Below are 238,710 nucleotides of genomic sequence, written 5' to 3'. Positions count from 1 at the left end.
TCTCCAATAATAATTGGTTTGGGTTTACGATTAACACATTTTTTGAAGGAAGTTAATGTCGATATCTTTGGTTGGTGAGCAATATATGGCTAGAATCGGAATAGTTAGCCGGTTGTTAAAGTGTATATTACAAAAAATGGTCTCATTAATGTCAGATTTAAAGGAATCTTCTATCGAGATTAAATGCGATATTTTCGTACTAAAGTAAGTTATTATACCTCTGTTGTTTTCTGAGTGAGGTATGCTGTGTGTGATGAATCCGGGGATTGTGGTGTTTTGTTTCTCTGTGCAAAGTGTTTCTGAAACGATGATTATGTTGGCGTTTATATGTTTGTTTATGTTGTATATTTCTATCCTTTTGTCTATGAGATTTCCTTGGCAGTTGATGTGTAAAATTTTAATGTGTTGTATCATTTCCCTTGCATGAATTTTGAGTGAAAGATGGTGTGGTTAAAATAATAACTTGCAAGGCTGCAAACAGCCTTGAGTGACTCGTGCCTCGATTCGAATGAGGGGAGATCACTCAATTCTATCAGCATTGCTAGCAAGTTTGTGGTGAAATCTGTGGGGTTAAATGCTTGTGTTGTTTTTGGGCGTGTTACGTCCGCGTAAGTACGTGTTGGTTGAGGTTGAGCGTGTTTGATTTGCGAGTCATTTGGAGTTGGTAGTAAAGGTTGTTTGGTGATGTGGGTGCCGTGGGTTTGATTATTATTGTTCGTGGTTTTGAAAAGGAATCTGTTGCGTATTTGGGGCAGCCTTTGTAACTGGCTGCGTGGGGGCCCTGACAGTTAGCGCATCTCACTTGGTTACGCTCGTTAGGACACTGAGCGACCTCGTGAGATCCGCCACATCTAACACATCTGTCCTTGGCCATACAATTAGTTTTTGTGTGTCCGAACCGTTGACATTTGTAGCATTGGATAATGGGTTTTTGGTGTGTTTTTTCCGGTTCGGTCGTGTGTCTTTTGAAAAATAAAAAGCAACCGTTTTTTAATAATTTGTCCTGATCGTCTTTTTTGTTGACGGTTACCTTGATCAGTGGCGTTTTTTGTTTCGTTCTGAATGAGATAATTCTGTTTGATGATGCAATGTCAAAGCCTTGAGTTATTAGTTCGTCAGTGATTTCATGATCTTCGATGTCGAAATCGACACCTCTGATTATGACTGTTAGTTTTGGTGTAGTGATAGTGGCTTGAACCCCAAAGGCATCCTTGGGCCAGTGGGCCAAAATATGTGCAAACTCTTGCGGTTCAGAACATTTAAGCATGATTCTTCCATTAGGAAGACGTTTGATGTCTTTAAACTGAATGCCCGGGTAATAGGCCCTCAGTTGTTTGACAATCTGTGGAATGCGTGTTGTGTTATTTACTCCTTCGATGAACAGAGTTGGGATTCTGTAGTTAGGAGAATCGTGTGTTTGTGTGACAGTGGTGGTGTTCTTAGAATTAGTGGCGATGGTGTTGTTGTTAGTATTCAAGTTATTTTCGTTAGAGCAAGTGGCTTTGTCGTCATTAACATGGGTTACGTTGCTAACACTTTGATTTTTAGTACTATTAGTAGCGTCGTTAAGGTTGGGGTTAGTAGAATTGTCAGAAACTATACTTACCATGTCCCTTTTCTTCTTCAGCCTCCTCTTGTTTGATGTCTCGTTTGTTTCATGAAATTCTCGTCTCGGTAATTCTTCAGCTCCTGAGTGTTCGCTTTCAGAACTCTCAGTTGAACTACTCAGTGATTCAGAGGCTGGTCCTTCGATTGCTTTGTTCAGCATTTCCATTATCTCTTCGTTCGAAAGGGCTTTTCCGTTGGATCGTGTTGCTATCTTCCTTCGCTTCATCTTGTTTTACTAGTCCTGATAAGGACTAAGGGCTAACCTTTTTGAGTAAAACTTTATACACTCCAACGAATACCTAGTCTTCAATGTACTTGTCTCGCAGCTCTTGATTTGCACGTCTGCTCTGCTTGACGGCGACCTTGAAACTCCCTGTTATTACCAAGTTTCTTAAGATTTCTAAGTTGCATAAAACACTTGATAAATAAAGATTTATTTTTATTGCTGGTACTAAGGGTGCAACAGCCAATGGATTTTCAGTTGTGATAGGTAATGGTCTGAAATAATTACACATTATTCAACAAAATACTGTAATCTTATCAAAGAGACAGCACGTATTAATCTGTTTACAATCATTGGTAGTTTATTTAAATGTGATAAAGAAAGACTTTGAAGTTATAAAAGTAGAGAAATTTTATTTCAGTGGTGTGTATATCAATCATTTCCATTGACGTAAGCAGTAGGTCTTTCAAAGACAATTTTAAATGGCCTGACATGGCCAGATGGGTTAAGGCGTTCGACTCATAATCCGAGGGTCGCGGGATCGAATCCCCGTTGCACTAAACATGCTCGCCCTTTCAGCTGTGGGAGCGTTATAAGGTAACGGTCAATCCCACTTTTCATTGGTAAAAAAGTAGCCCAAGAGTAGGTGATGGGTGGTGAAAACTACTTGCCTTCCCTCTAGTCTTACACTTCTAAATTAGGGACGACTAGCGCAGATAGCTCTTGAGTAGCTTTGCGCAAAATTCAAAAACAAACAAACAATTTTAAATTAATTTATAATGGAAAATTATTTCTTGATGTTAGTGAACACAGAATTTTCTATAAGTTTTGCACAGTTAAATTACCACTGTTTCTCAGTAAATGGACAATTGCAGGATAAATTCTTTCCTTGAGAATACTATGCACTCTAATTTTTATAAGTGAAACTTGGAGGAAGGTATATTTAATTAGCTATACTGTTAGTTAGGTTTAGTTTTTTCAGATCTGGATTACTATAATAGAAGTGTTACTAATTTTTTGGATGGATTTATAGTTTTATTTCTGAAACATTGTAATATCATATTTCAGAAAAAGAAACATTTCCTTCAAAAATCATTTTAAGTGTATTATATCAGTACTGCTTGTTCTGTTTTTGTGCATTGTTTTAATAAAACAAATTTAACTATGTTATAGAAAAAAAATGTGTCATTTTAATAGTTCTGGTATTTTTCCTTGTTCTGCATCATTTTCTACTATTATGTCATTTCAATGACAGGCTGTGAAACATAATAAAATATTTGTTTTTGAAGTATATGAGCCTGGTTCTTTACTTATTACTGATGTTACTACTAAGATGAGATGTGAGCCAAATTGTTTCTTCAGTACAACGTTATTCAGGTAAATCTGCTCTTGGTATACTTTACACTGCTTATAAAAATGTTGAAAAGCCAGAAATGTATTGATTAAAATGAAGGCTACGAACCAGGCCCAAGCTATGAAGGAAAAAACTATACCTAAAAAATTATTCTTTTTCATTTTATTCCAATGAAAATATATTTTTTGAATCATTTAACCAACCCTCAGCTTTTAGAAACTCTACACTCCTTTGTCTGGTTTTTATTGTCGGACTTTAAGCCTAAAAGGAAAATCGTTTAATAATAATGTTACGTTAAGTTTATTCTAGTTTAAAAAAAGAAATTAATCTTATATTAAAGTTAGCTGGATGGCTTATATATATTGTTAAAAAATATACAGTTTCATGATGACTTAACAAAATGTGTGTGGGATCAATATAATACTAGATTTACTTCGTACGTCTACATGAAATGTCTAGCGTTTAGCAAAACATAGTCTACTGTGCCCTAAATGTATTTTTACTGTACGCATGTTTGGGAAATGACGAAGGCAAACCGTATGAGATGCATTAACAGCAGAATTATAAGTATAATAGGAAAATGAATTAAATCAGCAGAGACAGTAGCGGTCTCAGGACTAGATATTCTATTTAATGTCAACATAACATGTATGTAAAACAGAAAGGGCTCTCCTGCTTGTGTGATTTCACTTGATCGTGAGAAAGCCTTTGATAAAATATGTTACAGATTTGTGTTTTGTGTATAAAGAAAATATGGAGTTCCGCAAGAAGTAATATCATAGATAAAACCGATATACCAAAATGAACCAGCAAAAATGAACCGTTCAAATGGCTTTAATATAAACAGAGAGAAATAAAAGAGAAGATAGAGAATTAGAAAAGATTCCTCAATAGATATTAATTAAACGATAAACCTCATTAAAGTGAGAGCAGAAAATTAAACAAATAAGTGAAAATATAAGAAACTGACATATCCTTAATAGCAAAAGGCCAAACAATAAAACAGCTAATCTACCCTAAATTAATATATTTAGGCATAACATTATCTCCTGGAATAGCGGAATCTAAAACCTTACAGCTAAGTGTTCGATATTCACAGTGTGTTTAACTACAAGCAATGCATCCATACTTTGCTTGTTGTATATCTGATGAAGAAAAATGATAATGGACCCCCAGCGCCATGATCTAACTTTTCCCCACTCCTCGCTATTGCCGACCATGTTTCTTAAAACATTGCCAAGATCGATATAGTTAAGAACATTTTAGTCTTGAAACAATTTAAATTATGAGCTGAAAGGAAATATTACACAACCAAAATTACTAACAAACGAATAACAAAACACAACCAGAACAGTAAACAATATACAAGAACTTAACAAAAACACTGATATAACAAACCTCCAAAAAATCAACATTCATACAACAAAAGATACTTCTAAGGATCAACATCCAAGATGCACTTGCTTCCAAGTAGCACGAGATCGAAGACATCATAAAAGATACTAACCCTGATATTTTTATTCTAAGTATGTATCCTAATATATCCTAATGATACATTTAAAATATGGTATTATACATCAATAAGAAAAAATAGAACAAACAATCAAAACACCAGCAGAGGTATTATGCTACTATACAAAAATAACCTTTCCATAACTGAAATTAAAATGACTAGTGATAACGAAAGTATAATGGTTGATATCCTATTAGAAAACCACTCAATAATAACAGTAGCAGGTATATATTATTAACAAACTAAATGCATTGATATAAATCTAATCCACAACATCTTTTCCCAAAACCAAAATACAATTGTAATAGGTGATCTGAATAGTAAACATAAGAACTTTGGATGTAAATCTACAAACACAAATGGCAGACACCTATTACAATTCATCGATGATAATAACATAACCCTTATCAACGATTGTACACCCATACTACCTATGTGACAAACTCAAATGATATCTTCGACATCTGCCTCACCTCATTTGATGTTAGTCAAAATTTAATAAATTTTAATGTGGGAAAAGATGTTGACAGCGATCATCTTCCAATATGGTGTGTCTTCGATCTCACCCCCCATAAAGATAAAATCTACAGACAAAACAAATTTGACTACAAAAAAGCAAATGGGCAGGAATTTCAAAATGTATTAAACAACATAATACCAGACAAAATTAAGCACACAACTAGCAACGAATCAGAAATTGATAATTATAGTCAAATAATTATGGAGTGCCTACTAAAAGCAGCTACGGACAGTGTACCAAAACAACAATAGACAATCATAAACAATGCATGGAAATCAATCAAACAACTATTAACACTGATAAAACAACGAAGACAATTAAGAAGACGTTTCATGGCAACAACAGATCAAGAAATAAAATCAGAATAGAAATTAAACTCTTAAAACAAGAAAAATGGGATAACTTCTGCTCCCAACTACATGAACAAACTGACCCTAGAAAGTTTTGGTCGCACCTATAAAGATTCACCAATGAAGCCACTTCAAGAAAATACTCAACACTGGAATATAACAGCACCTTAGCGAGCACCAACAAAGAAAAAGCAGAAACCTTTAGACATCAACTATAAAACACATTCAAAACATAATTACCCAGACATGAACAACTATTTCTACTACAAAGTAAACAACCATGTAATGAATAACATAGAATTATACAAACCATATTTTCCAATCAATATTATTCACAATAACACTGATAATACTTATGACTATAATACTCTATTGCTCACCAAAAAATCACACTAACTGAACTCAAACAAGCAATCAAGAATTCAAAAAACAAATCACCAGGAAATGATGGCATATAAACAATTCTCCTCAGAAAAGGCACTCCAAAATTAATTGACCATCTATTAGCTATCTTTGATTTATCTTTCAACTCTAGATACATCCCAGTTTCTTGGAAGAAAGATAATATATTAATGTTGCACAAAGAAGGAAAACCAGCTAAGAAGCCAAATAGTTATCGACCGATCAGCCTGACCTGCTGTGTATCCAAAATTCTTGAACGAATAATAAGTAATAGACTCTCCACATTTTTAGAGATTACTTCAAAATTACCTGAGAAACAAAACGGATTTAGAAAATTTAAACAAACGACAGATCATTTATTTAGGTTAACTGGAACGATAATAAATACCTTTAATAAAAAAGAATGTACTGTCGCTTGCTTCCTTGATATAGAGTACCTAAAACCACTTCCTTAAAATTTATGTACAAATACTCTAATACACAAACAATACAGTACAATAAAATATTTCGATAAAAATTAGAGAAACAATGAGCTGTTATACGAACTAGACAGGTATTGTACATATGATGAAGAGAGTCCTAAACACCTCTCCCCGATTAATTTATACATTAGATCATTAAGTTAAAATTAAGTGTTAAAAATCAATAAAATAATTAAATAAATAATAATAAATATATATATATATAAACTAGGGCTACAATAAAAGAGGCCACTTATGTTTTAGACTTACATGATCTGAAAGTACAATACGTGGACATTGCTCTGAAAAGGGCCTGAGTTATGTTCATCAATCTGGCCTTCAAGTATTAACTTGAAAATATATTAACAAGTCCACTCTAACAATGAAAAGAAAGTAGGAAGACGTCTAACGTACCTGACCCTCCCAGGTATACAAAATTTATAAAAAAGAAAAAGAGAAAATTTCAAACACAGACCTGTTCTCGGCAACAGTTTAGCGGAATAACTTTATTATTGGTAATAATACATGTACTCCAGTAGTTGTATAAGGTATACACTTTCAGAAGTAGATATGATAAGCATATAGCCCACAAAAACGAGAAGCGGGCAAGATAATTTATGTACTGCATATCACTAAACAATCCACGAAACATCTTGGTAAGATTGATGAAAGCGCTGCTATCTTATGGTGTTTGTTTTCTTCAAAATTTAGCTAATCAAAATGGGGGTGCGTCTTTGACGCCGGGAAATGAGGTATAGCAATTCCAGAAGTGAATTTTAGGAAACACGTTCGGGAATATCGAGAAGGGGGTTATATATTTTGGAGCTAGGGGTTCATTATCTCTTTTCATCATTTAATAAACAGCAAGCGAAGTATGGATGCATTGCTTGTTAATTAATCACACACGGATATCGGACCCCCACCACCATTTAGTTGTTTAAGAAAAATTCCTCTAGTCTAGGAGATAATGTTCTGCGTAAATATATTAATTTAGGGTAGATTAGCTGTTTTATTGTCTGACCTTTTGCTACTGAGAATATGTAATTTTCTTATATTTTCAGTACAATTAATATCTACCGGGGAATCATTTTTAATTCTCCATCTTACTAACCAAAATCCTTTTTATTTATTTCTGTTTAATTTGGAGCTGTTTCCACTGCAGAAACTGTTAAGTGTATATATACATTTGAAAACTGAGTTATCACTTGTTATTGTCAGGGCTACCTTATCATCATGCCTATTTACATTTATTTTTGCAGTTTCATTTTCGTATATCAGTTTTATCAAGGTTATTACTTCCTGCGGAATTCCATATTTTTTATTATATAAAACACAAATGTGTGATTTATTCTATCAAAGGCTTTCTCACGATCGAGTGAAATCACACAAGGAGGGGAGCCCTTAGTATTGAATATATGTGTTATGTTAACTAAATAAAATGCCTCGTCCTGAGACCGCTGCTGATTTGATTCATATTTCTATTATACTTATTATTATGTTGTTTATGGATCGCATATGGACTGACTTTATTATTTCCCAAATATGTATATAATTAAATATACCTTCCTCAAGGTTCAACTAATAGAAATTAGAATGCACAGTGTTCTGAAGTAAATAACTTATCCTGCAATTGTCCGTTTACTGTGAAACTGTTAGAGAAAGTTGTGTGTTCACTAACAGAAAGAAGTAATATACTACAATTATTAAATGACTTAAAATTGTATGTGAAAGACCCACTGCTTATGTCAACAGAAATGACTGATATAAATACCGCGTAAAATTATATTTCTCTAATTTTGTAACTTCAAAGTCTGTCTTTATTACATTTAAATAAACTACCAATGGTTATAAATAGATTAATACCTGCTCCCTCTTTGACAAGATTATAGTACTTTCTCAAATACTCTGTAATATATTTCAAACCATTACCTATCAGAACTGAAAATTCCTTTTCTGTTGCATTCTCATCACCACCAATAAAGACAAATCATTATATTGGTAGAGATGGTTAGTTGCGCCTTCACTCTAGTCTAACACTTCTAGGGTCGGCCAGCGCAGATAATCCTCGTGTAGCTTAGCGCGAAATTAAAAAAAAACAAACAAACCACAAATCCAAACAAATAGAAGTTTAATAAGTAAACTTATTTAAAATTAGTAATTAATTCGCATATCTTCTACGTATTTAGACAATAAATATTTATTTTTTCAAATATTTCGATTGGCAAGCTTTAACAATAAAAAAAATAAAATATTTATAGCTATATATATTCTACACTGTCGCCTAGTAACAAAAGAAATTCAGGAAAGAACAAGGTAAAAGCCGATTTGAAAAACCATTTGTAATACGCTGGTGAGTAACGGCTTAAATTTGATCAAAGATGTGTGACATAAAAATGTACTTTTTTCTAAAGTAAAGCTATAGTTTACATGAAAAAAAGTTAAAAGTGAAAAATCAGCTATTTTTTTACAAAATTATAACTTGTTTTAGCAAGCAATATGTCATCGTTCGTAAATTTAAACCTTCAACGGATATGTCTAAGCCTAATTTCAGTATATATAATGATTTTAAACTGAATGGCGAAGGGGTTTTGCCCGAAACGTTGGAAATTAATATAAAGTTTTTGTCACAGATGTGTGGTTTTACTTATTTTCAACATTGTTTTCTTTATTTTATCGTAAATTGATCACTCTTACAACATTTGCGCTTCTTCGGTATATAATATGCGAAGTGAGCTTTTTGGTAAATCTACTCATATCGTAATGATTATCACTCGTGATTGATAATTTTGTATCACTCGCTCAATTCAATTTTACTTGTTTCGTGAAAATCAAACATTTATTGACACTTAGTATCGTATCGCAAGCAACATTATATTGATACACTGTCTCGACTTTTTACAGATAAGTTTATAAAAGATGTAGACAAGTTAATTAACCCAATTGTTTTTCTTAAGAATATTTTTCTGATTGTTTAGCATTATAAAAGATATAAGTATGGATTGTGAGAAACGCGACGAAAAAGACACTTTGACCAATTCCGTCGTGCAAGTAAGGTATGTATTATAACAGGTAATTGTAAATACAGTACTATGATTATCATTTTAGTGAAGAATTGAAACAATAAAAGTGATACGGTTTTAGTCGTGATAGTACAAAAATTAGAGAAATGATATTTTAGAACACAAAAGTATAACCTTCCAAAAGATAAGGTAAAAAAAATGTATACATTGTGTTGCAACATTTGTAAAAGACGTCAATAACAGGAACGTCTTCAATGTCCAGAGCAGTGTCTTAAATTTGTAATGAAGAAATATAGAACTTTGTATGACAAAGACAAAAGTTTTCAATAGATTACAAAAATAAATCACCAGGTTTATGATGGTAAGAATCGGGTTTTGATACCAGTAATGGGCAAAGTGACACTTGAAATACTTTTAGGCAGGATTAGAGTAAATTATCGTTTAGCTTAGTTATTAACTACGTGATAACACAATGCTTATATGCGAGGGATTATCCCAAACAGAGAAACAAAGATTCCTATCTCAAAAACATGGTTCACAAGATGGTATAATGAATACATTTTACTGTAGGATATTTGATGACGAAGAACCCACTTGAAGTAAAAATCTATCTCAAGAGGACTAGTATGGGTATTAAATATTTAAATGAAACATACAAAGTTCCATATTGAAGTAAGATATCTTACAGTAAAAATGTTTGTTATGATGTAAGGAAGGTGTACATTTTAAAATGGCAACCACGAATAACTTTATTTTGAGATACACGTAATCATTTCTGCAAGTATAAATATCAATAAAATAAGAAATCTTCTGTTTTTGATTAACTGTAGAGGAACAAAACAATGGATGTTTGATATAACATAAATAAAGTTTACGGTGTCAGGAAGTGTTACAACTATTTCATGTTATTATATTCGCAACGTCATATCGGAAGCGTCGCTTTAATGTAGAGTCTAGGTTGGAAACAGAAGTATTAGCGTTATAAATAACCTACACGTAGTCCAGCGCATCATAAAAATAATATTGTTACTTACAACTTGAACTTTATTACTTATACATATTAGAATGGAAACCAAATTACAAGGGTTATAGATAATATACACAAAGATAAAACATGAATGAAACAATAATGTTATTCAAAATTTAAGCTTTATTTTGGAAAAAATAAAAACTTTCATCATGGATAACCTCCACGTAGTTCAACACGTGAATAACATTACTGACTATTTGAACTTTACTACTTAAATGCATACAATTGTATTTGAACTTTCAAACGACTTTTAAACATGAACATACAACCGTTAAAACAAAATCTAGCCGAGTTACTTCCCTACTGTTACCATTGTCCAAAGCTATCGACGAATCCTGTCTTTGATACCTTCTTGGTAACAAAGCTTAACAGCTGCTAGTTGTTAATTCGTTTGAATATTGGACACAGTTCTATTACAATAATAACACTTGATTTTGCAAAGGAATATTTTATGCATTTATGAGGTTCGTGTTTAACATATATAAAAATAAAGTATTTCCATTCAGTTTATTGTTGTTTGTTTCATATTAATCTGATCTAGACCAACTATTACTTTGATGTTCCCAATTACGGAAAAGATAAGCTGTGTGAAACTTCCTTTTACGAACGATACTGGAGAATATATATCATTCAAGGTACATTATGGTGAAAATAATTTTGATAATAATAAATGGATATTTCCGACATTCTTAAGAGATAAGAATGATTAATTGATTGATTTTATATTTATATTAGTATTACCGTTAATTCAAAAATATGCAAAGTTTAAATGAGCCAAACCACAAATTTCGTTGATAAATATTTTGAAGTAAACTTATCAAAAATATAGGTTAAAATAATACTACAACAGGATATTTATATATTTTATCTGTCAAACATACAAAAGAATTCGTAAATGGACGAATAATATCGGAATTATTTATAAATATTTATGGACTTTTTTTCCATTAAGATTTAGCAACAATGTTCATATAATTAAATTAAATTTACTATTTAAGGTATTAACAAACAGGAGTGATAAATACAGAGTCAAGCCTCCAGTCGGTGATTTGACACCAGGAGGAAGGGGTGAAGTAAGAATTTTTCTGTTGAAAGGTAAGTTGGTATTTTTTTAAAGTACAATGTCCCATTGTTGTTTTATCAGCATCGAACTAGAAAGTGATGTTTACTTAATTGTAAGTCTACTCAGATTTACCTTTCGAATTGTTTTACTCGAGATTTTTCAAACTAAATGAGTTGTTTAGGACTTGAAACAGAATTTATAAATCATAAATTTTCACATCCACAATTAAGGTTTTCAGTGTGAAGAAGATGACGTATTAGTTTTAAGAACGATGATGTTGGGACGTGAAGAAGATATGGTTTCCAACTTTCGACATGTCTGGAGCTCTCACTGGACTGGTAAAATCATGGAACACAAGTAAACTTTAGCTTTTCTTTATGTTCTTTGATGCAATTTTCAAAAGTATTCATTACTAATAGTCATTCACGTGTGATGTGATTTGTAAATTGATTTTAATAAATGGTTCGATGAAATAAACCAATACATAGATAACATTTGATAATCACGTTAGCAATATTATTTCATATTTACTGAAACATTCTCAATTTTTTATTTACTATTTTCTTTATTGACAAGAAATTCCGTTTCGGGTGATAAAAATAATTGTTTTTTTTATATTTATAATATATATTAGTAAATTTTCAATTCATTTCATTAAACCTATTACTCTTGCGCAGGTTCAAGTGCATTCAGGAAGATATATCGAAGATAAGACGTATTTACGCTCAATCTACAGATACTTCAAAATTACCCGAGAATCCCAATGAAGACACAAACCGTGTTTTTAATGAAGAATTGGATTTAAAATTAATGGTATATTCTAGCGAAACAGATTTTATTCATATTAAATTGTAAATAGTTAACTTTATTAAATTAATGGTTTGATTAATGTGTTTGCTCATGCATTATCCAGGTGATATTTATAGAACCATATAATATTGGCTCTTGGAGAAAATATTTGATTTTTTCCCATACTATAATGTTCGACATCTATCATATCTGATCTTATTGTTTTTTTAATAAATGCTATTAAGAAGAAAACGCTTTTCTTTTTCCAAAATATGTGCTTGTACTGCTTGCATTTATTTGTAAATATATTTCTGTTATGGTAATATATAATCTGAAAAGTGTTTAGAAGATAATAATGTAGGGCGTACATAATAATTTCACACCTAGCGCACTATTTAGAACTGTCAAGAAGCGAAAGTGTTATCTCTTAATTGGCTGTGTCCAATAGCCCAATATAGATTTCGTCGAAAAACAAAAATAACCTCATAAAAGAAGTCTAACTTATATTTTCACTCTCAGGCTTGAAATGTCACTAAACTAATAAATTATTAACATAGTTGTTAAGATATGTTCCCCTGAAAGTCTGGTTTATATAATCGCCTGATATGTTCTCCCCCTGAAAGTCTGGTTTATATAATCGCCTGATATGTTCCACCCCTGAAAGTCTGGTTTATATAATCGCCTGATATGTTCCACCCCTGAAAGTCTGGTTTATATAATCGCCTTCAATTTTTTTCTTCTTTCGTAGTTAATTCCACAGCTTTTATTGAGAAACTTCATGTATGTTTTAATTTTTTTCACTCTTCCAAATTTCTATTTTTTATTTAGCTGGACAGGTTTGAAAAACAAGATATACAAATACGTAGGAATATCAAAATTATGTGGTTTATTTTGATACTTTTATTAATTATATTAATATATCATGTAATGAATCTTTATGAAAGCTGCATATTCCTAGAACGATGCATAGACACGTCAGTATTTGAAGAAAAAATATGTTTTAGTTGTTCGTTTTTTAATTTCATTTCATTATTGTAATTTGTTATAAAATATCTTAAGGCAGTGTATCCCAAACTTTTTTGGCTCACGGCGCACTTGGTGTCTCAGCAATTTTTTCACGGCGCCCCTAAGCAAAAAGAAAAACCTCACAGTCCCGTTTACAAAGTAGTTAGGTCAAACCAATTCAAGAAGTATGTATGTCTTAAGGACTTACTACTCGTTTGAAACAATAATACACGTAAATTGAAACAAAAAACAATTTATTTCATTTTTAAATAACCAGAGTTAATAATGGAATATCGAGGAAGCAAGCGACAGTGCATTCTTTTGTTATTAAAGCTATTTATTATCTTTTCTGTTAACCCAATTAAATGATCTATCGTTTGTCTATCTAAATCCGTTTTGTTCCTCAGGTAATTTTGAAGTAATCTCCAAAAATGTGGAGAGTCTATTACTTATTATTCGTTCAAGAATTTTGGATACACAGCTGGTCAGGCTGATCGGTCGATAACTATTTGGCTTCTTAGCTGGTTTTCCTTCCTTAATATATTATCTTTCTTCCAAGAAACTGGGATGTATCTAGAGTTGAAAAATAAATCAAAGATAGCTAATAGATGGTCAATTAATTTTGGAGTGCCTTTTCTGAGGAGAATTGTTTATATGCCATCATTTCCTGGTGATTTGTTTTTTGAATTCTTGATTGCTTGTTTGAGTTCAGTTAGTGTGATTTTTTGGTGAGCAATAGAGTATTATAGTCATAAGTATTATCAGTGTTATTGTGAATAATATTGATTGGAAAGTATGGTTTGTATAATTCTATGTTATTCATTACATGGTTGTTTACTCTGTAGTAGAAATAGTTGTTCATGTCTGGGTAATTATGTTTTGAATGTGTTTTATAGTTGATGTCTAAAGGTTTCTGCTTTTTCTTTGTTGGTGCTCGCTAAGGTGCTGTTATGTTCCAGTGTTGGGTATTTTCTTGAAGTGGCTTCATTGGTGAATCTTTTTTAGGTGCAACCAAAACTTTCTATGGTCAGTTTGTTCATGCAGTTGGAAGCAGAAGTTATCCCATTTTTCTTGTTTTAGCAGTTTAATCTCTATTTTGATTTTATTTATTTGTGTTTTTATTTCTTGATCTCTTGTTGCCATGAAACGTCTTCTTAATTGTCTTCGTTGTTTTATCAGTGTTAATAGTTGTTTGGTTGATTTCCATGCATTGTTTATGGTTGTCTATTGTTGTTTTGGTACACTGTCCGTAGCTGCTTTTAGTAGGCACTCCATAATTATTTGACTATAATTATCAATTTCTGATTCGTTGCTAGTTGTGTGCTTAATTTTGTCTGGTATTATGTTGTTTAATACATTTTGAAATTCCTGCCCATTTGCTTTTTTGTAGTCAAATTTGTTTTGTCTGTAGATTTTATCTTTATGGGGGGTGAGATCGAAGACACACCATATTGGAAGATGATCTCTGTCAACATCTTTTCCCACATTAAAATTTATTAAATTTTGACTAACATGAAATAAGGTGAGGCAGATGTCGAAGATATCATTTGAGTTTGTCACATAGGTAGTATGGGTGTACAATCATTGATAAGGGTTGTGTTATTATCATCGATGAATTGTAATAGGTGTCTGCCATTTGTGTTTGTAGATTTACATCCAAATTTCTTATGTTTACTATTCAGATCACCTATTACAATTGTATTTTGGTTTTGGGAAAAGATGTTGTGGATTAGATTTATATCAATGCATTTAGTTTGTTAATAATATATACCTGCTACTGTTATTATTGAGTGGTTTTCTAATAGGATATCAACCATTATACTTTCGTTATTACTAGTCATTTTAATTTCAGTTATGGAAAGGTTATTTTTGTATAGTAGCATAATACCTCTGCTGGTGTTTTGATTGTTTGTTCTATCTTTTCTTATTGATGTATAATACCATATTTTAAATCTATTATTAGGATATATTAGGATGCATACTTAAAATAAAAATATCAGGGTTAGTATCTTTTATTATGTCTTCGATCTCGTGTTACTTGGAAGCAAGTGCATCTTGGATGTTGATACTTAGAATTATCTTTTGTTGTGTGAATGTTGTTTTCTTGGAGGTTTGTTATATCAGTGTTTTTGTTAAGTTCTTGTATATTGTTTACTGTTCTGGTTGTGTTTTGTTATTCGTTTGTTAGTAATTTTGGTTGTGTAATGTTTTCTTTCAGCTTTTGTGCATATGTAATTGGACCTGCACTTGTAGCTGTGTATGTTTGTTGTACAGTTGTTTCAGATATATTACCTGGTATTGGTTTGGTTGTTTTTATTTCATAAATACGTTGTTGTATCCTTTTATAATTTTATATGTTCTCCACAACATCCACAGCACCTTGGTGTTGCTAGACATGCCGCTGAAACGTGTGCATATCTTTGGCAGTTGTAGTATTGTGTAATTACAAATGCTGGCGTTTTTAACTGTTCGACTTGGAATTTTTAGTACCATAAAATGATAACATTGTTTATTAATTTCAAGGTGTTATAATTTTGATCCATGTTTACTCTTATTAACTTTTTAAGTTTGTTTGTGACATTGGAGATTATTCTATCGACTTTGCTGTTTGGTATATTGAGGTTCTCTAGTGCTTGTTCAATGTCGTGTATTGTTATTGAGGTTCTCTAGTGCGTGTTCAATGTCGTGTATTGTTATTGAGGTTCTCTAGTGCGTGTTCAATGTCGTGTATTGTTATTGAGGTTCTCTAGTGCTTGTTCAATGTCGTGTATTGTTATTGAGGTTCTCTAGTGCGTGTTCAATGTCGTGTATTGTTATTGAGGTTCTCTAGTGCGTGTTCAATGTGTATTGATATTGAGGTTCTCTAGTGCGTGTTCAATGTCGTGTATTGATATTGAGGTTCTCTAGTGCGTGTTCAATGTCTTGTATTGTTATTGAGGTTCTCTAGTGCTTGTTCAATGTCGTGTATTGATATTGAGGTTCTGTACGTGTTCAATGTCGTATATTGTTATTGAGGTTCTCTGGTGCGTATTCAATGTCGTGTATTGTTATTGAGGTTCTCTGGTGAGTGTTCTATGTCGTGTATTGTTATTGAGTAGTGCACCCAATGGATTACAATTGCCTTAGGCTGTGGCTTACTTCCTGGAAGGTGAATATTTATGTTTCCAGGTGTTTGCGTTCTTGGGCCATTCGTTTAATAGTTTGTTAAATTCAACAGCTTCTTGTTTTCGGACAAGGACACCGCCCCTGGGTAAACGCTTTACACTGGCTATTTCAACACCTGGTTTACATCGAGTAATTTCCGCTGCTAGTTCCGGTTGATTATATGTACCAGGTACGCCTTCAATTATAACTGAATATTGGGGTGTTTTTGATTTTGGTGATGTGTGTTTAGAATGTATTATTTTGTAGTGAGTTTCTCCTTTTTCTTTTAAAGACCACTAATATAAAATCTTGGTTTTCGTTATTTTCTTCTAGATTTGTAACTTCATTAGTTTTCTTATAATCAACATCCAAGGTGTTGTTTCGGTTAGTTACATAATTTTTATTATCTGTAATGGAGGAAGGAACTCTCTGTACCTCACTACTTTCTTCTCCGTCATCTTCATTTTCGGAATTTTCACTAGAATTTTTTAACTTAACTATTTTTCTTTTAGCTTTTCATTTTTTCTTATATTGCTGTCTTTACTGTTTTCAAGAGATGTTAATATTGTTTTAACAACATTACATAATACCATTAACGTGGAGATTTTTTTTATTTCAAATTAATCCTAATTTCAGGCCACCTAACGAACTAGACTTACTCTGTTTTTAAGGCTACTCGTTGGGTATGTTACTTCTTTCTTCCGCGTCATATTGGTATTCTCGCCTGCAGTGGTCAGCATCACTTTGTGGTTGGCGACTCGCACTTTCGTCGTTCGTCGACCAGGTTGTGTCTTGGCTTTATCGCGTTCAACAGTATCTGTTACTTATAATATAGATATTTCTCAGTGCTCTTTCGTTCAAGTAGGTATAGATATTTAACTTCGCTCAGATAAGTTTAGGTAGCTCGCGCCAGAGGTAAGGATAGAAGATTTTTCTATAATTTTCCTCTGTATTCAGGAGTTTGCAGAAAACTCGCCTTTCTCTTAGTTTACTCTCTACTCCCCCCCCCCAAAAAACAAACAAACAAACAACCCTTTGTAGTTAATTCGCTTCTTCTAAGTTGGTTTTTTTTTTCAGGTATGTTCATTTGTGAATACCCAGGAGTGTCAGGTGCACGAGACCTCTTCCTTCTAGTAGTTGATGCGATGTTTCCCTCGAAAATTTGAAATAATCCGCGGAGATGCTGTGAGTTCGCCCCGGCGTATAGTTTGGGAACCACTGTTTTTAGGTAATTTTTAACAAAAAATTGTATCATATCTGTATTCTGTGTTTTTATTTCAAAATTTTCATGTGAAAATCCATATACATAAATTTCTAATAAACGTCTAGAATAGTCTCTACAAGTTGTACGTCATTCTTTTTTATCACTAGAACTTTTAAATACCTAGACAACAGAATTTTTAAAAGAAACTTCATGTACAAGTAGAGCAGTAAATATTCAAGTTTAGAATGAAGTGGTAAGGTGATGTAATTATGGTACTCGACTAATAATCTGAAGGTCGCAGGGTCAAATTCCCGTTATACCACACTTCCGTGTCCTTTAAGCCGTGGGGGCGTTATTATAAGGCATTCAATTCCGTTATTTGCCGGAAAAGAATGGTCCAAGATTTGACGGTGAGTGGTGATGACTAGCTTCCTTACCTGTAGTCTTACACTGTAAAATTAGGGAAAGGGGGCACAAATAGGTCTGGTGTAGCTTTACTCGAAATTACAAATATATATATATAATATTCGGGTTTACAATGTTAAAATCAAGTTTTCGATTCTCTCGGTGAAAACAACATGTAGCTGGATGTGACTTTAGTATTAGAAAACAGCCATACAGATAGTTTCAAAACGCGCAAAAAAGAAAAATATAATCTCTCCAAAACAGAAATGAGCTAGATATTATGTAGAGAGAACGTGGAAGTCATTTGACCTTCAAGACGTTTGTCTAGCTGAATTTAGTTCTTATTACGACCGTACTTTCCAGAAACAAAATATACGCAGACTGAACTCACTACCGAATATAATGTTAAGGCTATGATTAATTTATCGTTCTTCAAGTGTTAATTGTGTAAGTAACTTGTTGTACACACTGCTGACCAAAATCTTAAGGCCAATGAACATAAAGAAAAAATATGCATTTTGCGTTGTTAGACTCAACCACTTATTTGAGTAGAGCTTCGAAAGATGAAAATAAGAAAAGGGGGAAAAAAAAAACGTTTTTAGCATTTAATAGGGAAAATGTGAACACTATGAAATTAGCCTAAATACTAGCTAGTCAAAAGTTTAAGACCATATCAAAAAGAAGTCCTAAACAGGGTAGGAAATGACCAACAAGAGGTCTCAGCAGTAAGTTGCACGGCCGTCATTGCGCATAACTTCAAACAATCGCATTGGCATGGTCGATATAAGCATTTGCAGAAGGCTGGCTGGAATGTTATTCCAAGTGGTGAAGATGGCTTCACGAAGATCATGCACTGTTTGGAATTTACATCCATTTCTATAGACGTCCCTTACCATCCACCCCCAAACATTTTCAATGGGATTCAGTTCGGGCGAACACGTTGGATGGTCCAAAAGAATCACGTTATTTGCCATGAAAAAGTCTTTTTGTCCTGCGGGCATTGTGAATTGCAGCATTGTCCTGCTGAAAGATCCAGTGATTTCCACACAAGCGAGGGTCTTCAGCCAATAAGGATGTTCTCTCCAACATGCCAATGTAGCCAGCTGCTGTTTGACGCCCATGTATAACCTGAAGCTCCATTGTTTCATGGAAGGAGAAAGCACCCCAGATCATGATGGAACCTCCTCCACTGTGTCGTGTAGGAAATGTCTCCAGTGGGATATCCTTGTCGTGCCAGTAACGTTGGAAGCCATCTGGACCATCCAGGTTAAATTTTTTCTCATCAGAGAACAAAACCGTCGTCCACTTTTCTACGTCCCATGTTTGGTGCTTCTCAGCAAAGTTTAACCGAGCTGTTTCGTGGGGTGGAAGGAGGCGTGACCTTTGAAAACGTTTTAAAGCTTTCTCTCGTAGATGCCGTCTTATTGTTCTTAAGCTGCATTCTGCGTCCATTGGGCTTTAATCTGGTTCGACGATCGGCTGGTGTCTTGCCGGACAACCCGTCGAATTCCCTTTCTCAACGCTGGCGAAATTTTCTTGGGCCGACCACTGGAAATTTTCGTTCCTTATTCCTCAGGGTCTTTTAAGAAATTTGCAACAGCAGTTTTACTACGCCCAATCCCCCAGCAATGGCACGTTGAGAGAGACTTTGCTTTTGCAGCTTGACAATTCTGCCACGTTCAAACTCTGTCAACTTTTTAACCTTTGCCATGTTTTTACCCAATGTATATAGGGTACCTTGAGTTGTATTCTCCTTGAGTGAGATGATTTTCGTTTGAGTTGCTTCAAACTTCACTCACAAGCTTAAAAATACGCTTGAAGACGAACGAATATGTCTTTCATAAGTAAATTTAGTTATGACAAAAATATAGTGAAATATGCACTTGTTCTTTTATTTTTGAACAGTTTATATATCAACAAGCATAAATATAGTGAAATATAGTTTTACCAAGCCATACAATTATAACACAAATGTAGTACTATGATGTTACGGTTCATGTTTATTTCCATTATTGAAATAGTTTTTGTACGTGAGTACTATCCTACTAAGCCTATTTTGTGTCCTATCAGTATGAAAATACAAGCAAAGAGAGGTTCCTAAATATGTAAAAACGGCTGGTATGGGTGGAGAAAGCACTATGTAGAAGAACGAACAATAGTGACCAAAGAAGATTGAAACACTGTTCGCTCTTCTACATAGTGCTTTCTCTCCCCAAACCAGCCGTTTTTACATGTATATATTCTCTACAAGTGGGTTTTCTCTTCATCACGAAAGAGAAGTTCAGTATCCCGAGCTAAAACATGAGATGTATTTTATTCCCTTAGATGGTCAGACGCCATCAGATAGTATATTTAACACTTTAGGTAATATGCATATTAAAAGAACTTGTCCGTCTGAATAAATTAAATGTTTAACCAGTACAATTTAGCTTTAAAGAAGTGAAGGGAAGCAATACTAACCTACCACTACTGAAAATAACATTAAGCCTCAGAGTTTAACGTTAATAGCATAGAAGTCTACATACACTACATAATTTTTCAAACTAACTTGTTTTCTCTGTCTGCTCCAAGTATGATAAATGACTTATACCACATGTTCACACAGGAAAATGTCAGTTTAAATTAGTCTACGACAATGCTCTTCTTCCTTCGCCCATGATGTTTTATCTGTCACTTGGAGAAGCCTGTGCAAATCCAGCCTCAAAAATTATTCTACTAACTTACAATTGTGTTATTGTGCATGATTTTACGTAGCAAGAATCCCCATAGTGACAGTCGGTTATGTAGCATGATTTCCTATAATGACAGTCAATACATTGTACATCTAGCATCAGAGGGCTAAAAACCAATTTGGCAAACTTGTGAGATTTTAAGAACCAGTGTTAACCAGCTGAATCCCACCACTGGGCACATCACTTAAGTTGTAGTCACCTGATCTGAACTTCTGAAACCACCTTCAACATTTACTTTCATTGAGAGACTCCACACTATTGCAAAACCTTGCACGTTTTGTGTAGTTTCTGCTGTACTATTGCCTTTTTAAACTCCTCAGACACATCCTACTACATATTTTAGTCATTAAAGCCTTTTACAAAGACAGAAATGATGATTCACTTTCTGCATTAAATTTTCGGACATTACTTATGGGATGACTTGATATAATAACACTTATTATAAATTTAAACATGTTACTTCATCTCATGTTTTACAAAAGCAAAGTCCTAGAAAAGGGAAATTAAATTTCTATGCTGTTTATCTTCAAAGGTTTATCTCAATTAAAACTTTTAAAATTATCAATCTGTTCTTCAGTGCCATATGTTACTTAATGTAACATGATCACAATTACTACATTTTTTGTCATCAACATTATACATGACTGTAGGTTAAGTTTCCCAAAAAAGGGGCAATGTCGTACAATAATTAAAACTTTCATCCAACAATTTACATCATCAATAAATCTTGTTATATAAACGCTTTTATGAATTTGTGACAAAATAATTTGTTTTACAAAGGTATACTTTCACATATACTTAATTACTATAGGACATTTAACAAATATACTATGAAAGTACTTTTACAAGTCATCCACCCTTAGAGTTAAGTATGTTAAAATTCATTATAATAGGTTCTCCAGAAATAAATATCGTTTTTGAACTGTGAAGTTTGGAAAAGTGCAAACCAGTGTTGTAAAACATACTTTAATCAAAGAAAGCACTATTTACTTCAACGCACTTTTGCCAACATGTGACAATGCTGTTTATGTTTCTACTATAGAAATCAGAGTTTCTGTGGTTATTAAACTTCCTGAAAGCTTTTTCAGGAAGTGCTGCTGCCTGGTTTTAAAAACATTTATTATTTAAAAAGTGTTTGAAAAATAAAAATATACAGGGGAAAGGTCTTGGGAACAAAGTGGATGAGGCAGAACCTCGATTCCCAATTTGTTCAATTTTTGAAGCATCATCCTTGACACGTGGGGACGAATATTGTCATAATGAAGAATAGGGCCTCTTTAATTGACTAGAGCTGGTTGTTTCTCGTGCAACTTTCAATGTATTTCAGCCAATTCTTGACAGTATTTGTCTCCTGTGATTGTTTCCTCTGGATTCAAAAAGTTGTAGTGAATGATGCTGGTTCCAGTCTACCATACAGTCACCATCATCTTTCTTTGGTGAAACATGAGCTTTGAGAAATGCTTTAAGGCTGTTTTCCGATCAAGCCATTATGTAGATTGTTTCCGACTATCATACAGAATGCACTTTTGATTGCATGATACTATTCATTCAAGACATGGATCATTTCGGTTCCACAATAGCAGTGTAGAACAAATCTCATAACGTTAATTTTGTTGATCCTCAGTCAGCTCATGTGGAACCCACTTATCCAACTTTTTCGTCTTTCCAATCGCACTCAGGTGATTGGCAGTGCTTGAATTGCTTTTGCCTCGCTTTTCTGCAAACTCACGTACTGCTGTGCGAGGGTCTGTCTCAACTGCTTACCTTAATGTGTTTTCATCTAAGGATGGCTTCCTTCCACAATATTCGTGATCTTCAGGACTCGTCTCCATGTCAAAACCTTTGCAACCAACACTGAACCTTACGTTCAGTAACAGATCCATGACCAAATGCTTGGTTGATGTTCTGTGTGGTTTCTGTGGCTTTTCACCCAACTTTGAAGTGATAGAGGAAAATCAAACAAGTCCTAGTTATCCATGCTCGCTTTGGGGTTGTAAAACTTACTCTGAGTAGGGTTGAAATAGCAGACAATTAAGACATAAACAACAAACATTGGATTAAACCAACCAACCAACAATAAATTATTCAACATTAAGCTTCTAAATGTCATTGTAAGAATTCCAATATTTATTTCTGGAGAACCTAGTATGTAATAAAATCTCAAATGATTGGCTTACTGTATTCGTCCATTTTCTAAATAATCATTGGTTACCTCCAAATGCACTTAAGATTTATAAAAGTAAGCAATAAATTTCTAAACTGTTCACGGCTTCTTTCAGACAGTGTTCTGTAGGACACTTAATGTTTCACAAATCATACATAACCAGTAATCACCCTACAACTAAATATAATAAATGAACAACTTACTGATTACTATTTAATATACCAGAACTTTTAGACTTTCTAAATTTAAGATGCTAATAGCAAATTGCAAGCATACAGTCTGGAAATAGTAGGTTAAGAATTACAAAGATCAGACACAAACGGTGTGGACACTGACATCAAGATTGTTTGGAAGGTGTCAGTGTAAGGCTGTGAGAAATTTTACCTTAATTGTACTGTCATTTTTCGGTAGTGAGTTGATAGTGGAGAGCGATGTGTTTAAATCGGAATCAGAGATTGGTTAATCTCCATGTCTTTGCACTACACAATATTCAAATTTGATTAGAAACTGCACACAAACAATTTAATCAGAATTTCAACGTCCAGAACACTAATAACGGGTATGTCCTCCATACGCCGTCAGAAGGATCTGAATCTTGCATATCATAGATGTCAACATATTGTCAACCTGCCTTTGGGGGATGATGCCCCACTCAGCAAGAAGTGCTGCACGTAGTTCAGCAAGAGAGCTGGGGACAGGATCCCGATAACCGATGCGCTAATCCAGAATGTCCCAGTGATGCTCAATGTGATTCATATCGGGCAAATATGGAGGCTAGTCCAGGACATTCACATTGTTCTCATTCAAACAATTTGTACATACCCTTACCGTGACCTGAGGATTCTGCTGGATGTATGAAATCACATGTGGCACCAATATCTCCTAGATAGCGTTGTGCTATTATTGTCCCATTGACAACAACCAGCAGAGATTGCCATCTATATCTAATTATTGCCCACACCATCACACTTCCACCTTCAAATCGGTTCACTTGCAAGACACATGGATTGGCGTACTTCTCTCCTCGTCGTGGCGGTGGAGCATAAATCGTGACTCATCATTCAAGATGACATCACGCCAGCTATGATTCGACCAGTTCCTGTTGGAATGGGATTGTCCATATAGGCAATGAGACTCCCGTCTGTGCTTAGTCAGCACCATTCTGATAGGGGCCCTGTATGATCATATGCCCTCATCTTTGAGACACTTCCGCACAGTGCATCTGCTGATGTGAGCAAGTCATCGTCTGGGGACCTCTGCAGCTGTGTTGCAGGACGAAACTCATCTCTGAGGTGCATCACTCGAACATGGCTGTCTTGTGCTCGGGTGGTGACACGTGCTTGTCCAGGACGTGTGCGATCATATGTGCTTTCTCTCTGCACATAACGTCTGTGTAGACGCAGGATAGTTGCCTGGTGTACCTCAAAGTGTGCCGCTACCCTGGATGGTGACATCCCTGTCATTAGCATCTCGACCCCCTGATCTCTGCTTTCTTGCGTCAGCTGTGGCATTTTTCTTTGTGGTGAAATTAAACTTTTAAAACCCGGCATTTTACACGCTGAAGAAACAATGTGCACTGCATACAAAAGTTTTTCCATACTCTCACATTATGTGCAACAGCAAGGGATGGGTAAGTTTTGACCGGTTTAAATACTGACACATGATCACGCTGATTAAAATAATCTGAACTACTGAATTGTTTTCAGAGAATACTCATGATTAAAACCCAGGCAAGTTTGCACTGTTATTGCTCAGCTTATATAAAACAACTCATTTTATTACTTGTTGTGTTTTTAATGTTGCTCAGTATATATTCAATGGAATTCTGATAAGGACTATTGATATACATGTATATGAAATACTTACCTATAGCTCACTTGAGTATCAATCTACTTACTATCAATACAATCTGTATCCTCAATTCTCAAACCAATGAATACTCAATACCTCCAATATGAATACCAAATGATATCATTACTGAAAATAACGGCAAAATCAGTGAGAGCTCCTTGCATTGGGTTGCCTGTATTATTAAGTAACTTTCACATTTCACTGATATTTGTCAGTGATCAATCAGAATGGACAAAGAACTTAAGTACTATGCCTTAACAGGGGCTGGAAAACTATGGGTAGTGGTAAGGAGTGGCATACAAAATGTTGGCAATAAACAGACCTTATAACAGCAATAAAATAATCAATCCATGCTATATTTTTCATAAAGTCTTTTGTTTATTTGCTTCAGTGTAGCTCTTAGGCAGGGAGACTGTACAATAGTTTTAAACATTTCTTCAAATTATGCATATGATAAAATACTTTCCCAATTCTTGTTTATTTATTTCCTGCTATTTGACCTTTTGTCCCCTGTATGGTGTAATCCTCAGTTCCTATTCACGGACAGGATTATAATTTTTTTTGTTTAGTTCTTGATTGCTGCATCTCACTTTATTATTGTTGGTAGCCATTTACAACAAATTATTTGTATTATTACTAATGAAGCAGCCCAATGGGCTATCTGTGCTAAATGCAGGTATCTAAGCCTGATTTTAGTGTGATAACTACTTATCACTACATCACCAGGGGCTGCAACAAAGAACTACTGAAATTTATTATAGTTCATTACAAGTTTTGCTCATGCTGATGTAATGCAGTTGTAATTTTTTATTGTGTTTTGAATGAAACTGTTGTACTACTCGTCACTATTACAGAACTTGTATTGATTGAATAAAAATCTTATAACCCAAGTGCTTTCGAAAGGTGGACTTTTCTTCTTCAGGGGCAAATTTGAAATAGTGGTGTAACTGAATAATTGATATACAGTGGATTCCAGTTAATTGGGGCACATTGGGACTAGAATACTTTGGCCCAATAAAGTGGTTGCTCCAATTATGTGAAGCTGTACATAAAATATTTAGAAGGTACATATATGTATATAGTACATAAAACAAAAGAGTTTTTCTGTTTATTCAGTTACAAAAAACATATACTCTACTGTATAAAACTTCTGTTTACCATATAAGAACTGGAACAAATGGTACAAATAGACAAAAATATTTATCCTTAAAAACAAATTTAATTTTTGCACATACATGCATTTACATAACTGTAGTCCTTAATGCTTACTGACATTGGAGAAATTTATCAAGTGTACCCTCTTAACTGACTGCATCTGAACAAATTCAGCACAGATATCTGCTGCAGATATTTACAAATTTTGTGATCCCCACACATTATGGTAAGATTTACATTATTAGACATGGACTGGCATGAGGACAGTTGCAATTAGTCCAGTTGAAGATAATTTTTAGGAGATTAAATCTATAGAGATACCCTTAAAAGCAACAGATAGGATGTTTGAATTGAATAAAATTGCACCTTTATGATTTATGTTTTACAGATATAACCAAAGAGTGGTTCAAAATGAAAACCCATACATTGATGTTTTAAGTTATTATCATACCTATGACAGAAGAAGATATGTTGATATGTATAGTGGGACCTGTTTAAGTATGTGACACTAATTCAAGAATTTGTTCAGTACCCATTGTAATTTGTAACTATGTAATAGTTTCAGAAATTTAAAATAAAATAGAATTTTATGCAAAAATGATTCTTCCTAGACCATTCTATTCCTTTAAGTCAAACACTCCAGGGACTTGGTTAATTAACAAAAAATATGAACTTACCTTATCAGTAGTATGGCAAAATTAAATGTGCTTAAACTTGATTATCAAATTAGATTAAGAGATAATGGATACCTGAGATTAGCTCGGAATTGTTCAGTTCACTATAAAGGTACTACCTGGCCCTCAAATTTTAGAAGTAAAACCAAATGTGTAGGAACTCAGTTAAATGTAAAAAACCCAGAATTGCAGTAATTAACTATAAATAGGAATTTTAATTAATTAAGCTAATAAATATAAAGCAGAAATCACAGAATTAATAAGTATACCAGAAGACACTCAAAACTCTTCCCCTTCCCTCCCACAGTAAGTCAGGGATGAGTGTTGAAGAATTTCAACAGCACATAGGTCATTTACAAGTTACTGCAGCAAGGCAGAGGTTAAATGAGTGGAAAATGTAATTCATTGTTGATAACTATATGTTTAATAGCAGTATTACTAGTAAGCATAACCTTATATATCCATTGACACAAATTGGTTTTAAGAGTTATATACATTAGATGGGCTACGTAAATACCAAAAAGAATAAAAGAACAACACCAAGCAATGAAAGATTGTCTTTCTCAGAGGCTACTGAAGTAGTCAAACTGAATGACTGGGACCCATCTTATTAGGATGTAGATTGAATGTTTTGGTGCTCACAAAAATAGACTAATGAATCAATGAGGTTAGCTAATTATAAAGTTGATATAATAGATCAAAATTGATAGGCAAAATTAATAGGTGTAGTTATGGTTCAAGAGCTAGCAAGATTTAGCCAGTCAATGATGACAGACCAAAAGACAATGCTGTTAGCACGTAACAGTTGGAAACAATGTACCAATGACAGTGTGACAAGAATGAAGTGCAAGGGTCAAGTGCATGACTGATTGAACATAGACAAAAAGTGTTGTTGTACAAGTTGTGAGACTGGTGAACTAGATTGGAGTTATCATGATTTGATAATGTTTAAGTGGCAGTAATGTATAATTTTTAAAGAACTAGCCATAATGGATGCATGCATGGGATGTATTGATGTGTATTTTCTGCACTCCTTATTCTAATGATATGCAGAATGAAGAAGACTACCAACATGTGACCTGGTGTATTAACTATGTTACATCAGATGGTGGGCATATTTTCTGGGACTTGATAACTCTGTACCAAAACATTTGTTACCAATATCCAAAAATCTACACAAAAGAAAAAAAATCAGCCTGATAAGTGTCAATCATGAAGACTGTCTCCCATATAGACAGTTAGACTTTCACAAACAAATTCTGTGCGACTTTTCTCAGTGCTCCATGAACAGTGTGCTAACTGAAAGGGGTGTGCTCTCTAAAATTGCACTGTGCTGTGCAAACCTTCCAACATTTTCAGCAGAATTCTAAAGAGGAAAGGCTATGAAACTTATCTGTACTTAACAGTGTATAATCATTCTATTTGACTTGCGTGTGTATACCAACATTATCATATTGTTATTATGTGTGCATTATAATGGTATAGTTTGATGTTATTACTGTTGGTATATTAATTAATTGTGAATGTTATCTGAGTAATATTAATGTATTGTTTGTTCAAGCAAATTATTGTTTGATTGAAAAAGGGAGAAAGAGAAACAGTAAAGGTAACTGGACGTTTTTACAAAGTAAAAAATTCATATGGGAGTGAGTGAAGCAATTGGTATCTGTAATAGTTTTATGTAGTTGCTTTGGTGTTAAGAAAGAAACTAAAGAATAGGAAGAAATTGACTGTATTGCAAAATTAGGTTAAGTAAAAGGCAAAGCATAGTTAGCTAGTTAGTTAGTATTAAGAATCATGAGTTAAGAGTTATAAAAATGGAACCAACATCTAGAACCTCAGCAGATACTGAGAAAAACGCTAATCATGTGTTTAATGGTGATATAGTGCTACAGAAGAGACTACTAAAAAGTTTACAATAACATCTAAAATTGGCATTTTGATGTAAGATTCATTATGCTAGATTGGAGTAGTGGTACAAGTGAGAAGGCAACTGGCTCACTCACCATCACAGTGACCAGTTACTTGAGAGTTTTGGTTCTTGTGTTTGGAAGGCCTGATGAGTTGCAGAAATTGACCAATGAAGTGTCAGAATTACTTGCAGGTAGTTATGCACATAACTTGGAAACTTGTAAGAATAAAGAGAAAATAACATATAAAAACTTGTCTGGAACTGATAAGTCAGTTTTCCAGGAAGTCTCCAGACTGAGAAATCAGTTCTCGAGTAAGTTTTATATGTTTCTCCATTTAGTGATTCTCTTCAAAGCAATCTAAAATGATTATTTTCTAACCTACAGTAGAACACCTTAAATTTGATGCAAGTAAGGTTGCTATTTCTCCTGTTCAATCAATGTAATTTGGAATAAAATAGTAAGCATGGTTATAAAAGAAGTTGGTTATTGTGATCTAGTTGAGTATCTTGTAAGTGAAAAATATCTTCAGTAATGAATAACATAAAGGTTTGAATATCAAAAAATTAACTGTTGTTGAAAAGTGCATCACTGTAATAATGCAAATAAAATTTGTTTAATTTGGTGAAACTTAGTCTCAGAATCATTTCTTTAATCTAACTGTAAATTTCCTTGACTTAGTGACTTGTGAGCTCCAGTTGCCACTGAATTCCTCAGTAAATATACGTGAAACTGCAATGCCATTTGGTGTCCTCCTCAACTTGGTGCATGGGTGTTGCTACACCCACTTTACTATACCATTCTTGGAATATGTCAGAACTTCCAATGTTGAGGACATTCTTGTAAAGGTCATAGATATACCATTAAAAGCCATAGATTAGTTGTTTAATTGAACTGTCCAGGATAGTATCTATTCCCATGACACTAAATAATTCCCTGACAGTAGCCCAACATGGCCAGGTTATATGGTGCTCAACTCTCAATCTGAAAGTTGTGGGTTTGAATCCTTGTCACACCAAACATGCTTGCCCTTTCAGTTGTAAGGGTGTCATAATGTTACAGTCAAACCCACTGATCATTAGTAAAAGAGTAGCTCAAGATTTGGTTGTGGGTGGCAATGACTAGCTGCCTTCCTTCTAGTTTTACACTGCTAAATTAGGGAAGGACAGTGCAGATAGCCCTCATGTAGTTTTGCACAAAACTGAAAACATATATATGTAGGAAGGATTAGTTTGGGTTTGCAATCCAAATTATGGAATATATTCAGTATTATTTTATCATGTAAATATCTAATAATTCTAAGAATACAAGATAAAATGGTAATTATGCAAGAAGAGAGTTATTGTCACAATTTTTTGCTCTCTCTGAACAAGCCTAAACTGAAGTTTTAGAGGTAAAACTGGATACACAGTTGTAAAAGTATGTAGAACTATCCAATTTATAAGGAAATAAAATTATTTAAAAAATTATAAATTAATGCAGAGATTCCAAAATTAAAATAGAAAACAATATCAAAGAAACATATCTGTCCCCCACAAAGGTAAAGAGTAATAATCAGGTAATTTTAGCAACACCTAAATAAATTAAACATTCAAAGGAAAGTAAAAAACTTGTAAACTAACAAAATTTATACTGATAACACTATGCTTTTTAATTATTTTAGTAGGTATACTGTTGTATAAATTGTGACAAGCTAGCAGCACTCAGGTTGTTGAAACTTGGTAGCATAGCAAAATTTCAGAGAAAGAAGAAATACTAAAAAGGATAATAAACGATTTACATTTTATAAATAATCAACTTAAATGATTAGAGAGGCAAGATTAAACAAGTAGTAGAATCAAGTTGTTGGATGAAATATATTCTTTCATACAAATATCAAATTGATGAGGTTAACTAATTATAAAAGAAATTGATTATTTAAAAATTATCAGGCCACATTTTAGTAGGTTTGGATGAATTGGAAATTAATAAATTACAAGAGGAAAGTAGTAGTCATTGAGACACAATGGAAACCACAATTCAGTAATAAGCCAACTTATAACTCATTTGACTGACAGAAAATTGAGATTGTGAGTTTGAATGCTTAAAATCAAGGGAATAAATTGTTTAACAAATCAATACATTGGAATATTAGAAGTCTGAAAATAACATGGAGTTCATTGAAAGGAACTGAACTGTAATCATAGTGTTAGCCAAAAATGTTTTGACAAACACAACAGAAGTAGAGAAATTGTTTGTATGGTGTAACAATCACAACAGCCAATGTTACATTTGCAATAGCTTAGGTTTATGTAAAATTAGAGTATCCATGAGAGGAGCGTCATAATAGTAACTGAAATATTTCAGATCATAAATAGGCTTTTTCTTTCTGCCCCTATTGTCTGATTTCATTATTTGTTACTTATTTATGATGTTTTATAACTGTATTTGTAAGCGTTGAATTCATGGTAAATGATGTTATCGCTGTTTATCAGGTTCAACCTTGATTGTAGCGGCTTGTTTATTTTTAGACTATTGCAAATGAATAATCTGTGCGGTGCCCACCACGGGTATTGACGTTTTGGCGTTATATAATCCTTCAGATTTATCGCTAAGTCACTACTGGGAGGAAATTTATTGGAAGTGTATTACAGAGCGCATCAGGTATAAAAAAGTAGAAAATAACAAAAAATCAAGAAAATTAACGTATGATTCTAGAAATGATTTATTTAATACAACCCGCAACTTTAAAGTAACACTCCAATTTTAAGCAACAATATTAAAATTGGTTACTGACCTAAGGGTTTGTATTAATTACATTATCCAATACATGTGTTCTGATTGAACAATACAGTGCAATTTGTGAATAAAGACATGAACATGACTAGAATAACTTAGGAACGAAATAAAAAGTAATAATATATCATCCACGTTAATCTGCTATATCCAGTGTTACGAAGCCTTTCGTCTGAGACCCCATTAGAACGGTGCTATGTATCCTGTTTTTAATATGTGTTTCGATACGATAATTGCGTGTGTTAACAACCATATGATCCAGTACCAAAAAAGTTTTAAATCTCAACATCTGCTCTTCAGCCGAGATGGTCACATGTAACCCTACCACATAACCAGTGGGCACAGGGATTGCAAACACTCAGTGTATTTATTCTCTTGAGTTCGATTATGTAGCACACTTAATGCCGGATGTAAGCTTAATTATTTATTTTCACATACAATTTTAGTTTTCAAAGGAATTGGGCTAAACTAAACGTTCAGGTGCTGTGGTAGCATTTTAACCCTACAATAGATAACCTTACACATTTAATGTTCATAGGGTGATTAATAACGTCTCAGAGTCATCGAAGTTAAAATCATCGGTCAGGATGATATATTTGAAGGTTTATAATATATCAAATAGCCTTACCCAAACAGTGCTTCCCCACTACGTTAAAATAGATCAATTTTTGAGTATTAGCTAAATATAGCCTCCTCTATTGCATAAAGGAAGGAATTACCAGTTCATCTTACTTTAAAATACACGCAAAATTGGAATCTTATTGACAGTTTGTATATTAAATTATTTAAATCACTAAAAAATTTAAGCGAAATAAATAATTTATAAGTTAACGTTTCATAATTACTATTTTATAAATTAAAATGTACAATAAATAAAAAATAACAAGATAACTAAGATAACAAGATAAATAAGAAGATAGTTAATTTTCTTGCGTTATTTGGAAACTTGTTTTTTCATCCCCCTGCACTTCTACCTTTGCTCAAGTTTTCATCGAATCTCGGAGATTTTGAATTCAGTTTCTCGTTGAATGTATTTGCCAGTATTTTTTCATATGGAAATGTTATATTTGATATTATACAGGATAGGATATTTGACATATCCTACTGCATGGGTAAAGTAAACGAAATGGTAACTAATCTTTAAAAAAAGACGATTTCGATTAATTTGGGGCAGCAGCGATGGATTATATCTTCCCCCCGCGAATAAGGAATGACACAGAAGACTTTAAAATAGCATACAGAAAGATAGTTTATGAAATTTTGGATGCAATTTGCGGCTAAATGGAAATTATGTTTCAAAGCTTGAGATTCTATACACTATAAAACAGGAAGAGAACAAAAAATATTTCCTGAATTAGTATTAAAATCATTGCAAGATAATAACGGAGAATGATATTCATAGCTTGAAAATTGAACTTTTCGTTTTATACGCTGACGCTGATTTAAAAGGAAAACCAGTGAATGAATTACTTTATTGTTTGCGAAATGCAAAAGAGTTACGTGAGTTAACCTTGACTCTTTCAGACACCAGTGCCTCAGTTGAGCGTTCTTTCTCTCATTTGTAAAATAATATACAGCCACACCAGAGATGCACAACGACAAGAAAGACTTGTAAGTTTAGCCTTAATCGCGATTGAGAAAAAGCTTCTTAATGAAATAAAGACTGATCATTTCTATGAAGGTGTATTGAGACTTATTCAATCAAAGGAAAGGAGGATGGAATTAACATATAAATAAAATAAGTATCCGAATACGTCTTGTTTTTATCTTTAATTGAATTACTTAATCCTAAATATGATTAATGACTACAAGTAATTAATTTTATCTTTATTGGCCGTCCTGTACATATCTTTTTTTTAATAAATCACCTTTTTATGCTTTTGCTTCCCCATTAGATTTCTTCTAATTTAATATATTTTCACACAAATATTAATTAACAAAAAAGAGATGTTTACTTTTAATTGCGAACTTGCGATAAATTATTTCGAAGTTAGTATTTATTTGAAGTATCATTTTTTGATACTGTGGTAGTACACTGTTACTTAATATGTTTCTGTTACAATTAATTCCAATAATATATCATTTATTCACGTAAGAATAAATCATACTCTATTATAGGGGTGGGCAACCTCGACTTTAGGTTTTACATCATTTATTTTTTATCGCAAACTTGGCCACCAGCAACTGCACTGCCTCATGTCATCGCTAATGTCGCGCGCTTCATCACTGCAACGCACTGTCCATTTCGTAACGTCAATCCGGTTTAGATATTTGTTGTCGAGTGTAGGTTGTTTTGCATGCGTTGCAAACATATATTTATTGTGCAGTTTTCAAGTGTTTAAATATATTTTGTTTGTAATCCCATGATATGGATAAGTGGATAATTCAAACACTTTAATTTAATTGATTCTGGCAATACTGCCGAAAAGAGAATGGCGCATGACTGGAAAAGCGTGATATGAGAATTTAATGAAAATTAGGAGTTGAAATTTGCAGTGATTGAAGGAAATAATAAGCCAATGTGTCTTATGCGTAACAAAGATTTTAGGAATAATAAAGTATACAACCTTAAGCAACACTTTAACAATTTTCACAACGACTTTGATGTAAAATTTCCAGTTGATAGCAAAAATCGTATCAATGAAATTAGCCATCTAAAAGCACAACTTTGTGAACAAAAGGGAGGCCTAAAAAGATTTTTATCATCTATAGAACTAATTACGTTAACTTGCTATAAAGTAGCTTGGATTCTAGCTCAACTGATGCTGAACTAGTAAAATAAATATTGATTGTGGTCATTGAAATTCTGTTGGAGAATTATGATTTAAAAATAAAAGATGATATTCTTCAAAAGGTAAATAATTTGCAATTAAGTCGAAGAACAATTGTCTGCAGAATCCTAGAGTTAGCGAAAGACATAGAAAATTAGTTGCTTCAACAACTGAAAGACTGTATTTTTCTTTAGCACTAGATGAGTCAACAGATGTTAGTGACACTACACAGTTGATATTTTGGGTTCGATATGTAACTTCAGATTACGAGATCGAACATGTGGAAAAAACATCTTTGAAAAATTTCTTGAAATGTTAAAAAAATCAATCTGTATTAAAAAAAAAACGGGTTTCTGTCACAACAGACGGTGCTCCCACCATGACTGGGGCGAAATTAGGATTTGTTTCTCTTTTGATAAGAATGTTAAGTCCACGTTGCCATCTTTCCATTGCATTTTGCATCAGGAAAATTTGTGCTAAGATGTCTAAAAGTGATGAATTGAAAAATTTGATGGATATTGTTGTAAAAATTGTAAATTATGTAAGAAATGGAAGCTGTCTTATCCATCAACAGTTTGTTGAGTTTTTGAAATAAAACAGTGACTGTAATTTTGATGATTTTACTGAGATTGCAAATGTAAGATGGTTAAATAGAGGAAAAGTCTTGGAACGATTTACTTCCTTATTTCCTCAAATAAAAAAGTATATTGTTGAAAAAGCTAAGATTGAAAATTCCTTTGAAATTGAAACTTTGTCATGGTAGTGTGATTTGCACTTTCTGTGCGACATGATGACTCACTTGAATAATTTGAATACAAAGTTTCAGGGAAGAGGTAAAGTAATAAGCGAGCAATCACAGTCTATTGATGAATTTCAATTAAAGCTAAACCTCCTTGCGGAACAATTACAAAAGAATGATTTGATACATTTTGCAAAGTTGAATAGTTTTCTAGAAAATAATAAGGACTATGATTTTTCTGATGCTAAAGATGATCTTTATATAAACTCGGTCAAAAATTATCTCAAAAATTTGAATCACGTTTCTCCGAATTTAAAAATTTGAAATTTATAATTGAAATTTTGCATGATCCATTTCAATTTGGCTTAGGAAATATCAGTAAGGAGAGTACATCTTTTCGTCTTTGGATAAGTGTGGATTTGAAGACGAGATGCTTACCCTGCAAAGTGTAGAACACAAAAGGTAAACAAAAAATGTTCTGTCAAAGAGATGTGGCTCACTATTCTGATAAATGAGTCTTTCAAATTTAAAGATAACAGTTTCAAAATTATTTTCCATGTTTGGATCTACATGGGTGTGCGAGTCAACATTTTCTACGCTAGATTTTCTCAAGTCTAGATACAGATCTCAGCTTACTAACATAAATTTAGAAGCAGAGCCAAGATGCTCTTTGAGCATAGATATTAAGCCAAATTTCACAAAACGTTTTGATGAAAACCATCAATTTTCACATTGAAGATTAGTTGAAATGCAGTTATTTTGATTAAACTAACATTTTTTTAATAGTATGGCCAACGTTGTTTTCATCAGCCACTATGAAGAATAAGTTTCTCACCCCTGCTCTATCAATATACTTTCATTACCTGAAATAAATTATTTCAATACATTGAGCAGTTTTTTATACCTTTACTGCAGAACTATTATACCCAAAGGTAAAAAAAAACAAAAAACAGTTGTCTGCATCATACATTTATCTTGTTAAAACCCTTACTCACATGTAAATTAACTCAACTCAACAGTTTCCTAATGGTGGTGGTTACGTATCTACCAGTACAACTAAGTCCACATTATGCTGAAATGGTAGTTGGAATATTTTTACTGATAACTAAGAATAATCTCTTATATCCAACAATAAACTGTTTTCTGTAACATCTAATGTATTATAAAAAAATCAGCTTTAAAGTCTTAAGTTCAAATTTAATTAGAGAGAAATAAAACTGGCATTCCAAGCACACGTGTGTGTGTATGCTTCACCTAAAAGATACATGATCGCTCATAACATTTGGAATAAATTGTTTATTCAAAAGTATGGTTAAAAGCCTTTTGGAGTGTCCAAATGATTCAAAAGCTCTTCTATTCTCCAACATTTGTGTAATGGTGAATGAAGCAAGAGAACTCGTAAATTTAAAAATATATCCCATAATGCATTATTAAACTGACAACTTAGCCTTGCACCTATTATTCATCCCAATTAAGAAATGGTTTTGAATTCATTAGCATAAATAAGTGTGAAGTTCAAACAGCGCACATTATTTGTTACAATGTATCTTGTCTTACGCCTTTTACCATGTGAAACCTTTAATTGTAGAATAAGCTACTGAAATTCATCAATAAACACACAAGCCCCGGTGGATAAGGCACTCGACTCGTAATCCGAGAGTTCGAATCCCCGTCACACCAAACATGCCCTTTCAGCCGTAGGGGCGTTATACTGTGTCGGTGAATCCCACTATTCCTTGGTAAAAGAGTAGCCTTCACTCTAGTCTTACACTGCTAAATTAGGGGCAGCTTGTGCAGGAACTCTCGAGCTCCTTTGTGTGAAATTCAAAATAGTATTTCTTCTCGTTGAAAACAGTTATTTGTACAGAGAGGAGCTTTAGCATTAACTAGTTAACTCTGTGATAAAACAAAACGAACTTTTTGTAAGTGATTGAATAGTGTATATTTTAATAGGTTCTGAAAACTGACCAAGGTTACACTGTTTACTACCAGTTTCGGATAGTTTTCTAATAAATGCTTTTGCATTGTGTTGTGATCAGTCATAATCCATCTTAACTATACGCTTGTTTCACTGATGTATCTAGTATCTAAAAAATCAGCTTTTGGCGACTAAAGTATCTGATCTACAACCGTAATTCTTTAAATTCATCATTTCTTCAAGATCCATTCTTAATATATTTTCTAGTTTATATAAACACTTAAGTTTGGACAACATTACAGCCACCTATTTTGGTACTGTGACGTTTGCTTTTCTTACTAATTACGATCACCCATGTTCGTAGCAAACAAGTTTTACTTCGGAGGTGTTGATGTAATTACATACCATTAAAAACCAAAAATTACTACTGGCTTATTTCCGTTTGTTTTACTGAGTTGCATTACCTTACTTTCACCAATCCCATCTTTACCTTTTGTCTTTTTTACAAGTTTCGTTTTAAATATTTACATGCGTTTTTGGAGTTCTCTACTGAAAAAGGTAATATTTATTATATGTTGGACTAACTCTTAACCATAAAACTCACATGTTCCTGTGCCTACTTTAAGACTAACTAACCAGATTTTCAGAAAAAGTTATAATTAACTGTAAGAGAAAGATTTAATAGTTAATAACGTTTTCAAAAATAAAATTTCTCATATGTTTAAGTATGGTTTACTATTATATCTTGTAGCATGTTAAATTTACTTCAATTTTACAATATTGTAAACTGTGGGGAGCAATTTACTAGAACTTCACAATAGACAAGAAAATGTACATGAAAAATATTTTATTTTCTGAAAATCTTACAAGTAGAGAGCCCGCCCGAAAGCTTGAAGGACAAGCCATCAATAGCTCTTGACTTCAAAGGCTGTAGAAACCTGAAATAAAGCCACTGAAGATAAAATGGAAAAGACAAGACAATACAAACTAAAAAGGAGAACTAAACAAGGTGAAAAACATTAATGAACATAATTTCTCAAGACACAACCTTATGATTAAATAAAACGTATAAAAACACTTACAGATAAGTCACTGGAATAATTTGCACTTATTTCAGGTTTAATTCACCCTGCAGATCCAAATTTTCTCACATTCTTAAACAAGACCTTTTCAAACAACAATTCTGTATACTTAAAAGGGATGGGGGGGGGTACTTAAACTGTTAGATCAGAAACTGTTTGTAGAACAAAAGTTAAACAATAAACTTATTAACCTATCCCAGATACACATCAGTACAATATTAGTATATTTTACCAATATCTGTTACACAATTTCTAAAAATTTGGCAATGTATCAAATCTTAAAAAAACTAACCACTATTTCAGTTCTTGGTTTAACCTAGACACCTTTCTCAATAAAAACACTTGGTGTATTTTTATCCTCAAAACACAAGTACCAGCTTACATCAAAAAAGCATAAACTTTAGCAAGAAAACTTACTACTAGAAGCAACAAACTTCTCTCATGGAAAAGGTCAACAATTGTAACTCTCTAGGCTTATCTATGCCTTCAAAACTTAAAACTATGCCACTAATTGTGTTTATAATGAACTATGATCTAATTGTAAACATGATCCAAGTATTACTTAAATCTTTTATGTAATACATAACAAGACAAAAATATAAATATTTACCTGAATTGAGAAAGAATAAAACTATGGAAATTATACCTTATGTTAGCACAGGGAGAAAACAGAAAAGTTATTAAGGCTCAACCAATTTTAAAATTATCAACTAAATAATATGAAAAAAAATAAAAGGATTTTCCTTGCTTTAGGCCTACAAATCACAAACTGAATCAACAATGAAATATGGAAGTATATACATGGTGTCTGCAGTTTTCCAGCACTTACTTTATTTACATCATAGTAAAATCCATTTATTTTAAAAGTATGATTTTGTCCCACTGTAGTTTATCTACTCAGCAACTTCCAAGTGGATGATGACACTTACACAAGTCACACTGTTACTAATATGGTTTTAAACAACTTTCTATGTTGCACTTGGTTTGTTTTAGCCTAACAGGGTTGATGATGAGGCCCAGTATGTAAAATGATTTTTTTTTGCTCTAAATTTTGTTTACATTTTTGTATAACAACTACATCAAAAGCAACAGTGAATACATAAGATGGGAATTACGTACTTGGTCAAGGAGTAACATAATACAAAAAAATTTTCTTATGACAACATTTTTCAGTGATCTTAGTAACATAAAACTAATTCACCACTCAGAAGTTTCTAACAAACAACTGAAAATTTACAAATCATGTTCAAGGTTTTTTTTTTCAATACCAACAGGAAAACGAGGCATGCTGCAGTAGATTTTGATTACTACTTTTGCCTCGTATAAAATCATGAGAAGTTCCGTAGTCTTTAAAAACATTTACCAATAAAAACAACCTGAAAACCCAATATTCCTTTTTTTCTTTTCTTATGAAAACAAGAGATTTCTTAGTCAAACCCATGAATGTGCTTGCCCACCAATCTCAGGTCTATGAAACAAGCTTACATCTCTGGCCTGTGAACATCATTACAATACCAAAGGCAGTTTTACCTCAATAAAACTATACCAATGAAAAATTTAGCCTGTTACAAGACCTTATCTCAGGGATAACCTCAGTACGGAGAAAAGAACCACCCTCGTCTGCTTCTGAAACAAAGAAATATTTTTGTTACATTACATATTCTGCAGTCAAAATGTTATAATAACTAACACCTCTCTAAAACAATAAGCACCCATGTTAAGCAAAATATTGGCAATCCAAGAAAGATTTTAGACTTAAAAACCATGCTTGTTCTATAGTCTTCAATTATTTATTTTCAAATTTAATAATAACTTAAATTATGCATATTTTAACAATTTTTATCAAAAAACAATGTAAAAAAGTGAAATTTTAGCATTACATATTGGTTATTTAGTTCTACTTCATAAAACAAATTCTCCAAAATTTAAAACCTTCATCTCTATTGTAGCCACAGGCATGAGCTGTAAAGTTCACACGTTGCTGGCTCTAAAGCACACACTCATTTTTCCCAGTCTGTTAACTTCACATTAATCTAATGTTTGTGTGCCTTATCTTTGTTCCACTGTGAATAGCTTGTTCACTTTAAAAGGCATTAATATATAGATGATAAACTCTATATTATATACTAAGTTTTAATTTCTTAATATCAAATGAAAATTAAAAAATTCAACCATTACTCCTGTAGTCATGTGATTTTGATGTTCTCACAATTCACCATTTTAGTTCATATAAATTCAACAATTTATTTAGTGTCTATAAACACAAGCTGTAAATAACAAAACCAAACATACAATATTAACTGTCACTTCCTCAATTGCCAATATGATTTTTCAACCCACAACTTCCATCTATGCTGATCTTGAAGGCAGCTTTAAAAGACATTTTTATCTGATGTACATTTAACAAAAATAATTTAAGTTTGTAATTTGGCAAAAACAGACGTTAGTCACGAGTAGGACTGTATGTACAAACAATTGTTGCCATTTGCAGTAATAAAAATTATTCACCATCTGTGGTTTAGCAGAATACCCACAAATTAAAATTCTGGGCCATTCTACCCAAGTTGTAAAATGGATGTTTAAAAGGTTTACAAGTTTTTCTCTCTCTAAATAACCAACCTAAAAGGTGGGAAAAGCCTATTTAGCTATGTATTCAAGTAAACTATTTCACACCAAGCAACACATCACTGTGTGAAAATCTGCTAAAACATTTCAATAATGATGTGTTGGCCTTCAAGGAAGAATAAAATGCCTATTTTGCACAAGCCAGACAATAACACCATAAACTAAACAAAGAATGTTAATAGCTAAATATTGTGATTATGAATATAATCAAAAGACCTGGCAACAAACGATACATTACAAATAAAATTACATTCACTATAAATCACCATTAGGGTAGATAAAATAAAATAAAATATATTTTTGTAAAAAAACTTTGAAATTCATTTAGGTTATTCAAACATTACATGAACTTTTTCTTACCATTAAAATCACCTTTCACACATAATCATTCACTTATAGTATTGCCAATTCACAGACAAACATTTAAAACAATTTTTTTGTTACAACCTATCAGTAAAGTTTACTAAAAATTTTTTCAAATTTCATAAAGATACACTCAATACGTTCAGTTACATTATTTATAGTTTTACGGTGGTTATCAGATCAGCCAGATTGCATATGCCTCTATCCATAGTTAACTCTGAGAATACAATAAAACTGTAAAAATTAGTCAAGCTTGCTGTAGTCAGTTGAAGCATTTGCTAGTTATAAATGCTTAGTTTTTGAAACTGTATTTTTTATATGTGCTTATACATACACATAAAAAATATGCAAAGATTAGCACAGGCATAGCAAAAAATTGATGAAGAACAGATGATCAAATAGGGACAGGGAAAGATGCTCACTAAAATCAAGTTCATTTGGAATGCATTCCAAGCTGTAATACCAGACTTATAGCCAGCAATTCTTCTAATCAACATAAAACAAATGCAATCAAAGTAGCAAAAACCAGTGAATACACAGCTTTGATGGAAAACAAGAGTATATGTGAAAAGACTCACATTAAACTGCTCTTTAAGCCAATCAAATGAAGAAACAACTTGCAAAGAACTGTACAATACTTTTTTCAGAAAATCAGATGAACACATAGAAAGGTGTAAAATGTTTATGGTCCAAAAGTGTTAGGAGGACTGCTGCCCAAACATGGATGTACTTCAAAATATTGAAAACATTCATTGCACAAAGTGAAGTAATTACTGCTTCTCTCTAGTCTAACAATGTATGTAGTAGATCACATTGTTTCTTTAGAAAAGAAATTTAAGAGATAACTGTCACAGATTTAGCAAAACTAACAGACAAAGATATTGAAAGATATTTTAAGAAATTTTAAATGAATCAGCTAATTAAAACTCTGCCCATATGTATATTTTGTGTTAATCTAATTGATAATTTGTTTGATGAATCTTGTAGAAGGTTTGACCAATGAACGGTTAACCATCCAGAACAAAGTACTTAGCAATTATGACATAGGATTATTTTATAAAAATGTTGACATTATTTATGGTAAAGAATATTCAAACATTTTAATCAAACTTTTATATTTCAATAACTACTCTCTAACCAAATTCTTTAGAAACTTCAAGTTGGTGGCTTGTATGCTTAATCTATGAGTAAATGACATAATAATAACTATTTGTTTGCAACTTTTTGTGTAGTTGAACAAACTACTACACCTAATGGTCACCTGTTATACAACAGAACTGATGCAATTTCAAGAGAAATTTTTAGAATATTTCTATAATTAAAATATTCCAATTATATTTTCTGATGTTCATTTCTGATAACAATATTACTGTAACTATGTGATGAATGTAATATAATAAATGAAATTTTTACTTACAGAAAACATGGTAACTATTAGATATGAAGTTATCTCAAAAATATTTCTGGCAAGTTACAGTGCTTGATAAAGAGCGAAATTATATTGAGAAGAAGCCACTAGTCAGTTATAAATATGTTAGTCTTCCAGTACTTTTATGAGTTGTAACAGGAAATAAGCTGTTTCACAAAGCAGAATAATGTACAAGAAAAAAAAGTCAATAAGTATGAAACAAATCAAAATTGGTTAAATATACAAAAAGAAACATTCTAACGACCAATGGGAGAGCAATTAACAAAAAAGTATTTAAGTGTTTCAAAACAATTTTTTAAGAAGATTCATAAATTAAAAAATATTAAATTATTTTATGAATTATTACTGCTATTTGGTTTCACATTTTCATTCTAAAACATAAAAGATTGGAAAATAGTTTTTAATACCCCTTCACACTGGAACTAGTTAAATACATTAGATTTTCTAAAATGTTACTTAAACACATTAGCTTAGAGAAAAAAAAAAAAGTCTACAGTAGAACAATTTCCATCAATTAAAGATGTAAAAAAACTCTTCTTCCACACTGTAAACTCACCTAAAAGATCTTCTTACTGGCCTATATCCATAATAAGGATTTCGACTTCCCCTACGAAATCTACCTCTAGGGATTCTATTAGTTGTACTGATTCCTGGTCTATTCGTTCTTTTTACCATTACCTTCAACAGAGTGCCAAACTTCAATGTACATAATTTCACATCAATTCCAAAACAGTTAAATAAATTTTGAATAATCTTGCAATAAACTAATATTATCTTGCATAAAATATTTAATAAAGTAACAAAATATAATACTAAAAACAAGAATTTTAATTTTTAACCCTATCCACACACACAGGACATCTGTACAAAGTGAACATCTTAAGTTTAAAAAAAAAATGTAGTAAAATAACTGTTGAAATTAAATTAATATTGATAAGTCAAATTATCTTAAGAGTTGATATCTTATTATGCAATATTCATTTATTGTAACCAGTTAAGCTCCCAAGTGTCAACAAAAGATTTATGTATCCTGAGAACCTATTCTGCACATTCAAAAGTCCAAGTTCATACTCTCTAATAATTATTATCCCTTCAAAGTATGAGAACAGTTACTGATGAGGTTCATATTTCAAAGTTGCTCAAGGCAATTACTAAATATCATTAGTTATATAGCTGATTTATAAAAAAGGAACATTTCAGAGTAAATATAATCTAGTTTATACAGCTATTGACTATAAAACTTCTGCACTGGTGAACAAGTTTAAGATTAAAATTAAAATAAATAATGTACATTTATTAGATATAAACTGAAAGTGACACATACTAAAAGTTGAATCCTTAGTTCATCAATGCATTGCTAATTTTCTATGATTTTTAAAGCCACTAAAATAAGTGCATCAAAAGAAAGAAACATATCCAGAAAACATTTGTCAAGTTGAACTGACCAAGTATATAAAATGAAACTTTGATTAATAATAATAATAATTTTAAGATAGAAGCAAGTATCTTTAGCATTATTTTTTTAAATATTATACTGTTTCTCAACAAAATGTTTGAAATTTAACCTAATAAATGATAGGACCACTAAATAAAATTGACTGTTTTCTGCTTAACAAAATTAATATATTTAGTAACTTTGTATCACATTTATTGCAATCTGGTTATGCACATCAGATGTACAAACAAGAACCACAAAAGAAAGTACAAAATTTTAAATTTAGCTAAATATGTACTAGAATGTCTTGTAATTTCTTAGAAGATTCAACAATAAAGTTTAAACAAAGAAGTGCCCACTGTGACATTCAACAAAATTCCATACTACTACACAATTGTGCATGTACAGGTAAAGCATATGTACCCAGTTAAACAATTTTTACTATTGTGATCCATTAACAGTGCAGTACTCTACTCATTTCTTTAGCAGAAGAATGGTTTTTATCAGTAACCCAAATGGTATTAAGTTGTCTTTATTAACTGTTTACAAACCTTAATCTGTCTTCCTCTAAACAGTGATTCATCCAATGCCATTGCAGTGTGAACAGAGTCTTTATCAACAAATTCAATGTATGCAAACCTACAAAAAAACAATTTCAAAACTATGACACAGTGACATTCTGTTAAGTTTCAGGTATATTATTAATATATGTAAAAGTATGGTGACAGTCTAAAGACAGTTTTGTAAAACATAAGTTCTGTTTAAATAACTAGATATTGTGGATCCATTAAGTACAAAGATTATAGCTGCCCTTTTCATTATACAGGAAAACAACTGGGGATAAATGCTGCCATCTTTAATTTCAAACTTCTGACTCATGGAAAGGCAAATGTATTTTTTCACTTGTAAGCTCATTGATTTAATTTGAGGAAACATTTAACCAAATGTAATTAGCTTTAAAGGGAATGCACTGATGAGTCAATTAACAAATATAACTAAACAAAAGTAGGAAACAGTACATTATGCTAATCTAGATGTACAGAAATCTAAAACCCAATATCATTTTGCAATTTTCTAAGGTTCAACATCCACGAATTTTGGTACCATGAAGCTTATTTATAGTGTGTAGAGGACAAGTGAAGTAGAACAATATTAAGAAAACTAATAGTCCCATTATGAAAACTGGCAAGTTTTATTTTTTTTATGTTTTAATTTAGTTCTTTAATTGTTCAAATAAGCACATTTCATATTAGCAGTTTTTTTATTATAAAAAGATCTTACCATTTAACATATTCACCAAACAACTACTATTTTAATAACTGCTTCTCAAGATACTTTTTGGAAAATGAAATTTACAAAATAAATACATCATCTTTAGTGTGATTCCTTCACCAATAATTTTTTTTAATGCAAGTTATTTCAACTTATTTACAGCAATTACATTTAATAGAATCCTACCCTTTGGGATGACCAGAGAACTTATCACACAATATTGTAACTCTGTTCACAGATCCACAACCATGGAAATGACTTTCAAGTTCCTCTGCTGTAGCACCATAGTCTACCTACAAATAAAAATATTTACTTCTTTAGGTATTACTTTTATAACTTATGATTTGGTTAAATCCATTGAATGTAAAAATTAAAAAGTTTCAAAATGGTATATTGTATTTTTTTTTCATATTATAAGCAAGCCCATTTAATTTTCTGAGAGGGCTCAAACTGTAGAATTAAGCTATAAAATATTAACATTTGATCGAACTACCTCAGCAAAAATTAAAAATAAGATGAAACTAACCTATTCCTTCACAAGTTTCATGATGTAAAAAACATAACATACTACAAATTACTTAAGTGAGTTCTTGCATTTAATACTTGTATTTGAAGTATCTAGCAGAATAACACTTGTAAATTAAAACCTCAAACAAGTTTTTGTTGATTTTTAGTCAAAATTATACTATTGTGCATTCAATTTTTGTCAGTTTAATTATGAACACTGAATAATTCTAAAATAATGCTTACGTTTCCCACATATATGGATCGATTATCAATCTCCATCTTCTCTTCTGCAGACAGAACTAAAACGAAGTGGAATTACAAATTTGCATATTGTTATATTTTCAACTGCAATTATTTATACACTAATATTTTTGTAACTCAGTTTTTACTAGCATCAGTTAAGAAGTGAAATCAAAGATTATTCATCAGTCATATGCAATAAACATCATCTGCTGGTATCTACAATAACCAGATGCAAAAATGTTACAAGACCATTTTTTCTGTGTGTCACTTATGTTCTTCAAACAACTGTGTATATTTTAAAACCAACAGCATGTTGTTTGGACTTTTGAAAGAATAACCTTTTAAATCTAATATTATTCACTATTTTTAGCTCTTTCACACCATAGTGAGAAGGGTCCATCTACAAGGTCAAAATTTCACAACTGAATTTACAAAAATATGGAAGATAAACTTTAGTTGTTTCTTCCACACAGAGGAATTTATTATTTCATAGTTGAAATTCATTGAATAAAAAGTTGTTGTTTTTTAATTAAAATATTTTTTCATTCATATGAATTGTAAAAATAAATTTAAAAATTAAAGCTTTAAATACAGCAAGTTAAATTAAGGCAAACAAGTATCAAAAACTTATACCAACTCTTGAAATATTTACTACTTGTTAATAAATGTTAATATTTTTACAATGATGTGAAGTAAATAATTCAATTTATAACAAAACATTGTAAATCAAGAAGAAATTAAGGTCCAGTTTTAAAGAAAACTGGATTTTTAATAATAGAACCACAACTTTTTACAAATTTTTTAAACTATGTGGCCAATAACTTGCTTGTGGGTTTGAGGTCTCTTATTAGACATCTAAAAGTCCATAAAAACATTACTGTAATTAACACCTTTTTAAAGTATTTACCAAGAAAATAAGCAATTTTAGTGAGTACTGCAGAGCAAGTTCTTAAATTGTGATGTATACTAGTTTAAAGGGTTAAGAACAAGCATTTGTTCGTAAATGTACATATTTTCATATATTTAAAAATCTCTCTCATGAAATTAAGCACTTAAAACATCTCAATTGGTAAAGACCTCTGCTGAATACAGGATTCATACACTTGACAACAAATAAAATTATCTAATACTACCAGTAGCATGAACTAGACTGAAAGTATTGAATATTCAAAATTAATACTCATGGTGAATCGTAATCACGCTAAACTCATGTTGACCTCTTTTGGACAATGATAAATACAAAATAATATCTATATCAATTAACATGTGCATAGTGTAGTTTCACTTCTAAGTATCTTGTAAAACTGTTCATCAAATGACTGTTTATAACATTTTATTTTTCTAAAAAAGTTTTTAAGAAAAAGTAAGCAATTATGTAAATAAAATGAGTGAATATGTATTTTAAACTGCAAAACCTTGCATAAATATCTTTAATATCAAATTCAATAATTTAATATGAAAAATAAACGATATCAGATAAATAGCATTTTTACATTAATAAGAATCTAATAAATAAATAGCACTGACTACAAAGTAGTCCAAAGCAAAAAAATAAATTAGCACTTACATAAAGGACTTAGATTCATCTGTTTTTCTACCTCGTTTTGTAACTGCTTCAACTTTTCTGCCTCTTCTTCCATTTCTTGAACTCTCGCTTTGATGGCCTCAAGTTCCTGTCAAATGTATATTTGATTGATAAAGAAATCTAAATGGCTTGTAATTAATTTAAAAATGCATTTGTGCACAACTGATCAGTTAAATAATGTCACTCAGATTTCTCAGAAGTCTAACATGTTTAGACATCATTTCAAATGTGCAACAAAATATCGCAGACTAAATGTTATGAAAACAAACTATTTCACTAATGTGAGTATGTGGAAAAATCAACCATTCACTAGGCCTACAATTGTTAAAATTAATATTACAGATCATTCTTCGTATCATGCAATTAACTCAGAAGCACCAATAACTGTCAATTCTGAGTTCATATTAACACATTTCTTACATTATTTTACCTATATGTACGTCAGAGAATTCCAATACACTTTGTACAAACATCTTTTACAGGCCATGCAAAATTAAGTTTAAGTGTTTAACACTATAATTACAGCTCTCCCCATGTACTGTGCAAGCCACAAGATTTTATTTTGTTACATTCAAAATTTAATTAAGCAGTTATCTATTTACATAAACAATTTATTTAAATTTATCTCAGTTTTTTTCTGTACTCTAAACTTTATGTATAGAAAGAAGCTAGGTTAATTGTCCTGTTTGAATATTCTCTATTCGAGCCTTTTGTGGGATAAAGGAATGAAGAAGGGACTCTTGCCTGATGCCACACCCACTACACATACAGCTCCACTTTTCAGCCAACTGTACATGATTGAGCTAAATGTTTCTAACCAACAGAAAAATCATATTCAAAAATACTATTTCTCAAAAATTCTTTTAAATTGGTATTGAGAATTCCACAGAGAAATCATCAAACACTCTTAGCTCTGTTGCTGTTTGTGTTTGCACTACTTCAGCATTTTTTTTTCACCTATAAATGTTTAACATAATTAAAATTTTATTTCAGTTTTATACTTTAGTTAATAATGCATTATGTTTTAAAATACACATTAGAAAAATTTTAAACCTTATGTACAAATTAAACTACCTAGGTTTAATAGGCAAATGACCTTACGAAAGCTAAAGTGTCACTGAAGAGAAAGCCCGAAAAATGTCCAGTCGTGTGCGTTAAGTTATAATGTTAAAGGACAGGGAAGGAAAATAAAACATTACAAGCAAACATTTCCGAAAATTAAAAACTAACAATTAAGAATATAAACTAAGAATATTTTCAATATTATTTGATTGAAAAGTTTTTTATTTTTAATTTTAAACATTTTACTCTGTGTGTAATATATCACACACACACACACACACACACAAAGATGAGGAGAGTCTTTAGTTGATAGTTCAAGCACAGATTTGAAATCAGATTCAGAAAATCCATAGCAAGAATCTCTTCACTAAAAATACTACCCTATATAAATAAATAAATGGCTATCAGCTCCCTACTGGGTCTTACACTGGACATTTTTCTCTGTCACCACAAACAGAATTGGATCAACAACTGACATTATATCTCATTCTTTGTGCGCAAAATACTTGTAACCTTTAGCAAAACCTTCAATTGTTGTGAATATATATTAAAGCTCAGCAATTGTAAGCATTGTTGAACTGTGCATTATTCTCCATACAAGAAGTAACCAATTGTATTCAACCTTGCAACTAGTGATTTTAAAATTAAATTAATTAGAACAAGACTAAAAATTAGAGGAAAGTTATACAGTAACAATCATCATTTGTCTTCTTTGAAGATTTTTTTTTACCTTAAAGAAATGTATTGTAACTTACAAAACAATTTTTCAATGTTTTTTAATATGCATTACCATTAATACATATTTCAATAGTATTACTGCTAGTGCTATATAAAGCAGAATGTACTTAATTAACAATCTGTTAGTCATATGGAGCATCCATGACTACAAGTTTAAGCCTAAGTGGGTTAAAACTTAAAATAAGTTATACCCACCAAACACCTCTAGTGCATAAGACAATTTGAACAAAATGTTCTGATAAAAAAAATGGCAAACCAATCAACTTATCTTGTTATAGACAAACTTGTAACACTTTAGAAATTTCAGTACTGGGGACAAGTATTAAAACATAACAGTATCTACAAACAAAATCAAGAAATTCAGACAAAACTTCAAACACCACTGTCCGAGACTGGGATCTTTGGGATGACGGATCCATGTCCCCAAGTATCATTCCATGTGTACTTTTTACACATATGGTGATACTGTTTGTACTTTCTATTTCCTAATTTCATTTTTGTACACTTTTAACAACTTTTCATGGATGGATTTACATTACTCTTGATTACATAAAATAATAAACAATTCATGATTTAAAATAGTGCTCTTTGCCTTCTAAATTAATTAAGTTCCATATTCTAACTTACTTGATCTTCCAAACACTGATCACTCACTTCCTCACCTACACTTCCAACAGTTTCATTAACAGTTTCTGCTTCACTGACTTCATGATGAGGAGCTTCACTGTCAACAGAATTATTAATTTCAGGAGCAACAGACTCTTCAACACTTGCCATTTTTATTTGGTTGAATAACTCTTTAAAACTTTTGAGGTGTTGAGTCATTCCTGTAAATAAAGTTTGGATGTAGACAAAAGTTAGCATTAAGTGATTCAAAAATTAAGTTACCTTTGTTTTCAAACAATTAACATTACACATCCCTAATGGCTACTTAAAATAGTAGATGAAAATATTGCCTGAAATACTACATATGCATTAAACAAGCCATAAACACTTGTTGATATAATCTGTTAAAAACACTAGAAGCAGTCTAATGGTAATGGTAAATGTTAACTTTCTAGAATTTAGACTATAGGTCTCCACACTCTTAGCAAACTTGTGCCAGTTGTGGTCAACTAAGAATCCACAAAACCAACCATTCCCACAACATCTACAAAAGTAACAGAAGGTTTAATTTATATTTTATTCTACAAATATAGACATGAAAACAAAGAAGATGGTATACAGATGTCAACCACACTGTATCCATGTAATGTATTCAGTGCCAATGAGACCTTTTACCAAATGCCAGGACTCATTAGACTACCTGTGATACAAGCACTTGTGAACTACATGATATTGAAGTGCAATTTCTTCAATTTATATATCAGAATTAAGTTACAGATTATGTTAACTACATGCAATCATCACTGTCATGAAAGTAATCTAGCATCTTTGATTATCCCAAATATATCTAGTACTTTTAATTTCAACTAAGCTAGCTGTCACAAAAATTGGAGTTTGCAATTATTCCATCTATGTAGGAAAATCAAACTACTGCCATTACAGTTGCTATGTACAGACCTACACAACGGGCTATCTGCACTCCACGTAACAAGGTATAAAACCCCAATTTTAGCATTATTTCATTTCTTAGCTATATCAAATGATAAAATAATCAATTAATAAGCATGAAAATTAACCTTTTTTACAACAGCTGGGTGGATTCCACCCAGTCTGTATTCTCCACATTAACCATAAATCAGTTATTCTACAACTGTTTAAAATTTATTTATTAATAATTTGCTAGAACATTTATTTCTTTTTGAATGTTAACTATCCAACACAGTAATTTTAAAATTAAAAATACTTTAATGCATCAGAAAATTGTCAAATCTCACAAGCAAAATATCTAACCTTCATATAACTATCAAATATTTTTAGAAATAACTTTTATTTTAGTCATTATTTTCACTACCAATGTCATATAAATAAACCTCAAATGATAGAGTATACTTGTTATATTAACAACTGTTTAATTTCATTTACTTACATTGTACGTACACTTATTTCATTTGATTCACGTACCAATTTCAGTTATATTTTCATTTGATAAATGAATAGAGGTTATACTCTTATACAATCAATTTAATTACTCTAAATTGCAGATTTAAATGCTACTGTATCAAAACTAAATTTAATAATTTTATCACCCCTTAAAAGGTTATTTTATGAATAATTATACATAATATTGCATGTTCACTTCTTGATAAAATATTTTTCCTAGTCAGCTACCCTATTTTGAAAATTGATGGAAAAGGAAACATGTACATTTTTATTTGGAGATGATACATGAAGCACTCAAATTTTATAAACCAACTCAAAAAATTTCCCCAAATAACATCAGATTTGGGATTTGAAATACATCATAACATTGTTCTGATTTTTACATGAAACAAATAACATACCTCTAAGACACAATAAATCAAATCACATGATAGTAATAATTAGAAATGAACATATTAATTTTCTTTAAGCTGTAATCCTGCAATTGCACAAAGCAAATTACATCTATTTGAAACGGCTATTAATAGTATAGCTGTTACAGTATTACAACGTTAATATTTCCTAGTATTACTAACTTTTTACTATGGAAATCAATGGTAATGGTAACTGTATTTATTTAGATTAAAATTAAATGAGACACCAAAATTACTAGTTGTAGTACTCGCAGTATTACTTGTTTTGTATTATTATCGCTACTATTCATACTAAAACCACCAAACTAAACGTAGTAAACATACTTCACATCTAATTTTCTGAAAAATATAAAGAAAATTTATAAACCTCAGTTAATTATTACATTAAATAACATTTAGCGTAATCTACGTAATTGTTTGAATCAACATCGATTACTTGAATTAGGCCTAGACTGGACCCATTCATTAATACTTTTAGAATTTAACCATTACTAATAACCGATACATCAAATACGCTTTTACCTGCTTTACATATAATATTTTTGAAAATTATCTTAAACAAAAATGTTATATTTCACATCTACATTTAAAGATGTTAAAAGATTTTAAACAACATTTTCACAACCTTGCCATCCACACCCACGGCTACTCCAACCCAGAGGCTCTAGAAGACTATCACATTCTTCTGTACTGTTTTATGTTGCAACTCTGAAAAATAATACTCAGTGATGTCGAGAAAGATAATACGCTATACACATATTTGTATGCTAATTGAAAAAAAAAATTTTGAGGATAGCACTAAAATAAGTTACTTATTTTACATATGATTTATAAGTAATATTACTTAATAATATAATATCAACATGTAGCTAGCAATTAATTTCGTTATTTTCACGGATGTACACAAGGGGAAATCTACTAATCGCAGTGTTTTTCTGATGCAAAAAAATATGCAATTAAGTTATAGCACTACTGCTTGTGGTATTTAACTTTTTTTTTACATAATCTTCATTCTTCTTATATATTAGCATGTCCCCAAAACCTCATAAAATTTGCCTGTAAGGGCTTGTTCACATCAGCTTTATTAAACTGTTTAAAATGTTTTTAATTATAATGAATGGTGAAGGATCGTCCATTGTGTATGTGTTCTTATAGCAAAGCCATATCACACTATCTACTGAGTATACCGAGAGGAATCGAACCCCTAATTTTAGCGTTGTAAGTCCGTAGACTTACCGTTGTGCTAGCGATGGACATCGTCCATTGAAAGTTTATGTTAATTTTCTATAATTGATAGTGTAATGTCAATTCCTAATCTACATATCTAAAAATTCTTGTTGAAAAAGTCGACTTCGACTGTTATAGCACACAACAGTAATAATGCCGTAATAATGAAAGTTTATTTGGTTTTGAATTTCGCGCAAAGCTACTTAAGGGCTATCTGTGCTAGCCTTCCCTAATTTAGCAGTGTAAGACTAGAAGGAAGTATTTTTTTGGTTTTTGTTTGTTTTTTGAATTTCGGACAAAGCTACTCGAGGGCTATCTGGGGTAGCCGTCCCTAATTTAGCAGTGTAGGACTAGAGGGAAGGCAGCTAGTCATCACCACCCACCGCCAACTCTTGGGCTACTCTTTTGCCAACGAATAGTGGGATTGACCGTCACATTATAACGCCCCCACGGCTGAAAGGGCGAGCATGTTTGGCGCGATGGGAATACGAACCCGCGACTCTCAGATTACGAGTCGCACGCCTTAACACGCTTGGCCATGCCGGGCCAGAGGGAAGGCAGCTAGTCATCACCACCCACCACTAACTCTTGGGCTACTCTTTTACCAACGAATAGTGGGATTGACCGACACATTACAACGCCCCCCCCCGGCTGAAAGGGCGAGCATGTTTGATGTGACGGAGATTAGAATCCGCGACCCTCGGATAACGAGTCGAATATCTTAACCACCTGTGCATGCTGGGCCCCAGGAAATAGACAGACAAAAGGAAATGCCTTGCACTGACATGAAAGTTTTCGAAAGCAGATTTTTAGTGTCATTTCTCGTGTTCACATTGTAAATGCCAGAGTATTGGCAGCAATAACAACTTTTTTTTTTTTTTACAGTGCAAGATACTTAAGAACAGGGAGCTGCATGTTATCAAACGATTGAATCATTAAAAGTGTTGTTTTTTTTTTAGTAGTGAAAGGAAAGAATATGTGTATCTTAATTTCGTGATAGAATTTATAACTGAATTGATGTATATATATTATTAATCTAAATTCACCTTTTGTAATTATGTATATGCATTTTGTGTCTGTATTCATGTTTTAATACTGCTGTAATCTGCAAGTTTAACTCTTCTGATGTATATACGCACCATATATGTAGATTAATTATTATTAAAGGGTTACTAGTGACACTGTTCATTTTTATATTTTGGGAAAGGGTGTGATAAGTTGTTTTAATGAATCGTACTTCTGGCCTCTTGTATGTTTGTTTGTTTTTTAATTTCACGCAAAGCTACTCGAGGGCTATCGTAATTTAGCAGTGTAAGACTAGAGGGAAGGCAACTAGTCATCACCAACCACCGCTAACTCTTGAGCTACTCTTTTACCAACGAATAGTGGGATTGACCGAAAAAGTCGGGATTGATAATGTAAGATCATGTGAACCTCAACTGGTCAAACTTTAATCAATTACTTAGATTGAAAGAGGATTATAAATACTTGCTTACAACCATGATCTACTCTGAAATTCATCAGTAATGTCATTATAATTCTGTTTCTTTGTCAAGCAATATTTCTAAATATACAGATAGCACCATTAAACATTAATTGGCCCACACGTTATTAGTTTATAACAAATTGTCTCCAGTTTCCATGCAAATTATCTTAGTAGTCTTCTTGGGTTACTTTTTGAAGCTACTCCTCCACATCAGTGATTCGTTACTGTGTTTTCATCCATGAATCTTTTCAGACATTACGAAATAAATAATCGCAGAAAGAATACAGCCAACCTTAGACTTTTCATCTAAAAATCTCATCAGTCAGGATTAACATACGTGGTATTATTATTGTACATTAACATATACTCAGATAAAATATAACTCCATAATTGCATGTAGAATTAGTACTGAGAAGAATCTAATGAAGACTAAGGAGACATGTCATAGTTTTTGCTACTTGACTAGATCAAATGAAGAAGTCTCTCAAAACATCAAATAACATTTTGCATCAGAAAATTCATTCAATAATTCAAAAAACGAAGGTAGCAACGCTCTTTCAGTCTTTTTTTTTCTAACCACATGACCATCTTAGCATATGCAATAAATCAAGCAACTATAACTCGACATCAGAAAGATATCTCCATTAATGAAACTCTTTACAGTAGCTCGAAAAGCGAGGGTTATTAAGTCTTTCAGATTTTATCAATTTTTTGATCAACAAGCCATCATAACTTGTTAATAATTAAGGGTAAATTAGATAATGTAAGAGATGTACTGTACTGCTATTATCAACTGCTATCTTGAAAAGCTTAGACTACCAGTTCATTTCAATCAGTAATCATACTGTCAGTGAATGTCTTAACTCAAGATAATCAGCTAGACCCATCCATATTAACTGATAGGCCATTGGTAGTTGCTCATTCAACTATGGTGCTATTTTTTCTCCTCTAAATTTAACATTTTTGCAGTCAGCTCACCTTGCTGGATGAGTCAATATAATTTGAAATGAATTCTCATTCAAATATCAGTGATATGATTCAAAACTATTGAAACTGTGAACTTTTAATTTGGTCTCAAGGTGAAGTCAGTCTCTCATTGCTACTAGATCAAAAGCATCTGCAGAGATTACGTCTTTACCAACCATAATTTAATAAATTCCACTTTTGTGTGCATAAGCATGCATTTTCTTGATTTCAATTTCAAGTTTGCTTTCTTTATCCACTGGAATACAATTCTCAGGTTATCAACCAATGACTAACATACAACCAAACACAAAACAGTTACTGATGTAGACTATATATCTCTCCCAATGCAGCTTTTTCAAAATAAACTCCAATAGTCCGTTAGAAGTGGTAGACGTATTACTCAGACTGAGTTGGATGATGTGAAGCCAATGAAAACCATTTTTCATACCAAAAGCAGTCTTATGTCTGTTTTCATCATCCAGTCTGACTTACTAGCATCCAGATTCCAGATGAAAAGTATTGAACCAACACGAACGTTTTAATATATATAGACATTCATCTGTTCTTGACAAGCAAAAAGCATCTAAAATCAACACAGAATCTTGCTATACCTTTCTATTTCTCGACAATCACTATTAGAAACGACCAAGCAGTTTTTTGAAATTGTATGATCTTATCCTTTAACATTTAATGTATTTCAGTGCTATCTACATCTCAAGTGATCTCTGGCATAATGATTGTTTGATTGAATATAAGTTGTCCATAGCTGTGATAGAGCGAGTCCATTTTTCCATCCAGTTAACCATCTGGTCCCATGTACTGTATTTAGCTTGTATACACAATTCTCAGACGACTATGTGGGACACTGGGATTGAGAGGAGTTATTGAAAACGTTTGAACATGAGAAAGGCAAAAATAATTCTATAGAATAAGTGTAAAGACAAAAGTAATTCTGATTTATCTCCAAACTTCAACTAAAATGCTAAAAGTGCATTATACCAGAACATAACATTGTGTACGTCACTGATTATTCCAAATAACGTCCAAATATGAATAAATCCCGAACAATATCAATTTGTACAAATATCCCAGCACCTTTTTAGATGGTGTCACATCTCTCCACGGAAGTCAGATAAAGAATGCATTAAATGATAGATGTGCTCTGTAAATGATGCATAATCTTGAGTCATGAATGATCTGCTTTCCCCTTTCTTTATGAGAGTGGCTATATTTCTCACGCATCAAAGTTTTCACTCAGTTTAATATGCTTCTGACCCACATCGTGGTGGCTTCTATGGATGTTCTTATTATCGTGGTTGATCTCGTTTAATAGAAGATATTTTTCTGTATTATTTATTTCAAAGAAGTGTGTTTCTACTTCAATTTCAATAAATAAAGGTAATTTTACAATCATTAGTATCAAACTACAGTACCAAAATATTGCTAACAGTGAGGATACTTAATTAACGAATAAATACAATATATTCATTACCAGTTTTTAATTAGTTCAGTTGTGTTTAGTTGAGTATTAAGTAAAAAGCCCAAGAACTACTTCACTGGCTTGTGACTCCTCGCATGGAGACCAATCTTCCTTTGCAGATGTTACCAAAGGTCTTCTAGCTGTGCAGTGTTCTCTTGCCTTCCCTTTTTTCTTATCTAGTTACACCATATAACACCTTGTTTTCCGACACTCTCATTCCCTCTAAATTTCGATGAAGATTTTCCATGTTTGACACTTAATCTTATCGGTATAGAGCAGGCCAATATCTTGTTATAGAGTTGTGTTGGTTTTGTTAAAGAGGTTTCTTATTGGAGCTTATCAGATCTTTTGTTTAGTTTTTTCCCTGAATGACCTGTCATATACATCCTGTGATGGTCTTACCATTCATTTGTTTTGCTTCCTGTCGTCCATCATGAGACCAGTCACTCTGAATTTTACTTATGACAATACGGCATCATATTTCTAGCTGTATTATCATAGTCTACACCAAAGATAGAAAACAAAGAACTGGTTGGCCATTCACAGTCTAGAGGAGCATCAAAATTCTGTATAAGGCTGATAGGGCATTCGTGATTTCAACAAGCAGCACAATGGTTATTCACCATAGCTGTTAAATAAGTGTTTGTTGTTTTTTTTGCTTGTACTTCTGCCCAGTTCGTACATTTTATGTCTAAGCTAATTTATACGGATCGTAATAATATCAAGTGTTTATTCCACGAGGGAAAGTTTGAGAATTGGTGGTGAGAAATTCCAGTAGTCATATTTTTAACACCTGTTCATTTATCCCATGACTGTAACTTAAGCTAGCTTGTAGGTAATTCTTTGCTTGGTTAGTTTCTTACCTTTGTAGGTAGCTTACTTTGGTCAAAAGTTTTGCTAATAATTACATAATCCACAGTGGTGTAGCTAAATAGCACTAAACATATGTCAGTAGCAATGTTCCATGTTCTAGTGATGAATGTACTTAGGACTAAAGTGACAAGAGTTTTTATCCATTGGTATGTACAAGCTTTACCTAATTAAAGTGATTTTTACATGTTTACGACATTTTTACATAGGATTAAAAGAATGTCATACTACTTACGTCAAACTTCCATGAAAATCTAAAAGAATTTACCTAAATAACCCTGAATAAAGATAGAATACAATCTAGTCATGCTTACAGGGAGACTAATATTGGATTAGTAAGTTAAGTCTATTAAAATATTTATCCATCTTCTCTTACAGGCTCAAACATCCATCGCAAATACTTGCCATTGTTTTGTATAGTGCGATTTTGAGTTTTGTTTCACAAATAAAAATTATGGATCTGAACCTACCACATTTCAGCTTTTTACTTGTCAACAAATTGATTCAGTGCTCAGAAATAGACGCAGATTCTGTAGCGTATTATCCTCTAATCTCAAATTAGCAAGCTCTATCTAACTTCTCTCCAGGAAATCAATTCCGCGGAAATAATTGTCTTGGATTTCGTGTTTGCTAAGAGAGGATAGGACTTAGAATATTCTTGATGGGCCAAAAGGCCTATCACAGTTTCATGATTCATTATAAAAACAAACAAATGCTATCACTCTTAGCGGTTCTACAGCTAACATGAGGTCTTATAACACTAAAATTCGAAATTTAATTCCCTTTGTAGGCATTTGTGCACTTTTGTGCTTAATAGCAAACAAATGAAAATTAAAATAATTTGGGAGCCAGATTAAAACATCAATAAAAATCCTAAAAAGGCTTTAGAATAAGAGTTTTAGTATCACGGAATGTGTGTGTGTCAGGTTAGAAAAGCATATTATCCTTAATTAGGAGTGTCTAGAATAATCAGAATCAATATAAATATAAATGTATATATTTAAAATAATACCACGTTGTCAACTCGAATTTAAGATAACAAAGTTAAAAGCTTCATAATTTTGCTTATGCAGATGCCGCTTTGTGTAGCTTTGTATGACAATAGCGACACATTTTTAAAGGAAGGCATTTTTATCGAGGTCATGTTTAACTTGTAGTAGGAATTGTAATCAAATTTATCAAGCAAGTTAATTTTCAAATAATGTACATCGATTTGCATTCTTGTTATAGTAAAATATAGAAATTACCTTTCAATTTATATTGTTACGTATATGTTTTTCCAGATCTTAAATAAATGTATATATAAAGAAATGAACCTAACTTACTGTAGGCCTAACGTATAAGCTAAACTCACGATGTAAAAAAATTACGCTAATAGTGATGTACTTACTGTGTAATGGTAATAATATCATGATACCCGTACTGTTTACAATACAGGTCATAGATACTAAATTTTGCCTGTTGTTAAAGTTATTTCAGTAGAGAAAATATGTACTTGCTTAAAATAAGAATTACATTTTATTTTTTTAGTAGAAATTTTCGTAAGAACTTAAGTACATTTATTTAAAAATTGATTTCACAAAATTAAAGTACTCGTTTAGATAGGTGTACAAGTAAGTTTTGTGTTACAACTTGTATTAGGAATAAACAGAGGCTATGTATTTTCTTCATCTATTGTTAAAATAACAAGCGATGAATAGTAGTAGTAGATTATTATCTTGAGGTTTACATGTTTTGATTTTTACCAGTTTACACCTACTGTCAAAACAGAACACTGTTGTAAAGTCAAGAGACATTAGGCATCTTGCTACTACTTAAAGGTTATATGCAACTTTTTTCCCTTGATTTTTTACAGCAAAGTCTGAAGCAAAATGTCTGTTGCCTTTGTGCCACACCAGAAGGGTAGACCACCACCCAATCCTGCAACCATTCAAAAGGTTTGTAGTATAATTCAACATGTTTATAGTGTCTGTTTTAAATTGTAGAGATTAAGTTGTTTATTGAAATGAAGTTTTAGTTGTCATTAAGTTATCATTTGAGCTTAATCTACTTTAAAATGTAATTAGTATCAGTAGTGAATTACACCTAATTTATAGATTTAATGTTTAAAATTATATTTATAAATTTTACATTTTATTCTTTAGTTAAAAGAAACCAGTAAAAATGTAAATTTCTTTTCAATGTTGTTTCATATACAAATGATCTCTGGCCATGAATCATATCATACATTGGTTAGTATATAATGAGTATTAACTGTACTTGATGTGTCATTAGTATTATAACTGTAATTTTTTTAAAATACTGTATTCTTTATCTAGTCCATTAGGAGTTTTAATAATTAGAAAAGTGTATAAAAAATCCATAAGGATGTACATAAAGAATGCAGTTTTAAAAAATGTAATATTAATAGGCCTAAAATGTCTTATGACAAGTACAATAAATTATAATCCTGCTTCACTGGTTTGGAAAAGCCATTAATGCTGTAAATATTGTTGTAGTAAATGCTGTATCTTTTTTTTTTTTTACCATTAAAATACTATCAGCTTCATAGTAATCTTGAGTTCTAGTAATAACTCCTGATGTCATCACTTTCCTAAGAAAGGTTAGGAGAGCAGTTCAATGATCACTTGTGGTTTTCATATTCTGAAATTTGTGTTACATTAGAGCAGCTTTGGTTCTTTACAAAAGAAATTACTGACATACTTCAGATATGTATGAACAGACTGTCAATTGGAAGTATTTGTCTGAAGTGACAAACTTTTAAGGATAAATTGTTTCAGATATGAAGTAAGTCTGGTCTTCAGTTTGATCTTTATCACTATCTTCACAAAGAGCTTACAAAACTGAAATAAAGTAGAAAATAAGGAAAACATTTTGAGTTTAGACAATTCATATTGCAAAGATGGAAGACAATAATAAAAGTACTTCAGAAATTTTCAAAAGTGAAATTAGGTAATTGAAAAGACAGTATGAAGAGTATTTCACAAAATATGTGAACACTAACAGTAAACACTTGTGGATGTTACAATTAACATCTTAACAAAACAAGAGGACTTGAAAAAGAAGTTACTAATGAAATAGAGAAGTTGAAAGAGAATGTAATTCATCTGTTGTAGATATAGTAGTTAAGAAATTCACTAGCATGACAATAATGAATCAAGGTATTACATTAAAACTGAGTTATGATAAAATTAATGTTTAGTGTTACTGTAAGTTTTAAATTCTATTTTATGAAGATTGTTTATAAAACAAATATTTACTCTATATTTTAATCAATGTCTAAGATAAAACATTTTAGGTAATAGGTAGCTGGATGTTATAAAATTGAATGTGAAAGTACTTATATTGGATAATGAAATTTAATTTAAAATATTGTTTTGCAGAAAGTAAGGGATGTATAAAAGGAAGGACTAAATATTTGGCCAGAGCAGAACTTGTACAAAAATACACAACATGATACTGTGGTTTTAGAAGTGAAGATAATATTGGCTCAACCAAAGGGTGTTAGAGCCAATAATATCTGCAAATCTTTAGAAGTAATAAGGGTTAAAAGTCATTATCAGTTAATAAATAGCCAAGCGTCTGGTGAATATCTGCACAAGAATGTGCAGGGTTTTCCTCTGAGGTTCATGAAGAAATGTAAATTTCCACAAAGTTTACATGATCTATGTAAAAAGGATAAATATGGCAGTCGGGTTTTACAAGTTCACCCGTTGATGTGGTAAATTTTAAGCTCATATTTTAAAGACCATATATTGGTCTGAATTGTAAAACTGTTTTTAATTGTGTATTGATTTTAATGCTGTGTTATTTATCTATTAATTTAGTATTGTTTTTTTTGTAAGCAAAACTGTTTCATTTTTGTCAACCTTGTAACTATGAAATTAAATATACTGTAACTAAATGTATTAAGTGTATTTTCTGGAAGTTGACAAGCTTTTACTAAAAATACAGAAAATTTATATTTTGTGATAGTGGTTTTCATCAGGTATTGGAATGTGAATTTAAGTCAAAGTGAAAGGTGATTTTATGGTACAAATAAAAAGCTCTTGTTTTTATCTTAGTTTTTGTGTTTTTACATGCATAACATCAAGAATCCCCTAACTAGATATCAAAAGTTTGTTTTTTTTCTTCAGTAAAACTATTTTACCTCGTACTGTCTCTAGAATGACATTAACTGTAGTGAAATTAAATGAAAAATTGAAAGGTATAAAATCAAATCATTAAAACCTTTTATCTCTTCTAGAATGGCTACGGATTGAAACCAACAATTAAGATTATCTAACTACAAAACATTTTCACATCTGATTGCTTTGAATTTTATTACTGTAGAATTCTTTTTAGATCTTATCTAATGTGTGCCATGCAATGAATCACATTGGGAATACTTAATGTAAATAATTGGTCAGATTATATTTAGGTAATGGGCCTGTGATAATTTTAATTTGTTTTCCTTTAATTTTTTGTTACGTAGCTTAATGAATTTTCACATTTTAATTAAAAAATAAGAACAAATATACATAAAAAAATGAATTTTGATCTTACATTAGTGTTTTAGTACATTTTAGTAATTTGTGCTTGAGTTTACTTTGTTAACTCAAGTTGTTTTTTATACTATTCATTCTCCACCAGATCATTAATGTTTCATTCAAATATGCATTTTAGAACAAAAAGTGTAACCAGCACCAGAATATAATGTTTCAAAAGTACTATACATTCATTGGTTTCCTAATTAAGCTATGAATAAGTAAAACAATTTTGTTTGCTGCTTGGAGCAGAAAACCATGATCACAAACACTGGAATTGAGACTAAATGCCTACTTAAGGATTGGAACACAAAATGACCAAATAAGGAATATCTTAGAGAAAGCTGCTTTTTCTCTTGGTTATATGTAGTCAGAAATGTATTGATGGATTTTGAAAGATGATGACACTGGAAGACTGTGGCATGGGGGGGTTGGCATTTTATAAATTCCCATCCAAGTGATGTTGATGAAGTTTCCTTCACAAACTGTAGAAAACATTATACGCACACACGTAGACAAAGCAAAATCAACCAAAAGTAAATATCTCTCGAATCAAAAAATTACGAAACCGTATACTGCTGCTTACCATATATTCTTGACATCAGCAGAAAAATAACCAATATTTGGCAAAAACTAGTAACAAAATGACATTCCAGTTAATACCAAATTTATTCAAAAACCAGGCACAAAACTGAAGTCTTGTACTATGTAAAAACTACACTGACAAACACCACACCAATATTATTTATAAAATACAATGTGATAACTGGCATGACTTCTATATTGGAGAAACAAGTAGAAAAATGGAAACCAGATTCAAAGAACATAAGTCATCTTCACACGTTTTCGAACACTGCAAGTCAGATAAACACAACATAACCATAGAAAACACTCAAATACTAAATGAAGAAACAAATGCAAAATTAAAGAAGCTTTACTTATACAGCAACTGAAGCCCCTTTGTAAACCAATACAAAGGAACACCTTTATACTTATATTAAAAATAATATAATAAATAATAATAATAAAAATAAATATAAAATTATATATTCAAACATCTAAGCACGCCCTCTACATTCTGACACTCAGTTACACAACCCCTTTCAAACATGTGGTCAGCTTCCGGTCAGTTATCTCTTTCTTTGTGAACCTGACGATTACTGAAGTAGGTTGAAACGTTGTTCACTCTTCTACGTGAAAAATTTTCGCAACCTAAACGAGCCGTTTTTACGTACATATGAATAAAAAATGGCTCCTACGATAAGATTGGCCAATGCAACTCACCATGTTGTGCCTAATAGCAACAGCAAACAGAGGACAAAATACTTGGCTTTTAATCCCTATTTGCACATCAGAATAATCCCAGTTGTGAATCACTTTCTTTTTTTGCTTTGCATAACATGTAAATCATTCCTTTCTCTTGTCTTTGAGACTGCTCACAACACAGTAAAAGTGCCATAATGCTTTAGTTTTATTTACCATAACCAAAGATGATGTTCATTGTATGGAAATTCCCACCAAATGGCACATACGGTGTTTCTATACAGTGTCATACATGTACATTTTTTAATGGTCTATTCATAATAGTTGGAATCTGCTCGGTTTGGCATTTGCAGCCTAAGTACAATACTTGGACTTAGTTCCATATACTGACCACGTGGCCAATCTCAGTTGCATATAGTATCAATAATATAACTCTTAATACAGTGTGTATACATCTTCACAAAATTTGACAGCCTTTTAGTAAAAATTTTCTGATTTTTTAACTGTGATAAGAACCATTATAAATTCAATCATTCTTATTGATGTGTTTCATGTAAAAAGAAATCTTATTTTGAAAGAGAAATTAACATTTTTATTTACAAAAAATAACACCATACAAACATCATTTGATAAATGTAAATCTTAACTTTCTGCTGGTTATAAATAATACAGTACTAAATGTGAGAGAAAACTGTTGACAAATCTTGTGAAAATGAAACAGGTGATTACTGCAAGAAAGCTCTGATTTTCTATTTGACATACTTGGAACTAAACAAAATTGAAATCTATGGAAACTACTTTGAGTGATGACAACATTATAATAAGTAATTTGCATTAACTTTCATACTATTTTGTTCGTGAAATGTCATGTATGCTGCAATTAAATATTAGTGTTTGAAGCTGAATGAAAGTGTTAGAACAAAACATATCATTAACCTCTTTTCATTAGTGGATGTATTTACAAAGAGTTAAGACTTTGTGCTGGACATAGGTGCCATAATTTGTTGAAATTGATGAATGTTAAGCAATATTTGCTAATCAAATTATGTATTGATTAGTAGTTTTTGCCATCAAACTATTTTCTCCCCTGGGAAATGACATTTGTTCCTCTTCTAAGATCTTCCACAATGTATAAATTCATGTAGTAATGAAAATTACATATCTTAGAAATAAATTTAATTTAATTGTTTTATTTTATGTTTCTTAAGAAATATTATTATGATTATTGAAATAAATTCAGGCCCATCCATTTCATTAAAGAAAATTAAAGCCATTCTTTTTGTATATTTTATAAAGATTGTATTATGATGAACAAGTTAACTACATATTGAAGTTGCATTTATAAATTACATTCTAACAATTTGGGGATTGAAGAAAACTAATCATTGAGTGGTTGTGACAGCTCAGGTTCAGAAAACCTTTATCTACATGTATGTGAAAGTTTAAAATGTTTTAACAGGTTTTGGATTCCTAAGACTAAAGGAAAAGTCAAGAAATCTAAAATTAGGACAAAGGAGAAATACAAAAGTTCCCTAGTTCAAAATTTCAGATTTATTGTGGTATTTATATTAGGGTTAGTTAAACTGAAAACAAGAAATTCAAGGAAAACAAGTGGTTATTTAAGATATGTTAATAGGAATTTTATTATGGAAGAATGGAACTAGGATGAATTCTGATGTATTTACTGTTAAATGAGAAGAAAATATATTAAAGCTATTCTACATCTGTACTTGTAAGGAAGAACCTTCTTTAATTATTGTAGTTTCAAAACTTTTTTCTTAAGGAGAGAGACCTTGAAATTACACATGAAGGACTAGGTGACAGAAGCCTCTTTAGAGTTTAAATTTTCTTCTTTACTAACTGGGATAGCAAAGCAAGATTTTGACATTTTCTTTACCATGGGTTCTAAAGAATCAAATAAAACAGTTAGATGATTTTACTTTTTCTGTGTTTCGGAATATTATGGGACTGATGAATGATGTAAACAAATCTTGGGAAGTAAAATAACTGTTTTATGACTGTTATAGTATATCAGTATCCCATGTTATAAATGAACTACGACTTCATAAAAAACAACACATTTTTGTGTAAAGTTGTTGACCAATGACTTCATAAAAAAAGCAAGTTGTGTGTGTGTATAAAGTTATTGACAGAATAAATTTCATTGTGGTCATAATATTTATCACATTTTATGTTTGAGAAAACTATCACTAAAGGTAAGAAATATTTTTTATAATTCTGGAATTGATAAATAACAAAACAAGAACAGTATAATTTTGTTTCTCACAGTGACACACACAACTGTTCAGAATTTCATCTGCAGTTCCATATACTTGAAGAAGGGTTATTCTTTGAAACTGTGTTTCACATAGTGGGTTATTAATTTTGCCTATTATTGTTATAATTTGTTATTGGCAAAAATGTTGCAGTTAATCACCAAAAAAGATAACTATTAAAATGTCAATAACAATTACTTACGACATGCCACTCATTTCAAGACCACTGAGAATTGCTAATTGGTTCATATGATTAACTTGTATCAGTTTTATTAATGCTGATGTTTTGAGTGGTCATTGTCAATAGGTTATATTGAAAATGAACACATGGTGCTTATCAAGCCCAATTCTGCAAGGAGAAACAAATGGTGTGACCAGTTTTAATGCTTTGGTATGGAAGTTTCATTCTTATGTTTGTATTCAAAATTACTGAATCATCTGTTGCTTTTCTTATCAAATAATTGTTGCTTTACAAATAATAGATGTAATATTTCCTACACAAGGCTAATCTTTTCAAATACCACTTGTGTAGTACATTTGTATCATTTTGTAACAGAAATTATGACAAACTGAATAATTTAATAAAAGCTTCTAACTTGTATCTATGATTGATATATTTCTGTTTCTCATTTTTTTTCTAGATGTTAGATGAAAACAGTCAGTTGATTCAAGCTATTGTGGATTATCAGAATAAGGGAAAAGCTTCAGAATGTCTTCAGTAAGTAATGTACAGTAATTAAAAACAACAGTTGAAGGTAATTTAATACCTAAGTTATTCCATTTGAGTTGGATGGATAGAGATTTTATTCACTTGAATTATATAAATATGGAGAAATCTTATTCACTTCTGTGATGGATAAAAAAAATCATGTGAGTTGGATATGAAGAAGCCTTATTACTTGCATTGTATAGATAAGAAAAGAGCTTTTTCACTTGGAAAGATTTTCATGATATTTATAGACACATTTAAAATAATGTCCAATGGTTTTTTTGTGAAATGTTAACAGAATTTCAACAGTTAACTGCTGAGGGTAATATTTTTACATTTGAGTGTCCTTTTTAATGTTTAATAATGAATTCATCTATATGACATCAAAGTTCGAGTTACAAGTTGGTTGGGCATGAGTAATAAATAAAAATAGGAGGACATTACATATGTATATATACAAATAAAGTGTTTTAAGAGATGAGGTTAGTAAAATAGCTTAAGAAGTAATTAATGTGTCAACATTTCTTTATAATGAAGTTACTGTTTTCTCATTTACATAACTTGCATACTAGTTATAAAAAAAATAAATTCTATGTGTAGTTATTTGAGACTTGTGTGAAGTTCGTATTTATACTAGTTGTAAGGTGTACAGTATATTAGTTTTAACATGAAAATGAAGCTCGTTGGTTTGCCAAATAGATATAATAACTACGAATCAGTATTCTTTTTTGCTGAGTGTTATGTGATTAGTTGCTGATGATAATACAACTCTTACAGGTACCAACAGATTCTGCACAGAAATCTGGTATATCTTGCTTCAGTAGCTGATGCTGGACCAAATATTCAAGCTCACCTTCCTGTGAGTTAGGTTATTATTCGTGTAAATAATAGTTTATTTTGACAGCATTATTTCTGTAGATGTTACTTACTAGAAAGTATTTTAATAAAAAAATAAACTTGAGTGTAATAAAGTTTTTTTTTATAAAAAATAACATGATCTAATGATTCTTACATATAAAAAAATACCAACAGTGATTGGCAATTGTATCTATGAGTAATCTCATGTTGATATTCAATATTTCTTACTGCTGTTTAGTGCTGTACATGGAAGTTTTTCAAATTGTAATTGTTCTTGACTTTAAGCCTCCTCAAAGTTTTGCTCCATCTCCATCAAACCCAGGCCATATGCAGAGTCCAAACCCTCAAGGACCTGGACTAATGCAAAATCCCAGTCCTCAAGGTCCTGGACTAATGCAGAGCCCCAATCCCCAAGGACCTGGACACATGCAGAGCCCCAATCCCCAAGGACCTGGACATATGCAGAACCCTAATCCTCAAGGACCAGGACATATGCAGAGTCCCAACCTTCAAGGACCTATTCCAAACTCACAGGGCCCTAACCACATGCAAAGTCCAGGATCTCAGGGTGCTGGTCAGGGCTCTCTACAAGAAGGATCTAACCCATCAAATCCAATGATGCAAGGTAGGTTTGCAGTTATAAGTTATAAAAAACATGAAGAACAGGAATATGCTCTTCCCAAACAAAACATAAAAATTAATGTAAATGCATTCTTTTACATTTTTTCTGTTGAAATTAAAAGGTGCTTTGTAATAGTAGATGTAACTTTTTTCTTTGCCTTGTAAGATATATTTGAAAAACTATACACTTATTTTACTGGGATTGCACTTGTTAACTTGTCTGTGTGTATGTTTTTCACCAATTACACCACCCAGTAAAGTGTATTTATGTACTTCCAGTAGTGTAGCTAGTTGGTACAATAATGTATTTTTCATAAAGTATAAAGAACTCAACTTTTATTTAAAAAAAATCATTCAAAATTTTCTTTGTGTGTGTGTTCCAAATAGCACATTTTTTCATTTGACATAATATTCAAAATTGTGTACTTTATACTTAGCAAATAATATTAGGATATGGCATTCTCAGTATTACTGAACAAAATTTTAAGCCTGGTAGACTTTACCGAGCAGTCATTGTAGTGACTATCTGGTCAATTCTGGTGGTGATGAATGTTTACCAGTTTAATGGTAGTCTTGTGATTTGTGTGAAATGCTGTTTGCATATTTTAATTTATCAAAATTCCAGATCAGTTCTATAACAATTTTCAGTCACTTTCAATGTCTAAAATATAGATCAGACTACAAGTTGTGGTGATGTTTGACAGACTGCTTTTGACTGTTATGAATTAAGTAGTAATAATGTGGCAGATTGTAGAGCTTTGTTGCAACTTCATGACTTGTACACAGTCAATGAATTGGGACATTAGGATGCCCACATACCCTATGGTTATAAAGTTGAAGTCTAAGTGAACTAGATGTAAAAGAAATGTTTTTTGAAATAAATCTGTTATATCAAGAAAGAAAACATTTTTTATTAAATAAAATGAATCATGTTTACCAGAAATTTCATAGAAGTTGCCACAATCGGACTTGGAAGCAACTTAAACTAAGCAAGATATCTTTCTGCTGTGTGAAAGACAGCTGAATCCATGGAAAGTTTTCATGCCTCTCTAACAGCTATAACAGGCAGTACAGTCATAATAGCTTTTAGCTAGAATGTATTCTATCAAAGCCTTTTTTCAAAAGTTTCTCAATGCAAGTCAACAAAATATCTTAAAATGTTGGGTTTTGTGTTTGTAACTTATCCAGATGGGAAGTCTGTTCACTCCTTAAGTTTTATTATCTCACAGACATTTAAAAAACTACTAAGCAGAAAAAGAAACAGAATATAATTTTTTTCACATTCGTAACTTACCTATAAAAACATCATATACTATATACACTGTGTTCATATACCACCTTTGCTCATTTTTGTCATCCATAATGATTAAAGTATTCCGAAAACCTTCATGTTGGGAGTCAATTTTGTAAGCCCGTGTTTCTTGATTTGTTTTAAGATTCAAGAACTGACTCTGTGTTCAGTATTATCCTACTTTTGTTTGTGTGTGACACAAGTAGTACCAGGTTAATATAGAAGGATCATTATTTATGCACAAGCCAGAGAGAGGAACATGAAAAAACCCCTTAGTTTGAAGTACATTAAAACTGGATTTTTATATGAAGACCATTCTTAGGATACCATCTGTGTCAGCTGCTTTCTAACCAGTACTAGTAATCAAAGGTCCAAAAACTAAATTATCTGCTTCTGCCTTTTTTTTTGCACACAACTTCTGGACTCTATAATCACTTGGAGTATGTTAAGACATTTTACTATTTCCATCATGCATTATGTCACACAGAAGTGGTTTCTGTGTTTTGCACACAACTTCTGGACTCTATAATCACTTGGAGTATGTTAAGACATTTTACTATTTCCATCATGCATTATGTTACACAGAAGTGGTTTCTGTGTTTTGCACACAACTTCTGGACTCTACCATCACTTGGAGTATGTCAAGACATTTTACTGTTTCCATCATGCATTATGTCACACAGAAGTGGTTTCTGTGTTTTGCACACAACTTCTGGACTCTACCATCACTTGGAGTATGTCAAGACATTTTACTGTTTCATCATGCATTATGTCACACAGAAGTGGTTTCTGTGTTTTACACACAACTTCTGGACTCTACAATCACTTGGAGTATGTCAAGACATTTTACAGTTTTCATCATGCATTATGTCACACAGAAGTGGTTTCTGTGTTTTGCATAGAAGTAGACAGATAACATTTGCTAATAACTGATAATTTTTACATGATCTCTTATAATATAAAACTGTAGTTAGGTAAATACCTATTCCAATAGCTTGCAATAATTTTTTTCAACTGTTTATTATTTAAAGTCCCAATTTATTTTTAATAACTCTTGAAAGATTGGATTTCTCTGTAGAGTCTGCTAGTTATGCCCCCTTTTCAAAAAGAATGAGTTTTCTATTTGTTGAAGGAAATCCAATGCATCCTTAACTTGTCAACATGTAACAACTCAGATATGTGGTTGTATTCAGTAGCAAGTGTTTTGAACATTATTTTAGAATGTGACAAGTAAATTTTGCATCATTCTTTCATCCATTTGTAAGATATGGACAAATGACCAATATGGTTTGTCCACCACTGAATTCAATATACTTCCTGGCACAAGAAGTTCAAGTGACTTTTGAAGCACTAGGTTCTGGCAGGGATTATAGTAACATACAGAATAAATACTTCAGTCTGTTCTTCAAGTTCTACAACAGTCAGCATAGTATTGATGGAATCTTTATACTTTTGGTGTATTCTGTATTAATAGATGGCAGAATAAGAATTGAAAGTGTATTTGCTTCCTTTTTAAAGCATTGAAATCTTAGGTACAGTAACTAAAGTTATTAGAGAAAGCATGAAAAAACAGCAATATTTACCTTGACAGAAACTGCATATAATAATATACAAATGTATTATATTTATTGGGGTTGAGTATTTTAAAGTATATTAACATAGTTGAGATTTGGTTTTTCAAAGGCTGTATTCCAGTTGGCTACTGACAGAAAATTAACAATAGCCTAATCATAAAGTATTGTATCCAAATGCAGTATACTGCATGAGCTGTACCAATTTCTGAATTATTTTATTTATATAATAAACTATTATCATGTTTTTTACAATAATCAAAAATAGTCAACAGTATTTTAAAGAAGAACCACAAAAACAACTACCTTTTATTATTGACATCTCAAAGCTACTGATAAAATAGTTTTAAGATATTTTTTTAAGAACATCCATTCTTGAATAACAGAACAACCTGAATAAACTTGAATGAGGTTTTGAGTCTAATTATACTTAAATTTTGATTGATGCCATGATAGGCACTGCAGTTTACTACAAGTTTAGACTTTAATTTGCTTATCCTAATCTGTATGAAATGATGCTGATCTTACTTTGGCCTATGATTGTAGAGAATCTGAAATTGAACTACAAATGTTCATTCACAATATTTTCTAATGGCCATTGGAAATCAGTGTACTTTTGTCAAACTGATAGTAATTGATTATAAAGAGTTTAATGTGAAATGTGTTAATATTGAGATGAGTATCTTTGTGTTATTTCATCATAGTGTCTACATCAGTTTCGGTATTTTCTGTTTTTTTATTTAATTTCACATTGTTGTACATGTGCAACTCAGTCCAGCTGCTGTATAGTTAAGCCAGATTCTGTTTCACCAGTTGTATTAATGTGTTAAATTCTTTGAATTTGAAGTAAAGAACAGTGGCAGTTAATTTAGAGATTAAAAAAACAACTTATGATTGAAGGGTTAGTGTCATGCTTTTTATTAGCATTAACATTTAAGCTGTGTTTTTATTAAAATAATTTAAAGCTCTTGTAGTTATGATTTTGTTATTAAGAAAATTGAAGTTTGGATTTAAATAATTTTGGTCTACTTTTATTGCACATTTTTTAGGCCAAGCTCCCTTGAACCCAGTGCACCATCCCATGGCAGGTGCAGGATCAGGCCAAGCTAATTTTGCCCCAAGTCCACAGGGAGGACAGTCCCAAGCGTCACCACAACCACCCCAACACCAGCCAGGGGGGAACTATACTCGTCAAGCAATGGGACAACAGCAGCAGTATGGAATTCCCCAGAGTAAGTTTAGTTTGAATATTTGATTACCTTAATTCTGTTTCAGTGTTATTGATCTGATAATTGAGTTTCAAATACTTTTCTTCATTTAGTAATGAAACGCTCACTTGGAAACAAGAACAACACAATGTGTTCTTAATAATGCCAAATTCTGTATAAACAACAATATATTTATAATACCACTTACAAATTTTCAAATTCCAACTGCCTCAGCAGTAATTTACTTGAAGAATAAAACTCAAGTATAGCAATTTGGTATTGGACTAATACGTAAGGACATTTTGGAATGCAGAGCAGATCTTTAGGGTTGAAAATATATTGAAAATTTTACTGTTTAATTGACTCATAAGAGTACTTTATGGTATTGTCATGTTTGGTGGCATTTGGCACATGATGTGGAATTCATAGACAGGTTAATCTTAGTAATTCATGAATAGATGAGGTTTCAAACTATTTCTAATAAGGTTATGTTTCATTTTATTTTTCAATAACAAAAAAGTCAAATACTGATATACTAAAATTAAACTACTAAACATTTTCGTGATTTATTTTCAAAAATGAAAGTTATGGGAAAGTATTTTCTAAGTTGATTTAGCTATGATTTGAATTGGGTTTTGTTCCTTCTTTCAGAGAAACCATGCAATATTTGACATTTGCCTTCTGATATATCATGTCAAGTTTATCACTAAAAAAACAAACAAACTAAACTTGTTCTGGTTGTCTCATTTATCACGCTTTCTGTACTTATATATAATTTTTTTTTCAAAAGAGACTGTCACCCAGTTGGTCTTTTACTGTTATTGATCTTTCTGTCTGCTCCCCTTAACTTTTCTCTTACTTTTCTTGAAGGGTTGACAGTAATCTATGGGGCAGTAATAATTTTCCTCTCATTTTGAGAGAGAATGGCCATAGTTGATGCCATCCAACCTGCATGCCTCAATGGAAGTTGGACCAGGCCAACTGGCTCTCTGTCACTGTTCTTTCAGTACTTGATCCTGCTATCGTCTGTAAACCATTGATAGACAACTGCGTGGCAGCAGTAGCTGACTGTATTGTCCAGGCAGCTGTTCAGTGTATTCCAAAACCTCAACATGTTTTCCACAGTATCCTTGTCCTTGGTGGAATCATGCCTGCCACATGGCAAGGAAAGCTCAAAAATGGACTTGGGCTACCTTTCATAGGTATCCCATACTGCACTGCATTTCAGTGGGCCTGTGCACGTGCTCAGCAAGTCAGACATCAAAGCCAGAAGGAATCTTGGATTAAATACACCTCTATTATCTCTTGTACCACCAGTTTCAAAGTCGTTAGTGGACAGTATACTTCTGCACCCAGGACGTTGCTGATGCCCAGAGCATTGCCAGCACTCTCAGTAAAAACTTTTCTTGTGTATTTAGCACTTCTGCTTCATCCCCCACCTTCTTAGCTGTCAAGACTCTGGCAGAGTGATTGCCTCTTTCCTTTTCTGATTTTCTCTCTGACTATAATCAAGCCTTTACACTGGTGGAACTCAAACTTGCTCTTCATCAGTTTGGTTGTACATCAGTTGGACTCAGCGATATTCATTATGAGATGCTGTGCCATGTCTCTCCTGCCTCTCTTGCTATTCTTTAGATTGTATTTAATCAGATCTGGCAGGAGAATATTTTTCCTGATGCTTGATGCTATGCTATTGTACTGTCTTTTCCTAAGTCTGGGAAGGATCTCAAGGTTCTTTTGAACTGCTGTCCAATTGTTTTGATTAGCTGTCTCTGTAAGATCTTGGAGAGGATGGATAATGCTTGTCTTGTTTGGTTCCTCGAATCAAACAACCTCCTTTGTGTGGGTTCCGATGACAGTGCTCCACCATGGACCACCTGATTTGACTTGAAATGTTAATCAGGGAAGCTTTTCTCAAATGACAACATCTTGTTTCTGTATTTTTTAACCTTGAGAAAGCTTTTGATATAAGGTGGAGGTTATGGCATCTTGCAAGATCTCCACTTGTACAGATTGCATGGCTGTTTACCCATTTTTATGAAACATTTTTTTAATGAATCAGTAATTCCAAGTCCATGTGGGTTTGACACTTTCCTGTTCTTGGAGTCCTTCAGGGCTGTGTCTTGAATGTTACACTTTTCAATATAAAGATTAATGCCATCAGTGAACAAGTCCCCTCTATGGTTGCAAATGGTCTCTTGATGACTTCCACATTTCATGTGAATTGTCGTGCATGAGGTTTATTGAATGGCAACTACAGACCGCCGGCAATCACTTACTAAAATGGATCACAGCAGAGGTTTTTACCTTTTATCTTTGACTGTAAGCTGACCTGGGATTGTTTTTCTTCCTCAGTGGGCTATGCTTTTTCAGAATAGATGGTCTGGATATATTGAGTTTTTCCTTTTGATAACATTGCTGTATCCACTGGTCAGCCCATCCCACCATGGCTTATTACCATCTCCAATATATGACTTTTCTTTGAGTCATCTGAGAAAGGCAGATACTCCCAATTGGAAGTATCATCTTCTGTTTGCCAAACATCTTTTGAACCATCTTTCCATTTCCATTTATATGGATGGTTTGAGATCCGTGACTTTGTGGGCTCTGCCTTGGTTTGTTCTGATTCAGTTGTTGCACACAGAATCCCCTCTACAGTTTCTGTATTTACTGCCAAATTGTATGCCATTTCTCTTGTCCTTGACCACATAGAAACTATGCAGTATACAAACTGTACTATTTATACTGACTTGCTTAGCTCTTTATTGGCCCTGGAACCACTTCATGTTGGTTCTCATCCTGTTCTTGTTGATATTCAAAACAGACTGGTCCATTTCTCTCTTATCTACTTCTATCTGTTTTAGTTTTGTTTTATACCAGGCCATGTTGGTATTCGTGGGAATGAGCTCACTGATACTGCAACTAAGTCTGTCTGCTCTGGTACTATCACCACCATGCCTGTTCCATACATGGACTTCGGCCCTGTATTCATAGCTCGGCACCATGCCAGTTGGCAGTTGGCTTGGAGTAAGCAATGTGATAACAAGGCTTTCCAGATCAAACCTTCTGTTGCTCTTTGACCATCTTGCTTCATGTGTGTTTTTGTATAACAAAGCTTCATTGGGCTATCTGCTGAGTCCACCAAGGGGAATCAAATCCCGGATTTTAGCATTGTAACTCTGTAGACTTACTGCTGTACTAATGGGGGACTCTTGCTTCCATAAGGATTGGAAGGAGGAAGTTGTTCTGGCTAAGTTATGCATTGGTCAGTTTTTTTAACTCATTGCTTTCAACTGATACTGATGCACCAATATGTAGTCTGTGTGACACAGGTCGTAATAGCCTACATTCTACTGTTATGTTGTTGCTACGATCAAGAGCAATGGCACCACTTTAAACATATTTATTATGGGTTCACCCTTGAAGTTGGACTGTGTCATTGGCAGTTGTGACACTATTCATATCAGTTGTGTTTTCAAATTTTTAAGGGCCATTGGTTTTTTAATTCTATTTAAGACTTAAATTTGAAAATTGGACCATGTTTTGCTTTAGCATGATTCTTTTTACATATTTTAATGATTTTAGTTTTTTATCAGTTGTTTGGCACAGATAGCTCAGTTGCTTTGTGCTAATAAATGCTTAACAACCAACCAACCAAATGAGACAGGAATGTTTTAATGTTGTTTAGTGCCATACATAAATGCGTACCACCCAGAATGGCTGCAGATGATTTAAGCACGTGTGTAGCTAACTAAGGAAAAGCCCCTTACGTCATGATTTGTTTTGCTAGAAGTCAGGGTTTCTTTCTTTTTTTTTTGAATGAACAAACTTTAAGCAAAGTAAGCACAAGTTAAAAGAAAAAAAAAACCTCTAGTGGTTTATTTTATTAGCAGTTGTATTAAAAATTGAGAAAAAAACTTTTAATGATATAGATCAAATGATGTCTGCCAGTCAGCAGCAGGGTCAACCATTTTCATCTTCCCAGCAGCAGCCAGGAATGGTCCATCCAGGTAAGTTTGTGTTTTGATTTGTGAGAAAATTATGATTTTATGGTAATTCTCTTTGTGTTTTGTTATGTAAGATTTCATTCCATAAGTATCTTTGTTTTATCTTTACTTTGCTCAGTATCTCAATAAGCATAGTAATTTAATATTTCTTTTAATTGTTTTGTGTTTCCCAACACCACTACCAGCATTGTAGTTTACTGTTCATTATTCTTGTCTTGTCTCAACACCACAGTTTATTATTTATTATGTCTCAACACCACAGTTTACTATTTATTATCCTTGCCTCAACACTACTACCAGCATCATACCTTACCATCTCTTTTTGGCCAAGGTTAGTCTGGAGGTTAACATGGTAATCATTGAGCTGAGGTTCACATCCTATTAACAAAAAAAATATACCTTTGTGTGCACATTGCCAGAATGGTATTAAAATCCCACTATTCAGTCTGACAAAAGGAATTAAGAAGAAAATAATAAAAATGGATGGAAGCCAGTAACTTAGTTTCAGTCATAATACACTAATATAAATTAGTAGCAGTTAATTCTCCCTACTATAACCAGCAATTCATATGCCAGAAAAATGTAAACAATTGACAAATGAATTTAAGCCATAAATTAAAAATGCTTTGTCAAAATACATTAGTAACTGTGGTGCTACTTCAATTTGGCAAAATGTTTCTTGCATATAGTCACATAAAACAATAGCTGTTGATTGAGAAGGTTCAGTTATTAAAGTTCAGTATGAAGAATTAAGTAATATTACAGTATTTGAAAATGAGCATGGTAAGTGTGTAGGGATGGAGAACCCCCAAGCAGTTTAACAACAAAGTTCTGTTGGTTATTATGACTGTAGAAACAATGGGGCTGGCTCACAAGGGTTTGAAATTGTGATGATTTACACACCTAAATGTTGTATTTTAACTTTGGGAGTGTAGAAACAGTATAGTGTTTTATTAACTTCAAGTGGTATCCATCAAAACAACTTATCATGCCATACTGAAACTGTTACCCTCATAGCATCTGTCACTGATTAGAAGAAGAAGAAAAATAACAAAAAAAAGAGAAATATGATAGTATATTTTGAAAAAAATAAGGAGGTAGGAATGGCACTGTCAGAAGGTAGGGATGGATATTAAGAATCCTTATGTAAGTAGCCATTGAGTCAGTAATGTTACAAGTTTTTTATAGGTTTAGTTAGTTTAAATGTTTATAGTCAAAGTTGAATTTATGCAAATGAAAGGAGTTCAACTTTGCTGGGCTTGGCATGGCCAGGTAGTTAAGTCACTCAGCTTGTAGTCTGAAGGTTGCAGGTTCAAATCTCCATCACACCAAACATGCTCATCCTTTCAACCATGGAGTGTTACAATGTGACGGTCAATCCCACTATTCATTGGTAAAAGTTGACTGTGGGTGGTGATGACTAGTTGTCTTCCTTCTAGTCTAAAACTGCTAAATTAAGGACAGCTAGCACAGATAATCCTTGAGTAGCTTTGCATGAAATTCAAAACAAACCAAACCAACTTTGCTGTAGATAAGTTTTTATTGCAGAGATGTGACAACCTGTAGAGGGACTTTTCTATGTGTTTTCTGTAGTTTTTGATATGGTTGTGCCTACATCACCTTTATTTTTTTCATTGTAGTAATACATAGGTCTGTTTATAGCATGGCTCTGTGCAACATTCATCCACTGCTGAGCAATGCAATAGTTTAATATGGGTTTTTAGAATTATATTTAATTGCTCTATAAAATGTTTATCCATAATAATTGTACTGTATGTAATTGAGTATGTTCTGTCAAGAGGATCATTCTGGGTAGGGGCTTAGTCATTTTTACTGACTTTGTAGTCATGAAATTATATCTAATTTTTATGTATTTCTTCACAAAATTTGGTAAATTCTTTGGAAACCTTTTTTTAATAAAGTATTTATTCTCATTATATGAATCCTTGAATGAAAGTTGGTTTTCATTCTCAGAATAAAAGTACTTTTTCTCTTGCAGTTTTTACATTTCTTCTGCATGACCTCTAGATCCTCCAATTTTATACTTTCTTATTTTCTCTTCTCTGTTATAACATCATCAATGTCTAGTGAAACGAAAAGTCAAAAAGTTATTGAGTTAAAAATGCTTTTTCTTTATTAAATGACTGCAGATCTAAAGAGGCAATTATTTATCTTAAAAGATTCTCTTCAGCAAGTAAGAGAGCTTATGATAAATAAATGGATCAAATTACATCATATAACTTCAAACTGTGCAAGGAGTTTAATCACTAAACATTTTTAATATTTTATTTAACCTAACAAGTTTTATACTTTTTATATAAGTTAAAATAAATTTAAGAATGTTTATAGGCCTAATTGTACTATAACATACTTTGCTAAAATTAGCTTTTCCACTACATAATTCATGTTGCTTTGAACTGTGCATTTTAGAACACAAATATATCAGGCACTAAAATAGAACGTTTCCAAACTACTATGAATTAACTGACTTTCTATCCAGTTAAGTAAAAGTTAACTGTTTAGAATTGGTCACAACAAAGATCACATCCATCTCAATGAAAGTCTCTGCCTGGCCATGCGAGAGGAAATAAATATACAAGGAATCATGTAGAAAAACAATGTCTATTGGTTAAAAACATGTTTGGTAGCAGTATTTCAGAAAATTATAGATATGGTTTGGAGGACATCATATAGGCATGATAAATATAATGATATCTCAGTAAAGCAAGAATTTGGACAGTAGAACATTTGTTTTGGCTTGTAAATATCTGTAGCTTATATTTCCTAATTTAGTGGAGAGTCAAGTTCACATAAGGATAAAGAAAACCTAAAAAGGGGAAAACTCTCAGCACTGATACATCACGTGACACAGAAGTGAAGATTGAAAACCTATTTAAATATTTCATTTTAAAACTTAAATACAAAAGTTTGATATAAACTTTTAATGCCAAACTTGTTGTTAATAGTTTGGACTTTGAATGTAAATGTAAAACAAAGTTGCAACATGTACTTTAACCACTCATGGATACATAAGTATAAAGTATATGTCATAGTGAGCCATGTTTTTAACAGTGTGAAAATAATCCACCTTAGATTAAAGATTAGTGTGGTTGGAGAATAAATTACATGTTGAAATGAAGAAAAGTATTACTGAACTGTACGTTATCGTGATAGATGGGCAAGCAACAAAGACATACTTGTGATCAACAAACTTATGATCATTTTTACAAAAGTTGTAATAGAAATTTTGTGTCACAGAAACTGTTAAGCCTATTACGATTGTTACTTTCTCAGTGGACTTGCAATGATCTTGGAAATGGACAGGTAACACCACCAAGGTTGGAAGATTTTAATGCATGCCATTAATGAAGTTTACTGTGCACATAACTATTATAAGTTAGATGCTACTTACATTTTCTTTAACTTTTAAAATTGTTTCACCAATAAATATAAATAATTAGTACCTTATTACTGATATTTTAGTACTTAACTGCAGTACCAACTAAAAGTTTGAAGTCTAATTTGACATTTTTTAAGGATTAGACAATAAATTATGTATGTGTATTTAGCAGAATTAGCTCTATTGTGATAGCAATGGAATACAAAACATTATTTCCAAACATTTATATTTGAATAAGGTATTCTGTAAAAAGTAAACAGTTGCTCATGATGGATAAATCTTAGTGTTAAAAACTATTACATCTCATGTTGCACAATAAAACTTATACCCTGAAAAAGTGGAAACTTGTTGCCACATTTAGGCAAGTAATAATGTTTTTTTTTAGAATTTTTTATATTTACATGAAAAGGATAGAAACTGCATTAGGGTAGTTTATATAATTTTCTTTGTGACTTGTGGTTAAAAACCATTGCATTTCATCTATTAATTAAAAAAGGTTCATGCTGGTTGAAACGTGTATTCCACACTTAGGAATCTCGTCAAGGAAGTTGATTCTTATCTTCTTTCTAGGTAGGTCTTGTGTTTGCATGAAACAGTTGTTTTGTTTTTTTGTTAGAGTTAATCAATTTCTGTTACAGGTGGCCAGCAGTATCAACAGAGTAACTTCTCAGGTCAGCAGCAGTCTCATCAGAACTACTCCACCAACAGCCCACAGCAAGGTCCTTACAGCTCATACCCAGCAGGTTCTCAGCCTCAACAGCCAAGTCATAACTTTTCTCAGTCCCCATCATCCCAAACTCAGGGCTATAATCAGAGTGGTCCTCCCACTTCTCAGGGGCAGGGCCAAGCTTACCCATATCCACAGTCAGGGCCTCAGTCTTCTGCCAGTCAAGGGCAGTGGTATCCTCCCCAAGTTCCCAACCTTTTTCAACTGCTCCAACATCACAGTCCAACTACTCTGGTCCTCCTATGTCTCAACAAAACTATATGGGTCCTAACCAACCTAACTATTCTTCCCAGGCTAATTTTGGAGCTCCACATTCCCAACCATCATCTCAAACAGCATATGGTCACCCTAATCCAAGTCCAGGTCCCCAGGGCTCCACTCCTCCACCTCAGCAGTCACGGTACCCTCCTGGTTATAACCAACAAAATTTTGGACACTACCGACCTCCTTCCCAGCCACAAAGCCACATGGCTCCTCCTCCCCCTTCACAGAGTCAGACATATGGTTATGAACAGAATCCAGCATATGGTGGGTATCAACAACAGTAGTATCTTATATTTACGTGGCACTGTGTCATCCTTTTAAAGTAGTTTGTCTGTATTGTTGTATTGCACCAAGCTCAGCAAACACAAGTTTTCAGTTCCTCTTATTCAGTTATTGATGGAACCTTAAGTTAATTAAAAAGGCTAAAAACAATTTAATAAAATGGATGTCTTAAGCCATTTGATACTTGTGGTTCATTGTGTGTTAAAAACAGTTGCACTTTTCAAAAAAGGCAGATGAAAAGGATAGCAAGTTTTGTAATGATTCAGTTTCTAAGGCATAATACAAAAACATTGGACTTTATTTTCATTAATGCTCTGTGTTCAAAAAACTTAACGAAAAAATATACATGTGTATTATTATAGATTTTATAACATTTCCTTAATTCCATGCTTAGTACCAATAATTTTATAAGTAGAGAAACAATGAAGTACTTACTGTTGTTGGGACCTCAATGAGAGTAGCTCTATTAAACTTTGTAGATGTGTAAAAAATATTGAATGTAACACAATATCCAAGCATGAAAACATGACAAACTTAAGTTATAGCCTGTTAAGACTTGAGCATATACTAATATTTCAGTGAAAGAAGTTCAAGTTTATTGGTTCACACTCCATCATTACATTAGCTTGATTTAAATGTTTACATGGTGCAAATAACTTCTGTTCTAATTGTGCAGTATCTGCAAGCTGCCTTCTACACATTTTTTAAAACATTCAAACTGTGCTAAAAATGTTAGATTACAAACAGCCCCTTGCTTGAGGCCCAGTGGTTTGTCACAACATTTGGAGTAGTATTAGAAATTATTTTGTTACATCATAAATTCTTTAACAGGTGTGAGTTGGTAAAACAACTATTACAAAAGATTGATAAAGAACATGACTCCTAGGAAACAGCTGTAATTGGATGAATAGTATAAAGGTGACTAGAATGTGCCCATCTAAACCAAAAAAACCTTTTACATTATGCACTGTCTGAAAATAGTTGATCAATTTAGTTAATGAATTCTGACTTGATTTTAAATTCATGTAGTTCCAAATGAATTATGTTGGAAAATGAGTTTTTTTTTAAAGATGGGAACCTTTTAAAATGAAACAGTTGTTTTCCCTACATGAGAATTTGTTGATTCCATTTTCAATTTAAAGATATTTCTTTTCCCCTTTACTCAGCAAGTTTGGCATGAAGGTTTTATTAATTTAATTAAATACCCAATTTAGTTATGATTGTTGAACACAACATTTTGCACCTGGTGCAACGGTTAAGGTGACTGTCTGAAGGTCTGAACCTCATCATTTAATGGGGGTGTTAAAATATGACTATCTATCCTATTATTGTATTAGTATAACTCCCACAGTTGGTGGTGGGTGGTGTTGAACAGCTTCCCTTGCATGTTGTTTATTACTTATAAATTAAGAATGTCTTGTGCAAAACTCGGTGAGAAATGTGTTAAATGTGAGTAGTACTGGTACTGTTACAGTAATGCAGCATTTGTAAAATGGTATAAAAATTGACAAAATCCTGCATCAGTTCTGTACATCTACCAATTGCAAAATGAAGGTTGTAGAATAATTTTATAATACTATGGCAGATGTAATAGATCAACAGGCAAGTCACCCTTACATATTTCTCTTTCATTCTTCATATCATTGTGTAGTCCAATGTACATTGAAAACAAATATTAGGGGAAAGTAACAAGTTTTTTTATACCAGTCTGCTATGAACACATGTAAAAATTATGCAATTTATTAAATCAGTTCTTACATAACATGTGCCTACTTTAAGAACAAGTTGAGATTTTAAGTAACAAGACAAGTACTAGTCCTTCAGACTTTTTTTTGTAATGTGCAATTTATTTTTAAAAACTTTGAAATTTGATGTTTAGTTACATTGTATTGGTAACTGAAAACAATCTGCATGACCTCAGGTACTCTGAATAAGTTATTTAAAACAAAAACACATAATTAAATACTTCCTTCTTTATTTTGATTTCAGTTTTTTAATTTTTGGTAAATCTTTCTTAAGCACATTAGTTTTAAATACAGGTTTACTTCTTATGCAAAAAACAAAGTGAGACTGGTTCCTCAATAATTGGCTAAGCATTGATGTCTTCAGTGGTTAATTAGGGGGAAAAAAAAACAAACCCTTTTACAAAGTTACTTTTAATAGTACGACAAATATACTATAACCATCGACACTTTGTGCCAGCACATCTGGGATACTTTCCCAAGTCGATAATGTAATAAAAGTAAGTGGTAAAACTCCTGAGGGTTTTTTTTTAATATAGTGAGATAGTCAGAAATAATGTATTATATAAACAATCTTGAGGTAAAAAATAATTCATAGTTTACAAGTAAAGTACTAACTTACTTCAAAGTGGTTCCTGTATTTTGTGAATTAAAAACATATTTAAGATGTGCTATTATGAGTGAAAGATATACCATAATTTGTATAAAACTTCTTGCAACTAAGAAAAGACAGCATTACACTGGCATACAAACTAATCTTGTAATCTAAAAGATGTAGAGGTTTCTTGACAGCACTATCTCCACAAGGATAATGAATGCACTAACTTGTGGGGACAAGAATCCCCCACCACTGCTCGGTTTCGTCTGACTCTCAGGATTACTGATGTCATTACATGCATCACCACATTCATTTTCTTCACAAATGTCGCAAAGTGTAGCTTTATGAGGGTAATAAAACATTCTGGCACTTTTTACTGAAACAGAAATAATAAATACAGCTATCTCACTATATGTTCTGGAATTAAAACTATATTATGAAACAGACATGTTGAGGATTTTTTAGTTGCAGATTGGTCCTAACAAGATCCGAATTGGTAATTTTTGTGAAACCTACTTGCACCCACAACCACCTAGAAGAAGTTTAATAGAAAAACCACATTTAACTTAGACACTAATATTACTTGGTAGCTTTTTCATAGCACATGTAATGAGAATAAACATGGATATTTCATATCAGAGGTATTCAGAAAATTGACTTGGCAGTTGTACGAGAGGGAAAGCTCAAAGGAAAGAAAACTAGTAGATTCTTTTAAATATGTTGCATTTATTTACATTTATTCAGATGGGTTTTGGATTAAGAAAAAAACGATCAAAATTATTTGTTAAATTTCTGTCACATTTTTAAAACCACTCCCAAGTAGAGGGTGTATTATACCCTGCATACAATGGGAATTACCATATAAACTAATGGTTAGTAACATAATTTCTCTTTATTAACCATTACCACTTTTAAGCTATGTGGGTTTCATATCTGTTCATCTTTATCAATATACCTATCAAAAATTATGAACAATATTGCATTTAATCCCACTATCTACTGTTATGCTTACTTATACACTTTATATAGAACATTCATTTTAATCCAATCTTTTTATTTGGTCAGATGAATATTATAATAAGCAGAAAACTAAGTTATTCAATACTTTGACTGCTGGTCATGATCATTATAAAAGCAAGCAAGTAATTTGGGAGTTAAATTATTTGATTATATGGCAGGAATTCAAAGGATAAGTACAAGGATTGCTACCAATGTTTAGATTCGTTCATAAGGTTGAAAACATTACTCTCAGAAATAAGATTAACCAGTGGAAGTAGGTAAAGTTTGATAATTTATAGAATTTTGAGCTATTGCAATAAGGAAAATAATACATGGTAACTCCTAATTTGTGCAAGATTGTTGGATAATTGCAAAAACAGAGGGTACATGGAGGATGATATGAAAGGAAAAAATGTCTGCAGGTATAAAAAGAATAGAGACATAGAATTCCTCACAAGAATGTCAAAGCTTAAAATTTCAGTGTACTGTGCTAATTTTAATGTTTGGAAAAATGTTATCGTAAGTGTTGCAACAGCTAATACTTTTACAAGCAAGCATCTTTACAGAGACAGTTGCAGCAGGAAGAATAGTCTGGATGAAAACACAGAAGAGTGGGCAGCAATTACAAAATATCAAACATTTCACTTCAAAGATAAAATGATAAACTTACCTCGATTGTAATAATCATAAACCTTAACTGGTGCTGGTTTCTGATATGCAACTTTATGGTTTCTGTGAGCTGGAACTGTCAGGCAAATTTCTTCTTTATCAAGCTAAAAATTAAATACACTTGCATAGTATCACTTAGTAAAAATATTTTTTTATAGTGTTACAATAATACTTCAGCATATTAATTATGTGGCGTGTTCTAAAAGATTTAAGTTTATGTGGGATTGTTTTTGCTCCTTTTGTCAGAGAAGTCACAACTTTGTGCTTGAAATTTCTGAACCGAGTTTAAAGTAGAGTGGTAAAATTATTATGGAGAGAAAAAAAGATATTTACCTTATCAAAATAGATTATAACTTTAGTCTGTCCATCAGCAGCCTCTACACGCTTTGTTTTAGGAATTTTGAGGATGCTAGGAAGAGCATCAACATCTGCTAGGTAACCAGATGGCAACTTTACATCCATTACTGCCATGTTAGTGGGTTCCTCTTCGTTATTACTGTATGAGGAATGATACAATTATGAAATTTCTCAATGAAAGTTTCAGTTAAAAAAAAGTTATATTAAATACTAATTATCTGGATGGTTGTTTGTAAATTAACATAAAATTCCTAATTATCTGTCCAGGAAGGGTTTAACTTATAAAGGATGTTATATTTGTTTGCAAAGACCACCACTAGTGGCAACTGGGTTAGGTGTGTCAGATGACTTGAAAAAAAAAGCTAAAAATAAGTGAAGTTTGTAATTATTATTATAATTAAAAACAAAACCCTTGCAAGTTCAGTTAGTTTTCTGGTATTTCATGATGCATGATAAAATTAAAATCTCTTAGCTCGACCTAAAAAATAATGAGTTTAGTAGTGACTTTGCTAGAGGATTTTAATCACGTGGTTTACTATTTTAAATGATTATAGATTGTTATCCACTATCCCACATTTAATATCAAAATGTTAATTGATCTGTAACAGAACTAACTCACAGTGTACATACGCTCAGCTGTAGGTAACTTCGAGTTGATGTCTTGTCTAGAAGAGGATTTAAGAAAAATGGAGAATATTCAGCTGAAACAGCCAAATTGAAGGCCCAAGATACCTGTAAATATAATTACATATATACTAAATGTTTACAGCAATATTTATACAAGATAAAAGCATACAGTTTATAGAGACGTTTGCTTGTACTAGCAAGTGTAACTTATTTCTGAACAGAAAATTTGAAGATACTTAAACAAGGCTAACAAAAACAGGTGAATAACAAAGAAGCTCAAAGAGACAGTAGTGTGATGGTGTTTATTAAACCATTGACTGCTGGTTCACCCTATATGGTACAGAAGTTGAATGTGAGTGTGCTGTGCTCAGTGTATGGCTTGCAAAAATGTTGTACTTGTTTAGTAAAGGCATAGTCAAAGGGTTAAATTTTAAGTGATAATGTTAGAGAAACATGTTATCACAATTTTAGTATAAACTGAAACTATAATAAAAAGAAGTTAAGTCCTTGTACATTTACAAGGCAATTACTTTCAAATTCTGAAATAAATGATGTGAGCAGATGAAAATGGTTACCCATTCCCATAGACAGGATTAACTAATTCCCCTAATTGCTAGATATCATTGTACAGCTGAGTAGATTGAAACAAGTGGGATACAGTAATGTAGGTTAGCAACATACAACCATCCAACAGAGCCACTGAACGATGCTTACCCTTAACTGAAGCTATAATTGCAGTCAAGTCTACTTGATTAATCATTGGATAAAATGTTGAGACTAGCTGCACCAAGTTAAAAAAACAATTCTGATGAAATCCTTTCTTCTCCAATTAAAATGCAAAATTATAAGGTTTTGTATCTTGGATACCTCCACACAGTACATTATGCCATGTCAATATAGAAAAAAAGAAGTAACTTTTAAAATTAATTAAATCAGGTTAACTTTCTTTTTAAGTCAATGCTACTAAAAACATTTATTATTTTACAGTTAACAAAATTACCTGAACAAGAGCAATACCATAACCAGAAGCTTCTAGTTCAACGTAGCGAGTTGTTTCAGGCAACTGAAAAAATATTAAAATTCATTGATTATAAGCCCTAAAATAAAAATACCATCATAAGACATTATCTGTATCTTGATTATTAAAGCAACATACAGAAACCTGGTCTACTGAATCTCTCCAAAAAAACAACAAAACACTTTAATAAAATCAATCAGTTCTTTTTGTTTAAATAGTTGTTTCACAATAAAATCATATATCTTTGTGCAAGATGTTATTGCTTTTCCCGACAACAAACCTGAGAACTTTGGGATAAAATACATGTCAGTATAAAGTTACAACAAAAACAACTGGAGAAAAAGTTAGTTATTCTTAATGCATCATTTCTACAATATAAAGTTACTTTAATATAAAATATTCTAAAATTTTCATCTACAGGCTGAAATTCTGTACATCTGTTATGCAAAAATTCCAGCAGATATGTCAGTAATAAGGTAATTTACTTTGAAAAATACTAAACAATTAACACTAAAGATCAGACTTTATACATTTCCAAATTATTGAAAATTTAGAAGAAAAAAATTGCTTTTAATACTAAAGCGAATTATAGAGTCTAAGAAATGCTGCTAAAACTAGGGGCTTCCATTTAGAGAAATAGTGCCATCATATCTATTTTTTTTTCATTATAATATTTGAAATGATCAAGTGTTTTAAAACTAACAACACATCCCACCTCAACACTCTGTAGAATAACTGCATTATCACTAGAAATTTTCATGTTTTCTGAAGATTCATCATATTTGAACGTAACATCCACAGAAATAGTTGCTGTCACAATACGTGTGGCAAGTTCACCAAGAGCTTGTATCCCAATAACTGTGTCCTGCAATGATGTCATTCAGCATGGTGACAAATCTTTAATGTTTTTTGAATGATAAGAATTTTAAGTTGAGAACACTTGAATCAGATTTAATAAGGGGTCAAGAAGTTGAAAAGTTGAAATGCCCAAGAAATTGTTCCAGCAGGAAGGCTTAATATTAGAATTCATCCTCACAATAACTTGAATATTTGAATAGAGTTAGGCAATTAAACTGAATTGATTTATATAATCAATTACCAGTGAATATCAACTACAAAGATTAGTGTTTTGTAAAATTATTGATTAATTGGAGTTGTGATTCACTTTATTAATATTATGAAAATAATAAGTGTTTGTAACTACTGTTTTTGTTAGTTCAACTATTTAAGTGATCAAAATATTGACATTACGATTTTTTATTATTTTTGATTCATGTTTGTTCAGTTTAATCAATCAATTTAATGATTCACAACTATAAATGTCAAATCACTATTTTGTTGTTCCACATTTAAAATTGTTGGGCTTACTTCATACTAGAATATTATTTTGTAAAAATAATGACCAGTTTTATACCCATAATAATCTCGTATCTCAGTTTTGTTTTGTTTGAATTCGCATAAAGCTACACAAGGGCTATCAATGCTAACCATTCCTAATTTAGCAGTATAAGGCTAAAGGGAAGGCAGCTAATCATCACCACCCATCAATTCTTGGGCTACTTTTTTTACCAATGAATAATGGGATTGAATGTCATATTATAATGCCCCCAAAATGTTAACAAAGATGTTAATCTGGAAATAACCTAGGAAGGTCTAAACGTTGTTCTCTACCTATCAATAAGTGTTAACACCCATACTAGCCATTCTGAGATACATTTTTATTTCAAGTTGGTTTCTCGTCATCTAGAATCCATAATAATCTTATTCTTCACTACCTCTAACAAGTTGAACTTTACTTTCTCTTTCTGCAGTGAACAGCACTTAGAATTTTCATATGTTTGATAGCCTAGATGTAGTTTGTACACATGCTTGATTACCTTAATACAGTTTATATAAAATCAAAAACGAAATACCCAGAAAACCAGCATATGTGTAAGTTATGTTAAGAGGTGCCAAATAATAATCTCACTGCTATGTTTAACATTTACTTGATATATTATTATGAACTAACATTTATCTTCATCAACAATAATCAACAATTTTTGTGCGTATGTGTCTTCTTATAGCAAAGCCACACTGGGCTATCTGCTGTATGCACTGAGTAATTTTAGTAGCGTCATGAAAATATATGCAGAAGTAACTGAATTTTCAGTTTCTTAGAGATTTTGTATTGCACATATTACAACGTGTAGAGATATTTTCCCGTACAACAGTTTATGATTTAAAAAACGATTTAATCCTCAAGATGCCTAATAGATTTTACAAAGAAGAGTTTAGAAAAAATTATTAAACACAACACAACAAACCACAGAAATTAGTTTCATATAAGAATAATCAATGAGTTGAAAGTTATTGATTAATAGAACTAATGATTAATTGACTAATTTAATTTCACTAATGACTCAGATATTCTTCCATACAAGATGAGTGTGTATCCACAGTGATTGTTCACTACAAACTACTACTATTCTGAGGTAGTTATGACTGAAGACATTTCATCACCTAACTTTTCTTTTGCATGCTTTGAATGCCCCTTTTGAAATAAAGACATATAATGGGAACTTGCCTATCAACCATACTTTAAAAAAGGAAAGGACTGAAGCAAAGCATTACCAAAGATTCTGTTAGTTTATCATTCTGTACCAAATTTGGCATCAGGGGTAACAAACTGGCATTCCTTCTGGTACTTTAACAAATTTCTGAGACTGAGTACTATTAGTTCTGAAATTCCCAATGATATGAGGAGATGTAAAGACAAATGAAACAATATACAGGTCAAACTAAAAGAACCACAGAACATAAGTTTAAAATAAAGATATTGCATTTGTTGCTAAGGTGGAATAAGGTAAGCTGGAACTTCAGTACATGATATTCTTTATGTTGTTCTAAGAAATACTTCAGAGAATTTGTTTGAACTTGTAAGTTGATCAAATCATTAATCTTTTTACCATTCATGTTATGAGTATCATTATCCAATTACATCATGCCTACTTTAATTGTTCCAGAACTGCTGCATACTGACCAAAAGAAGAAAGTTTCTTAAAACATCATCCTTCTTTCTATCCGAGTTATCTGTGTAGATTGGTCATCCAGGACTCCCTCTACAAGTGTTACTCTGAACTAAGTATAAAGAGTTGTTGCCCATTTAACCTTTGTTTTTTTCATTATGGAAGCTCAGTGTAAAACTTTATCTTGTTTTAGTATTACCCAAAAGTCGTTATTCTCATCTTTTTTATTTTATTTAACTGACAGGATAATTTGAACACAATGCTTTAACTGATTTATAACTGAACACTCACCTGGGTAGATGAGAATCCACCATTTTCATTCTGCTGGGAAACCAGCCACCTCATGATAGAAACAGCATTCCCAATTTCAGCACGTAATGTGTGAGTGAGAAGTGCATATGCTGTCACCTCAATGTCCTTGGAATCCGGCAGGAAGAAATGATCAGATCTTTTATCAGTTATGTTGACTGATGATTCCGATCCTTTCCAATACAAGATATCTCCTGCAGCAGAAATAAACTTGAAACTCAAACTCAAAATGAAAGAACAAAAATAGAAGTTTAATTCACAAGTTGATGTATTACAAATGTATCCATGCTAATAATATTTTTATTATAATGTCTTATAAATCTTTGCTAGTTCTATCTGTATCTGTAATCACTAACATGATATTAATAACAACATTTTAAGTTTGATTTCAATGAAAACAGCATCTGCAATATCAATTTTATAATCTAGATTAAAAAACAAACTTTCATATCAAGGAAAATAATAAGTGTACCTTCTTTCTTAGCAAGATTTAGTAACTTTTGGAATGCCCCATCCTTATTGGTGTTATCAGAAAGTTGAAGAGCATAACTGATTAGGGCTATAGAGTAAGGATCTGTTAATGTTGGCATCTGCCGAACGAGATACTGTTCTGCCAATTGTATGACTTCTGAGTAAGTTTGCTGTACCTGCAAACGGTAAAATGACTTTAATGCATTGAATACAGAAACTTTCGTATGTAATAACTGTTGTAGGTTAACACATTTGGGAAATTAAAATTTAAAAAAAAGGAAAGAAAAAAAAGAATGCAAAACTGTCAATGTCATAAAATTCTTGTTAATACAACTATCTCAAATTAGCTTTTTAATCAGAACTAAGTCTGACATAAATATAAATTTCATAGTTAAAAAAAAGAAAAGAGAACAATAAACAAATTTACCTGGTTTTCTAAGAATGCTATGAGAACATACGCTGTCAGAGGTACTCCAGTCCCAGCTCCACCCTAATCCGTAAAGTAATTATTGTGCATAAACATTATTATGCATTAATTTAAAATATCTATTATCACCCTACTTCCACACACACACAGATTATAAATGTATTCAAGACCAAATGATGCTACAAAATGAGATTCAACAGCATTTCTGTTCACTGTTTCCTGGAAAATGAGCATACGTTTGTTGTTTCTGAACTTGACTAAAAGTATATTATAAACCTGTTTCAATCTGTTATTGAAGGACCTCTTTGAAGCTTTTAAGCATAATTTATTACTTTCATCATAAAATTAATTCATGTTACACATTCAACATGGACTTGAAATGCAAGTTGTTTTGCAAATTTATGAAACACAGATTGCATTTTAGGAAAAAGATCTTTAAGTTATCTTTTGTCATACAAGTAATACTGAATACTTTATCATAGAGTTCTCTGATGTAGTTTAAGTATTACTTTAAAAACTAATAAATGCAGATTAATCAACGAACATCTACAATTGTACCTGCATTCTCTTGTAATGAACTTCCCCAGGTTCATTAAAAGAGCCATCACTAAGCTGCTGCTCTGATAGCCACTTTAATGATTTTTCAATAATGGCAGGATCAATATCTATATAAGGTATAGCCTGGTGGAAGGACTTGACCACAAAAGCTGTTAACCTGAAATAAATAACATATTGGAAGTCATTCTTATAGATTCCATCCAATAAAAGAAACAGGACCAGAGAAAAGTCAACCTTAACAAAGGTTCTGCCTAATAAAAGAAACAGGACCCAAAAGAAGTCACTTTTAATAAATGTTACACACAATAAAAGAAACGGGACCTGGAAGCCTTGTATAGGTTTATAAAAAATGTACAACTCAATATCAAAACAAAGTGTTTATAGATAAACAGGTGAGTTACACAATATGTATCAAGAAAATTTTGTAAAACTTTTCTACACTAATTCATGCCAAAAATCATACAGTGTGCAATTATTTAAATGTAAGCAAAATTTGACATTAAAATTCAGTAAACAAACTACAAACGAAAAATTTACACTATATTTGATAATATCTAATCATTTAATACTGTGTGATATTGAAATACTGCAAAACTATTTATACATAATGAAGTTTGACAAAAATATTTGAGAAGTCTGTTATAAAAAATAAAAGATAGCATAGAAAATGTTTTCAACACTAACCAGGTACTTCCACTTTTGTCATTGTCACCAAATGCACTAAATGAACCATCATCACGTTTGAAAGTCAGTTCTCGTTGATAGCCTGTAAGACAAAATCGAAAATCACAAAAGTAATTAAATTCAAGGATGATTGTTACAATTAACTTAGTAATTTACTTGTATAATCCTTGCTTACAACAGACTAAACAACAGCATTTCCCAAACCTTTTCCTATGTAACCCCTTTCTTGAGAAAAAAGTTTGTGTGACCCTAGTGAGAATTTAAAACAACAAAGGAATCAACATATTTACAGGACAGTTTTCAAGAGTTTGCTGAATTATAATCATTATATGACAACCATAAGATCCACAGTTTGAATTCTACCAGAGTAAAGAAAACATTACAACAAATTTCCTGTACAGTTACATTAGTACATATTGGGTATCTTTTTTGTAAAGATTATTAGTCTTTGATCCTGATCAAATAAACTGTTTTAGACACAATACTGTTTATGGAAGATAAATATACATTAAAACATATTTGTGTGTTTTGCATTCTGTCATGTAGTAATTTAATTCACTGTTTGACATTTAGTTATTTGGCACACTGGTATACCTAAAAACAGTTACCGAAAATGTAAGTATGAAATAAACACAAGGAAGAAAACATTTGTTAAAATGTAAGAATACTCCATACCAACTACTTCTCATTGTCCCTGTATTCATAGGTTAATGTGAAAACAAATGTAGGGTTATCAAACTATTCACCATTCTTTATGAACTCCTTGGTTAACTTGTAAACAAGATGTAAGGCAATTTATCTATATTGCTAACCACTTTATGATATCCTGGTTGATGTATAAACAATATATAGTGTACTTTACACTTACTACTCACCACTTTCCATGTACTCCTTAGCTTTACGCTCTACTGTTGATGTGAGTCGTCCAGCACGAGTCAAATATTCTATTACAACAATGTTTGGGACAAATTTCAACATGTTCTGTTCACCACAACCAAAAGGTATGTGTAACAGTTCTTCTAAGTTGTTGACATGTGGCCCCATTAAGTCCCCTTGAAAAACAGACAGACATTAATATTAAAATGTCAGCTCCATAGCACAATTATTCTAATTGTACATAACGTATTGACCCAAAGTAACTAATTTTAAAGTTGTAGTCATAGTGTCAAATTAAATGCTAAGCATGTTTCTCATGGCAACATTATAATAACTTGAACTTATTATTTCTTTAACACAAACCTTAGAAAAGTCAGTTACTAAAAAATCAAAAAGTGTTTGTTAAATTTCAACAAAGTTTATTGTAAGGGTATCCATACAAACATGAAATAAAACAATATGGTACAGGTGTTTTTTTCATGTACTTATTTACTCAATGTAGTTAACATATCTAAATTTTTAAACTCAAAACCATCAGTGAGTTTCACATGAACACCTAATATTTTAAACACATCTTCCGATACAATTCTTGCACTAAACTGCTTGTATATCCATAACTTTACTGGAAACACAAGATGTAGAACAAATTACATAAAAATACAATCAATATTGCAATTACTCTCACTAATGAATGTTGGAGTGTTCTATGTGTTTTACATACAAATATGGATTTCTTTCAAAGTTTTTGGTCTTTTTTTAATATTTAGTGTTGTAACAGGCAGTAACATAAAACTCTAATATGATGCAATATGTGAGTCACACAAGCAGTGAATGACATACAACCATATCATTAATTTTAGGGCTAAAACATCTAGAGCTAGTACAGCCTGCATGGAAAATTTTCTGGTTACCAGTATCTTACAAACAAAATCAGGTGTACGAAAAGAAAAAAACTTGTACAATATTACTTAATATATTCCCTACTAATAACATGTTAATACATCAATAATTGTCATTAGTCAGGGGCTACTGATGTGTTAACAGTCAATCAGCAAAAGAGTATAACTATGTGTGAGCATACAACTAGTCAGTTTCTTAACACTGTACAATGATTATATGCATCCTTTCCTTTTGTGAATGATCAAATAATTTTTTTACTATAGTTTCCAGTCAACTTGACCAGAGATTTCTGCAGTGGTTTGTTTTGGGTATCACTACCATTATGGCCACAAGATGACAGGGCCATGCAAACATGTTAGTCTGATTGAAAATTTGACTATTTTGCAAGAATCTGATCAAGGGTAATTTGAGGAGGAGGACATAAAGAGAGATAGCAATAATGAACCTAGTAATTCTGATGATCAAAGAGGCCTGGATTTTACAGTTCATGCTGATTCATCCACAACTGACACTGATATTTCAGAGTCTGGAATATCAGCATCAGTTGATGGATGGCAGACTACCCAGCTAATTATGTTAGTCCAACTGACGTTTCTTTTATTACACAACAAACCTGGAACCAGTTGGGCTGTTGGAAGATATTCATATAGTTTGTGATGGAAGATGTCATGAATATGATGGTCTCTGAAACAAACAGGTTTGCTAAACAGTTCTAAAAACTGAAATGCCTAAAACCCAAAAGTAAAATGTGTCAGTAGTTCAGCTGATGCATTTAAAACTAGAAACGCCTTTGACATTCTTCTCATCATGGTTATTGTGAAAAAAAACCAACAAAAACCATTGATAAAATATTACTAGTCAAATGATCCATTGCTGACTAGTCTGCTTGTCATTGCCATTATGTCATATGATCATTTTGAGACTGTTACTAAAGTTTTGGCAATCCAGCAATAATGAAAGTGCATAGATTAAAACTACTCAAACAGCAAAGATCTTTAAGAAAAATTACAATGCAATAAAATGAATTTTGTTAAAGCAAGTAAATCTCCATTTTTCTTTATTTAAATTACTTGAATGTGTTAAAATAAATACCTACCAACCAAGACAATATTATACTATATACAATATTATACTATATGAACTAAACATTTTTAAGTCTCAAAACTTACTTTCCCCTATTCTACTTTTATTGTCTGTATGTGATGCAGATTACACAAATTACAAGCAAGGTTTTACCATTTATAAAAAAATATTCTAAGTAGTTTGACAAGTGAAGCTTGTGAACATATATACATATATACTTTCTTCATACAAATATCCTTTAAATTAATATTAACTTCCAAACACAGCAAGCTATTTACTTAGATCAAAACAAGAAATCATCCCTGTAATGCATGTAACTAATTATATAGCTTTTCTTTTTTACATGTTCTTACTTATAAAAATCAGAATGAACTGTATCATCAGCATGGTACCCTCACTGTTAAATGATACTTTTGGTAGCAAAACATTACTCTGCTAATCCATAGCCAGAAGTAAAACTGTAGACCACTAAGTGGTTTTGGTGAATCACTAACTGAGGTATTATGTTTTGGGAAAGTAACAAACATGGAGCTAAGCTTCATAACAAACAATGTGAACCTTTTAACTTATGTTAGCCATCCTGTGTAACATATTATTTTATAAATTCTTAACATTTTCAAAAGGAGCTTATTAGCCCATCAGGGATGTCTGTTACAGCTCCCAACTATAATCATCCCTTACTACTCATGTATTCATCCATAATTTTCTTGAAACTCAGTTAAGTGTTCTGCCTCTATCACCCTTGAAGGCAGCTCATTCCAAATGCCAATCATCCTGTTTAAAAAGTAACACTATCTAAAGTGCAGATGATTGTTACATTGCCAAAGCTTGAATTTATACCCCCTTGTCCAATTGTTTTCACTGTGAAACAAAAAAAAAAGTTTGATGGATTTATATTATCAATACACTTAATAATCTTAAACATTTTAAATAAACCCTTTTAAAGCCTTCTTCTCTCCAGAGAAACCAAGCTTAGAGATTTCAGTCTCTCCTTATATGAAAATCCAACCATCCAAAGTACCATCCTGGTGGCTCTTCTCTGAACCTTCTCCAACTGTTCAATGACCTTCTTGAGGAAGGGAGTCCAAAATTGTGTACAACGCTAAATGACACCTTATAGATGATCTATACAGTGAAACAATAGTAACCTTTGTTGTGTATTCAATATTTCTATAGATGTTACCTAGAATCATATTAGAACTATTGCTAGCTACATTACACTGTTTAGGTGACTTAAGTAATTTTTCAATCACAATGCCAAGATATTTTTCTTCAACCACAGTATTTAACGTAGTCTCATTTAAATTGTAACATAAAATTATTTAAATTTTGAAAGCCTACATGCATCACCTTTCATTTTGGATAGTTAAACATCATCTGCCATGTATTGGTCCAATACATCAAATAATTTAAATCTCACTGTCAAACTAGAACATCTTTGATACAGTTAGCCACCTTAGAAATCTTAAAGTTCTCTGCAAACTTTAAAGTTTTGTTAGTCATTCCAGAATCAATATCATTATGCAAATTACAAATGGCAGAGGACAAAGCACAGAGTCCTGATACACACCATTTGTAACTGTGATCCAGTCAGGTCTAACTTCATTCACTACTACTCTCTGCTTTTTATTCTCCAGCCAATTTTCTATCCAATTTAATAACATTTCTTCCACACCCACATATTTAATTTTTGTAACAAGTTTTGTAAGGTACCTTATCAAATACTTTCTGAAAATCAAGAAATCAACACTATTTCCTTCATCAACTCTTATAGTAACATCCTCAAACAATTTCAGATTTGTTAAGTAAGATATTCCCTTAGTGAAATCATGCTGGATCTTTAGCTACAGGCTCAGTATAGTATACATGAGTTTGTATACACATTAGCACACATTTTAATAAAATATCTTCACAAACTTTAGCAGACATTTGGTAAGTATTACAAGTATTTTGTATACAAAAAAAATCAGATTTTTTAATGAAATATTTTTACTAAAGATTTGTTTGTGAAAATAGAGTCTGTTTCATTACTAGTCCGAGTGCAAAGTGATTTCTTGTTATTATTAAAAAACTATTCTTTGTCCCAAAAAATTTCAAATGTTTGTTTTCAGTAAGATTTTATATTTTATGTTATATTTTAAATTCTAATTATGTGGAGTCTGTCACTTAACCAACCTCATAACCACCATAAAAGAAAATAAGAAATAAATATAAATAATGCTTTTTTTATGCTAGAATGACTACATAATATAACATGAAAATACAAATGTTTAAACTAAGTAGCTTAAATCTCATAACACTATATATGTACATTCATATTTATCATTTTTTATTACATTGACCTTCCAGTCATGCCTAGCTAACATTACATAACCTGCACTGTCGTGGTACACGTGCACTCATTTTACATATCCAGTAATATAAAACTGAACTTTAGTCTTCCATGTCTTGACTGCATTTTAGTGGACTAGTATTTTTTAATATGCAGTCACATTTCAATTATTATACATTAACTACATATAAATTATTACTATTTAGGAGTAAATTCTCAAACTTAATTTTCTTAAAATTAAATCAATAAATCAAGAAGTAAAGCAAACAATTACCTCTTCTCCCTATTACCTCTTCTTTGTACTCAGTTATTGCTGGGTGTAGATTGCTAAACCTTTTAAATTTTGCATGTGAAAGATATCAATTAAAGTTTTTTTTAGCTTTTATGTACATACACAGTTGAAGAACCAAAAAAATCACAAATAACTACACTGATACCACAGAATTTCACAATAATTTATTAAGCTTGGTAACTATTTAAATCTTAAAAAATATGAAATTATGAGAAGACTAAAGACACAACCTACCTCCTTGAAAACTTGGATTCAAAGAATGTGGTAGCTTTTTGAAAGATTGAAATGGTTATTCGCATGTTATATAGTAATAATATATAAGGAATTATTTTCAAAAATTGAAAGAGATGATTGGAGCCATAGTGTTTGATTCAGCGCATAAGTCACATCTCAACAAAATAAAAAGATATGATGTTCTTGTTTTATATTCTAGTTTGTCAGTATTAGCAATCTGAGTTTCTAATTTGTACAAAACTATAGACTTAGTATTTTGACATCACAGGTATCTAATTTGAAACAATGCTGCATTCAACATATCATGGAACTTGCTAAAATCTATATTTAGATTTTTTAATATTTACATTTAAATTAAGAAAACTATCTCAAATAACATTAAAGTTTGAATTATAATATTCAGTTTGATTTCAAATTTATTGACATAAATTCATAAAATAGTAGTTCAATAAAATTTTGAATGCAAGTAAACAAATGTGATGGCATAGCCTTTGGCCTATGACCCATAGCAAAAGGGTTAAGTGACTTTGCAATGCTTCTTTAATCACACTATCCAAACCTCTCCAACTACTGTCGTAAGACTAACTGATCTATAATTGCCTGGACAATGTTTATCCCTTTCTTTAAATACTGAACTAACATTAGCAAACTTCCAATCTTCTAGTACTCTTCCATCACTCAATGACCTAAAAAAATATTAGCTAGCAGTTTACAATAAAAACTATGTTCCTTTAAATTCTAAGATAAAAGTTCTCTGGTCCAGGGAATTTATCAATTTTAAGGTTTCCCAACTTTTCTCTTACAATTTAAGAACTTAAAATGATATCTTTTACATCAATATTTTCTCCATACCTAAAGTGTTCAGGTTGAGGCATAATATTCATATCTTCCTTTATAAAAACTGAAGATAACATATAATTTAATTAGTTTACCATTTCAGAATATTTTGAGCTTGGCTTCCACCATAATGTTTAAGATGCCCAATTCCCACCCTAATATTTTGCTTACTCATCATATACCTGAAAAATTCCTTGTTTGATTTAATTCTCTCAGCCAAGTTCAAATGCTTTAACATACAGTTTTTGCTCTTTTAACTTCTTTTTTAACCATTTGCCTTAATTTCCTATAGCTCTCCACATCCTTATTATTTCAACTTTACTTCTAATAAATTAAAATTTCTTGAATTCATTATATTTATCCCTAATATTACCTTTTAAACCTTTACCAAATTGTACTGGCTTAATCTCCTCCGTTGCCCTTTTTTTTTGTTCTGTAAGAAATATATATGCTTTGTATGCTTATAAAATTTTCCCTAAATGCTTCCTCACATCTGTTTAAGATTTCCTCCAAACTCTTTAGTCCAATCTACAGAAGTCAGATCATGTCTCATTCCATCAGAACTGGCTTTTCTGAATTTTGGAATCAAGGTACCATTCTTTAATTCTAGTGAAACAAACCTAATAGTGGAATGGTCCTTTGTACTTGAATACTTACCAACCACAACTCTATCTACTATATTCACATTAGATAATAACATTAAATCTAAAATAGCTTCTTTTCTTGTAGGCTTTATCAAAATTTGGTGTATAACAATATCCTGAACAATTTCAAAAAACTTAACCCACCCATATTGTCAGATTCAAACTTTTCCCAATCAACACCCCTGAAATTAAAATCTCCCATAATTACATCTTTTTCAGTAACCATTCTGATCTCACTACACAGTTTATCATTAACTTCCACCTTCTGACCTGGTGGTCTATAACAAATCTCTGTTACAAGACTCTTCCCTTAATATCCAGTAACACTAACCCAAACTTAACCTCAGTGATTTTTTTTTAATATAGTCTAACTCAACATAATACAAATCACTCCTCACATATTAAGCTACTCCTACCCATTTTTTAAATATTCTACCTCTAGTAAATAATCTGTGGCCTGGTATTTCAAAAACAAATTCTCTGATCAAAATTGTTCAAATCTGATCAAGTCTTGGTGATACCAATAATATCAAAATCCTCAGTTTTCACAGCTGCTTCAAACTCAATTTGTATTTCCAATAATCCTAGCATTATAACAGTAACAATTAATCATAATTTTAAAATATGTTTACATTTTATGCCTGTTGTACATATTTTCCTGTCAATTATATATCTGTTTCACTAATATGAAAGCCCTCACCTCTGTCTAGCTCCAGTTTAAATCTATCACTACAGCTGAGTTAATAGCCCTTGCTAACATACTAGCCCTTGCTTTGTTTAAATGTAAGTCATCCATTCAAAAAAAAAAAAGAGAAAGATTAACTTTTCCATTAAAATTATTCCATAAATCCAACCAGCCTATTTGTTCATCCCTATACATTGATCTAGGCCTGGCATTTAATCCTGGTGACCTACTTAGTATCTCAATACCCAAAATTTATTATTGACAATATCTCTGACAAAATCAAACTATGACCCTTTTCTTTAAATGTGCCCTTATCAATGTTTTATACTTATCAGTAAGCTTCTTAGATCCATTTTTCCTTACATCATTAGCTCCAACATGTACCATAAATAATGCATTGTTACTAGCACCCTTAACTGTCTCTCTGGTTCTCTCAGTTATTATCCTGTACCCCTGCTCCTGGATAGCATAACTGTATTCCTTTGCACCTATTTACTCCACACACTACTCTATCTACATGCCTAACTAGAGAGTAATCTGCAACTAACACACACACTATCATCCCTTGTGATCCTATCTGTTTCCCTTACCTGCTCTGCCTCATCAACAAGTACTTGGAACTAGTTGCTTAAAGTAGATTCCACATATTTAAGTGAATAATAACATTACAGTAATTAACCTTTTGAGATATCTTAAAATTGATTAGGGAAGAGTGAACAAAAGTTACTATTCAGAATTCTTATGCAGATTCTAGATGGAGTTTAGTTTCATTACCAGTACTAAATTATTACTACATAATATCACAGACATAATATAATCTTTACTTGATAAACCTCTGTCTCTAAATACACAAGCCATCCAGCTAAACAAGATTAACTGGATAAATATGTTTAAAAAAAAGAAAAAAGTCAAAGTAGTGACTTCGTCTGCAATGAAGAGAATTTTTTTTAGACTTGCACAACCATATGTCCACGTGTACTTATTTTTTGGTTGTTAACAATCAGTATTATGCTGTTATTGGAGGATAGTCATCCTAGGTTATGGTCAATACTAACAATCAGTATTATGCTATTATTGGTAGATAGAGTCATCCTTGGTTATGGTCAATACTAACAATGAGTATTATGTTGTTACTGGAGGCAAGAGTCATCTTAGGTTATTGTCAGTACTAGCAATGAGTATTATGTTGTTATTGGAGGTTAAAGTCATTCTATGTTACTGTAAATATTAACAGTGATTATTATACTGTTATTGGAGGCTAGAGTCATTCTAGGTTATTGTCAATACTAACAAGTATTATGCAGTCATTGGAGGTTAGTCATTTGAGGTTACTGCCAATGCTAATAATTAGTATTATGATTTTGTTGGAGACTATCTCATGTTGTACACTTCTGCCATGCATTCCACCTTGTAACATCTAAGAGTAGTTTTCCATTAAGCAGACAAATAGTTACACCATTTTATACTCAAGACAATATTCACCCATTAACTTGTCTCTGTTCTAAAGTCACTATCTTAGTTATTTGTGACAGGCTACTTAAATCATGAGATAATGCATCATTGTAACCAGTTAGCTGAAGACTTTCCAAAAATCCACCTACCAATCCCAGAAACTGTGATTCTCTCAGAGCCAGGTACAGCATTACGAGGAATAGGAACAGAAATGTTTTTCTTGATTGGTGGAGTTCCTGGATTCCTTAAGTCCACTAGAACTGCTTTATTGAAGTACTGTGTTGAACCTTCAGGCTGATGCAAAGAATAAGTAAGTAAGTAACTGATTTTTTTATGAGAAATCTACAATATTAATCCCATGTTATAAAGGTTTACATGGAATATAAAATCCTTATACTTCTTGCTTTCCTTGATATGAAATTTAGCACTAGTTGAATTATGTCTTAAGTACTTTAATGGTCATTCCCAAATAAATTTTAAGCATAATTTTTTTTCTATTTATGTGAATTATTATTGGTTACCTTATAATGGGTTTATTAAAAAAAGTTCCTGCAGTGCCTTTACCAACAATTTTAAGTTTAAGAATTAAGTAAACTTTCAAAGTAGGAATAATTATAAAAATATGCAGAAAAAATGTCAGTTTGCATTACGAAAAACAATCTGCATGAAACAGAGCACAAAGTATTTGCAACTGTAAACTCTGTGTTATGTCCACTGAAGGTAAAGATAATAAATCACTGTAATTGCTAGTGGGATTATAAGTGAACTATTTTCTATTATATTTAAAATAAATTATTTTAAAAATACAATGATTAATTTTGTCACTGCTAGTCTAATTTCTTCACATAAGGCATTCATCCAAACATGATTAAGTGGACCACTATAAAGAATTACTAACTGTACTGAAAAAAGGATCTTTCTATAATGACTTAATGCAATCAAGTAAAAATTTTTAATCTCAGACAATCATATGTCTAAGTGTAATTATTTGTTAAAAATGTGATTGAGAATCATCTAACAATAAAACATTGCTTCTGTTTCATTTGTATGCTTTTCACATCTTCAATAGAACAGTGAATTAGAATAATTTTCTAACTTATGAGGATTTTTACAAGAATATAACCACCATCATCATTCTTTTTTTCTTCAATCTGAAGATAAAAGGTTTACCAATATATTTTTACCAATTAGAAATTTTGCACTTAATACTGAAAGATTCATACAATCTTAACACAAACCTTAACCAATAACCTTTTCAGAACAGAATCTCCAGCAAATTGTGAAGTTGCAGACATTTGGATGTCAATGTATCCAAGACGCCGAGGAGTTATTATAAATGACACTGGGGTTCCATCTTGTTTAGGAATCTACAAAAAAAAAAAAGGGGGAGTTAGTAAATTTGGGTTGATTTTTAAGGGTGATAGAAATTTTTCTGATTAAATAGCGATTTGTATGATATAAGGAAATTTTCATTAATAAACACAAGTTATTTATAAAATCTTAATAAATTAAGGTTGGCTACATTTTTTCAAAAATTTTTTCTTTGGACTTTCACTGATTTTTCATGCAAAATTTTAGATTTTCCAGACTTACATCACATTCAGGTGTGTCATTCTATAGTTCAACTTCTTGTTATAATGTTATTTAATTAATATCACTCATCTTGTAATCTAAATATAAAAGGTAATAAAAAATTCAGAGAATACTTCAGACTACAGTTCTACAAAAATCTTCAGTTAGAGATGTCATAATTTCATGTTAGACAATAAAATTTTATGTTACTATTTAATAACAAATGTTTGATATAAACTACCAAGGTCAAGACATAAGAATAACTGGCATAACTGTGCAGCACAGTTTCATATGTGTATCATTTCCAAGAGAGAATAATGGGCTGGAGGGCTAAACTTCCTTACTTTCACAAATTTTTTTATAGATTTGTAACCACCCTGAAGTAGTACCTTGTAGGAAGATACCTACATCTACATAAAAAAATTTGCCATTTAAGTAAACTTCAGATTTTTTTCATGCAATAAAAATGAATTTTCACTTAGGTATTAGATAATACTGGTTCTATTATATTCTCTTCCAGTTATTGTCATTTTGTTCCAAGTACATCTATTCTTCATGTAACTGAAAATATTTTTTTTGATGCAGTTAGCTCAGTACATTAAATTCATAATCAAAACCACCAACAGTGTAATGTATCTATTTTTAAATGCTTTTTTAATTTTTTTTATTTAACTAATGATAAAAGTAACTAATGCAAAATAGAAACCTATCATTTCATATTCGAAGTGGATAAAAAAGAGTTATATGTATTATTTAATGAAGCTAAGTGAAAAAGACGAACAAAAAGTTACAGTGCTATGCAAAAGTGTTAGGACAAAGTCAAAAATAATATTTCAGGTTACTTTCCAAGAACAATGGAAGGTAAATCACAGATGAAACATGCAAATTTTATTAATCTTCATATTTATTACAAAGGAAACTTGGCAGAAGCACCTGAGTTCAGCAAACAATAAATATTTTGTATGTCCTCTTTTTGTTTTTATAACTGTAGACAATCTTTCAGGTATTGTTGCAACACATTTATTAAAAGTGTTTTTTTTTAAATATTTTACTCCAAATGTCCATAATACACTCCCATAAAGTTTCTTTGGAAGTAATTTTGATTTGTCAAAATCCCAGATCTACTCAATTGGATTGAGAATGGAGCTCTGTGGAGTCCATTTCATCATTAGAATGACTCCAGCAGCTTCATTCTTTCTTAGACAAGTAATTTTGGCATTGTATGAATCAATGTTTGGTGTCATTATCTTCTTGGTAGTGGAATGCTTTACCAATCATATGCAAACCACTGGGTATAACATGATGGATCAGTATCTTAGGGTACTAGTGCTGGTCCATTATTACAACTAGTTTGCAAATGCCTCCTTCTGCCTTAGCAGAAAAACACTGCTAAACCATCACACTGCCACTCCCATGCTTCATGGTAGGTGCTATGTGTTGAGGCAAGTATCTTTCACCTTCATTTTGCCAGATTACAACTTATGCTTGGGACCAAATATTTTAAAATTTGGACTCATCTGTCCATAACATCCTTTTCCAATGAACAACAGTTTTGTATTTTTAACAAATTTCAGTCTCTTGACAATATCTGGAGATCAAAGTAAAGGTTTTCTTAACTGCTACACAACCAAATATTCCATTGTTGTTGAGTGTCCATGATACTGTAAATCTGGACATTTTTCTGACATTTTCTAAATAACCATTTATCTCATGCTTGAAATCAGTGGCAGTCTTCCTTCTGTCTCAAAGGCTACATAAACAAAGATACTTAGTATCAGTATCACTGAGTTTAGGTGTTCTTTGTTTCCTAATTTCAAATTTACCTGTCTCAGTCTTATAATCTAGGGTGTTGACAGTGTTTTGGGGAGCATTTTGTTGTAGAGTTCAATCACCATTATGTAAAGCTTTTATGTGAGCTCTCTGCTATACTGATAATTCCCTCTACCTTGTGGGCTGAGGCATGATAACAAAACTTAATATTTAGTTGTAAACACTATTTCTAATAAAAGTTTATTTGTGGAGTGCTATTAATATGATTTCTTTTAGCACACACCAGTACCATATGTTAGTTCCTTGCTAGCTTCCTTCTATACAGTTAAGGTACTGCATGGGATACCAAGACAGTTATTTCGGACCCTAAATTTGATCAGTATGTTCATTCAAACAGAACACTTGTGAACATGCCCTTGGTACAGGGGAATTCTAAGGAACGATAAGTATTCTCAACCTGGCTCATTCAATTATCAAAAGGGAGCAGTCAAGCATTACCATAATGTTGAAATTTACATTCTGTAATAGCAAGGAAGAATTAGCCTCATAAAGTGGAAAGAATGACAAAATATGCTTTTGTTCTCACATTTTTGCAGAGTACTGTACAAGTATTGCTTAATGATGCTAAGTAAACACAAGAAGCTACAAGTATTGCTTAATAAAGCTAATGACAAGAGAACTACCCTTCTAGTAGTGCTCAACAGGGAAGCTTAATCACTCAAATACATCAACTTGTTCATTTTGACAGTACTTGTTTGTTTATTGCATTTCATACAAAATTATTGAAGAGCCATCTGTGCTAGCTAATCCCTAATTTACTAGTGATAGGCTTGAAGAAAGGAAGCCAGACAACATCACCCACCACAAACTTTTGGACTACTCTTTATCAGTGACAAGTGGAATGATTGTCATCATATCCTCATGACTGTAAAGGTAAGCACATTCAAACATGCAAAATGTAGATTATGAGTCAAGCACCCTAACCATGAGACTATGCCAGGATCCATTTGGCAGTAAGAAATTCAAAGAAAAATATTGCTCTTGAGGCAAAAGAAATTTTGTTAAAAATATTTAAATTGGAAGAAATGCTAATTATTAATTTTAGCTTTTCTTTATTCATAAATAGCATCAAAGTGTTTTTAAAATTACACTAACTAAAATAGTGAGAAGTCTAGTGGTATAAAGGTTTAAGGAAAGAGTATTCTCTTTTACAGATTAAAAGCATTCTGACTTGATAAAATCAAATTCTGAAATTAATTCAATGAAAGTTCTTGAAAAAAATACAAGTGGCAGGCAAGATTACTGTTGTTGTTTTCTTTTACCTAGTTCTTTTGCAGCTATTTACAGTTATTATAAACAAATGAAATTATTTTGAGTTTGGCTTAACAGTTAAGATGAATTAAGAGTATGCTTACAGAAATTATTTTTGATTTCTTCTGCTGTATGTCTTGTGCATTAGTCAGTTCATTTCCTATTTCTGTAAACTCAAAGTCACCGTTCCGATTTTCCATTGTTACTTCAGCCTATGAAGACATGAGTATGTGAAACCAAAATAGGTATTTCCAATCTTTTTATTTGGTAAAAAGATAATATAATAAAAAATAGACACTTTAGATGTATCTAATTTTAATATGATGCTGAAAGGATACACACACACACAAATATTAATTCAAGTAGAATAATTTTTCCACTTACAGCTTAAGTCTAATTTATCCTTTTGTTCAGAGTCAATTAGTAAATTTTAATGAAATCTGAGACATGGACACTAATAACATTACAAAATTTAAAGATTAAACTAAAAATTCTATTAAAGAATTAACCATTTTTACTTCCAATCAATAACAGTAAAAAAACAGCAAATATTTGCAATCATTATTGAAGTATTGTTATGAGTATCACTAATATGTTAAATAATATTGAAAAATATGCTTAAAAATGATGTAAAAGTGGTTATTACTACTGTAAAATTGAAATAATTTAATATGACTTTAACTTGTTCAAATAGTTTCCTTTTGTGTGTATTTTAATTGAAAATTACAATTTTTCCATGCTGAAAAATGTATTTTCAATAGTTACTTACCACCTCTCACAAGAGTAGCTATTCTTGTTAAGTGCTGACCTTATAAGTGAACATTTTCTTTATTCGTGCTACAAGCCTAGCACTTCCCTCTTGATGGAATTAGTATATTTCAATATGACTCTCATGCATCATTTATATCATTTATTAACCAATAACAGCATAGCATGCTCACATGACACATGCGACTCCCTCAACTGAATCTTCACTTCAAGGTTTGGCTGTAGGTGTGAGCATTGGAGAAGAAGGATGAAAAATGTATATGCAGAAGTGGTGGAGAAAGTGGTATGTCTACTGACATATGGGCTTGTCTAGCCACCACTGCAGATTGTCTATCAGGAAAGGAGAAAGAGAAACAGTGATGGAAGCAGGAACCTGCGCAAAATTCAGTCATTTATGAAGTGTTCATTGTAGGGATCTCATATGAGCACAACTAAGAGTAATCAATGTGGAGATGGAGATATCTACAAAAGCAACAGAACCATGTAAGCAGTAAGTGGTCAAGCTAAGAGGGTACAGTGAACTAAACGTTTCATGGAATGTAGTTGCAAATGAGAAAGTAAACAACGACTAATGTTTGTGTTAAAAAGGACCCCAAAATGCACTTTACTCAACCAGCCCACTCAAGCTGCTACAGAAAGAAGTTGGTGAGAGTGAGTGGTTGAATTCTGCTCAGAATGAGTCAGAAGGAGCCATTCTTCCATGTAATGAAGAAATTGCATTCCCAAAATATGAATATGACAAGCAAAGACCCGAACAATGTAATAAAACATGTATGGAACTGAGGTAAGTCTGAAGGGGAGTGCCCAAGATGAACAAACCAAAGATAAGGTCAAGACTGAAGTGTGATCGAAATGTGGAGGTATGCACTAGAGACATCCATTTATGTCATTCATAACCCTTTGGAAAACACTCATTTCAGGGTGAGAAAGGACTCTATAGTGAACTTGAGGAGTGTAATGAAGAAAATGAGGTGTGATAAATAAATGACCATCCTCCAATCCCCAGTGTCCTTGGGGACCATGAAAATATGTGAATAAACACCTCTGGGAGATAGTTAATTGATTCAATAGCCCACTGTAAAAGTAAATCTTGAACAAACTCTGAGATATGGTCATGGTGTCTCAAGGAGAAGGAAAGAGAGTGAAGTGAGGAGAAACAGGAGGTGTGAAAAGAAATTTAATTGTGAAACCCTCTGAAAGAACCTATACCAACCATTGACAATTGGTGAATGGAAACCAACAAAGAAGAAAAGTCAACAGTTAGGATCCCACTGAACTCAAACCTATCTGGTACTGTTAGTGACAGGTAGTGCATCATTGATGATATTGACAAAAGGAATTACCTGGATTTGAGGAAACAAGTAATGGGTATGGGGATGAAAGACTGGAAACAGGAATTGGTGGTCTGGAAGGCTCTGACTGAAACAAACAAGCCATAATGTTGAAAGAGTGGATTGCTGGCAGACTGATGTTATCCATGGCTTGATAACGTCAGCAGTATTATCAAAAACAGTGCCTAAGAAAAGTAGGAAGATGTAAGTCCCCAAGATAAATGGAGGGTAAACAGATATGAGTTAAATCCAAATCCCTACAAATAAGATATCAACAACAAATAAAGCACATACATAATGCTAGAGCTGAGAATGATACAAGGGCTAATGTAGAAGAGAAAGTTTGAAGGGTATCTGTAAAAATCCCTCAGGATTTCTGTGGAAAGCCTCCAAAAGCAGATATATGAAAATAAAAAAGATACCTAACAAGGGTAGTGAGTATAAGACAAAGGCAAGAATATTGGCTATGTGTGAGATTAACATAAAATTTAGGAGGTGGTCACGAAATAGATAATACAGCTTTCGTGGGTTTTCACTGATGGTAAGAAAGGGCATACTGATTACAGGCTCTCAGAGGGCATGGCATCCTTATCTCTTCACCTAACTGGTAGAGAAAATGATCTGCATAGACACAAATATTAGGAGAGGATTGAAATACTAAATATGGTTGAAAATAATGATCTTGTAACAAAGAAGAATGAGGAGAGTGAAAAATAGTGGACAAAAAGACAAGCATCACAAACCTGAGATATAAAAATCTGTGAAGGCCAAGGTGAAGCTTCGACTGGTATTTGGAAGGGACGGCAAACTCGGGAGAAGGTAAAAGACAAAATTCTCGTTATTCTGAATTTCTTCAGCAGTATTATGAGGAGCCTGAGTGATGTTAGGGGACAAAGGTTGATCCATGTAATATTCAATCTCCCAACATACAATAGCAGAAAGATTCATCACTGGGTCACCCATACTCAAGGCCTGATACAAAACATTAATTGTTGGTGTTACTCCTGATGTTGCACTGGTGACTTCAAAATTCATTACTCCCAAAATTTGCACAAAATTGTCGAGGCCAGAAATGGAGCAGCAATAATAAACTGGGAGAAAATGTAGTAAAGAAAGAAAAAACAAAACATTTAAATCAAAAATAAAATTACATGTTGCATGGGAAGCACTAAGCACAAAAGAAAACATCTTTACTCAAAATATGACAAATGAAAAGTAAAGGTTTGGTAGGTGAGTGTAGAGCGAGTCATAGGTATGATGTGAGCATGTTATGCTACTATTGGTTATTAGAATATACACGATGATTTGCAGAAAACACATGTTAAAATATACTAATTTCAACAAGGGGGAAGAGCAAGGCTTGTGACATTCAGAAAGAAAAAGTTTGCACATAGAGGGCAGAACTGAATGAGAATCTTGTGAGAAGAGGTAAGTACCATACTGGAATAATTTGAGTCACTTCTTTTCCACAAGTTTCAGTCTTTAACATGAGACTTTTGAGGTGTACTTCTACAGTTTTTTTAAACATTATACACATACAATAATGTTAACATGAAGCTTTATTTGCACTTAAAAAATCGAATGTAATCACTCATTAAAATCTGTGGAATAAAAGCTGTAAATTGTTCTGCAAATGACTACATCAAACAAGCAACTGTGATTGAAAAGTTTGAATATTGTTGAGAAAATGACAAATTGTCTGTAATTATCAATAATTTCCATTTTAATACCAGATACTGATATTTACCTTTATAGGATTATCATTGTAATTAAATACTACGGCCTGAATTGCTACAGATTCTCCCCTCAATATAGCATAGGGAAGGCTCAACTTAATAAAGAATGGACGAAAAACAGTCACCTATGAGATAAAAATATCGAGGTATTTTGGAAATTGAATTACCATTTTGATATTCACATGTCAAACAAGTTTTGATGAACATTATGTAAGCAATTTTACCAATTAGAAAGCTTCATACTTTTTCTTAAATAGACAATGAAACACTAATAAAGTTAAGGTTAAAACAATCGACATAATTTTTATATTTTCCATTTTTCTTTTTGATTCTTAGCTTTTCTATTAAATGTGAATCTTTTGAGCTTTCTGTACTACAAAGATACAAGTTCAGTCGAAGTAAAAAAAGGTCTGAATGTTTTTTATATATACATTTATGGATTAGTTCATGTCTAATGTATTTTACACATGCTGGAAATGACAGGAAAAAAGAGCAAATATTAACAAACACAAGGTACTATTACTATTGTAAAAGGCTACAGAACTACACTCTTAGAAATCAAGAATCGACATGTGAAGCAACATTTAAAGTTTAAACAAACAGTGCTAAGTTGCATAAAATATTAACAAAGAATTAGCTACTTACAGGAAATCCAAAATTTTATTTAAAACTAAAATATTTTTATAATTTTATTAATAAATACAAGTTTTTTTTCCTTTATAAAGCATCTCACTTGATGTCACGTCCTAGTCTAGCTCTGTGTTGATCTAGAACAAGATAAATATTTATGTAAGCTGTTTGGAATTATACTACCTTAGTTGTGCTTAGTGATATGCCTAGCCCTGTAATAGAATCCATAGCAAAAGCACTAACAATCCAAGATGTGATGGTGTCAGGAACTTCACTTGATACTACAGCTTTTCCATCATTGCTATCAAAGGAGAGGAAAAAAAAAATTCCAAAAACACGCATGTATGTATATGTACTCTACATTAATTTTCTAACAGAAAACACATATGTAGAAACTTGTTTATTACAAAATAGAAAACAAGAAAAACAAGTATTGACAACACAATCATGTACTGAAATAGTCTTATTTGTATTAAAAAAGCAGTATATTATTTAAGCATAACAAAATGTGATTTTACACAAAAACAAATATCTTACTGTATCTACCTTTTGCTCATATGTCACTGTAGTTGACATTTTTTTTATAGCTGAATAAACTTTGATGATTTGTGGTTTTTTCTTAAATTTCATGCAAAGCTACATGAGAGCTATTAACACTAGCCATCCTTAATTTAGCAGTGTAAGACTATAGAGAAGGAAGCTAGTCATTACCACCCACCACCAACTCTTGGGCTACTCTTTTACCAACAAATAGTGGGATTGACTGTCACATTATAATGCCCCCACAGATGAAATTGCGAGCATGTTTAGTGCAACAGAGATTCGAACCCGTGACCCTCAGATTACGAGTCGAATGCCTTAACCCATCTGGCTCTTCCAGGCCTAACTTTGGTGAAATAAGTAAATTGCTAGATAACTTCCAATGTACTAAGTTTTTTTTAAATTGCTTTTTGCAGTTTTCAGGAAACATTACGAAGACAGTACATAGAATATAGAACTAATAACTTAAGATAGTTTAATACAATTAATTAATGTAAAATTTAAACAACTTTAAAAATAAAATTATGTTTAAAAGTGAGGACACAAGAATAAACATGAACTATTTACTAAAAGGTTATCCAATGGGAAGGGTTTTATATAATTATTTAGTGTTGTAAATTGAAAATGTAATTTTTAAGGAGAGAAATTTTATAAATCAGAGGTAAAATATTTTGTAACTGAATATAATTTAGATATAAAAAGAACTTAAAAAAGGGCAACTACACTGTAATTTATTGAACAAAATGTAAAAGAATTACTAAAATAACCTTGTTTTCTTTTCTATATTTCTTAAAGGCAATAAAACTGATAAGAGAGGACTACAGTTTACATGTAGTTCAATTTAGACCAGTCAATTTGTTTTAAAACAAAAGTAATGAAAAGATAAAACCATGTCTTTTCACATTACTCAAGTTGTTAAAAGGGTAAATCTTTATATACTTTGCCAAGTGCTTATTAAAAAAATTAAGAGTAAGTATTTTGATGCTAAATATACTCTTTGGAACTACCAGATCAGACATGATGTACACCAAGGAAGCTGAAGCTTTACAAATAAATGATCCAATTTGCAGTTTAAGCACAAATCATGTTATCTTTCATTCACTACTTCTACTGATAAATGTAATAACTGTAACAAAATCTAAAAAAATCTCTACAGATCATACTCTATATATATTTAGCAATAAGAATATAGAATTTGTGTGTTTCACATTTCACTATAACTGAACAATTTCCATAGTTTTATACTCTATGCCTCTAACAATGCAACTACCCTGCAGTTGAGTTGATCCACAACCAAGTTTCAGGAAACTCTTTTCGCAGTACAATATACTGTGGACCTTTAGGAGTTGTCTCTGGCAGTTGAGAAGGTGGCTGTAGAGCATAATCTAATGGATTTTCATCGATGACAATAACACCTCGAGGCTGTGCTGTTGTGAAGACAGAAGGAAAGAACAGGAACGTGTACAAAGAGGATGGACAAAAGACAAGAAGTAATAGGGTACCTTATGTCCAGTAGTTTGGAAGAAACCTTACTACCATGCTAATATTTTTCACAGGTTAATACTGATATTATCCAATGGTATCAGTTAAACAAGATGAGATGTTTTTTCACTTAGCTTCCTCCTCGAAATAATTCCCAAGTACTACTTATGAGCCAAGTATGAAATACCTTTAACCACATTGTTTTCTACAATGATCAAATTTAAAGTGTTTATTGATATAAATATATCTGTAGAATTTATTTTAATAAAAATGAAAATTTTCCCAAGTGGAGCTATATTTTGCAACATTTATCTTTTGTTAATAACAAGGTTTGGGTTATGTCTGACCATAACTTAAAACATATTTCAATTCAGTTATATTTTATTACATACGGAAATACTTCTAAGGAAGATGTAGTACACACACATTATTTGCCTCAAAGGAATTAACTAAAACATGTTAACCTTTTGGATGCTATAATCAGATTTAACTGACTTGATATTTATAGTCGTTTGGTACAACAAGCATATTTACCCCATGCTGTTGCAAAATCTTTTCCTCATAGTGAAACAATCTGAATATTCATATATCTTTAAATTCACCCAATTTAGTACTGCATGTACATACATCACTAGGCAAAAGCACAACTAATAGATTTTGATATTGAAATAGTACTAAAAATGGTCAAATTCTAAATTTCATTTGTAAATGGATAACTGACACTTTGAGAACTCACTTGAAATTTAATTATGCACTCAAAGGGTTAAAGAAGTACAGTTTTTAAGATTTATGCTTTTACTTGTTTTACAATAAAATATGTTTGCAAATTATTAGTTATTTAATATTTATTGTATTATAAAACATTTACATTAGTTCATTACATCACATTTTGTTCAGTGTAACTCAGTGATGGTATGTGAATTATGTCAAATTGCTTTATTTTTCTACGTTTATGAGATATCACCTACTGTTTAAACTAAAGAAGAATTTTTGTCTTTTTGTTTCTCTCAATTGCTTTTGGATAGATTTACATTAAAAGAGTATTACTTAAAGTGCTAAATCTTTGAGTATTACTTAAAGTGCTAAATCTTTGAGTATTACTTAAAGTGCTAAATCTTTGTTCAACTTAAAATCCTCATAAATCTTACCAGCACTTTTTAGAATGAAAATAAACTCAATCTTGTAAGCTTATATTTCTAATATTGTTTATAACTCTTAATATGACAACATTTAATTATAGAAAAATATTCATCTTATTTAAGTATTACATACTTGTGCATTAATTTCATAAACACAACATTTTAAAATTTAACTGGACAACAGGTACACCTAAAAAATAGATTTTGTTAACAGCTTAGACAAAACAATCATCATGCATCACTTACCAGTTACCCCATGATTGAAAGAGATCAATGTAACATCATGCATAGCTCAGTCATATTTGATTAAATAACAAAGATCATGCATTGATTGTTTATAGATATCCATACAAACTATTACATGTGAACATGGCCACGGTTCATGCACACAAAGAAATTTCTTGTAATTTTTACCATTTCTTTTGTTGTTTGTTTCACTTTGCACAAAGCTACATCAGGGATATCTATGCTAGCTACCCCTAATTTTAAGGTGATAAACTAAAAAGAAGGCAGCTAGTTAACACCACTACTGCCAACTCTTGGGATATTGTTTTATCAATAAACAATGGTGCTGACCATAACAACATCCCTACAGTTAAAGGGGCAGGAATGTCTGATGACAGGATTTGAACCAGTAACCCAAAGATTACACAGATCTGCAAATTTAAACTTCATAAAAGTTGTTTTGGTTTTAATAACAGATTTTGTATAAGTCAGCTATGCAGATTTTGAAAATAATATATTTTTTAATCACGTAAGAATTTTTTTTACAAATTGGGAAGAAAAACAAAGAAACTGCTACTTAGATAAATTATTATTTTGCTTAACACAACGAAAATTTGTTATTAATATCTTTGGGTTCTAGAATGATTCACGAGATTTTCACATAGCATTTGATTAAGAGAAATCTGTAGCCAGTCAGAATTTTAAGCATAACAAAATATGATCCAATTTCAATGAAAATGATTAACTTATGTATAAGTACACATGATATTTTGTGAAAAATCTCTACATGATAGAGAAAAATTGATATCATTTCTGGAATTTCTGTTGAACATGTAGAAATTTCAAGAAAATAAAACCATTGCAGGACTGTAATATAGGCCAAGTGCCTTAACCACCAGGACTTCTTTTTAATTGTTTCATATTTGTTCACTGACAACCACTGTGTAATCACATTGAAAGTATTTTATTATCTCACAAAATCATCTTGGAACAATCCATGCTCCATAAACACAGCTGAAGTAGGAATTTCTATCTCAAAATGATATACACACACACACATATTTTATATGTGTTAGAGAACAGTAAATAAAGCATAATTTTTAAACATAAAAGATGAAAATTGGAAAAAAAAAGGATTAAATATTTTGCTACAGCTCAATCAGTTAAAGAAAAAACAACAACACTGCATTGATAACTCATTCTGACTGCTTTGGTCAATACATCTTTACTCTTAGGTTTGAGGGAGACTAGCTTACAACAAGCTTCAGAAAATCCAGTTCTCTGTGTGAAACAGGATGTGCTTAATATATCAATGTTTGTTTGTCTTGTTAGAATGTTTAAAATATTAAACACTGTGTTACTTATGATGAGACACCTAAACAGAGTTAAAAACAATTTCAAGATACAAAGAAGAAAAACAAACAAACATCATTTTATACCTTAAGGCAGCATTTCCCAAAATGTGGGGGTGAATACCCCAGGAGGCACAAATGATTAGAGTCGAGTCAATAGTGCAATAATGTAAAATTAAGAATTCTATTATATTTTTAATTAATGAAAATGAGTAATTACTGCAACAAAAAGAGTGAGCATGGAAGAAATAATTTTTATCAAAGGGTGTCATGGATGAAAAAAAGTTTAAGAAATGCCTCAATAAGGAATAAAAAGAGCAGAGCATTTAACATTCAATTAAAGTGTTGGTAATGTATTCTAAGTCTCATTATTAATAGTTCTCACACCAACAACCACATAGAACAAGTAAAATATTTTAGAAGTTTATGTTATGTTTTATGCATAAACAGAAAACACCACATCATCATGCAAAGAGTATCGTTAACACCAAAGCTACAGTTCACACCATCATGCAAAGAGTATCATTAACACCAAAGCTACATTTCACAGCATTATGCAGTGGAAAAAATACCACAACAATTTAATCCAACAACTACTTTTCCATATTATGATACAGAAAACCTTTCCTGTATTACTCCAATTGTAATTACATTAAATAAAATTGTCAAAGAATGCACATTGCAATGATTGATCTCAGAATGGTATTTTGGCCCCAAACAGATCTTGTTCATCAGTAAATATAAAATGTTCATATCCACAAGCAGTAATTAAACCTAGTTTATTAAATAATAAGATTAACTTTGAAAGCAGAGATGACAATTACAATGTAAATGTTATTTCAATACTCAAAAAAGTAACCTAGAATATCCATGTTTTTCTAACAATGTTAGGATAATTTTTTTTCTAGTTAAGGACACAGCTTATTAAATACCTCAAAGATTTAACCTCATTTAACTCTCAAATATGATGTAGACAACTTCAGTCAGACCTATTAACATTGATAAACAAGCATGGAAGATGAGAAATATTACATAACATTTAGCTCAAAACTAAAACTCAGTCCAAAATTATTGTTTCATTATAAATATTTCACAACATAATTACTGACCAAAAGAAAAATGTTTCCACTTAAACCAGTGTGAATAAAACATCTGGATGTTTCCTGTAAAGCACAGTTTAGACACATATCCCACAAACATCATGGTCTGTGCAGATGAATGCAAAGCGTATCTTACAGTTCTAGCAAATAATACACAAAACTGAAAGTTTTTCTCCAGTTCACTCATACATTTAACAAGCATTAAAAACAAACAAGCAAGCAGCATGAATTTTGTGTGGTGCAAGTTAAAGTAATGCTATAATATAATAAGTGCAAAGCATTAGATTATAGATGTTAACTAGAAGTTGGCTTAGGCAAGTTTCACTTGTTAGATAAAAGGTTTTTCAGAATGGCCAGAATCATTAGGACAACCAATAATTAACTTGCATAAAATTCTGTTATTCATATCTTGAAAAAAAAGATGGAGGGGAATTCTACAAAAATAAAATTTTAGACCAAGGCCAGAATATCCAATCAAAGGACCTGAATGTAAGTAATTTTTAGATATGACAAAATCTTACCACTGCCAATCATAACTATTGCTCTAAAACATGTTATCCTCCATTTAGAGCAAAATTAATCAATTTGCTTATGGGGTTGATCAAGCTTTTAATACATGATATATTGCACTGCAAATACTAATTAGGTAAATTCTCACATGAATGAAAGCAATTAGTTATATCATATATCATCATTAACTCTTAATTAGAATGTAATACATGGTTAACTCTTGATATACTGTTATTAGACTATTATTTTAATTTTGGCAATCATAAAACAATCTGCCTACCTGCAGCATATTAATTAGATACTTTCCTATCCAAAAATAAAACTAGTAGCAGAATTATATAACTTAGTAGTGGTACCTAAAGTATTTCTAAGAGATATAAAAGTTACTCATTTAAGTAATTTCTATTAAAATAGTTTTTAAGTACATCATTTCTTACCTATGAAATATACAATACTTTGAAATTTTAAACAAAGGACGAATATTCCAGTAGATAGGAAAATAGAATTAAGAGAACATAATACATTAGCCACAAAACATCATTTCAAAAAAAATTTACAACCTAATGGAAATTACAAATCTTTGCGAGCATGTAAGATGGTTCAAAGTAAATGAAAACTATGGAAATGATTTCACTTCCTATACAGCCAGTAAGGTATGATAGAAATAAAACAACTTATATAATAATGTTTTATAGTATGAAGTGTTGGAACATCAGAGCTCTGAACATCAATGTCACCTTATACACACAGATTAAATGGCCCAGTTAGAGACCCCTAAGGTTCAGATAAATGTGTAAAAATGTGTTCATAGTTGAAAGTGCAAAACATATTCAGTAGTATACACTCTTGGAGAGTCTAAAGCCCTTTTTTCTGATGTTCCTCTACTGATAACTTCAAGTGATTCATATACACAAAGATACAAAACCCAAACATCACACATCTGACCCAATAACAACAGTACCTAATCATTCTGTTGCACAAGTTCTGTCTTTTTTTTTAGCATCAAATACTATGAGCCCCCAATTTGTATCTTGCCTAACAACCCATAGTACCTTAGGTCATCACCAATGTCCTATGTCCAAAATCGTCTCATCAATATATAATTATTAATATCATACAACTTGGATAAAGGGAGATATATGTGAACATGTGTTGATGAATATGAATTATAAAGTATGATATGTAAACAGTACAACAAGTTTATCCCTATTCTCATAAGGGAAAGGGGAATAATTAAACTGTTTTTTCAACAAGGTACTATAGCTTCAAGAGAACAATTCATATTTTAATTTTAAAATTTGTCTTCAACAGATAAATTTGTTTTCACAAGAATGGTAAAGATTCTATAGAAAAATATTGTGAAATATTTCATTTTATTAGATCTGCCTAACTTCATTCTGGCCATTCCATTCTAAAGGTTAATAACCATACCCTGCTTCTGTGTTACTCCAAAGCCATGTTTCAGGAAAATATTTTCGAAGTTTAACATCTTTGTTATCTACAGACTGAACATTTTCCAAAAATGGTGAAGCATAATCATCTTCAATTTCTTCAAAGGCTACTGAATTGGATCTATAGAATACTTCAAACAAAAATTACTTGTGTGGAAAAAAAACAACACATTTCAGTGAAAATAAATTCAACTTTATAATACCATTTTTAAAACCATTATCATCTACAAATCATATTTTGCATTTCTAATACAAATCATTATCTATACTTTTAAAAGCCACTTAAAGTCTTAGCACTTGTACTGGTTATAATTTTCATATTCAGGTTTGTGAGCTAATGCCTAATTTATTAAGCTTCTCACATTAGCTACCACCACAAGACTACCCAACCTAGATTCACAAGTTCATAATTTTTTTGAAGTTATGATCCCACCATAAGATGGGTAAGAACTGCAAATTAAACTGTTTAAATCTGGAAAATAGTTCAGAGGAGCTGCTATAATGTTAAAATTACCACATCATTGATGTAAACTTAAGTGTAGTACTTGCACTTTTATTTGTTATAATATAACTGATTATTTAAAATTTAACTGTTGTGTTTGCAGAAGGTGAGTTTCAGTGCACAAAACTGCATAAAATTACTGTGAAAAATGATAACAATACTTTTAATAAATGTGAAAAAATTCTAAGTAAAATCAAATTGTAAAGCTTATGTAACATACGACACTTACTCAGTTCTTCATACTTGTACACAAGACCATTGGTTAGGATCACAACCCCAGAATCCTTAAAATAACAAACACCATAAACTTCATATAATTATTATAAAATAGTAAATCAGATGTGATACAGTGAATGCAAAACTACAACATTTCATGTATAAGATCATTTCTCTCCCTTTAAATGGTTATGTCCATAAAACACGAGCATGAATTTATATATTAATAAACTATAAAACTGGTATACATGTTTAACTAAACTGCAATGAGACTGCACATTTTGTAAACTTTATACAGTTTGCTTTTTTCTTACAGATAGCAGTTTGTAAAAAAAACACGAAGGATCATTAAATTAATTAAATATTTATTAATAATAAACTTACACTAAATATCTGAGATGCAGAACTAGAACCTGGCCACCAAAGGGAACGCTTCCTCCGTCGCTTGTACCATGGAGGCCAAAATTTGTTTTCCTTGCCAGCATCGTAAGTGCCAAGTTCTTCTATAACCTGTACGAACAGCATCAACTCATTTATATTCAAAATGTAACAAATATATTTTTAAGCTGTATGCATGTTTGAGGTTTGTATACATGAGACTTAAAGGGCACCTTACTCATATCAGAACAAGACCACTTCTACATATTCTTCTAAGGCTGATGACACCTTGACAACTTGTTACAGTCATTATATTTACTAGATCACTTTTGGTACGATAAACTTTTTTTTATAAACAACCTTGCAAGTTGTAAAATAGATCAAAATATGTATCAAGTATTTATTCATCGTAAAACTTTAGCAAATTATGAATGACTTTGTAGAGCTGCTTTGAGCAAGTTTTTCAAAATTTTCAACAGGCATTACTTCCTAAAATAATTATTTAACAGGACTTCACATTTCATTTAGAGTAAGCTTAATAAATCTGAAAAGATTTAAACTATCTACACAGTTCTATAAATTCACAAAACTGCATTACTTATTTCAATTATTCATTAAATCTTAATGCAAACTGTTCTAACTAAGGTCTGTGTCATTAGATTTTATAGACACTAATATCTGGTTTGAACATATTTCATTTTCAAAGTTAAGGAATGTCAAAGTGTCAAATGTGGTGAAATACTTAAGTTAAAATATTATTATTTTACTGTGTGAATAACCAAAGTATTGACAAGCTATTTCTGAAAATAAACTTTAATGGATCATCAAAAAGAAAAGAAAAAACTTTGAAGTAAGATCTGACTGTTTTGATGCTCCACCATCTCAATCTTATATAAACCAGTTCATATATTTTAACTTAATTGGGCAAAATATAGTAGTTAGTCTCTTAATTGCTTGAATTATATCTGTGAAAAACCCACTGTGTTTCATTTATATCTAATTTGAGATCCTCCCCCATTGCATGATTTCTTCATTTACATAAATGGCACTTTATTTAGCCTTGCTGAAAATATTTATTACATTTGGAATTTTAGAAGTTTCTTCAGGTGACTTTGTGAGATAAATACTAACATACATTTTTTGGCTAGGTCACAAAATGGAGTAAGTCAAACAATGTTAACTGTTAGCACTTACATCTTGTTGTGTAATGTCATTTCCAGATTTCAATAACAGAATACTTTGGTCAATACCTAGCACTCCAACATAGGCGTTAGGCTTAGTTTGGACTTCCACTGCTACCCTGCCACCAGGTTTTGTTGTTTGTACATCTGTACTGAGGGTAACCTAAAAATAAATAATCCCAATATTTTTCTTCTTTAGTGCAATTTTTCTGACAAGAAAAGCATTTTAAAAACAAAATCATATTTGACTTCAAAGATTAGTTTGAATTCCTCCCTTACTTTACCATGAAACTCTAAAGGAAAATTTATGTATGTAAACATAAGTGTTCATGCTTAATTGACATTCTAAAAAGAAAGGATCTAATATTTTATGAAACTCATTTAAATCTAAATTTCAAACAATTAATTACTTGAGTGTTGTGTATCAATGCAAAAACTCAAACATTTATAAGAGAAAGAACACGTAAATGAAATTTGGTAGGGATAATTTCACATGATATGATGACAGTTTCAGTTTTAAATAAAAACTATTTATAAATGAGGTGTCATAATTTTGAAAAAGAAATAAACTTGAACATGTTGTTTATACAAACCTAGACAGTTTTATTATTGGGGTAGTGTGAAATATTGTAATAAACAACTATATACTCTTTGTTTTGAAACAATTTAACTTCACTTGGGCTACATATGATTATTTTGATATAAACATAAAATGTTCTGTTCTGGTAAAATGCTATCCTTGAGGCAACTGATAATAATAATAATAGAAAAACAAGAAGTAAAAGACCATAAAATGTATTTCTAGCTTTCAATGAGATATTTATGAAACCAAAAGATTCACTATACAAACTGAAAAGTATACAGACCCCTGTTCTAAAAACACCATCCACTTCAAAGTTGACAGAATCAGCTACTATTTCTTTGTTTTCTTTACGAACATAATACACCACTACTCGGGCCTTTGGAGCCATGCGATGAGTGAGCAAGAAACTAAACTTGTGCATAGTCACATCTGGTACTTTTACTGTTTGAGCAAACACAATATCTCCTCTTCCCATAACCTGATGAAAAAGTTATAGGTCATCTTACTTCTAAATAGGGTTAAGTCTAATAATTTTTGACTCATAAAAACTAAGGAAAAATGAGTGTACCCAATTAATTTTAAAAAGCATTTATATTTGTAAATAAAAGTAGGTGTTTGTGAGAGTTTCCTTTTAAAATTTTTTCATTATTTTAAAACTCCACAGTATTATTAAAAAATGAGATGGAAAATAGCATAAAACAGGTATTTGGTGTTCTTAAACAAAAATATTGAAATATTACTTATGTCTATAACCCTGTAAAAACATACCAAATTATACAAAAAACACAAACTGATTCTTAATAGAAAAAACATGCTAAAAGAAAGTTAGCTGCAAATTAACATACAAAACAATAGATACAAGTCAAAAACATAAGTAATGCAGAAAACACAAAAATTACAATTAGCTTGATAAGATATGTAAAGCATTATACAGATAAGGAAAATATAATAAAAGATAAGAAAACATGAAAAATCTATAAAGTAAGTGTATAACTTACTAATGTACAAAAATAATACCTGATAGACAAGCTGAGATATAGGTTCTGTTGCATTCACTTCAAACTCAACATTCTGAGCAACCACTGGAACAGGTGTTAGCATGGTAACTTGTATAAAGTTTCTACTGGGAGAACGTGCTGCTTCAACACCGTCAATGTAGTGAATCTGTCCTCGAAATTCGGCCTGCATCCCTAACACATAAATATCATCCTCATTAGGAGGATAAAATTCAAGTTTAACTAGGCCATTCTTGGGTACCCAATAAAATGATGTTTTCCAAGAACTTTCATTATAAGAGTATCCATATCTCAGCTTCAGCTGATTTTCTCTGTCATCCACTGGGGTATCATCTTGATAGGCAACTTTTAGCTGCAAGAACAAAAGACTCATGAGGAATAACCTACTCTCCTGGAAGGGCTTTGGAGAGTATATAACACTGATGTTCAGCTCCATATTTATAAATAATTTCAGATGCAATACAAAATACACTTAATCTTTCCATTTTAACTTGGTTTTAGATTTTGAAGTAAACATATTTGTGGTTATGTTATCCAACTATTTCATTATGCCAAACCACAACAATTAACAACTGCTTCAGAATTTCATATATGTTACTTTCTTAACTATATATTTACTTATTTCAGACATTTTAACTGAGTAAATCACTTTTCATTACAACATACACAACACAATGAGAGACTGAAAGACAATTTTGTTTTTAATTACTTCATAAAGTAAATCTTACTGTGCCAATTATTTTGTAACTAACAAAATTTCTCTATAGTACTGGTTGATCTACCACTGTTATTTAAGTGAGTTTATCTTTAATATTATGCATTCAAAGAAACATATATAAATATTACTAACATTACAACATACATATGCAATATCTAAACATATAAAACAATACATTTGCAGATATTTTCAATCTTATAAATATTCTAATTATAGGCAGTTATTTAATGTTCAATATTTAACATATTTAATATTTAAGGAAAGACAGAAATGTTTTGAATTTAGAGAACTTATTTTCATATGTCTGTATCTATCTGATGATAAATACACGTGTACAATGACTTACAAAACATGTGTATTTCAGACCAGGCTTAAAGGTTTCAGATGTTTTGATTAACTGAACTTTAACTTCATTATCATAAATCCACAGAGTGTTAGTAGTGTTGTATTTCCTGCTGGTCAACCCATCCTCCACAAGAGCAAAGAACTCTATCTCTCTTCTAAACAAGTCTTTCCGTAATTTTAAATCTCTTTGTAAAGTCAAAGGAATGTCTACAGTTCCATCAATCTGCAAAAATAAATTAAAAATAATTTTTTTGATAATATAAACTTTATATGCAAGAATTAAATATTAGGATAACTTACCCAAATAACTTACAGTGAAGATTTTCATTCACCTTATGCTATCATCATAATAAATTTTTCCTTCACAAAATGCATATAATTTATCAGACCTATTATTATTAGACTAAGGAAAATTGTCACAGTTTAGAGTTTATTTTATTTGCATAGTGCATGCCAGGTTATGTAACACTATGTTTCATTATGACAAAGAATTAAAAAATATATACAATATTATTCTCCAATTCTTTAATGGACATATACATAAAAACAAAATGATAGTAAATAAAAAAATATCAAAATATTATATCAATACATTTTTGATTTACTTTGTCTTACAGAATATTGCATAAAATTACATATTTTTTTCTATTTTTATTTAAATATAAAATGGATTACTTTACTAAATTCTCTTCACTGGCTCATTGTAATTTAGCAGTCTTGAAATGCTAAAAATCAAGTTTCAATACCCTTGATGGGCAGAACATAGATGGTCTATTGGGCAACTTTGTGCTTAAAAAACATAAACTTTACTAAATTAAACATTATGGTGACTAGTCTAGGTTACCAGTAAATAAAAGTGGAGTGATAAAATTTAAAGTTTATAGCTGTTACACAAATTTCCATTATATATATATATATATTTTCTTTTTATAAGATACATTTGCCCTCTGCTAGTACAGTGGTAAGTCTACAGATTTACAATGCTAAAATCAGGAGTTCAATTGCCTTTGGTGAGCTCAGCAGATAACAGATAGTCTGATGTGGCTTTGCTATAAGAAAACACACACACACACACTGATACATTTAAACTGTAAATAAGCATTTAGTATGTAGTTTCAATGCATTATTCCAATATCTCAATGTACTTTAAAATGTTGTAAGCATTAAAAAACAACAACTGAGTAAGATATAAAGAAAATGATTAAAAATTCAATATAAAAAAATTAAGTTTCAGTTAATCAGATCCTTACCTAGTGAAGTATACAAGTCATCTGCAGATGTTATTTACATGTTAGATCCTTACCTAGAATCTGAAATCAGATCCTTACCTAGTGAAGTATACAAGTCATCTGCAGATGTTATTTATGTTTTTTTCTTTAAATTTTCTTAATCATTTTTGTAATTTACCACACTTTAGCTGTAGTTGTTAGTCTTATTATACTGTCAAGTTTCCCAAATTATTTATCACGTTAAGTCAACTCCTGTTTATATCCATGTTGCTAAATATCAAGCATTTAAATGTTAAAAGATTATTTTATATAAAACTATTACTATGGTTTTAAACTGCATTCAAATCAGCAGAAATTAAAGTAAAAATATGAAGAGCTTACACAGTTTTAAAGACAAAAGTAGAAGCTGTGGGCAAAATCTCACCTTGACTTTCCTCTGAATAGATTCGTATGGCCTAACAGACAAAATGTTGTATCTGGTGCGTGGAGCAACTGTAAGAGTAAGATCTCCTTTCACAGGCTTACCATAGGTATATCTGATGAAGAACCATACTGTTAGTTTACTAATGACTAAGGTTTCATGTAGGGGTTCTAATAAATTGTACATTAGATACAAACATAAATTTATACAATACTAACAAATGTTTCTCAAGCTCACTACGAGTGTTCTTTACAGAGTGTAATAATTAATGCCAATCAGCATAATTTTAAGTTTACACTTTCACCAGTAATATCTGTAATAGCACAAGAATCCTGTCATTATTTAGTTATATAAACCACAAAGGATATTAAAGTTCATGTCATAGTAGTACTAACTTAAATCAACATCGAGCTTTCTTGAAACAAATTATTTATTTTCTAAGGACTGAAAGCCTTTCTTTTTGATTATTAATACAGGGTGATGCAAAAAGTTGCACGTTATCATAATTTTCAGCAATGACCTTATAACTATTCAAAATGTACACTAATTATATCAGAAAAGGATAATTTAGAGTCTTGCAAAGTTAATGACATTTTAACTTTTTACACACAAACATAAAAAAAAAGTGGACACAGAAACCAGTCTTACAAAAATCTTAATAAGAGCAGTATTTATCATTGTAAAGCATGACTTTTAAATCACATCATATATTTGTTTCATTAATAACAACTACAATATATTCTCAGACATATCCAAGTCATATATGAACTTTATGAATTACTATTTGATATTCTTCTTTCTACAGCAAGGCATGAAACCTAATTTTACCAAAATAGGGCCAATAATTTTCATTATATCATATATACATGATTGAATGTAGTTCTTTGGTCACAGCTTTAGTCTATTAGCCTGAAGTACATGCATCCAAACAAAATTCAGGAAAAAGTTTTGTCTCAAAGTTTATAAACTTATTCCTAATTGACTTTGCATAAGAATAAGATTTGTGAATTCACTCCGCAGAAATAAGATACCTATCGAACGACATCAACTCTATCGTTACCTCTGCAAAACTGATTTATTCCAATTTATTCTATTATAAAGTAATCATATATCAAAATAAATGTTTTATATTTTTCTGTAAACTTGGTAAACACTTTATTGTAAATGAAAAAAAAAACATTTTAAAGCAGTATCATAATGTCTTGAGAACAAGCTAGGTTTTTTTCATATGATATATTTGTAGTATATATATACACACATAGATATGCAGGTACATAAGAAATATTGATGTGCAAGTGTTTTAAAAGTCTATTACTCCATATTGTAAACATTATAAATACAAAAGCTCCTTGTCAGTTTTAAAAACAAAGTGATTTTTGTATCTAAACCTTATTCTGTATTTGACAACCTGGTGATTGTATTTTTGTGTGTTTATTTTCATTTAATCTATTGCTAACAGGAGTAGACAAACTGGGATATTGCTACAAAACCATAATGCTAATGACTTTTAGATATCCAAAATAAACACTATTTCAACTTTCAGAAGTTTATAAAGAAAAACTTACATGGCTCTAACAGTTGTAACAATGGAAGACTTGTTGTAAGTGGCATAAGGAGGAAGATCAATCTTCACTTCAAAGGTAGGAAGAACTGTAAGAAGACAAATCGTGTGAAAACATTAACTATTAGATGAAAAAAAAATTTAACAGTCGCACAAAATTATCTCCAAGTGCAAATATAAAACAAGAATGAGAAATAAGTAGAAAAGGAGGCCCTCATTGCAATTAATCAAAGTATTTGTTATAAACTGTTTTTTAAAGTGTGTATTTATGGTTTGGAAGTAAACAGAAGCTAAAGATGTGTTTGTTTCTGTTATTATTAGGCAGCCTATTATGCTATGTTACTTACATACTTGTCTTCTAGTTATAGTTACAGATATTGAATAATGTATAGATGGATTTAGGGACACTAATAAACATACACACACAAATAATAGGTTCCTTCCACATACAACTCTTCTATACTATGTACTAATAAAACATGGTATATAATTTAATACATTTAAAATTAATTTAATACTTTGCTTAAGAAAGTTATTTAACAATATAAAGTTTTAAGTTTTTAGCCATTTGGTAGTGTTTAGTGCACAGAAGTATTTTGATATTGAAAATGTTAAAGACAGTTTTACTGAAATTTGCTATTATTCATTTTAACCCTTTTTCCATTTCACTTTAAATAACTTTCACACAAACATATTTGGTAAGGATATATTTATGGCAAATTTTTCTAGTTTTTGGTTAAAAAAAAAAGGTCAAGAACTTCATGCCAAGATTAATAAAAACATTTTATTGTATACTCACCATACTCAGCAACAGTAAATGATTTGTTAAAGCTCTGGCCCTAGAATTGAAAATATAACAGAGATCGATAAAGAGGATTATTTTTGAGTTAACGTTACCAAACAAGTAAACAGGCTCAGACTTGTCTACAGTAAAGAGTAACATATTTAGAATGAATAACATCAATAACAAAATGATCATTATAATCACTATACACCTCTAAAAATTATAAATTAATAACTGATGTGGATAAAAACAAAATTAACAAAGATAGACATGTTACTATATTTTTATGTGATTTCACTACTATAATGATGTGGTATGTGAATATACCAGATGTTTATCTTTCCTAAGGATCAATATTTATTCTGAATTTATTATTAGTACTGAATATGCAAAAATTTTAGCAAGTGGGTCTAGAAAAGTATTGAAGCATCTCACTTCCAGCACTGCCTTACAGCTTTGTTTCTCATGCTTATATCAGATGACACAGACTTGGCTTGTAAAAATACTGCATCATCCTTCTCCTAGTCAAATGAGCAGTTTCTTTGTGTAACTCTCCAAGTAATTAATACTGCCAAAATTATGTCTGATCTAGTAGAGCTGGTTGTTGAAATGCTCATACAAGTATGCACTGTTTTTGTCCTTGTACTAATAAGCATTATGTTTATAGTGCCTTACACTTTATTCAGAGTATATATTCTTAGATCTAAGCTCAGCCTCTATACCTTCTGCAATGTTCCATAATACCATAAACTGCCAAATCTCCAGTTCAATGAACTTATCCAATACAGTTCTTAAGTTAGTTCAGTTCACCTGAAAACATTAAACTTATTATGTATTACTACAATATAATCTAAATTTATTAGGTGTTAGAGTATGTGAAATTTTCATATAACATGTGATATTGTTTATGCAACCACACTGTATGATTACCACTCAATTATCTAAAGTTAGGATGGTTTGATGATCCCAAGATTAATAAAACCCTAGCTTTCTGAGCTATCAAGTAAGTTCAAATACAAGAGATGTATTCATAGGATGTTAAATGATAGTTGCTTGGTTAACATTGTTAAGGGAATTGGCATTAGTAGATGAAATACATAGTCTATCAACAGCTGAGAAAGTCTTCTGACATTTCATTTTTGAGACACTCAGCAACTTTTCTAAGGTAGAACATTTTACGGGGATCACTCACCTGGTCTAGAACATTGGCAAAAACTCTACAGAAAATACAGCTACATCTTTTCTGGGACACACAAAGAGTGTGAACTTAATCACTTGCTGTGAGAGCTGTGCTCTGTCAGGATATTTATTTGATATACACTGTAGCAACAGCAGAAACATTTAATCTTGACATATGAGTAGTTTAGCTAAACAGTCTTTAAAGTGAATTCTGTTGTGATTGTTGTGTGATGCCTGAAAGGAAAACTGAGTTTGACAGAATATTACTATATTGCAGTTACTGAAACATAATCTGCATGTTGTAACCCAAGCACTTTGTTAAAATAATTTGTGTGACAATCAAAGGCAGTCCAGTTCAACCTTTTAACGTATGTGATGAAATACATTGAAAATATGTGTATATGGAAATATGTATGTGTACGAATAAATGTGTGTATATGTGGTCTTACCTGGATAATGAATCATTACATGAAGTCATTTACAAATACTGTATGGGTCACACACACAAAAAGAATGTAACTATTAACTTGCAAATTGAAACAAAGGATTTGATATTGACATTAAAATCTTGTGATATAAGTGAGCCTTTATTACTGACCCACAATGTATTGTTTGAAGATACAGTACACCTGTTATTTTCAACAAAATTAGTGGAAAGATATATCAATTTTTAACAATGAAATAATTCACATGTAACAAGTATTTTTACAAAAGGCTGAAGTAACAGAAATACTTACACTACATATGTGATAAAACAGTTTTAACTGATGTTACTTGGTAAAAGTAATGCAAAATATTTTAATGGGATCAAGTTGGAGTATTCGTGTTAATGAACTTCAGTAGTTAATAAAACGTACAGAAAGTAGCTGAAATACCATAACAAATGTATACTTGGTTATAAAAGATTAATAATTACACATTTTTCTTTAGCATTGTTTCAGTACAAGGTGCAGTTTAAGTTCCATGAAATGCAGGCTGTAAGTAGGTAACATATGAGTATATCATATGTTTTTGTACCATACATTCTTACAGTCATCTATAGTGATTGAGAAATCTGAATTTATTGTGTAGTTTATTTATAAGCAAGTTGCTACAAAACACTTGGTTCAAAAAAGCCTTGAAGTTTCTAAGTTCTACTATTGCCTTGTACCTTTTCATCTATCTCATCTAAGACATCACCCACTTTGTGATTCTGTCTGCAAAGTTTTGTCAAAAAATGTGACAGAGTGTGACAGGTCAGATCAATAAATCATAGATTCCTCTGTGTGTTTATATCTCATACATGTGTACTTAGTTTTTATTGTGATTGGTCTGGAGAGATCTGTGATAATTAAGAGACTCTCAAAGTTTCCCGATTTTACTGTTGCCTTGTGCCTTTTCCTCCATCTCATCTCATACATCACTCACTTTGATTAAAAACATACTACAGTGTTTTTACTAGTTGAATGGATTCTGCCTGTAAGTTTTTGTGAGAAAGAGTGACAGGTTACATACGTTGTAATCACCACACAATATTTAACTGGTCTGCACCTTTTAAAATTTTATCTTACTCTAATTTATCCAGTATGTGTATATATATCTATCTATGGTTGTGCCCAAAATAATAAATATGTGTGGCGCCATCTACCGAATGGTACAACAAACAAAAATCTATATAAAACATTTCATACTTTGGTTATTCAAGATTCAGATAATTATAAAAATAATTGTGGCATGTACAACATTTCTTTATAACAGAACACAATTTCAAATAAAAATACTCTACTCCTAACAAGAACATGACTTTCACTTTCAGGTGAGGTTTGATTACATCTTTATTGATAAAATTTTTAAATGTAGTAGTAAGAAACTTATTTTTTCAATAAATAGTATTACTTTTAATATATAAAAACAGTATAGTTTATATTAATAAAACTTAGGAAAATGTTGAGCTTTGGACATTTAATCATTTTTATTCAATGAGTTCCGTATGATTAAAGAGCACAATAGGAACACTTTTCCCATGCATTACTTCTCAGAAAAAATAAAATAAAAAATTCTTTTTGTAGAAAATTTTCACTTTTCTTAAATTTGTTTTCAATGAAGTATGAATACAATGATTAATAATTACTAGAACAAACAGCCACCTGTAAAGTGGTGTTTCTGCTAGTTTAATTAAATAATACATCCAAATCATAACAGTAGTGTGTATATTTTGTGCAAACAACACACCTTGAGAAACAATAAAATAATTATACAGTTAAATTCTTCAGTGCCAATGACTAAGGTTCTAGAACCAAATTTATTAAATAGAAGTTCTTCATCCTATAAAGAAAAAGTTTAAATTGAAGAACATCTTTATCTTTGTTGTTTAAAAACAACAATCCTAAGAGTTAACTATTATAAAACTTAAGAAATAAGGTGAAAAGTATGAAATTTAATTTGTAGAAGTATTGCAATGCTGAATTTCTGCTCAAAATAGCCAGTTAAGTGCTGAAAAATCAATAAATTAATTATTTAGAGAAGAAGACAACAAGTACAACATACCAAGACATTCACAACAATATGCCAAGCTCCCAGAACAGGTTGATCTGCTAACTGGAAGTCTAAAGACACAATACCTGAAAAAAAAAAAAAACAAAAAAAACAAGAACTTTAATCCAGCTAGGATATTCTTTAATAACATAAATATTAAGTAAGATTTTGTTACACTTGTGCAGTAATGAACCAGTAATAGCAAATTTATTTTGTTTGATTCCACAAAAAATGGGTACAAAAAAAAACGTTTCTGAACCTCTAGGATGTGCATAAAGCAACAATAATATTTATGAACATGTGACTCAATGTCAGTTTTAGCTAAAGATGGCCGGCAAACAAACGAGTGGAAATTAATCTCTATTTTGTTTTTGCATCTTTTTAATGTACACTTGAACAAGTGTTGTGACTGCGATTAGCAATTGCTTTTATGCAAATATATTCCTTGTATTAATTCTATCTTTTGATCCTAAAATACTTTATTTGAAGAATATGTAATGAAAAACAACTTTTAAATCAGTTATCTGATCCCTCTTGGGTTATTGTGAAGCAGGAATAACAAAAAACACTGTCTGCCTAAACCTCCAATAACTGAAAAAACATTCAGCACAAGATGAAATATTTTCCATAATGGTGCAACTTATCTATTGTTAGAAAAAATAAAAGCAAACATAAACCAGTTGTGTCTTACCTTTTGATGTAAATACTCTCTGCCATTGCTTGATTATATTTCCTTTGCCATCCTACAATAAAATATCTGTTAAAAATTATGTTTCATTGTTGAACCATAAATTAGAGATAAACATGCAATTAATACAAGTATGTTACTTGTCAAAAATAATCTATAAATCATATTCATTATGTTCGAGTAGGCAATCACAATGGTGAAATTTAACAAAACAAGAAACGAAAACAAAAGCGAAGTTCAGAGACACTATTCTACAGAGTATAACGGGTGAAGTTTCACGTGTGAAAGAACTGATGGGTACCTAACTAACTCAAATATTCCATGTGATGTGTAATGGAAACAGTGTGACACATACAGAAGCTACAAGCTGTACTGTGAAGAGTCACTTCGAATTACCTGAAGACAGGCAAGCAGACTATCTCCAAAACACACGAGGTTACACCTAAAGATGAGTAAGCAAACTATTCATCCCCCAAACACACGAGGGTACATCTAAAGACAGGTAAATGAAGTACTTCATATGGACTATTTTTATAACTCTCTATAAAAGAAAGTGAAACCTCTAAAAATACTGTTTATTTTAGTCTCACAATGGTTATAGAAATAAAGAGTTTATAAGCACTCAGAATTCCCCTCTATACTATTTTCAATTTCAAAACTCCCTCTATTGTATATGAACAGTTTTTAATTCACTAGATTAAAAGTTCATTGTATGCATTCATTAGTAGTACATCCAATACACAATAATAAATTTATTTTATTTTATTTATCATAAGTAACTAAAATTAACTGATGTGATTTCTTATACATGCTAATGCCTAGCAAGGTTTTAAATGGGCCTTAAACACTGATGATTTCTATCACCACTTACTGCTGTGACAGGTAGTATAAAAAACTGAAAACATTTTAGCTGGTTTGGTTTGTTTTGAATTTTGCACAAAGCTACATGAGGGTTATCTATGCTAGCTGTCCCTAATTTAGCAATGTAAGACTAGACAGAAGGTGGCTAGTCATCACCACCCACTGCCAACTCTTGAGCTACTCTTTTACCAATGAAAACATTTTAGTATAGTAGCGTTACTTTAAAGTTAGTTGGTGGTCATTAAGGTTTTGTGCTACATTTCGAGTATCACAAGTCACAAAATGATGCAACCAGTACAAAAATATATAGTACCACTAATGACGAAACAAACTTACCTCTGTGTTGACAAAAGATGCTTACCGTGATATGGATATCTATAGCACCTGTCACACTAGGAATGAGGAAAGGGTTGACAACAATCACTCTGTACTGGACTGTAAAAACATTTTTACAAATTAATTGTCCTGTTAAAATGTAATTTTCATTTAATTATCTTTGCAAAACCTTAAACAGAACATATTCTAAACTATTATGTAATTCAGTTTACAACTGTGAATCACAAATCTATCATATTTACATTTAAAAAGTTTAGAGAATTTAATAAAATCCATTATCCAAGGTAGCAAGTAACCACAATAAAAGAAATTGATAGCAGACAATGTAATTAACAGCATTTCTATTAGCACTAGTTTTACACAAATTAACTTAAACAACAAAACTTATCCATACATATTACTAAGTAATCATTAATTTATATCAACTGATAATATAACATCTTAGCACTAGTTTTAAATAACATTTATACATACTACTTTAATAAATCAATAGTATAACATTATATTTGGATATTAATATGTATTTTTTGGGGGTAAACATACTGTTTCTTAATTAACAAGTATTGGAAATTCAACAAAGCCCTAGTCCAATAGTTAATTCAAAAGTTTGCAATGTGTACTACAGAATCTATGAAACAAAATATAGTTAGTAATTTAGTAAACCAACACAGTGTTCAGTTCCAATAGAAAAGATTTAAATGTAACAAACTTTGATAAATAAAGTTTCAAGAAAAGCCATCATAGTTGCATTATAAATAACAAAAACCCTAAACAGTTTAAAACCAAATGACTATACAAGTTGAGTGTTTCTCAGGAAATTTTACTTTGCAGTTTGAACACATTTCGACCTAGTTAAAGTTTATGGATAGTTTTATATTTGGATTTTGTTTATGTATCTGGTTTACTATACAATTTCAAATGATGACAAATATATATTATTAATAGTGCTATGTTATTATCGTACCTAGCTCACTGGGTTTGTAGATGGCTTTATCAGTTTGGATGAATACAGAATAGCTTTTATGTTCATATTCCAAAGCTGTTTCATTACGAAAAGTAAGCCCTCCTGTTCCAGACACCGTCAAGTTGTACTTACCAGGTCCCCATTCTCCAATCTGTTGAGGTTATCAGAATTTTAAAAAAATGTAATTTCTTAAGGTAGCATATTATTTCTTCAATAAGTAATATTTGAATACTAAAAAACATATCCATTTATAAAGTTTGAAATACATCATATATTGGGGCAAATGATATAATTATGTAATAACATACTAGTTTATTTCAAAACTTCAATGTGCACAAAAGATTTAATTATTACAATAACTTAATATCAATTAAACAAATGATTGGTTTACTAGTAGAGTTAATTCTTTTAATCCATGAATAAGTTGTTCAAAAATATTTGCTCGAAATTTAAAAAAGAAATTATTTTTTCATACAGAATACTTGTTCACAGTTAATTAAAAAATAAAAAAAATAAAACCTTACCTGAAAATTTAAAATCTGCGTTTCACCTATAAAATAAAAATTATTAAAAAGATAAAAAAACATTCAGGCAGAATAAAAAGGTGTTAGTATATTGTCCAGTACACATTAATTAAATATCATGTCCATAATTCAATTTTGAAGCATATTTAAGATGCCTCATTTGAATATTCAAATTCATTTATAAAAGCACATTCTCCATTATAATACGTATTTTGTCACAGGTAAACAGTTTAAAAATAAACTTTTTACAGAGTTTATTCAGGATAATTTGAAAAATTAAACAAAAGTTATTACTGTTATACCATTTATTAAAAGTTATTTATATCAAACATTTAGGACAGAAAACGTGCAATTATTTGTTTTGCACAAATACAAGTTGACTTTTTTTAATGGACAGACTTAAAAACATAACAAATGATAATAAATCTTGAAAATCGTACCTGAATTCAAAGTGACAACGCTGTTCACTGTATTGAAGTTTCCATTATCTGCTGGTCCAGCCACAGCTACTGTCACCTCCACTGGAGATTTGACATCATGTACTGATACACTGATGTGATACTCAAGATTTGGTCTGAGCTTTGCTGGAGCAACAATTGTGTATGTTGCATTATTAACTGGTGGTGCTGGTGTTGTTGTTTCAATTACAGGGACTTCAGTTGTTCTGTTTCCCAAGACAACATTATAATCAGTTTAACACTTTAAATGTACATAAAATAACCTTAACCATTTCATGCATAGTAAAGGTTATACATTGCTCTCTTCTTACTTAATTCTAAGAAGCAAAGTGTGCATTTGCTAAGAACAATTATAATTACAAAAATCTAATATCTACAGTGGTGTATTTAGGTAGTGGCTAAAGAAATACATGGGATGTAGGGCCCACAAAAATTATTAGTCCCTAGACTCACATAATCTTAAATCCACCACTGAGTACCTCCAAATGCACACTTATTTCTACACTGAATTTTTTCTCGTATTGTTGTTTTAGACATTAAAATTTACTAATTTATTTTTATCAGTTTTAAAATTAACCTGTTACTTTGAAAACTTTTGTTCAAGTACATAACTTGATTACCCAAAACTTTATGATTAAAGAAGCTTTAAACTATATGTGACAGGAATGAAACAGGATTAATATTACATAAATAACAATGGGTGTCTCATTTGTTTTCCTCCCATTAAGCATCCCATTTCAGTTTCTCTGTATCTCAGAACAGCTGGTGTGGGTACTAACACTTTTATTTACAAGCAGAGAACAACATTTTGACCTTCCTTCTTTGTTAACCTGAAGATGACCTAGGAAGGTCAAAACGTTGTTCTCTGCTTATAAATACCAGTGTTAATACCAATAACAGCTGTTCTGAGATGCATTTTCATTTCAAGTGGGTTTCTGGTCATCAAGAGTTTCTCTCTCTCTCTTTTTTTCTTCTTTTTATGACAGTAAATGTACTAATACAGAGAACTAAAAGCAGTCAGAAAATATTCTATAAATATAGGTAATCCTTATAGAATCACATATCATACAATTATTATGGTTTGTATACAAGTGAATTTGAAAGTTTACATTACAGAAAATACAACTAATGTTTTTTAATTCAGTGTTTATCAAAGTTTTTCCTTTTTAACTTTTATCAAAAAACAACAACAACATCTTTATGATGAAACAATAGCTATTCACTAATACTTACTACATAAAAATAAGTTTAATTTATTATGGTTTTATATTTATTGTTAGAAAGTCTCTAGCACAGTTGGGTAACAAGTTACTAAAATTATACTTGCCTAGCTGTGTAGAAGATACATATGGTTCAAGAGGCTATCAAATAAGTTATTTTGCTAAAAATTTTCTTAACTAATTTAACCTGTGTGTAATTGGAATTTCTGAATCATAAGTATGGACACACCTCTGACAAGTGAGGTCAACAACTTTACTAATGAAATGCAAAATGGCAAAGAGGAATTAACTTTTCCTAAACTGTCATATCAGTTTGGCAGATAGTAGAGATATTATGTACTTACTCTTGAGATGAAACAAAAGTGATGAGAAACAGGAAGCAAACCACCCGGACATCCCACATCTTTGTTTTCAGGAAGGCAGCAACCTCTACATAACACAAAAGAACTTGTTTTCACGCCCAACAATTTTTATTGTTATCAATTTACCAAACAAATTTTACATTACTTGGACAGCATATTTCCCAAAACAATTATATATAATTGGTTTTTTTTTTTATCATAACCAGCTCTTTGATATGTGTGTAATTATATCTCTGCAGAGAGACTCTATTTTTCTATTGTTTCATTTTCTTCTAAACACTCAAATTAACCATCATTTCTTCATGAGGTTAAAGTTGACTTCCTATTTGTACAGCATCTTATTCCCATCTACTGAAAGTCGTCACTAACGTACAAATATAAAGGGTTGAATTACTTTGGAACACTTTTTTTCTCTATGTGTAATTCAAGGGGAATATATCATTTGTAAAAACTAGAAATGCTTAGCCAAGCCCAAAGTGAGTTTCAGAGGTAAAAAGAGGTAAAAGATGATGCTTGTGGCATCATTTAAAAGAAGCCAAAAAAATAATCAGCATGAAGTTATTGTATTGGTGGATGTTACTGGTACAGTTAACAACAAAAATTTACAAGAGTTCAGAAGGAACACAAGATAGTAAAAGAGAACAAACCTGCAGATACAGAACGGATTGTAGCAGATAATCTAAATACTTTCAAGCCAAATGAAATAATTCAGAAAATTTAAAGTGGAAGAAACCTTGAAAACAGGTTTGGTTAAAATGAATATATGGATTGTAGGACAGTGCAAAAACACCAGGAACTTAACCCTATCTCAAGAAAAACATGTCCACATATAATGCATAAACATTTGTTCATTTGTTGTTCACACATACTTGGATGCCAAATTATATGTAATGGAAAACCTTCAGTTTTCCAAAAACTGTTACCTTTACCTGGATGTAACTGGATACATAGTTGCAAAGCCTAAGGACTATAAGCAAAACATTCTTTACTATGCTCTTTGCATTTCAACACAGTCCACAAAAATGAGATGCTATCATTGGTTGAAAGCATGCCTACCATTCAGCATTGGTTAACCTCTTTATCTTGTAATTTTTGCAATGCCTGTTAGCTTTGCCCAAGTCCTCAAAAGGTAGATATGAACTTCACCTGGGTACTAATCCATGCTTATACAATAGCCTTCAATCAGGTAAGTCTCTAGAAGTATTTAAAGATATGCTATTTAGCTTGTGACGGCCAAATACCCTGTAATTTCACTAAGCTGCACATCTGTGCAGCACACATAATCAAGCTTGTCAGTCTAAAGGCCACAAAAGTTCAGGCAGAAAAATAAAAAGCAAAGCTATTGTTTTTCTATTAATTAGATTTTATACAGAGCGCAGTCAACATAGAAGATATCCACACATAGCTGAGAAGAAGAAGAAAATACGTTTTCATTTCAAAAGGGGAAAACCAATGAATACAAGGAGCATGTGACTGTGATGCAGAAGTTAGTTTATGATCAAAGAATATAAAATCTGAGTGATCATTGTGAAAAAAACACAGCAAGTGACTTGGTAGAGTTCACCTTTAAAGAAATAAGCTTCGGGAAACACCTTTCTCAAAAAGTATGGGAAAAAATATGCCGACACAAAAAACAAAAGGTGAATTTGACAACACTACCTTGGTTTTACAAAAAACCAAGTATGCTTTATTTTCCATAGCTTATTAACCTGCTAGTCATATACTGCAACAATACCTTTGTGGAATGGAATAATGTTCAGGGAGCTAAACCTAAAGAAGGCATATGTTACTGTTGAAAACTGGTTCAGGACAACCAAGAAGATGGCACTGAATGACAGGCTTCATCAAAGACTGAGGAATTGTTTAGCAAGTTATGAATGCATCTATATGCAGAAGAATATAAAGTATTATACTGAATGCTCTAATAGCCACTAAAATCTAAGATACAAGTCTCACATCAAGAGCTAACGTTGATATTGAAAGGGAAAATGGAGCTCAGAAAGAGCCTCTCAGTCATGAAGAGAAGACCCAGAGAAAAAAATACAAAAAGGGAAATACTACCAGAAACTTGTAACACAATCTGCTAGGCAGAGCAAGACTTCCACTTGTTTATCATGGTCTGGGAAAATCAAACTAGGAAGAAAGACTATTACAGTATATAACACTTGTACAATCTTCTGTATCTCCTTTATTTGTCAGTGAAGAGATGCAACTGCAGTTGGTAGAACTTGACAACCTGAAAACAGAAGATCCAGACATTAGTGCACTACTAATAGTCCAGCATCACATTTCCAGAGGAGAATTGATGAAAGGAAAAATTTATTGGTTCAAACACTTGGATCAATTCCTGGGCAGAATTGCATCAGATGCATTTGACACTGAAGAGGACTTTGTTGTTTGCTTCAGAACTTCAAATCTCATAGAAGTAGAGTGTGTAGAATTTTTACAATGTTTAATGAAAATGAAAGAAATTAATGTTTATTTAAATGTTCACCATATATGCAATCATGACATCAACAACTCAACTGTAGCAATATTAAATTGATTCCATGGTTATAATACACAGAATAAATAATTTACAGTTGAACTTAAGTGCATTACTTAAATAGCTTCTATCCTCTGCAGATGCGATGCCTTTGCTGAAGTCCAAGAAGTGATGGACATTTGGCTATTGCCCCAATCAGGATACATTCTTCCATGCAAAAAGAAATTATAAGACTGTTGTGAAATATCATTATTATTAAATCATAAATGAGAGTGAAACTCAATGTATTAATAAAACAGATAAATACTAAATTGTTTATCCTGAAAAAGTCCTTCAGATTTTCGTAATACTATAAGAATCAGTAGTATTGATATATTATTGAAGTTCATTGAAAATTGTTGCAATTGGTATAATAACTGTTAGTCTTTCTATGGGAGAACTCAATGACACAATATTTTATATCTCTAAATAAAAAAACAAAGCCTAAAAGGGAAGGAGGAGTTCATCAGGAAGGCAGTTTGATCATGATCTATCCTGCATGTTGTTTATCACAATCATGAGTATGTCAGTTAATAGATCATCCCTTGTACTCCTCATTTGATCCTGCTTAACTTCCATCAAAACTCTATCCTTAGAAGAAGGTAAAGATTAATTTGTTGGCTCAAAACCTTTTCCATCTGTTCCCTGATGTCTGTATGCTTGTACCAATTTGTTAACCACGTTTTGAATTCATAACAAAATCAAAGTTAATTACAATTAAGTCTACTTTCTAATGAAGTACAAGCAACAGCTCCCCGTCAAGTAAAGTATACCAATACCAACTCAGAATTAATTTGCTTATTGTAAAACATCATTAAAATATTCAGCTTCAGACCAGATAAAGACTCAATACTATTTGTAAGTTTGTAAAACTTTTGTATATAAATTATTTGTAATAACTGTTATTACAGATTGTATTTTTATTTAACACGTTGGGTCATAATAGTCTTCTAGTAAAACCCACATGACACACCGGTGAATCGTGCTCTATTTTCTTTTTAAAGTGCCACTTTAAAGTAGCCAATGCTGGGACACAAAGGCTACATATACACTATTCCTAAAAAAGTAATTGTAAAATGACTATTTGGACCCTGGAAAGAATCGGCAAAATAGGCTTGGATGCCAGCGTATTACGTAGGAAAATGGATATATCAATTTTGTTGGCAAACACCAACTAACTTGATACGTCTCTACAACTGATTAACTTCTAAATTTAAATTACAATTTAACTTGGTTTCAGGCTATTTGAAGTTGAAATACGTAACAATAAATTGGAGGCTCCTCTGAGATAAATTATAATACATAACACAATGTGTTATAAAAAAATGGTTATAAAAGAGAGCAAAAGAACCGTAGTGTAACTAATAAAAATGGTATATACATTCATACATGACACGTATTTAAAGTCCGAGATATATATTTTGTTTGCTTAGGATGTTACATAAATATCGGAACTTATTTTGTATATGCAGACTAGAGTGAAGGCGACTAGCTGGTCAACAAACACTCACCCTCAATTCTTGAGTTATTGTTATGTAATAGCAAGATTGGATCATCCCTTAATTCTCCCACACTTGATGAGAGCAATGTTTTACAGACTTAAGATATGGGCTTTCGGATTCATTATAATTTGAAAGAATAACAACTAGGTTGTTGCCCATGACCCATATGTAATTTGTTTCTTTTACAGCGGTGAATTTTTAGCAAATCAAAAATAAAATGTACAAATCGGCATGCTTGGCTTGCACGTGTTAGTTAAGTGGAAGATAAAATTGTGAAAAAAAGATTAATCCGACAAAAAATTCAGAGAATGCTTTTTAAATATATCTAGGATATTAAACAACCAAACACACACCAAGAAAAGTAACGTACTGTGACATGTTTAGATGACTCCATGGGCTTCAGTCAGATATTTCTAACAAAAAAAAATTGATGATTTGTCATTATTTTAAAACAGAATAAACTCGTGAACATGGAAACAATAATGTCATATGCGCTGTTTTGGGTCGTTCAGGTATTCAAAAGTAAAATAAAAAAAACATTAGTATTAGATCTATTATACTTTTTACCATTACATTTTTATTTAATTCTTAAGGGCTTAAGAATTAAAGGAGTATATCATAACAATATCTAAACTTTTGCATAAAGAATTAAAATATGTTAAGCCTAATACTACCGTATTATGACAACTATAAATATAACCTTGCTTTGCCAACTTGGAAAAAGCGTTCACAACTTAACAAGTATTACTTTTCAATCAAATACTATCGAAAATAATTTGAAATTTCCAAGCTATTGTGTTATACACCTCCGATGACAAAATGTACGACATGTGCAATTCCTCATTGGTACAGTGATAAGTCTACGGAATTACAACGCTAAAATCAGGGGTTCGATTTCCCTCGGTGGACTCAGCAGATAGCCCGATGTAGCTCTGCTATAAGCAAACAAATGATATGTACAACCAACACTCAGAAGATTCTTCTTTGAAAGATAAATTGATCACGTAACAACTGAGGTCTTTCATCCCAGCGTTATTCACTGTGAAACATTAAAGTAATTATAAAGGAAGATATGATTCATAATTGGAAATTCCATTAAAATCAAGATTTCATTTCTAAGGTGAAAATTAGTTATGCTATTTATTAGTCATGCCTTGGTAATCCTCAAGAGTAGAAACGCTCGAATTTCCGGCGTCAAACAACAGACAAAGTTAATTACAATTTTCAGAAGTGAAACTTGTTTAAAATTAAATAAACAAACTGAACACAGCAACACGAGATAGAACGATGGACGACCAGTTCAAATGCGTGAAAGTAATTGTATACAATGCCTTGGGTTTAGGAGAATTGACCAACAAGATAAACTGGTAATCCTTATTTTGAAAGACCCTAGAAATGTCAACTTCTCGTAGACTTAATAATCACTAGGATCAGTGACTGAGTGAGAAGACTGACATGAACCGAAGTATGCAGTATCACTTCCCCCTTTTGTTCTCTAAATGACGGAATTGACAACAGTTCAGTTTCTGAGGTTTAATGCGTATACACGGCTAATTACCTCTTGAAAAACTTTCCGATTAGAACAGTGAGTATAAGTTATAAACCTACAAGTTTGTTGCGGTTCTCTTTGTGAGCAGACTTAGTTTTCATGAAAAAAATCAATTGCTATACAGATATTTTTGTTGCTACCTAATCCAGAAGAGGAAGAAAAAAAACAGTTCCTGAAGGAACTGAATCTGAATCAGTTTACACACACACACATTGGAAACTTACCAATTATGTGTAAACAGCATGCCCGGATCTGCCTAATACATTTCTGTAGATCTTTTATTTAACACTTTGCAATTTTAAATAAGGGCGTAGTTGTATTATAGGAGACGGATGGCTGACTTGTTACGTTTGGCATCATACAGGACCCCCCCCCTTCCGCGAAAACAAATTATTGTTCAAAATACCGATGATATTCTGCAGTCGTATTTATTACTGCTATATTAACTTGAATAAATTAAAACGTCTTTTCTAGCCCACATGCTCAGTTGGTAAAGTGCTCGCTTGGTGTTTAATATGTTTCGGGTCCAAATCCGAAACAATTTAACTTTGTAACGAGTTTAACGACAGCTGTGTCGATAACACAGGATTAAACCAGGAATACCACGTCAGTTGTTCCAAACGAGTCAGTTATTTAGACGGTTTCCAATGTTAGAAAACAGGAAACTTGTATAATTTCTACAAGTTCATTTTACTCGACTGCCACCGCGACGCCCACAACAAAACGAACACATAATAGGAAATCTAGAGCCTACGCTTAAAATGAAATAGTGCACTGTAAAATGGAAAGGCCACCCGCACATGAAAATTACGAAACTTAATAAAACCCACAGTCATGACGAAATTATAAAATATGAAGAGTTGCACATCGAAAGCTACCTGTTACATGGAAAACTCTGAAGTGTTAACATTTCAGGTCATAATTCTCCACAGGTTTTATATACTTAGGTTTTTAAGAGAAACATACTAGTTTATTAGAACAGACATCACATTTTATAGTACTGTACGTTGGAAAAAAAGTGTTACACTTCACACACGAAGAAGCTAACATTGTACAGTGCATACTGGAAAATTAATTTAAAAGTACCCTGTAATTATATTTATTTATATTATTAAAACAGAAGCTCGAGGGGCTAGCTAATAATTTTAAACAGTAACAAGTAATTGCTCATATTATCAAAAAGTAATAAAGTAGTTTCTAAAAGGCTTAGTCTTGCAGACTGGCAGGTACTGCAAGCACGTGAGTAAAATCCTTCAAGTGCACAACATTTGTGTGTTGTTGTTTTTTTCAGGAATAAATTGAATCTTTCAACGCTAGGAATTTATACAGGGTGGCCCGTAAGTTCCTACCCATCCATATATCTTATGTATCCAGTGTATCTGTGTGCTGTCACCAGTATTCTTGCGCTCATGTTCTCACATACTTGTCACAATACTCTCTTCAAGTGTAAATGGGCTTACATCGGCCATATTTCTCTGAAAAAACGAAACAAATTTATAATACATGCGTAACTGAATATAACATAATAACATATGAATGGGTAGGGACTTACGGGCCACCCTCTAGATTTACTGACAAACATGGTGAAAGAGATAATTTTACTTGAAGAAAGGCAGTTTTCGTTTTCTAAGCACCAAAACATATAGAGGAACAACTAATTTTTCTGGCTTCTTTGCAGAAAAACTACACCGTTGTAACGCACATAAACAACACAATTTTACGAAATATTCTTTGTTCTATTACTGTATAACTTAATCAAAAATTTTGATTCAATTCTATCTCAAAACATTTAAAATATTTTATAAATGTACTTCACTTTAGCTTGTGTCGACCTTTATAATATTTCTAGGAATTCATCATTGTGAAAAACACTTTTCTCACCCAGATATACAAAAATAACCGTAAATCCAGAGAGAAAAGTACATGCAAACTGCAACTCTAAACATGTTGAGTTCAAAAAGAAGCGAGATTACATCTTTCCACATCCCGAGATACTTTGATAGATGAGTGAGAAAAATCAAAACAAACAAACAAAAAACTAAGCCTAATTTACGCAGTATTTTCAGCTTAACTTCGACATTTTCTGATGTATAATGAAAACGAAAAAATTCACTAACTGCTATTATCAACAATGAATAATGATAACATTACTTTGCTGTTTCCCCACTTGTGTCTATTACTTTAAAGAAAAGATGTTTTTTTACCGAAATGACGCAGCAGTTTAAATCATATTAACAATAAACACACACGCGTTTATTGTAAAGTGTTTAATAATTATAAAATATTAGCCAACACATAAGACTTCGTGTGATTACTTAAAAAGAAAAGTCGATGCTCTCTACGTGTTCAGGTCTCTTGTCCAGACCGGTCTCCACGACAGAAGTGGAGTTCATTCACTAACTTGTGACCTCAGTAAAGATACTTAGGCTAACACTGCACAACATCGGTGAGGTAAAGGGTTGTTATCTTAAGAAAAATATTATAATTTCGATTTTGTTTTGTTTTTGTCAATTTTGCGCAAAGTTACATGGGGGCTTTCTGCGCTAGCCGTCCTTAATTTTACAGTGTAAGACGAGAGGAAAGGCAACTAGTCATTACCACCCATCGCCAACTCTATGGCTATTCTTTTACCAACGAATAGTGGAAATGATTATAACATTATAACGCCCTTACGGCTAAAAAGGTAAGCATGTCTAGTGTGACGGAAATTTGAACCCGTGACTCTCAGATTGCGAGTTGAGCGCCCTAACCATCTATCCATGATATAATGTCAGTGTGGGTGTTATGCCAACATGTAAAACTCGATACTGGCTCACTAAGTAATTCAGAATTATATAACTGAAATGTGAATATAGACTGCGAGTGTTTCAAGGAACGATAATCAAGAGGTTATTTGAGTCCTGATAACATTCCTTAAGAAACACTGAAGGGTTCAGGTTTTCCATTGCACTTTTGTAAACAGTTGAAGCAATACTTGACCCGGCATGGCCAAATGGATAAGGCACTCGACTCGTAATCTGAGGATCGCGGGTTCGAATCTCCGTCACACCAAACATGCTCGCCTTTCAGTTGTAAGGGCATTATAAAGTAACGGTCAATCCCACTGTTAGTTGGCAAACGAGTAGCCCAAGGGTTGGCGGTGGGTGGTGATGACTAGCTGCCTTTCCCTCTGGTCTTACACTGCTAAATTAGGATCGGCTAGCGCAGATGGCTCTCGTGTAGCTTTGCGCGAAATTCAAAACAAACCAAACCAATCAAGCAATACCAGGTACAAATATCACTTCTTTTTTTTTTCCAGAAAAATGTCGAACATTTTAAGACATAAGCTAACACTCTTCGCTTGGTAGAAAGATTATTTACGGTTTACTCGGTTAACCGAAGAAAATGCAAACAAAATGTTATATAAAATTAGGTTGCAACTGTTAAAGGAAATTTTAAAAAGTTCCGAGTTGTTGTATAAACTCCTGATATGATTCAGATAAACTAATTAATTTTTTATACCACACTTTAAGTCTCGTTAATAAAAGTATACAAGTTAGAGGTTTACATTCTTCGATATTTCCTCGGGAAAACAAGTTGCTTTTGTGGAACTATTTCAGAAAATACAAGACTTCTTAATTTTGTTAAAACGAGTTAATTTTTCTAATATTTATACAATCATATCTGGTAGTGCCTTGGATTACACTATGCAACACAAATTTTGTTCCTAGATAGTATGCGTTATTTCTTAATTGCTTATGTACAGAAAATGGCCATTATTCCCTTCAAACTTTGCTTTTGTGACCTGGATAATGAAATTTAGAAATTAACCTATTTTCTATGTAAAAACGGGCAAATTTGCACATTTTCAGTTACATAAGGTCTGAATAAACCAACATATGAATCAAGATTTAAATGTATTTATACTAAAGTTATACAAAAATGTTTAGAAGTGAGTAGTTTTCGAGATTTGCGATTGTAATATAAATTCCATGTACCAGCCCCCAAATATAGTCTCCCATCATGCTTTCGTTATACGCTCCCACTTCACAAAAGCAAAGTTTGAAATAAAAATAGATCTTTTCCATTTATTTTAGACATAAGCAATTGGAAAATAACACTTTCTGCCCAGGAACAAGAAAAAGTAAAACCTTTGTTACACAGTCTTATTTCTGAGAGGACAACAGAAAAACCTAAACCCCTATATTTCTAATGATGAAGTGGAAGATTAAGTATGTGTTTTTTTATAGCAAAGCCACATCGGGCTATCTGCTGAGCCCACCGTGGAGAATCGAACACCTGATTTTAGCGTTGTAAATCCATAGACATACCGCTGTACGAGCGGGGGGGCGGAGAAGATTGATAAACTTATTTTTAAAAAATCCTAATCAGATCTACTATAATCACTGCTACTCTTTAGGTACGACTACAGTGACAAAACCAAATGCATGTTAAAACATCAATGAACATAAACCTGCACATACAAATTACAGGTTAGTTGAAATGACTGAATAACCTCTTCTTTAAATCCTCTAAATGAATGTTGGCTGATGAAAATGAATGTAGAAGAAAGGTTTAATTGAGCACGAAATGGAATGTGTAACAGTGACAGCCGATTAAAACAAAACAACACAATAGTCATTAATACCTTTATATGAGACTACATGTACAATCAGATATATGGACGAATCTTACGATTCAGATACGAAAACAAGAATGTAGGTTACCTGGGTTAAGCCTAACTCTCACCTTATACTAGTTAGCTTGTGTGATCTCAGTAAAAAACCGAAACTCATCGGTTCGTCACCAGGGTCCAAATAAACCCGTGTTACTTATTTTGAGTAATTTTTTTTAGAATATTAAAATAACTCAACGGAATAAATACAAATGTTTAAAATCTTCTTATTAATGTTTTAACAAATTGTTTACATACTAATTCATCACTGATTTCATTAAAACAGATACACACTTGCCAAGAATTATCAAAATCATACAAATACGAAAGTTTCAGTCATGCAGTGTTGTCCGTTAAACAAACAGTAAAACCTTAAAATAAGAACATAAAATGGAACACTGGTTATTCCGAAAACATACAATTTGATCGTCTTTACGAGTCACTATACAAATTGACGGCGCACATTTCGCCTCCACTCCCACACAAACTTTCTTCATAACAATTATAAATTTTTTTTAGCCATGCGTATTGAGAAAAATAACTTTATAAATGTTTGGTGTGTTTTGATTTTCGCGCAAAGCTACACGAGGGCTATCTGCGTTAGCCGTCCCTAATTTAACAGTGTAAGACTAGAGGGAAGACAGCCAGTTATCACCACCCACCGCTAACTCTTGGGCTACTTTTTTAACCAACGAATAGTGGAATTGACCGTCACTTTATAACGCTCCCACGGCTGGAAGGGCGAGCATGTTTGGTGCGACGGGGATTCAAACCCGCGACCCTAGGATTACGAGTCGAATGTCTTAACCACCTGGCCTTATAAATGTTTCCAAGAAGAATGTACACATTAATAATAATTTGATAAAAATGGCCATAATTTCTCTAACATTTCACCCGTTCCTGTATTTTTACAATTGTCTTCCTTTTTTGACGCTTTTTTCCACATGTTACAACTTTTCTCCGGTAGGTGTTCTTACGTTATCATTTTCACTCATTTTGCATGTATCAATTTAAGATTCCACCTTTTCTTCAGTTCAGTAGGTTTACCAAACTGGATCAATCAGACTGAAATTCCCCACCCCTTCATACTTTGTTCAGTAGTTGGCAGACCATAAGTAGAAGTAACAATTTACTTTAGATTTAAATCGCAGTCTCCGGTTTTCTTTCTTCATGTGTTTTGTTTTCAATTATTTATTACTAGAGATACAGCTATTTGTAAAATATGGAAACAAACAAATAAGCGTTGAAAATTAAATCGGAACTTCAACTTATTAAACTGCTAAAACCTGAATTGTATGAAACATCCCAAAGGGTAAGATGATAAAATAGTACTAACCTAATTGTTTGTCAGTGAAATGTGATTTGTAATATTGGTTGATAACATTACATCCATATAAAGACTACACTTTTCATGACTTTTAGGATTCGCCTGTCCAATAATAACTCAGCGGGTCCTAAGGGACAGGTGGGCGGAATACGAACAAAGCCCACCCTTCGGCACGTGGGCTGAGTTGCGTTAAAGGGTTCACACCTCACGATGACAAAGTAGGCCAATACCGAAGGCTGCATTTTTAGTCACATTTACCATAATGGTATATCGACTACGCAGAAACACCTGTTTAAAAGGATGTACTGAATCATTAAGTCGGATGTTTTTAGACGTTCATAAGAGGTGATGTAAGTTTCTCGGTTGTTTATAACCTTAAAAAGAAAGAAACAAAACAAACATGAAACAGCACTTTTTTTAGCCTCTTTCAGTACTACTGTTAAAGAAAAACGAAATACCCAATGTCGGGTTTAATTTAATATTTCAAACCGCTTCGTAGGGGTACAAAATTCCCAACTTATGTGACAGTGGCCCGGCGTAGCCAAGTGGTTAAAGCGTTCGATTCATAATCCGATGGTCGCGGGTTCGAATTCTCATACACCAAACATGCTTGTCCTTTCAGCCATGGGGTATTCATAATGTTACAGTTAATTCCCCTATTCATTGGTAAAAAAGTAGACGACTAGCTGCCTTCCCTCTAGTCTTACACTGTAAAAGTAAGAACGGCTATCGTAGATAGCCCTCGTGTAGCTTTGCGCGAAATTCAAAAATAAACAAATATATGACAGTGCTTTATAGAATATGGGGGAATGTGTCTATGGCGGTAAAAATTAAAACAAAATAAGCTCATTTTATCAATGTTTCTTATTCTGAAAACATAAAATTTTGTCAGCCTACCCAAATTCAACCTGAAATGTTTTTTTCTCTCTCTCAGGTTTTGTGCAGTAATTCACATACATTACCGAATTCTTTTGTCTTTGCTTCTTCATGCATTTAAAATAACACCGACGTTAGTCATTGTTTACCATAACAACTGGCGACAGGAAATAAAGTTTACACCAAATACCGTTTCCTTTTTGCTTATTTTGTCTTATATATAGGTCACACCAAAAGGTTCCATTTTGATAACTGGTCAAGAATAAGTCTAGTAAATGTTTGTTGAAACGCATTGACGTTATACGCTAAGTGTTTGAAAATCTCAAGAAAAAGTGCAAATCTTGTGAAACAAATGTGCCTAACAAAACAATATGACGAATAAACAAACACAGTGAAGTTAAACATTAAATAAATGCATTTCATTAATTTCCTTTTTAATATGTTATTTCCAACTGCACGTGTCATCTGGTGGTTCAATACTTAGTTTATGGAGTTACAACGCTGAAATTGTAGATTCGATTCGTCACCGTAGAAAGAGTACAGAATGCCAATTGCGTCGCTTTGAGCTAAAGAAAGATTCATTAAAACAATTATAGTTGCGTGTACGCATCAGCGCGCGCACATACGCAAGCATTTAATATTGTGCGGAAAACTATCCGAATATATTTCCAACAACAAGCATATTAATCATGTGCAAGTTTACATGCAAATCTTACCCAGTGACTTTCTTTCCGTTGTGACCGAATTAAACAATTGACTTATGAAAAAAAAATACGTTTGAAATTACAAGTGTATCGTTTCGTCATATAGTGTTCACGATTTGTTCAGTTTACATTATTAATAGTTAATTTACAGAAAACGAAACTTACGTATGAGGATTTAAACAAAATTTTAAGTAAAAAAGACAATAACATGCCAATAATGCTCCAAATAACTGCCCCAGAAATGGCAGAGAATTCTTAACTCATAACAACATAAAAGATATCGTAGGCATTTTCTTGTCATAGGTACATATTACCGGTGTGGTTATAAACCGCAACAACCAGGTCAAGAAATAACCTGTCTTACAAACTTGTTTCACAAAACGTTGACCTTGGACTTGTTTGCTAATAAAGGAAACGTATACTTAACCTCGGCGGAAGTTTACAATGTGCAAACTGTCTAACCCCTTGTAAACCAGATAAGACGCACAACAAATAGGCAATTATTGCCCGGAACATTTCATTCGAATATAATTCCCCCTCCCCCGAAAAAAAAACAACAGCATATTAAATACGTGTAAATACAAAATTGTTACGGCGTATTTTGTACGTATTACTAACTCTCGGTAAACAGTTACCCTATTTCATCCATCTTCACATTTGCTAGTTTTTCCGATTTGCTGTTTTGGTTTAAGCTTCGATTTTGGTTACAGTTTGTTATACATACGTGTGGCAGTATTACCATTCAATAACGGAAATGATTTATTGGAAGAATTACTTCCTGAAAGAGATGCTCACATTACAGCTCATTTTAAGTGGTCTCACTTCATGTTACTTAGTTTATACGTTAGACACCACGTGTAGGGTCATACACAGGAAGTGACATCACCACTTACTAACCATCATCTGCGGCCTTATTACGAAGTTCAGAACAGCAAATGATCCAGCTTAAGCTCTGCAGTTCTTCTTGGGTTTTATAGCAGTATCATTGGGGTTCTAGGCTCTTCACGGACAAATTTCATCCCTCTAAAAATGAAGGACGGGTTCGTGTCTAGTGATCCGGGCACACTTAGTGTTACACTATCGATACCATACAAAACATTCCCAAACAACATTAACTCATCACGCTAAGAAAGCCTACTGGTGATTTTACTTAAAGATAAGACATGGCCCGGCATGACCAGGTGGTTAAGGAACTCGACTCGTAATCCTAGGTTCGCGGGTTCGAATTCCCGTCAAATCAAACATGACCACACTTTAAGCCGTGGGGGCGTTATAATGTTTCGATCAAGCCAACTATTCGTTGGTGAAAGAGTAGCCCAAGAGTTGACAGTGGGTGGTGACGACTAGCTGCCTTTTCTCTACTCTTACACTGCTAAATTAGGGACGGTTAGCGCAGATAGCCCTCGAGTAATTTTGCGCGAGATTCAAATCAAACAAACTAAAAACAAAGCAACTCACCCCCATAATTCCGAGTTATAACAAGTGAGCCTCGTAAGTCTACGGAGGTGTGGGTGGTTAAAAATATGTTTTCCGTTTTTCCTTTACCAAACACAAGCCTTACGGACAAGATGATCAAGTCAGGCCCTAATTGATAACTATGAATTTGAAAATTCCTATTTCACGGGTTTTAATTATATAAATGTGTGAAACCGGTTTATTAACTATTTTCAGGTCTGTTGTTTATTTTGTTGAAGAACCATTTAACCGCAAAATCATCTTTCAATACTGACCAGTGTAGTTTACTATATGGTGTCATAGTGGACACTAAATACATAATATCGGACTTGCTAATGCCTTCCCAATTATAAACGCTATGTATAATTTTAATAATTTGAATATTTACTTACTCTTTTCAGTAAAATCGATGAATTTCTTAAACATTCTAAATTGTTTCTAAAAACATCCGATTCGCAAAAAATCGAATGTTGTTAAAATACAGAATTATTATTATTACATTTCTACTTTAGTCATTTTTACAAAGAATAATGCATTTAAACTGGATTAAACACACAGTTCAAAGTACGAGTTCAAAAAAACACTGTACAGAACGATCACGGAGTTTATTTAGTACAACGAGGTTTTTTGCAGTTACATGTTGCGATTAGAGGTAAGGTATCAGTAAAAACGAACGACAACAATCAAACATAGAAGACCACGTGTGGCGTTCGTGTGTTTACAGCTGCACGATGAAGACCGTGTCATGAATATCCCACGATCCAAAACAAAACATCAGGTAATTACCACTCCTTTCAGTTTAATATTGAGGATACAACAACAATCATAAACTAACGTAGAAGTACTACTACTTTACAACCGTTTTCTTAAATTAGCTCTGTCGTGAGCGAAAATAGATTTGTTCTGTTATTGTCGTTTGAGATGAACTTTGGGCAGAGTACCCATACTAGGTTAGAGAAACTTAATAATGTACTGCAACTGCCTTTTGACAAAAATGAAGTCAAATCTTTAGCTTCTACACTCAGGTCTTGTTAAGGTACTGTATTTATGCTGCAATAAAATGACAAGGGTGTAGACGCGGGAGTGGGGGCTTAAGCCTTCCCCAGATTTGCAGCCTTAACAGATACCACAGCCGTTATACACGGATCTGTTTTTAACTGTTAGTAATACACAAGTCCCCATACGACCCAACTACGTTCTTGAATTATGATGAATCGTCACATAACAACAGACTGTTCTGCCTGACTACACATTCCACAGTTTTAATTCCACAACAGAACTATTAAAATTTTTACGTTTGATTCACCTCTTTCTCTCTTTCTTGTGTATGTGGAATTTCAGGTTGAGAATATTATTATGCACTTTGTGAATATTTTTCAACTTAATTTGCAAATTTCTATTAGCTTGTAATTATTTTGAAATAACGTTTTTCGACAAGCTTCACGTACTTGATTTATATATGTTATAAAAGACATGAAATCTTGGATTTTTTATTTAGTAATATCACATACTAAAGATAAAACTTAAGAATATGTGAACCACCTAAACAAACATAATCCAACGATACAAATCGCAACAGAAACAGAACATAACGAATACCCATTTGTAGACATATTATCACTGACCCACAGCCGTTATGCTGCGACTACAAATTGCAATCAATGAAATATATAAGGTGATGTAAGGTCAATACTATTTTGACCTTAATTTAATTATTGAGGGCACGTTCCCCCCGGTCACAACGTTTATGCTCAACATAACACAGCTAACCTAGCGGATTTACGTAAATAACAATAAAAACTACAGTTTTGTAAGTCACATACTACAAAAGTTATAGATATGGGTCCATCCACATCTAGACCAAATTACCCCAACAGTGTCAAGAAAAGCATTACAATAACTAGCTCCAGGAATAAATACAATATTTAATACCCAAGATGTAAAGTAGAAAGAAGAAAATCATCAAAACAATCCCTACTGGCGATGGACATCTGGAACACTTGACAAACAAAAAAGATAAAACACCAAGAATAATCAGGGAAAACAAACAAACTTACTTCATAGGGTAAGAAAACCACAACACAACATGAGCACAAATCAGAAATATGTAAAATTTAAAGAAACAATTAATCATAGCGAATAACCATTTCCATCGAGTGAGAAAGCTTTGCAGTACTGTGTTATATGTAGTACTGTGTTATATGCAGTACTATGTTATATGTAGTACTGTGTTATATGCAGTACTGTGTTATATGCAGTACTATGTTATATGTAGTACTGTGTTATATGCAGTACTGTGTATATGTAGTACTGTGTTATATGCAGTATTGTGTTATATGCAGTACTGTGTTATATGCAGTATTATGTTATATGCAGTACTGTGTTATATGCAGTACTGTGTTATATGCAGTATTGTGTTATATGCAGTACTGTGTTATATATAGTACTGTGTTATATACAGTACTGTGTTATATGCAGTATTGTGTTATATGCAGTACTGTGTTATATATAGTACTGTGTTATATGTAGACTACATGCAACAGCAACCAAATATGGATTTATTTGTAGCTTAAAAATTTCAATGTTGGAAAAACGGAACATGTAAACCTGAAACACTTTCCGGGTTTAGGTTTTGTTTTCAGTACAAGAGCATTGAATACTGACTAAAATCAGTCTTTTATCAAAACAACGGCAGTAAAAAAAAAAAAGTACATCATAGTTGGAATTCAACAAACAGAATTATAACGACGGAAGTGATTGAGAATACCATACTTGTTACATCCTGGTGTTGTAAACACTTTAAAACCGTATTTTATATTGCATAAACTAAATTTAAAAAGTGTGTGGTGTGTAAATTATTCCTTATATATAACATATATATACACACTGTATACTTCCAATTTAAGACGTACACCACTTTTAAAAACAAATTTTCAGGAAAAAAGTGGATGATAATTAGAAAGGAGTAAATATGTTTAAAAACGGTTTATTAATAAATGAAAAACGTTAATCATGTTTTTAAAATGAATTATAATAAAGTATATAGGAAATTAAAAGTGTTCATTACAATAATGTTTCTTCCTGTTTTCTTTATTTAATCAGAATGATACTCTGATGTTTCTTCTGACTCATTGTTATATTCTGAAGTTGAAGTAACTTCATCGTTTGATTCACTACTGTCTCAAAAAATGTCATATTGTGTTCCATCTTCCGCATTTTTTGACTAATTTTTGTCTTTCGCCGTAATGATAAACCTTCTCTTTTCATAAATTTCTCACACCAACCACGACTAGCCTTAAGAGAAATACCAGTTTCTACACATTTCTTTTGTTTTTAACATTAAGACTTCTCTTGTTACAGGCAGTCCTTTATTTCGTTTGTTTTTGAATTTCGCGCAAAGCTACACGAGGGCTACCTGCGCCAGCCGTCCCTAATTTAGCAGTGTAAGAGTAGAGGGAAGGCAGCCAGTCATCACTACCCACCGCCAACTCTTGGGCTGCTCTTTTACAAACGAAGAGTGCAGTTGATTACAACATTATAACGCCCTCACAACTGAAAGAGGCGAGCACATTTGGTGTGACTGGGATTCGAACCAGCGACCCTCGGATTATGAGTCGAATGCCTTAGCCACCTGGCCAAGCCGGCACCCTTTATTTCGTAATTCTCTGAAATACGGCGGCATCAATTTCAGAATGTCTTTCTTTTCTTGGGCCTGAAAATGACTTTGTACTTCTCTTGAAAGAAAACAGCTTGGTTTTCATACCATGCTAACGACGTATATTTACCTCACTCACTGTATACTTTTTACTGGCTGCACAATTCCCAATTTGTTTGTCGAACAAAGTAACTTTTCTTTTTAAATTCGGCATCGTAAGTAAAATGTTTTTCCATAGATAAAAACACGCAATGAAAATAAAAAAAAAACAATAAAATAACGTCTGAATAACGGGAAAGTCAGACAAAGACTGAGGACAGTGATATCCAACTACACCGCTAGAGGCGCTAACATCGCCAAATTTGACGTTTTATACGTGTTTTTGTAGTCTTTCTAAGCTATTTTTAAAATACAGTCCAATCTGTTTCTTCATGCAGGGTTTTATTTTTTGAAAATCTTTGTTGTTCGATGAAAATGATGTTTTCGACACTTTCGAAGAAGAAAAATAAAACCTCGAATTTGAGACGCACCCTAATTTTGATTTCGGAAAAATGTGAAAAAGGTGGGTCTTAAATTCGAGAAAGATTAATACATAACACACAATCTGACAACCACCATAAATTATACACGTTTATCACAAAACGCGTAGGCTGGTATCGAACCCAAAGTTTAACTCTGGGAAGATCATAATTACTTTTTAAACACAAATAAATAATAAATTGTGCTTTCTTATAGCAAAGCCACATCGAGCTATCTGCTGAGTCCACGGAGGGGAATCGTACCTCTGATTTTAGCATTTTAAATCCGTATGCTTACAGCTGTTCCAGTGGGGGACTAAATAATAAATAAAACAAACGTCTAAAGCTTTAGCTACTGAATTGCTGCAATAAAGGTTATAATCCAGAATTTTCTTTTCTTTGTGGGAGTTATTTATATTTAACTTTTACAGTGCGAGAACATTCAGTGAAAACGTTGTGACGCAGTTAACTGCACCTATCTTTCTTTGCTTTACCCATTACGTGTAAAGTATTATACACCAAGTTATAACAACTGTTTTATAGATTTACAGAATATAGTGAGTAATTTGTTGAACCAAGGTCACTTTTATAAAAGTTGGTTGGAGGTTACATCACGAAAGCCCATTGGTTTGCCTTTCTCTCTCTTACTCTCCCTTGGGACAACTGCAACTAATTCATTGCATTTTGAAATTTCGTCACACAACAGAGGTACAAGATACGGCATCTGCATTTGCTAAGTCAGGCGGTGATAAAAGCAAGGCGAATAACAGTGATGGTCTTGAACACTGTTATACATTATTGCCCAAGTGTTAGTCAGCTTTAGCAAGACAGTGTGGGATTTTTGAACAACAAAAACTATTGGCTCAGTTTAGTTATAGCCCAACTAAAATATGTAAGTTTTTTTTATGTATACGAGTACTTGGGGTTATTGCTACTACCACCAAAACATTCCATTTCATCACTCTACCTCTACAAAGTTTAGCGTGATTTTGGTTTCATGCAAAGTTACACCCGAACTATCTGCGATAGTTGTCCCTAATTTATAAATGACAGATCAAATAGAAGCAGCTAGTCATCACCACCCACCAACAACCAATAGTGAGACTGGCCGTGATGAAATAATGCCCCCACGGCTGAAAGAGCGAGCATGTTTGGTGACGGTGATTCGAACCCTTGACCCGCAAACTGAGAGTCAAGTACCACCAGACCAAGTCTCCATCACACACACACACACGCTTGTGACTGTAATCTTGTGACTTATGCAAAAAAAAAGGTATTAAGTCCTTTTTTACTGAATGATTTACAGAATTGTTTAAGCCTTTCTGAATAATGAACATAATTATTTCACAACTGACAGAAAAGAAAGGTTGAGAGGAAACCTTATATATTGAACTTTTTTAGATTATCCGAAGGATCTAAGTGTTAATGCCTCTAATTACTTTACGCTAAATTAGAAGGATAATAAACGAAAGGACACAAGTTTAAAATTTAAAGGGAAGAGAGACTTAGCTCCAATTAAAACATTAATTATTATTTTAACAAAGTGATAAGTTAATTTATGGAATGAAGAGCCCCCGGAAGTCGTGTGGGCTAGCACTTTACTTACATTAAAGAAACAAAACGGGAAACAAAAGTTGTAAAAAGAAACATACTAGGCTTATCACAGTGTACTTCCGATCTAACTGCGATAGCCCATCATGTCAGAGAAGATTATACAGGAAAAAAAAGAATACTACTAAAATAATGTGATTTAAAACGTGCAAAAGGAAAAGAAAAAATAGAGGAGAATCAAAGGTTTCCCGAAAGTAAAGAAAATGTTTACATTTTCACTTTTCTCAAGAGGTAGATGTGAAAGGACATCTTTAAAGGACCACATGGGCTCTTGGCGTCAATACGTTATGATACAGAAAACCCTACGAACTGGTTCAGAACTAAGTAGCACTATAATGTCACGAGGTATTCTAAAAAACTTCCTTCTTCTAACAGTTAAAATATTTTATCATTAGTTAGACAACTGTAACGGAGTTATTGATATATTTTAATATCGATATTTGTGTCATTTATATATATATATATATGTATATTTAGAAATGTATGTAACTTGTATTGTTAAATGTGTATTGCGAAAGTCTCGCCTATTTTCTAAATTCGTAGAAGATTCTTGAGTATAAGAATCAACAATATATGTTTTAAGAAATACCAACGTAGCATCACGTATTGTTGCCAATTGAAGTTTTGAGAACCTCCTCCTAAAAGTTTATAAATCGACGTCTCAAGAGACGGTTTTATATTGTTGGTTTGCTACGGTTGGTAACAATAAGTGTGATTAACACTTATTACTAGGGAAACTACAGATATTTGACCAGGAACTTTTATAGATTTCGAACATTTCAAACTATTTAACTTCAGTGAATTAACTTCGGACGTTAGCAATTCTACAAAGACATTGCGTAACTTCAGCGGAAAAAAACAACAACAGCAAAACTCATGTCAAGTGTACCTGTATATTAACACAGAATAAATTCGCTCATCGGTAACCGTCGATAAAATATTCAGTTTCAGATCAGAAAAAAATAAGTATTGTTTATAAGTTTCGAAAACTTTTCTGTATAAATCATTATTTGTAATAATCGTTAATATAAATGTTATTATTGTTTGTATATTAAAATATATTTGTGTTAAGGAAGAAAATTGTGGGCAAACATCATAAATTTGACACATTTCTACATTTAATTAACTACTAAATTAAAATTAAAATTCAGTTAAGTTCCAGGCTATTTGAAACTGTAATACGTAACAAAATAAATCGGAGATTCGTCCGAGATAAATTATAATATGTAATACAACACACACACCTTTAACAAACTAAAGACAACATTAATATCTTTAAAACCAGCTGCTCCTCAACTTGTGTAAATAAAATCGATTATAAATACAGTTTAGCTGCTTGTTTCGTTTCACTTCATAACAGTCGTTTTTCATGAAAATTAACAATCTACCCACGTAGATACAACGTGGTTCATATCGCAACAGTCATTGTTCGTGAAAATTAGAGATATACACATACACAGATACCTCCTTCACATCAGAACAGCCGTTGTTCATAGAAATTAATGGCACATACACACAGATATATTACATATATAGCGCTTGTACCATTACTACGCTTCCCATATCACAGTTGGCCTGATGGACCCCAATATTAAGCGAAAGGCTTCGGCGGCACTGGGTACGCTAGATGTATTGTAACATCATATCTTGCCATGTAAAATTCAGTTTTTACGTCAAGATCTTCAACATTAATTTTGAGAACCACTGAAAAGAACATCAGCAATGTCAAGTTTCGAGAAGATAGTAAACACCCACCAGCCAGGTGGTGCTGAAAACTAATCATATACCTCGTCATGTCCACCAACACAACAAATGACCGAATACAACCAGGCATACAGACTATTAAATAAGCCTAACTAGAAACTGTGTGTTTGAACAACAATAGGAACAAAAAAAGCTATAAACACTGGAGAGAAGTAGTTTAATATAAACAATTACAGCAGGGTATACTTTATTTTCAAAGCTTTGGAGTCAGACCTCATGTTTTACACTGCAAAATTAAGAAATTAACGAGCTCTATTGAAACCTTTTAAATTAACGTATAAACCAGGTTTTCCACTAATATCTAATAGCACATGTGGGTTTTTGAACGGTACGACAATTTCTGTATGATGATAAATACTATTAGAGAAATATAAATATAAAAAGACCAGTTCATAGTTGTGAGAACAAAGTTTTCACGAGGATGCGCCTGGCTTATCACAATGTTTCGGCGCAGTGACCTGTGCAGGGCGATCTCTAACTAGGCCTATAGTCATGCATCAGCTACTGTTAACAGGAGACGAATCATGAACCTTCTGACGTCGAGGTACTCCATTCCATAGGTGGAAGTCAAAGGCACAGGTACAAGTATCCTATCCCCATTTTGATATAACTATAAATATAATAATTTTTTTATGTATTTCAATCAAACATCTGACTAAGCCGACATTTTTCATAGTACCAGTACGACAGTTAAATAACGAGGCTACCCAAGTGACGAAACAATAAATTAAAATCTTCATACGTAATGAACAGTGTGTGTAGTTAACAATATTCATTACCCAGTTGATATTTATTTTAAATCTATATCAAAGTTGAGAATACAACTTAAAACATATTTTGAAAAAAATCATTTTCCAAACTTTTAAGTATGGCCAATGTAAGAAAGTAGATTTCTTTTCTGCGTCCAAAAAATAAATAAATAAAAAATAGCAATTTCAAATTAGTTCGTACGATTGATAATTTAACTCTTAAAACACGCCGAAAGTATCAATATCAGATACAGAACTGATGAATCAACATGTACATGGCACAGCGGTATATTTGTGGGCTTTCAACGCTAGAAACCGGGTTTCAGTACCTGTGGTGGGCAGAGTGAAGATAGCCCATCATGCAGCTTTGTACTTAGATTCAAACAAAACAACAAAAGAGAATTAATATATTTTACTTATTACATAAAATGTTTGTCTTATAACATTCCATACACCTAATCATACCAGTAAAACAAATTAGCTACATTAATTAGTTAATCGATGATATATAGTTTTGATCTATATACAAGTAGCTTGTTATATGATCAAAATTTATAAAATAATATTACACAATCTAAAACATTTCGGGAAAATAAACGATTTTTTCTTCTAAAAGCAACCACTTAAAATAAGTATATCACTAAAACAAAAGTAGCGTCGCACTTGATTTACTATTTTCCCATGGGTTTTGGGATCTAATAAAACTGAATTCAACTGAATGACTAACCAGAAGTTTTGATAGCCTTCCCCCGACCTTTCCCTTTGTAGTCACGTTCTGGGAAAGTGTGGTATCTCACTCATTTACTGATAGGAACGTTACCCTAATTGTTTGGCAAGAAGAAAGTTCCTTGGAGTTTCGAACGAGAAGTATTTTTACATGTGCTCTAAATGTCATACTTGAACATGGCTTTAATGATTAATATACGGACCAAAAGTCTCCAATGAAAATAACAGCTGTTTTGTGTATATGTGTGTATGTTTTATCTCTCTTACAAAACTGGCTTTACAATCGCTTTGCTAAAGAGAGTCTGTTCATGAGAATTTTTTTAACCACTTAAATTTATAGAAATGCAGTCCTAGCCTATGTTGTTGAATTTGACAACTTTAGTGTTAACCAAGATTTACAGCCATCTTTCAACTAATCTTACAAGTTCTTTAATTACAAAATCATGGAGGCAACTTTATCCATTTTACAATTATTTAAAATATTCATTACAAAAATATAGAAAACTGACGAGTTTCGTAAATGGTGTTCTTTTGTTAAATTTAAATTTATTTATAATAATTAGAATAAATAAGAAGCTATTTATAAGATATGGTTTATTGAAGTTTGTGCAACAGTTTGATTTTGATTTTTAGGAATTTACGAATGGTTAAAAAGGATTGATTACAGTGAGAAAGACGTCTCTAAAGTTCAAAGGCACATAAAAAACAACAAACACATAATATTGTACAGGTAGAAACCACCAACGACCTCTCCCACCGTAACTTTCACCTGTATTGCCCTCAGTACTGTCTTATCATGTAAAGATTGTGTTTCAATACACATTATTTATGTACTTTACTGAAAATTCTTGAAATATGTTCGATGGTCCGGCGTGGCCAGGTGGTTAAGGCACTCGACTCGTAATCCTGGGGTCGCGAATTCAAATTCCCGTCACACCAAACATGCTCGCCCTTTCAGCCGTGGAGGCGTTATAATGTTTCCATCAATCCAACTATTTGTTGGTAAAAGAGTAGCCTAAGAGTTGGCGGTAAGTGGTGATGACTGGCTACTTTCCCTCTACTCTTACACTGCTAAATCAGGGACAGCTAGCGCATATAGCCCTCGTGTAGCTTTGCGCAAAATTCAAAAATAAACAAAACTGGAATAAATGACTATTTTAACATGATACCGTTACCTGAATTTGTTAAAAAACAACAACAATTAGAGTATGTTTTACACATAACATCCGAGAAATTTTTCCTCCAATTTCTTGAAAGACAGTTCGTGCAAAACATACATTACTCATGAACATAACAATCGATAGTAGGTTGGTTCTAAAAATAATCACACTTCGTATTTTATTTCAAAAGGATGAATTTTAATGCACACTATTATACCTATTTAGACTAGCCAATCATAACGTTACTATTTAGACTAGCCAACCATAACGTTACTATTTAGAATATTTCTTTGGCTTTAAAATACCGTTATAGTATTAATAATAATATTTAATTATATTTTGAACAGCCTATTGTTTAGAAACTGGGGGCACCTGAGAAACAAATGTCCCGAAATAAAAATGAATACGTATCAGAACTATTTATACTATATCCTTACTGTCACTACTGTTGTACAGTTAAATATACGGTAAATAAGTTTTAATATTAGTAATTTGTACGTGGTGCTCAGTTGTTTTATTCTCTGCTGTTTAATTTAAAAGGAAATTGATTTGTGTGTTTTCTTTCGGTAATATAAACGTATTTCCTTTAGCACTAACGTGAGTAGCCTAAAATAATTAGTACTACATTGTTTTGTTTATAAAATGGAATAAAAAATAAATGAAATTGAAGGCTGAATGTGAAATCTTTACCCTCGTGATGACGTCACAAATCTGACAAAGTTTAGTAATGTTCTGGCTCTATAAAACTTAACATTACATTGCCACTTTCTTATAACTATCCTAAACTTATACCTAGTTTTTGATGGGAAATCGCTGACGTCAGAATGACACCAGTTTACTGATTACACAACAAATGATTAATTTGTTGTAAGTTTCGTTAAGACTTGCAACTCATTCTACGTGTATTCGTTGCACAATTACAGTTATTAATCCAAATGTAACTTGGAAACGAAACTTACAACTAATTTACTTTCTAATAAATTATCTCTCAAATCAATGTCTAAACTAAACTGGTTAACAGTTTTCCAATCGCCAGCAAGTCGAATAATTTGTCCCAAACATTATATTTCCTCTCCAGTGCACTTTCCACTGATTTTCAGTATATTCAGTAAGCGTTGATAAAAGTAAACAATATTCATAAAGCATCTAAAGCTCTAGGGTGTCGCCCCTAGTATTGTTTATACGTACTGGAAACCAAACTCTGTGGTGTCGCCCCCAGTATTGCTAACACGCACAGCAGTTCAAGCTCCGTGGTATCGCCCCTAGTATTATTCATTTGTACAGGAGTCAAAGCTTTGTGGTGTCGCCCCTAAGAATGTCAATGCATAAAGTAGCTCAAGCTCTGCCTATTATAAACAGTCAATCGAGTATATACCTGGAATAGTGAAAAGGGCAGCAGCGTCACCTTAAAATGTATTAAATACTTTAACTTACACTAGAATCCGATATCCAAACATACAATACACACCATTCGATTGTGTTATTAATTCATTAATGACATCATACGATGACATTGACAAAGATACACACACACACACACTTGAGTTCCTGTCCTGCAACAAATAGTTACTGTTAGTGTCTGATCAAGAAAAATGAAATTCATAGGTTTTAACACTCTGCATTAAATAACCACAACACTTTACTTATGTATGTGTATACATACATGCAACGCCACCTACAGAACTAGAACTGTAAATAACGTACTACGTAACAACTTTGCTACTAATCTCATGGACCAAGGCTTCCAGTAAACCAGATTCGGCTTTAGAGCAAACTGGATAGCTAAAAATGAGGTATCATAAGTCCATGTTGGTGCTTTTTAACAACAGGCCCAATACTGAGTTTCCGTCACGTAAAACTAGTCAAAGTTTCATTCAACGGCGCGTTTGTTTAATCTTTGCCCATGTAATTGTGATGGTTGTGTATAATCTTCCGGCGTCCATTTATGAGAAAAGGTCAAGTGATTGTATGGATGTATTCTAAAGACGGCAGTTGTGGGTATTAAAAACTTTAATTGAAATAAAGTACAGAACAACGTATCAACCTTCTTAGGTCATAGTCGGGTTGACAAAGACAGCTTGAAACTGATCGTTACAGGGCACATGTCTTGGGGACGAGAGTATGAATGAATACCAGAGTGTACAACGCTCTGTACACTATTAATTAATATAGGAATAAAGGTGTTCCTTTATATTGGTTTAATTTTGGTTTGAGCTCTTATGTAAGTAGGACTTCTTTGATTTTGCTTTTGTTTGTATTTGTTTTCCCATTAATACGTTGGTGTTTTTTATGATTATGTTGTGCTTACTTGATTTAAATGTTCAAAAATGTGCTTTTTTATTCTTTGAATCTGGTTTCCATTTCTCGACTTGTTTCTTCGATACAGAAATCATTACATTTGTTACATTGCATTTTATAAATAATGTTGGAGTTACGTTTATTAGCGGTTTCTAAATATGATGAATTTTAAGTTTTGTACCTAGTTTTTGAATGAATTTAGTGTCTTCTGGAATGTCATAAGTTTTTTTTATCAAATGTTGGTTATTTTTCCACTAATATCGGGAATATATGGTATGCAAGGCTTTATATGTTTCATTGAAGTTATTACTGTTCGTCTGCTGTTGACTGTGTTGTTAGTCTAGGTGTATGTATAATTTTTCCAACAGTTTTTGAAGGAAATTTGTTAATGTTGTTTTATTTGGTTGGTTTCTTCATTAATTTTATCGGGTGAGCACAGTTTTGTGGATATGTTTATTTGGTTTATTAATATGTTAAGCTTTTGTTTTGTTTCATGTACTACAGTTATGACAGAAAGTGTTCGTACACCTGTGTCGTGAGTAGGTCTTTGCTCATAACGTAGAAAGTATCACGATTAGGATAATAAAAGTAAAGTATATTATAAATATTATACTAATACACATCTACATAAATTCTTATGTAAACTGAACGACAAATAAACTGTTTATAAACAAATAACCAAACATAGGAGGGGCAGAAAGTGTAATGGTCAGTTTTGTAGCCTTTTAGGTGAATTACTTGAATCTCTCCTCATAGCCTTCCACGATCGTTTGACAGTACTCGGCTGCTATTTTGTTTACAAAAGGCTTCCAACTCTTGCAGGTGTTTCGGATGACGCTGATGAATCCCGGTCTTCAACTCATGCCAAACGTTTTCAATTGGGTTGAGATCGGGTGACTGCGATGGCTACTCCAGAACGCTTATATGGTTCCTCTGCAACCAGGATTGCACATATTTCGATGTGTGCTTAGGGTCATTGTCGTGCTGGAAGATTCAACCACGCCCAAGCCGCAAGTTCCGAGCATCATTCTTGATATAAGTGCTTAATATATCAATGTACTCTTCTTTTTTTATGATTCCGTTGATGCGGTGAAGGCTGCCTACACCAGAAGAGCTGAAGGATCCCCACAGCATGATAGAGCCACCTCCGTGTTAAACTGTAGGGACGGTGTTCTTTGGAAGATTTCGTTCCTCCTTCTTACGGAAAATATAGCGAACATCATTGTGGCTAAAAAGCTCGATTTTAGTCTCGTCTGACCAAAGAATACTCTTCCAATAGGTAAAGGGTTTATATGCTTTCTTGCATACCTCAATCGTGCTTCTAAATGGACAGGCTTTAAATATGGAGTTCTACGAGGACGGCATGCTTTGTACCCACAACAACCTAACATGTTCGTAACTGTAGAGGTGCTTACTTCAACCCCGGTTTCCCTTACTAGTTTCTGTATGTCATTACGTGTTAAACGAGGGTTCCTACTAACTTCTTTGAGAACCTTCCTCTTCGTTCTCTCTTGAATTTTTGTGGGGCGTCCGGAACGAGGGAGGTTAGCAGTTGATCCTGTAAGCTTAAACTTGGTAATTATGCTTTGAACAGTAGATTTTGGCACATTAAGCTGTGTAGTAATACCGGAAAGAGACACACGAGACTTGTATTTTACAATAATTCGGTTTTTTAACTTACTGGACAGTTGTTTCCTGTTCGCCATGATGACCAAGCAGATCATGACGGAGACGGCGCTAAATTGCCGGAAGTACATTTTTTTTTTGCTGGCTAAATTCCAATAATTATGAAACCAGTGTCTAGTTCTGGAATGGTGTAATGTAGTTTATTCGACAAACTAGACAAAATGTGTACGGGAATATGAGTTTTTTCACACGTTCTGAACTGTACGAACACTTTCTGCTCCTCCTATTTTTGGTTATTTGTTTATAAACAGTTTATTTGTCGTTTAATTTACATAAAAATTTACGTTGATGTGTGTTAGTGTAATATTAGTAATATACTCTACTTCTATTAGCCTAATCGTGATACCTTTTAAGTTATGAGCAAAAACCCACTCGGAACGCAGGGGTATGAACACTTTCTGTCGTAACTGTAGGTAGTTTGGGCCATTGAACATAAAGTTAGTTTTGATGGTAATTAATTCTAGAAGAGTGATTGCTGTGGATGTGTATTTATGGGTTGGGATCTTAGATATAAAGTTCGAAAGCTATCTTACAGGCTTCGGTAGTTGGGACATCTGTGAAGAGGGAAATTGCATCAAAACTGACCATTAAGGCTTCTTTATGGTCTAGTTGATCAAGAATAAATTTAAAGTTTGAAGAATCTTTGATAAAGGAGCCGGCCAATGTGACATATTTACCAAGGTTGTATTTGACTAATTCGTAGGTCCACAATATGGGTCGTAGTAGACAATCGGATTCGTGAGTACTGAAAACTTGTGGTCGCGTGAGTCGATCCTGCGTAGGTAGGAATAAAGGATTGCTGAAATTATGTTGTTTTTTGTATTTTTTTCCCGTTTGTAGTAGGCCCGGAATGGAAGGGTGGTTAAGGCACAAGACTCGTAGTTTGAGGGTCGCGGTTTCGAATTCCCATCACACCAAACATGCTCGCTCTTTCAGTCATGGAGGCGTTTGTATATGATGGTCAATCCAAGTATTCGTTGGTTAAAGAGTAGCCAAAGAGTTGGTTGCATTGCCTTTATCTGCTTTTAGAATTTTGATTCTGCTATTCTGTTTTAGGTTGTTTATAGAATTAATATATTTCTGTGCGTGGTTGTTTTTTAGCTTTCTTTTCTGTGAAATTATGTTGATGGTTTTGTGTGAGAATTATTTTAAAAAGTTGTTTGAAATATTGTTTTGGGAATGTTTCGTACTAACAAATTTTTTCCACTTCTACCTCTTAGCATAGGTTGTTGGTTATCGATGAAATTGCTGACGAAGTTTTATTTTTTCAGGTGGTTGTTTTCCGTTGTTTTGTTGGTGTTTTCGGTTTGTGTTGAATGAATCACTAGCCTTCTGGACAAGCCTTCCAGACAGGTTTTCTTTTCGATGGATGGAATGTTTCTTGGTGTTACTACCAAGTCGAGTCCTTTGTTGAGCACATGTATGTCCTTAATACTTAATTGTCGGTGGGATCTGTTAATTATGAGATTGATTGATGGTTCGTCATGTTGGCGTCTATTTTGTTGTTGGCGTCATAGTTTATCTAGTTTTTGTTGTTGACGTCATAGTTTATCTAGTTTTTGTTGTTGACGTCATAGTTTATCTAGTTTTTGTTGTTGACGTCATAGTTTATCTAGTTTTGTTGTTGACGTCATAGTTTATCTAGTTTTTGTTGTTGACGTCATAGTTTATCTAGTTTTGTTGTTGACGTCATAGTTTATCTAGTTTTTGTTGTTGACGTCATAGTTTATCTAGTTTTTGTTGTTGACGTCATAGTTTATCTAGTTTTTGTTGTTGACGTCATAGTTTATCTAGTTTTTGTTGTTGACGTCATAGTTTATCTAGTTTTTGTTGTGGCGGATCTTCTTCTTCTTTGACTTTTTTACTGTTGATTATATTGATGTTGCATTGTATGGGTCTATAAATGTCTGGTTGAATGCAACAGGCCATTTGATGGTCCAGATTCGTTTCTTGTTTTTAGAAGCCATTCACTTCTTTGTATTTTGAGTTTAACAGCAGTGTTTCTGCAGGTTATGGATAATGGTTGTACACTGATTAAGGTACTTTGTATTTTGAGTTTAACAGCAGTGTTTCTGCAGGTTATGGATAATGGTTGTACACTGATTAAGGTACTTTGTATTTTGAGTTTAACAGCAGTGTTTCTGCAGGTTATGGATAATGGTTGTACACTGATTAAGGTACTTTGTATTTTGAGTTTAACAGCAGTGTTTCTGCAGGTTATGGATAATGGTTGTACACTGATTAAGGTACTTTTACTTTCACAAAATTAGATATTAGGTTTTCGTTTCGGAAACACTGTTGGATAAAATAAATGTCATTTCTTCTATTGACGAGTTTGTGGTTTATGTTCCTTAGTTTCGTTAGGATCGCATGAGCGTTTATGATTAACAATGATAATGTAAGTAAGCTGATACATAATGAACTTTAATCAGATACACAGCACACAAAGAAACACTACAGACTTACCAATGTCGAGTGTATATACATTGATTTTAGCCATTTATTCACAACTTGGTCATGTTCAAATATTAGAAAATAGTCATTATCTGTCAAACATTGTCTTATACCATAATTTAGTCCCATCAGGTGTCAGTTGTCTTTACCATGATTTGTTTTCATCCTTAAACTTTATAGAGAAAAACCCAACAAAAACTGTCATTGGGTGACGTGTTCTAGTTGCCTTATACATTAGACACGACTAGCGTTAATAATCTACATGTAGATTTTCGCAAAATTTAACAAAACAAAGAGTATATTGCTTATTCTCCCCTTCCCCAACTCTTTTCATGAGAAAAGTTCCTAACACTAATTGTTCCATTACATTTGCACAATGAAGTTCACTTTTGTAAATGCATCATCATATCAGAGGAGTGTATAAGCACATACAGATAAGAGTTTGATTTTGTAACGGATTTACTATTATGTATTTATTTTAATACCTATGTTTGTTTCAGTTTAATGGATATTTAGAAATGTATGTAATAACTTATATTGCGAAAATCCTGTCCGTTCTCTAAATTTGTAGAAGATTCTTGAGCGTAAGAATCAACAATGTACTATGTGTGTATGGAAAATATTACCGACTGCCAGTATTAGTGTTAACAGAACTTTCGAGTACCTCAGCTTAAAGTTTATAAATCGACGCGCGAAGTGACAGTTTAATATTATATTGTTGGTTTGCTACAGTTAGTATACTATAAACGTCGGAAGCCATAACTCTGATAAACGCTTATTAATTGGGAAACTACAAATATTTGACAAGAAACGTTTATAGATTTCGAACATTACAAACCGTTAACTTCAGGAATTAACTTTGGACGTTAATATTTCTACAAAAATATTAGTTCTCTTCGTTGAAGAAAAGTCAGTTTGTAAACGCCGTTGGGCTAACTATTAAACGAAGTGTAACAATATGAAATGAGAATTAATTCGCTCATCGTTAACCGTCGATAAAACATTTAGTTTCAGACCAAATAAAAGACTCAGTATTATTTGTACACTGTATAAAACTCATCATTTGTAATAACTGTTGTTATAAATTGTATTGTCGTTTCTATATTAAAATATATTTGTGTTAAGAAGGAAAATTATGTGTATCAATCTTGTTGGCAAATATCAAGTTTGACACAGTCAACATTCAATTAAGTTTTAAATAAAAAAATATCGGCTATTTGAAACTCTAATACCTAACACACGTAACATTGTACATCGGAGGCTCGTCCGTGATGAATTATGATATAATACGTAACAATTTACACATATCAACTTCGTTTTACTCATGATATATTTTACTTAAGTTTTCAACTACTTTAATTTCCACGACCACTTCCACTACGAAAACAAAATACACTTTCAAGTTACAACAACGTCAAAACATTACACGTTGGCACCAAAATAGAGAAGTAAAAAAGGATTGTTGAGACATGAAATGGTTTTGCGAAGTTAGATGGTATAAATATTACCACCGCCTTAGGACTAAATGGAAAAAAAACAACAAAAAAAAACTTCCCTAATAATTTTTATGTTTGGGAAAAAATAGTGTTGCAGGGATACCGATAAATCTTGCTTGCAGTGATGGAACGAACTTTTTTTTCTCTCTCTCATGTACAGCTATCGAATTTACATTAATTTTTCTGCTTTAAATTATGGTGAAATTCACAATACATAATTTTCGATAACGCTAACTACAACATGGAAAACAAGTTGCAGGACAACACGGCGTATGGTAACACACTGATAATAAACAAATATATCCGGTTTCCACAAACTTGTATCTTTTTGTATAACTTATTACAAGTGAGGTCTTTCACACTAACTGTATTAAATCATACTTTATATCAGTAGGTTACACAATATATTAATAATAAGTAAATCAAAATAGGTTGGTTAAAAACTTTCCAACTTTTCACTTGAAAAATTTAAGTGACAAGTGCTTACCCTGGTAACCAGGTCGTGTCAGTTTCCTTGCAAACACACACCAACAAGTAGCTTTATCAACCCTGTTAGCTTGCTCAGTTTATAGAAGTCTTTCAAATTCGTGAATGACTCCCTCTGGTGTTAAGCTCTATGGATAAATATAACACTGTTCTTGAAAGAGAAAGTACAAACATTTAAGTTACTAGATAACTCACTACAACAACACAAAGCCACACATTTTTCACAGTTTTTAAAAACCGTCTCTTCGTTAATTCACGTAAGCTCTGTAAACCGCCTTTTGGTCTTATCACGTGATTTCCTACTGCCTCACCTGACTGACGTCAGAAACAGGTCAAGAAGGGATTGGACGAGGCAGAAATAATTTGTATGTAAATATGATCAGTAGGCGTACTAATATGGGCAGGTTATCATTCCAACAGGTTGTACGACGGGATCTTGGGGAGTACGACTCAGCTTCCCTTTTGTTACTTAAAACACATTTATCGAAGTATACAATATCAAACACATGCTATATTTTGAACTTAATCATTCTTGTATACCGTATTATAACAGTTTAAACAGTCAATCGAAACAGCTGTCATTAGTGAGCAACTTGTGTAGAGTTTTGTTTGCTTGTAATTAAGCACAAAGCTGCACGATAGGCTATCTGTGTTGTGCCCACTACGGGTATCTAAACCCGGTTTCTAACGTTGTGAGTCCATAGACATACCACTGAGTCAATGGCAGAGTGAGGAGTACATGCCTAGACACATGAAGAAGACAGGCCAATGTTCAATGAAAACATATGGTATACGTTTCCTAGAATAAAAACACTTTCACAATGTTTATAAATTGTCGTTTTTAAGTTTACTTTGAACGAACAAAGCTTCACTTTCCCTCAGTCGACTTATGGACTTATCAAAAATATGAGTTCCCCTTTTGTAGTTTTATATTTTTAAATAAATATGTCGTAATTTATAATAGCATTCTGTTACGAATACAGAACAATTATTTTCCCTAAAGTAAAAGAAAAAAAAAAAGTCTGTTTTATTAGGTGTAGTATTAACTCATATGCAGTGGGAATCGACTGAAGTTATTGTTATATGCCTGTACAAACAAGCGCAGTTTCTTTACCTGACAAACTTATTGTTCGTTCGTAGGCGCCTTCAGAAGCCAAACGTTCTTTACGATCTGGTGTAAGGCCGTACTAAATCGGTCACTAGGACAACAATATTTATTGTTGGATTAAGAGGCAGCACCAGCGATAGGGTTTGGGGTGTAAAAGTGCACTGAACTAGGATGATAATTACTAGCTCCCTTTTCAAGTTCTGTCGTAGGATTCGTAGTTAAAATGTTGCAAACAATGTTATAACCTTCTATATTCTTAGTGAATGATTACATTTTAAAATGTTTTAAGTAGTATACGATGATAACACATATTGCCCTTTGGTATATTTCCCATAAAGTTGTTCAGCGATTAGTCTGAGGGCTTATAATGTTAAAAACTTAGTTTCCATACCCATGGTCGGCACTACACATATAGCCTACCGTGAAGCTCAGTGCTTAAAAACAACCAAGCCTATAAAACTGAATAAGATACAAGGATAACAGAAAACTTGGCACCGGACTTGGTTATAATACAGTGTTAAGCCTTAGTTTTATGTGATATATTCAAAAGCAACTGGTAAAGAAATGCACAGTAGATGTATAAACTGCTTAACAAGACTAGAGTATAAATATACGTTACCGTGAAGTGTTGTCATCCAATATCACTTAGATTTTGAGCTGCGAGTTGACGTTAGGCCCGTCTTGAATTACCACTCAGTCGAAGCAACATTATAGGATATTTACATTAGACCTATTTTCACGCATAACCCAATAACATCGCACGTTAAAATTAGGTTCTCCTTGAGGTATCACTAGATCTCCCTTGATGTATTATAATGATATAATTTACACGTGAACTTTACGTATGTGTTCCTGGATAATTCATAAAGTAACACCGTTTTGTTTATTTCCCAAACAGTAAATTACACAGTAGGCTATCTATGTTGTGGCCATCACAAATATAATAACATGTATTTCTAGTGTTATGAAGCACTAGAATCAGCGCTTAACCACTTCGGAAAGAGGATAGAAGCAACATGGAAACGTAAGTTTATAGTTCCACCAAGCTTACCTAGAGGCCCGACATGGCCAGGTGGTTAGGGTGCTCGACTCCCAATCCGAGGGGCACGGGTTCGAATCCCCATCGCACCAAACATGCTCGCCCTCTCAGCTATGCGAGCGTTATAATATGACTGTCAATCCCACTATACTTTGGCAAAAGCGTAGCCCAAGAGTTGGCAGTGGATGGTGATGACCAGCTGCATTCCCTCTAGTCTTACACTGCTAAATTACGGACGGCTAGCGCAGATAGCCCTCGAGTAGCTTTGCGCGAAATTCAAAACAAAACAAACAATTAGTTTTCATATGAAAAAATAATATTCATCCTGCCAGGATGAAAAAAAAAGATGTTTCATGTCGAATTCAATTACCTTTTACTGTGTTTTGGTTGCTTATTTTCTATTCGCCTGTAATAAAAATAATAAATAATTCTTCAAAAAACAACGTTTGTTGTAATTCATCCATTCCACCGCTGGTACAGCGGTAAGTCTACCTATTTACAACGCGACAATCAGAAGTTCGTCGATTTTCCTCCGTGGACTCAGCAGATAGCCTCATGTGGCTTTTCTATAAGAAAATCACACACACTCACACAGCATTTACTATTCGAGCCTTGGTTAGTCACAAACAACCAGTTCTTTTTTGTTTTTCCAGATGTTCCATTATTCACTTTCCATGTTTTTACCAACAGAGTAGTGACTCTCCCATATAATGTTTTTTGTGTACAAAAATTAAAATCAAGTTATTGCGCTTCCAGTCAACAACAGGTTTTCATTACGTTGCTTATTACGATTGGGTGCTTTCACCACATGCAACTACGTCACGACCCCTGGACTACGACTGGAAAGTGTGACGAGTTTTTATGAAAAACACAACAAAGAGCTGATTTTGTTTTTCATATTAAGTTCAATACTGTTTGATGGTACTTATTTTGATTGTCTATTTACAATTAATGAAAATAATGTAATAGTTTTGAAGCTATTTCTTGTATATATATATAGATATATAAAGTTTGTTCGTTTGTGATGCTCAAAATCGGGTTTTGACACCAGTGATGGGCAGAATACTGGTAGCCCATTGTATTGTTTTGTGTTTAAGAACAACCCAACCAAACATTTCCACAAAAATTTTAATTGACTTATCTTAGCTTAAATAAAATTTGCAAAATAAAATAATTCAAAATATAAGAAAACCAAGTGTTTATTTTTTAAATTTCAGAATGCTGGGAATATTTTAGTTTGTTCGTTTGAAGTTAAACACATAGCAACACAACGGGCAATCTGTGCTCTGCCCACCACGGGTATAGGAAGACCAACACTGCCAAGATGTTCCCCGGTGGTATAGCGGTAACTCTATGGACTAACACTGCTAATATCCAAGGTTCGATTCTTCGCAGTGGACACACCAGATACTTGAATGTTGTTTTGCTTTAAAACAAACAAACGCTTGTACACTTTCTTCGATAAAATCCTCAAATACAGTGTATTTAGATGATAGAATAGTATATTCAAGGCAGGGTAAGGAGTCATAAACAGGTGAACTCTAATCGAGCATGTTATATTAATATAATTTTAATAAGGAAATAAGAAAAATACGTAACGACCACAGTCGATATAAAGTTGTGGTGGAACAGAATGCATCAAAACTATATTTTCACATTGTTTAGTGTTCGTAGGTAACGTGATGTCATTTCAAATTGATCGATTTTCGAAAGGTATGTAACAACATTTTCTGACATAAAACATTCAAATATTTAGATCGTAAAGTTCAGTTCAGATCAGTAATGTTTAATGACATTGGAAAACAGAGAAATATGAGCTAATTTGGGATGCCAAGACTATTCAAGAATAGACTTCAACAAGTCGCACCTACGCTTTGATAAGTAAAAGGCATCTTGTAACACTTGAGAATCCACGAACATAAAAGTCAGTGGTAAAGGCCTCCCAAGTGCTCCAGGCAATAGTATGCAACACAATTTAGAAATATCTCTGTGTTGAAAAGTGACACAATCCATGTGTACACAAGTTACTTCCACAACGCGTACGTTTAATCGTCGAGTACTTCAACCACCTGGAGGTATTCGCCCTATTCTGTAAGACAACATACTTTGCATCACCTGTAGATTTATGTGGAATCCGACTGTTGAAACAATGTTGGGAAACCGTGGTTTTCATACACCAAATGACTTATGGAAAGTCTAAAGGGCGTTGTCAGTTTTACTTATGGGTCGGATTCTCTGCAGTAGATATCTGTGACTTATTGGCTATACATTTCAACAATAAACGAAAAGTACACAGTCCACTCGTTGTAAAATAATATGTTATTAAAACAAGTCAAACGTACTCACAGAAGTTCGTTACGGTGTTGACTATAACAGTTGTATCCAAAGTTTAAAAAGAACAACAACTTCCGTTTTCGTCAAGGTCCACACAGGCTGGTTCAGTTACTTTGGAACACAATTTGACAAGATGAGTTATTTTTCTTGTCTTGCCATTACAATACAATCTGTAATAACTTCAATTTAAAAATTGCCACTATATGCTACTTATAACTAAACTCACAATCACACAGTCTAGACATAAGTAGATGTATATGTATTTACACCAAGACAGAGGTCTAGAACGTTCCACATACTGCTACAAAAATTATGGTATAATAACACTCAGTTAAAAGAACAAGAAAAAGTTAGAAGGTTTTAGTAACATGATAAAATAATATAACAACCACCAATTCACAAGTAGTGAATTGCACAACGTATGGTTCATTAACATTTACGTAAACAAATTTGCGATAAACTATCGCTTCTAAAAATATCTAAACGTAACACTTCCACGTAAACTGTCGTGTACATCTAAAAGGCATAACAATGCTTTTTTTTATACCATAGCCTAACGAAGAATTTTTTGAAAATTACACTAGAGATGTATTGTTAAGATGCATAACCGCTGGAGAAACCATGAATGAACGACGCAACATGAAATATATCGACATGTCGAGGATACAAAATCGTTTAATATAACCTACTGTTTACCACACAAGGTTTTTTTTTAATTTCGGGCAAAGCTACACGAGGGTTATCTGCGCTATCCGCCCCTAATTTAGTAGTGTAAGTCTAGAGGGAAGGCAGCTAGTCATTTACTTTTTTACCAATGAATAGTGGGATTGACCATAACATTATAAATCCCTCATGACTGAAAGAGCAAGCATGTTTGGTGTGATGGGGATTCGAAACCGCGACCCTCGGATGATGAGTTGAGTGCCTTAACCCCCTGGCCATGCAGGGCCTACTTCAAAGGGAAAGACACTTAACATAATAACAACTTGAAACCTCTTTGTCACAAAGATATATTGAAGTAGACTAAATTAGGATCTTAGGACAATTAGTTTCTAGGACATAAACATTATAGGCAATCTTTTGGAAAACTAAACCTAATTTTCGACACGGTATATGCCATTTCATGCAGTATGTGAATCAAAGCCTCCTTTTAACGTTTACATACATAGATAACGTCTTCAGTTCAGAGCTGTCTATTACATACAATGTTTTATCATCTTTGACACCCGTAAAACCAAAGTAAAGGAACAAGGTTTTGCTGAGTATTTTGTTCAAAGTATCTTCTAGATTGGTCGAAATATAGAAGAATTGCTAATCAAAATCCGAAATTCTATGAAATATTTTAATTATCGTCCGCTATAGACACGAAAGGAAGCCACGAACCTCATGTCTGTGCGCCTTACTTTGTGTGGTCGTCGCAGAATTTCTACGGGCTAAATTTTGTTTGAATTGATGGAAATATGAGACAGTTGTTTCCTAATATGTTTTTTTTAATGTTTGAAACTTGAACCCCCAAAATCTAAACTGAAATTCAAATAACAATAACAAAAACAGGTATGCTGATGTATTGGAGCATAGCATATAGTGCTTTGCAAGTATTCACCCCTGCAATGTTTACACAATTTGTTGCCGTCTCTAAGTTCGCAATGACGAAACTTGCAAATGATACTTTATATTTAGAATTTAAAGGAGTGATTCACAGCAATAATTGGTGGAAAATCTCTTTGTTGTTAAGCACGACACTACATAATGAGCTATCTAGCTCATGCCCACCATGAGAAATCCGGTTTATAGTGTTATATTCAATAAACTTACCGTTGGTTCACTGGGAGGCACTTGTTGGAAAGAAGAAAGAAACTTAGGAAATGCAATACGTCTTCCTCTCTGTGTAGGACGAAATAATTGTGTTTATTTTTTTTTATAATGGTAACATTGATCTAAAGTTTTGGCGTTTTCATTAATTTTGTGTTTGTACCCGTCAATCAACTAGAAGGTGAATCATCAGCAGCAGTTCGATTTCTAATATCATTCCAGAATTTAAATATTTTAACTTTTGCTTAAGCTAGAATTACGACCGAAAAAGTAGATAATTGAAATGTTCTAACGATTATTAGTTCTTCAGGTAAATAAAATTAGCTACGTTATTTCTTTATTAGCCAGTTCTGATTTAGCCAGCATGCATTTATTCGAAGTTATTAACGCCAAGTTTTAGACTTACTGGCATCTCGGATAATTTGACAGGGGCCCCGGCATGGCCAGGTGAGTTAAGGCGTTCGACTCGTAACCTGAGGGTCGCTGGTTCGAATCCCGGTCGCACCAAAGATGTTCGCCCTTTCAACTGTGGGGACATGTTTAGTAATTTATTTTATTCTGATTGTTACTATTATATGCATATGTACATAGTAGACGTGAGGCACCCGATGCTGAAAACGAAGACAGGATAAGATGTCGCACATTCACATACTACAATTTCTAAATTATAGGCCTGTTAAAGTAACAGCGTGAGGTAACTTTCACAGAGAAATATAAATAGTTTTTTCAGCAAACGGTAGGTGTCAGCTCTTTATTCTTCACTTTTAGCTTATTTTAATTATTTACTGTATGAATTTTTGTACAGGAACTAAAACCATTTTGTTTCATCAAGGAACATATCACCTATATTTATGAGTGTAGTATAAAAGTATCCCGGTGGGTTATTTGCAGGTTTTCTTGACCTACAACTCTAAATTCTGGGTTCGATTTCACGCGCTGGACACAGCCGATGGCCGAATGGTACTTTGCGTTAAAACCAACCAGCCTGGTGTGAACAACACCAACACACACACACATATAAATTATGAGCTCCAACTATTAAATCATATCTACATCACATTATTCAATACACGTTAACAATATAGGCCTCGTGGTTAGCACAATGTTGCATACTTAGCTCTGGGCATATAAATTATTTTATTTCATACTTTCGAGTTACTTCCTCAGCTACTAGCCTGTAATTCTAAGCAAGTATTTACGGGGCTGGAAGAATGAATTTACACCACTATGATAGTTACCTACAGAGATCACAATTTAATAAGCATTTATTTTCCCGTGCCAAAATGTATTTTAATAGTATAAATCACGTAACATTAATAGAAAATGGATAAAACATATTTTTTTTTTTTTTATGAAGACCCTCTTTCTTTTTTCAGACACCATCATAATCTCCTGGGCTGAGCTAACAAATGAGTCAAATGAGCCAAAGAGTCTCCAGTGGTTAGTGTTGCCATTGATTGCTTCACAACTTCGTAATCCTTGTATGCAACATTGACTTCTTTCAATATAAGGATTTCTCTTGAAGATAATTTCTTGCCTTCGGTGGCTTAGTGTTAAGTCTCATGACTTATACCGTTACAAATCAGGTTTCGATATTCGCGTTTAGCATATCACAGACAATCCATTTTGTAGCTTTGCGCTTGAAAACAAAGAATAATAATTTTAGTCATTCATTGAAGGTATTTGGACTCCCATTTCATCCCATTACAAGAGAGATGAAGAGTTTTTATTGTAAAGAATTTAAAACATCTTTGCAAACAAGACTGATTCATAGCTTCATTCATTATCCGAGTGAAGTTTCGTAGGTGAGTCACATTTAAAAAAAAAAAGAAAACTAGAGATCATTCGCCAGAACGTTTTCTTTCTCGACGTCAGTTTTTCACACATCATGTTGTGTTGAGAAGTGTTTCAAAATGAGAGTGACTTCCAACTTTTTTCTTGTTAAAATTTGATAACAAACTATTTATATGCATCAATCCATCCTTTTACTTCATCTGTGAAAGCAATTTCTCATATTTTATTACCAGGTTGGATCAAACAATGGTAGCATTTCAAGACTTTCTAGTAATGAATTCATTGACTCTCAGACTGCAGTTTAAAAAAAAAAAGCTACTTATCTCAATTTAAACACATAGAGCATTCATAAACGAACTTTGATCCTTAAATACGTACATTTCGTACTTTCTGATGTCTGTTAGATCTTGCTTTCAGACTTGTTTAGGACTCATCTTCGGGACATTGTCTCCTTGGTTTATTATCATCTGTTGGCAAAACACAGACTCTTCTTTAACGTCCACGTTTTACACAGTTATAGCAGTTTGCTTTTATAGCCACCCTTTTGGAACAGTTTTTATTTCCCATAGGATTTTACCTGGAGAAATATTGAATACAAGTCTAAAGACGTGATAATTCAATTGGTTAGACCACAGTTGGAGAACTGTGTTCACTCTTGGTATCCTCAATTCGGAAAGGACATTGAAAGAAGGCTACTAAAATAATGTCTAGGTTGGAAAGGTTGTCACATGAGAACAGGTTACAATATCCAAAAACGGACCTGATTTAACAGTTTAAGGTTGTTGAGGTAATTGATAAACGTCGACGCATCACCATTTTCTAACTTAAAGGTAAGAATGGCAGACTTAGATGACACAAATTTACATCACAACAAGATAGAAGTCATCTTTAACTAAAACAGCTTTATTTTCCTAACAAGATGGTTGGTTTTTGGAATGGAATACCTTCAAATGTGGTAGATGCAGTTCAGTTAGGGGAATTTAAGAGAAAGCGTAATAAATATTGGCTTTGACTGTTTTATTTTTAAAGTTTGGGCAAATGGATAGTATGGTCAGATGGACCAAAAGGTCCACATTGTCCTTGAATAATATGTAATAGGTTTTTTGAAGTTACAGTTAAAACACCTCCTTTTTAAAGATTATTTCTTTTTCTCTGAGTAAAAAAGTGTCTAGTTAATCATTAGACTTGTTTTAGTTTTCCGTTAAACAAAGTTGCCATTTTCATATATTTGATCTTGCGATACAATAAATACTTTATGGATGAGACTTTTAGTTATTTATTAGCAACTTTAACTGATTCAACTTTCATAGACAATTAAGCTTTCTTTAGAGATGTACACTTAACTTCTTTAATCTAATTTACATATTCTCATTCACTATGGTATCTGAAAAGAACAGATAATATCACTTGGAGTATCTGAATAGAACAACAATCTAATATTTCTTCAAATTTCAAATGTTCAGCTTCTCAAGTTTACAAATTTTATTCTGATATGACACTTCAAACCTATTTGATAAGGTGTTCTGTAATTTATTACGGCCGTCTAGACATAAGTTACTTGACTTTGTTACAAATCATTTTAAGGTGCAGCAAGTTGAATAAATTTTTTTTATTCAACACACCATCTATTCACCTTTGAAATTATTTCAAAAAGTGCATGACGTTTCTCCCATGGTGCCTTTCCACCATAATTTATCTGCTTCCTCATTGGACGATGCCGTTGAAATGGCTTTCTGAATTCCTTAACTTGATAAAACAGTGGTATAACTAAAGTAGTTTAGCAAAGCCATACAGTTACAATTGATACAAGAACAGCGATAACAGCTGTTTGTCAGGCGAGTCCTCCTGTTTCATGTTGGATAGTTAATGGTATTCGAAGTTGAAATTGTTGAGCAAAGCAGATAGAGGTGTGTTTAATTAGATCCCTAATTTTGCCAATTCAGTTACTAGATAGTTTACTCCCACACTAATATCCTTTCGTTCTCTGTGGTTTCCTGGAACTTGAAGTTATAATCTTTCTGTATATTATTTATGCCCGTTTTACTTCAGTTTTTTACTTGATATAATTTGGTATTTTTCTTTATACTTTACTGATGTCTCTTCATAATTCTTCGATATTATTGTTATAGTAATTTTGTACATTTAATTTTTTTGCTTCATTAGTTGTATTTTTACTGTTTCATCATTTCCGCGAAGCTTTTGGCCTTGCATATTTTCAGCCAAAAAACACAGTGCTATATACACAATGTGGCCTCGACTGTAAGAATGATTATCAAATTTCACTATTTGATTAGAATAGCTCAAAACTTGCAGTGGGTGGTTTTGACGAGTTGCTTTCTTTTCGTTTCAAAATTAGGGATAGCTAGCACAGATAACCTTCGGATAATTTTATGTAAAATTCAACAAAAGAAACAAATGATTCCTTATTTATCATGCTATCTTAGAATTTATTTCGATTATTTTCCTTTCCCTAAATTAATCCCACTCCTGAAATATAAGTTGTAAGGGTTTCTATTGATGAGGTCACTACTGGATCAGAGGCAAACTTATTAATTTCAAGCAGTGAAGTCCGAGGTTTAATTATTCACAATAGATGGAAAGCAAATAGTCCATTGTGTGTTTGTTTGTTTTTTGAATATCGCGCAAAGCTACACAAGGGCTATTTGCTCTGGGGGTCCCTAATTTAGCGGTGCGAGACTAGAGGGAAGGCAGCTAATCATCATCACCAACCGCCACCTCTTGGGCTAATCTTTTACCAACGAATAGTGGGATTGACCATCACATTATAACGCACCCACGGCTGAAAGAGCGATCATATTTGGTGTCCACTGTGGGGTTTTTGCACTAAAAATAACCCAATGCTTTCTATTGTTGAGTAGATTCTTTTTGCACTATTCTTTATTTAGATTAATCCAAACTCCAGTTAACCTAGCAAAACGAAAACGCTTGATTTCTTTGAAGTGTGTGTGTTTTTTTCTTATAACAAAGCCACATCGGGCTATCTACTGAGCCCACCGACAGGAATCGAACCGCTGGTTTTAACGTTGAAAGTCCGTCGACTTACCGCTGTACTAGCGGGGGAGTGATTTTTTCGAATTAAAGTTCAAAAGGTTTATGGTACGAACGATAAGTAATTTAATAAACAATGTCTAAATATAAAATTCAAATATTTGCTTTTGTTTCGTATCTCTTGCACGTTGTCATAAATATAAATTCAAAAGTTATAGGCTGAGCTATCTAAATCATACACTGATTACTTTTCAACTGATTAATAGACTCACTCACTTCTGGCTCATTATTTGTATTTAGCTCAATTATTCCAACGCTTTGCAGAAAATTTCAGAAGTTTAAACTACGTGCTCATCAATTGAAGTTAAACCCCACCTGGACAAACAACAGTGCAAACAGCTATATCAGGCTTGGGCTTGATCTTGTTTGAATAAAATATCCATGATCAGAATTATTTGATTGTTTATTTAATGCAAAAGATCTAAGTTTGATCCAGCAAAATATTTTAAGACAATATTTTTTTTTAGTCTTGAAATATTTTTAATCTAAATTCCTGTCACGATTTGTTGTTTTGTTGTTTAACGAATTCAACGAGTCGATGAAAGCCTATATGGCATTAAGTACTGCTAACTTGCTGTCTGCCGTTGTTAGGGAGTTCATAATTAAGAATGATTGTACCTGAACCTGAAACAGTGCTGTTCAAACTGAAATTTCCAATATCAGACTACATAAATTGATGGACATGAGAAATCGTAATAGCGTTACATCTATTATTACATTTAATGTAATCTGACTCGTTAAACAAGCAGGAGCAACAAAAAAGTAATAAAATTATCTAAATAATAAGCTCTAAATAAGCTCCTATTTTAGAAACTCGTAGAACCGTAAATTTTGAATTCCCAGGTTGTTTTGCTGCCATCTAGTGGCAGTTATACAAAATACAAATCTCAATAAATACACATTCTTGGAAAACAAAATATCTTAATTATGTTGGTCGGTTGTGTGGTTTAAAGCAAAGTCACATTATGTTACTTATTTGTTATGTCCATCGATGGGTATCGAACCCCAGATTTTAACATTGTAATTTTTACTGCTGTCCTACCGGAGGAACATTTTAATTATTAATTACTCCAAAAATTAGACTTGAACCAACAATATATTTAATGTCTTATGATACAGTACAGAAGAAAACATTACAGTACAACTTCAAAATGATAATAAAGAGTGTAAATAAATTTACTCCTTCTAAGTAAAAACTTGGAACTTTATATTATTTAAAACTCCAGTGAAAATTACTGTGTTGGCTTGTTTGAGTACACAGTGACTAATACATAGTTTCTTCTTCTCCTATAAGGACAGAATCAATTTTACAAAATATTGATGTTGGTGAGGAGTATTTAAATCAATCACTTAAAAAGCAGTGTTGTGGTTTTTTAGAAGGAAAATTTCATAACTTTTTGTTTTAAATTTAAAGTTACCCAATGGTGTCTTAGTGTTGGCTAAACACGGAAATTACAAACACCGAGTAACATTAGTGTTAAGTTGAAACCATTTGGATGAAATGAAGAACGCGACTTTGTTTAATAGCTTGTTTATTTTTCCAACTGCTTTAATGAAGCTAGTGAGTAACGAAGGATTGATATTACTTAAAATTATAACCAGGAGTGTAACTTTAGTTTCAAAAATACGTTTGGGAGAAGTAATGGAAGATCGTTGCTGTATACTGTTTATGCACACTCCATATCATTTACTAGTCAATATTATAACTGTCGGAATGTAAAGATAATCCACAGTTGTTTAAAAAGTGAGGGGGAAACGTTCTCTCTCATCTTGCATATAAATCACGCCTAAATTCATAGTGTTGCCTAATTTCGCAATAAGTTGGGTATTAAATATCTAGTACTCACTCTTATTTTTGAGTTTGAAGCACACGTATGTATATGCATATATTCTTAACATTTGTAACGAAACATATTGATATGACTTTGCATATTGCTTAGTTATACCTTACTATATTCCACAAGGTATACAGAACGTTTTAAAGGGAGCTAGTTGTCATTACGCTTGAACTTAAATGTTTAGTATCAAATTACAGATCCAGATGCGAGATGTTAGCCATCGCTTGTTTTAAGTCTCACTTTTCAAATTCTGATGTTTGTTTGTTTGAATTTCACACAAAGCTACAGTAGGGCTATCTGTGCTAGCCGTCCCTAATTTAGCAGTGTAAGACTAGAGGGAAGGCTATTTGTGTTTTGCTCACTACGCGCATTGAAACTCAGACTTACCGTTAAGCCACTGAAACGTACATAGAAAAGGAAAACATTGTTCGACGAGTTTTTAGAACTATAATAATCTAGATGGATTAATCGTTAGTGTGAGGCCAGTGCTTCGATCACTAGAGTAAAGGCAGCACGTGTACATTCAATGACAGTTTATAAATCTGGTTTGAACGAGTTGTAAGCAGTTTGATTAGAAAACAGCTAATATGAATTGAAACAACAAACACACTTTTCAGTCAGTGGCACATTTACGATTGTGTACCCAGGGGCTAATATATATATATATTTTTTGTGAACTCTTCATTCCATGTAGTTTTACATAGAATAAAATTATCAATGGCCCCCATTAAGACAATTGGCTGGGGGTCGGAGCCCCTACAAAAATACGTCACTGTTTTCGGGTTAAGACAACATTGTTTTCGCAAGTCATTGTGGTAGATCATGACCTATTAATGAACGTTCGTATTATTATCTGGAAACGTATCTGTAGTATTATTATTCCTTTTGGTAGAACTATAAGACTAGTGATTGTTTAGACAATTTTATGAAGTATTTTATGAGTTTATAGTTGTTTTTAGTATAAGTGAATAATAGATGTAATTTGCAATACAAGTAAAAGAAAACAAAACCTATTACAGACAATTCAAAGCTTATTTTCTACCTTGTTTCGCTTGTTTGTTTTAAAGCTAAGCTCAAAGCTACATGACGGACTATCTGTGTTTTGCTCACTACCGGTATCAAAACTCGATTTCTAGTGGTGTCAGTCCTCAGATATGCCGCTGGGGAGGAGGGCAATGTTTCACCTTTATGGCTACTTGAAGATTTACACAAAACAGATCAACAGGGCAAGTTCGTTGTTATCTTAGCTTAGTGCTAGGCCATGGATCATTATACTGTTATAGTAATGGGTATAAAACGTTATTAACTCAGTACACCTAACATTTCTGCACAAGTGACAAAAACAAACAAACCTGGAGTTAACGTGATTTTTCATGTAAGCTTTTGATATTGAAAGCGTAGTATTTTTTCATGTCTTATATTCGTTTAATGTAAAATATTGGTGTAAAAATTCAAATTATTAATTAAATTATAATATTGACCCTATATATATAAACAATCATCAATACAAGTGGATATGTTTTTCTATTCGGAAGTTTAAATTAATAGGTAAAGTAACAAACGTATTTATTTATTAGTTGGAGTACCCATACCCTGGACGGAAGTTATGTAAATTCATGGTTAACAAAAGGTTCTCTTGGGACATGAAAATTTGTTTCTCTTATGCTTGATTATAAAAACTTCGAAACACAAAATGTAAAACGGCAAATTTGTATCTACGCATAGTTCCAACAAATGTTTATGCCAAATTTGCTAAAGATCCATTAATAAGTGATCGAAGTAGTGGTAAAAAACGGAAACACGCTGATAAAAATAACAAAACACAAAAGTGAAAATCTAAAAATTTGTTTTTATCTTCCTATGGATCTAATAAACCTCCGTATAAAACATGGTGAATATTCGTCAACAGGGGGCGACGTAGTGGAAAAACACCTAATAAAAACAGCAAAATACAAAACTGAAAATTTGTATGTATCTCCGCACGGACCTAATGATCCTCCATACCAATTTTAGTGAAGATCCATCCACACCCTACGAAGTAGCTACATGGACACACAACAGACGGTTGTATTATATTTATATAGATATGGATCTCAAGAAGAAAAGACACGTGACAGGAACCATGACACTTGTTTATTATTTTACTTTAAGTAAGCACTTCACCACAGTCAGTTGAAACAAACCAAAGACAAATTAGTTCATTTGTTATTTTAACACAGTTTTAAGACGAAGTAACCAAATATTACACTTAACTATGTTTTTTTAAGCGAATGACCTGCCATTTAATGATACTCACTAACGTTTTTTTTTTTTACATTTTCAATGGCAAAATGTGCTTGAAATAAAGGTTTTAACCCTGTGACAACAACGCCACTTTTATCATGTTTATCCCACGATAATGTTTAACTTTAGTTGTTGAACAGAAATCCCTGGTCTCGGGAGACTAGACGAGCGGTGGATTTATACTATTTGTGGGCTTTTCTGCTAACCCGTAAAACATGATATACTCAAAACATTTGATGTGATGTTTTTATGTACTAAAAGCTTTCACTTTCCCTTCTCAATGGGTTTTACTGATAAGACTTGCAATAAAGAACGTTTGATTTTTTTATTGTGTTTAGCAGTCTGGTTTAGTCATTCTATATGATAGACCACAGAAACAAAGCTATCCATAGTGCTTTTGAAAAAAAAAAAGGAATACAAAAAACAGTGAATACATGTTAAATGTCTATGTTACAGACAGGAACCCTCATAACAAACACAAGTAATGGCTTTAGAACTTAAGACGACTCACTCTAAAATATTCACATATCATGTACAGCTTAGCTGGTTTTTGTAAAATAGTTTCAACACTTTAGTTATCTTTGCTTTTTGACTACAAACATTTGCCCAGTAACTTTATGATAGAAAATATTTGTCCCGAATTCAGTGTTTAATTTCAAATTATCCAATTTTCGGTGCAAGAACAAGGTATATGTTTTTGTTGTTATTCAAAATTATGGACGAATTTTATTTTTTTTGCAATATTTTTAGCCATTAAAGGTTATGTTCCTCTGGCGACATTACTTTTTATTAGTTGTTTTGTAAGATTAATTATATGCTTGTTGGGATTATCAGTAGAGAAAGGAACGTAAAACATCCCACTAAACTACATCATGTATTTGGTAATCAAAGTTGATCCGGATAAAAATCTTTTCTTAGTTTATATTTTCCTCTTGCTTTTGTGCTACGTAAAAATAGTTGGGTCAGTTTTGTTTACTATTTGTTACGCTATGGCTAACTACATTGAAAATAAAAGTTTCTTAATGCATAGTATTTACGCATCAGATTAACTTTATAGAGTTAAGATTATTGTACAAACATGAGGATATGTCAAGACTTCACACTAGTTGCGGAGAAACATTCACTAGCCTAAAAAGGTTTAATGGTAGATACCGTGGATTAGAGAACAATCGTTGTAGTTACTTGCTTCTCCAAGGATAAAATGAAATGTTTATTTAGGTTTAATCTGAAAGCCCGAACTTCGAAAGTGCGGCTACAAGAATTTCTCAATAGTTACCGAGTATAATATGATGTTAGCCGTCATTATTTTGTCTATAATGCTCTTCCTTTTGTTATGATAGTTCTAGGTGAGTTTATATTAAGTGGATGTCTTAGCGATGCTTCTCAAGTTACTTTTTGCTGATAACAACATTTCATGTTTTGTCTTGAATTTCGCGCAAAGCTATACGAAGGCTATCTGCGTTAGTCGTCCTTACTCTGATGACATAAGACTAGAGGGATTGTTGTTTTTGTTTAATTTCGCGCAAAGCTACTCGAGGGCTATATGCGTTAGCCGTTCCCAATTTAGCAGTGTAAGACTAGAGGGAAGGCAACCAGTCATAACCACCCTTCACCAAGTCTTGGACTACTCTTTTACCAACGAATAGGGGGATTGACCATCACATATTAACGTATTCATGGCTGAAAGGGCCAGCTTGTTTGGTGTGACGGGGATTTGACCCGCCACTCTTAGATTACGACTTGAACGTTCACAACCCCCTAGCCATGACGACCCTTTAATCTTCAATATGCCATAGGGATTTTTTGTTTGTTTGTTTCGAAGTGCAAAGCTACTCAATGGGCTTTTTGTGCTTTGCAGGTATCCTGAAGAGGCGAGACCGTATGTTAGGAAGCGGTAAATCCAGATCGGCAACCGAAAAAACTAACATAATTCAGAGCCCCTCTGTTAGTTTTACAAACATTTTTCTAAGTTATCTAAGCACCATGTTGCTTCTGAACAGGGCTGAATTAAGAGGCAAATGGGTATAATTGCCCCGGGCACCTCCATTTCTAAGAAGCATCCCGTCGAAGAAAAAAATAAAATAATCAAAAACTGGACTATAGGGAAGCTTTTTTTTTTTAGTGCAAAAGTGCAAAACTCCGCAACGATCTATGTATGCCTTGCCCATCACGAGTGTTGAAACCTAGTTGTTGGCGGAGTGAGTCGCCAGGCTTTCTGCTAAGTCATTGGCTGTAATATAGGGAAGACAGCAAGTCAACACCAATCACCACCAACGTTTGGCAGAAAGAACTGTTTGATCTTACAGTCACTTCTATAACGCCCCACCAGACCCAAATTACTGAGCGCGTTTTTACTTTTTTGGTAACGGAAAGGGAAACATGTAACTTCGGATCAACAATTCAGCGCGAAAACAATTCAAACTTTCAATTTCTCTTTTGCGCGAAGATGAGTTGAAATAGAATTAACAGCCCTATTATGTTTGAAATAAATAGTACAGAGAGCATACAATGATCAGTATGGTGTGGTCGGTTGTGGTTAAATATTATGCTTAGCTATTGCAGTGTTAAAATTAAGAAGTAAATATGACAAAATATTTTATGAACTAATTTTCTTTTCTTTTCTTATATCGGGATTCGATTCCCGTGACGAATATAACCCAGGTCGCCACTTACGTAGATTTACACTGAAATACAAACTGTACGAATAATTAGGTATTTATCTCTATGATTAACAGCATTCGAATTTTCAATTACTCATTCATCTGTTTCAGTTCAGAATATTAGTATGTCGAGATTACCATAGCGCTAAACCTAACAGTAAAACACGCCACTAAGACTAAATGGGGAGTACAGAAGTTTATTATTCAACAAAATAAACTGACATACAGGACACAGATATATGTCAACAAATATCTTATATTTTGTACTGTTAAATTGTTTTATATTTAGTTTGCTATTTGCAGCTTAACATAAAAAAATTAAAATATAATGCAATTATGAAATAGTCCTATTTAGAATAATTGAATGCATAATATAGTGAAATCACACGTAAATATGAAGGCTACACTTTCATGATCGGAAGTAATAAACAAAGGAGTGTTAAACTATTTCTTCAAAAATGTATTTGCGGATTGCCTTAGTTACGGAATGATTTTTTTTTTAAATTTTCATATTTAAATTATATATCATCTATTAAACTCGCAAAACACAGTATTTTATAGGAAGATTAGAAAATCTTATACAGATTCGATATAACATTTAAGGGCTTTTCGATTTAGGTCTTATATTTTTCCCAAAGACCAACTTTGCAAGTGTCACTTTATTTTCCATTACCAGAAAATTACGATAAAATTTTCAAAATAAGAGATAGATAATAACAACTTAGAAATAAAATGCTTTATCTTAAATATAAACAACTGTTTTATTTTGGCAATAAAGTTAAAAAAACAAAAACCTTTAATCTCTAGATTATAATAAATAACTTATTGTATCAGTCAACGTTTCATCATTGCAATTTTCCTTAGAGCTACTTGTTGAGAGGTTTGTTTGTTTGTTTGTTTTGAATTTCGCGCAAAGCTACTCGAGGGCTAACTGCGTTAGCCGTCCCTAATTTTGCAGTGTAAGACTAGAGGGAAGGCAGCTAGTCATCATCACCCTCCGCCAACTCTTGGGCTACGTTTTTACCAACGAATAGTGTGATTGACCATAACATTATAACTCCCCACGGTTGAAAGGGCGAGTATGTTTGGTGTGACGAGGATTAGAACCCGTGACTCTCAGATTACGAGTCGAGTGCAAATCCACCTGGCCATGGCAGGCCACTTGTCAGACTCTCTAAGTTCTTCAAATATAGTCTATAAATTTTGAAAAACAAAAAAATTATGGTTTATATTTTGATAAGAGCAAAATATAACAATTTTTAAAACAAAATGCACTGTTAAAGTAATAATATGGTTCCTAGCCAACAATACAGAGGTATTATTTTATTACAAGTTACAGCTGTACTATAAAGTAACGAGAAATATTTTTAAAACAGGTGCGACGCCTCGATCAGTGGTGTGATTATTCTCAGTACATAAATAATCGACATGTCGTATCCGTTTCGAAAATATTCCTTATTGTAAAAGCTGTAATAAAATAAACAATTATAATCAGTAATTACTCTTAAAACGAAACTTAATACACAGTTTTATAAAACTTCATTGTAAACTTCTATTGTACATATTATATCACCAAGTTCACGCAGCACTGCAAGCACATTTTTATATGGCGACATGACATCTTTCTACAAAGAATTTTCTATGTATACATGTGTATTACGTTCGCCGTTACTACCAACATTTGTTACATATTCGATATTTTCTCACGTACTTTCAGCAGTTCGATACATCGAAAGTTATTTGTCCATTACGCCACTCGCTAGATGGCGAGTTTCAAATATCAATTGGCTTATAACAGTAAAGGGTAAGCTGTCTTAGCAGTACAGAGTCTGTGATAATTAAATTAGTAATACTTATAGAGGTTTGAGTAATATTAATATAATTGAACTATAATTTGTTTAAACAATAAAATGAAGCTCGATATACAAGCGTCGTACTGAGACGAGGCTTAGCTTGTGAATAAAAAAGGTATTGTACAAATACCCACGCAAGCCTCTAGAAAACTGTAGTGTCCCGAGTTTATCCCCTACCGAACAACGAGAGAATTAAAATTCTGAAAACAGTTCTATGTACATATATGTATGTATATTAATAAAAAATGTCGAAAAACAACAACAAATTTGTTATTGCGAGTACTTCAATCCGTGCTATGGCCTTAAAAGTAATCTCTCTTTTAATGATGGAAATATGACTGCTTAGTGCGACCACAACAAAGCTTTATGCCACTGTTAACTTATTCTTTGGACCACGGTAATAACTGTGAATGGTTTATTATCTTCAGTTTGATTAAACAAAACAGTTGTATGATTATTTTCCTATATACTAGTTATATCCTAATATATATTTCTTGGCATGGCTAGGTGGGTTAAGGCGTTCGACTCGTAATCTGAGGTTCGAAACCTCGTTACACCAAACATGCTCGCCCTTTCAGGCGTGGAAACGTTATAATGTGATGGTCAATCCCACTAAAGAGTAGCCCAAGAGTTGACGGTGGGTGGTGATGACTAGCTGCCTTCCCTCTAGTCTTACACTGCTAAATTAGGGACGGCTAGCGCAGATAGCCCTCAAGTAGCTTTGCGCGAAATTAAAAAAAAAACAAAAGACAATAGCATAATACATTTCTCAATTGAAAGGAATGTAGAAGAAAAAGAAATTATATTTACTTATAAAATTACAGACCAATAAACCTGATTAAAAACAAAACTGTGAAAAAACTATTCTGAAAAAACAACTTATTCAAATGAAATCGACAAAAAGCTATTCTGTCATAAGGTTGTTAGACTGTTATTGTATTAGCAAAACTACACAGAAAAATTATATATATATATAGTATAAAAAAGTTGTGAAAGCGTTAGACGTACTGAAACCCTTCAGTTTTCGTAACTTTTAAAATGGCGCCATTTTTACCATCCTGTAACAGTTTGACAAGAGCATCCGCTACGTAAGTAGGCCTAAAGTGAAAAACAAAACATTATTATTCCATGACTTATGAACCACATGCTGATTAGTTTTTAATACCACGTATAAATGAAACATCTGAAAAGGAGTTTAGAACTATTTTGTGGAAACAAAAACTATAAATATAATACGTAATGCTGAATTTGTTTATTGAAATCTAGGGATTTCTTCATTTGTTGTATCTTCCTCTCTCTGAACCGTGGTACAATTACTTATTTTATAAACTGTATCACGATATATTTTCCCAACAATTTCCGAATAGAGTGGGGTTGATCCACGTAGCGAGGCGGAATTCACCGAAGCGGCACCAAAACTCTCGTTTTTTTATGATTAAAATAAGCCCATGTAATTGTAAAATAAACTTAAATCATAGATATAAAGATTTCCAAATGTTAAACTCCTATGGTTAAAATCCAGTATTTAAAATTATTTTAGCCATTTTTTTTTATAAAAAAATTAAATTACAAATGTACACGAGTAATATGTATCTTTGATGCTGTGGATATCCAATGTTTAAACTACAAATAATATTTGTATCTTTGATGCTGTGGATATCCAATGTTTAAACTACAAATAATATTTGTATCTTTGATGCTGTGGATATCCAATGTTTAAACTACAGATAATATTTGTATCTTTGATGCTGTGGATATCCAATGTTTAAACTACAGATAATATTTGTATCTGTGATGCTGTGGATATCCAATGTTTAAACTACAAATAATATTTGTATCTGTGATGCTGTGGATATCCAATGTTTAAACTACAAATAATATTTGTATCTTTGATGCTGTGGATATCCAATGTTTAAACTACAAATAATATTTGTATCTTTGATGCTGTGGATATCCAATGTTTAAACTACAGATAATATTTGTATCTGTGATGCTGTGGATATCCAATGTTTAAACTACAAATAATATTTGTATCTGTGATGCTGTGGATATCCAATGTTTAAACTACAAATAATATTTGTATCTGTGATGCTGTGGATATCCAATGTTTAAACTACAGATAATATTTGTATCTTTGATGCTGTGGATATCCAATGTTTAAACTACAGATAATATTTGTATCTGTGATGCTGTGGATATCCAATGTTTAAACTACAAATAATATTTGTATCTTTGATGCTGTGGATATCCAATGTTTAAACTACAGATAATATTTGTATCTGTGATGCTGTGGATATCCAATGTTTAAACTACAAATAATATTTGTATCTTTGATGCTGTGGATATCCAATGTTTAAACTACAGATAATATTTGTATCTTTGATGCTGTGGATATCCAATGTTTAAACTACAGATAATATTTGTATCTGTGATGCTGTGGATATCCAATGTTTAAACTACAAATAATATTTGTATCTTTGATGCTGTGGATATCCAATGTTTAAACTACAGATAATATTTGTATCTTTGATGCTGTGGATATCCAATGTTTAAACTACAGATAATATTTGTATCTTTGATGCTGTGGATATCCAATGTTTAAACTACAGATAATATTTATATCTGTGATGCTGTGGATATCCAATGTTTAAACTACAAATAATATTTGTATCTTTGATGCTGTGGATATCCAATGTTTAAACTACAGATAATATTTGTATCTTTGATGCTGTGGATATCCAATGTTTAAACTACAGATAATATTTGTATCTTTGATGCTGGTTATATAAAACTTAATTAACTTTTAATTATAAACACAGTAGATGTCTGAAATGCAACCTACATGTGCACGCACAATCCAAGGACAAAAATGTGCTATAATTTAGTCAGTATTCCTGCACAAAACATGTAATCACTACATCACTGAACATTAAGACGCGGTTCTACAATGATGCTCTTATGTCCCACACGTGTTTTAAATTACCGACACACTGTTGCTTCAAGGAGTTAAATGTAATAAGTGGGTGTCAACACCGTGAAAATTTGACGTTACTGAAATTATGTGTTAAGTAACGAAAAAAAAGTTATTAAATTACTTGAAAGTCAATGGCACATTGTTCAGGAACTCAATGTTCAGAAGAGCGCGGTTCTAAGAACGTTAGAATGATTTCCTATAACTGACTTAACAACATGACAACAGGAAAAAATGTTAAAGAAAAACATTCAGGGAAGTTTATTTTATATCTCTTCCCTTAGTTTATTCTAAAATATATGTTATTCTACGTACTCCATTAGTTGTATGGACTTCATAAACTTGGCTGCTTCCTCAGGCACTGCCGAGAATTGTACTATCTGGTGAACCATGGGTGTATCAACAAACGATGGACAGATGGCGCTTATCTTCACTCCTGTGCGTTGGTAATGAACATCGCTCTGACGGGAAATTAAAAATTCACATTACAATAGCTATACTCTTGGTACTTTAAAGAATTTTCTCCAATGCTTTTATATTTTCACAAAGATTAGGTTCATTTTACCGACTCTAAATTGGAAAAAGGGTTTTACGTACCCCCATGCTCCTCGTGTACCCAACAACGCCATGTTTACTCGCACAGTACACAGGTCCAAGAGGTGTAGGCACCAACCCTGAAACGAAGACGTATTTCGCAATTAAAGTAGATACACTTTATGTTACATAGAATCACTAACCCTGGAAAGAAATGTAGTCAATATTTAAAGCACAAATTTTTTGTTTAATAAAGAGCCCAGTGATATTCATTTTATTGTGAAATCAATAATTTGACAGCTTCGGGTAGATTATTATTATTATCTGTTTAAACAGACAGAAGTAAATACACACACACACACAAGTTTTAAAGCTGTTTTTAAGTATATATAAAACAGGAAGAAATTCAATGAAAACTGAAGATGTTATATTTTAAGCCTGTCTTATTGGATAGCCTTGAAATTTGATAAGCGAAGTAAGAGTCGATCAGATTACATCTACTGAAGATGTGTTAGTTTGGATTACCACTGTCTGAGCTACAGAAGGTGTAAAAAGTTATAAACTACCACTCCTGTTAATAACACTATCCTGTGTCTTGATTAAATAGACCAAAGAAAGCAACTAAATGAACTGACCAATGAGACACAAGAAGTGAAAAGTCAGTTTATTTTCTATCTATTAATCAAATTTAAAACTAATTAGAAAGAATCAATTTACAAAGAAATTATCTTCTTGTTTTTCAGCGGCGAAATTACGGACTTACAATGCTAAAATTCAGGGTTCGATTCACCACGGCGGACAGGATTCAGACAGTCAATTGCTCAATTTTGAAATAAAATCGACAGCTTATGTGAATATAACGATATTTATTAAATTAATTTAAATAAAAAAAAAGTAACTTTAAATAAACTTCACACATTTATATACGAGGCTTAGTTTATCGGATTTAGTTCCTTAAATTTATTATTATTATTATATACCACACGTAGTTACTAAATATTCTGTCGCTTTATTTAACCACAAAATGACATCAATATCAATCATTATATTATTAACTCTCAAGTTTTAAAACTAACAACAACAAAAATTCATACAGTTAAAAGAACTGTTGATGATGATACAAGATTTAATAAGTATCGAACTTTCCCTGACGACGAGATGATTAGAAATAGGCTTAACAAAATTAACCTATTTAACTAAACTAACCTTCAGTGAAATGCATTCTTATCACAACTATTCTGTGATGATACAAATTAGTCTTTCTACTGATGAAGATGCAGTGTTAAAAACCTAATTTTTCGAAACCAGATTAAAACCTATTTTCTTCCATGAACGTGAAGATTGTGTTAGTAGTAAAGATATGGTAAAAAGCAACCATGCTGCGATATGATTTTGTTTGCTTCTGAATTTCGCGCAAAAGATACACGAGGGCTCTCTGCACTAGCTGTCCCTAATTTAGCAGTGTACGACTAGAGTGAGCTCCTGGGCTACTATTTTACCAACGAATAGTGGGATTGACCGTCACATTTCAACGCCCCTACGGCTGAAAGGGCGAGTAACTTTAGTGTGATGGGGATTCGAACCTGCGACCCTCGGATTACGAGTCGAGAACCATAACAACCTAGCCATGTTGGGCCTGCTGTGGTAAGATTTTGTTTAAGCAGCATATTATAGCGATTACGTTCAACGAGATGTTATAAGCTGACGAAACAGACCCTTATTTCAGTTTAAAAGATAATGCCGAGCGTTATTTCAATCTAAAAAGGTAACAATAACCCTTAGATGAGATTGATCGAACCTAGAGGCATTTATAAGATGCTCTTGAGAGACACGTCACTTTCTCTCATGTGACTTCACATACAAGATGTCTTAAACACGGCCGTTTCAAGGGAGCGATTGACGATAATACAGGAACTTTAGTAACAGTCTAATTTTAAGTAAGTGCTATCAACAGCTTGCCCTTGCTGTTCGTTATGGGCCATATATTTAAGTGAAACGTTACTAGCTGTAGAAATATAACACCCACATGTATTTAAAGTAGATTTTCGAGTGTAGTCGTTTCGGATCAAATAAATAATCACCACGTGTTTTATCTGCACTAAAATGAATTGAAAAGGGTGACGCACCTTATTATACATCAGCGAGTGTTGCCATTTTACAGTTGTAGATATTACAAGTTTTAATTATCTTAGTTTCTCTGTGGGGCAACAGTAAGCCTACAAACTTACGACGTTAAATTATGGGTTCAATTCCCTGCAGTGGATACAGCAAGTAGCCCGATGTGGCTTTAAGCCAAGCACCAATTATCCCTCTATTTTGTACAAAGTGCTTTACCCATCCCCACGGTGTTCAGCTGCACGTACGCGCCCATTTGACTCTATGCAGGGGTATAATTAGAAATAGCCTCTTATATGAAATGGGTGGTAACATTTCGTTGCTTTCCCGAGTGGTTTTAAAGTAATATGAACCAGAGGACATGAGCAAATCTTTCAGATATGAACTTTTAGAAAAAAATACGAGGTTTAGTCTTAGCAACGAGATTTTGATTTTTTTATATTTTATTAACATATTTTGTTCTTTAACAGACTTGTTTTTGTACCATATATCTTATGTGGGATACGCACTTCCAGTGGCACAACAGTGTGTTTGGGGACTTCCAACACTAGAAACCTGGTTTCAATACCCGTGGTGGGGAGAATAAAGAAAGCTCAATGTGTAACTTTGTGATACAAACAGACAAACTGTGAGAGGCCTAGTGTTAGTAGCGGGACCAGTTAAAATATTGATGGTATTTTATTCTGTTTAAATATTTTTGCGTCCCAGCATGTACATGTACATATAAATTATAAATCCTGCAACTAGAGCACGTGAAGGGAATAATTGGCCTCAAGAACTTTGTGCCTAAGCTAGTAGAAAGAAAACTATGTCGGTACAAATTTATGACTGCCAGTAATGTTACAGGTGGAAGTATCTTACTGTACATCACACACAGGACAAGCTGAAGTAATATCTCTAGGAGAAGAAGTGTTGATATATTTTACTTTAAGAATAAACTTGTTCTTCGAACAATTTCCAAACATGAGACTATTTAGTTGAAATAGAAATTCTAGAGCCAAAGGTATTATACTGGCCAAATTAGATTAAATGTGAACAAAGTGTTTTGGTTTGAATTTCATGCAAAGCTACACGAAGTATTAGGACTGGAAGTCCTTTATTTAACAGTTATAGATTAGGGGGAAGGCAGGTAGTCAACAACATCCACCGCCAACTCCTGGACTACTACTTTCCTAAAGAACAGTGCGATTGAATATCAAATTACAAACTCTATGGCTGAAGGAGCAAGCAGGTTCGTTGTAAAGAAGATTCGAACCCGTGACCCTCAGGTTGCGAGTCCAGCGCCTTATTCACCAGCCTATGCCAACCCAATGTTTTTTGGGGACAGGAGTGAATGTACATACGGTGTTTGTTATTCAACCCGACTTTTTCTATACTAAGAAATTCATGGGCACACAAGCAGTTTGGCAAACAGGTTAAAACTTATGTATAAAAAGTTGGTAATTCCAGAGTTTTAACAAAATATCTTAACTGTTAACTGTATTCTTAATTAAATATTTAGTGCTTTTACATTTTCGTTGTTTATACACAGAGAATTCGTTAATAACTCATGTGTTTTATTATGTAACGTTCAGTAAGCCTTACTTCACAATAAAAAATGTGAAAAAAATGCGAGATAATTTTGGCTTTACGAAACATCGTCTAGTATTATGTACCTCTTTGAAAATTTTAATTATTTAACATTAAAATAAGGCTTACCGTGCATGTAAGCGAATCCTTTATACTAATTCGTTAAAGCTGTGTGTTAAAAATACGTTGTTTTAGTTGTTTTTTTAACCCATTAACACAGTACTTCATGCACATGATCGTGTGGATAGGCGTCAATTTCTTAACCAAACTACACTGTGCGTGCTCATATACTACTTTCAAAGTTTTTTCTTGTTTTGAGCTACATACAGAGTCCTCTACTAAACCATGAATTTCAAACTTATAAACACTGAAGGTTACAAATGAGCCACGGCGGAGAGTCAATTTAGTTAAAGATGGATTTGATTAATGTTAAGTTTACGTTGAAGCTTCTTCTTGGAAGTTATTAATAAAACAAGAAAAAGCATGGGACTTTAAAAGTATTTTAAGTGTAATGACACATTTACAGTTCCTATACGCAGCGAAATACAAGTGTTACATTCAATTCAAGTGCAGATAGCTCTCGTGTAGCTTTGTGCGAAAATAAAAAAAACAAATTCAGTTCGCGTTTGTGAAGTGTTAAAGATATTAAATGAGCATGCTACTATTTTGAACCTCAGCTTGAGGTTAAGACACTTTTTTTAAAATCAGATATCTTCACTATATTCATAGTTTGAAGATCTTCTTTCGTTTTTCACATTTTTAAAGATAAAGCTTACCTGCTGTTGAGGATATATTTACCACGTGGCCACCAGAATTGCCTTTGTCTTTTCCCATGAATTTCAAAGCTAAGAGCGTTCCTTGAATTACCCCAAGCTAGAGAAAGTATTACACTTACATGATAATTTCTTACATTGTTATTTCTTTGAAGCATACAATTTGATCAAAATATACTGCGACATACGTGGCTTTTATTGGACTTTAAAAAATACAAACAAACAAGGACTCAAACTACATTAAAAGTACTTGTTTTATTAAATGTGTCATACAGTAACCTAAATTAATCTAGGTGTGTGCGTGTGTGTGTATAAAAGAGAGATTCAGTATTCGTGGTGGATCAGCACATTGTCTAGCTTTGTGCTTGACAACAATTAAACAAACAAAACAAAACTAATGACTTACACTATGTAATATGAAAGAAAACGTTCAACTTATAGACCATGTCTTTATGAAAAAAGGCAGGACGAGACAGCTAGACTTGAACCTACATATCTGACTAAATTTTGAATGGACAGCTTCGAGGATACACATAATATACATTTTACGAAACTAACATATAAACCAGTTAAATACTCCAATGTTGTGCTCCAGTGGCATAGCGGTATGTCTACGGACTTACAATGCCAGAAACCGGTTTCGATATCGGTGGTGGGCATAGCACAGATAACCCATTGTGTAGCTCTGGGCTTAATTCCAAACCAAACCACTTAATGCTGCTCTCTCTTTAATTTTTCTCATTTGTTGTGTTCCTAACATGATTTTATTATACTTGTTCATACAGATTTATCATGCCTAATATAGTAGTTATACATCTAGAATACTCCCTTTCAGTAATTACTTCAACTGTATTTTATTTATTTATTTGTCTACTGCAGTAGCTGGATGTTAAGTGTGAATGGGTGGTTTCAGATTCCACATCTAACCTCTTTTAATAACCAACTGATTTGTCGAGTTGCGTGAAGGTTCGTAAAGAAGATTTATCTCTCATTAAGATACCAATGTTTGTTTGAAGGTTGTCCGATAAGAACACGTTCGAAATGGTTGGCGAATAAGCAAAAGTTAATTTTGTATCTAGAACTAACATTCCTGTAGTCAAGAAATACTTATCGTTTGAACTCGACAAATAAATACGTTTTAATATCTACATGATAAAAAGTTACATATCAAATTAAATCACCGTAGTTTTCGGTGTACAAGATGCACCCCTATTTTCAAGGCTATCTTTAGGGAAAAAATAAAATTCACAGTTATTATTTATTTTTTTGTTCAACATGATAAACTTTTATTCTTCTTTAGAATACTTCAAAAGTAAAGTCCATAATAAAATAAAATACGGTTGTTTCATCCGCTTACATCAAAACATTCGTCATGAAAACTTAAAAGATTTTTTGCATCAATGAATTCACTGAAAACAAGTTCTGAAAGTTCTCTCACTTGTCTTCAAACACTATCATCTTTGGTTTCAATAAGACAATTGCTCACGTCACATTTTGTTTTAAATGTCTTTATTACAGTTTTCACACTTTGGGGAAGAAAAAGGTTTGGTACTTTTAAACATTAAGGGAACATAAAACTGCTTACTCGTCGTAGGGAGGCATACATTTTTTGACCTTCGGTGTCTAGGACACAGGGGGGGGTTGAGACCTCTTTTATGGGGGAAAAAAGGTCATCTTGTACATCGAAAAAAATGGTAATCAATATGGCTGGAAAATGAGAAATAAAAACCAGTTTTTGTTTTAATAAGACAAAAAAACCGTTTTATTACCATTTATGTCAGTAAAATAGATTTTACTGTGACGTTTCGAAACAATGTTATTTGTTTTCCGTTTCAGAAAGATAAGTGAATCTACGTTGTGGTAAACCTTGTTATCACATTATGTTCTATTTTATGTCTTCTAGAAAGTATTAAAGCTATGAACAGAAATTGTTACGAGTTATGGAAGTTTAACACATTACAAGGACACTTGACCATTAAGAACTTGAACAGAAGTTTCTGTACTGAATTAACAAAACGTCCGGCTTATTTTTCTCAGTTTGAAACGACATCAGCCCTCTGTTGTTCAACCTTGAGAAACTCTCAGATCAGACAAATAGAAGCATTACTAACAGATTTGTAGTCTTTTAAACCGGAAGTAATATATTATGCGTGTCGTCATACTAATGTGGTTAAAACGGTGTTTATTGTGACAACTTACCGATCTTTTACCTCAGAAAAAATTCTAAGCTCGCACTTTTTTGGGCAAACACAAATGTCTTCATACCATTCTAAACAAGCGAAATAAGTGCGTAGAAGTAGTCTCCATTTAGCATATAATTCCTAATAAAAATTCAAAATTGTGGTTATGTTATGTATATAAGCATGAATATCCCGATAACTTCAGAATTAAAAAAAGTATGCAAATCTTTAATTAAAACGTAACTTAACGTCTTCTTGGTAGAGTCTCAAATAGTTTGATCTCATACTGGATCGGTTAAAGTCTCCAATTAGCACAGCGAAATGTATACAGATGAACATTGCTAGAAACCGAATTTCGATACGCGTGGTGAATAGAGTACAAATAGCACACTACTTTTTTGTGTTTAGCTACAAACAAAACACTTAAGAAATATACATGTTCTTAGCCATTTAGCGGTAAATGGATTTACAGCTGCACTGAAACAAAATTCATAAACAACACGTGGTGTTATTATAAACAATATCCTGTTCTTAGGTTTGAAGATCTTTATATAATACAACATTGACCTACGATCCAGTTCTTAAATAAATACAATGTTGAGAGAAGTATTCGCATCAAAGAAACATTTATTTTGTCAATTTACACCCGGAACTAAACAGAATTAACTTAATGTTGAAAATTTAATCGTCTGTCTGTTATTAAGAGTTAAGGGTTTATAAAATGGTACTTATGATACTTGGCTGACACTTTGCTTAAAATGTAGCATAAATAAATGAGACTAGCGTTTGTGAGCCGTTAAAACTTTACTTGCTACCTAATTATTAAGCCCAACATGGCGGTCACTAATTTATGATGTTATATGTTCGGATTATATCTGTTATATGCAATGGTAGGAAGAACCCAAAAATGACGTCACGAACGGTAAAAATAAAAAATAAAATGCATAAAGCACCTGCTGGTTAACGAGGATAAGAATCAGTGATGTCGAGAAACCCACTTGTTGAGAAATTTATATACAAAAACGGCTCGTTTGGGTTGAGAAAATATTTTACATAGAAGAGCGAATAACGTTTCGACCTTCGGTCATCGTCAGGTTCACAAAGAAAGAGGTAACTGACCGGAAGCTGACCACATGTTTGAAAGGGGTTGTGTAACTGAGTGTCGGAATGTGGAGGGCAGTGTTAGATGTTTGTACGAGAAGTGTAAGGTTTTGTGTTTTTCTCAGTGTATTTGTACTTACCTGTTACCATTATGTCTGAACTAGCATACCGTACACCACTATTAACAGTACACGCTCACACGATCGTTAAGAAACTAAGAAATTTAAACCAACGAATTATTAACAGAAGAAATGACATTTATTTTATTCAACAATGTAGAAAGGAACAACTAACCCATAATTTTGTAAAGGTAAAACTTTCAAAACATTTTAATACATACACAAACATTATCCAAAATGTACAGAAAAAATTACTTAAAGCCATGTTGAACACAAAATACAAAGAACTACATGACTTACAAAAACAAAAAATGAACCTAGACCATCAACTGGCATGCTGCATTAAACCAGAGATTTACGGACTTATACAACGAAACATAAACCAAATCAATACTAAGAACGACAGAGACAAAAAGATCTGCCACAACAAAAAACTAGAAAAACTAAGATGCAAACAACAGAAAAGACACCAACACGACAAACCGTTGACTAACCTCATAATTAACAGATCCGACCGACAATTAAACACAGACGAGATACATCTACTTAACAAAGGCCTCAACTTTGCAGTAGCACCTACGTACATTCCAACCATAGAAATCAAAACATGTTTAGAAGACCTCGCCAGGAGACTTGTGATACTTTCTACAGAGAACAAAAACAAGGAAACAACCAAAAACAACCAACAGAAAGAAGACAACTTAGATAATTTTATTGACATCCAACAGCCAAACTTCCCAGGTAAAATTACAAATTTATATTTTCCAGAAACACCTAAAAACAACATCTTAAACGATTTTTTTCAAAGAATTTCTCACAAAACCATCAACATAATTTCACAAAACAGAAAACTAAAAAACAACCTTACAAAAAGAGACATTAATTCCATTAAAAACCTAAAACAAGACAAAAACATAAAAATTCTAAAAGCAGATAAAGGTAACGCTATAGTCATAATGAACACAAATGAATACATCCAAAAAAATGAATAACATCCTATCAGACACGAACACATTTAAACCAATACACACAAATCCAACAAAGACACACGAGACGCAACTGAACAAATTACTACTACAAATGAAAAAAGCCAACACAATTTCACAAACACTTTATTCCTACCTACGTAAAACCGACTAACGCACACCGCAAATATACGGCATCCCGAAACCTCATAAACCAGATTGTCCATTACGACCAATAATGTCCACATATGAATCGTTTAATTACAATCTTGGTAAATACATAGCATGGGCATTCTCCAAATATGTAACATCAGTCAGCTCATTCATCAAAGACTCTTTTAATTTCAAGTCTAATCTTAATCAACTTAATCATAAAGCCTTAATGGCCACTTTCGATGTTATATCCCTCTTTACAGAAGTTCCAACCACTGAAGCCTGCAAGACAGCCTTAGAACTCTATATCCGAGACCCTAACCCAACTATAGAAATTCCCAGTAACCAGTTAGCAACCCTCATAGAATTCACCACGATAAAGACAAACTTCATGTTCAACAACCAAAACTATATACAAACAAATGGCCTAAGCATGGGCAACCCAGTATCATCAGTTCTAGCCAATATTTTTATGACACAAGTTGAAACACAAGCAATTAACACAGCATTACATCCACCACTATACTGGTACAGATATGTAGATGACACGGTTGCGGGCTTCAAATCTACAGAACACATACTTAATTTTTTCAATCACATTAACTCTATACATCCCAACATTAACTTCACATGTGAACAGGAAGAAAGCAATCAAATATCATTTCTGAACCTCAAAATTACAAGAACCGACACACAATTCAAAACAGAAATCCACCGAAAAATCACCCATACTGGACTATACAATCCTTGAGACTCAGCACATGAAACAAAACAAAAACTCAACATACTAAGAAACCAAATAAACACAGCCATAAAACTATGCTCACCAGATAAAATTAACGATGAATTCGACAAAATAAAACAATACTTCATCAACATCAATAAGTTTCCTCCACAAACCGTAGAAAACATTATACGCACACACCTAGACAGAAAGCAAAATCAACCAACTAAAGTAAATATATCTCACGAATCAAAAAATCACGAAACCATATACTGCTGTATACCATATATTCCTGACATCAGCAAACAAATAACCAACATTTGGCAAAAAATTAGTAACAAAATATGACATTCCAGTTAATACCAAATTTATTCAAAAACCAGGCACAAAACTGAGGTCTATACTATGTAAAAACTACACTGACAAACACCACACCAACATTATTTACAAAATACAATGTGATAACTGCCACGACTTCTATATTGGAGAAATAAGTAGAAAAATGGAAACCAGATTCAAAGAACATAAAAAAGTCACCTTCACACGTTTTCGAACACTGCAAGTCAAATAAACACAACATAACCATAGAAAACACTCAAATATTAAATAAAGAAACAAACATAAACAAACGCAAAATTAAAGAAGCCTTACTTATACAACAACTTAAACCCAAAATAAACCAATATAAAGGAACGCCTTTATACCTATATTAAAATAATAAAATAAATAAAATTATATATTCAAACCTCTAACACTGCTCTCTACATTCCGACACTCAGTTACACAACCCCTTTCAAACATGTGGTCAGCTTCCGGTCAGTTACCTCTTTCTTTGTGAACCTGACGATGACCGAAGACGGTCGAAACGTTGTTCGCTCTTCTATGTAAAATATTTTCTCAACCCAAACGAGCCGTTTTTGCATATAAAAGAGGATAAGAATGTTTTTTTTAAAACAGTAATTTAAGCCTCTTTCCAGAATAGCTGTCTATTAAAGCCAAATTTTTATCTGTAATAAATGTTCTAAAGTTGAAACAATTGTCAAAAAATAAATTCACACACCAGATCTACGCTGACGACTTCCTTCCATCGGTTTTCTCCACCAATACCGGCATTGTTCACCAGAATATCCACGTGATCAAATGTCTTAATAGTTTCTTTAAAAACCTCTGAAAATAAAGAAAACACGAAAATGACACTTGAAAAGCTAGCTATGAACAGATTTTCGTTTAGAAGTACTTTATTTCTTACCTACGTTGATACTTTTGTTTGAACATAAATAATTAGTTGTTATTGAGGATGGTAAACTCAAACTTATGTTAATATTTTTTCCTAGCCTCCCTCTACCCCAATTTCTTGATATAGCGTGAAATATCCAATTCGAAGGAGAGATATAATGCATCTCATATAAGTAAGTGTGATGCGTCATCCATTTTTAACACACTGCAGTCTTGGGAAATATGTGTATGTGTTTTGTGGTGAAGTTTTTAAATAATCTATTTGTAAGTAAGTTCTATTCGAAATATGTTTTAGAAAGTTATGTTTTGTGTTCGGTGTCAAAGCAACACGTTGCGCGGCACATTATAATGCATTTATTGTTGAAACCATTTACTGGCTAGTAATTGTTTACAAACTATGTCAAGATGATACATTACATGGCACGTTACAACATTTTTATTATTGAAATTATACATTGGCAAGTAATTGTTTACCAGCCATGTCAAGATGGTCCACTACGCGACACATTACAATACATTGATTTTTGAAACTATACCTAATAACTTAACGATATTTCAATAATTCGACAATAATTTCCAAAACGCTTACTTTCGAGATCCTTCTCATTAGTGACGTCACACACGACGAATAGCACATTCTTTTCCCCAAAAGTTTTCTTCAACTCTTGGGTTGATTTCTCACCTTCCTGTAGATTCAAATCTGCAATACATACCTGACGAAGCAACAGAAATATGTGGATTTAGCTTTTCAGAGCGATTCCGCCAGAAAATATAAACAAACAAACAAACAAGAACCAAAACTTTGCGTCTGGATCCCCTGACATGCATCTTATTTTCACGGGTGCGACACATCATACTGTAATAAAAATCTTGCTTATATGATTTTAAAAAAAATTCTAGTATTTATTACTATTATTATTTTATTACGCGATGTGCAACCCCCAACTTTGCGATATTTTATTCTGTGTGCATGTAGATTTGTAACAGGGGGTCACGATTTCATTGTTTCCCCTCCGTTTTCTCTGGCTACAGATATGACGTCATGAAATGTCTCACGTGGATCTATTGCACTGGTGCTACGACTAATAGGCTAGTTTATAAGAATACTAATTCATTTTCATCCACAATATATCTACAGTTGTAATCACCCAAAAGTAAACACCTAAACCCTGAAGTAGAAGGTAACTTTAGGATGTTTACCGTTTTGCTTTTTTTCAATTATTTTACCTTCAGCTGGTGTTCACTTAATGCAATGGTTTTTGGCACTGGAGGTTCGGGAGGGCCCTTCAGATGGTTCGAGGGCTGCTTCGAAAGCGCAGGTTATATCAGTTATGATAAGTATTTCCAGTGGTAAGCGAAAGAGGGTGTGGTGGAATTGTGGTCCGCGGTATCTGGTTTCGACAAAGTTGTCCACAGACGAGACAGTTTGAGAATCACTGACATAACACTGCCTACAACTAACGAAGAGCTAATGGTTCGTTATAAGTTTACTTTTTTTACCCCTGTTATAACTAAAATACTGATGTGTTTTATCAAACTTCTGGCCCGACATGGCCAAGCGTGTTAAGGCGTGCGACTCGTAATCTGAGGGTCGCGAGTTCGCATCCCCGTCGCGCCAAACATGCTCGCCCTTTCAGCCGTGGGAGCGTTAAAATGTGACGGTCAATCCCACTATTCGTTGGTAAAAGAGTAGCCCAAGAGTTGGCGGTGGGTGGTGATGACTAGCTGCCTTCCCTCTAGTCTTACACTGTTAAATTAGGGATGGCTAGCGCAGATAACCCTCGAGTAGGTTTGTGCGAAATTCAAAACAAACAAACAAAATCAAACTTCTAATAACATTTGATGCAAGTGGAAGGCACTTCGTGATCCAAGTTTACATGATCTCAGCAAATGAAAACAAGATATGGATATGTTTGTTGTACGAAAATATGATTACAACTTTTCATTTATTTCCTACGTAATATAAAATCCCGCTGAAAGTAGAACTTTTCAAAAGGGGAGTTATTTTTATTATTATATACTAGACATTGTAGCTGCATTTACTTTTGCGTCCCCCGTAGGTCAGCGGCAGGTTTACGAACCCAACGATAAAGTACACGACACAGATACCCCACTTTGTGTGGTATTGCGCTGACATAAAAATTTACTGTTGCTTATTGAACGTATCCTACAAAGTAGAAAACAAGTTACCATTACCGACGATACATCAGAAAACTCGTTAGCCTCGCTCTTCATGAGATAAGGTCAAAGTAAGTAGTTTGAAGTCCCACTTGCGACGTTAGCAGCCTTTCGTACAAATCAAGGCCTCTTTCATGAAAAACAAGTACAATTACGAAATTAACTAGAAACATTTTAACATTCTTTGCACATCTTGAATCTAAGATATTTGATTATGAATATTTACAACCAAACTACATTAATAAGTATCTGCCCTATACCGAACGCCGAGATTGAAATCCGAATTTTACCCTCGCAAGCTCTTAGGTTTAATAGCTAAACCCACGGAGACTAATTTATATGCAAAAACGGCTCGTTTGGGTTGAGAAAATATTTTACATAGAAGAGCGAACAACGTTTCGATGGAGACTAAATTTATTGAACACTAAAATTTTGCAAGTTAAATATACAGTTCTACAATAACCTTCCAACATCTTTCATCATTTTTACCCCATTTTAATTTTTGCTAGTTAGTCAGGAATGAGACTGTGTTTGTTTTCTATTTGGGTCCAGCACGGCCAGGTGGTTAAGATACTCGACTCGCAATCCGAGGGTCGCGGGTTTGTCACACCAAACATGCTCGCTCTTTCAGCCGTGAGGGCATTATAATGTGTCGGTCAATCCGCTATTCGTTGATAAAAGAGTAGCCCACAAGTTGGCGGTGGGTGAAGATGACTGGTTGCCTTCACTGTAATCGTGAATCTACGATATTAAGGGACGACTAGCGCAGATAGTGTAGATTTGCACGAAATTCAAAACCAACAAACAAACGTTTTTTTAAAAAAAAGCTTCAATTTTGCTTTAATTACTTTACTGACTGAAGTCGTATTTGTTCGAGATGATGTTTTAAGTGTTATTTTGTTATCGCAACACATTTGTGCATTTATAAATATTTAACTGCACTAAATTTCAAACATATTAAACAGTACACACACTAAAAAGACGGAACCATGTAAAAGCAAATATAATTTAGACAAAAAGTACGATATCAATAAATGATTTTTTTTTTGTAATGAAAACACAAAGCTATATAAAGGGCTATATGTTCTCTGCTCACTAGGGATATGGAAACTGTTTCTAGCGTTGCAACTTCGGACATACTGGGAGATTAACTAAAGATACTTCATCATAGGATTTATAGTCTTTCGTCGCTGTTTTTATAGTTTACCCTTAGTTCTAGATTGTATCATAGTTTTGTTTGTTGATAAGAGAAAAACCGCACTGGAGGAAACGAGCATCGAATTTCAGCGCTATAAGGCTTCAAGATTAATCACTGAAAATCTAGAAAGTGTGGATGAAGAGAGTAGACTCGTTAACTTCATGTACATTAGTTTGATAAAATCTTTGCAATGACACCATTTATTTTTTCTTTAAAACAAGACAGTAAAACGTTCTTACTTCAAGTGTGACGTTATTCCTAGAAAACACGAGTTAACACGAGATCTGATATTTCTTTGCCGCGTTTGCAGAAGACTCACGTGGGTGTCCTCAGAAGTAGCGAACTACTTCGTGTCAGTGAATTAACAAATTCATTCCCAAACGTAGTGACACAACACTAATTATTCATAGGAAATCAGGATTATTCTACGACGTTCTTTTCAAAACATATAAAAATGATAGAAAAAAACAGATTTTAAAAGTCATCAAAATCACTGTGGAAAATAATATAAAGAACATTGTACAATGATTGTATCAAGTTTTACATGAAAGTAAATATATGTAGTAGTAATTTGTAAAGTATTCAATGAAGAATGATTTGTACTGACATGTTTAGTAACAATAACTAAAAAATCATCTAATTATTATCCATCAATTAATTTATTCAAGCCCAACAACAACAACAAATTCTTGAACATAAATACGTATTTTCCTTAAGCCTAAACCTTACTCAGAAAATTTGATAATTTTTCGGCAAAATATAACAGATTATTGTGACCTTATGGAAATTTATTCTATGATATTTCCAGGCATCCGCAGTTCAGCTAAATTTACTTAACCTATATGGTCTTCAGGTGATCTCAGCTCATTCATACAATAACGCTAAAACTCAAGTAAGTAGGAATCACATCTAATTCGTGTACAAATGGTCAACACTATATCGAAGGAAGACAAAATAAGTAGTGGCAGATCTAATGATTTTTGCCACGGCAGTTTAATAAGACTTTGCCTGTAAATAAAAATACAATAAACAATGAAGCCTGTACATTGTTATACTGATGATACTAACCTCTGTATCCTTCCATTCATTATCAGAACTGCTGTTTGAAATAAATATTAATTTATATATTTGTCAGAGTTAAGAGACATTTTTTTTTACCTTAACAACAAATGAACTAAACGTGTTTTTGGTACGAAAACTGTTTTTGATGCTTCTTAAAAAGCGATTGTTTTGATTGTTTGTTTTGAATTTCGCGCAAAGCTACTCGAGAGCTATCTGCGCTAGCTGTCCCTAATTTAGCAGTATAAGACTAGAGGGAAGGCACCTAGTCATCACCACCCACCGCCAACTCTAGGGCTACTCTTTTACCAACGAATAGTAGGATTGACCGTTACATTATAACGCCCCCACGGCTGAAAGGGCGAGCATGTTTGGTGCGACTGGGATTCGAACCCGCGACCCTCGAATTACGAGTCGAACGCCTTAACACACTTAGCCATGCCGGGCCAAATAAATAATATTATTTTAAGTTGTTGTTGTTTTGAATTGAGCACAAAGCTACTCAATGGGCTATCTGTGCGCTGTCCACCACGAATATGGGGGGCTTAAAAAGCGAAACAAATAGTACCTGCATCTATAGAAACAAGTTTCTGTTCTATACATACTCGAAATATATCTGGATAAACTATGTAGAACAAAGCTTAACTAATTTCACTTATCCGCAACTTGTTTGTTTGTTTGTTTTGGAATTTCGCACAAAGCAACTCGAGGGCTATCTGTGCTAGCCGTCCCTAATTTAGCAGTGTAAGACTAGAGGGAAGGCAGCTAGTCATCACCACCCACCGCCAACTCTTGGGCTACTCTTTGACCAACGAATAGTGGGACTGACCGTCACATTATAACGCCCCCACGGCTGGGAGGGCGAGCATGTTTTGGCGCGACTCGGGCGCGAACCCGCGACCCTCAGATTACGAAGCGCACGCCTTAACGCGCTAGGCCATGCCAGGCTTCTCCGCAACTTGTTTAGAATATATTTATTCAGGTATAATGAGGTAATTTATTATTATTGATTTTTTGTGTTACATGTAATTATAATGTTATTGTTAACTAGATCTCGAAAGGTCATGAAAATGTGCTAATCATTTTCCTCACGTGAAGATTACAGACGAAAATAGCTTGAAGTTTGCATCGTTTTTGTCCTTTATCTGAATCCACTCTAAGAGGGACACAGAAACCTGTATAAAGTGGTACAAGTCGATGACTTCTCTCACGAATATGTTATTTAGAATAAATAGCGAAATATAGATTTGGAATGAGCTATCGTATTTGGACTTTTATATGAAACTGCGGTATATTAAAATTCGCGTTCTTCTCTTCGTGTGGATATCGGTATACCTGATTACCACAACATATCGAACAGTCGACTGAAGGTCCAATGTGTAACCGATATAGTTTTCGATAATACTTCTATAATCTTAACGTTAGTGTTGCAGCATAATTCCGTCTTGGGTGGAGAAACCACCGAGAATCTCCGACTCGGATGTTCTTCAAATCCCTCTCAACAATAACTCCTCATAATGAATTCAAAGTAGCATGAGGTGTAACCTCAATAGGTATGTTCCCAATTGCCTTTAAATGCAAGAGGAGTTTACTGTGTTGAGATGTGGATGTTTCCACCAAAGTGCCACCAGATCGAAGCTTCTTTACTGACTTTGGAGAGCCAGCAAGTCCCTCCAGTCTATTCTGAATAAAAAAGGGAGACATTTGCCCTAAAGGTTTGTCTGAAAGAGAATCTAGGATAAAAACAACAAGTGGTACAGATGTTGAAGATTGCTGCTCAGAATCTTCAAGACGTGGTTGTTTACCTATGGACTCTTTTTTCACTATTTTATTTAAGTTTTTATTTGGAGGATCCATAACATAAAATGGGAAAATTTCGGTGCCGACTGACCCCTACCCACCATGGAGCTCTATGAGGGGACACACTACAATGTCAAACAAGGACACTGCAACAACACCAAGGTTTCGTGAGCACTATACCCAAACACCAGCATCAGATACAATGTGCACAACACTTGTTGAGAACATCCAACACTGGTACTTGGTTGACCTTAGCCCCAATGGACCAGCCGATTGACCCAAGGGGAGCCACCCGTCTACAAGAATTTAAGATAAAAGTGATGTGTTAGGGTTGGACCCCTAAACCACCAGGATCCTCTCCTCCCCTTCACCGGTCATCACGCACGGCAAACACGTGAGTGGAAGTTTAAGTCCCAGAGGAGGTAAACTGAAAGAACAGAATCTTCTCTGGGAGGTCCCCTCACCACGTACAGGAATCCACACCGAGGGTAAATACGGAAAGCTGGCCTCAATTTAGAAGGTTGTGTGTTTACGACACTTAATAATCTTACTATAAAATATATTTTCTCGGAAAGCGTTAGGTCAGACCCCAGTCCTAAGTTTAAAGGTGACGCCATTATACTGTCGAATGGTTATACATCAGCCGTGAACCAAATATGCAATGTATCAGAAATAATTGTGGAAACATCGAGGAAAGAGGATATAAAAAAGAAAATTCTATGACTCACATTTTCATTCCATGCTTACAGATAAATTTAGAACAAGACTGGTTTGTAACTCGAAAACAGCCGCTGAGGAGCAGTAACAATTAAAAAAAAAATGAAGGGGACATCAAACCATAAACAGTGAATCAGCAACTGTTCGGTAACAGTTGCTGATAGTTTGTTTTTGCCAGAGAGGATAACTACATCATTTACAGTATTCAACATCTAAAATCAAGTATGGTGATGAGCATTATTTGATAGAAATACGAGGCTGAATTCAGAATCACTGTCCGACTGGAAAAGGTGGGGGACGGAAATGGAAGAGAAAGAAATAATTGAGACAGAAGACTTGTATACCAATTCTTCCCTGGAGGAAACGGAAGCTCTCAACATACCTAGCTGTATCTTGGTCAGTAGTTCCGGTGGTTTACAGAAAACTGCTGTATCTCTGACTACTGAAAGGTGCAGGCAGATTCTTATACAAAATACTATTATTTCCGAAAATTCATCTTTCAGCAAAACATTACTTTTTTCTAATTTTAATCTCTATTATTTTGTTATAATGGCTATTCAGCACTGTTAACTTACTCTATAGACTTAGGTCTAACTTAAGCCTCCTGGGCTAGCTAAAAGGTGCGAGATATTTGTGAGTTAACGACCGAAAATACTGTTAAAAGGAGGATACCGAAATGATATGACAACGTATTCTACTCATTAGAAATAAAATACTGTTAAAAGGAGGATACCGAAATGATATGACAACGTATTCTACTCATTAGAAATAAAATACTGTTAAAAGGAGGATACCGAAATGATATGACAACGTATTCTACTCATTAGAAATAATATAGTTAGAGCATTATATCTAATTGTCTTTGCTCATTATTTGGTATATATATCTTACTATAACCTAGGTAGCGTGTGTATGCATCTATGTATCTGGCAGAAATAAACATGCAACGAGTGCCATCTATGTCGTGACACCATAAACATAAATCTGGAAAATATTTCTCCACACTTTGGGTAATCGAGCTTCATATGATTGGAAAAATAACCACAGCATGCGCAACAACCATACATTTATGGTAGTACACAATTTTAAACAGAAGTCTCTGGTACTCTCTTCACACCACGAAAACAACTTTCATTTGGAATGTACGCGAGTGTTTGTTTGTATCGTCTTTGTTGATGAAATGTTTTTAGTAGAAAAACAAAAGTTTTTAAAAAAGATATTTATTTTCTCAACAAAGTGTTCTACTTTTGACACAAAAGCAGTACAGGTTATATCAGTACAATCCGAACACTTTCCCGGAGTAGTATTTACCAGAGAAATCCTTTTGTGGGAAATGTTCACTTGTTTTTTAATAATCCCTCCATGAGGTATGAATACTACGATTAGTTTGTTTTCAAACTTTGCGCAAAGATACATGAGAGCTATCTGCGCTAGCCGTACATAATTTAGCAGCGTAAGACTAGAGGGAAGGCAGCTAGTCATCATCACCCACCGTTCACTCTTGGGTTACTCTTTTACCAACGAATAGTGGGATTGTCCGTCACGTTATAACGTTTCTACGGCTGAAAGAGCGAGTATGTTTGGTATGATGGGGATTCGAATCCGCGACCCTCGGATTACGAGTCGAGCCACAACCACATGACCATGGCGGACTGCCCTAGGATTAGTAATTATCAGAACCCGTAGGGTGGTATTTCTACTAAAGTATTTTAACTCTGGCAGCTGGCTTTGGTCAAAAGGTAATACTGAAGATCAAGGAAGTTAAACGAGTATTCTGAAAAACAATCCATGAATATCAGCATACAATCCTGTACAAACATTAAGATGAAGGCCCTGTAGTCTGATTATGAAGATTTATCGGTGAACATAAAGTAAAGAAACGACATGACACTTACTCAGTTTCAAAGTCATTTATGAAATGGCTTGGTTTACAACATTACCAGTTTCCTTTACCGATAGAGTAAAGTAGACGGAAAAGAAATGACATAAGCATACATCTTAGAGAACCCTACACTGAAACCACAAATACAACTTCCTCGGGCAAGTAAGAGTAAGAATATTGTTTCACTCCGTTAGTTATCTTGTTCCGTTCTAAATGTGCCCCTCCTTCACTGTCGTAGTGGCTACTGGGTTTCAATACTCGTGGTGAACAGGGCACAGATAGCCCTTTGTGTTTAACTACAAACAAACTAACTATTGCAGTGAACACATAACTCACTATATTCATACTTGTTCGAGGAAACCTACGCGTGTGGCATCCCTATTACCTCTGCAACACGAATTATCAAATAAGGATATCCTTATTAAATGTCAGAGTTCCTCTTGTGACACAGACGTTTGAAGAAAAACTGCTTTCGTACAGTTTTATCCCAAGACATCGAATGCTACAAGTAAGATATGTCGTATTTAAGGCAACGCTATTACGGCAATCTGTTTCAGTCTTTAATAATCTTGAACTGCTAACCAAGGGAGAGGGGGGGGAATAGTCAAGGCACCTAGTCAACAGCCCATCATTCATATTAAGGACTAACTGTCATTGTTATCACGCACGGATAACTTAGAGGGGGTAGTATTTAGTGACTTTCTTAGATTTTCGAACCCAGCTAGACAGCTCCGAAATCTAGAGTTCAACACAGAGCCAAGCCACGCCCTAACTGAGGGCGATATAGTGTCAAGATTTGCCATCCAATAATATGCTTGGTTTATTTCACAAACAAAAACTACTACAGAACATACAGTACATGTACTTGGTATAAATCAACTAAACCACAGATAGAACATTTCCTTGTGTGTATTGAAATAAATGCACACCATTGAAATAATCAAGATATGGTTTTTTTTTTTTAACTAGTCATTAAATGTAATTAATTCTATCATAAATCACATCTTAATTTATTTTTTTTCCTCACATAAATATCGTTCTTAGTCTTTAGTACTTCCTTAATATAACTCATAGCTGAAAGAGATTCCAATAAAATTAGGTCATGGATAAGAACTATTAGCTTTAAATTGCCCCCTGGTGGGCCAGCAGTAAGCTTGATTTACAGTGCTGAAATTTAGAGTTTGTTCTCAACATCAGGGGCAGTCTAGATATTCTAATGTACAACTTTTTTAATCATTATTTAACATTTAGACTAACAGCTGTTTTTTTATGGTCATAGTTGTTAGGATTAATGTTTTGACTCCACAAAACACTTTATTCTTTATTTCTGAGAAATAAAGAAATAACGCTGGACGGATAAACAATTGAAAATTACATACAACTTGAATATAACGCTATTAGATATTTAAGGAACTATTTCCCCTCAGTTTATAAGACGAAATCGAACTTGGAAGAGTAGTCATTTTCCAACAACTGTTTGCAGGCAGTGATGGGCGATACAGATGTAGGACGTTGTGGGCTTCTGAACCCCCATCTCGTTCTCCTAATTTCTATATTTACTGTTGCTCCTTTATTTTATTTCTTTGAGAGATTGGTTAAGACTGATAGATGGTGTATCCCCATTGTAATGTGAGTCCTACTTCATAGTTACCTCCAAAACCTAGGGCATATTTTATAATCTCACATTACAGCTTGCATCTGGGATCTTTTCAATTAGTGCAGCGTTTTTGTTTAGTTTATTCTTGTTTCTATTTATGTTATAAAAAGTAATATAATTAGTCAAAGGTTTGGATTTGCTGTTTTTAATGCTTTCCTTCATTAAAATGTATTCATTTTCACAAATATTATTATTATTTTATGTTCACTTCGTGTGATTGTAATTACGTGGCATTTAATACTGCAGAAAGATGGAAATGATCTAGAAAAATAACCTTTTAGATTTTTGTCTAGTTCTTGGTTAAAAACAACTAGTTTAAATAACAAGTTCTTGTCATTCATTGCGGGTATCTCGATAAACAATTTAACTTCAGATGTTAATTTCAAGCACGTAGTCGGGTCTGCAAGTGGGGTTTTTTTTTTTGGTCCATGTGCAACTTCAATCTATAGTGACGAGAAACTAATTTCCGAACTATGCGATAGTTCTTTTTATTATCACTACATATAAACATTTCCAGTAAATTTCGTCCTATAAGTATCAAACTGCTATTTTAAAATTTATACACAGTATTAAAAAGAGGCCGTTATCAAGGAAAAGTGAGGGTATATTACTAGGCTGGTGGAACTCTGATGGGAGTAGAAGGCGGGTCGTTAGCAATCCACCAACCCTTCTTGGCTAGGGGCTTCTATTTCCTACAAAACACTGCCCTACATGGCTCTGTTATGTTGCCCATACCATCTCCTGTTCAAATTATATCTCTGTTTATTATATCGAAAATGAACCAATCTGTCAAAAACCCTTCTGGTAGTCCAGTGGGAAGTCTAAAAGACTGTGGCCTAAAAACCATGTTAGAAGCTTATGTTAGTTTAAGACGTTCGTGTTAACACTTGTGTTAACTTTGTGCTTAACTTCAAATAAAATATCAAAATAAGAATTTAAAAAAATTAAAAAGGTATTTTCTTTGTTTTGTTTGTTATGATATTTCCGTTAGTCTATTTCTTAGTGTTGGTAAGTTACTGATTTGATGTATATAATTTACTGGCGTGAATGACGGTAGACTGAATGCAGATCTTAGTATTCTGTTCTGTTGAACTTGGATTTTCTGGAGTGTGTTATTTGACATATTGTATGTTACTTGACATCCATATCGGGCACAGGACAGGCAAAACTTTCGGCGCCTGTCCTGTGAAAGTGGGTTTTCTCGGGGCACTCCCGTTTCCCCCCACAGCAAAAACTTAGGCATTGGATTTTTAGATCCAAGCACAGGCAACTTTTTTGCCAGACCCTGAGTCGGGTCGTTTGATTTCATGTTCATATTTACTTTGACTTCTGCCTTTCGGGACGGGACCTGACCGTTCTCTCCGGTGCTGCCTTTGCCTCGGTCTAGGATAACATTAAGAATGACCTCCTTCACCCAGAAAAGAGTCAAAAATTATTTAATAAATAAATAAATAAAACTAAACCTAATAACCTTTCACGAAAGGGGACGAAGAGGAACCACAACGTTCCTGAACACCCCAGTTGGAGAGAGAATTCTTACGATTTCTCTCTCTCTAAACTAAACCCCTGCCACGTTAGTTTTGTTTGTTTGTTTGTTTGTTATTGGGTGCAAAACTGCACTACTTGTGTTGGATCCACTATGGATATTAAAACCATTTTTAGCGCCATAAGTCCAGAAGATTACCATTAAGTAACTGGGAGGGGATATGTTAGTTCCTGTGAAGTTTTGGCGTTAACACTTAGTCCAGAAAACTGTCGACGTTACTTTGAATTATAGTTGCTTTGATGTCTTTGCTTTATATAATACATACGTATACATCTGTTGAAAGCAGGGGCGTAATTTTTTTTTTTTTTTACATCCGATGGGGGGTATGATTTTTGCAATCACTTATGTGGACTGTTTAATTTGCAAATTGGTAATCTCTGATTACGTGAACCTGAAAGCTGTAAACATGCAGTCACAGAGTAATCTTGTTGCCACGATACTTGCATGTATATTTAGGCCTACTGACTGATACTTACGAACTATCGCTTAGATCGAAAAGCTTAGAAGCACGCCTATATTAAAATGTACATTTCGTCTACTGAAAAAGCCTACATCTAGGCCTAATTATGCAATTTTATTGGTAAGAACATGAGAATCACAAGAACAAACACAATTTATAGGCCTGTGATGCAATAAAACAATTCAACAGACCAAACTGTAGGGGGGGATGATTGTATGCAACATAACCCCCACCTAAAATGAAGAGGGGGATGTATACCCTCCATCCTCTCCAGGATCTACGGCCCTGGTTGAAAGGGACAAGGGCTGTAACGTCCTTTTTTGAGCTGAGTAGATGATATTTGTACGCTACAGCCAATAATGGTGCGAGAGAATGACCACTCACAAATAAAATTTCTTCACGATAGAAGTATTCATTCTTTCTCAGTTCTGTTTGTTTATTGAAGTGTTTCGTTGAATATAGATCTGTTCCACGAGAAAGAAGTCTGTCGGAGGTTCGCTTATCCGGTAGAAACGATTATTCACTGGTCTACATAAAACAAGTACGTATACTGTTGCTTCTTGCTCCGTTTATGTACATTTCCGCTTGATCCTGCTGTTATTAAGCGGATTAATCTCCTAGCCATGCCGGGCCCCTCTCAACAATGGAAATCGAAATAATTTATGGTCGAAAGTAAAAAGTAACTTAATGATTTTTCGTCGTACTAGTAATAAGGACAATGTAGTTAATTAATATGTAGTCGGCTTAACTATTACTAGATTAAGTTAACTATGCTGCAATAATACTCATGATAGGTTTTAGCTTAAGTTTTACGTGAAAATTCCTACTTCAGGTTAATTTCAGTATTCTCTGAAATTTATTTTTAAAAAAATTTTACTTATATACTTTTTCTTTGTTGGGTATCAGTAAACCTCTGATTTAGTTCGAAAATTACAGAAAAGATTCATTAGAATAGTTTACTTTTGGCAGCATTCCTAAAATATCGAAAATCATTTTGTTTTTAATGCAAGCTTATTCTAGGCCTCATTTACATCTCAAATTAACGAATTTGGTATTGCATTTGACATACCTTAGAGAGGTAAGTAATACAAATATATAACAGCCACATGTCTGTCTGTGATGCTCTGTAACTGAATAACAGTTACTCGCAGAAATACACACACACACACAATTTTTCTTTTCAAGATTACGCTACAGGAAATTTTAGTTTTTGCATTTCCAAAAGATTTCATAGCGATGCCAACACTGATCCATTAGTATTTGTTTGCTGTAAGCAATCAGTTCAATCTGAAAAAAACTTAAAGAAAAAGAAGTGTATGTTTGTGTATGTGGGGAGGGGATTTCTTGAAACATAAAAAAACCGGAAGTGTATGTTTGTGTATGTGGGGGGAAGGGATTTCTTGAAACATAAAAAAACCGGGACTTCCTTCTTTGACTGATTGCAAGAAATATTTTGATGATAGAAGCACGAACAAAACCGCATAAAGAATTGGTTGTAATTAAACACAAAGCTACACAGTGGTCTACCAGTGCTCTGCCCACGAAATGTATTGAAATCCGGTTTGTAGCACTAAGTCTGTAGATATACTACTGTGCCAGTAGGGCGAGTGCATAAAGAATGGAATGTTTTGGAGTAAAGATCTGTTGTTGCCAAAAAGTGTTCACTTCTGTAGCGGTATTTTCTTGCGTTCAGTAAATGACAAACAACGATGATATACAACTGAAATTCCCTGCGGCTATTTAGCGAAGCTGAATAGCTCTGTTGTGCCGGATATATTAGTTCCATTGAAATTAAAAATTTTGGAAACTGTTCATTGGAGTCGGTCTTGTTTGCTTCAAAACAAATGCAATTTTCCTTATTGGAGTAACACACAAATGACTAAAATACGGTTGTAAACTGTCAACGACAACCATATTGCATATACGCTTTGTTCAAACGGATGTAGTTGACTCCACGTTTTACATTTATTTATTATTTTTAGAGAAAAAATGCAGTTAAGTTGTTTCAAAGGACATCTACTGGGAGAACTATGAAACTAAGTTAATGTCGATAGCAATTAGGTTGTTATACGGATGTGTTTGGTAGAAGGATTTTGGTAACAAAATCTAAAAGACCTTGGTTTAAATTTTATGGAGTTATGTTTCGCTATAGCCTAACTAACCAGATCCATTAAAAGTAACTTAAAACTGCAATTCAAATACTCTTGAGGATTTGAATTTTTATTTTCAGGCTTTAGTTAAACATACTTTCCTTATCGCCTCCTTTTGAAGCTTAAGTTAGTTTTTTTCTTCATCTAAATATATCTTATTTACGAATATAAAATCACGTCACAAATATTTCCAATCTTTATTTAGAAAAACAAGTAATTTAAAGAAAGTAAACAAGTCAGTTGGATTACGTCCATGCTTCCGTTACGCTTACTAATATTAAATAAAAATCATGAGAAGCTCTTTCATTTTCAAAGGGGCGAAGATTATCCCTGTTGTAAAGCTCTGGATTTAAAAACTGGTAAGCTGGGTTACAATTAGTGCGATATCACAAGCTTCTTCCTACTTCAAGCTGTTTTTGTGTAAATAAGAGTGACAACAAATATTCTAACGTGAATATTAGACAGTAGGGAATTGTTAACTGGTTTGTTACAGTGGCTCAGCAATAAGACTGAAGGCTTAAGGTTTTGTACCCTGATGGGCACGGTATAGATTAACCATTGTAAAACTTTGTAGTTAAAGAACAAACAAACAAAAAACAACAAACGAAATTAAACTGTGCTACTGGGGAACATTTTGTGTTACAAGTCCATAAACTTCCAGTATGCCCACCGCCGGTCCTTATTATGGACGGATTAACTAATCTGTTTGATGCTTCGCAAAATGAAGTTTTTAAAACACACGTCCAAGGAAGAAAAAGTTATTTTATATTCAACAACGAAGATCCAAGCAAATGCTCTTCTGGTTTGACAGAGAATGACAGCTGTATAATCAAAAGGAAAAGAACAACAAAACGCATGTCGTGTAAGATACAACTAGCAACAGGCAATGTACATGACGCTAGAGAGAAGCAAACTATAACCATGTGACACATAAAAATTGTAACAAAATTAAATAATGCAATAGACATACAGGAAGTACACGCACGTTTCTTTCTCTCTCTGTCTTACAAGTCTGTTTGGTATATGTTTGATTATCCATTCTATACGCACAGCTTGGATGTAAAGCGACATACAGAATTTCTTCTCCTCCCCACAAGCTGATTTGTTTGTTTGTTTTAGAATGTCGCATTAAGGTTACACGAGGCTATCTGCGCTAGCAATCTCTAATTTAGCAGCGTAAGGTTAAAGGGAAGATAGCTAATTAATCACCATCCACCGTCAACTCTTGGGCTACTATTTTTTCAATGAATAGTGAGATTAACCGTTACTTTAACGTCCCCCACGGCTGAAAGGGCGAATATGTTTGGTGTGACGGGAATTTGAACCAGCGACCCATAGATTGCGAGTCAAGCGCTCTAACCACCTGACCATGCCGGGCCCTTCTACAAGACGAATAAATAATTTTTAAAAGGTGAAAGCGTATTCGTGCAAATACAGTAAAGAGTGGTTTATTAACCTCTAAAAGTCAAGATAATCGTTCATATTGTGATGAAAACATCAAAATTAGCACGTGTTCTATCAATTACAGGAGAGTGCCAAGCTATAATGTTACTGTTGCCATCTTAGATTTCAAAATGGCTGCCACTGATATTAAACTTTTCATCTAACTTTGTTTTTGTTTCTGACATAGAAGCAAACAAACAACAAACAAACGACTTCAAATGTCTAAATACACGTTTTTTTTGTTTTTTTTTTTCCAGTTAGGGAAGTCTTCATGTATAATATTTACGTGTGCATAAATTATAGAAAGTTGGATTTTTTTGTTTGTCCTGCTGTGCTAAATGTTTCGCAAGTTGTAGTTATGAGTTCATTAGAGCCATGATGAAGATCGTTGACAGAAGAACATCTTGAGTTCTAAAAAACATTATAATCTATATAATGGTATAAGAATGATCATAATGCTCACGTTCCTTTGCTTTTTCTATATAATATTGTAGCTTTTTACCAATGTAATTTGAAAGACAACAATTTGCTTTGAGATAGATTAACATTAAAGGGTCACTGGTAGCGTAGTGATGGTGTAGTGTCTAGTTCGCTTGGTAGTGTAATGATGGAGTATTCATGACAGAGAGTTAAAAACTTACCACATTCAAAGAAGAACCACCATTTCATAGTTCTTCCTAAACAGGGTAGGTTGCAGGTGTTCTATGTCAGTTAGATGAAAGCGATAAACACTTAATCTGTTCTGGAAGATTAAGTACGAGTCTTCCATTTGGCTGATAATATGGCAAAACATATGGTAAAGTTTTACTTAATAGTATTGATGGAAGCAAAGGAGTTATTGACACTTAAGGCAGATAGAACAGTATTTCTCACGAACCTTTATCTACAATTGTCCAATAGGAGACTAGATAGAACCAAAAGAGGAAAGTTTGTTTCTGAATTTCGCGCAAAGCTACTCGAGAGCTGTTTGCACTAGCCGTCCATAATTTAGCAGTGCAAGACCAGAGGGAAGATAGCGAGTCATCACCACCCACCGCCAACTCTTGGGCTACTCTTTTACCAACGAATAGTGGGATTGACCGGCACAATATAACGTCCCCATGGCTGAAAGGGCAAGCCTGTTCGGTATGATGGGGATTTGAACCCGCGACCCTCGGGTTATGAGTCGAGTGCCTTAACCACCTGGCTAGGCCGAGTATAAGAGTAACGTTAGAAACATCTTAAAATGATGGTTCATTTGAACCTAATCCTATGAAATCTTCATCACGTTTCAATGGGCCTACTAAACAATTCCAACGCAAGGACCTCTGTGTTTATTTTGTTACGAAGCTAGGTTAGAGATTGAGTTGTGAAGCTTAGAGACTGAAATATCTGCTAAAAGTAACAATGTCAGGCCTACATATCGTAGATGAGTTTCTATCGTAAGAAATAATGTCACGAATCATTATAATCTCATGTGAAAAGCCTGTATTGGAATGTTATAATATTTAGTGAAGTCAGTTCCATTTGCTGACCTTCTTTTACACTGAAGAATATAGTTATAGCGAAAACCAGTTTTCCAAGTGTGTAACATAGAAAGCTTTAAGTAAAAATGTTACAGTTAGTCATCTCTAATGACACAGTTAGGAAGATAAACTTACCTTATCTTAAAGAAAACCTTTACGCCGCAAATACTAAACAAGTTTACAATAAAGGGAAGAAATATAACTGGGGTTTGAAAATGACATGAGAAGTGCTCTTCGTAATTCGTGTAAATGTTGCTAACTCAGATGCTATGATTCTTGCAAAATCTGCCTCAATTGTCCCTAGATATTTCCAAAGCCAAACAACATTCTTCAATGACTGTCAAGAATGATTCTGGAAAGGACTAATATAGAACAAAATACTGTGGATGAAAACACAAAATCATGCAGAGACAAGCATGTTACTTACTGGGTTGCGTTTAAACACGAAGGCCCTTGTAATTAGAATACACGAGCTAGGTCTTTCAGTATTTGAGGGTGTGGTTTTACAATTAAAAACAGATTTAGTCATCAACACTGAAAAAAATCGTCTGTAATCACAACCGCAGCTGTTGACAACATGGATCATAATATCTCTTTTGTTACAGCTTCAACTCATGACACTATTGTTCCATTAACAAGCCATATTTCAAATTCAAATCAATGTATCAACAGTAATTTATGAGGTTTCCAGACAGAGATATATGTATAGACTTTAACAAGTTATTCGCAAGCTCCACCCATTTCATTACATGACAAAAGCCTTCGAGTCCTCTTACCTTATAATCCAATCTTTATTTAGTGTGTATTCCGAGGCCTAGTGATGAGGTTCGTGCCTTGAATGCGAAAGGTCTGGTATTCATTTCTCATTGGAAAGAAATGTTTGTATTATATAACAAGCTTGTATTGATACGTATCGATACCGTCTAGGTAGCAGTGAATATCACTGAAAGATGTTTAACCGACTGTTCAAACCCAAAACGTTATTCTTTTTAAAAACTTTCCTTTAAAAATTAATGATTAGCCTGGGATGGTCCAGTAATTTTGGGTACGCATCTTAAACGTCGGCGGGGAAAGATTAAACACCAGATTCGTTGATTTTCCATGTCACGTGCCTTAATAAACGGTATTATGAAGTGTTTAATTATACGTTTAGTTTGACCACATTTTAACTTACATTTACTTGTTTGATACACACCCTGTACTTTTCGTTGTGCGCCACATAATACAAATCATTCTCGATATTGCGTGCTCGTGCGTTGCCATAGCTACTCGTCTACTACTTACACGTAACGATATAAAAACAAAGCCCTTTATGAAGGGAACGATGGCTAATTTATCAAATAAAATACATAAAGTAAACTTGCACGAGTCATGTTTTAAATCACAAGTGCAAATTAATTGTAGCTACACAGTGTTTTGCACAATAAACAGAAAAGCTGTACAAAAATTATTTGCAAAATTAAAGTTGCACACTATTTTCAAATATTTACGAATCAATGAAGGTAGAGTGTTTGACAACAAAATTAAAATCTGATAATACAAAAGATGAAATTAACATTTAAATACAAGTATATTTGGTAAGAAATGTCTTCCACTGGCTTAGCGACAAGCCTCTGGGTCTATAATACGAAAAATCGTGTTTCGATACCGCTGTGGGCATAACACAGATGGTTCGTTGCATAGCTTTGCACTTAACAACAAAGCGAACAAGGAAGAGTAACATATGAGAATTTATCAATGTTCTAGAACATCTGCGCACTAATCGTTACGTGCCACATAATAACCCGGAAATCTATTGGGATGATACCTATGCATGGGTTAAACGTTCCATACCAGAATGTGATGATATTAAGACTAGAAACAGCACTACAAAATGCGATACACTTGTATTGTTAGAGTAATGCACTCGAAACGGAAATATCCTACGTACAACTAAAATGAATGGGTTGTACAAAAACAAAAAAAAAACATTGAAATTATATGTTACAAACGATCTAAAATACATTGTAAATAATTTGTTTGAATTTAATGCAAAGCTATACGAGAGCTATCTACGCTTGCCGTTTGAAATTTAAAAGTGAAAGACTAGAGGGAAGGAAACTAGTCATCATCACCCATCCACACTCTTTACAAACGAATTGTGGAATTGATCGTAACGTTATAACGCTCCCACATCTAAAAGAGCAAGCATGTTTAATAAGACGGGGTTTCAAACCCGTGATTCTCAGATTACGAGTCAAGTACTCTAAATATCTGGCTTATAATAATATAGATGAGATAACTACTTACATTATATTGTAAAGATAGAAGTCTTTTAGGATGAAAGAAACTCAAGACGTTGTAATGATAAAATTAAATTAGGATATGCATCTCGTATTAACGGGGCACAAAGTATTATTGTGAGGCGATAACTGTGGGGCTCGATTTGTTTGTTTGTAATTATCACAAAGCTAAACAGTGGACTCTTTGTGGTGTGCCCACGACGGGCATCAGACCCTAGTTTTTAAGTATTATAAGCCTTCACACTCCTGAGCCACTGGGTGGAACTCGAAAATTGGGTTGTTTCAGAAGTGGTAAGAAAGCTACAAACAAGGATATTGACGATACGTTACAAACAAAGTTCAAAGCAGCCTCAAGGAGGAATTTTACTATTAATACAACTTTTATTTGGGGAGTACCTTGAGACAAATGTCATTCAACCGATACTCAACGATTATGGATGCTATAGATAAATGGATTTAGTAAGTAACATTCGAAAACTTGCCTTAGTAAAAAAATATTAGATGCGTTAGGTGCAGTTGACACTGGTCACAAAGATATTTTGACGATGACGTAAAAAACAAAATAAAGTTTTAGCAACGTACCCTGACGTTTAAACTTTTCGTTATAAAACTACTTTTAGTTTTATAAATACAACAGTTATCTACCTTACATCCACTTTTGAGTAAAACCTGGGAGAAAGCTTTACCCAGACCGCTGGCACCTCCTGTAACGATACACACTTTTCCGGTAAGTTCCATACTTGTTGCCTGGCTACAAAATGCACACAAAACTCCTAACCTTTCCAACCCTCTACTTACAGCGCGACTCGACTACTTTGAGCGTGTGCCAAGAAGCCTTCTCTCAGACTTACCTGTGTATGCGTTCCAAAAGACCCGCAAGGCGTAGAGTGACGTCATCCACAATAATACTGTCAAATATCCACCAAGAAGCTCAGGAAATTGTGTATGCATTGGTGTCGAGGCTACAATGCAGTTAAAAAAAAGAGAGAAAAATCTAAGAACCTTTAAAACTGTAAAAAGATTATTTTGAAGCTTACTAGTTAATGTCGTCTTATTTTTAATGTCTATTGGAATTACGCTAGTCTGTATCCAGTTCAATAATTTTCCCCTCCCCCCATCTGATGGCCCAGCGGTTAATCTTTTAGACTCATAACGCTAAATGCCGGGTTTCGATAACCACGGTAGGCAGAACAAAGATAGCTTTGTATTTTACCTTAAAAAAACATTGTTATTTTTATTAACATGTGACAAATACATCTTTGGTGTAATTATCAGATATCTTAAAATGTTATATGTAGTTATAAAATACAATTAAATTATGCGCAAAATCGGTCAAATTAAGTCTAAAATTTTTTAATAATTTAAATACCTAGAAAAAAAAATCCGAACATTGAAGCTTTCACTACATTTTTGCATGGACTGTTTATTGGATAGATATGATAGATAGAGCATGTCAACAGGGAGCGCTATTATTAAGTTAAATGTATTTAACTGCACGAGGACCACCAGCGCTAGCCGTCCCTAATTTAGCGATTTAAGACTAGAGGGGAGGCAGCTAATCATTACCACCCACCGCCAACTCGTGGGCTACTCTTTTACCAACGAATAGTGGGATTGACCGTCACATTATAATAACACTCCCCTGAAAGGTCAAGCATGTTTGGTGCGAAAGGGATTTGAACCCACGAAAATGGCATTAAAATGTCGTGATGGAGATCGAAAAAGCGAATTCCGTAAAAATATTCTAGTTTTTATGAACATGGACTGAATTTCACATTATTTTCTTCAAATAAACAGAAAGAACTCAACTTACAATATGATACGTAATTGTTTCAAACTATTAATTCTCTGACGTACACTCTGACGTCACCAACTAGTTAAATAGGCCAGGATAAACGAATCCCTGATTTTATCGTTGATAAATCTGAAGACTTACCGCTGTCCCACCAGGAAACAGTAAAATAACGCTTGGAGCTCACGTGATAAATTACAACAACAACAACAAAAGGCTTTTCGACAACAAAGTTTTCAACTCTAGTCTGAATTAGTAAAGGGTCACATAAACAGTTGACGATACGTTAATTTAGGGCAGTCAAAGATGTGTTGGCAGCCCACGAAATTAAAAATCATTGTTTTATGTTATTTATTAACACCATACATTGCACCATGAAAACTACGTGGATATACACGTTACAATTTTTTTTTTTTAAATACAGTATATAATGAACAGTAACTGATGTTTTCCACTAGGATTGTTTTATACTGTCAATTGCCTCTATTCTATATATTTATAAAAGTATTTCTGCACGAAGCTCTGTATTTAAAATTTTGATGGAAAGGTTTATTATACACCTTATTTATATGTACGTCTGGTATATATGCTTTATTTATTTACTGTGTTAAGCAAACAATGTCACCAAATGTTATATCGCCTGATTTTTTTTTTGGCTATTGCACATGGAATAAAATCACATAGTTACACGACACATTAGTATTCTTACCTTTATTTAAAATATCTTACTGTATTATCATCTGCATAGGGTGAACCACCAATGCTCTATCTCTTACTGCCACTTTTATAACTCGCTCACACACTAAGTTCGCAGCCGTACTAGAGGGCCAATCTACGCTTTTAAAGTGATGGGGCTGATGAAATCCGAAATTTTAAATTTATTTGTAATCAAGACCTGAGTTTAATAATAGTAATAATATTTTCGCTTGTGAATTAAGAAATAGTAAAAACAAAGTCGTTCAAATCCAAAAATGTTCTACCAAATTAGGATGAACAATGGGGTTAGGACGCTTGACTCGAATCTGAGGGTCTTGGGTCCAAATCCCCATTAATCCCACTGAATATGATCGCCCTTTCAGCCGGAGGAGCATTATAATGTTACTTCAATCCCACTCTTCGTTGGTAAAAGAGTAGTTTAAGAGCTGGCAGTGGATGGTGATGACTAGCTGCCTTCCCTTTAGTCTTATACTGCTAAATTAGGGTCGGCTAGCGCAGATAGCCCTAGAGTAGCTTTGCGCGAAATTCAAAACAAACAAAAGAAACCAAACTTTCATTGTTAAATTAAAGACGGCTAGCGCAGATAGCTTTCGTATAGCTTTGCGCGAACTTCAAAACCAAACCAAGTATCCCGTTTTTTGTTGGGAAAAATAGTAGCCCAACAGTTGGCGGTGGATGGTATTGTCTAGTTGCCTCCCCTTCCAGTCTATCACTTCTAAATTAAAAAAGTCAGCACTGGTACACCTCTAGCAGCTTTACACAAAACTGAAGAGACAAAATTAATGTAGTTAAGACTATAAGGGCAACATTCCATAGGCAACATTGCTCTTGAAAAGCTACTGCAGTCGAATCTAACATTTATATATATACATACATAAGAAAATACTTAAGTCTGTCAGCTTAACAAATGTCAGTTCCAGGAAATGTTAGGAGAATAATAAACGAAAGCAACAATATTGTTTTTGGCTAATACGCAGGTGCGGTCGAACTATTTCATGAAGGCTCTCCTTCGTCGCAATATTATCTTACCATGGTTTCCAATAAAAATCTATTACACAAGGATGGCAAAAATTATTAACTAGATTTCTGGCCACTAGATAGCAGGAGTTTTATTTAATAGCGAATAGCAACTGTGCAACAAACTCAATGCTTATCTTCAATTTTCTGAGCATAAGAAAGAAACAAATAAAATACATCAAAATATCGGTTAAATCGTAAATACCCAAAATTTTAACTGATCGGGGCATTCTTCTTTAAGGACAGGAGAAGCCTCATAGACACAAGTAAGGTTGGAAATCTTCGAAAAAGTTCACTCGTTTTCAAGTGATAATGAATAATTTTGCAGAGTTCAAGCAAACATATTTTGAAGTTTGGCTTGTTTATAAGGTAAGCACGATTTCTGTGTAAGTTAATACGCATCATTTGTTTAACCTACGCATGGCAAACATCTCCCATTACGTTACATTGAAGTATCTTTGAATATTTTTCATGACGCTCTGTCAGTTATGAAAGACCGATTTGTCAAAAAATTTGTTTCAATATTTACCTCTGAATCAACGTACCGACCCGATATATAATTTTATTGTTATTGCCATATCAACGACTAGCTTTTATCCGTCGGTAGGACAACGATAAGTTATGGATTTGCAACTCTAAAATCCGCGGCTCGATTCTCCTTAGTGGTTTGGTTTGTTTTGAAAGCTAGTCATCACCACACACCGCCAACTCTTCGGCTACTCTTTCTTACCATCAAATAGTGGGATTGACCGTAACAATATAATGCCCTCATGACTGGAAGGGAAAGCCTGTTTGGTGTGACGGGGATTCGAACTCTTGACCTTCAGATTACGAGTCGAGTGCCTTAACCACCTGGCCATGATGGGCCTCTCCTCAGTGGACACAGCAGGTAGTTTAATGTGGCTTTGTTAAAGCAAAAACACACACAAGCCTCTGACTTTCCGTTATTAAACTTTAAACTTAGTATATATTGTCACAATTTAAATACACAATTCTAAATATATAATATATTCTTACCCCTATACCCTTGTATAATATACCCTTGTACATTGGAATGAGTTTCAAAGAGTTTCCTTTAAAATTTGTTAATTGTATTACATATAAATAAGAGTTCTTCGAGAAGAGATGTTTTCAAATGCTAGCAACATTGTTTGTTTTTAAATTATTTTTTAACTTCAAAAACAAACAAACTACAAAGCATGTAAAAGACTAAAACAGAGGAAACTGATACGACCTAATGATTAATATGTCCAGACTATGAATCCAAGGGCTCAAAAATTGAATCCCATTGCCCAAAAATGTGGTTCGTAGTTGGAGTATACGCTCGTAAGGCGGGTGTTATAAGAGTGACTGTGAAATCCCATTATTCAGTCAAATAAGAACAGGTCAAGAGCTGGCGGTCGATGTTGTTTGTGAAGTCTGTCTGTTGACAATTCGGACTATTAGAAGAGAGTCCTGGTGTAGCTTTCTTCTAAAACTTGAAAGGGAATAAGAAAGGAATATTTTTCCATGTAGCACGACCATTCGGCAAAGCGATTGAAAAAAATTAAACAACTCTCTTTAAATGTATTAGTATTTCTTAAACAATCGATAATTCAACTCGAATTAATTTGATAATCGATATTTATGTATTAATTCTTTCATCGTAAATGGCATGTTTAATCATAGTCACAAGTGTAATGTGGCTAAAGTAATTCGAACATCTTCGAGGTGGGACTAAAATTATTATTATTTTTCTTTCTCAGTTGGCATGGTCACATGACATTATTAATGACATAAATATTGTTTATAGTTCGTCTGAGTGTCACTAGTACTTTCTTTTATTTTGCAGGTTCAAACTATTAGCAAACGGACAATTTTAACGGAATTAAAACTAACGTTATAGATGGAAAGAGCGAACAACAAATAAAATAAGGGCTTTTGTTCAGCTCAGCGTAATGTAAGGTGAAATGTGATATTAGCGCCCTCTATTAGCGTAATAATTAATATGGATGTTCACAGAATGCTAATTTTAGTTCCATTACTGAATGACATTATTGATAGAAATTATGTGTTTGCTTTAAATAGAGCAGTAAACATTGTATCTAAGGTCCCAGACGTCTATCAATGTATGGTAACAAAAACTGTTCAAAATATCCTTTATTGCTTTCTATGGTACAGCGAAGTTGCCAGTTTTAACTTTGTTTCTGTAACACATATAGCTGTAATATTATTCATAACGGTACTCGGTATAAGACAAATCATAGTTTCAAATGTTATATCCGTTAACGTTTTTTTGTTCTGACGTATATTTTTCACAGTTGATGCATAATTGGAATTAAGACTTGCTTGAAGGCGAATCTTTGCCTGACAATTATTGAATATTTGATTATACCTGTCAGCAGTATATATACATAAAGGAAATAATTATGGTAACCACACAACTATGTATATTCAGGAGTCAAACAAGTAAAAGTATCTGGAGTTACTTTATTATCGGTACAAAACGTTATGGTACAATACACCAATATTCCGTATGTGAGCCCTTTACTTGTAAAAGAATATTACATCTTGTTTTTAAGATGTAAAATTTATTAATGTACATCATGGAATATTGTTCCAAGTGTTCTGTATTATTACCCAAACGTCAGCCAAATTATTTGATCGGCTTTATGACTTCGGTTTTTACACTAGCTCGTAAAACCTTAAGGATATTCTTATTGGCACTTTGTGTAGATCAGTCCATGGTTGTAAATGTTCTACTGGTCAATGCATCGTTTCATCACTTACTGTATGCTTGGGATAATTGTCTTTGAGTGCTTATTTTCCTGGTTTGAGTTTCAAGCCTATTTTGCTTTATCTTCTGAAATACCATACTCAGGTTTTCAGCAGTAGACTCAAATGTGCAGCAAAAGATCAAGATATAATTAACAAGACATCTGTTCCATTGTAACTTTTTCATTGTAAGCTCCATTAACCTTTCTAATGATTACACGGCTGAACTGCATGACACAAGCTCGTAAAAACTCATCACGTGTGGTGGAAGAAGTCTTTACTCTACTCACCTCATTCAGATCAACTTTCCAGCGTCCAGTTGCCAGGTCTAAAATTGAATCACTGAAGGTCTTCAAGTGTCATCAGACACACATATGTATGCGGTGATGAGATAATATCCATGTTGTGCATTGCATTCACTCGTCTGATGTCAACATTAGTAATTCCACTAGTCTCATTTACCTCCATTGTACTCTTTGTACAGACTATTATTCCAGTCGGAAGCTGAATAGACAATTATCTAAATTTGTAGAGCATTACAGGACTTACTTCAATCTCACAGAAACTGCTGTTCAAGTTAGTGACGCCTTCTTTCTGAACAGAAAACCGTGCACATTCGCGTCCAGGCTCTTTCACTGCATTACATGGTGCCAACACACTAGGTCTTATCTATAGTAAACAATAGAACACCATCTGTCGATACAGAGATACCATGACTCCTTTTGCAACATGCACTCGTCCAGTCCAATGTCCAACGGTCTGATCTTCCCATATTTGGATGACTTTCCTATGAAGTACAAGCTCACCTGTTGCATAGGCAAAACTGACTGACAGTCTTTACTACATGAGTTTTGAGGATACTAATACACAAATCCTGGTCAGAGATGACTAACTTAGTTTTATATCACGTAAACATAATTAAATATATGACTCTTCATTCACATCTCGCTTATCATGATTTGCCAGAATTAAGCTAGTGTTAGCTGGCCAGTAGTGGTGGTTTCACTTCAGAGTTCCTGATATACAGCAATACTATTAAGTGCCCTGGCAGTTTCTGTTTCAACTAGAAACTTTATATATCACCCTTACACTTTTATGAATGTTACACAGCTAGAAGAGATTAAAAGGATACTAAATACCCGTTTAGGAGCCCGGCATGGCCAGATGGTTAAGGTACTCGACTCGTAATCTGAGGGTCGCGGGTTCGAATTCCCGTCACACCAAACATGCTCGCTCTTTCAGCTGTGGGGGCATTATAATGTGGTGGTCAATCCCACTATTCGTTGGTAAAAGAGTAGCCCAAGAGTTGGCTGTGGGTGGTGATGACTAACTACCTTTCCTCTAGTGTTACATTGCTAAATTAGGGACGGCTAGCGCAAATAGCCCTCGAGTAACTTTGCACGAAATTCAAAACAAACTAATACCTATTTCAGGATTGGGCAAGAGATGTACATTATGTACATCAGAACCATAATGCACCTAATCAATCCCAAACGCATCATAGTACATCAACAGTACTCGCATCATTAAGCTAATTTTTTTTCACTGGGTCATTTCAATTTCACAACGACCACAGATGCTAACTGAACTGAAGATTGCCTAAAAGATGCTTCAGGAAACAGTCATGTGTGGACAGGTGATATACAACTATCACTGAGATAATTATTCCATGAGTCATAAACATTTGTCACCACTAAAATTTGTGGAAAGCAGACTAGTTAGAAAATGTAGAGATTGAACAGAGAGCGATGCATAAATAGCCATTTAATACCTATTTAAAAACTATGTGAGACATTCTCCTGTAATCATAGCCACAGATAGTTCCTATACCAGTAATAATGATAGAACTTATTTGGCATTTATTGTATTGTGCAACAACAACATTCTGCATAAGGCTGGTGGAACATACAAGCTTCTCACATTCCACAGGTAGTGCAAAGTGGAAGATGTCAGTCATGAACCATGTTCTTTTCTGTATTGCTGAAAGTAATGAATCACAAAGCCATCGACATAATATTTGTAACTTACTCACGCACAGTACTAAGTAAAATTCAGAGTGATTGGTTCTAAAATTGAATCACTAAAGGTCTTCAAGTGTGATCAGACACACATATGTATGCGGTGATGAGATAATATCCATGTTGTGCACTGCATTCACTCGTCTGATGTCAACATAGAAGCAACATTAGTAACACACGCACCATAAGTATACATCTCGTAATATTACATAATGTAAATGTCAAAATCTATATTGAAGACAATATTACAGTTTAGACGTTGAAAGCTGCAATACGTTTGGAAGGTTACATGACTAACATTTGCGATGTTTTTCCCTGCTCCCATTTGTTCATAAGCGTTCTTTTCGAATTTCAAAAAACGTTACAGACTTTGAGAAAACAAAAGATTAATGTGAAAACTAGTTTTCCAAACTTCTGCTTTGAAATTTCAAATGGTCGAATTGAGAATAATGTGAACAGAAATCGGTATACTACTAAACTTTATTATCACATATATCAGTTTTATTTCTTATTTAACGATTTGATCATAGCGTTGACCGTGCTTGTATAATCAGTTCGTGAAATAACTTTGTCGTTTTTATGAAATTTGGAATATAATTAAGAATATGCCGGAAAAAAGTAAATGCGACCCACTTAACTGTCAATCGTTGTGTTTAGCCAAACACTCAACAGATGCCGCTACAAGCAAAGTTGTTAGTTTTGGTTTCAGAAATTTTTTCATCCTCAAAAGATATGCAGATACTTAGAAAAACATTTAAAGAAATCATCGAAAAGATGCAAATGTGAAACTTTCATTGACATCAGTTTTTAGTAATAATTGGTAAGTTAATGTTAATCGCGTTTTTCAATAGTTCAATAAATTTTAGTTTAATTTCTTGGAGTTTCCATGATGTTTCGAATGATACAATTTACGGTTTTTAAAAGGATAACAGCTTGCGAAGCAGCTTTGGAAAGCTTAATAAAAGTGGCTTATTTGTAACATACTTCATGGGATATTTCGAATGGTAACGAAGTGAAATGAATACTGATATATCGTGTTGCTACACACATCAATAGCTATTTTCTTAATAATTAGTACCAAAGTATTTTGTATGTCCTGCTTAAAAGCGATCCTTTTCTTCTCTTTAATGTATCCTTAAACCTGTCGTAAATGGGTTGCTTATATTTAATATATATTGTTTGAAGCTCCACATTGAATACTGTAATTTGTTTGTTCGATAAAGCAGTTTGTCCAAAAAGTGATGTTAAGATCGAGAGATTTTGAGAAATATCTAGAAATGATACATACATACTGCTGGCCAAAATCTTAAGGCCAATAAACATTAAGAAAACATATGCATTTTGCGTTGTTAGATTCAACCACTTATTTGAGTATAGCTTTGAAAGATGAAAATAAGAAAATAAAAATAAAAAACGTTTTTAGTATTTAACAGGGAAAATGTGAACACTATGAAATTAGCCGAAATACTAGCTGATCAAAAGTTTAAGACCATACTGAAACGAAGCGTTAATCGGTAAACACGTAACGATATTTAGTCATTTGTGTTCAAGCATTAGTATTGTCAACATCTCCCACTGACATCTCCTGCGTTACATTGGGTAAAAACATGGCAAAGGCTAAAACGTTGACAGAGTTTGAACGTGGCAGAATTGTCGAGCTGCAAAAACAAATTCTCTCTCAACGTGCCATCGCTGGCGAGATTGGGCGTAGTAAAACTGCTGTTGCAAATTTCTTAAAAGACCCTGAGGGATACGGAACAAAAATTTCAAGTGGTCGGCCCAAGAAAATTTCACCGGAGTTGAGCAGGAGGATTCGACGGGTTGTCCGGCAAGACATCAGCCGATCGTCGAACCAGATTAAGGCCCTTACGGACACAGTATGTAGCTCAAAAACAATAAGACGGCATTTGGAGAGAAAGCCTTTAAAAACCATAAATGTCTGCAAAGGCCACGCCTCCTTCCACGCCGGGAAACAGCGCGGTTAAACTTTGCTGAGAAGCACCAAACATGGGATGTAGAAAAGTGGTTTGTTTGTTTTGGAATTTCGCACAAAGCTACTCGAGGGCTATCTGTGGTAGCCGTCCCTAATTTAGCAGTGTAAGACTAGAGGGAAGGCAGCTAGTCATCACCACCCACCGCCAACTCTTGGGCTACTCTTTTCCCAACGAATAGTGGGATTGACCGTCACATTATAACGCCCCCACGGCTGGGAGGGCGAGCATGTTTAGCGCGACGCGGGCGCGAACCCGCGACCCTCAGATTATGAGTCGCACGCGTTACGCGCTAGGCCATGCCGGGCCATAGAAAAGTGGAAGAAGGTTTTGTTCACTGATGAGAGAAAATTTAACCAGGATGGTCCAGATGGCTTCCAACGTTACTGGCACGATAAAGATATCACACCAGAGACAATTTCTACACACCACAATATAGGAGTTTCCATTATGATCTGGGTTTTCCTTTCAAAGTTCTCCTTTCATTGAACAATGGAGCTTCAGTTTATACATTGACGTCAAACAGCAGCTGACTTCATTGGCATGTTGGAGAGAGCATCCTTATTGACTGAAGACCTTTGCTTGTGTGAAAATGACTGGATCTTTCAGCAGGACAACGCTGCAATCCACAATGCCCACAATGGCGAATAACATAATTTCTTGGGAACGTCTAGCGTGATTGCCCGAACTGAACCCCATTGAAAATGTTTGGAGAGGATGGTAAGGGAAGTCTATGGAAATGGACGTCGATTCCAAACAGTGCATGATCTTCGTGAAGACATCTTCACCACTTGGAATAACATTCCAGCCAGCCTTCTGCAAACGCTTATATCGACCATGCTAAAGCGAATGTTTGAAGTTATTCGCAATGAGACCTCTTGTTGGGAATTTCCTTCCCTGTTTAGGACTTCTTTTTAGTAAGGCAAAATATGACACAAATTGTTAACAAGTTTATTCCGGGTAGTTCTGTATGACATGTGTGAAACTTTGCACATTCACTGTTGAACATCCAAAGTCTGCAAAGGCGAAGTCCACGCTCACTAGGTGAAGTTTAACGTCACTCAACGTTTATAACAAGTATGCCCCCCGTGAGCATCAATAACTGCTTGGCATCTCCTGCCCATGGAAGCGATGAGATGACAAATTACATCCTGTGGAATGGCTGTCCACTCAGCCTGCAAAGCTGCTGCAAGCTGAGGTAGAGTCTGCGGTTGAGGTTGTCGCCGTCGCAGACGTCGGTCCAACTCGTCCCAAAAATGTTCGATGGGGTTTAAATCTAATGATCTGGAGAGCCAGGGAAGAACGTTGATGTTGTGGTGTCTCAAGAAGACAGTGGTGAGTTGGGCTGTGTGAGGACGGGCGTTGTCATGTTGAAAAACGTCGTTGACGTTCACCATGATGGGTTGCACATGGGGCCTAAGAATCTCGTCGACGTATCGTTGAGCCGTAAGATTCCCTCGAATGTGCAAAAGGTCTGTTCTGGCATTGTAGGCGATGGCAGCCCACATCATGACGCTGCCACCACCAACTCTGTCAACTTCCTGCACACAGTTTGCTGCAAAACGATCACCTCGGCAACGGTAAACACGGGTCCTTCAATCCTGCCTACGAAGCATAAAACGTGATTCATCGCTGAAGCAAACATGCCTCCATCGTCGATGAGGCCATACCCGATGTGCCCGAGTCCACTGCAGCCGTGCTTGACGATTTTGCTGGGTGAGGATGACGCCTCTGACTGGAAGTCGAGGTTGGATTCCTGCATCTCGTAGACAGTTGCGTACGGTCTGATCGGAAATCATATGCAGCCCTGGTATTGTTGAGGCAGTAGACATCGCAGTGGTGGTCTTATACCGAAGGTGACGTAACCGGATGTAGCGATCTTGTGCGGGCGTGGTCACACGAGGTCTGCCAGATCGTGGACGGTCACGAGTTGATCCATGTTGTTGGTGACGATTCCATAGGCTTATGATGGTGCTTGGGTGGACATTCACAGCTCTGGCAACATCTGATCGAGATTCGCCTGCTTCCAAGCGACCAATGGCATTGTTGCATTGTGCTTCAGTCAGTCTTGGCATAACTGTATTGCGTGTCGGTGGCTTAACACTGAGCTATGGAAACCGAGAACCCGTCACTTTTATAGGGATTTTGCACATGTTGCACTTGCAGCACATGCAGATCTCTCAAACAAATTTATTGGACACGAATTTGTTTTGGCGAAAAATTCGATGTTTTCCTCCGTTTTCAAAGTGCACAACTTTTATTGTCATTTTGGTCTGACAATCAGTGCCTTAACACGTGTAACATCACATACTCTGAGCTTGTAACGTTATTACATATATTTCTCTTTAAAATAAAAAAAATATCCCTTTTGCGTTTCTTGTTTTGAAGAGTATATTTAGGTTTATTATTATTTTTTATACTCACTATCATCCTGTCTCCTTTATTGTTTGCATTTCTTTCTTGTAGCTAGTAATTTCCATCATTGTAATCTCGTGATTAATAGTTCATGTATTCGTTGTTTTCATCCAATTATTTCTTCTTCCACATACCACGAGTTTTATATACGTATAAATTATTTTTTTCCGATATTTGTTTCATTAGTTTCATCTATTTACACCACTCTTCTCTTCTTTCACCATTTCTTAATTTTGAGATGTTGATTATATATACACAGGTCAACAATTTTTTTCGAAATCTCAGTTGCATAAGATTTTTTTACTCATTCTTATCCTTTGTGACCTGCTAAATTCAAATATGAAAACGGTTCAGCTCTACATGCTTTAGTTTTAATGCAATTTTAAGTTTTTCATTTTAGCCGTTTGCGGTCAAATTAACACGTTTCCTGCGATGCCTATATTGGCAAACCGGCAACTGCTGCGATGCCCTTGTACATCTGACAGCTTCAGTGCTGCATGAGCTATGATAACGTGAGGTTGTCGTTACACTTGTCTCTAGCCTGCAACTTAGTTAAAGGTAAGACAATAGTGGGACACCGGTGGGTCCCATCGCAGGAAACATGTTAATTACTTACACGTTTATGTTATCAACAGAGATATTAAAATTGTTTAGATTTTGTTTCAGATCTGATCATGGCTACAAGGAGACGTCAATGTGAGAACAAGCCGGACGCTTTCTGTTATATTTGTGGATGCTTCACGCTTATTCGTCAAAGGCGTAATATAACATCGTTTGTGAGGCGTGCTTATAAAGCGTACTTCGGACTTGCTCTTGGTGACCAAGACAAGAAATGGGCTTCACATACTGTGTGTCATAACTGCGAGGAAATGCTGCGTGACTGGACAAAAGGGAAACGTAAGGGTTTACCTTTCGGAATTCCCATGACCTGGCAAGAACCGATGGACCACACAACTGACTGCTATTTTTGTCTGGTCAATACAAAGGGCATTGGCAAGAAAAACAGACACAAAATCTCATATCCTAGTATCCCCTCAGCAATCCGACCTGCTCTGCACTCTGAAGAGCTCCCAATCCCAGTTTTTAAAGGATTTCTTCCATCTGAAGATGTGGGTAGTGACCAAGAGCAAGAGACTGCTGGTGAAACTCAAGAAATACTTTCAGAATCTGGCGATCCTTCTTATGAGACCCCACAGTCATTAACTCCTCAACAGTTTAGCCAGCCAGAGTTGAATGACCTTGTGCGTGATTTGGGTCTCTCCAAAAATGCAGCTGAAGTGTTAGCTTCCAGGATGCAAGAAAAAAATCAGCTGAGCCATACAACTAAAGTGTCATACTTCTAAAATCGGGAACAGGCTTTTGTGCCATTTTTTACAGAGGAGAATATGTTTGTTTATTGTCATAATATCTCAGGTCTTCTCCAGGAATTAGGGATGCCAGTATACCATCCAAATGACTGGCGATTATTTCTAGATTGTTCTAAGCAAAGTTTGAAGTGCGTTCTACTTCATAATGCCAATGTCTGTGCAGCTGTTCCAATTGGACACTCTGTGTATTTACGAGAGGAATATAATGACATTAAGACTGTGATTGACCTACTAAAATACCACGAGCACAACTGGACAATTTGTGTGGACCTCAAAATGGTTAATTTCCTCCTAGGTCAACAAAGAGGATTTACAAAGTACCCCTGCTATCTTTGCATGTGGGACATCCGAGCTTGAGAAAAGCACTGGAACCAGAAGGAGTGGCCCATACGTGAGACTCTGAAGGCGGGTATGCCAAATATTGTCAACGATCCAATTGTCAGTCGAGAAAAGATCATATTTCCTCCTCTCCATATCAAGCTGGGCTTGATGAAACAGTTTATGAAGGCGTTGAATACTGACGGTGAATGATTACAACACATATTTTCTGTGCTCCCTGGTTTGTCCTTCGAGAAGATCAAGGCAGGTGTTTTTGATGGACCACAGATTCGTGCACTTGTGCGTGATCAAGAATTTGCCAGAAAGATGAACGACAAGGAAAGGACTGCATGGCTTTCATTTGTGGCGGTGATGGCAAACTTTCTCGGCAATAAAAAAGCTGACAACTATGAAACCCTTGTAGCGAATATGTTGTCAGCTTTTCGCGATCTTGGATGTAACATGAGTGTCAAACTCCATTACCTGTACAGTCATCTTGATAGATTCCCTGAGAACCCAGGAGCTGTAAGTGACGAGCAAGGCAAGCGGTTCCATCAGGACCTCAAGACCATGGAAGAGCGTCACCAAGGGAGATGGGACAAACATATGATGGCAGATTACTCCTGGAGCATTAAACGAGAATGCCCTG

The 238,710-nt window shown here is 33.1% G+C and overlaps 4 protein-coding genes across 8 annotated transcripts; 1 reads left to right on the top strand and 3 right to left on the bottom strand.

Moving 5' to 3' along the window:
• Positions 1–37,610: 37,610 nt before the first annotated feature.
• Positions 37,611–52,344, bottom strand: LOC143240376 (polyadenylate-binding protein 2-A-like). 3 transcript variants are annotated; one of them, XM_076482699.1, is made up of 8 exons: positions 52,211–52,344; positions 49,749–49,948; positions 47,304–47,409; positions 45,737–45,792; positions 45,173–45,279; positions 44,266–44,353; positions 42,836–42,957; positions 37,611–39,488 (listed from the first exon to the last, which is right to left on the bottom strand). In XM_076482699.1, exons 2-8 carry the CDS (start codon positions 49,944–49,946, stop codon positions 39,455–39,457), a joined length of 711 nt encoding a protein of 236 aa, XP_076338814.1. In that variant the 5' UTR covers positions 49,947–49,948; positions 52,211–52,344; the 3' UTR covers positions 37,611–39,454. The 3 variants fall into 3 exon arrangements, with proteins under 3 accessions (XP_076338814.1, XP_076338813.1, XP_076338816.1); XM_076482698.1 differs by having other exon boundaries at positions 52,206–52,341; XM_076482701.1 differs by having other exon boundaries at positions 52,103–52,238.
• Positions 52,345–58,652: 6,308 nt separating this feature from the next.
• On the top strand, positions 58,653–80,788 carry LOC143239878 (uncharacterized). Of its 2 annotated transcripts, none has more exons than XM_076481486.1 (8): positions 58,653–58,791; positions 59,465–59,546; positions 66,316–66,392; positions 67,161–67,242; positions 67,527–67,866; positions 71,774–71,956; positions 75,865–75,942; positions 79,978–80,788. In XM_076481486.1, the coding sequence occupies exons 2-8, from the start codon at positions 59,481–59,483 to the stop codon at positions 80,649–80,651; spliced, it is 1,500 nt and encodes a 499-aa protein (XP_076337601.1). In that variant the 5' UTR covers positions 58,653–58,791; positions 59,465–59,480; the 3' UTR covers positions 80,652–80,788. The 2 variants fall into 2 exon arrangements, with proteins under 2 accessions (XP_076337601.1, XP_076337602.1); XM_076481487.1 differs by having other exon boundaries at positions 58,708–58,812.
• Positions 80,789–81,185: 397 nt separating this feature from the next.
• LOC143239877 (CD109 antigen-like) lies at positions 81,186–169,836 on the bottom strand. 2 transcript variants are annotated; one of them, XM_076481485.1, is made up of 35 exons: positions 169,567–169,836; positions 136,354–136,438; positions 134,772–134,995; positions 134,332–134,357; positions 133,808–133,958; positions 132,869–132,942; positions 131,650–131,701; positions 130,971–131,044; positions 127,281–127,320; positions 126,486–126,570; positions 124,924–125,035; positions 123,272–123,493; positions 122,209–122,559; positions 121,475–121,669; positions 120,622–120,771; positions 119,434–119,559; positions 119,063–119,117; positions 118,312–118,462; positions 110,716–110,833; positions 109,914–110,027; positions 106,172–106,279; positions 102,653–102,781; positions 101,564–101,708; positions 92,955–93,131; positions 92,080–92,161; positions 91,396–91,552; positions 90,838–90,900; positions 90,412–90,586; positions 89,922–90,133; positions 87,338–87,487; positions 86,605–86,667; positions 85,597–85,709; positions 84,954–85,116; positions 84,622–84,724; positions 81,186–83,328 (listed from the first exon to the last, which is right to left on the bottom strand). In XM_076481485.1, exons 2-35 carry the CDS (start codon positions 136,410–136,412, stop codon positions 83,120–83,122), a joined length of 4,428 nt encoding a protein of 1,475 aa, XP_076337600.1. In that variant the 5' UTR covers positions 136,413–136,438; positions 169,567–169,836; the 3' UTR covers positions 81,186–83,119. The 2 variants fall into 2 exon arrangements, with proteins under 2 accessions (XP_076337600.1, XP_076337599.1); XM_076481484.1 differs by lacking the exon at positions 118,312–118,462 and adding an exon at positions 112,343–112,499.
• A 17,847-nt stretch (positions 169,837–187,683) lies between these two features.
• On the bottom strand, positions 187,684–224,562 carry LOC143238994 (15-hydroxyprostaglandin dehydrogenase [NAD(+)]-like). Its single transcript, XM_076479694.1, has 7 exons — positions 224,318–224,562; positions 204,385–204,508; positions 203,620–203,726; positions 197,321–197,417; positions 192,924–193,000; positions 192,642–192,787; positions 187,684–190,453 (listed from the first exon to the last, which is right to left on the bottom strand). Exons 1-7 carry the CDS (start codon positions 224,408–224,410, stop codon positions 190,354–190,356), a joined length of 744 nt encoding a protein of 247 aa, XP_076335809.1. The 5' UTR covers positions 224,411–224,562; the 3' UTR covers positions 187,684–190,353.
• Positions 224,563–238,710: the final 14,148 nt, after the last annotated feature.

Source organism: Tachypleus tridentatus, chromosome 13 (assembly GCF_004210375.1).
Source record: "Tachypleus tridentatus isolate NWPU-2018 chromosome 13, ASM421037v1, whole genome shotgun sequence".
NCBI classification, from domain to species: Eukaryota; Metazoa; Arthropoda; class Merostomata; order Xiphosura; family Limulidae; genus Tachypleus; species Tachypleus tridentatus.
This window is presented reverse-complemented; position numbering and strand designations above follow the sequence as displayed.

Excerpts from the sequence above, each read along its gene's own strand:
- LOC143240376 (XM_076482699.1), bottom strand. The coding sequence starts at position 49,946 with ATGACTCAACACCTCAAAAGTTTTAAAGAGTTATTCAACCAAATAAAA. Across the intron at positions 45,280-45,736 it reads GATCCATATATGTGGGAAAC|GTAGACTATGGTGCTACAGC; the intron begins GTAAGCATTATT and ends TTTTATTTGTAG. Across the intron at positions 44,354-45,172 it reads TTCTCTGGTCATCCCAAAGG|GTTTGCATACATTGAATTTG; the intron begins GTAGGATTCTAT and ends GTTTTTTTGTAG.
- LOC143239878 (XM_076481486.1), top strand. The coding sequence starts at position 59,481 with ATGTCTGTTGCCTTTGTGCCACACCAGAAGGGTAGACCACCACCCAAT. Across the intron at positions 67,243-67,526 it reads ATATTCAAGCTCACCTTCCT|CCTCCTCAAAGTTTTGCTCC; the intron begins GTGAGTTAGGTT and ends CTTGACTTTAAG. Across the intron at positions 67,867-71,773 it reads ATCAAATCCAATGATGCAAG|GCCAAGCTCCCTTGAACCCA; the intron begins GTAGGTTTGCAG and ends CACATTTTTTAG.
- LOC143239877 (XM_076481484.1), bottom strand. The coding sequence starts at position 136,412 with ATGTGGGATGTCCGGGTGGTTTGCTTCCTGTTTCTCATCACTTTTGTT. Across the intron at positions 134,358-134,771 it reads CGTTGTCACTTTGAATTCAG|GTGAAACGCAGATTTTAAAT; the intron begins GTACGATTTTCA and ends TTTATTTTATAG. Across the intron at positions 121,670-122,208 it reads TATCTCAGCTTGTCTATCAG|GTTATGGGAAGAGGAGATAT; the intron begins GTATTATTTTTG and ends CTTTTTCATCAG.
- LOC143238994 (XM_076479694.1), bottom strand. The coding sequence starts at position 224,410 with ATGGAACTTACCGGAAAAGTGTGTATCGTTACAGGAGGTGCCAGCGGT. Across the intron at positions 204,509-224,317 it reads TACTCAAAAGTGGATGTAAG|GTATGTATTGCAGATTTGAA; the intron begins GTAGATAACTGT and ends TTGCTTCGTCAG. Across the intron at positions 192,788-192,923 it reads GGTACACGAGGAGCATGGGG|AGCGATGTTCATTACCAACG; the intron begins GTACGTAAAACC and ends ATTTCCCGTCAG.